The 288,358-nt window shown below is 37.8% G+C and overlaps 4 protein-coding genes across 10 annotated transcripts in view; 3 read left to right on the forward strand and 1 right to left on the reverse strand.

Annotated features, from left to right (window-relative positions):
• Positions 1–2,160, forward strand: part of NYX (nyctalopin) — a 5,077-nt gene extending 2,917 nt beyond the window's left edge. The window contains exon 2 of the mRNA XM_010196593.2: positions 449–2,160. Coding sequence (XP_010194895.2) covers positions 449–1,848 — 1,400 coding nt within the window. The 3' untranslated portion in view covers positions 1,849–2,160. The remainder of the gene's footprint in view (positions 1–448) is intronic.
• A 14,857-nt stretch (positions 2,161–17,017) lies between these two features.
• On the reverse strand, positions 17,018–222,128 carry CASK (calcium/calmodulin dependent serine protein kinase). Of its 7 annotated transcripts, XM_062000225.1 has the most exons (26): positions 221,753–222,128; positions 168,957–169,069; positions 138,380–138,485; positions 126,580–126,657; positions 125,259–125,331; positions 106,077–106,179; positions 94,766–94,941; positions 92,878–93,000; positions 91,625–91,708; positions 90,825–90,924; positions 78,667–78,788; positions 62,505–62,582; positions 61,098–61,178; positions 55,029–55,217; positions 54,424–54,502; positions 49,535–49,620; positions 47,654–47,722; positions 42,140–42,208; positions 40,730–40,765; positions 37,850–38,046; positions 36,517–36,632; positions 32,858–32,938; positions 32,686–32,766; positions 29,181–29,383; positions 26,087–26,170; positions 17,018–19,981 (listed from the first exon to the last, which is right to left on the reverse strand). In XM_062000225.1, the coding sequence occupies exons 1-26, from the start codon at positions 221,809–221,811 to the stop codon at positions 19,805–19,807; spliced, it is 2,763 nt and encodes a 920-aa protein (XP_061856209.1). In that variant the 5' UTR covers positions 221,812–222,128; the 3' UTR covers positions 17,018–19,804. The 7 variants fall into 7 exon arrangements, with proteins under 7 accessions (XP_061856209.1, XP_061856226.1, XP_061856217.1 ...); XM_062000242.1 differs by lacking the exon at positions 42,140–42,208; XM_062000233.1 differs by lacking the exon at positions 40,730–40,765.
• On the forward strand, positions 108,025–112,353 carry GPR34 (G protein-coupled receptor 34). The gene is made up of 2 exons (XM_010196594.2): positions 108,025–108,114; positions 109,783–112,353. The coding sequence occupies exon 2, from the start codon at positions 109,806–109,808 to the stop codon at positions 110,949–110,951; it is 1,146 nt and encodes a 381-aa protein (XP_010194896.1). The 5' UTR covers positions 108,025–108,114; positions 109,783–109,805; the 3' UTR covers positions 110,952–112,353.
• On the forward strand, positions 119,528–120,562 carry GPR82 (G protein-coupled receptor 82). The gene has a single exon (XM_061988607.1). The coding sequence runs from the start codon at positions 119,528–119,530 to the stop codon at positions 120,560–120,562; it is 1,035 nt and encodes a 344-aa protein (XP_061844591.1).
• Positions 222,129–288,358: the final 66,230 nt, after the last annotated feature.

Here is a 288,358-nt window from a genome sequence, read left to right on the forward strand (position 1 = left end):
TACACTGCAGTGGTATGCCTCCCCTCTACCCTACCCAGACGTACTGCAACCCACCCACAGCTGCTGGCCTCCAAAGCATCTCTCTCTGCTCCCGGGCAAACCATGCCCCTATCAGCTTGCAGAGAAACTAAAATCAGAGGGATACTGAGAAATGCTTAGGTCTAGGTGAATCCCCTTCTTGGGAGAGAAATTAATCAGAGATGACACTCTAGATGATGTTATATACACATATACACCTTCTCAGAGGGTTTTAAAGATTTTTAAGGGTCTGTCATGAGAGTTCCTTAGTTAGCACTGGCATAAAAGTAAGTGGGTGGCAATTAGCCTGGCTAGAAGGGAGGCAAAGACAGGGTAATTTCTTTTTCCTGTCATGACTGATGTATTTACTAACGCTGCTTCCTGGTTCTCTCCTCTGCTTCCCTGGGGATGGCACATCCCCTTCTGGCAGTGATCCTTTGGGTGCCCCACGTGCAGGCAGTGTGGGCCTGCGTGCGGGCCTGCCCGGCCAGCTGCGTGTGCACCCAGGAGCGGAGCTGCTCCGTCCTCTGTGATCGTGCTGGCCTGGGGCAGATCCCTAGCGAGTTCCCTTGTGAAGCCTCCTCTATCAACCTGGACAAAAACAGCATCAAGTTCCTTTCTGAGAGGGCATTCGGGACCTTGCCTTCCCTCAAATCCCTGTCGCTCAACCACAACAATATCTCCTTCATCACCCCAGGGGCTTTTAAGGGGCTGCCCAGCTTGACCGAGCTGAAGATGGCCCACAATGAGTACATTCGCTATCTCCACACACGGACTTTCACTGCTCTCAGACGGCTGGTGAAGCTGGACTTGGCAGACTGCAATCTTTTCAACATCCCAGACAGGATCTTCATCGAACTGCATGCTCTGCAGGAGCTCTTCTGCTTCCAGAACAACTTCCGGAGGATCCCAGGTGCCATCAGGGGCATGGAAAACCTGACCCACGTTTACCTGGAGAGAAATAGGATCGAAGCGGTAGCCTATAACTCTCTGCAGGGCCTGAGCAAGCTGAGGTACCTGAATCTGCAGGACAACAGGATAAACGTCATTCACGAGCGAGCTTTTCAGGGCTGCCAGAAGATGGAGTACCTGTACCTGAATGACAATTTGATCAGTGAGCTTCCAGAAAACTCCTTTGATGGCTTGAGGAGCCTGAAGATGCTCAACCTAGGGGGTAATTTTCTCAGGAATGTTTCTAACACATGGTTTAGGGACCTAGGGGAGCTGGAGGTCCTCTACCTGGACCGCAACAGAATCAACTACATTGAGGAAGGGGCTTTTGAAAACCTCACCAGCCTGGTCACGTTGCACTTGAACAGCAACAACCTGACAACCCTGCCCTTTTCTGTCTTCCAGCCGGTGTACTTCCTTGGGCGGCTGTACCTCTTCCGCAACCCCTGGGAGTGTGACTGCCGCATCGAGTGGCTGAAGGAGTGGATGGAGAATTACAGGCTTGTTAGGGATATTCCCTGTGCCTCCCCCTCCTCAGTGGCTGGGATTGACCTGATGGACGTGGTCTATGAGAGATCACCAGAAGGGTACTGTCTTGACCCGGTGGAGCTAAATGTCACATCCGAAGGCCCGACCCCAAGTGAAGAGCCTTGGTCTACCACAGAAAGCAAGTTCAACAGCCTTATCTCCAAACTCTTGCTTCAGATGGGCCTTCCTGAAGAGGTGACAAATGCTACTGAAGTCTATGGCAACACGACGCAGCTGGATGGATTGACTGATGGAGTGTCTTCTGGGGTGGAGGAAGACAGTATCAAGGCCATTTCCTTTTCTTTTTACCTCTTAGCACTTTTTACAGTGATGGTTTTGCAGTCTAAATAGTTTAAGGTGCTGTGTGGACCGTGGGTCCTGCTTAAGCATTTAGTTCCTGTACCTACCTAGTTTGTATCGTGGGCCTCCAGTACGTAACTGTCTCCAGACTCTCTCGGGCTGGGTTAATTGTATCTGGCTCTGGAATCCACTGGGAGCTGGTGGGATCCATTTCAAGGCTGCGTCCAGATCTGAGTGAGAAACCTGCCCTGTGGGATGTTAAAGCCTCCTGGGCATCCACAGAGCTTTGTGGGAAATGAGCAATGAAAGAATAGCAGTAAGGTTGAGTTTTGCTTGGAGATGTGCAACATCTCCTGCTAGGAGTGAAGGGAGGAAGGGTCCATACAGATGGACGTGTGCTGTTCTCTATTGCTGGGCCAACTCCTGTTGACCCAACCATTGATTTTATGAGAGCAAGACTAGGCAGCAAGATGAGACCACCTCTCCTTATCCTGCCAGACACCTATACTCACAAGGAATGCTGCTGAATGCTGGTGAACTATTCTTGATTGCTACCAGCATGTAACAGGAGGAGTGGGGCTATCCTGGGCAGTGTCCAGGGAGGCAGCATTAGCCCTCATGAACAGGAGAATGGGCACAATGTTTCAGCTATGACTACAGACAAGATTTTGATCCTTTCTCCCCGTGTTCTCCTGGCACAGGTGCAGGAGAAATGGACCATATTTGTCAAAACATTCTTCTTTGAGGCAAAGCTATTTAAACTTCACAGCTTACTTGTTAACACCATTTCAACATGGTTTTATTTTTCAAGGAACGTACTGTTTCAAGGAATATATTGTTTTTATTTGTATATTGTTTCATGGCATGACAGCAGGGGCAGAACATGGTGATGGCAAATGCAGCCAGACCCTACTATATGCTTTTTATTTCCACCACCAACGTGTACCACATAGTGTTTCGTATCATGTCGTGCTAACCAACTATGGCATCATTTTCTTTCATATGGAATCTTCCATGTTTTGTCTTTGAAATCTTCAATGAAAATTGCTAATATGACCAGAAAGAATTACCATGTTTTATGTATCAGAGCATATTAATAAAAGAATTTGCTATTTTTCTCACAAAAAGAAATTTACTGCTCAACCCCCTTTATTTTTCCCCAGGTCCTTGTATTCTTTTGGTGTGTTTTTTTTTGTAGGCTGCTCAAATGGATGCACATGAATGTCATTTTTAAGGTCTACAGCAAATGGCAAGATATTTATTGTAGCACAAGGAATAGACACGTTAACTTAGAACATGGCTGTGCTTTCTTTTGTGTTAAGTAGTAATGCTTTAAAAGAATAAGTCACTATATTGACATACACTTCTGTGATAGTTAATATTTTATATTAAATTGTTATACATGGCTTATCATACTATGATGTACATGTTCATACAAAATGATACAATACATACAACCCTTTCTAACTGCTCAAATGCCATGATTTAGGCTTAAAAAAAGAAATTCATTAAAAAATCCCTATCCAACATTTTCCCAACCCCTTGTTTTTTTCCCTACCCCTGCCAATTCAACAGAAATATGACCTCCACCCCTGCCTCGCCTTGATCCCCACAGATACCAGAGCAGCAGGAGCAGAGAGGGAGCTGCCCTGGCTCACACTTTGCTAAGGTGGTGGTTCAATACAGACATCACGTTGGCTAAAAAACTCCTAAGAGTAGGTGTCCTTGCCTCTGCCCCTTCCCCTAGTCAAACACTGGTGAGTACCCAAAATCATACACAAAGGACAGGCCAGCTGAAGATGAACTTTTGGCACAGACCATCTGAAACATAGTGGGTAATATAAAAATTGATGCATGATGACCCTTTTTTTAACAGCTCCTGTGCCCTCTTATGTCTGTGATTGCCTGGGAGAACTGCAGAAGTAAACAAACTTTTTCAAAAGAGGCTCAGTGCTTCAGCACAGGTGTCTTGGCTCAGGTCTGTTCACACCAGAGGGGCCAGGCCAGCCATCAGTGAGAGTTAATACCCTCAGCCTCAAGAAGCACTGGCACCCGAGTGTATCTATAAACAACCCCATGGATGGTCCCACCGCCTGTGGAGTAAACAGCTCTGGAGAAAGCCAACATCAACTCATGTGCAAAATTATCATACACTCCTGAACTCCCAGAGCAGCTACCATATGAGACAGGGAAGCTGCTTTTTTGCCTGCATGTTTTGCTAGCAAGAAGGAGGCATCTCAAGCGGTTTCAAGACACACGCCTTGGGGCAGCCTGCTTTGGTCTGCAGCACTCTGCCCAGGAAGATCTACTGCTTTCGATTTGTCACCGGAGGAAAGCTAAGTACAGGGAAAATCAAACCCTCCTTGTTGTAATGGCTCCTCAGCTATCTGTAGCTTGCCCAGAGTTTTTTCCCCAGGGAAGAAAGATGCCAGATGGTTTGATAAATGCCTATTTGACCTGTTCTGTGAACTAAATTCAATGAGTTTGGATTTCCAGGCTATTTATGAATCCATTAATCTTCTTAAGTGCTAAATTCATCTGTGTATTATAAAAGGCTGTTTTTCAAACCTAGTCCAGCCCAGTGCTGTAGAGGCATATTATGTTAAGGATGCCTTTACAGGAGCAGTATTTCATCCTGTCAGGGAAGGTTTATCAATAGGATTGCTGCAGATGGTAGGACATTGGGCACAAATGGTTGTATTTCACTTCTTCTAAGCACTGATGCCTCATGAGTGAATTGTTTTTATAACCCACGTTTTCATTTTCTGCGCTGAAATACATTAAAGCTGAAGATCATCTTACTGTGCAATTGTTGAGTACGGCTTTCAAGTTAATTCAGGCTTCAAAGATACTTCTGTTTATCTGCAAGAATGGCAGATCTGAATGTGAAGCATCTTAAATTGTAGGTTTTAGCAGAGATTGCATTGTCAGGTGATGGACAAGGGGACAGTATACTTTACTGTGTACCAATGAGGTCAGTGGCCTTTGGCATAGATGATTTAAATGTCTCTTTTAGTCAAACAGCCTTACAGTTCGACCCAGAAAGCTTTCCCTGTGCTGCTGTACTGCAGCTGTGGCTATCTAGGTGTGTGGGAGGCATCGTGCTGCAGGTAATGGGCTTTCTACTCCTTTGCAGTAACTGGGACAAGACTTTATGCTCTCCTGCTCTGAAATCCTGCTCCTCCTCCTCTTGAGCCAAGAGGTCAGCAAAGTACGTTTCCAGCAGTGCAGAGCATCTGGCACGTGAAAGCTCCAGGCAGATCAGGAGAAGTCTGTGAGTCTGTGTAGTTCTCTCACTTTGCTCTCCTCTCCTTCGTGTCTCTCCTTCTAACTCCCTCTCGTCAGCTTGGGCATCATCTTTAGTGTGTATATACCTAGAAAAACAGCAGCCTTCTGGGCAAGACAGTGAAGTAATGGATGCCCTAAAACCCTAAAAGACTTTCAGCATCATGAAGCTTGTATTAAACTATAAGTTCATTCTTTCGTGATCCTTGTTTCTAAGCTCATAGCAAAGGGCTTGTTTCACTGATTACATGAGTAGACGTCAACTCGTAATTGTATTTTTTCTTCATTTTGAGTCTCTTGATTAGAAAACAAGTTGGATTAGTGGTCTGCCTTTGCATGAATATTTTGATTTTCTAATTTTCTTAGGCTAGACTTCTGCTGCAAAATTGTACTTCAGATGGTAAATGTGAACCAGCTGTTGGTTACAAGTTCATGGCTCAGAGTCCCTTTACAAATCAATGCTGTTTTTGAAATCTGCCTCTGGACTAAGACACCTCCAAAGATGTCACAGAACTACAGGTCAAGCCCAGCTGAGATTCCAGTCTCAATTTGCTGGCTTTGAGTCATCTATGTCATTGTGTCATGGGCTGAGGTACTGCAAGGGGGAGGACATTGTTCTAGTTCTCACCTGTGACCTCCTTTCAAGAAGGTCCCAAAATCATTGCTCTGCACAGACTCTGCATCGTTGTCCCAGCTCAGATACTGGGGTAGGTGCTGGTAGGAAACTGTCAAAGAATTTTTGGTTTTGGCTGATCAGTTGGTTTTGATTGCACTGACTGCCTGTAAACTGGAAGGAAGAGAAAATGCTTCTCCCAGATTGGTGTCTGTTTGGATTAGCTACAAAGGTTTTCAGCAAAGCCCTATCTGAGAGAGTGATATGGTTACTTTCCAGTTCTGCCCTCTGCATGAGGTGCCAGGCATTTACTTGAAGCAGTAGAGAGGGATGGTCATGAGTTGCCTAGTATTAGGACATACCTACTGACTGAAGTTTATTCAAGGAGCTGGTGTTTTAAGGCCAAAACATCTGAGGTCCAGGGAGAAGACAATTTGTTTTAATGTATGGTACCTGTTAACAGTGCTCTTCACTGGTGCAACCATTTTTCATGCTTTGTGATAGATGCTATTAAATTAGAAGGGAGAAGTTGTCAAGGTAAACAAAAAAGAGGAGTGATCTGATATTGGATGTCATCTCTTGATCTCAGAATTCTGGCCTCATGTTGCATTCCTAGGGGCCATACTCAGTGTTTAACATGAACACTGTTGTGGCCCCCCCCTTTTTTTTCTTTTTTGTAACTTTACAGCTACTGACAGTAACCTCCTGTGAAATGCAGCTCTTGGCTATTCTACTTGCAGAGTCTTATATTGTTTTTCTGCCTTGAAAAGAAATATGAAGTCCAGGGCAAGACAAATCACTGTAAATAAAGATAACATGCTAGAAAGGTAGCAGATGCTGGCTAGCTGAGATTCAGGAACTTCAATGCCAAATTCTGGTCTTACAAAAATATTGTCTTGATTTTTTTGAGTTTTCCCCTGATAATTTTGGAGGTCGCAAATTCAAGAGGAAGTAATTCAACTGAATTAAAGTTTCTTCTTCCAGAAGACTGCTGTTCTTCCTTTAGAGTATATGAAGCCCTGCAAGAAAATAGCCTGTAATGATCACTTTCTAGATGCATTAAGCATACCTTTCTAAATGCTTGCATTTGAAGAGTCAAGGTATGGGTTTGTTGTACTGACATCTGACAGAGACCTGTGGAGTATGAAGAATCTGCTGCAGTGACCTCCAAAATAATTTTAAAAGAGCTTTATGGAAAATGGTAACCATGGAATAAAGACCATGGATAAAAAAACCAAAACCAAACAAAACTCATGACGAATATTGCTTTAAAGAAAAACATACAGTTATTTTTTTAAAGCATAACAAAATAATCTTAATGTTGAAAATGTGTAAGGTCTGAGAAACAACTGTGCCAGGGAACAGTATGAAGTGGCCAGCTGTTAGATAAGCTTTGCATTTTACATGGTGAAAAAGCACCTATAGGTCAAAACCTAAACATGCACAAGAGCAGCACCAAAAGGGCTCTTTGTCTTGAGGCAAAGCTGGTCTTTCAAACTTCAACATAAAGACATCATGAACACACATACAGCACATATGGACAGAGTAGATCTTGTCCAGAGCCTGATTTTGTTGACCCTGTGGTTAGTTGAACCAGTCTGATCTTGTCCTCTGTGGTTAGTCTTAGCCTTGAATGCAAAAAGTTCATTACTTCTGCAGTTTTTCTCATCTTTGACCCTCACCACATCCTTTGATATTTTTTGGTACTTCCCTCTACATCTTCTTCTCTTTTAAGGACTGATTTAGAGTTAATTCTTGACTTGTACAGCAGAAATCTTACATTCTCTATGAAGAATCCCAAGGCACTTTAAAAAGACCTAAAACTTCCATTAGCTTTACTCTACTCACCCATTCCATGGTTTACATGCATACCCTATTTTGCTTTTTGTATTAACATCTAATTTCACCTTGTGCTTGTTCAGTATCTAAGATTGGGGTTTTGACCTGTGACAGGAGCTGCTTGATGTAGCTATAGGTTTTCAATGACACAAGCATAAGAGGTCCTTCTTCTGCCCTTGTTTCCTTCAACTTCCTCTACCTGGTTGCAACTGCTCGTTCCCGTTCCAAACCAAATGTCTGTGCCTTCATTGTGCTGCTGCAGCAGAGCTGTCTGTGCTTGAAACTGGATCTCTGAAATCTGTTGCTTAAAACCATCTGCCTCTTCCCCCCTTTTTGGTCATTAGAAGCCCAAGTATTTCCCCTAAAATTTTATGAGTCAGCTTGGCCCTAAGTGGGGTAAACAATAAACGATTCCGATTCTGCTTCTTCTTGCACCATAACCAGGGTCTCCGTCATCGCTTGCTGCACTCTGTCTCTCTCGAGCTTCCCAGAACTGTATGCACTATTCATGTTTGAATAATAGGTTTATTTAGAAAAAAAAATCTATTTTGCTTAGTTTGAGGGCTGACTCATGGGCACAGGGATATAGGACATGTCTAGGGAGGCTTGGGCTTTGTGAGGGCAGACAAGGGTACAAACAAGGTTTCCTTGCTGCAAGCAAGGAGACAACAAGTGCTTGGTAGGGTGAGGATCAGCTGGACTCACAGCAAACTGCATCATGGAGGCAGGTGTAAAAATACACACGGCTCAGTGGGGTTTTACTTCTGGGCTTTGTTGATGAAAAAAAGAGAAAAGCTGAGTGCACAGTGCCAGGAGTAGGCAAATGGATAAATCAGTAACAAAGGACAACTATCTGTGGACACATAAATTGGGATGGAATTGGCAGTAGCAATTCCTCACCATGCTGAATGATTATGTCTCAATGTGCTGTGACAATAAGATATATATCAGACACTATGCAGAGAGACACTTCCTTGATGTATGAGACTGGCAAAGAGACAGAAGACAAAGTATAGAAATAAATGATAAACTTGCAATCAGACAAAGCTTGTTGTAAATATCTGTGCTGAAACAGCTGATTGATTATTTTAATAGGTAAAAAGTAGCACAGAAATTTGCAGCTGCAGAATTTTTTTAGGACAGTAAAGCGTAAAGTAAAGGTTTTGATGAATTCCAAACTACTTGAAAGCCAGGTGATTTGAAGCAATGTGATAGATAAAACAGATGTTGACATATGTAAGGTAAGACATATTGGAAGACACAAACCGAACTGCTCACAAGCATGGCCATGGTCTTGGGGAAAGACCTCAGAATTGCTGTAAAGGGCTGGTAGATAAACTGGCATAAACCAAACAAAATGATGTACATAAAAAAGACCAGGACAGGACAAATAGCAAAAGACAATACAATGAACTATTATGCCTTTTAGTAGCACATGGTGACCTGGAACATCCAGCTTATGTCTTTCCACCTCAGAAAAGGCATAGCACAAATAAAGTTTGGTGACAGAAGTATATGAGATGAATCATTGAACTAAGATTTTTCATTAGCTAGTACTGAATAGACTGGCTTTGTTTAGGAGGAGAGACCTGGAGGCTGGTGATGTTTGGGGAGACTTAGAAAGTGTTAAGTCTTGAGGAAGCTATGAAGCTCCCTTTGTCTCCTTCAAAAGCATCTGTGAGCCAGCCAGATAACCAATGCTGAACAGATTGTGTGTACTGTTGGACACAGGTGATCACAAATTATAGAGCTGAGTGACATATCTCTGCTCTGTGCCACAGTGCACAATGACCTTCACCAGAGGACCCCCTGGGGATATGGAAGTTCACTTTGGTTCATGGGGCTTTTCTACTTTCTTCCTCCTAGCTGTCACTTTTAAGAGTGGAGTTGGGTTTCCCCGTTCTTGGCTTAGATCATGTCTGTGGTGGGTCCTTCAGCAACTGCTGGCAACCATTATAACCAAGCATGAACTGTGGATGCTGTGGCACCCAATATTCCGCTCAGGACTCACCTAGCTCAAGGTTAGCGGAGCACAGATGGTGATCCCACTCCCAAGGCCTGTGTCAACTTTTGGTCCATCAGGACAAGTAGTATTTGCCAATCTAATCCTATCAATGCATCTAAATCTAATGTAATTGGCTGATATTGTTCAATCCTCCCTGAGAGAGTAAACAAGATGACCATCTGATTTTAGTCAGGTAATGACATATGAAATATCTACCCTTACTACACTGACACAAACAAGTTTGCTTACCCATCAGGATGACAGCTGAAACAGTGTCAGGAATACAGATTCCAAATAGAAATAGTCTAACTTTGCAGCTCCATTCAGAGAAACTGGACCTCTGTAGAAGCGCCTTTAGGGTGGGAAAGAAGGTGACAGAAGTGCAGGGGCAGCTCCCTATTGCGCTATGTGTGGCGTTCATAATGAGTTAAAAATACCATCTCAAAAGGAATTCAGCAGAAGATGGGCACCAATCAGGAGCTCTGTCAGAAATTTTGTTTCCAGAGTTCCCTGCTGGCCCCCAGCTTCCCTCTTGTTTGGACAGTTAGCCTTCAATTGGGCTCTCCCCAGTCCTGCTGAAGCTTTCTATGTAGTGCCTGGTGTGCAGACCATGTGCTGCCTGCTGCAACAGGAATCATCTTCATATATGTTGTTTGTTTCTTTTCAATCAAATCTACCTTTGTGGATTTCCAGGCACTCCATCTTCAGTCTCTTCTTACTTTACTTAGTGCAGGTGGGTGTTTTCATCCTTTACTTTGATCTCAGTTCACTCAGACACCTCACCTTCTCTCTCTAAAAGACTTTTACTTTCCCTCAGTTGTCTCCTACTTATTGGCTCCTGACTAAATGTGGGAAAGGAAGATACCAGCCCCTGTGATATTGTAATTCTAATAAAATTCTATAATAAAATTCAACAGAACTGTCAATTTAAGAAACCCCTATAATAGAAAGTTATGTTATGTTATGTTATGTTATGTTATGTTATGTTATGTTAGTGGTGATGCTCCATCCTGAGAAAGTTGAAAGTGGGCTTAGTAGGTTGGCGTTGAAAAAATGCTGCTATTGGAATGTGCTAGTAGCCACCAACATGGCAAATACTCTGGGCTAGACATACTGCTTCCAAAACGATGTGGGGGGATTTGTAAAGTCTTATAGCAATAAACCTATAATTTGCATGTGACTTCACATGCTTTTGTGCTGCAGTTCAGTAAGAGGCCCTCAAGCTTTAAGAACAAGGTTTAAATATTTCAATCTTTGGACTTAAAATATTTAAGTGTAAAGTTTCAATAGTCTGGCATTTATGGCAACATCAGCCAATAAAAAACACATAGACTTCAATTATATCACATATGGAACCCACTTTTTTAAAAAAATTAAATCACTAAAATGAGACAAAGTGTCAAAAACTGTTCAGAAAGGAATGGTAAACCAGTCAGAAGGCGGATTCAGGGACTGCAGGAGAAGGAGCATTGCAACTGGTGTTCCACTGGAAAAGACAAGATAGTTTAAAATACAATGCCCCAAGCTCTCAAAATGGAAACAAACCACAAACTGCTTCAAGCAACACCTATAAAGTTACCTACAACCCACGGACTGTGAGGTCCTGAATGTTAAACTCTGTGAGAAGCTTCCTTGGCACATTGAAGCCTTCCTGTTGCAACTTTACCCCCAGCCAAGAAATTCTTCCTCTGGAATTTCCCAACTCTCAATCTTTGGTTAATGGAAGATTTTACACAGGATGCTGTCTGTGTAGCTTAGTATTAAAAGGGCTAGTTGGTATTTAACACCTCTGATTAACATATTTGCATCTCATAGTGCAAAGCCGTCTTTTGGGCAGACAGTAGATGCCACACCTGTATCTACAAGCAACTACTGAAACCCAGACTTTAGCACCAAATGCTACTGTGATAGGGTAAAATCTCTGATGAAACCACAAGTTACTTTACATGGAGGGTGCCTGCAAATGCTGCTCAGGGGTTGGGGACTGTTCAGCCTCACCATCAACTCTAAGCGCTGGAGGAGTTGGTAATAGCCATATATTTTGGTATCACCTCACAACCTTTCCTATGCTTGACAAGCTGAAATCTGTGGTGAGTGTCAGCTTCCTACTCACATGGCTTAAAACTCAAACAGATAGCAAGTGAAAATGCAGGAGAGGATATGCAGGAAAAGGTGAAGTGATTTACTCTGTCTTGCATAGCAGGTGACTCCTGGAGTCAAGCACAGCTCTCACATTTCCAAACCTGCTGCTCTGTTTCTGAGCCTTTATTTATTTTCTCTGCAGGCAGCTTACCTTTTTGCTCATTCAGTCCTGTCAATAATTTCTATTGACAAATACCTTATAAATCCAAATTGGTTTGGGTATGATTGAAGAGAGCATGAGGACTATTTAAGTGAGGTGCAGGGATTTTCAAATAACAAGAGGAAAAACACCTGGTAATTAAAGTCTGAGTTTAGACTGTCTTGCTCTGTGGATTGAATCTGGTAAGTTACAAACACCTTATTTCTGATCTCTGGCATCCAGAAAAATGTTTATTTCGTAGAATGTTTTCTCCTGCATTTTTGGGGGGGCTTTTGTTGTTCACTGTTGCCCTGGACTAGGGCTGAAGCTCTTGGAAGTTCTCTGTTTTAGCAGTATTGTGACTGGTTTCTCTTGGGGAGCTCTGCTCACAGGCACACAGTTTTCTCCCAAGAACTCCCCAGCAAATGCAAACTTCCTTGCGCAGTGACTGTAGAGATGCACTCTGCCATGAACAAGGCCAGCATCTCTTTCAGGAGACAACAGACACCAGTCACTTAGCCCATGCCCTGGGAGTCTGGAGGATTTAGTCCTATGTACCATTCTGAGCAACAATCCTTCTCTCATGCCCAAGTACTGCATGCAACCAAGAATGGAGTTTGTGAGACTCAGATAGAGAGGATCTCATTGCTGTGTGGATCCTAAAAGGTCCTTTTTAATGCAAGACTCAGGATATGAACTTCCCACAGCATCAGAGCCTACAAAGCAACCCCGTCTTGTATAGCTGTGACAGAGGGCAGGAATGAGCAAGTAGATAGCAATGCCTTCAGTGATCTCCCACTTCTAAGCTACTTAATGATCAAAACAGATAAATACGTCAAAAACATATTAATGAAAATGCATGGCTAGACTGAATGTCAAAGATTCTTGAAATGATTGGGAGTCTTTCCATTGCCTTCAACAGATTAATGTCACACTGGAGGACTACACCAAATTACAGCCAGAGGGGAAACATTGAGCCCAGCAACACATACATGCAAGGAAGCTGAAACTTTTTCTTTTCTACCTGAAGTCTTGCTAATTTAAAATGCTACTCCAAATGGTTTACTGAAATTTTTTACCAAGTGAAAAAACAGAATATGTTTCTTTAGGAAAATCATTACAATTAGCTACCTTGTGAGTTTTTGAGACAAATCTGTTTATTATGCATTACAGAGTTTATTCATGTCTTTCTGTTCCCCTCCCCCCCAATATTAAATGACAAAAAAAGTTTGGAAGTTTTTTTTAATAAACAGAAAAGAACCCTGTGCAATTTATCTTCTTTCACCAACTAGATCACTTAAAAAATCTTTACTAATTTATTCAACAATAATCTTTACTGAGTTATGGTTTTGACACAGAGATGTTGCTTTTGTTATATCCATCCTAGTAAACAAGGCAGACTAAGGAGATACTTAGACACCTACATTGTTGAATTTATTGAAATTGAAGGAAATTAGTGCATCCTCAGGAATTTGGCAGATAACATCAAGTTGGGTAGGAGTGTTCATCTGCCTGAGGGCATGAAAGCTCTTCAGAGGGACTTGGACAGGCTGGAGCAATGGGTCAAGGCCAATCACATGAGATTCAACAAGGTCAAGTGCCACGTCCTGCACTTGGCCCACAGCCCCATGCAACACTACAGGCTTGGGGCAGAGTGTCTGGAAAGCTGTCCTGCAGAAAGGATCTGAGGGTGTTGGTCGACAGCCAGCTGAACACGAGCCAGCAGTGTGCCCAGGTGGCCAAGAAGGCCAATGGCATTGTATGGCCAGCAAGACCAGGGATGTGATTGTCTCCTTGTACTCAGCGCTGGTGAGGCTGCACCTCTAATACTGTGTTCAGTTCTGGGCCTCTCACTACAAGAAGTGAGAAGCTGGAGTGTGTCCAGAGATGGGTAATGAAGTTTGTGAAGGGTCTGGAGCATGAGTCTGATGAGGAGCAGCTGAGGGAACTGGGGATGTTTGGTCTGCACTATCTAGAACTGCCTGAAAGGAGGTTGTAGTCAGGTGGGAGTCAGTCTCTTTTCCCAAGTAACAAGTGACAGGAAAAGATAAAATGGCCTCGAGTTGTGCCAGGGAAGTTTAGATGAGATATTAGGATTTTTTTTTTTTCACTGAAAAAGTTGTTGAACACTGGAACAGGATGACCAGAGAAGTAATGGAGTCACCATCCCTCAAAGTATTCAAAAGACATGTAGATGTGGCACTTAGGGACATTGTTTACTGGTGCACATGGCAGTGCTAGGGTAATAGTTAGACTCGATGATCTTAAAGGTGTTTTCCAACCTAAATTATTCTACAGTTCTACAATTTTCTATGAAAAGGGGCTAAGTTTAAAAATTTAAAATTATTAAATTATAAGCCTGAGACTGGTTCTACAGCATTCAATATTATGTGCTCTAACATTGTTGTAAGCTGTGATATTAATACATATGAAATATATGTTAAAATATTCTACAGAACTACTCATGGATCTGAGTTCGATGCCATCCACTTCCCTTGCCTCCAATCAGAGACCCAAATATAAAACAATTCTGCTCTTTTGCATCTATTTGATTTTTTTTCTTTTCAGACATTCAATTAATTAGTCCCATAGCAGGGATCAATCTTATGGACTGATGTTATGGAGTTCTCCCTGCTCTGCTGCATTTCTTTTTTAAAAGCCTAGTCATGCTTTTGATATATTCTCTGGTTTGTTAACTGCGACATTTGGCACAATCTGTGTGTTTTTCCATCTATTGTCAAGATGTTCACCACCACCATAACCATTTTGTCAAAAACAGGGAGGACAAAGACCCAATCTGGATGGCCAGCAATGGAGAAAAATAGACTCATGTTTCAGCTTCAAGATGAATTACACTTAAAACCAAGCAAATTCCTCCCTTCCCCTTGTGTATTTCCTTTAAGCAGACATTATCTGTGGCTACTGATGAGGAAAAATTTGCAAATACTTTGCTAAAAAGATGAACTCATTCAAGGACACAGCATGGCATGTGCTACTCATTCAGTTACCTTTCATAACACAGAACCTGGCTTGAGTTACATATTAATCAAAAGAACATATGGTAGCAATGTGGCCAGACTGAATTTGCTTGTTACTGATCTTCCCATGGCAGCTGCTAAGAAAAGATACTGCTGAATGTTTGGGTATGTATTGACACACCCTCCCTTTATTTTTTCTTAGAAAGGTTAAGACTACATGAAAAGTGATCAACTACATGTCTAAATTCTTAACTGAGGTTACAGCTATGGGAAACATATTTCTAAGGTAAGAATTAATCATTTATGTAATGTACAAGTCTGGAAAAGAGGCTTTAAAAGCCTTTAAATCTTGAGGCTACATCATGAGAAGTCAAAAAGCTTCTGTACTTGCTTCAATCCAGCTTTCACAGGATTGAAGACTGCTAAAAGTCACTTAAGACGAAGAGTAAAAATTACCACAGGTGACCTAAGTGTGTGTATCAGCAAGTGAAACAAAACCCCATGCTTAATTTTTTAAATGTTGGAACTGGCTTTGTATTTTTTGTGTACCATCACCATTGTGCACTTATCCTCATGGTATGTACACAAGACACAATTATGCAGAAGTTACTTCTGTCCTGCTTGTCTATGACACACTTCCTGATGTATACCTATTTTAATTTACATGTGAGTATTTAGCATAATGTGCTGCAGTCTCCTTGGTAAGAGTTTCAGGTATCTCTTAGCTTATTAAGAGTATTGAAGAAGCTTAAGTCTGTGAGACAGGCTTATTAAGAAAATAAATATGCTTTATAGAATGAAAGCAGACTTTTTGTGATGTCTACTTTAGCTCATACTCTGTCAATTTAGCTTAGAAAATCAGAGGACTCTTACTCAAGTCAGTTCAGAAATGAAATTTTCCTGTAGTTTTTACAAATCCTCTTCTACTAAGTATTTAAAGCCTGAAATAGAGTTCTAACTGCCTTCATTAAAGATGACTGCAGTGGAGGAAAATGGGACCAGAACTGTTTGCATCTAACATTTTTATTTAGATTTCAAAAAAACCCAATATGAGCTTTGGCAGTGTTCCCAAGTACTTGTTTCAATAATAGCACTCTAAAATAACTTCCTTAGAGAAAAGAATAAAAATGGAACAAATAGTCTGTGCATTAACTTTTCCCAATCATTCTAGTACTCAGTAATCAGTTCTTGAAGTATATACTCCAATGCCGCTCAGGCTGTAACATCTCATCTTCTACGTTGTCCTTTCAATACCGAGTAACCTTGCTAATGAAGTTTCTGAAGTAGGTAATGATATTTTCACTTGGAGGCTAATGGCACAGCAACTTTCTTGACCCAAATCAAATACAGAGAAAACCAATCCTAAAACATATGGAAGACCTCACTTTTGGTAATGAGATAGATAAGCATTTCTGCAGGTTGCATGACAGTGGCCAGAATCGTCTAAACTAGGTTACCATTTCCATGCAATAATCTTACCACTCAGACATTGAATAACCTAGTGTACTTTTATTAAGTAAATGGAAGCAGAGGTTAATGAACATTTATTGGACCAACTTAACACCTTGAAATCACAGGCATCAGTCAGACTGAGAGGCAGCATACTGATAAGATCAAGTTTTCTTTACAAATCTATGAGCCCCTGTACAAAAATAAAGTATAAAAGGGGCAAACAGAAATACTTGTTTCTTCCCAATCCCAGGGCTGCTTCTGAGGTCACATTCAGCATAAATTTAGAGAAGTCCAAGAGGCGCTCTAAATTATGCACTGATATTTACAGTACTGGGAGGACTCTCTTCTACTTGGAAATTGAAAAAAGAAAGCATCGTGAAGAGTCTTCCCTATGCAAACAAAGCTTCCAGATGAATTTATGGCAGCCTTTTGCCCTCTTATGTACCACACAAATAACAGACACACATCAGAAGGGTTTGGGCAGGGCAGGAGGCAGAGGAGGTGTGTATCAAGCAGACTGAGGAGTCCTGGGCTTGCTCTGCACTTGCTGGGATTGTGCTAAACCCAGTTCACAGAGCTCACTGGGCTGCATGGTTCAGATATACTTAAAGCCTATGGGGTTCCAAGATAATCTTTTCCTACTGAAGGTTCCTACAAGGAAAACAGTCTGTTGGAGGCAAGACAGTATGCTAACTGATGTGCTTTACAGTTTTTGTCTCTTGATAAAAGGCTATACAGTGAGAATAAAAGAAACAAAGCTCTCCAAGTTAGTGTTTCTACTGTGTAATATTGACTGAATGGTAGCTCCACTTAAGAGAAGAAAAGCATATTAGTTACATTAAATCACAAGTTATTCTCATCTACATAAGGCAGAAGCACCCTCATGGGCCTTATGAGTTTTCTTTTCTTACAGGCTGGATACTCAGAAACTCCAAGAAATTCACATTAACAGAGTCGAAAGTGTGTAGTCAAAACATTTACAGTGGACTATATCCAAATTATCAAAATTACTTTACCTGTTTAATGTCAAAAAGAGCTGAAATGAAGAATGTGCCACTGAAGTCAGGTATCAATGCTTACCAGAGAAGTTTGTATTTCTAACATCAGAAACACTCCAATGCTTTGATTTTTCAGTAGGTCTTCCCATCTTTGTGCTTTACTGGGAAAAGAGGTAGTTTTGAGAGTGAATGAACCTGTGACTTCGATGAGCTCAGCTAGTGTGTAATACTACCGCTGCAACAGCTGGCCTACAGGAACTCCTGCGAAGGTTCATCCAGGACTAAAACGACACAGCACAACTACTTGGAAAAATTACCTCTTATTCACTAAACAGTTCACAGTTTGCATCTATCCCCTTTTTATAGGGGCTAAGTTCAGAAGAGATGACACTCCAATAGGTTCCCTCTTACTCGCTGGCTTGCTTATGCAAGGCCCACACAGGGAGTTTCTCACGGGTTAGTTTCCAGCACTCCACAAATTACAGACTCAAGGGACTTGGTTACAATACTTGCTTTGGGACTCAGTGCTTGCAGAGCTGTGATTCTGACTCCAGTTGTGGGTTCAGCAGGTGGGATCGAGTTTCCTTCTGTGTTGCAGGCTGCAAGCTGTGCCATCAACGCTGCACAAAATAAACCATCTTGCCTGACCTGGCTGTCTGGCTGGGATGCCTAGCTGGACCTAGACTTCACCTAAGGGTCTTAACAAGAGCCGAGATTTGACCAGTCGACCTGCAGTAGGGAGTAGGCAGGAAAAAATCAGCAAACCTATGCACTTTATGATAATTACCCTTACGAGAAAGGTTCAACCGTGAGAATCTTTTCCAATTACATGTGCTGTGGTCCTAAACAACCGGAACAGCCCCACAGATTGATTACAGATGATGGTTCAACTTGGAGGAGAAATCCTTTGAGAACACTAAAAACCACTAAACTTCATACTATACAACAAGCACAGCCAATCAAGCTTTAAGGAACACCGTATTTCCCACACCTAAAAAAAGAGGTGGCAATGCTTGCTTCCGTCAGCCATTTTCAGAAAAAAATGCAAACCCTCTGGGCCAGTGAGAGTATGAAGACGGGAAACAGAATGCCAGGACAACACATGATTATATCTTCTGACTTGACTCTGCTCTAATTCTAAATTAGTTGAATTTGTGCTCGTACAGGCAGAGCAGAGCCCCTGCAACAGGAACAGGCTGTGCCCCTGCAAGGGCCTTCCCTTAACAGGCTTTAAGAAACCTTTTCTCGCTGCACGAGGCACTTGATTTGTTCTTGAAACTCCCTGTGATGAAATGAAGGACCCGAAAGCGTTTAATTGTTGAACACATAAAAGGAAGTATATTTAAAATAAAAAAAATTGGTCAGACTGTAGAGTCAATTACCATTTTTGAAGGAATTTACAGGGCTACTGCAGATGAGTCTTTTGGAATACTCAGTTTATCGCAACGCCTAAACTGGTTTCTTCATTGCACAGTATTTTCTTTTAAAATGTGTGCATTTTTAAACAATTACATACATATTAAAAATCAGCATTTCTTTGCTTAAACTTAATTAAAACGTTAATACTCTCAGACAACACAGATCTGAAATGGTGAAACCAGTAATTGCCCCTCCCACCTTACAACAAATTAAATTGAGACAAAAATTACAAACACATTTCACTACATGATTATTATTAATAAAAATCAGTTCGTTTTTTTCTTTCTTTTTTTTTTTATAAAGTTGCCCAAAATGCAAGGGATGTGCATAGGTTTACAACTTAGAATAATATCTTACTTTATTCCCTTGGGTATGTGTTCCCATGAACGGAATGTACTTTGCTGTAGGTTACAGGTTTTATCAACACAGATACACCAACGGCATGAACGCTTGCGACTGTCCACATGCATTAAGAGTCAAGACCCAATTTTTCAATTTTCTAAAAGTTTTACAGAGTTCTTCAAAGAGACAGTATCACATTATGTGGATGTTACACAAAAGTACTTAAAAATACTACCCTAGGAAAAAAAAAAGCAAAAAAGGTCTTTAAAATGTATGAATTTGTTTCGTAATAATTAGACTAATTACTTCAAATAAATAAAGGAAAGTAAAGTATTCCAATCCATAAAATCAGACTCTAAAAAGAATGTAGTGTTCCACCCCCAAGTTAAGGTAACAGAATCATATTATTATTACTATTAAAATAGATTATAGAAAGCAGCATCTATTTTGTGCAGTTTTTAGGGGCCCTTGAAATAAAAAGCTATGATTTCCAAAAATATAACATTCCAAAGGACTGAATAATACATATATTTAAAGATACATTTTATTAAAGTTTAGGAGAAATGATTAAAAAAAAGATACTGTCTCTTTAAATTAGTGTTTAATTTTTTTTCCCCCTCCTCCTATCTATTCGGACATGACAATAATTATATTTTAGGTCACACTACATCTAGGTAGTCTCTAGGGGCCAAGACCTGTTGACACAAGGTCAATAACGAAGAGGTTTTCCATGTATGAGGTGGTTCCCAGTAATGACAGATTTTTTTGTTTGTTTTCAATTCTCTCATGACCGGTCTAGTAGACCCAGGAGACCGGGACCCACTGTGAGGCTGTACACACAAGCTCGATGGCTTCCTCCAGGTGCCTGATAGTTTCATCAATTTCATTGTTGATAATTGTAAGGTCAAAGTAGTGTGCATATGTTCTCTGTAAGATTTCAGACTCCTTCTGCAGGCGCTGAAGAGATTCATCCTGTTCGGCAGGCAGAAAAGAAAATGGGAGAGAGAAAAGTTGGATCCTTTCATACCCTTCTACAACAGCTTTCTAACTGTTGCTTACAGAGAAGGAAACAGGCAAGAAGGACATAGGGAGGCCAAGGTGTTTTAGATCCCCCACCTAAATCTATGAAATCACACAGAAGAAACAGCACAATTTCTCTCTTGAAGCTGACATTCAAACAGCACTCTGTTATTGACATAACTTGAGACAAAGCATGAGTCTGGCATTAAAAAAGCAAGGCAGAGAGAGGATGGAAGCTTAGAAAAGCAGTACATTCATGAGCAACAAGACATACAAAGTGTGCAAATACAAGCTATTTGGCCTATGCCCAGGTAAGAACACTAGCAACAGGAGAGGGTATATTGTCAGGTATCAGCTGTTCTCGGTTTTGGTAAATGTTTTTTCTTAAACATCGGCCTTCTGAGTCTACTTCCTCTAATAAACACTTGCTGATGAGGAAGTTCTCAATCCTCATCACTCTGCAGTTCCTATTTCAGAGTGTGCCATTTCCAGCCTTCTTTGAGTGAGATCCCCAAGATGAACCACACAGCTCACCCTCTAGAAGGGTCAGTGACAGCACACTGGTGCCCTCCATGGCTTTGTGTCCACGTCCTTACAGAAACAAGTGCATCCCCCTTTGTGGGTGTGCTACTGGAGACAGTGCAGTCAGCAATGCTGCAGCTGTAGGCTTTGGAGTGAGCCCTTCTGGAAAAAGTGGGACTAAAAAAGGCTTCTTCAGCAGTTAAAAGTTTGAATTGTCTTCCTGTAAATTCCCTTAGATTTTTTTTTTTTTTCCCTAAATAATTTGCTGCTTTCAGGAACCTTGAAATAACCACAGCAAAGTAATCAAGTCCTTTCCACCCCATAGGTTTGTGTGGGGTACGGGACTAAATCACATATGAACAGTATAGACTATAGTTGCCCTATAGTATCTACAGGGTCACCCTACTTGATCAATGAACTGGAATACATTTTATTGTAACAGAGTTTTAGGTTGCAGGAAGCACAGACACAGTACCTATGGCTGTCTTCACAGAAATTATTCTGTGGACAGAATTTTATCCAGGTAACAATAGATGTGCCTCCTCCGCCGCCCCCAGTTTTCAGTTTAAACTTCCCAAGTATTTGCAGCTACAGTGACAAGTAGCTGTGGAACAGCAGCTTTCAGGTCCTGTGAAGGGAATAACCTGAACTGAGACAGTTCCCCTTTCCTGTAGCTATGAAACCAGTCACTTCTGGAGAAGTTCTGTACCAAAGTTACGGTTCTGCTTCTCTCCTGAAGCTGCATCTTCAAATGAGGGAGTGGTGTTGCCTTCACTTCATAATCACCACTAATTTCATTCAAAGACAGACAAATACTCCTCACATGTGCTTCTGTACAAGAGATACTCCTGGATCTTCAGTAGAAAATACCAGTGCATGTGAATTTAAATCGTGCTATTAACTAATTGGACAAATACGGATCAATACCAGTATTAAATATTTTTGTGTAACATTTCATATGGCTCAGTGTCTTTAAGCCACAAAATGAGTTAGGTAAAATGCCAGCTTCTCATGGATTCCCAAAAGATGTCAACTTGTATCAGCAGAGGATCTAAACTTTTATGTCTAAATTAACCTACAAAGGAAAAAAAAAGTTGTACCTGTCAAGCATAAACAAATTTGGCTAAGACTAATTTTCTACTTAAAGTCAGCCTTAGCAAAATTATACTAGAAAAAGTTTTAATCTCATGGCACAAGGCTAACAGTACCTGAAACCCCCCCGTGAAGCCTTAGAACTGTAAAGTCATAGGTAGTTTTTAAAATGTTATTCAGATTTCCCATCAGTGTCATCTTTGCCTACAAGTATGAGAATTAACTTTTCTCACTAAAGCATCTATCTTACTGTGACTGATCATAATGATCTGAAAAATCTACAGCTATCTCATCTTGAAAAAAACCCAACTGGTATGTAGAGAAAAAGGAATACAATATTTGCACACAAGACTGAGAGTTTTATTTTAATATTTTTCTGAATTAGCTTCCCCTAGATCTCACTTCACTGAGATCAATGTGGATTGTATTTTGGAATATCTAAATTTCCCAGCTTGATGGAAATGTAAAACATTACTCCTTTCATATACTTTTAGGGCCAGTAATAAGTTTGTGATAGGCCATTGCACCAGTTTTCAAATAGGTTCAAACTTTCTCAAGTTCTGCAAAAAGAAAAGAGGTTGTAGTTCTTGTTTTACTATGGGACAAAATTTCACCTGTGCTTATGTGATAGAGTATCTGTCTGTACATTCAAAACCTGTTAGACTTGGCTATGTGTTTCCTCTGTGTCTGTAAATCTCACATGCCAAAACTAATCTCCAAAACTAATATTTCCTCAAAATATCTGCTGTAGTGGGTTCCTCTCAATGTATCTAAAATGTCTTAATTAAATTTTGGGTAGTGAATATCCTAGATAATTCTTTAAGAAGAACATTCTCCAGCAGTTGTGCTCTCAATAGTGCCAAGAAGCTGTTTAACAAAATATTGTTAGCTGCAGACAGACAAATGGATGGTCACAACTTCAGTAATGTCACATTTGGGAGCAGAGCATGTGTCTTCTTTCCTCAGCTCTCATGAAATACACATTTTATGTGGATCTAGTTGCATTGTGTCCATTACTGGAACAGACTTTTCCTTCCTATCACTAGAATTCAGTTTGCTTTCCTAAGCTTCTCTCCTTCTCCACCACAGCTGGGACAGAAAGGAGTGGAACATGGCTTTTATCCACGAAACCTGTCCCACATACACAGTGGCCGTTAGTGATACCTTCAGTCTCAGAAGGATGTTGTTTTTTGGCCTTGAAAATATGTAGGACAATAGCTGCCACTCGTGACAGTCAAAATACTATCTAATAATTTACTAATATTCCCTTCTAGGGCTGTGAACAATGTATAAACATACCATAAGGCCTTCGCCAATTTTGCTCTAACAGAAGTAAATTATCCTCAATTTAAACATCTGGTGGACTGCAAACTTCTTAAGAAAAAAATCCTTTTATTCTTTGGCTGTAGGAAGGGAGGAAGCATTGCTAAAATTCGGAATAATTTGGCTCAATAAAGACTCAAGGAAGATTTAGATAAAAAAAGCAGAGTCTGTCTAGTCCTCTTTGCTGCTGTCTGGGCAATGGCGGGTAGAAAACAGCTGGAGGAAAGAGGAACTACTCCAGTGTTTCCTGATACACTCTCTCCTCTTTCTGTTTTAGCACGGCAATAAACTGATTTCAGTTTCCTTTGTGATTAGACAGGTAGGTACACTCTGGGAGATTTCCTGTATGACTTAACTTGTTTTTGTGCTTTGTGGAATTGCTCATAGCGCACTGCTGTATTGGAAAGCAGAATATTTTGTCTCCTGACTCTTGCTGTGTGGTCCTTGGTTGTTGAGATATTTTGTGTGGACTATGATAGGCTAAAGTGTCCCAAGACAGATATTTTTAAGATCAAGTCTCGCACTGATTTTACCACAAAGTTCAGATGTACAGCTGTTAAGAGTAGAAATTTTGCTCTCTAGTTTCATTTTACTAGCGGATGATATCTCAAATCATTATTACATGAAATTTTTATTCCAATGGCAACAGTAATGTTGAATGGGAACGAGCATATCTACATTCTAAAACTACTGAAATAATCAGGACTACCTTGTCAACCCCTAGCTGGTACTTACAGGTAATTTTCTGCACCATTTTGGCAGCTATGTACAATTAGTACGAGTGCAGGAAAATGAAAAGAAAAGCAAAGATGAAGTTTAAGAAAACAAAAGGAGGGAGGGAAGGGGGGGGAAGGACAGTCATTTACAGAAGTGTTCTCAAAAAGCATAAGTAAAATAAACGAAGCAGGATAAGAGGATAAACAGAAAGGGATACTCATCATGCAAATTAACCTTTCAAAAAAGAAGCATGAATGAGAAATATGAAACACACACTCTCCACCTTAGTTTGCTGCCTTGCAGGCTGCTGACACATTAGACTCAATTTGCATATCTCCTTTCATGCAGCCCCATAAACCTTGGAAAACAGGATCCTGAATTCATGTAAGGTCTGTTGCTACTACCATTTCCCGTCCCTCCTTTTCCTTTAGTTTAATTCATTCATAAATTAGCTTGCTTTTTAAGTGTGTCTTCAGCAATTCATGTGTCTGAGTGAAACTCTGTGTGTACAGAGACTCTAGTCACAAGAGCTTAAAATAAAGACAGGGTCTTACAGAATGAATGCAGATATTTAGGACATGATACTTCTACTAATATTTCTTTGTAACAAACAAATATTTCCCCATCACTACTATAAAAGGTGCATTTTGGTACTCTTCCCAGTGTACCATGGAAAACATTTGGTCCCTCATATGAACTGCCCTAAATGTCTCTATTATATATCCTACAGCTGGAAGATTAAAAGTTAAGTACCACTGGCAGATACGTGAGGCCAAGGAAGACTATTTGGGAGCTGAGACACAGGTAGAGAGGCAACAGACCCAGGTAATTATGTAATTCCACAGGGTATCTGTCTGCCTGAGTGGTGCTGTAAGCACAATGCTTGCCTGACACATTCTAAGAATGCTTCTATTTTTCAAGTGATGCCATGTCATTTGCTTGCAAAAAGGCAGATTCAGTGTATAATACGAAATTTTACAATTTTCTCAATATTGTACTGATTAACAGCACATGCCAAACACCAGCAGTTAGACAAACTGTCACTTCACTAATGTTGTGAATTGTGATGTTCTTAGAGATCACTATCTGTACATTTGTGGCATTTACCAGTGAGGGTATGGGTCCGTAAGACAGAGTGAAACAACATAGCTTACTGCTGTGAAAGTTAAAAGATCCTTCTTCCTCCTTCCACCTCTCTTTCTGGATATATGCTTTCACTGCTTGTTCTGGCATTCCCTGCTTGTTCTGGCACTGGTGCTTGTCAGAGTCTTTGTGAACTAACAAAAATCCAATTTAGCGCCAAAGTAGCTCACTGAAGGGTCTGGCAAGTGCCATGGCCAGTGGCAGACTGGCAGTATATGTTCCAGAAGCAAGTCAGAGGGAATCACTCCCTGCAGCAACAGCGAAATTGCAGAATATCTCAGCTGCAAGTAAAATTGAAGCTCAAGGCCAATATTTTTCGCCCTTCACTTGCTATTTCAATTATCATTCAGGGTATTTGCATTTAAATGTTTGGCTTGTTCCTTGTTTGCCTGTGAGCCTCTGCAGTAATGTCAGAGTTTCATACTTATGATAATGTAATTACACTTCTGTAGAAACAGGCTGTAGAGACAGAGCTTAGGACTTTCTTTTTGTATGATCAAGGATACATCTAGGAGATTTGAAACAGGTTCATGGGCAAATCCAATTGATTAAATAGCTTAATATCACAGTTTAAAAAAGGCCAAGCAGATAAAGTATTTGAACTAATGCAGTTTGCTCTGTTGTGAGCTAAATCCAGAACTGCTTGACATCATCTTTGAAATCAGCAGCTATCTGCAGAATGGATACTCTACAAATAAACTAAGTAGGAAATTCAGAATGTGGACCTCCATGAACATTTAATGTTGTTCCAGAAGCAATTACCCTTTTGGTCAAAGCTTCCAATCCTTAGAGTACAGTCTTTGAAAGTAATATGCTTATTTCTGATACATGTTTGTTTGCTGTACAGAAAAAATACTAAAAGACAAAGGTGAGATGACAGCACAGTCATGAGCACTCATTTCTTCAGTTCAGGCCAGCTGTAATTTAGTGCTAACATTGCAATTCAGAAGTGAGTTATTTGTGCTAATGATCCGTAGAGGAATTGGAAATGGATCCTTGAGCTAGGGCAGGGAATGAAATAAAATGATACATATTTTTAGAATACAGAATGTGGATCTTTCAACTTGAAGTTCATATTTTTAATTTGAAAAATCAGTTAAAAAGCAAAAATACATTTCAATCAACTTAATAGTGCTGCCATACAACTGTCTTTCTGCCTCTCCATTTACTGACAAGGAAACAATTCAAGAACCTTATCTGCATATTTGAATCTCATCATTAATTCTGTCTGATAATACATTAGATTGCAGTGAGACATACCTCATTAATGCCTGGGGTAATCGTAGGTGCAGCAATAAAAACAACAAAAGGAGCAAACTCTGCAGTTCTCAGGACCTTCAATGCCTAGGTGAAAAAAACAAAAATCAGATACATTAGAAGAAACTTTAGAATTAAGTTTAGTCACATGAGCAAAAGATACCAAATCATGACTTACCAAAGCTGGTATTTGATTTTAACTGATCTGGAGTCAAGAACTCAGTATATAGACACTTGTTGCACTAACTTACATTTCTGGTGGCCAAACTATGTATTTACCCTTAAAGTGAGTTTTCAAGATAATGAAAGCATTAGCATTTTCAGAGAGGCTCTTCTCATACAATCTCAAAGAGTGCAGAATTCTGATTGCATTTAAATTGAATGACTAACATCAGGTAAAAATATTTAGTCATGCTATAAACAGGGAAAAAAGCCAACTGTACTTAAGAATACATATCTATTTTAATATAACGTTTTCTCTGAATTTCCTACAATCACTTTTTAATTATTATTTTCAGAAACAATTATTATTATTCTCACCATCAATATTATTATTATCATTATTATATAGTGTTCTTATTTCAGAATGCCTAGTTTGAGAGAAAAAGGTGCCTCTCCAAGAGGTCATATGTAGTTCCTGCCATGATGTTGATTGAGTTTGTCACGAAGGGAAAACACCTCTGTGCTCTTTGTTACAATTCACTGTAAGCAGTGACGTTAATTGCTTTTTCCTTCTCTTTTTGCCATCTCTGGAAACTTACAGTTATTTTAGTATAGCACCAATCCTCAAGGCTAGGCTGTGAAAAGTAATGTCACAGAACTGCAGAATCTTAAGGGTTGGAAGGGACCTGGAAAGATCATCTAGTCCAACCCCCTGCCAGAGCAGGACCACCTAGAGTAGGTCACACAGGAACTCATCCAGGTGGGTTTTAAATGTCTCCAGTGAAGGAAACTCCACAACCCATTGCCCCTTGTCCTGCCACTGGACATCACTGAGAACAGCCTGGCTCCATCCTCCTGACATCTGCTCTTTACTGTACTGTAGAATGTATATCTATTATAATACTATGTTTTCTCTGACTTTTCCTACCTACCATTACTTTTTAATTATTGTTTTCTGAAACAAATTAAAATGTGATGTGAGAGGTCTAAAGTTTTTAAAAAATTAAGCTCAGGGAAGTTTTAAAATAGTGAGCACAGCACTATTGCAGTGAATGCAGCACCAACCCCCTGGACCAAATCTATGCAAAAGAAAAAGAGTTCTCACTAAAAAGTTGACTGTCACAATTTACAGAGTGAAACACAGAGCTGCCACACATGAAACTTTGGTACAGATTCAAGGTAGACTGCAGTGCATGACAGCAAGTAAACTACCTCAGCTGAACTCAAATGGATGAACAAGATAAAGTAAGACCAGTAAACATCAGTCTTTTTTTTGCTCCTTCCACTTCCTGTTTTCAACAAGGTTTTTTTTTTATTTCAGAAAAACCCAACCAAACAAAACCCCACAATACATCCTTTCCTAAGCTAAAGAAATTTAAATCTCTAATGCTTGAAACCCACTTGTAGGTCTGCCAACCTTCTCAAAAGAGAAAGAAACTCCATATGTGAAGCTCCACAGAACTCACATAACTAAGAGTACCCAAGGGAAAACAGGCAAGTGGTGTATGATAAGTAGGAATAAGTCCACAAACAATCTGGCCTTAATGAGTTGAGATGGATGCATAAGGAAGCTGGTTAAGAAAGAGGCTTACTAGACACATGCTGGAGGAAGTCACAGAATAGTAGGGGCTGTACCACAGTTTCTTATATGGAAGCTCTGTCCATCACTCAGTAAATTATGACTCTCAACTTTTAAACTCCTGTTTTAACCCCTTTGAAATTCTTTTCTTGTGTATAATTTGATTCAGGGGATTGGTGCTGCATTTACTGCACTAGTGCTGAGCTCACTTCTGTAAAACTTCACTATGTTTACTTAAAGTGTAGCAAAGGTGGCTGTTACTGACTGTAAATATATTCTAATAGATTAAAATGTCTTCTGACAACTTAATGCTTCTGAGTAATGCAAGTTGAAAAAGTTTATCAAGAGAGTTTGATCTTAACTGCTGCTCCATTTGAATTAAATATAAATCCTGTTCTTCCTGAAAACTGTTAAGTGTGGGACTTTATTTTTCAAAACGGCATCACACCAGCAAACTATGTGAACTGTCCTAAATTATTTAGTCAGATATCTTATTTCTGTTATGAAATTCTTAAAGATTTGAACTTCTTGAATCCATTCACAAAGAAGAAAGAAGGCAATAAATTTATATAGGCAACACTGATTGTGATTTTGTCTTTCCTCCCAATTCCTTCAATCTGTTAGAATAATATAAACATCACATTTGTCCATATTCATGTTGTTCTACTTAACAAAACATATAAACACATCCCTGTGATTCTGAAAGTCATGATCACATGAATGTTTCAAAAGAAATGTATCAGAATTTTCCACTGAAGATCTTACATAATTGAATGAACAAACTATTAGTGTTTCTTGAGAACCTGATTTTCTTTCCTTCCCTTCCCTCTTCTGAAAACTGTAATACTGCAACAAAGAAGCTAGTTTATAAAGTAACAACACTGATCTGTATGCTGTGCAAAGAGGATCAATATTGGTACCTGACCACAAGTGTTTCTGACCATGCTCAATTGTGATATGGAGCCAAGAATCAGTTAGGAACAAGATTAACCTCCAATACAGCACCAAAGAGAAAATCTTTAAAATATCAAAACATTACTCCTGTCAGGCAATGACAATCACTTGTTTTGACACATTTCAATGGACACGAGACTAATATAGTAAAAAGTTATACAATAAGTAGATTTTCACACTGCAGTGGCTGCATACTAAGATAAATTATGAATTTGTTTCTGCTGTACATTCTTCTAACCAGGTGTTTGGGAGAATTCTGCTTCACAGATTGATACCTTGGTGTAGTAAGGACTTTTCTTCCACATTACTCTATGCACTCATCTATTGTGAAATCAATAAAAAGAAATATATCTCAATAAAGTTCAATGATTTATGATTAATTGTCATATACTAATTAGTTACCTGAGGTTCTACGTCAAGTATTGCAATTAGTCCCTGCTCATGGATCTTTCGTATTGTTTCCAGTTTTGTCCCATACATTGCATCCTCATGGCTGCCATATTCCAAATATTCATTGTTTGATATATCCTGCATCATTTGGTCATGTGATACAAAGTAGTAATTTTTCCCATTTTCTTCATCTTTCTTTGGAGGTCGGGTTGTGTCTGAAAACAAGAAAGACATAATATTTTTAGTACAAAAACTCAGATGTGACTTTTTGTTTGATTTTATCTATACTTACTGAATGATGACCTGTCAAATCACATATAGAATGACAAAGCATATCTCCATTAGTGATCTGGATGATGGGAGAGTGCACCCTCACAAGGGTGCCAATGATACAAAACTGGGAGGAGTGACACCTATCATTCAGACAGACCTTGACAGGCTGGAGAAACGGGTTGACTGGAACCTTGTAAAATTCAAGAGAGGGACGTGTCAAGTCCTACACCTAGGAAGGAACACCTCCATGCACCAGTACATGCTGGGGGCTGAACATTTGGAAAGCAGCTCTACAGAAATGGCCCTCTGGACACTGGATCCTGGGTATACATTCAGTTGAACAGGAGCCTTTCTACAAAGAAGGGCTAATGGTATCCTGTGCTTGCATTAGACGGAGTATTAGCAACAAGTGGAAGGAAGCATATTCTGTCTCCAGGCCACACTTGGAGTGCTGAGTCCAATTCTGGGCTCCCCAGTACAAGAGAGACATGAATGTATTAGAGAAAGCCCAGTGAAAGGGAAGTACAGTATGAGATCACCTCTCCTATGATGAAAGGCTGAGAGGGCCAGGACTGATCAGCCTGTAGAAAATCAGGCTCAGAGGGCATCTCATCAATGAGTACAAATATCTCTCATGAAGGTGTAAAGAAGATGGAGCCTTTTCAGTGGTAATCAATGACAGGACAAGGGGTAATGGGCACACACCGAAACACAGGAGCTTCTGTCTGAATGTAAAGAAAACCTTCTTCACTGTGAGGATGACTGGGCGCTGGTACAGATTCCCTAAAAAAGTGGTGGAGTCTCTATCCTTGGAGATATTCAAAAGCCACCTGGACATAGTGAGCTATTGGCTCAAGGTGACCTTACTTGAGCAGAGGAGCTAGGCCAGCTGACCTCCAGAGGTAGAGATCTCAACCATCCTGTGATTCTGTAAGCCATCTGCTCCTCTTTTGCACACAGACATACTAATATCCACTTGCTTCTCTTTCTTCTAATATTCCGTAACAAACTGATTTACTCTCATATTTTCCCACTATTGTGTTTGGTGACATAACTGAAAAATCTTATTATACCTATTACTGTTTTGAGGATTAATTGGCATATTTTGAAGATATATTTCAAACTTCTGTAGAAATATTCTATGTAAGAGTTATTATTTTAAGGAATTCAAGAATGATGAATTATATTGTAGTGGGTCTGGGATGGTAGTGATTTTCCACAGCAGCTCCTGCAGTGCTGTGCTTGCTGTTGATATCAATATTATGACTACTGCTCGCACAACATCAGGGCTGTCCCTCCAGCATTCCTTCCCCCACCTTCACCAATAGCTGTGGGTGAGCACAATCTTGGGAGGGACCATGGCCAGAACAGCTGACCCAGGCTGACCAAGGAGATATTCCATACCATATGAAGTCAGCTCAGTAATATATACTGGGGAAAAGGAGCAGGAAGGGGAGGCAAGATTCATTTCTGGCCTTCCCAAAGCAACCGCTACGTGTACTGCAGCCCTGCTTCTCGGGAGGTGGCCGGACATCGCTGCTGATGGGAAGGAGAGAGTAACAGCTTTATCTGCTTCTGCTTTGCTTCCCATGTGCGCAGCTTTGCTGTTTCTTTATTAAACTGCTTTTATCTCAACCCACGAGACTCCCATCTTATTTTCTCCCCTTCCCTGGCTTGCTGAGGAGGTGGGGGATAGAGCGGTGTGGTGGGCACCTGGCATCCAGCCAGGCTCAAACTACCACATATATCAAGCATATAATATCACTATACTACTCACTGCTGCCCTAGGTCTACTGAAGTACTCATATTTCTCCCAAATCTTCTTTTGTAAAAATGTTTCTATATTTTCCTTTTTTTAACTTCAGTTCTTTTGAGGTTTTCATCTTCTGAGTGTGAAAGTGTTAGTCTAAACAGTGAATGAGGGCCTGATTACTTGTGGTCAAGAGAGATGAAATCTACTTAGCAATAACATACTTTTAAAATATATTGCCTCTGCATGTCTATGTGGTAAGAGATGTAGGGTCTACTAATCCTTTTAATTAACTACCACTGTGTGTGACATGACCTTTATGATTAGGTAAACATTTTTTTCATAAAGCATTCCCTAAGACTCCACATCTAAAGGCATATCTCAAAAGCTACCTACTCCTATCGTGGTTTTGTAAAAGAATGCAGAAAATGTAGTAAAATACATTCCTGAGAGATGGACAGAATAACTTCAGTCACCTAAAGTCAGACAAAAGATAGATTGGGTTCCTATAATACCTAAAAGTGTATGATCAATTTATATCACTCCAGCATAAAGGGCTATTTTAAATGCTCTAAATGCCTTAAATCTGAAACATCTACATAGGACTACCAGAGATAACATAGGAATTAAAGGACCTAATGCAGGCAATCTAAGGCACGGATGCCACAGTATAAGTGTGTCCATTTTAATAGGTATTTGAAAATAACTAGTTCAGCTTCTACCTCCCCACAGCAATACAGTTAGCACTTGACAGAGACTGGGTGAAAAGCATACTGTAAAACATTTATTACTCTTTGGTTGAGTACACTGTAATGGACAACATATTTGCTTGGCAGTGAGCTATCTACTTCCTTCCCCCCATACAATATTGTCTATATCAAGTAACATCGGTACAATGTACACCACATACTCCTGGCACTACACTTTTGAAGTGTCTAATCAGGGATTTTAGCATCTAGATATAAACACTGTGACAACTAGTGCAGTTTCACATTGCTAGTGGGGTGATCTAATTGCTTCTGCTTTCAAAAGGGAAAGGTCTTTCTGTTTAACTTGTGCAGTTATTTTAGTATAGCACCAATCTTCAAGGCTAGGCTGTGAAGAATTTTTTCCTTTTGTTTCTTTGGAACCTCTTATGTTCCAGCTTTACCCATTGACCTTTGTCCTGCCATTGGACATCACTGAGAAGAGCCTGGGTCCATCCTGCTGACACCCACCCTTTAAAACATTCAGATCATGTACACATTAAAGTTTTCCTCTAAATCATTTTTCTATTTCTTCTCATGAGAATTATACACAGTTTTAAACATCATGACTGTTCCAGTCCTATCTGAACTGTAAATGCAAAATTAGCACAGCAAAGTGAAAAAATGTTTTAATCCTATCCTAAGATAGGATTAATCTCAGCAGAACTGAACACATCTAGTAGTACAATGAGTGTACTGTCAACAATGACATAAACAGTTTTGCGGTACATTGAACACTGCTACTTACGAGGAATGGGGTAAGCAAATCTGTCTGGGTGTTTTGTGATGAGTGTGTTTTTTATGTGTCTTCTTCCAACACCATGTGCACCTAATCCACAAAATAAAAATTAATTATAAATTTTCCACCTGAAGAGGTTCAAAATGATGCTGTTATGTTCAGAATAATAAATAAAAATTACCTAGTAAGACTAATGTTTTCCTTTTGAATGCTGGCAGTTTTACTACTTCTTCATACGTGACAAGATCTAATTGATCAAACACTAAAACAGAAAAAAAAACCCCACAGGGATAAGAAAAAAGGCATAGTAAGGGTGATAATTAATTGTGGTACAAATTATAATTTCAGCAAGTTTTAATTTTACAATACAAAGTAATATGATGTTATGGAAAAGAAAACCATTCCATTATGCAATTTTAACAAAAATGTTCAGTTAAAAAAATGTTAAAAGGCATTAAAAGAGCTACTGAAATGCTCAGGAAGGTTTCCATGTCCTTTCATGCAGTACTCAGCAGACCAAAGAAATTAGTAAAATGGCATGCCATTCACATTTGCATTCCTAGGAAACAGCAATACTAAAGCAAAACCTGTAGACAGTGACCAACATGAATAAAATATGAGAACATCTATTTACACTCAAGGTAGAGATACTTTCTTTATCAACAAGATCTATGGGAAATGTATAGATATGAGTGTTAATGCTTTGTGGTATTTATTCTTCAAAACTACCACATTAATTGTAATTAGAGTTCTCTTTAAACACACGTGCTAGTTAAATTGACATGCTTTTAAATTTTGTGACAGAATGAAGAATTTTAATGAAAAGTGATGTCATTCCATAAAACAACCTCAATCATATTCAGGGAAAAATTGTAAAAGTGTTATTTCAGAAAAAAATTCAACTGCAGTTGAAATCGGATGAACTCCTTCATGTCTATCAATCTACTGTCAATTGCCAAGTTACAGAACGATCGACAAATCAAGTTTTGTTCATTAAAACTAGCTTATTCCTCCTGTGCCCCAAAATACATAATCTTTGGTCATACCTGCAGAATTCTAATGAAAAAAAAAAGCCAGGAGGTAATTAATCATATTTATAAAGATTATACAAATCCTCAATTGTGAGCAGTCACAAAAAAGAGTTGTCAGTTCTGTATTTATGCATGCTATAAAAAAAAAGGCAGGAGAGACTGCATTTGAAGTATGAGAGTTTTCAAGTCTTAAGCTGGTGTATTGATCTTAACAATGTCCCATCTATCTTTTAGGATGAGTTTGGATTTATCACTCTATATCTGCAGTGGCAGGAGCTTTAGTATGCTTGCTCTAGAAGTCACCAGGCACCATGATCAGCATAAAGTCTGTGGAGCCTACCAGAAAGCACATGCTCTTTGTACTGAAGTCCCAATTAAAGCAGTGAAGAATTTAGCTTGATGCATTTATTTTTATAGGGCAGAGTTTTCAATATAATGGGAGCCTTTTACCCTAGGCAAAAAGTACATCTACTTCAATTTGGTCAAACTAAAAATTAGTCAGTTGACACACCATGAAAAGATCTGGATATGAAAACTTCATAGTCCAGTGGAAGCATTTTAAATTTCATCCTAAAGAAGAATCTCTTCCAACCTTTCCCCAAATATTACAAGCAAGAACTTAGTAATATTTTTCTTCCATTCCACAATCCTACAAACACACAATTCTTACTAGTGTCCTTTTTGCAACTTCACAATATTTAACTAATTAATAACTACATTGATATTAGAAAGAAGTACAGATCTACAACATGTTAAACAGTTTTACCATTCTAACCATCTAAGGCTGCAAGTACCTTTTCCCTTTAAAAAACAATTAAAAATCCAGTTCTTTTTCTTCTTGAACAAAACTATATTATGTTAGATACAAACAACAGGAACAAACAAAAGAAATGATATACATTAACGCCTTCATCACAAATTAACAGCATGGAGAAGATGTGTCTCAGTCTACATGGAGTTAACTGATTGATTATAGGGTTTTCAAATGCAAAAGAAAAATGATTTTTTAAATATACACAAAATATGAGGAATTCGGGGCACATTTAAAGACTGAACTTTAATGCTTCTGTGTTACTAGCTAATAAAGAAAAGGAGTTCTTGAAAGGAAACAGTAAGAAGCAAATAAAGAGGCATTGTCACTTGACAGGTTACTTACATGCACAGAGGCCATTGGGAGTAAGACAGCATGAAAAATGTACAGGGGTCATTGAGATATGGCTTGTAATATATTAGTAAAATAAAAAGTATATGCACAAAATAAACTTTACCATGCAATAGTCTAAACACAAGGCAAATAAATCACATTAAAGAAATGATAAACATATTTTGTAAAAGCTTGGCAATTTTCTATATTGTGCATCATACGAAGCATAGTTCTAGTATGTTCTGAAGAGTGTTCTTTCATGAAGTCTTAACAGTAACATTTCAGTAAAATAATAATAAAAATATACATAGATATCACTGCAGTACATCTCTAGAGAACTGCTAAAAATGTCAGGGAATCTAATAATATTTATTTTTTCTATGGGTTTCAATTTAAAACTGGTTTTACAATGCTAAGACGTATGATTGTGAAATTGCCTCTTGAAGGTCATCAAGAAAGGAGGAATGAAAAACAGGGTGACATTTTTTCTTGTAAAGGAGAATATATTTGCTTTTAACAACTAAGTGAGATATTCTCCCCTTTACTTCATTAACTATGTCTCATTTGCAGAATATTTTCATTTCTAGTTCCAGTACTATCTCAATATATTGCACCAAAATCTTAGCTCTCAAATCATCAGCTAGCCACAAGCTGACTGTGAAGTAGTATTGTACGAGGTTGTCTCTAGAGTTCTCCAGTTCAGTCTCCTCCCCAAGACAAAAATAACAAGGAAGTCCAAATAGATTACATGCTCCTAAACAGTTTACTGAATTTTATACTAAGACACAGGAGAAATAAATTCGCAGTTTCAAATGAATTACTCTTATTTTGGATCCAACATAAAGAAAAGCTCTGTTTTTTATTGAGACAGATGCACCGAGAGTTTGCAAAAGCTAGTGTTGCCATATTTCTGACTAACAATATCATATGTGAGAGAGTAGTTCAGAGAAGGTAAATTCAGTATCATGCTAGTTAACAAACTGATGTGACCACTGTAGCATTTCAACAAACCTCTTTATATTCTACATTTGATTTAATTTCCCAGAATATTACTGGCAGCACTTTTAATACCTCAGGACAACAAGATCAATAAACACTAAGGTCTCTTTTCTAGAGATTGATTTCAATCTGTATTTTCATTAACTTTTTGACTTCTTAAGGGGAAATGAAGTATCAGATGGTATTTTGAAAAGAACAATTTCTTTAATGGTCATTAATGGTAATTTTTAATGTTAATATTTCTAATTTTTTGTCAAAGATAAACCACAGCCTGTGATATTAATGCAAAATGCCCTTTCATGATGTTTTCATGTATATACTCTGTAATTGTAAATACATGTTAACCAGGATGCTACTCAAAAGTCTTCTGTAGAGCACAGTACTATAGACTATATAGACTGCAAAATTAATATTTCGTTGGTTTCTAGTGCTCACTTAAATACAAACCCCAAACCAATGTAAGCCTGTAGCACGATATATGATGCATTTATTTTGTTGCAGTTTGCCTCTCACTGATTTAGCTATGTGTTTAAATAGCAAAGAACAAGCAGAGTAATGTTGACATAATTAGAATTTTACTTATATTTTCCTAAGTAACTCATAATGTTTACATAACCATGCCAGCTGAACAAATACTGGCAGGGACTTGCTTTTTTTTTTTCATACCTGCATTGTGCTTTGCCAAATATTTGTCTTTGTACTGCTTTTTTTTCTTTCCAAACCAAGTACAGCTGGCCTGTTGCTCCTGTTTGGTCTTCTCCATGGCAATACAAGCAACTCGCCTGGCATATGGAGGAGAAAAAGTATTTTTATGGTAATCAATGTAGTTTTAAAAAGCCACGCAAATGAATTAGAAAAATAACACTTTTTAATAGTACAAAAGTACAGTAAAACTTTTCAAACAAAATCAATTATAACAAAGAGGTATTTTGATACAAAGAATATCTTCATAGTGGTAGATCATTAAAGCTAACAGACAAGTGCACAGGTAATGAAGGGTAGCTACTAAAATGGCTGTACACCACTATGCAGCAGATTAGACTGGAAGATCGTGAGGTGTGAAAAGGCCACTATGGTCTAAATTACTTTAGAGTATATTGTGTTGTATTGTTTTAAGGTTAATCTCTAGCATGAAGTATTCCAAGTGTTCCTATTGCAACCTATAGTAGCGTCTCCCTTACGTCAGGGTTTGGAAGGGAACTCTAGATGGAATGAAATGTCTTGTCTACCTCTGTTTCTCCATGGGCAAAATTTCCCTTAGCCAGTCCAGGTGGTACAACTGCTGTTAAACCCTTTACAGCACTCCAGTTCTTTTAAGCAGCAAATCTTTTATGAAATATTTTGGGCTTGATTATGTCCTTGAAGTACATCCACAACTTTTGTGGCCCAGGCCTTGCTTGCCAGAGTTTGTGTTGATACATTTAAAATATTTACTAAACAGCTTCTGCAAGTGGTTGTTTAAAGGCTCTACTTTGCTTTTATAGTACTTACTGCTGTTCAAGGAATCTGTCATTCAGGGATCTTTGAACTGTGAATTCTTTCTACTTTCCAGCTTTCACATGAAAACGAGGAGAGAAATCCCCCAAAACTCCCTCAATGACCTTTGTCCTTGACATCTTGCTAATACTATTCTTGCAGCACTTGCATATAAGCAGTACTAATGAAAAGACTGTTTAGAATCTAAAAGATAAATTAATTTTACCCTCTTACACAGAAATTTTTTATGTAGCCTTCAGTCCTAATTTCCTACAGTATGTATTTAATATCACAGGTGTTTATTTTTCTAATGTAACCACACATATGATGCTGAATGCAAGCATTACTGCTATGCACATGAGGGAAAAAACATCTCTGTCACACAAACTGAGGCAATATATAGTCTTTTTTTTTAAAAAAAGATAAAAGATTATATAAAAACTAGCTATACAACAATGCAAAGCATGGAAGACAAAAATAAAAAGAAAGCTAAATTAATTTTCAGAGAAAACTTAACTCATACCATTCTTGAAGTTCAGGAGAAGGAATAAGACCTGCAGTACCATTTTTGGAATTCTCAAGTTTACCCTGCCACCAGTTGTGATCATCTTTGCTAATGATTTGGATAATATCACCAACTCGGAATCTGATGCCAGCTTCCTTGCAAGGAATGAGGTCATCCTTTGCTGGATCATATTCAAACTGTGCTCTTACATATATCTATAAAAAATAGTTTATAAAAGATACCGTGATATTATTACTGATAAAGTATTAAGGGTAACAGGTGAAAGTTTGATCTGTGCATGTAATTACACACACTGTTTGCAACAAACAAAGGCAGAAACAGAATGGCAAAAGCATAAGTGACAGTTGAAAATGAAACAGAACCCTCCCCATAGCAAACAATGGAGATGTTATTTTGAAAGCTTACATCTTCTACATACTGTAAAAGTGGACAGCAAAAGTGAACATATGTAATGAACTGAAAGAGGCCTTCAAATCAATATTAGCTATCATGAATCATTGCAGACTATAAGCCAGCAGCCTACAACTTGAACTGTACTGTACCTTTCATATGAAGTCCCATAATGTTTTAAAAATTTGTATGACAGGGAATTTTATTGGGCACTATGAAGGACTCAGGCTATCTTTATTAAAGAGACAGAAAATTTAGCACTTGTTTTTAAGATTAAGTAGGAAATCCTGTGTTGCACCTAACACATGCAGCTGCTTGGTAGGACCTGAGAATTCTCTGCATACTGTTGTATAAATGAAAGCTAATAACTTGAGTAAATTATTCTCTAAGTAACATTAACAGAAAGAACTCAGACTCTGACTTCACAATTTAAAATAATATAAAAATCCTTGCTTTCTGTGTTAGTGATGTCTCAACCCTAGAAAATAAAACTAAAAATTATCTCCAGTGCTGGTTGCTAACTAGTGCCCTGATGCATCCAAGGACCTTAAAATTGAAATGTCTAAGACGGGTAATTTCTACAGTTTATGAACTTCTAACATCATCCTATGTTAGAAGGATGATCCTAAGCATCCTATAGCATCTCAGACAGACAAGTATATTCTAATGGTGATTTTCTTATTAACAAATTGCCTAGATTTTTTTTTACATTTATATTGCAAATAATATTTTTCATTTAAACTGTAACAAACACTTTTTAATTCTGCTCAAATTGTGCTCCAAAATTAGCTGTAAGTATGCAGTGTTAGCACAATTTATCTGCAACCCAACATCTGAATAAATTAACTTAAAATGTCTAATTGCTACTATCTTGTACCTGATGCTTTTTTGTCTCTTTATAGTAAGAGCACCAGATGATAATACCAATACAGAACTCAATATACTAAATAAATCTGATCTTTGTGCTGCTGTGCATTGAGTGTGTGAGTTTACACAAGCAACTCAACTCATTTAATCACCTGAAAAACAGGATATTTAGAAATCAACTATGTTTATTTAGTGATTGCCTCTCTATGAAGCAATCAGTACTGAATCAATCCCTGGTTCTCCTCAACCTTATCTTATACAGGACTAGAAACATAAGCAGTGTTTTTATCATTTAAAAACTTCCTTGTTTTTCAAGTCCCTGCTCCAGTTCGAGCCATTGTCCACCTTATATTGCCAGTTCATGGAACATGAGAGAGACTTCTTTACTGATATTACAGTATCTGTTATCCAAGCCCTTACTGTCTTCAAGGATGACAAGTTGCCAGAAAAATATGCTGGGTCAATGGGAAAAGATTCTTGAAAGAAACAGATAAGTGTAAATGCTGTGAATATTGTTATTCTAATATTGCCTTGAACAAAGTCTTTTCTCCTGGGATACCTTTATGAGAGGGAAATGAAGACCTAACACAAGAGCTTGGAAGGTCTTCCATGGAGGCCCAGCTAGAAACTTCAGAAGGCAACGGAAAGCTGAAGGAACTGCAGGCTTTAAAAATGGGAACTGAAGTGAGAGCAATCTATTCTTGTAATAGATATTCCAGCCAACTTAAACAGACAGCAGTATGAAAAGACTTTCAAAGACAAGAGATCATGGAGTTTATCGGCTCTTTTGAATGGAGTTGCAAGTTATTATTAAAACCCTTGGTAGAGAAATTTCGAGTCCACGGTTAAAGATCCAGAGGCAGACTTGGGACGAGCAGTTAGTGACAATGAATCACAAATCATTTGATGGTAGGAGGCTGCAGTAAAATAAATAATTACAACAAAACCTTAAAATTGCAAAGGGTATCATAGGGAATCCTCTGCAGAGCCCTTAAGGGCTTTGTTGGAATTTTCTGGAGAAGAGGGAAGATCTCTCATTGTCCATGACTATCATCAGGTCAAGGCAACACAGTTAACGGAGGTTACTGAATCTGGGCCTTAGAACTGAAAATTTAAGGGGCTATCTTCAGACTTATCAACATTTAATATAAACTGTCCTTAACATTTTTCTTTGGAGAGGTTTGTTAATGTTAATAATTAGTTATAGACAAACTCAAGCTTTAGAATCTTTGTCAGTCCAATGTTTTAGAGTATTATATACTTGTCCTACAAGTCTCCATTTCAACTAAAATATAAATTTGAGCTTCCCTCTAAGATGAAAGTCTACACAGGTCACTGCACAGCAGTTAAGTCTATTAACACATTCAGAACTAATACAACATCTCCAGTTAAATGTATGATTTTGTAACTCTCACACATATGGACACATGAAAAAAAAATGCTATTTTCAATTAGCCACAAACAAATGAGTTAAAAAGAAAAATGAAAAAAAATGGAACAAATTTTCCAAGCTTAAATGTTTTAGTCCAGCACATACAGAATATGAGGGGGAAAAAGATAAGCGGGGATGTTCACTAGCAACTAAGTTTACAAAAAATCCCATGGAGGATATCTATTCACCTGTCGTCCTTTTGGTTGTGTTGTCGATGGCAAGTCCTGCAGAATAAAGTCAACCCAGGAGAAGAAATTTTCATTTTACTTTTTAAGGGTATACAACACCATTTGTTAGTGATTCATACTACATTACATTAAAATGGTAAGTCAGACAAAAGTATAAAGCATTGACCCATGTTTAGAAGTATTTTTTTTTCTTAAAGAAAAAAATCAAACCCAGGCTGTTTAGCAGCAAGCTGAAGAAAGCAGGTAAAAAGTTTAAGCAGATAGAGAATGTGCTTTTTAATAAATAATTCAGCATCTTCAACACAAAAGCACCGTCAAGTGAAAGAGGCTTTTTATGTGAATGCCTTTTCCACTTACTACTTTTTCTTGACTTTAATGAAATGGCTATTATACATATTTTAAAAAATTATTATTCAAAACATATAATGTGATTAATTGTGCCAAGGAATAGATTATAACTACTAATCATGTTAAAAATTCAATTTAATTCACAAAAATATTTTAATTTTTTCCTTCACAGTCACTTTTCATTCTATTAATTAATAAGCACTTTACTTTGTGGCAAATACTTTCTAAGTTGAAATTCTTTTTTAGTACTTAAAGGAGAAGTTAGTCCATTTTAACTTTTTTGTTGTTTTTCTGGTTTTTTTTTAGCTAGACACATGAACTCATGATATGAACAGCAGTCTTACTGAAGGAACGTGTGTGTACAGTTACTACATTGGTCCAAACAACGACAAATGATCAACAACACAAATTTTAACATTGATATACTTTAGAAAAACAGGAGATCAACAGCACCTTTCTACCTGAATACATACAAAACAGCAAGTACTTTGTGTTAAAGATGTGATGGTAATAGCTTGGTTTGTAGTGCAGTTTAAAGCCACTTCCTTTCGCTTTTCATATCCAGGCAAGGCTCATATTTCACAAAGTATGTGCACGTACCACGACAGCAGAGGGCACACCAATTCGTTAACTCAGATAGCGGAAACCAGTACGCGTTCCAGAGGTCTCTCAAAACACAAAACTTAAAAGAATCTAAAATGTCTTGAAATACCAACTGCACGGTTATTCTTTCTTCAAACACCGCTTTCAAAGTTCAAGATGGAAAGAAAACTTCCACTTTAAATCTTTGCTTAGTTTTGTGGAAACTGCTAACAAGGATTAAAGGATGACTGAAGCGTCGTGTTATAGTTACTAACGTTAAGTCACTATACGGCTTTCAATGAGAAGAATATGTTGGAAAAAACTCCTAAAAAAATGAAAACAGGGAGATACATATGTAATAACCTTGGTTCTATCAGCAGGACAAATTTTTCCACTGACCACACAATAAGTATAACAGTAATGGCAGATGAGCACCAACAAAACTTTCACACTTTCTCTGTGTGGAACTGGAAATCTTACCGAAACAGAATTGTTAGTGCTGCTATGACCATTAGCTGGGGACTGTCTGGATGTAGAGGGGGAATCTCTCTGAAATAAGACACAAGGTTCATTAACAACACAACACTGTCACAGGAACACAGATATAGTTAAAAGAACAGTTACATCCACAGCCTCATAACCATTTGCTTAGCTGCTTCATCTGTGAAAGTTTCCACACTGCAAACTCTGTAAATCTGAAAAGTTTTTCCATAGTTTCAGATTTAGGTTTGACATTTTTATGTATCTTAGGTAGTATCTATTTTTATATTGTATTAGCAATCAGCAGCTTTTTAATTACTGAGTATCTGGGTCCTCTTAGATCTCATGTGGCTGACAATGGTAAAGGCCATTAGTTATATTGGTGTCTTTGTTGTTTTGAAAGCTATATGCTGAATAATACTTCAAATAGAATGAGGTACATATTCCATTTTAGAGATTCTTCTAAATCTTTTTTTTCAGCTATGTGGTGGAGGTCAATGTTGATCAGTTTATACTCTGTGAGATCTCTCTGCAGTGCCTCAAAGACACCGAGTCTAAAACTTGAGAAGGAAAGTGGATGCTCTCTTCTCCCTTCTCATCCATTTTACAGCACACTGAAGTCTTTTTGCTCCAATATTCTTACAGGCTTAAAAGTATTAAATCTTGACCAAAATATACCACTTTAGAAAAGTCACCTCTCTTGACTTAGACTATCAGTGTGGTCCTACAGCGAGGTGACAGCAGACACAGCGTGCATATGGGGACATTCTACACAAAGGATAAGAGAAATTTATGACTAGGTTTTGCAAAGGCAAAGAATTCACTTGTAGAGCAATCTATTTCGCATGCCATTTTGATTGTACAGTACTTAATTCCATAAGATCAGATAACTGAACCATATCTTCAGAAAATAAAAGAATTGCCTCATACATTGTGAAAACAAAAAAATCCCCTTTACCCTCAAAGGAATTATGGAATGTAATATTCCATGTCAAAGGTCAATTTAGCAATGTCTTGTAATTTTATTTAAGGTCAAGGACAGCAGAAGAAAAGGGCTAAAGTAGTTTTCAAGGAAAACAAAGTTATCCCTTTCATATTTCATCAAATATGAACAAATTAAAAACCAGAACTGGAGCTAAACTGCCCATGGAACATTAATCAGGTAAAGGTCCTCTACGAATGTTCTTGAACTTACACTAACGATGTGATATGACTCATAGCTATTTTAAAGATTCAATAAAAGTTAAAATCACAGGCAATGCTTTTTCTCTCTTGCTGCCCTGTATGTGTAACGTGTGAGAAACTCATGTAGAACCTCTGCACTTTCTTGTGAACTCATTAGATATGACAGCCTATTCAACTATCTAGCTGCTTGTTTTGATTTTCACACAGTTGGGGACAGATCTGACAACACTATGGCTGTAAAACCATAATTGTGGTTCAAAGTATGTAAATCTATATACTTCTGCTACATGCATAAGAACAAAACGGTTATTTTGCTTCTACAAATATTTGCAACACTTAATAGACTGGGGGAAAGTACTTCCGAATCTGTTTACAAAATCACTCTAGCATAACAAGTTTAAGATGTTAAAATGAGGCCATTTTTCATTACTGACAAGAAAATAGAAAAAAAGAAAAGCTGAAAGGAACTGTTATTCCCCCCTTTTTTTGTGTGTGTATGGTATTATCAGCATCACCTTTAGCAAAGAGCAGCTAGGAGATAACGTTTTTCCAAAAAAGCAGTGACTTCCTTCTTTATAAAGAGATTTTTCTGCTTGCTCTGCAATACTGTCTCTGTCATATTACTCAAAGAAAATGCTCATCATAACATACTAAGTAAAATACCATTTTCACTGCTTATGGTGATTTCAGTACTAACTGCAAGCAATTAATCTATCAAGTTAGTCAAGAGACATATGTAAGATTTAAAAATAATTAGGAAGTTCAGCCACAATTTCAAAGGCGTTTAGATTCTTAATTTCCCAGGAACCTGGTCTTTCTTTCAAAAAATATCAGACTCAGAAGTTAAGAGAAAAATTGTATTATGCACAGTCTAATGAGACAAATCAATCAGTGGAGAGATCCTTGCAGAATGCTAGGAATGCTTACAACTGGAATGCAAAAACTAAGCTTTGGTTGTGAGTTTGTTTCTCCAGTAAATGAGAAAATGCCCTATATATTTGGTGGATAACTGCAGAAAAATGCTTTGGATTCTGAGCAGTGGAGTAATGTTACAATCATATTTCAGTATACTTCAACTATCTAGACTTTCCAACTTTGTCTAGCCCCAGGCCAAATAATACAATGGTAATCTTTTGGATCCTTGCTGAAGCACCACAGCTGAAGTTTTAGAGGAAACAATCACAATGATTTCCAAATGATGGCAAAACTAGTTTCTTTTTGATTCCTCGTTCTTAGGTGTGAACTATGAAATGATAAATCAACACATTTGAGATGCAATCCTATAGCAGAAATCAGTTATGTCTACTGATATGGCCTGATCAAATTAGGTACTGCAAAGAAAAGTCAGATTAATGACATTGTTGCCAGAGCCACAAAAAAACCCCTAAACAAACATTTAAAAAACCCCTGGTCAGTCTTGCCCAAGGAACCTTTCTGGCAGTATTTTTAATGAAAACGTAAAGAAGATTTTAGACTATAAAAGTCTTGTAATATGAGCAGTAATGGAAACATTGTATAACTAAAGGAAAAAAGTCCACGGTGATTACCACTAGATTTTAAAAATCTCATATATATAAAAGCTTTTCTTAATAAAACAACTTAAGTCTTTCACAAATGCAATCTGAAACACGTAAAGGATGTTTATAAGGAATGCTTTTTTCTTAAAAAACACTGAACTTCTCTTACCATTCTGACATCTCTGACACTGTAAAAAGTTACTTGAGGTGTTTTGTCAATACAAAGTAAAAATGAAAACGTAACTAGAACAAAATGCTTACTCAGATAAAGTTCAAATGTATAAACAGCATATACAGTCATCAGCTATAAGAAGAATGTGTTGCAATAATTACTTCAGTTCATGTTTATGTAAGCCTGTAATTTTCTGGGTATCTGAAACAGAAAACACAGCATCCGGGCCACTGAATTATCTAGATTAAGGAGTAACTTGGGCCATTTGCCATTCCGAAGACTAAACATCATCACAATATATCAGCTGATCAAATTTCTATAACAGGGAATTAATATTTTCAAGTAAAGTCTACTCCATGAAATATGAGGCTTGGTAACTGAATGGAAAGCATGGGTGCAGGAGAAGCCACAAATCCCTAAGAAACCTGAAATTATTCGGCTGAGATTTTAGAAACTGCCTAGTGATACCGACCACTTCTCTTAAATGCCTACAAAAGAAGAATATAACGCAAATCCAAATGCATATGCAAATCTCAGTTATTCAAAAAACCAACATCGTGCACCTCCCTTCACCTTTGTATATAAAGATATACAGATAGAATCTATAGAAAAGGCAGATCACCTTTGATTCTATTAATATTCAAGTTTACTTATTCAAGATTAACAAGATATTTCGAAATCCCATGATGTGATCATGGTAGGAACCTCAAAAAAACCAGTTATCAATTCTGCTTTATATTATTCTGGTAAAATTATAGTATGTGAGCATCAAATCAATCCACGACTAAAGAGAAGGGAGGAATCAAACAATTTATACTGAAATATCGACAAAAAATACATTAACTAGTAAAATTATACTAGTGAAGGCCCATTACCTCTGAATTTATCCTGCTAGAGAGTGTGAGAGGTAGTGCCATTCAACATTCCTTTTTAGCCTTTACCAATAGTTAAGAATTTGATCCATCATCTAAATCATAATCCTGAAAAATTCTGTGAAAAAAATTATCTCTGTACCAAGGGACTAGTGATGCTTTAACAGGATGATTTTAAAATGTTGGCTTTTTATGTACACACATAACAGTTGAAAATCTAGCCAAAGTCATAGTGTGGCCAAGCAGGTGGAACAGACTCAGCCACCTCTGATTAAATGAATGCTAAATGACACAGAGTGTGATAATTTGACATGCTTTTTTCACCCCTCTGTCTTTGATCACATATTTCTAATTTTGCTGTTTTTTCTAAAGGAAGGTAAGAGTCCATTTTCCACTCTTCCATGAAATAAATAGTTACGAAGAACGTAAGGATGCAAAACTAAGGAAAAGAGATCACTTGCTACTACTAAAACGACATCTAACAGTATTAATGTCAAGCTGTAAAAGTCAATTGTTTTTTTCCAAATAATCATCTTCCCAGTAGGTCTACGGTTTCACCAGTTTCTGTATTGTGATATTGGTAAGTGTGGTATCTTTTATTATTACTGCTATTCACAGTACAGAAGTTGATATAAAAATTTGTCACCACACTCTAGAATTTCTATTTGAGGTGTTGTTTTCCCAAGCCTTTGCACCTCATGAAAATGTCTGCATACATATTTATACTTTCAAAGAAAAGCCGCCTCATTGGTGAATATTTGTGAACATTCTACCTCTAAAACCTTTTGGTTCTAGTTCTCTTAGAAGTACAGAAGGCAATCAAAAAGCAGTATTTTTTTCCTTGCAAACAGATTGCTCTGACAGTCACAATAGCAGTTTCTGTGTATTCTAGAATCTGCTGAGACACAAAGACAATTAGGGTGAAATCACAGCTCTAATTAAGAAAAGGTGCTTGACTTCAACAGGGGTTGTGATTTCACTCTCATAGTTCTAATTTTGGAACTGTTTGCGCAGTTAAGCATGTGGCACAGAAGACTGGCATCATCTACAAAGTGCATATGCCATCTGTATGCTCAAATTGGAACAGTATCTCTCAAGTAGACATTTTCTAGAATTTAATGCCCTTCAGTTGCAACCTGAAACATAACTTTGTGAGAAGAAGGGAATTAAATTACTATGCAAAACCCATAGTGACCAAGTTTGTAGTTCAACAAGAACTCAAAAATCTGTTTTTCTTCTGTAATGACAAATACCATTTTTTTCATGGAAAAATATTATTAAGCCACATGTAACTGTTACAGACAACCACCACAAATTTACCTCAACAAGGTTATACAGAAAGAGGTACTTCAATTAACCCTTAACAGCCCAGAGCAGTAAAATAGTGTTTAATGCCTAAATAAAGGAGGGTTGTTCCTCAGCTTAGAAACTTTAATCTGAAGAACGATATTAAATTGTAATGTTTTTAAAGGGGCTTCCTAAATGCATCAGTTAGAGATCCCCTTTCCTTTCTTTTTTTTTTCTTTCTTCTTTTTTTTAAAATAGGCTGTAAAGAGTTAGTTAAGGTGCTGATGAGATGAATATGAAGGCAGGGATGAGTAGGTAGGTGCAACCTACTCGTGTTCCGTTATCTTTGTTGTAAAATTGGTGTGCGTGATCTAACAGGACAGGCAGAAACAATTTCCCAGAAAGCAGTAACATTCAGCCATCAGCAGGCAGTTAGTTACAGGACTGAGAACAAAAAAGGATGGTTTTTTAAATTCATTACCTCACAGGATGAAGATTGAGTGCGATAACTTGGCACAATCTTAAAGGTAATACTTCCACGCATTTCCCTCTGCAAAAAGAGAAGCCCTTCTTTAAGAATCAAGACATTGAAGACAAAAATCTCCACATCATTAATGCTTGAAAGAAAAGCATCATAGTTTGAGAGCAGCAGTATGTTTTCCTAAAGTAAATATTCAGAGGAGCTAAAATGCTATGGCTAATTTGTCATTTCAGGCATAAACAAACATTAAAATTGTCTCTCCTTAATCTAAAAGATAAACACACGCTATCAGTTTGTTCTTCTGACCAGCTTTCAAATGCCTAGAACATACAGATGTATTTTAAGGTAAGAGATTCAGAGACGTGTAGGTTTCTTCCATGGCAATCTTTTTCTTGTAGCTACATTCCGGTCATCCATAGAGTCTTTGCTATTAAAGTAACATCTTCTTCCCTTTCATAATGCATATTAAATAGTAAAAGCATATTCACTATCTCTGGAAAGCTGCACATTACTGTACTAAAGTTAGAAATGTAAGAAAATAGTCCTTCATCAAAACAGAAAGTGGAGTTTGCTAGTTTGCATTTACTATAGTATAATAATATAACAAGTAGTAATCACAGAATAGCAGCAGATTGTGGTAACATACTTGCTCAGCCATATTTTCTTAAATGACAGTTTGAATATAAGTGCTACCACATGGCTGATAACTGCAGGAGTCGACCTGGACAGCAATCTTGGAGTTCTTCCCTGTTCACTCTCTGGCTGGCTTCTTGTGAGCCAAAAATATGCTATTTGCCTGGATTCACTTAACCTTGTCTTTATGGTTCTAGACACAACAAAAGGATTAGTGATATAATCCAAGACCCCAAGGTTAGAGTTGCATGTAGAAAAATTTTCATTATAGAATATCAAAATGACTCTAATAACAGGCCCAAGATGCAGTTTTCATGCAAAAAGTCAGACTGTCTGAGCTGATTTTTTTTTCTTTGTAAAATGAACAATCACAAGCCACAATAGTTATAAATTGAAAGAAGGCACGTTCCAACTACATGTAAGGAACACTTTTTTCCCTGTGATAATAATTAAGTATAGTAACAGATTGCACAAAGAGGCATCTGTCCTGTCAAATCTCTGTCCTTGGATACTTTTAAAGCTTAACCAGACAAAGCAACCTGGGCTGTGTTCAGTGTTTACCCTTCTTTGTGTAGTAGATTGGGCAGCAGACCTCCTGAGGTTTTTTCCAGCTTGCATGGTTCCATGATTTATTGTCTGTGTGTAGCAATTACACCAAAAGTCAAGAGAAATTTTCAGTCCTCTCACAGTATACTCAGTGATCACATTTGGTGTACACTGAAGATTTAAAATAAGGGCACGATCTTTATAGATTAACTTGGGATGAGTAACAGGAGTAACGCAGTATTTTTTGTGTTATGTTGACTAGAGAGAGAAGAAACTCCTGCATTTTAACAAAGGAAGCTCAGACAGTAGAAAACCTTTCCAAAACATAGAAGAGGTATACACTAAACTCCCTGGAGACTTTAGGAAACCTTCGTTACTCAAGTATTTTTTTTAGGAGCTCGTCAGACATACATCTGTCAGAAATTGTTGGGTGTCAATGGTCTTTTCCATGGGTCTAAAAAGAATAAATGACACCTGGTGGTGCCTTCTACCATTCCTGGGTATAAGATACAGAAAAGCCCTACTTTTCTCTCAGAGAGAGCCTGTCGAAGGCTTTAGCAGAGCAAGACTTCATGTTACATGCACTTGAAGGCTATGAAGAATAGAAGAAAGAGGGAAAGCCAAATTGTAGTTACATGGAATTTTTGTCAAAATAAGACAGGCACCTTTATAAAGAACACAAGAAAGATTTCAGGCACTTACAAGCATTTTTTGTAGTTGTTCTACAGTTTGATTTGCCACACTGATTCCATTTATTTCTCGGATTTCATCCCCTACATGTAGTGTACCTGTGGAGTTAACAAAACACACAATTATCTCAAACACGTTTTTATAAACTGAGATAATTTTAAGACAGTACTAATATTCACAGTGAGGCATAAATATGAAACAATATTAAAACAAGTTTTTGGCTAGAGGAAGAGGACTATGTATTAGCTACCAAAGATTATGAATCCATCTTGCAGAGCGCAGTCGATACACCAGCATGAGATGCCCAAGCACCTTATGAAGTACACAGAGAAAATGTCAGTCCCTTACAAGGACTTACAAGGACACAAAAAGCCACACATTGTAAAGAAAATCACTTGTAACTAGTGAGCTGGAAACATTCAACAGAGATATTCAAGCAGTACTTTATCAGATAACTATTTAATGCAGCTTGGCTTCTGGACATAGTCTTAATTTTCTATGTCAGACTGCTGTATTTTTTCATTTCTCAGATTTTTATTTGCCATAGTTACAGTACGCATTTTCTGCATGCATACTTGATTTCAGCTTGAATGTATAATGATTGGGGTGACTACCTACAATGTCAGATGATGAAACAAATATCCACTTAGCTTAGGCAAGCCATAAACAGACTGTCTGAAGCTAGATGGGAATGTTATATTACAACATGGCTCTAAGGCACTACAAAACCTCAACTGGGAAGAGGCAGAGAATGAGTTAATTATCATGGGGATCAGAAGCAACCCAGGAGGCTCTTTTTGTATGATAATTTCTGACCTGAGTAGCTCAAGCCCACCTAATTCTCTAGCAGTTCTTTGGTTTATTATTAGGCAGCAGATTTTTTAAATATATAACGAAATGTCAAGATCATTTACTTTACATACACTTCTTTCAGCTGTATGATTTAAATAATCTGTTCAAGTACTCTTTCTAAATACTGTACCTGATACAATTACTGTACCTAATACAATCAATAACTAGCAAGTGGCAAACATTTCCTAAACTAAAACTTTCAGCTGGACAAACACATGAAAGTCGAACTTTGTGCCTGCTAAAGACAAGCATGGCCTGAAATAAGGAGAAAAATCTTGAAAAGCTCTGTTCTAATTGCCTCTGGGCTCTCTTCTACAAAACAAAAGCTCCCTTGGCAGGGTACAGGAGAGAGCACAAACTTTACAAAAACTTATAGTACTCTCAAGAGTAAGTCCTTCAGCCACATAAAATGCTCCAAACAATTCTACAGGAGGTGATCTACTGATAATGAAATTATGAAAAAGGACTAATCAGAATTCTTCTACTCTTCAGTGGAAAAAAAATCATAATTGATAGTTAATTGAAAGTGAAAGCAACACTTGGTATCTGAATTTCAAATTATTCTAGTTTGCATCTAGAATATTAATGAAACTCTTTGAAAGTTCAGATTTGGCACTTTCTCAGGAAGGCATTCAATACTCTATTCCTAAAATCAAATGAGGCTCTGTGTTTACTGTAACATGCCAAAACAAAACTGCATTCGAAGTGAGTGTAACTGTTATAACAATAATATTGATTCGGAAAAAGCATATGCCCTGGAATACAAGGATTCTTTGCCATTACTCAAAATACTAATCTGATGGAATTAAAATGAGAATCAGACTGATATGAAATCATTTCAATAGTGCACTTAAAAGAAAATCCTCTCTTCTGGAGTACTTCCCACTTCTGTTACTTTGACAGAAGTAAATATTATTCTGCTTATCCTTGGAGTAGAGCTGTATACATAAAAGTTGGGAATAAAACATGGACATTTATTAGTAGTGAGTCATTCCGTTTTAGGGGGCAAATGCATTGATAAACCATAGGAAGAAATTTTCAGTTGAGGGAAGATGCTTTTACTATTTGCCAGAGCTCTTTACTTTTTAGAAATATTCTTTTTGGAAAAGAGTATTATTGACATCTTTGAATAATGATTCTTCCATTCCATTTGTAACTCCCATGATACCTATGTTTAACCATCTAATTTTGGTTGCTTTTGGTTCTTCTTCTATTGACAGTACAGTGTTTATATAGAAATATTATTCATGACATATATGTGTAACACACCAGTAATAACAAAGAACGTATGTATTTCTGGAGCAAATGATTTCCTTCTTTGCCTTTTCAAGTCAGAGTGAAGACAGCTCTAGGAAATATGTGCTCTTGCTCTGCACAGAAATATGAGAAATCCTCCATATTAGGAAGAAGACAGAAAAAATTCTTGCAGTCCCTATTCAGAAATATGTTTTGTAGCTAAAAGAAAATTCTGTAGCTTGGAAAGTGAAAGGCTGTGAATGTACAGTCATTTTTTCACCAAGTTTTGTTAGAATTGAATAAACCTTATCAGGAATATCAGTGTTTTCAAAACGGGTGTGAGTTTTACATTGAATCACTTTGAGAATACAGCATAGACAATGTACAACTGCTGTGTTTTTGGTGAGGTTGAATGGGTAGACAAGTCACAGAATCACAGATTAGGGGTTGGAAGGAACCTCTAGAGATCATCTAGTCCAGACCTCTGCTAAAACAGGTTCACCTCCATCAGGTCACACAGGAACACATCCAGGCAGGTTTGAAAACCTCCAGAGAAGGAGACTCCACACCCTCACTGGGCAGCCTGTGCCAGGACTCCTTCACCCTCACAGAAAGAAGTTTTTCCTCAAAAAAACTTCTCTTCCGTCTGTGGAAATCTTTTAAAATGCCATACTGGGACCTTACCTTAAATGCATCTTAAGAATGGATTCACATTGAAGCCCGTATGCCCTAAAACCAGTCAGCATCAAAAATGCCATGGGTTAAGATACTGAGAGCTACCGAGAACTCAGGCTACATGCAAATCTCTTGAAAATAATATTTACAGTATGAGTAGTCTAAACAGAATCCACAGATAAAAAGTGAATGGGCAACTGAGCAAAGTTAAGGTGCAGACACAAAGGTGAGAGCCAAGTCATGATTAAAACCCTGAGATTTAAGATGCAATTCATTTACTTAAAAAAGTAGATAAGTAAACAAAAAGACAATTTTTTATGACTGAATCTGGTGTTTCACTTCTGTTGAGCAGAATCCTCTGAAAGGTGCAAGTAGATAACATCTTTATAAGTGTATCTTTCCACTTCAACCCCCTCCCACACTTTTATACGAGGATAACTATATCAGCTGGACTAGATACAAGAGGCTGATTTCACAGTAGCTACTATTTTATGACTGGGAGTTGTGCAGTTTGTACTCAAAATTGTTAAGACCTGAAATTATATGGTTTCTGTAACCCTCCCAGTAGATCTATTACCCAGGTATTGCCTGGTAATTTTCCATATAGGAAGAGGAGACAGCGGAAACAACAACAAAATAACCTCAAACAAAAGCCACAGAGTCTGTCCGTAAGGACTCAAAGACATCCTATGCTAGAAAAGACTGTCGACTTATATTTGTGTTGTTCTGTTCAGCAAAAGTATTCTACATACAGGTATGTTGAATAAAGGAAGTGAAGATGAGGCATATACAGCACTACCAAAATTTGAAACATTTTTAAAAAAGATGACAATACTACAGAAACACTGAAGTATAGTTAATTTTTGAACTAAATCTATGTGCAGAAGGGCTACCTTAGTCAGTTGAAGCACATACAGAATAGGTTAAATTTCCCAAGTCTTTAGAAATAAAAGACACTGTGTAGTTAACAACAGTAGAGTTTTAATAGACATAGTTGGACTTTTCACCCAGTTTCAATAGGTTTTAAAAGTTTTATTACCTCCACTATGGAACACAGTCATGTGAAACAATACTATCACTATGACTTAAGTTCAGCTGGAAGAAAACCTTCTTCTTGAGAATCTTAGATCAATCTCCTTTTCAAATTCCCTTTTAGAAGCCAAATTTCAGTTCAGAGGGTCTTCTAAATAAATATAGACATCTATATCAATTGCATCTTTGCCTGTAAAGTTTTATCTTTCCTGCTTCTTGACAGCTTTGATCATATCAAGGACATGAAGTGAATGTATGAGGGAAGGGATTGCTGTACCCTTTCCTTGTTTTATGTTTTGTCTTCCTAATTACCTGTTACCAGTCTCCTTTGTAATAGAATAGCAGGCTAGAAGAAACTTTAGTATGACAAATGATGAAAATCTTTGTGTTTGTCAAAAGAAATAGATGTTGGACCGGAAAAACTAAAGTAACTCTTTAAGGGTGCAATTCAAACTTTCAGCTAACAACCTAGCAGGAAAGTTAATCTGTTTAAAGTAGGACAAAAACCTATATATTTCTTGATATCAGATCTGGACAAACAAAACAGAAAAAAGTAGACTAGAGATGAGAAAGGATGCATGTTTGCATCAATTGCTATAGTAGCAAAACCAGAAAATAAAGCTTCAAGTTCCAGGCTCAAAAAATACTTTTATTTCAAAAATAATTTTTAGGAGCCTCAATATCAAAAGTACAAAGATACTCAAGAATTGTGTGAAAATACATGGAGAAATTTAAATTGTTGAACAAAGCTCTTTCATTTCTGTAGGGAAAAGTACTGTTTGTGTTTGGTTGGGTTTTTTTTTAAACAGAGGATTAATAAGTACAGCTCCAGAAATTTCTGGTATTTCAATCCCTTACTGAGCTATACTCTCATTATCCTAACTAAGGCCTAAATGAAACACAGTGGGCCTTCACTTCAAAATGCTGGCACACATCGCAACTGGAAGGTAACAATGGCAGTTAACAGAACTCCATCCAGACACAGAGATACTGTACTAAGGAACAGTACCACTAAAAAATGAGGAATATGTACTGTTACACAGGCTGTACAAAATTATCTAAATAGTTGTGTAGGAAGACAAAACTATTTATGCCACATGATTTACCTTGCCGGTGAATCATTCCTCCGTGCATAATTCTTGCAACGATGCAATGGTTCAACTCATTCATTTTTAAAGTGATTCCCTAGAAAAAAAAAAAAGGTTTATACTTTTAAAATAAAACATTAAGCAGCGTGATTCTTGAGTGGTTACGAACAGTCACTTTTCCTAAAAGCCTGAAGGCAGAGTATACATTTTAAGGTTAAAATAAAAACTGCCACACACTTAAATATGAACCATGGAAACAGATACTATTTATAAGTGAAGACAGAATATGTTAACGTAGAGCATATGAGGTTTTGGTTTGTCAAATACGTAATTTTGCATTGAAGTGCCAAATGTCCAGTTTGGCTTGAAGTCTAATTGACTATAACCAATACAAGACTGTTTTTAAAGCAAAACAGCTCTAGTGGTACAACAGTAGTATGAATGCACACAGAGTATTTTAAGTTAAGTATATACACAGGAGAATAAGTATCTACAATGGCCACTGAAGTACTCCAGCTATACTGGCAACTCTACTTCCAAGTGTTGAAACTGTCATAAAAATTATTATAATACTGGGCTTCTCCATTTCAGAGTCAAGACAAATATTGAGGTTCCTTCCATACCATGGGTTCATCTGTGTTCTTCTGGAACTGCACCAGTCGAACTCGTGTTACATTCTCCATATCCATGTCGCCGTTGGCGCTCTCTGGGGAATCTCCGTTTAAGTACGGAGAGGTGGGAGGAGGTGTAACTCTCAGCGCTTCATCACTGTAAACTTCATGTGCCACTACATCATGAGTTTGAAGTAAGGCCTAGAGGAGATCACAGCAACAAAATATCAGAGGCCCATCATCTCTGATGTCCCTCAGTACTCTTTACAAGTATTTTTGAAACTTTTCAGAAATTACAGATATTCAAGATTATTGTGCCTCACTTTCTCTATAGGAACTTTTCCCTTAAAAGACTCCAAGATAAACTTCAGTAGACTGCAAATGCCTACAGACATAGCCTTTAAAATCTGCATGAGTAAACCTGATTTTCTACTGAAGATACCTCAATGAGAATGATGCTCCTTCCATCTCTCCCATATTCTTGGCATCTGCAAGGTGTCAGAATTAGGCCATCTTTCTTTGGGTGTCTAGACATTGAACTAGGAACCCACCTTTCTGAGTGAACTACTCTATAATAATTACCCTAGTAAAATGGAAAGGTATTTAGATCCTATGAAATTTCATTGTAATAAAGACTGACTGTAGATCTCTTGACTGAAAGAAATAATTACTGTTTTTTGTTGTTTATTACCATAATCACTTCTATATTCTTCCCTTCCCCTAGAGCATGGACCCTGCACAACCACACAGAGTTCAAAATGTCTGATAAAAATTACAGTATAAACCAACAAATTGCTCAAATACTATTTTATTGGTTTTACTGTTTCTTGATGCAAAGAATAATACAACAATTGATTACATGTATTTAAATGTCTTTAATAATCAGAACATTTGATTGTGTACGAACTCTAAGCTAGTGCAAAGATATGAAGCCTGCATAACTGTAGAAAGTGTAATATAGTATTATGAGATGCATGTTGGACAAAGTGTAAACATTTGCAAAGCAATATTCAATAGCAAAGGCTTTTAAAAATGGTATGATGCTCCACTGCTCTCCAAGATATCTTTGAGTCCTGTACCACATCCATTTCACATTTGCATTCAACTCTTAATAGTGTGAGTATATTATAGCAAGCTTACTTCTGTCCACAAACTAAATGCATTTTATATGTGAACATGCTAGTTCCACTCCTACAGTAACTCATCAAGGAACAGAGACAGATCCTGCCTCTATGCCCTAATGGATGGGTTTCTTAGATAAAGATTGATAAAGGAAGCCTAGTTCTTATAATAGCAGAGATATCAGCCACCACTGCAGTTAGGTCCATCAATATTATAGCTAACATCTTGTTAATTTTCATTTAAATGCTCATACCTCTTAGCTTACAAAACCCATCAATCTTGTGTGAAATTGACCATCTACAATTTGTTTTGACAGAGAAATCTGTCTCTGCAATGCCTTAGTCTTCAATTAAAATGTTTAAGCAGAACTGAAAATAAAGAAGTATTAAAACCCCAGCCCTACAATACCTATGTCTGGAGTGGAATACAAGGCAGAAACAGGATTTTCATGGCCTTTACAAAATTCTAAATTTGTTACCAAGGTAGCACTTCTAAAGTGTACCATGTTCTGAAAGATAACTCTATGAACAGTTTAAGTTCCCCTTCCTTAAATCAGTTTCAAATTATAGTTGGGAATTCAGCATTATAATGACGGAATGGAGCTTCCTGAATTAGAAATGCTCTACCCACATTTCCTCCTGTTTTTCCAGTGTTTCAAGTCCACCTACTCAAACACTATTTTTAGTTAAATACGAACCTGTATCTGCATTTTCTGTTTTTCATCTTATTTTGTCAACCACTAAGCTCAAACCTATAACAATTCCTCTGCATTACTCTGTGCAACAGAGGAAATCTTTTATATTAAGAGATCTGGACCACATATGCAAGTTAAATCACTTCAATGAAATAAATTAGTAATTTAATTTATTTAGTTTACTTAATTGGGTGTAAACTTATATTTGAATACTCCTGTATAGGTTTAGAGATATTCTAGTATCTGAAAACTGTTTGCAGTTGTCTCAAATAAAACAAGGGAATTTGTGTGGTCTTGGCTCTGTATACAAGCACTCTTTAATAGAGCAGAATGATCTTCTGTGCTTCCTTCAGCTCAAGCTACTCAAAGCTACTTACTGAACTTCATGAACTTGCCAGTATCTGTTGTACTCTCTACATTTTAACATCTTTCTTATGTAATTCAGGATTACACATTTGTTTCATATAAAATACTTGCCTTGCTTTATACTATATTTTAAGTAATAATATATACCTTGTAGGAGGTTAAAATATGGTAATTTGAACATTTTTAAAGGTTCATATTTATACTAGTTGACTTCTGAATGTGTTAACATAAACACAAATACAGAAACACCAGATAATAATGTACAGCAAGCTCAACTTCATGTTGCTATTGGACCTTACTTAAAGGTATCTGTTTTCATCCATTTCTGATAATTTTTACAATTATTTTTTTTCTCCTGTCTCTTTCTCTTTTGTAGAACATGATAATCCAGCTGAAAGTAACAGAACAACTGATTTCTACTGTATTGTAGGAGCACTGTCTGCAAAGAATAGTGTAGGAAGGTACATGATGATGGATAAAACTTCCATATGTAATTAAGTAAAAGTCTCCTAGTACAGCAAAATTTTTTCATGCTTCCACATACTAAATATATATTAGAGAAACTTTTACAGATAAAACAGGTATATTTGGAAGACTACTTGAAATTGTATAATGGAATAAAAGCTCCTTGAAATTTGGGCACAAGAAATGAGGTACTTGATAGTACTTTAAATAATCTCTAAATTAATTATCTGATGAAAGATCATTATGGAAAGGTCTTTATACAGGACTTTAAATTAAAATCACAGAATCACAGAATGGTAGGGGTTGGAAGGGACCTCTAAAGATAACATAGTCCAACCTCCCTGCTAAAGCAGGTCCACATTGATCAGGTCACACAGGAACGCACTCAAGTGGGTTTTGAAAATCTACATAGAAGGAGACTCCACACCCTCCCTGGGAAGCCTGTGCCAGGACTCCCTCACCCTCACAGGAAAGTTTTTTCTTAAGTGCAACCTCTTTTGCCCATCACCCCTTGTCCTATCACTGGATACTACAGAAAAAAGTGTTGCCCCATCCTCTTGAGACATATCTTTGAATACTTTTAAGTATTAATGAGGTCCCCCCTCAGTCTCCTCTCCTCCAGGCTGAACAGACCCAGACCTGGCAGTCATTCCTCATAAGAAAGATGCTCTAGTCCCTTGATAATCTTGGTGGCCCTGCACTGGACTCTCTCCAGAAGTCCCCTGTCTCTCTTGAGCTGGGGAGCCTGAAACTGGACACAGGACTCCAGATGCAGAGTAGAGGGGGAGCAGAACCTCCCTCGACCTGTTGGCCACATTCTGCTTGATGCACCCTAGAATGGCATTGACCTTCTTGGCCATGAGGGCACATTGCTGGCTCATGGTTAGTTTATTGTCAACCAGGACTCCCAGGTTTCTCTCCACAGAGCTGCCCTCCAACAAGTCAATCCCCAGCCAAATGTTTAGCATGTACAAAATAATTTATCAATTTATTCCTGTACACGTAAGACACACAAGAGTAAAATAAACCTAAAGAAGCAAAAACCTTTGAACTCCAAGATATCAGTGCCAATAAGAGTGCTTACAAACACATACTTTATTGGTTTTGGTTGTATAAATGCCTAAACATAGTCTAAACCACTGACACCGTGTTTAATTAAACAAGACACTATACTCTACTGTCTTCTTATTAGGTATATACATTAAATAATAATATAAATAACAGTAAAATAGTCTGTTATCTTAAAGGTTGTAACACATATGATCCTACTTTTTACACAGTATTGCTTCATTCTCTGTGCATCAGAACTCAGCTCTGTACTGCAAGTGGTAAACACATGGACAGTGGGATGCCAATATTGTTTTATATGATTTTCTCCTTTCCTAATAGTATCTACTGTAAAGGTTTTGCTCTAAGGAAAGTTTGGCAGAATGCCACATACACAAGTAATTTTGTAAGGTCTGCAAGTTTATTAAAGGTTTATCTGCGAGCAGGAGCAAGAATGATGGGAGAGGATGGGATTGTCTCTTTCAAATCTGGAGACATTTTGGCAAGTGCACCCTAAAGATATGGTTCCACTGCAACACATGCTGATTTAACCACTGTTTTACATGCTTATGCTATTCCTCTCTAAGCTGGACTGCATGTTTCTGTCCCCTTGCTTACTCTGGCTCTGGCAGTTGTCCCTAATTCTTTTTGGGTGGTTTTTTTTGGTTTTTTTTTTTTTTTTGTGGCTTGAATGGATCATTGTTTTGTTGAAGCAGTTTTCTACTAGTTTAGCACAATTAGCTAAACACAGTTACCACAGTTTAGTACTGAGGTGCAGTGTCAGATGAATTTCAGTACAATTACAAGGGAAAAACGAAATACAAGGAGAAGGGATGGGACTCCATCAAAAAGCACATTAGTTTGGGATGCCACAGACTAACTTACCAAAACTAATCCTCATAAAAAATACTTGTTATGGAATTGCAGCTTATTCCTTATTAAAAAAAAAAAAGTTTTACAGAATTGCAGCAAAAGAATTCTGACAGAGGGTTTTACATTTATGAGGATATCAAGGGAAAGAAAGATACCTATCAAAGACTATTTCCAACTCACTTTTTCCGTCACTTGATTTGATACATGAAATTTTTATATGTCACAATAATCCTTATTGATGCCTTCTCTGAAAAGAATTTAGACTTAAAAAAAAAAAGCTCTTTCACCCCAGTGCCTAATATTTTTGAAAAGCTGTGTGGTAATTACACAAAAAAAGGTTAATCAAATGAACTCGACAGATTCCAAATAAAGAAACTGAATGCCAGAGAGTATTGATTTTATTTTCTTTCATCTTTTCTTTAATCAAAAAGTAAAACAATGGGGTGAGTGAGGACCCGATGTACATTGAATGCACTGCAGGAATTTTTACTTCTGATCAGCTTCCATCTTGCCCCATGGACTGAATGCACATCAGCTCCTGGATTACATTGGCTTCTGGCATTTGTCTTCAGTTTACCTGAAAGGAGGCTAGTTTGCACACTCTGAGACCCTCACATGATACAAGCCAAAGCATTGTAAGGGGGCAATCACTTCAAAAGATTCACTTCAAAAAACACACTCCTGATCTAATTTAAAGTACTAAAATAAATGCACCCAAAGCTACAGTGGCCATCAAAAGAATACACTGGGACATGCAGCTATTCAGATTTCATCTTATACCTGAATATGAGGCTGGTTTCAGCTGACTCTTTCCTGGAAATTAGGTTTATCCTTCAGACTTACAGTAATTCAGCTTTCAGGTGAGCAAACTCCACAAAGCCCCCTGCATATAATCCTTGTGTTAGATTTAAGTAAACACTTTTATTTCTGAACCTTACGAACTTCATCTACAGCATAAACAAAATAAATCCTTTAAGCACTTTAAAAATACTGGACTTTAGTAACTTGATCAAAGTTCTTAAGCAGTCACATCCTTAAACTTGGGACAATTACTGCCTGCAAATCAGGTTTGTGAAAAAGACACAGTAGAAGTAACACAAATTCACTAGATTGTACAACCTATTGGTTTATTGTAAAACAGTGTTAAAAACTTGTTTTGCAATGAATTCACACACCTTTGCCCTAACAAGTCCTTGGGAAGAAGAAAAAGGAGGATCCCAGCTCTACCTATAGGCATTCATTCTTCTTTCCATGGGCAACACAGCTCCCTCAAAAAGAGTGAAACTGCTCCATAATTAGGTTACTCCAGATGGCTGACAGCTTTCAACACAGTAATAGGGACTGTGTAGTAATAGTAACTATTCTGCCAGACCAACAGGTTATAAATATTTCTTAATTTGCATTGTATGCAGCTTCATCACTTGCAGATTTTAGGGAGAACTTACTGAACTTGTTTTCTAATATAAAAATTATTAAAAAACCCAACAAACGCAACAAGAGTAGCATTTCCTTACCATGAAATGAGGTTGTGTTAAAATACGCTTTAGCTCCTTTGCATCATTGTTCTCTGGGTAACATGAAATTTCTTCCAATACCTGCAAAATAAGTACGAGAAATGCCCATAGTAACTCTCTTTTAAATAAAGCTATTAATTAAACAAATGAGAACCCTCACTGGTCAGTCAGAGTATCTCCAAATAGTTACACAAAATAATATTTTTGACAGGAAAGGGTTTAGGTGAATGTGCCCTCCCACCCTAGAAGAGAATACACCACCTAATTTCAATTTTCTTTCTGAGAGAGACTGTAGCAGAAATCTGAAGGAAATAGTTGCTCTTTTTTTTCAGTTGACAGTACTACTCCAACAGCTAAATATATGGAGACAGAAATGAAGTGCTAATAGGTGACACACATCACCATCATCATTTGATACTTTTTAACACATTGTCTCAATTAAAACAATCAGTTTAAAAGCAGAATTAAAAACACTCATAAAACCTTCTCCCCACTAATTAAAATGTTAAAGACATCAAGCGTTGGTGGTCCATCTGCTCCCGCACCTCCAAGCTCCAGATTTTATAAAATCTCAGCCATATTTCAGCTTATCATTAGGGAAAGGAGGAGGGAGTAAATAAACTTTAACTCATTTGCCTGCAATCTGATACTTATATCTTTTCACATGCAACTACATGAACAATGAAAATAGACTATTTTGCTTGTGGAAGCACTTCCCAGGATGAATTGCTACAAAATTTTGCAGAATAGGACTTGAAGTTGTTAATCAGTGTGTCTTCCTGTTCATTCTAATAGTTCTACAACCATTGTTTTCCTGTGACATTGCTCTCAACAACTATGCTTGTTTTTAGTGGTAATACAGAATACAACTATTTTTTTTACTACTATTTGCAGCAAATAGAATCCCCTAAACTATTTGTCAGGTATAAAAATTAAGAACACCTGTATCTATTTATCTTCGATCTTAATGGGCCACTTTCACCGCATTTCTATGTCTGCTGCTCTTAAAATTATCTATGATAAACTTGTTTTTTCAATATAAAAAGCTGATACTTAGAAATGTATCTCTTTATTTTGTGACTAAGTCATATAAATATCAAACTTCCATTGCAGATAAATAAACTGAACATGAAAGATACTGCATTTACCCAACAAGAGTATTCCTTTTAATACTGCTATTGTTGCAGCAAAGGTTAAATGATGAAACTGAGCAATATATATAGTCTTCAAAGACATTATGCAATTCTGCAAGTTTATGCATATGCATCTTAAGGAAGCAATAGTCAAATTCTATAAATAATGCAGATTATGGACTACAATACATATTAGCACCCTCATGAAGAAAAACAGTTCCACTTCAAATACAATCAAACTTTCAAAGTAAAAAATAGATTTTAAACCCATTACCTCTTTGGCTCTCTGTACAGCATCACTTGGTGGATTCCTGATTTGTGGTGAAGACTTTGTGTTTATTTTGTCATAAAGCTGAAAAAACAAGAAACCAAACTACTGAAGTCACATGCTACTTTATATAAAGTAATGATGAGCGCCAACAATAGCCTGCTTATGTGGCTATGATTAAGATGATTGTTAAACTGCAAGACACACAGATGTTTTGTATACAAAATCTAGCAGCTTAGAGTTTTGGCTTTTCATTTTTAAACATTTCCTGATTTGAACAGTGCCATAGATTCAGAGTTCATAGGATGACATGGGAAAGTTCAAGAGGTTAAGGGATTCTGCAAACCTCCCATGCTTTTTCCACAGATTTACAGAAACTATAGTCTTTACTAGAAGTAATCCTATGAATCTTGAATAAATGCTATAAATCATTCATTCTGCTATAAAAACAAAATTAATCTGCATACCTCACTTTTCTCAAGAAATCATCAAACATTCCAAACTATAATTTAAACAAACTTCAGCATATGGGAAAATACTCTCGAAGACAGAATGCTACAAAAGCCAAAGGCTTTGGAGAAGACAGAAATAAACTTTTCCAAGACAGAAGTCTCACAAAAAAGTATACCCTTATTTTACTAGGATTTTCTATAGGACGGAAGAATGACAATGTATTTAATTAGGAAACTGTAAACCTTCCAGATTAATAAGAAAATTTAAAAAAATAAACTCTCAATAATGCAAAACACAATAGGTGAAAGACTTATCTTCAGATTCAAATTAGAGAAAGATATTGCAGGCTCTCTTTCATACAAATGTAACAGACTGTGCATGTTTTAAAGAATAAATGTATACTTCAGAGTAAACAGGCACTGTAATAAATACTGTTTTCAAATAAATAAGTTTTGGTTTATTCCAACGATTATAAAGATGGTCATGCCTGTAATTATTTCCTATTTATGTAACACTACTTATTTGAAATATAAAACAGAAAAAAAGATACAAATAACTATTTTTAGGATATTAACTAAATTTTTATCACAGTGAAGGTGGTGAAATACTGCAACAAGTTGCTCAGGGAAGTTGTGGATTCTCTCAATTTTGGAAATACTCAAACTTCTATTGAAATTCAAAACCATATATGTAAACAACTATTAAAAATACACAAGTGACTCCAAAATCTTTGGCATATCCTAACATTGCAAAAGATAAGCCTTCTAATTTAGGCTAATCAGCAAGGAGTTCTCAGGCGCTTCCTCTGAGAACCTTACAGCTCCACTGTATGGCTATGGATGGCCTCAGAGGTTTGAATACAGGAATCTAATCAAGCTACAGAACTGCCCTTTATTCTTTCTCACATGAAATACCATTCAGTTTTAGTAGACACGTAAATGGCAATAAATGAAATACAGTATCATCATAATTATCCTTCCGTTCTTTAAGGATCTATTGCACATGTTGAACATTTCAAGCCCATATGCAAATAAATACAAAAAAGAGGCAAGAAGCACTTCCAAAAAATATTGCCTGCTGAACAGTTATACCACTATCTTGGGGAAAGAGAAGTCAAGCTAAATAAGTTTTTTTCCACGTGCAATAACCTGACTGTGTGCTACCAAAACACTGCTTAAGTTTAAGCAGCTTGGACCACTGCTGAAATTTTTAAAATGAAAGCTTTCTGCTACCTTATAGTGGAGATACTTTAATTGTGTATGCAATTATTTGTTTTTATCTTAAGTAAGTAAACAAAACTTACCCAAACTCCAGCAACTCCAAATTATTATCACATTTTTACAGCTGTTAAGAAACAGTCTCAAGCATTGTGTACTGTGTAATGCACAATAGGAGCTGCTGAAAATCCATGATATCGAACATGAACATTACTGAATGTATTTTTCTAAGTCACACACATATCATGTTTAAGATTAATGAAATTACAGAAAAGTTATAATGAAAATATTTTTTATTAGTTATTTCTAGTAATTGTTTAAAAGCAAAGCCACTGAAGTTGCTGACTTCACTCAAGTCATTATCTTATTGTGAACCAAAACAACCATCAGTTTATTGAAACATTTTTTATCACTGTCATTGTAGCGTTATCTTCTAAGACTAGGAAGGAGGCAAAAAGGAAAGTAGGAAGCAAAGTGCCTCTAAGAATGTTTAGAAAAAAACAAGGCAAAATTCAGAATAAACAAGAGTGCATTTATGTTTCTGTACTGCCTTCATGCTGCAGTATGCCACTTATTTAATCTTCCAGGACTGCTACTTACTGAGATTTACTTCCAAATAACCAATCCTTTTCATTGTTTCTGGAGGTAGAAGACAGCCTCAACTAGGGAAAGGACTATTTTTAGCAGCTTCATTAGCATGAGCAAATCTTTCTAGAGAATCTTCTTGGGTGCTCTACCTCCAAAGCTCATTACTGTGGAAGGCACTTACTCAAGGTTCTAATGGAAACAATATGCAAGCAACCTACACCACATTTCATTTTTACCCTGAGTATAATGTGTTTTCCTCTAAATTTCTGTCCAATCGGGGAATCATAAAATCATTTCTGTTGTTAGTCTTTCTTAGTACTTGCTTTATATTTTAATTTTTTTCAATATACAATTCCAACAACACCTTGACAGACTTTTTTTAGACATTATAAAAACCTTGGTTCTAAACTGTCTCTTGTTTGGTATATACTCATACAAACAGAAGGAGGAATCCAGGACGGTATTTGGTTTCTCTCATTTCCAAACTTAGCTCTTGGGTTTTCAGTGTGGACAGAATTTTTTAGCATGACGTTATTAACCCTATTTCAAAAACTACATTAACTCTAACAAAAACTAGTCTTAGCTGGTTAGAGAAGACGTTTAGAAGCTTTCTGCCAGAACTCAGCAGAAGCTATTAAGAGGAGCTATGCAATAATGCACCAGAACTGGTGAAGCAATCTTTGACAAAAGACTGTTTGGCGACAGCTTTCAGATATTTTTCCACTTAAACAATAGCTATAGCAGAAGCAATTTAGAAGGTCTAAAGAGGTTTACAGCTCTATAATTCATCTGGGAAGGCATCTGAATTTAGAGGTTTCCCTTAGACACATTAAGGAGCATATTTTCTCCCTTGGACATAAGATTCCATCATATCTTTACATGAATACTTTACAAAATGTTCAACAAAACTCTGAATAAAATCTGCTTGCCCACATCATTGATGAACGTAAACATTAATGGTAATTACAACCAGGCTTTATACACTCCCACGGTACTGAATACATTACTATGTGCGGTTAGCTACACTATCTTAGTTAAGAAAACCAGCCTATTTACAATGCTGTTGTCTTTTAGTAGCTCTGCAACTCTAAGTCCTTCAGGGACCAAATGTGGTTTCTTGTGGAACTGGTTCATTCTCCAGTCCTCAGCAGAATGCTTTTCTATCTAACATCAACAGACTTTTAGCAGGGCAAAATCGGTACGAGCCCTGATGATAGGCTTTCTTTTTGTTTCTGTGCTCTATTTTCAAGCAAAGAACTCTGCCCCATCACCCTTGTAGCACAACCTCCAACAGTTTCACTCAGTTATAAGCATGAACATTACAATTAAAAAATGCTAATTAAAAAAAAAAAGTTGTAAAATTACAGCGATTATATCCCTTGGAATTTCCAGACTTTCGAATATTTTGCATCTCAGTCTCATTCCTCACCATCACTGCTTCTGCATTTGCTACACAAAATAAAAATTAAGAGCTTGCTCTAGAAAATCTTAACAACCACAACTGATTTATTAACAAAACTGGAAATAACAAACATAAAATGACATGATAGCTAATTATCAGAATAGTATTGCTTCTTAAAAAAGACAAGTTTTGCTTCACATCTTGCATGCTGAAACACAAATGCTATAAAAAGAATACCCACAACAAATCCAGTAGTGTTACTATCAGTTGACCAGCTTTCCAAGGAGTCGAGACTTTTTGTCTTCTGCCTGTAAAAATGGAACTCCTTTCTTCTAATATTTAAAAGCAGACAGTCCAAAGCTTATTCCACAATCAGGAAGGCGAGACAAAACAACAAACTCTTCTGACTAGTTTTTCAGATGTGCAGAAATTCCTTTTTAATCATTTCCTGTAAGAGGAGTCCCAACACAACCCTCATTTAATGTCACACTGAAAAATTTAGATACATCACAGCTAGCAGAAATTTAGCCTCATTGTGTGGTCTGATCTTGAATGTAATCAAAGTCAGATCACACAGTGAAATCAGGAAGTATTTTATAGATAAAAAATCTGAAAGTTTCTGTGATGTGAACAAAAATCTTTTGTTAAAACAAGAGCTACTGAACTGCTACAGCATAAAACCCCATGATCTTTCAACACAAATACACATTTTGTCAGCATTCAGTTAGAACTCTCACAGATAGATCCTGCATTGCCAATCTCAAATATTAAATCCCCAAAATGAAATATCTAAAAATAATCATTAAAACAAGTCCTCATAGAATTTTCTTTCTGAATACTATATTTGTTTACAACAAAATTATATTAAAGGACTGTTTTAGGCTTTTTCCTAAAAATTCTCAAGGGGGAGGTACTGCCCCTTGCACAGCAACATTTACTAACAAATAGGCTTGTTGCCCTGTTACCTTTACAGCTTGAGGTACTCCATTTATCCCAGAGGTTTCATGTGCTATAATTCTGAAACAAATGCATGATCTACTGAATGAAATAATATTCACAAGCAGTAATACCAAGTAAGCACTGAAATTAATGAGATGATTAGATAATTGGCAGATCACTTAATTATTTCTTCTGCCAGTTCTGTTTCACATCTCCTTTTCCATGCAGAATGTTATAACATTCCAATGGGTGCCTCTTCCCCTGAGATTCTACGCCCTCAAGGAAACACATCCTTGAAGGTAAAAATTCCTGCAGGAAAATACACTGAGCATCAAGGTCACAGGCAGCAGGGGCTTTATCTTTGTTTAAAGACAGTTTGTTCCTTTAAACTGTTTTTCACTGTAAAGGACTGTGCTTGAAGCTCACCATAGCACCAGTGACCTAATGCTCATTTCCCAGCGTAATTCTACAGCATATGTTACAATCCTGTCCCATATGAAAGTCCAAAGCTTATTTAAGACTCTATCTTTGTAACTTCTACAGCATTACAGGCCCACAGTTTCAAACTCTTTTTTTTGGTGTAATACACTTACTGTAGAATACGAGTATGACCAACCTTTGTGTTCAAGTTCCTTACACAGTGAAATGCTGTGCAATTAAGCTGAGAACAAAAGTACTTCAATAAGTTTCAGAAAGTGGTATATCAGGTAAAATGAAGACTCCTTGATGCAGTATTCACAGAACAAGACAGGCTGAAGCAGTACATTAATTCTGTCTGAACGGACCAGTGTTTGCCTCTGTCATGCCACAGAATTGACTGCTGCCATCACTGCAGCTTGTTACTTCAGCTTTTCAGACTTTCAGTAACCCTGACAGTTTATGCTAATTTAAAATACTGAATTTCTTTCTCCATATTCACATTCTTGCAACACCTATATTCTTTTATGTAAAAAAACAGTTACAAAAAGAATGCCAAATTTCACTTTAATTTTGGTTCTTTATGTGAGAGAATTGAAATACATATTATTCTTTTAATTTTTAAAAGAATTTTTATCTGCAAATGTAGGCCAACTGTAATCTGTATTTTTAATATATTAATGTGTTACTTGTAGAACAGAGTTACACTTGCTGCTACCTGTATCAGAAATGAACATAAATCCATATATTCTTCATAGAATCAAAGAATGACAGAGGTTGGAAGGGACCTTTAGAAACCATCTAGTCCAACCCCCCTGCAGAAGCAGGTTCACCTAGATCAGGTCACATAGGAACATGTCCAGGCGGGTCTTGAAGACCTCCAAGGAAGGAGACTCCACAACCCCTCTGGACAAGCCCTCTTATCCCTTTACTTACAATAACTGGCAAAAAAACTGATGCCAGGTAACCTCAATCAACCTTATAGAATTTAAACTTTTAATCCAAGCTGCTTCCTGGTTTCTGGGACCATTACACAATTGGATTTCTTCACATGCTTTATTTTAAATCAAGAATTTAACTTTAGGGGGAAAGAAGATAGAGGAGACGAAACCCAACCAAACTGGGCAAAACACTTTTCTCTGTATTAGTTTAATTAGCACTGCACACGATTGGCAAACAATTGTCTTCTAGACAGGAACAATAACAAATTTAATTGTATTGTGTGCACAAAATCTGAAATTCTGGTCATGTAAACCTGACATACCAATGAAGATAAATGACAATTTGAAAATCATAGAATCATGGAATCATTTTGGGTGGAAAGGACCTTGAAGATCACCAAGTCCAATCACTGACCTAACACTGCCAAGCTCACCACTAAACCATGTCCTTCAGCACCTCCTCTATGCCTTCAGCAGTTTCATTGCCCATCTCTGGACATGCTCCAGAACCTCAACGTCCTTCTTGTAGTAAGTGGCCTAAAACTGAACTGATGCAGCCTCACCAGTGCCCAGTACAGCGGACCAATCACTTCCCTGGTCCTGCTGGTCACACTATTTCTGATACAGGCCAGGATGCCACTGGCCTTCTTGGCAACCTGGGCACACTGCTGGCTCACGTTCAGGCAGCTGTTGACCAACACCCACATGTCCTTTTCCACTGGATAGCTTTCCAGCCACTCTGCCCCAAGCCTGTTGCATTGCATGGGGTTGTTGTGGCCCAAATGCAGGACCTGGCACTTGGCCTTGTTCAACCTCATACAATTGGCCTTGGTCCATCACTCCAGCCTGTCCAGGTCCCTCTGAAGAGCCTTCCTGCCCTTAAGCAGGTCTATGCACCTGCCCAGCTTGGTGTCATCTGGAAACTTACTGAGGGTGCATTTGATCCCCTCATCCAGATCACTGATAAAGATGTTAAACAGAACAGGCCCCAGCACTGAGCCCTGGGGAACACCACTGGTGACTGTCCACCAACTGGATTTAACTTCATTCACCATTCTGGGCCCAGTCATCCAGCCAGTTTTCCTCCTATCACAGAGTAGGTCATCCAAGCCATGAGCAGCCAGTTTCTCCAGGAGGATGCTATGGGAGACTGTGTCAAAGGCTTTACTAAAGTCTAGAAAGACCACATCCACAGCTGTTCCCTCATCCACTAAGCGGTACTGGTGCCCGAGGTTGTTCCTCCCAAGGTGCTGCACATTTACCAAGAAGTTTTGTTTTTACCAAGATTTGGTTTTGTTTTTGTCACAGAAGTACTGGTAATAGAGTAATGCTACTCTTCAAAATTACACAAGGCATTATTTCCTTCTATTTAATATTAAGTGTCCCTAAATGTCTCATTTGCCTATAATGAATACAGATTCCATTATATGACAGCGTTACATTTCACTATAAATTAGGACTCTAATCTAGTAATTTGATTCATATTTTAAGAAAATCCCATATTAATACTCATAGTAAAAATTCTGTTGACTGTAGAAACTACAGTTCTCAACTAGTGATAGCAGATGTTAAAAGATATGCCAGACAGTACACATACATAGCTCGCCAGAGAGGAAGAGGTTGCCATTTAGCAAAATCCTACATCATATGCAATATATGTTCTCCTAAATTGGAAAGTGTGGTAGGCAAAGTCTCGGATCAAATAATCTTAAATAAATATAGGTCACACTTTAAGTGCCAAACAAAAAAATTACATTTAAGTAGACTACGATGGTTTCCTACCTCCTAAAAAGTAAACAAAAACAAGGGAAAACACTCTTTAAAGATGACATCAAGCAGCTGATCAGATAAAAGTAAACATAAAAGACATTCAGGTACAGAAGCAAGCCCAAGGAAGAGCAATGAAACTGGTGAAGGTTCCAGAAAACAAGTCTTATGAGGAATGGTTGAGGGAACAGAGGTTGTTTAGTCTGGAGAAAAAGAGGCTGAGGGTATATCTTATTTTATTGCTCTCTACAACTACCTAAAAGGAGGTTGTAGTGAGGTGGAGATCAGTCTCTTTTCCCAAGTAACAAGCATCAAGACAAGAGGAAATGGCCACAAGTTGCACTGGGGGAAGTTTAGATTGGATATTAGGAAAAGTTTCTTCACTGGCAAAGGCTGCCCAGGGTGGTAGTGGGGTCAACATCCCTGGAGGTATTCGAAAGGTGTGTAGATGTGATGCTTAAATGTCTTTTGGTGGTGTGCTTCACAGTTGAAGTAGATCCTCAATATCTTTTGCAACCTAAATGGTTCTATGATCCTATAAGCACCAATCCCTCAACACAGGAAGCTCTATAAAACAAGTTATGCTACATTGACAACACCTTGATAAACTCCACAGAATAACATTTGCCTCCATCTTGCCCCCTTCCCCCATTCCAATATTGACCAATGATTTGTGGCAGGACTCAGGTTAAGTCTAAATAGGCTTAATTCCCAATCCTGTCAGTTGAATTAACTCTTCAGGGACAGATGACCACCTAGAAGAAAAGGATGCTAATTGATCATGAACTTCATTCCAGGTGGATACAGAATTCATATAAAACTAGTGAAATCCACAATGATTATAGAGGGCTGACAAAAAACACAGCTTCTAATGTGATTTGTGACATTGAGCATATCCTGCACCAGGAGGTGCCAATGCTGGAGTTAGAACCATTTTTGTTTCTTGTTGTCCATGTAATTTTTTTGTAATGATATATTGAGAACAAAAATATACTGCCATGAGCTTATTTGTACAAAGAATACTCAACATGTACCAGTCAACTACTTGAATAACTGGAAAGGGGAGGTAGTGAAGGCTGACTGACTTCAAAGATAGAAGCATAGCTTACTGGGCTGTTTCTTCATTGCCTTTGTGCATTTTAATGTAAACTAAGTGCGAACTGAAGTATCGCTTTTAGGAAAGCTCCTAGCACCAACAAAGCAGAAATTGTGGACTGTACCCCAGGCACTGCAGTACTTCTTTATTTTTGCCATTTCTCAGAATAAGTCCCAAGCTCCTGAAGACATAACAGATCTGAGAATCTGAAGATTTATAAGGAAAAAAATCCCAAACAGGTAGCCTTTATGGTTAAAAAGGAACAGAAACTAACTTGAACTACATTCAACATAAGAAGAAAATGCAGAAAGTCAAATATGAAAATTATCCTCTTTACCTCAAAACAGTATCAGTGAGGTTAATTAAATATTCTACAAGTGCTAGGAATACAATTCTACTGTTCTTAGACAGAATAGTGCCCAGTAATAGAAAAATACACTATAATGTAAGGAACTTTTAGTTCCACATGCTAAAAAAAAGGCCACAGATCTATGCTTTTTGAGTAAGATACATTGCTGCACACAAACACACACATGAACACTTGCACAGACACAATGATATACCATTGACACAGTGAAGATCAAATTAGGTCAAGAGGAATAGTATAAATAGTATAATTCTTATTTAAAGTACATTCTTTATTAAACTGAATTTCGCCTGATGATTCACCACATCAGTTCTACACTTATAAATACCCACAAATGTCAGAACATTAGTTAGAAAGAAAACAAGTGCAACAAAACAACTATCACAGTTGCATGCAATCCAACCTAGAACCTTGCATTGTTGGAAAGTGAAAGATAAATTTCTCAAAAATGAATCTTAATCAATATAAAAGTTACGATTAGCTCTCAGTTGTATTAGTCTATGGTTTAGGAGGCCCAGCCATTACATAAGATATTATAGAAACATGGAGCAAAAATGATTTCAGCCCAGAAGACTGTAAGACAAATTCTCTCTATACATTTGTAAGACAGAGAAACAGGAAGAAAAAAGAGAACAAGGAGATGATGCTGCCTAGCACAATGATATACATATTCTAGGAATACAGAAAATGAAATTCAAACATCTGAAGGAAGTTAAAAATGGAAGGTGTTTTAGAGAACGATTATGAAATAATGCAGAAGAAATTCTAGAACAGCTTTTGCTTTTAGTGTTATTTCAGATATGGCCTTCCAGAGAAGTTACCTTCTAGAGAAAATGCATACTGCCCTGGTGATGATGATCCAGTCCACCTACTGAAAGAATTCTTCAAACAGTTCTAAGACTTGGTCATTTTTCCCTCTACATTACTTGGGAACGGAGTTTCCATTGCAGTGTGAGAAACAGCACCTCCCACTCTCTGGGGCTGAGCATGCTGCCTCTGCTGGACTGGGATAAAAGCCAGATTTGATTCCCCAAATAGCAAGGTGCTTTCCTGCCAACATAGTTTCTATTTCTTCTTTTTTTAAAACAAATATTTTCCATTTGCTTTTGTCTTATAAACATACCAATTAAAGGATATTTAAAAATAAGAAAACAAGGTGTTCTAAAAATGAGAAAGGGTTATTTCAGATAAGCATAATATGTTCTAACAGAGTTCGGCAAGACATCTAGCACACATAAACTTTCTGATCTGTTTTTGCAAAATAAGTTTCACTGAAACATGTTCCACTTACTAGTTTTAACATAATTGATATTCAAGAAAGGACCAATGCTGATCCAAAAAACTTAAACCACACAATGTGATTCACAGAGAAAGCAATTCTTACTCAATCAAAACATAGAAAAATTAGATAATTCATGAAAATAGCTAAGCTTTTTATACACAGGCACTATTTTTGTTTTCTTTTCTATATCATATGATAGATATTTCACCAGTCTATTCATAACTTAAAAGAAAAGAAAGGAAAAAGGAAATGAAAGCATATTGAAAATTGAAATAAAAATGTCTCTTGCTTTATTTTTTCCCAGTGTATGTAAGAGAACTGTTAAATTAATGCAATTTGCTCAGAGAAGAGCAAATCAGAGGTAAAAGTATGAAGAGTTTAAAAGATTTTGAAATAGAGAGCTATAGTATTTGTCATGGCTGGACACTGCTGAGTAACTGATACTTTTACAAAAGACGCTCAAATTTACCATGCCGACATCCAACACCGAGAGGGTAAACAGAACAAACCAAAACAAATCCAGTAGCCAAGCATGTAAGAGGCTAAACGGAGCTCCTAACAACATTTACTCTAGCAAAAGAGAAAACGTTTCCTTAAAAGTCTGGACTTCAGGACCAGATCTGTTTGAATGACTGAGTGTCAAAGAAAGACTAAGGGAACACTGAAGTGTGCATGAATCCATGTTCCTTTGAAACATTACCATTAGCAGCAAAGAAGAGCAGTCATAAAACGAGATTCTCTTGAAAAATCAGCATGCCTTAAATATATGCACAGTGAATATAAATGAAGTGGCTACACATACAGAGTTGATACATCTAAGCTACCCCAAAAATTGATTAATCTCATTTAGTTAAAACCATAGATGTCTAATGTGTTAATTCCAGTAAAAGGTAAAATAAACACTTCATAACGCTTCGATCACAGATATACTTGCAGAAACAACACTTACCTTAATGATTCTATCTAGGAAAATACTATAACAGACTTCTCAACAGCCAAAACTTATCAGCCTAGTGAACTATCTGACTCAGGACAGACAGATGCAGACAAAGCCAGTAGCATAGAGAGGCCCCAGTCACACAAAAGCTGATATTGTTCTCCTGCTGAGCGAAAATCTCACTTGTAAATCAAACGACATCTGCATTCAGAATGGCTCACTGAAAGCATCCCTGGAGAGGTGACCAAACCACTTGACTCAACAAGAGAATTATTTCTCTTGTCTCCTTCAATGCAGGCAGCTGCATAAAATAGCAACTTCTGGTTGTACTTTTTAGCAAGCCTTGCTTCCCTTGATGCACCAATAGAGATTAAACATCATGTGTAAAGATCTTCCCTATTAGGGACAGCCTCAAAGCCAGGTATACTTTTCAAAACAAATAATAATTAAGGAAAAATCTTTTGTCTTGATACAGAAAAGAGTCAAACACCAATACCTCCAAAATTAGTAACCTCTTCACATTTATTTCGAACTTCTTTATCAATACTGCTGGCACAAGACAGTAACGCCTTTCAAGACCTCTTTCATGAAAGTCAATACAATCTCTTCATTCAATTACTTGATGAGGCTTCTAAAAAGTTGTCTCATTACTTAAATTTAACTCTGTTTTTCCAAGACTGTTATTCACACATTTTACTTTATTATCTTCCTTATGATATAAATTGGATACCAGAATGAAACAACCTACAAAATTTTATATAGGCATAAATCCAGGCAGTTCCAAGTCATACACAGGAATATCATACAGCTTTCACCAAGATTTTGATCATCACATTTCTAATAGAAGGGAAAAAAAAAATCTGTCCAACATAAAATTGTTCTTCTACTTTACAAGAAAGGTCAATTATTCATAATTCTTTTTCAGGTAATGAGTATTTCTAGAAGGCCCTTTTTTTTACTGTGTCCAGTAGAGAAAATTAAGTTTTTAATAATGAATTATGTAACTTTTGTACAGGAAAAATAGCCCTCAACACGAGACATTCTGTAAAATTATGAAAAAAAAAAAAAAAAAATCACACAATGAAACTATTTGATAAACACTCCTCAGTATATACACTGGTGTATTGCATGATTTGGCCCAGTGTGAATATAAATTACTCTGTAATTAGTTGGGATTTTTTCCATGGTTTTGAACAGCTTTGGCACCCAAGTAAAGCACAAGATAGGCTTAAGAGAGCTATCTACACAGGCATACTGAAATGAATCAATTAAAAACAATTGATAGGATGATAGGAACCCTGCCTTCTATGGCCTTCAGAGGTGCCTGTCCTCGTAACACCCAAGGCAATGAATTACTGAGAAAGAATGTTTTTAACACAAAGATTGTCCTTTTTTTCCCCTTTCGTTCAGAAAAAGAGTTAGTTTAGAAGCCAAAGAAGGTATTTCAGCAGGAATGATGTATCATCATGTGCCTAATCTAAAAATAAGGATAACTCTTGAGAAAGAGCAGGAACATGAGAACAAATTTAACTGTGGAAAAGGCCAAATAAGAGAAACACTAGTTTTAATGCAAAGTGACAGGCACAACTTCACAACAGATTAGAAAGTTCTTACTTAGTGGAATATGCTTTACAGGTGACTTGTTCTGGTGACTACACTAACCTCAAACACTATGAGATGAATAGTCTCCCTGCCAGAACTTCATCCAGTACAACTGATGAATTTTTCAGAGTTCTGAGAGAAATTGGAATAGTATCAATGCATAAACAGAAATAAATCTCCCACAGTCAAGTTACTGAAATAAAAAGCTACCCTTTCAAATAATACTGTCTGTAACTTGCTTTATTCTTTCTAATATGTATTTTATGACTCTGCAATCTTTTAGAATTTTATTTTTTATTACTTTAATAAAAATATCTTTGGAAGATTCTATCATTCTCCTTCCACCTAGCATAATTAAACAAAAATGCTTTTTGACAGCATTTTGTTCTCACAGTATGTTATTACAGTGTGCATTAAAAAGAACCCTTTTCTGTCTAACAGAATAACCATGACTTTTATTTAAAAGAGTGGCAAAATGGTATGAATTAATTGCAGTGTTTTCTTGTTGAAAAGTCTGCATCAGATCATTACAGAAATAACATAATTAGTAAAGTACTATGAATGAGACTGGCACTGTAAAGAGCAGAAAAAAAGTAAAAGCATCTGGCTTACCAGAGCCCAAGAAGTTGTATGACAACACTCTAATGGCTAACAGGTATCTAAAACCCCTCTGCATGAGCGACAAGTGTTTTGATTCTTATTACACTCATGTTATCCTCTTCCTGTACAGATTTTTCTTTCTTGTTCCTATTATCTGATCACCTTTCTATACTGCAGCATGCAATCTAAAAACACAGAGTAATTTAAGCATCTGGAACACAAGCTAGATGAAATAACATTGCAGAAAAAAAGATTAATATATAATGCAAATTTCAAGATGAGTTGTCAGAGATGAAATTCAGGAAAGTCATGAGCTTCTAATTCCTTCTTACTGCATACTAATTGTTTAATGTAAACAGTTACCAGGAACAAAATTTAGCCCTGATCCAAGCAATGCGCACCCCCCCCCCCCCCCAAAAGAAATGGTAGTGGTAGGAAGGGACCTTTAGAGACCATCTATTCCAACTCCCCTGCTATCCCTGGTTCCTTGAGTCATACAGGCAGCTACATTTTGGGGAAGCTTTACCAGAAGGCTTATATTCCCATACAGGCCAATTCAGAACCCTACAGCTGGGTCCTTTTTCTGGAAATAAGTATGTTTGGATTTGAACGTCTTAAACTTGAAGGATGCACAGAACCCAAGTGCCCCGCTATTCACCAATCACTAAATAAATTGTAAGAAATGTACAAATTACCTACTATATTTTAAAGAGTTTGAACACCAAAGGAACTATGGTACATTCACGTTCATATTACAAGATCATACTCCTGCAAAGGTGCATATAGAAACTAAAGCATTCAAAAATTTTTCAGAAACTCTTTAACGTTTCTACAATCATAACGACCCATCTGCAGATCAGATAGTTGCAATTACTCCTATTCTTGCATGCCTTTCACTGGTAAAATGCACAGACATCTTAATAGATTTCTGATATCCACTAAGGTATTCAAGCTGTAAATTTAAGGCATAGTAATAAAATAGTTATCATCTGTAACACACATGCATTCAGGAGTGCATTTCTGAACAAAAGCTTCTGCTTATGTTTACCTATCATTCTTTGGTTTGCATTGTACAGTGTTACCAGAGCATACTTACTCTCAAATGACACTAAAATAGAAGATGCTGTTCAACTACCAGTAGTTGTTCAGTCCATAGGACTGCAGTATAGTTAGTACAAGGCAAAAAAATCCTCAAAATACCCCAGATTGTTGATGCTGAGTCCTCAGTGTTAAATGCGTATCTCTACAGATCTGTTGTCATGCTGTAGTACTTGCTAATGTGGACCCAGAGTATGCCTCCCTGGATTTGGTTCCATTGCTGAGTTTTTTCTCATTGGAATTTGTAGATTGCTTTAGAAAAAAAATTGTTTGTCTGGAAGCAAGTCCTCTGTTTTCAACATGAAAGTATCCATATATCCCAGAAAAAATCAGGGAAAGTTTTTTTTCTTTGTTTTTTGACCTTCATCTTTAGATCCAAATGCCGTGTAGACTCAGAGATCAATGACAAAATGGTATGTTTTTTAAATTGGCCTTCAGTGAGGATCTTGTGAGGGACTGAGTGTTAAGACTACAGTGATGCTGAACGTTCTTTTGTTTGTAGAGTTAAGCTCAGCTAATACTTCTAGCTCAAAACTAGATGTATGTTTCCCCAAATTCACACAATTTTGTAGAAAGTACAATATATTTGCTTCTTAGGCCTGCTTAGTTAAAAATCTATTTGGAAATATAAACAGGATTTCTGAATGTGACAAGATAACAAGAAACAGTCCTTAAGGCACAGAAAGACAAGTGATGTGTAAGAATTTTTCTCTCAAACATCAGACCACTTACTTTTCAAAATTATTTTTTGTAAACTAGAATGCTTTAGTTTTCTGGAAGAAAAAAATATATCTATGAACCATCTGATATTACAGTGGATCTGTTCGTGTAGCCAGACAGTGAACTATGCTTATAGATAGATGGTGAAGAAATAAGAACCAAATTATGCATTAACCTGTATCTTCCAGCTTTGGAACTTTTGCATACTTTCTTGAGGAACACCGATTGCCATCTTATGGAGCAAAGTTCTCATGTATCACAGAATAAACACCAAGTCTATAACATATTGGTGTTCAAGTGTAGGACAGAAACAAGCATACCTAGGTGCTTCACACAAAAAAATGTCGTACTTGTAAGGATATCCATAAAATTGGCCTAAGATTATTAAATTATTAAAAAATAATTAAAAAGAGATGAATCTGTACAGTTACGAAGTTATTATTATTTAAAATAAAAAATAGAATTGAGTACTTACCAAAAGAAAAACACTTATGATACATTACTTAAAGCAAAGTTATTAATTCAAACCAAGTCATTAACCGCTCACATACTCCAAAATATACTGTATGCATAGTGTTAAAATGTATTTTTGTGCAAAATGTACTTGATTGCTTTTATTCCACACCTAAATAAATTTTGATATGAAACAAAAAAGAGAATATATTTGGAATGAAACAAAATATTACCTAATGAACAAACAGATAGGGAAACACATTCAAATATTTTAGCACAGAAAACTTACATCTAGTAACGTGTGAAGATGCTGATCCTGGAAAACACTATGAAGAAAATCTAGGTCTTTTTCGCTGCAGTCTGTAAGTGCATGAATCTCTTCCAGGCTGTCCAGCACCTGTGATACTGCTCCTATAAGGCAATAAATAGAAAAAAAAAAACCAAACAAAAATCAATAAAGCAAAGACTTAAGGTAAATTAAACTCTGGAAATGGAAATTTTTACTTCTTTGGAAATGGAAAGTTTTACTTCATCTGGTACAACTGCAACAGGAACTTTAAAAAACTGGAGTTTTTATAGGAAAACTCACTGAATAAGATTTACATCTATCAACAGTATCCATATATAGTATACATAAGAAATGGTTTAACTGAAGAGAAGCTAAAACCTAATTTTATAAAGCCTAGTTTTCTTCTATTTTATTCTCATTTCCAATGATGTCTTGAGAGGCTAGTTGGATTATCTGCCCAACTCACCAATTACCGTCCTCTCCTCACCATTCTCACCCCAACTTTTTTTTTCACTTTTTGAACAGCTCAACAATTTCAAATACATATGCAAAATCAGTAAAAATTTGAAAGAACCAACACTCATAAATTTGTTTAAAATCAGCATCTGGATAGAGGAAGGAAGTAAGAGAAAGACTTGACTGCTGTATTCCTCCACAGGAGAAAAAACGGGCTGTAACATGAGCTCCGTTTTTCATTCTATTTGTTCTGCTTGCCTGGTTATCTCAGGCTCAGTTATAGCACTTGCTGCCTTTTGACTAGTGGATTGTTTTGGGGCACATGAAGGGATGATTTTTATATGGTGTAAGGGTGAAAAGAGAAGTGAGAGATATAGGGACAAAAAGGAGAAACAGGAGGCATAATGTAAGGCATGAGAAGAGTTGAATTTACAGCAGGGGAAGATATAGACACACAACACAAACCCATAGTAAACCAGTCAATATTGGTCCCATGGAGAGCAACTTATTTTAACAATTTCGCTGTGAGGGTGAGGGAGCCCTGGCACAGGCTGCTCAGGGGGGTTGTGGAGTCTCCTTCCTTGGAGGTCTTCAAGACTTGACCAGACATGTTCCTGTGTGACCTGATCTAGGTTGACCTGCTTCTGCAGGGGGGTTGGACTAGATGATCTCTAAAGGTCCCTTCCAACCCCTACCATTCTATGATTCTATGACTGGTGGCAGCTGCCACTTATGTGCATTACTAGAATGCTAACTTAGGGTACTCTTAACATCACAGCTCACCTCTTCAGCTTTTCCACAGTGGTATGAGCATCTGGAAACATGGTAGCATATCCAGCACTGGACTGCAAAAGTGCTGCTGTCCGACAGTGAATTATTGAATGTTTTTTTCATAAATAAATAAATCCTTAATTCTAGATACAGATTTTTACACATTCTTTATTTCATGAATTTCTCCTTAGTATGTTTATTCTGTTTCCTTATTCATTTGCCAGTGTCTTTTTGTCAATATAGATAAGATCTAAAAATCTGTTTTATTTCTTGAAATTCCATCCTCCATTGCATGAGCAACTCTTGCCAGCTTTCCTTAACTCAAACCCTTTTGTAATCTACTACATTTTCAGAATGTAAAAAAACCAAATTTCCCCAGCCTCTTCTTAGCCACTCAAGGAAACAAGGTAAATTCTCTGAAAAGCTTGAAAGAATGGAATAAATGTAACAAAATATATAAAACCTACTGTACAAGAATTGTGACCTCATGGCTTAAGAGGATGACTATGTTACAAGTCTAGAAACTCTTGCATCAAATCTAGTACAAATCTCAACCTAGGATTCTTCTCACAGTTCCTTGTACACTAAGGTTAAGAATTGGAGTATTCCCCTCACTCGGTTCTTATGGCTCAAGAGCATTAAGCCTTCTAGTCCTCTCCTATTAAATACATTTGACAATTATTTCCAACTGATGTATTAATTTACGTTTCTTTAAAAAAGTGTAGTCTGGTCAGCAAATAAAACTAATGGTTGGTCTTACTGTAGTTGTTGCATATTGGATCAGGTGCACTAAGAAGAGAAAATAACCGCTCCATCTTTGCTAATGTTATTCAGCGTGCTCAGCTGAAAGGAACTGTACATATTCCTCTGCCTGCACCACAGCTTCCACATCTGGAGACAGAGCAGGAAACGTGAGAAAATATGGGGACTGGGAACCTACTGTGAAAAGCATGGAGAGATCACAGCTAAGCTTGAAAGGCAAGGAAGAAAAACATTACCTAGGAACCCAAAAGGGACTGCACGGAGTTTCATGTAACATTTTCAGTATGTCAGTTAAAGTTAATGAACCTGAAGGGAAGTTCTTGACTTTCCAGGATGCAGTTGGCAAGGAAATTTGTTAGAACTCTCTTTTATTTCTATTCTTCTCAGGCCTAAAGTTTAAATTAATCACTCTCTTTAGAAAAGAAAAAAACCCCACTTTGTGAGTTCAAGGCCCTTCCTGTGGTTTTGGAGTGTTCAAGGAAAGTGAATCTTCAGAGGCTTTGATATCTTAAGAGTCTCTAACAGGCTCAGTGTTGCTCACAACCAAAAACCAGAACCAATGACAAGTACATCCACACTTGTCTGCAGTGCTGTATTACTGTGAAATACTGAAAGCTCTGGACCACACTATTTATTTGATAGTATTTCTGGAGTCTTTGACATTCTCATATAGTGCCCTTAAAACCACTTGAAGTTGGTATGGCCACCAGTTCATCTAGTTGCAGGTAGACAAAGCTGTGGTAAGATTGTGTGCTGTTATTATATCCTCTTATCTAGCTATTTTAATCTGGAACAGGTGGTTTGACCAGAGAAATCGAACTTTACAGGTAGGTAGGAGTTACTTACATCTCACCACAAGAGAATAACAGACAATAAAAGACTACAGAAGAGAACAAAATAAATATTTAAAAATTTTACTCCAAGAATTGTCTATGTATTCTCAAATAGTAAGACGTCTCCATCACAAAACCCCTCAAAAGTTTGCTTTTCTGAGGCTCAGCAAACCTGTCTGGTCCAACTGACTTCTTTTGTTATGCAGTAGGCAATACAGAGAATCACAAGACTTTTCATGCAGCACTGATGTGAGACAGTGTGTGATTAAAACAGTGTTTAGGTAAAAAGACTTGTATCTTGTTGCAAAACACAAATATTACAGTCTGACTATAAACACATCTGAGAGAAGATAAAAGAATAACAGAATCACAGAATGGTTGGGGTTGAAAGGGACCTCTAGAGATCATTTAGTCCAATTCCATCCTAAAGCAGGTTCACTTTGACCAGGTCACACAGGAATTGGTTTTTTTTTTTTTTTTTTAAATATAGACTATTACAAATCCCCATTTAAATCTTGGTCAGTCATAAACCCTCTTCCGAGCAATGAAGACTTGTTAGAGGATGTGTGACCCTCTTTAAATACAAAACTGCAACGCTGTGACCTTTTAGCAAGTCTCTGCAATTAGTATTCCAGGAAATGACTCTGCAGAAGACTTCATAACAACCACTATAATAGCATGTTTTTATTAAATAGATATAGTCAAAATTGAATTCCTTTAGATTTGCAGAATCATATAAAATTAAATTCCAGTCACGAGCCACTCATTTTAACCCTGTATGTTCTTATAAAGCACCTTAATTTGGATTGGCTTTTCAACTTGTAGATTTTACAGTAGTTTTAAAATGACTAACCAAAGCTTAACTTCTATTTGATTTTTTTCTATGTATCATAATTCAGTCCTTATGCCACCAAATCTACAATCAGCACAACTTGCTTTCTCCCAGCTTCATCTCTTGGCTGCCTTCTTGTGTGCAGCTGCTGGAAATGAAACTAAAAACTAATCCTGGCTCTCAAACCACAGGCATTTCGGAAGCTAGGATTTGCATTTCTCATTGTTTATTAAGAGGTCTGAGTCTAGCACATATGGCAAGGACAGACAACAAATAATCAATCAGAACAAACAAACAATCAGAAATTGTTAGATTTTCGAGAGAAAATATTAGAATCACTAAATAAAGTCACTGGATAAAATCCCATAAAAAACCAAGCAAGAGCATTATTGCCAAATGCAGCTATTTTCAGAGAAAAAAAAAAAGATTCTGATAGAAGTGATAATAAGATAATTTAAACCCACTCTATAATGTGAGATTTAAGTTTTATGGATTTTATTTTTCCTGTATGACAAATAAAACAAAGATTCTTTGCTTCTGCTTTATCACTCTAGCAACACTTACACCTTTAAAAGACTGATTTAGTGATAACTGTACAAGTCAGTGCTGACGTTTTGTTTTGCTGGCATTGGATTATGATACTTTAAAACCACAAGATATAAATGTTTAACACATCGGATAATTATCCACAATATCAAAATGCTGTGGAAATAATGGGGGTCAGCTGAGATTTTCAAATCACAATTGTATACACATTTAAAACTCTTCACTTCAGTGAAACATTAAAGTAAAGGCTCAATATCAGTATAATCATAAAATACTCTGTCCATGCTATATACAAGGCCAGGTTTGCCTTAGTAGCAGTGGACAGGAGTTAAAAATATATGTTGTTTACATTAAAGACAAGAAAATAATCTTTTTACAAAGATGGGATCTTTCCACTGCTTGCGTTGATGTAACTTCTTAGATTAAGAGAAAGTCAACTGAGCACCAGATGCTCTTTATCACTTTAAACCACATCTGCCAGAATCACTACAGTTGAGATGCCTCTAACCTCACACAGTAATTTGCTGCTCTTTGCTGTTCACTATTCTAGTGCAAATATCTGTGCGTCAGATGCATATAATAGTTTAAAATAAGGTGGGAGATATGTTTTTCACGTATATATACAGCAGTGTAATTAAAAGAAAATACAAGTAAGCTCAAATTTTACCTATATATTGTTTAATGACTTCTTCCCTCTTGGACAGAAATGAAACTGCAAAGTTTAGACACTCTCTAAATTTACAAATAAGCTCCTACATGCACACAGTTCTGTGACTGTTACCCTTATTGGGAAGCAGTTAGGACAGTAACAATACATACACATACTATATATATACATATATATATGTATCTCACAATCAGGAAGAATCTAGAGAAACAACTAGAAAGATGGAGGTTCATGGAGACTAGAGTCAAATTGCAAAAAGAAGGCAACTGGTGTGATGGAAGGGTTTTACAATTAAATTAAAGAAAGTAAGGACACCTGTGGAATACAAGAAGGGAAGGAAAGGTACGGTAAAGAGAAGAAAACAAAAAGAAATACATGCAGGAGAGAACAACAGGGAAAAAGAGGAAAAGATCAACCAAAGGAGAGAAGAAAAAAAAAAGACACACAAGAGATAAAGTGTTCCTAAACAGAAGCAGGAACACAGAGGACAGTACTATATATAGAAATATAAAAAAGGACAGAGCGAGGGGGAAGGGTGTGGAGAAACTGATGCTTGATTTTGAAGACAGTGCTCGTTCTATTCTGTACACACAGGCACACTGTGTGTATGCATGTCTTCAGCTGTCTCCTGTCTCCATGTTTGGGACTGTTACCCAAAGTTTGCCAGTTTCTTTTCCCAGTTATCTCTCACTGTGAAACTAGCCAAAAATATGACCAAAGGCAATCTAGTGTGGCGGTAAAGAAATATGTAGTGAGAAGGTATTGTTTTTCAGACCAGGTCCACACCTTACAGGTAGCACATTCACATGCCATTAAACAAATAAATTGTTCACGAATGCCCTTCACTGATGCTTCCTTAGACATTTTCTCACTGCAAAAACCCATTGAAATCCTCCTCTGACCAGCACAAAGATAGCACATTCTATCAGATAGTAATTTTACTAAAGAAATTCTCTATGTACAGACAAAATCCAAATATCAGTGTCAGAGGCTCTGTATGAGATTTTGTTTTTCTCTACAACTGTCTATAAATAATACTGTTCTAATTTTTTATGTAACAATCCACTGAGTTCTTACTCTCATATTTCTGAAAGGCATTATGAGATGAGGAAACAGGACAAGGAACAACATCCCCCACAACCTACAATATCAACAGAATGAACAAAACAACAAAATCCACTTTGATCAGAAATGAAAACATAGGCGTATGTCTATTTGCCCTGATCCAGGATAGAAGAAAAACTGATAGTCTACAAAATCTTCAAATGCTGCAGAAAATCCCCCACTTTTTATAGCACGTATTTTGAGATGCTGAATTTGTTGGCTTTGAACTGTTTGTGGTTTGTATCAAAGGGTCTAGAATTTCACACCTTCTCCCCTGGCTAGCATAGTCTGCAGGTTTTAGAAGTGCTTGCACTTTCAGTCTCTCATGAAGCGTGCAGCTAACTTGGAGCACAAACTACTCCCTACATGTCAATAATATTCTTTCATTAAGGAGACACATATTGGATAGTTATTTAAATCAAGTGTATGCATATACACAATCCATATGCATATATCATGTATCACATCACCACAGAATGATCAGGAAAGTTCATGCAATGACATAGCAAGAAAAAAATATATGACTAATATTACAGTGTTTGGTGTTAGGAGAAAAAAGCCCATCATTCCATTAAAACATTAATTTTGAAACTAAAATGCAAAATCAAACCATTTTATCCTTTATTAATGTAATGAAAATGAAATTTAATTTGTGTTGCAAGTATTGAAAACAACAGCTAGGTAATTTTAATACTGCCTCTAAATTTGAATCTTCAGAATTCCCCCAAAATCGTATTATTGCTGGTTAGTTATACTTTCAAAGTTATAGACAGATTTAGTAAAAAACACACAGGCTATTTTTCTTGAAAAGGCAGTATTAAAACGTAAAACAGCAAAGAGAAGATAAGAAAGCTGATTTTTAAACATGCAAAGACAGACACTGTAGCTGAATGATATGCCTTAAAGGAAAACAAAGGGATACCTACTTTCTGCTGCTAGAAGTCCTAGTAGGAAGGCAGCATTTGGACAAACAACAAACAGTATGAAGATTTCAGAACAAGCGATTTATCAAGCTGCAACCTAGCACACTAGCTTAGCCATAAAATAGTATGAAGAAAGTGACGAGACTCCCCCACTGTTTTTTTAATATGGTTTCTATGTGTGAAATAAATGGGGACTTGCAGACTGGGATGGGAGGAAAAGAAACGCTTGGCATTGGAAACATAGCACAAGTATGCAGTGTTCGGTATCTATAAAACCAGACTTTTCCCAACATTGGTTAAACTATTTGAAAAAACTCATGGACAAAAAATGATGTCAAGTAAAAATGTTTCAAGAGGTGAACTGACAAACTATTTCAACATACTGCAAACAAAGTGTAACATCATATTAATGAATATATTTGTTAATGAAAATTTAGCAATATTATATTAAAATAATTTTTTACAAAAGTTGCAGAGATGCATTATAAGAATAATTTAGAAATATGACTTAATTCTTGATTATAATTAACAATGACTTTATATACTTAAATTTTTTTTTTCAATTTAAACATACCAGAACAAAGACTAAATAGCTGTAAAATCAAAAAGGTAGTAATGGAGTATTGGAAGTTAACTCATATACCTGTGATAGCATATAAGAATGTAATAACAGTAAGGTGAATGTATTTTTTCCCCAAGCACTCATACTTAAAAATGTTATACAAGACCCTTTGCAAATATTCACAAAATCAGTCGCAATTTTTGCATAACAAGAATATTTCTTTCTCATCCTCACATCGATGAGACTAATTGTTTTCAATATATGGGTTTATATTGCCCATATTTTGTGGAATCTAAATGCCATAAAACTACTAACCGCTTACTAACTTGTCAGTTAAGCTAGGTCCATGTATGTTGGAAAGTGATCTTACAACTTGTCTGTATATTTGCTGTTTGATCTCACTCTGAAAGACAGATTTAACTTTTCTAATGAGATCTAATCAAGATCTCATACTGTTAAAAATTTCTCATTTGATGTGACAATAGAGTCTAGGAAGCTAAAAAAAGAATGAAATTTTAAATTTACATACAGAAATCCTGAGACAAAATATCAAAATGCATTTGTAGACATGCCATATGGAATTTGTGGCTTGCCATTCAAGAAAACAAGCTAGAAACACTGATATAAACTTAACCTGCCTGCTTCTGTGTAGTGCAAAAGCAATTATTCTATGTTCATCATCATACACCACTACTACAGAGATCAGAAAGCACTGGTACTGTTTGTTAGCCTAGTAAGTAAATTTGGTCAGTCAGTCTTATACTGCTGTATTTTCTCTGTGGTTAAAGTGAAACACAGTTTTATGATATGCCTTACCAGAATCTAGAACTGTTTGCAGCAAAAAACTACTTTGAAATCCGTTAGTCACATTTCAGAATAAGAGTACTAGAAACCAAGCAATTGAAGCAGGCATTATAGAAGAAGGTTCTTTAACCAAGAAGTGAGGTTTGCTTAATTTAAAAACCACTTATGCAGTTTTCTAAAGCCCATTGACTATCCAGTGGCTAAACTCTAACGACAACTCAGTAGTTCTGTGGCTACAATTGTGGCTAAAATGTGGCTTTGTTTTTTTGGAAATAAAAAGTCATAAATAGCCTCTTTAATTTATAGGCTTTTCTAACTGTTGGCCTAAAAACTTAAAAACATCCTGCATCGACTTAAAACTCCACAATGAACAAAAAAATCTTCCAGAAGTCAAAGCATCAAACAACTGCACAGTCTTTCCTTGGCTGCTGCAGAATAGGCAGTGAATTAGAATGAAGCTGAAGAGATAAAAGGAGGAAAAATTAAAAGCTTTACACAGGTGATGTTAATTCTTCAGCCTGAGGCATTGTTATCAAAACACTTGAAAATTATACCTCTGTACTGTCCATTAGGGGCCGAATGGTCAGTATATGGCAGAAGCAGAGGAAACACTGTCTTGGTCTAATGTGCAATCGGGTGATAGAAGGGCAGGGCAGGGGAGAGGGAAGGGAGGTGGATGAGGATGGGCAGCAGAGAGCAAACTGCCTATGAATTTTTCTGGCATCTAACTAATTTCATGATCCACTCCAAGTACTCTCTACTGGTCAATTTTTCTCAAGCGCCAGATTTAGCCTTTAGGGCTGCCGATTGCTAAATTCTGATTTATGTTTGTTTTAGCATATTAAAAATATCCAAAACACTCACTGCTTTGGGATATTGTAATTTTACAATGTCTTGAAGACAGATAACTTGAAAGTAAAATGTTTTACATTCTAGCAAAAAACATTTGCAAGACACTTGTAGAACTGTTTAATGACTTTACTAAGGAAGCTACTGAACAGAGCGTATGAGCAGTAACGTTTAGTTTAAAAATGTTTAATTAATTTTCCAAAATACTGTAAAAACCTTTATCATGCCCTCTCAAAATTCATCAAGACTGACTTCTGCCATGCTACCAAAGGAATAATAGCAGGATTAAGTCCTTCAGAGGACAGTTGCTGATGAAAGAGGAAATAAGACCACCCAGAACAAGCTGTGGGAATCAAAAAATATTATCATGCTCTATATGAATGAAAGGAAGATGTGCACACAAAAATACGTGGTTAACTTTAAATGAAATTTGTTTATGTTCATTTCTATCTAATGTAATGATCCAATTAGCCAATCCTCAGTAGAAAGTTCTCTAAGAAGAACATAATTTGTTATTCTGCATCTAAAAAAGTTATCTGAGTTGCTACATATAGTGACTTCAAATCCCAGGCTACTACTCTAGTAGCACATGAAGATGCTCAAAGGTTCCAGCAACCCCACGTTCACTTAACCCTGAGGAAAAACATCCTCCAGATTAACCTGGAAAAAACCACAGAACTGAAATTTTCTGCTTCTGTGTTTAGAAAGATCTCTGAGGAAAAACATCCTCCAGATTAACCTGGAAAAAAACACAGAACTGAAATTTTCTGCTTCTGTGTTTAGAAAGATCTGAAGAAGGAGAGGATATACAATTTGCATAACCTAATAAGTATTTATATTTCTGTATCTTTCTCTCTGTAGGAGTTCCACATTTGCCCATTTCTGACAAATCATTTAATTTTAATGATAAGCTTAATGAAATTTTATGAGAGTATTAAATAGGCAGCAACACTTACAATATTAAACACTCACCATTAGAGTTTATGATCTGGAATAACATAATAAGATGTTAGGAAGGAAACTTAAATAACTGTTAACACAGTCAAGTTTCTACTGCAATTCAAGAGTTTTATATCTAATTTCTATAAATTAGTTCAGTTTAGAATCATCGTAAAAGCCTATCTTTACAAACCAAAAATACCTGAAAACTTTTTTGGTGCACTTCTGAGGAGGAAACAAAATAGATTGCCATATCTAGCAATTTCAGAAGCTGGATGTTACAGTAATGTTTCTAACAAGCCACGGTGTTTATCCTGTTGTAATAAATATTTTATCAGCTAAGGTAGCTGTTCAGGGAAACATCTTGAAAACTACCCATTTAGCATGGTCTCCTCTTCACTATGACCTCTCTTCAGTGAGATCAACAATGTTATTTCAGAGAACAACTATGCTTTCTTGAAAACACCAAGCTATAACAATATTTCACAAATGAACACGATGTAATGATGGATCCAGCATAGGTATTCTGTGGAATTCACAGATGCACTGCATTTATGTATTCTGTAAGCAGAAAAAATAGAGCTCATACCCTTGCTGTGTACTGATATCTGCAATTACATCACTCTAGGAGGAAGACACATGTCCTGTTGATGTCAGATTGAAACTGGAAAGAGGAACTGCAGTTTTTAGAATAAGAAAGTTGCCATTGTCAACCATGTTGGTGGCCTATTCATTTTATTGAAATGGAGGAAGTAGCTGGAAACAAAAATTAAAGCACTGCAAGTAATTCTGGGTGAAGTAAATCCAACTTACTCTTATATTAAAGAATACATAGATTCTTCTTACATCAAGTATTCAAAAGCTGGCTGCCTGAAGTTAGCCATAAGGCTGTGATCATACATTTGCAACAAACGATTTGAGATTCCCATTCACTTCTATGGAAATTAGGAGCACTGTGAATCTCTAAGGATAAAGCAGTCTTTCAATTTAAGTACTCAAACTTGAATTTTAAGGAGTGAAATTTAAGAATTTCAACAAAAAAAGCACTCACAAGTCCTATATTAATGACATTGAAGTAATATCTAAAAATTACTTGTTCATATGAGAAAGTAGAAAAGAAATGCAACATATGAAGTCAATAAGTAATTTTCTCATCTATAATAATTTTGGGAAAGAGAATTATCAGGCAGCAGTTTAACACATGTAATCAAGTTCATGGAATGTCTTCTAGTAAAGTCAGTGTATAGCTAAAAAATTCTGCAGTACTATTTATTTGTTTAGAAAAATAAGAGAATCATATTTGCCTTAGATTTTTCTTAAAAGTGCATTTAACTTGATCCTAAACCCTAATTTTAGATCAGATAGACCAACATAGTCATTTACACTGGAAATGTTTTGAGTAACATTATGTCAAAATTAAGATACCTAACTGTGACAGGGCTGTGTTAGTATAGTGACTGCCAGGTTACTCAAATTCCTGAATATGGACAGAGGACAAAAGGACTACTTGGAAAAAGATCATTGTCCTGCCCAGGGCCTAACTACATACTTACAAAGCACAGCACAGGTCTTATCTTCCCCTTTGAAGTATGTTGGGAGGTCCTTGAAGTACATGTATTGTCTCTCTATAACGATTTGGGTGTCTGGGCTATAATCTCATACTGTTCAGTGTGCTTTAAAGAGCAGACATCTTAATCATACTGTTCTCTGAAACAGGAGGTCAAGAAACTGGTATACACAATTTCTTTTTATAAATATGAGTAACATGAGTACCTTACTCCTGCCTAAGAATTCAAGACAAAATATCAATATGCTTTTAGAATCAAGTAATATAAAGAAAAATGAGTTCATGGCACATTTCTAGTTAAATGTATATACAACAAATTAAAAACTGAGGCAGAGTTTCTGTAAAAACTTACAACTTTGCAGAGATTTTCTCTTCATTTTCTCCAGTCACTAACACCATCATGACTGAAACTTATTTATGCTTTCACATTCAAATGTTAACTTAATATGCAACTTTACGAAATTATGAGACATTACTTGGTATTCTAGTCAGTATCAAATTAAGACAAGTTGACTGCAGTAAATATTCTTTCTGTTAAAATACCTGAGGAGGTTGGGTCTTCAGAGAAGTCTGGTAGCTCTTCAGGGGGGTCACCATAGAAGGAGTTGAATTTGTGGCTTGACACAGCTGCTAGTACTGCCCCCTAAATAAAAATATCCATAAAGTCTAAATTACACAAAGAGGGATAATGAAACCTTTCCAGACACCCTGGATCAATCAATCTTCCAAGGTCTTGTAAGTATTGACTGTCTCGGTGAAGAGCAAATAAATTTTATAGTCTTCAGCTCTGCTTCACTGTCCAAGGTAGGAATTGAAAGTAAATCATGTTGTTTTGGGGATAAAATGCTAAAATTCTTTTCAATATGGCTGAGAAATAATCTCATGTACAAAAATTAAAGAGATAAACATAAGAATACATCTTTGTATTGAATGCTCTTTTGTATTCAATCTACATATTGAATGTTCTTTTTGAAAAAAGACACTAAAATATTATATTCCTTTCATTATAAATGTAACAATAGCAACAGAAGCCATTATGCTATTCTCTCCTCTCCCATAATTCATATTACACAGAATGACTGAATTAATGTAAGATGAAGACCTCAAACACACCTTGGCTGATACCAGATAATCTGCACTGAAATTCAGTTTGCAAACTGTGCACTAAGAAAGAAAGGACAAACATCCTTAACAAGGCACCATTGCAATTAACAACTGTGAAGGTCTTTTTCAACTTTATTGCTGACTTCAGGGTATAGATACCTCTTATCACTTTTAAAATGAATTCTCATACAGAATTCAAGTTATGTAATTATATTGTTTTAACACTACATTCATTTTACCTTCAGTTTTCGTCTTGCATTGAATTTTCTCAATTGTTCTACTGTTTCTGGAAGATGAATCTTGTATGCATAGCGATCTCTTTCCTTCAGAAACCCCACAAAGAAAGAAATCAAACACAAGAAACCAAAAGAAACATTAAATATAAGCTTTTAGTATTTTCACAACATTAGGAAACTAGGAACAAATGTACTAGCTAATAAGTATCCTAAGGAGAATAAAGATTTGCGGCAACTTAAGGATAAATTCATGAAAACGAGAGATAAAAAAAAAAATTCTTAACTTGGGCCAGGGATATTTTCTTTTTGTCACTTTGTTTCCCACTTTGTAGTAAGACCCTAGCCTTTTGATTTACTGTTGTGTTGTTAGTCTGTTCCTTGGGATTCCTAAATCCCAGTGAAGCAGTGTGTTCAAGCACTCTTTCAAGGGGTGCTTGATACTTCGGGTAAGCTTCAGAGGTGGGGTATGTGTCCAATGGAGTAGGAAGTGCCACCTCAATGACTGGTGACATCAAATGCTAGCTTACAGGAACAGTTTTGGATGCAGATAAAAATTGACCAACAAACAGTGAACAGTGAGGGCAGAATTTGCAGCAACTGACTACTGTCTTCCTTTGCCCCAAATAATCGGAGAAGCTACTTAAACTTATTAATGTAAATGTTTATCACATATATCTCCCAAATATAACTGAAACTGTAAAAGACTGAAATCACTGGCAGAAGTAATTCAGTCTGCCTCATGTTGTATTTGTATCTCCCAAATATAACTGAAACTGTAAAAGACTGAAATCACTGGCAGAAGTAATTCAGTCTGCCTCATGTTGTATTTGGCTGTTACCTAAAAACGGTCTGCGTCAACAGGGAGGTCAGTTTGTCATAGGTAAAAATATGAGACTGACTGTCAGCATGTGGCTTGAGCTTGGAAACAAAGTGGATACATGCATAACGGGAATGAGGTGATATAACTGAGCAAAGAAGAGATCAGAAATTACTCCTTTGGAGTTAGAGAACCACAGAAAGACAAGTGAATTCTTATCCTTATGTTCTGATGCTGCCAAAGATGCCTAAGTGAGCTTGTTCTTGCTGTTAAGGAAGAGTTCAATCTGGGCAAGTACCAAAATCTTGGACTCTAATCCTACAAACCATTTAAAGCATACTATCTCACATTTTGTACAATAGTGTCACATCTACTTTGAAAGTTCAATCTTTTTCTTCTTTGAAGAGGAAACTGGTATGTTAACAGCTGATTTTACTACCTTTAACCAGGGATGATTCAGTGCTTCATATACTGTTATCCTTTCTGCTGGATCCAGCATAAGCATACGTCGTACCAGGTCTTTGGCACTTTCAGAAATATGGCTCCATTGCCTAGGATTCATCTGATTGCAAGAAAGAAAAAAGAAATTCAATTAGCAGTAAGAATACAGAACTCTTCTACAATTTATTTAAAGTATTTGCAAAGACTTAACAGTGGTTGGTACTTCAAAACATTTTATTATAAGAAATGTAAAAGGAAATTTAAAGTTTATTCTTAATTTAAAAAAATGTGCATTAGTTGCTAATAATATGGCATAAAAAATTTAATACTGTGAGCACTGTGTCAGGTAAAAGCTGACATTTTTAGAGCAGAACTTTATCTTTAGCAGACAACAATGTGAAGGATGATTTAGAATGTATTTTCATCTTGTGCACATGCAGGTTTGTGTCCAACTACTCAAGATGATGGCCACCCAATAAAACCATAAGTAAGAAAATTCTTCCTGTGATAAAGAATTCTATCATTAAGCTATTTCTAGTATTTCCTTAATTTATGAAGAGCTTAAATTTTATTTAGGTGGAACAAAACTACTTTTACAAAGTACTAAATGAAAATTCAAAATTATAACCAGAGTCTTTTCAGTGTTACAATCTGTTCATTCAAAGAGGTCCATTTCATTTGAAGTCAGTCTTTACAAAAAATGATTGCTTTAAATTAGAGCACTCAGGAACATTATCTGGCTAAGAAATGCACATTTATAGTCATCCTTCATCATTTCTTTTTCAGCTCTAATGAAATGAAGGTAATTGCAAATTTTCAGCAGGACTGTTTTGAAATCCTTACAGTATTTTCACTGAATAGACATAATAGTATATGGACACATGAACAGAAAAAGAACTGAGAAGACACAATATATTGGCTATGACTTTTTTTTAAACAAATAAAGTTAATAAAGTTGTACACTTCCAGAAAATTTTAGGTGCTTGAGAGATTCCATAAAGAAATCTTCCATAAAGTGAAACTGGAATGCCTAATGGTCTATGCAACCCCAAAACAGCTGCCATGAAGAAATCCCACTTTTTATAGGTATACGAAATTTAAAGAATGAAAAATATGCTCCCAATGAAGCACAGTACCACTGCTGTAACATTTTAGCAGACTACTGTTAAGTTCATATAATAGAATATCCCCTAACTCGTATTAGAGACTGGTAGACAGTTTAGGAGTTTCCACTCTTAGTTTGGTATGACCTTGGTTGCGAAGTAGAGCAAAACTGATCTTAGACAAAACTGCAAAAATAGCGAAGTCAAAGCTTTAAATTTGTCTCCATAATGGCTCTGGCATGCTTATGTTGTGAAACATGCTTATCTTGCATGCACACTGATTTGCCTTCAGTTGCAAGATCTTCCTTCTGAATCATCAGCTGCACTATACTACATACTGTACTAAAAAGAAAAATGCATAACTACACTTTTACAGGATTAGTTCTAAATCAAGACAATATGATTACTGGTCTTTATGATTGTTATTTTAGTTGATTACAAAGTTTAAAAGATCTATAAACCTAAGGTAACATACAGTATGTTATACTTCACAACTAAACCTTCTGTAATCCTACTGAGCTCAATTTACAATTAAAGGCTAGCTCATGCACCTATTTATTATTTCATCTCAGTAAATATTTCTGTATTCTACTTCCTGACATTGACACAAAACGTAGCAGGAACAAGATAGACTGGAGAGAGGAAATCAGCTCCCTTCCTGTGTAACACAGACAGATTTCTAGATTAAAATTTAAATTAGGCTAAATACAAAAATCAATTTCCAGAAATTTTACCAGCAGTGCTCATCACACTGGAAAAGGATTCAGGTATACTGACATTTACCTTGTATTTTCCTTTAATAATGCCTTCAAATAATCTTTCCTTGGTTCCATAAAAAGGCAAACAACCGCTTAGCAGGATAAAAAGGATCACGCCACAACCCCAAACATCTACAGGCTTGCCATAAGGTTCCCTTTTTACCACTTCTGGGGCCATAAAATGAGGTGTTCCTACACGTCCTAAATGGAAATAAAAACAAAATTGGATCAAAGTGATGTGTTTCAAACATGGAAATGAAGAATATCACTGCATTAAACTAAAATAACTTTTGTTCATGGGTTAATATTCTAACACAATTAATTTTCCCTTAAGTTTAGTATTTGTTAAATACATCCTGACAGGCAAATTCATAGTTACCTTTTTGCTTGATTTACACTTTTATATATAGAGGAGTATTCTATTCCACCCTGCAGACTGTGAAACAAGACTTATTTAAGAGCACTAAGATTCCTCAGTGAAACGTGACATATAAAAGTAAAAATACTAATTTGAAATGGGAATTACTTATTCAGTGAGCATGTACAAAGATATCATAGAATTCTAGCCTACACTGCTTACTTGAAAAAGCTGCCTCTAATTGGCAAGGGCATTGGTTTGATGCTCTGCCCAAACCTCAGCCACTTCACTGAAACTGCCAACAAGAATGCAAAATGCTAGCAAATGTGTTGTTCATTTATTTGAAGTAGGCAGTATCTAAGCGCAGATAAATAGATAATGCTAGTTTGTTTCACAAAGTTCTTTGAAGGAGTGCCACACAATAATGGTTCTGGGATAGTACTGATTTTGGATTAGTAATGAATGTATGCCCATGGAAACAAACCACATTTAGTATCAACTAAGAATTTAAGTGGATAAACTGATTAGAATGATCTCATTCAATTTCTGTGTAACACATTAAGTGAAATAAAAGCAACAAACATTTTACCTCTTTCTAGAAATATTTCCCATTGTAAAGAGGTTTGTTTCCACTGCAATAGATTTGTAAGTGTGAAACTTTGAATGCTCAAGGGCATCACTGACACAAACACTGTGGCCTTTAGACCACCCTGCTTCCACTGAGTGCCAACAGAAGAAAAAAAACCACATCTGTAGGAAACTCTTACCACTTGTACCACCTTCATAAATTATTCTTGCTCACTAGCACTACAGTGGACTTCAAGAGGCTCCATTCAAGGCTCGTGGCATCTCTGTGCTGTGTTCACAATGCAGCCTAGAGAACCTGAGGTGTTCACAAGGCACTTATTTAACTCAGTCTTGTAAAGAGACTCTTGCTAGACTAGCCTATCCTGCACACTATTTGTGTGTGAATTATCTAAGTCACAGCACTGGTAACAAACATCTAGGAGATTATCTAGTGGTAGCTTACTCAGTGAAGTCCATTCTTGTTTTACACCACCTAATGCAGGAATATGATCTGACCATGCTGTTAAACTAGTCCCCAATCAGTCCTTTTTGCATCTACAAGGACTAAAATATTAACAGAAAGATGGTAGCTTTTTCACCATACTGTTTATAAGGAGAAATAACATCGTTCTCAAAATTCATCACTTGCTTTGTGTTCAGTCTTTTCATTCACAGTTTACGAGCCAATCCCTCTGCCAAATAAACGTTAGCAATCTGCCTATGATGAAGGAATGTCACCTCATCACTGAGCAGCAAAAAAATCAACGGAGTCTAGGCTGACATGATAGCAAAGGAGGAGTTTCTTTTCAGGCTAAAAGTGTGAAACAGCAAGATGCTGCAAGTCCTGCTCATCCCTTATACTACTAGGGGAAAAGGAAGAATATTTTTACTGGACAGGGAAAGAGAGAGATGCATATGCGGAATGATTACTAATTCCCCTTGTTCTTCATACATGATTTACAGGCTTATGATGCATTGTTCATCCTAGTTGATAAACCCTTTCTCTCTTTTAGATGCCTGATGATGTGGAAGAGCAGGAAAATGGAAAGCAAGTATGCACAATTTGCCAAGAACTCTGGTGTTTTTGCACGACATTTATTCCACATGCCTACAAATCTGTAAGCTTTTCCTAGCGTTTTTTCCCCCAAGATGCCAACATTTGCAATGACAAAATCATCAGCATTTCCAGCTCTCTATCAGGCTACTGATGTACATAAGCAGCAACACCTGCATGTTCAAACAGTATTTTTATCTCACTGAGATTGCTCATGTGACATTAGTGGTATGCATATCACAGTCGGGAAATCTTCAGTTCAGAAGACATCATGCAAGACAGCAGAGCAGCCTGGCTTGCTGTTTATCTCAGTGGCAAACTTCCTGGCATTTGAGTGCAGAGCTACCCATTTGCAATTTTAGAGCACGTTTAACCTTTCTTACATATTGGAAAAAAACATTGGTGGTAATAAAGCTAATTTAAATATTTTTTAATCAATATAAATAGAAAACCATATATACTCTGAAGATTCTTCCTGCCTTTCTACTAGGCTTTCTAATTGCTGTTATGAAATCTGGGAAGTCTAGACAAAAGTGATTATTCAAAAGACACATAGCAGAAATCATTAGTAGACAAGATACCACACAGACAGACAAAGCTGTTTAAAAGCGGTATTAAGCTTCAGGGAGATGTACAGTTGTCAGGAAGTAGCTAATGAAACTATGAATTCTACGTGTCAAATTATATCTATGTTGACTTAATGTCTGTTTCCAATAATCACATGTCACTCCTCTCAGCTTCAGACACTTTGTGTTTTATGTTAACGATTGCAGAGATGAACATGGTAAAGAAATTACTATGTGCCGTGAGAAGAAGACCTAGAGGTTTGGGTTTTGGGTTTTTTTTTTTGCTAATGCATTTAAGTCTGCTGGGTGTTTGTGCTACAGTGAAGGCTGACCTAGAGAACACCTTGCTCAGAGAAAAATATGACCAGTTACCCATTCTACATTTTATCCTATGGCATAAATCAGCACATTTAGCAGCAACAACACAAGCTACATAAATAATATAACAGCATTATTTGATGTAGGTGCTGACAAAGTGGGGGCTGCCAGGCTGGTCACTGTGAGGAGAGGCTGGGGCTGCCTCATGCTGGACACAGTTGGTTACAATGGACCCACTACAGGGCCCAGCTAAGCACAGCAGCCAAGATGTGGTGCCTTAGGGCAAACATGTGCAAGAAAGCGAAAACATTGCCCAGCAGTGAGGAGTACTGGAAAAACTGTGAGAAGCAGCAGAAAACGTGTGAGAGTGTGAAGAAGTGGAAGATGTGCTCCAGATGGCTCAGCAGAGATTTCTCTGGAGAGGCCACAGTAAAGCAGGTACATTCATTCCTGCAGCCCTTGGAGCTCCTGACGCCGGAGCAGGTACCCAGCCCGCAGCCCATAGAGGACCCCATGCTGAAGCAAGTGGATATTCCCTGAAGGAACCATGGACTGCGGAGGACCCACGCAGAAGCAGGCTTGTCTTGAAGGACTGGCAGAAGCATGGAAAAAGTGTGAGGAGGAAAGTGTGTCAGAGAGGGGCTGTTACGGATTGACCGCAGCCCCCAAGTCCCCATCCCCCTGAACCACTTGGGGTTGGAGGATAAGGGAGTCGGGGTGAAGGAGTAAAGTTGGAGCTTGGAAAGAGGAGGAGAAGAAGTGGTATTTTCATTTTTATCTCTGTTTCCTGCTATCCAAACCCATTTGAACTGGCAATACATTAAACTGGTTTTCCCCAAGTCAAGTCTATTTCATCTGTGACTGTAACTGGTAAGCAGTTTGTATGCATTTACCTTGACTCATGAGCTTTTTAACCCCGTTTTCTCTCCGTGCTCTGTTGAGGAGAGGAAGTGAGCAAGCCCTTAGCCCAGGTCAACTCACCACATGTGTTTATGCTGGTATTAACATACAGAATGCTGATTAAATAGGGAAAAATAAGATGAATCTTCCTCCAAAGATACAGTTTGTTCCTTTCATTTCCAGTTTTCAAATATCACCTTACCTGATTTAATCATGGGCTGTAAAAAACAAGTAATCTACAGTGTTAAGAGGGTATCATATTTTTTTGTTTCCTTCTCTCCTTCAGCAAATACTATTTCAAATTAAAATTATCTTGCACAAATTGATAAGCAAGAAAAATCCTTCATTAATTATATGCACTCATAAATATATGCAGAGCAGAACAGACTCTTGACACTGAGCATTAATCAAGTTTCCTAAATTTTGCAAAGCAGGGTCTTGATGGAGAGTAATGATTTCCGATTTCCTTTCCCCCTTTCTACTTTACTTCCTCTCCACATGGCAAGGAAATAAAAAAATACAGAACTACTGAGTATCAACAAGTAACAAATGTAACTTGCAACAGTATGCTTATCAAAATTGCAGACAATACATACTGTGCGAGCATTTCTGGGGCAGTAGCCATCCACTGTCAGTACTTTCTTCATTATTAAGGACCTTCATAATATTATATTTTTTTTTCCATAGACACATTAATTTCCTAACAGAACAATTTTATTGAAGTTTATTTCCTACTTTCTCTGTGACAATATACAAATTCTAGCCTCTTGATACTTCACAGTTCCTATTTTGCTTCATCTGGTGATCTCACATCAGAATGTAAGCCTGCATGTTTACTTGGTACTCAAGCGCTCTTACAGACAAAATGAGAGACTTCAAAATTATGGTTAAAAATTATCTGTTCTCTCTGATCAGCCCAAATTTTCTTTCTCCTCCCTTGGAAATCGAATAACCCAGATCATAGGTGTAAGAATGGGATGTTTATTGTCCTGATTCAAAACCAGTATACCCTGAAAATCCACTTTAATGAACTTACTTTATGCTGAGCAGAAGAAATCGACAGTTCAGTGATAGATAAAATTCTACTGAGTTGTTTAAGACCCAAACAGACTGCTGCTATAAACTAGATTAAAAATAGATGACACTTAACAGAATACTGAAAAATCGGTACTACCAAATCTTAAGACTCACTTTCAAATTTAAAACAAGAACTCCATAAATACAAATGAAATGAGAAAGAAAGGTTTTGCAAACTTAATAAAATCCTAGATTATAATGAGTGAAGATAATGACAGAATGATTGGGTTTTGTAACCTTTTTAGTTCAGGTTACAAGACCCTGGCAGTGGTGGAAATCACAATTTCACCTCCCATGAAAAAGTAAACTCAGAACAAACAGAATTATAATTGTTTTAGACTGAAATTTCCAGTTAAACAGGACAATTCTAAAAACTGATCTGAGAAAGGACTGCTGAGCTGTATTTCTGAGCTACATTTAGCTCAGCAAAATGAATGGAGTGCACACATGAACTTACATAGACAGGTATTTTTCCTATTGTGCAACTGTAAAATACCAGTAACGGGAATAAACAAAATCTACAGACAACAAAGTTTTCTAAAATCATGGATACTCACTACTTTTTAAACTAAGCACCATGTCTGATGAAAATAATCTAGTAAAAAATCTGCCTTCTGAACATGTCCAGTGTAAAATTTACAAACTGTTCTCATGGTTCAATTAAAAACAAAATTTAGAAACTTTTAAATTTGGTGCTTTTTTTTCCAAAAGATTTTCATCCTTTTTGGAGGCAGCGTGAGAAAGAACAGTAAGCAAAGGCGTTTTTCTTGCTTAAATAGATAAGTTCTGCCTTCCACAAGTCTTTTACTCTTCAGGATATAAGAACACTCATGGATCTATTTGAATGTCCACGAAAAAATAACACTTTATAAATATTGCATAGACGCATACACATATGATTTTCAGTTGTACCTGTATGTAAGAATAACTCACATGGAACACTGGAATCAATTTTCTCTCTATGTGCTTCTGGGTTCTGGCCTCCTTCCAATTAATTGTAAATACATGCCTACATCAAAGTGCTGACTTAGGAAGCACTCAACGCCTGAATAAGTACAGACATTAGACATCTTGTTTCTAGAGGTAAGCTCTCCTGTCAACCCATTTTGAGGCATGTTGGTACCCTGGACATTTATAAAATTGCTAATTTTGCTGAATTTTCCTGTGGATAAACAGAGAGCTTCAGTCTTCAGGTGTTGTCAATTGGATATAATTTACAAGCACTAAAGATAAATTTTGACTTACCTTTGATAATTTAGTTTCTATGACTCTTTCCATACTATTCCAGACAAAAGGGCTATGCTTTCCACAAGAAGAGTATATACAGAGACCCAATCAGATTTTGTCATCCCTAAGGCAGGGGACTGATGACCAAGATATCAGAAGGAGAGTCTTTCAACAGCAGTAGTATCTGAACGATGTATAAGGAAACAACTGGAACAAATAATTTTTAGGAAAAAAAAAGTGAGGTACTAATAAACATCACCATCTGACCTCGCACAATAGTGTAATAAAAAATATGTTCATAAATTAAGGAGTTTCTAAAAGAGTGGGATGTCCAGAATAATGTGGAAGGAATAAAAGAATCACACATAACACATCAGATAGGTTAATATTTTACTGTCTTAATTCCTTTCCACATTACTCCAGACAATAGAGATGTTTAAAGCAGGTGTACAGAGAAGATGAATGCTAAAAAAACAAGCGTAGGGGAGGCAAAAAAAAAAAAGGGGCAATTCAGCTTCAGCACAGAAGACTGTCTGAAGAAAATGTATTTTAAAAGATGCATCAGCAGACAACTGGACAATTGGACATTAGTGTCCAGAAAACAACAAAAAAAGCAAAGATGTTAATCGGACAAATTGTAATAATTGATTCTATGGCCTTTTCAGCCATAAAACTATGATGGAAGAAGGAAACCTAAACTTACTTTTAAATACATTAGCCTCCTGTATTTACTCTCAAACTGACCCAGATGTGAAGTGATATTTCTGATAGACAGTAAACCACAGTTTACTGTCAGTTACATCTTTTAAATAAAACAAATCCTATCGGAGGCAAAGCTTTGAAGAGGCTCCCTTTTCTTTTTAATTTTTCAGGGAAAGAAAAAGGGAAATAATGTTCTTGCTTTGAAGAGGAAAGAAATGCTACCATTTATTTGAAAGAAGAATACTAGCGCAGGACCTTAGCTTACAAATGTTTTCCTCTCTTTAAAAAACAAAAGAAAGATTTACTGCATCATTCAGATATTAATGATGAAAAGCCAATAAAATCTATGCAGTCTATTTACAAAATATAATTTTTTAAACTTGGGTTTATAAATCCACCAAGAAGATCCAGTTTGGTGATGCCTCATCCCTGGAAAAAATCAAGGTCAGACCGGATGGGGCTCCAAGCCACCTGATATAGTTGAAGATGTTCTTGCTCATTACAAAGGGGTTGGACTAGATGACCTTTAAAGGTCTCTTGCAACCCAAATCAGTCTATGGTTCTGTAATCACTTTTACATTGATGGGAACAAAACAAGATTAAAGAAGTTAAAAGATTCCCTGCAAAGTTCTGTAGTCTTATTTGCAGAGAAATTTATGGTAAGGCCTTCACTTGCTACTTGTGAATTAAGTCTTAAAGGCTAGCTGATGAACAAACCACACTACTTCATACTTATATGCTGTACTTCCACTGAGAACAGAGAAGATGTTTTCCAGTAAGATGATGATGGTTGTGTTTAGGCTACCTGAAGATGCTACAAGGATTCTAACGCAACTTATGGGAGCTAACTAACAATACACAAATATCAATACTGGACCAGATTAGCATTATGCTACCTACGACATTTTGCTGCTAAACGTAGAAAGTGAAAAGCAGTAAACTAACCATAGATGAGACTTGACAGTTAGTATAGAACTTCATACCATTTAGGTCTATACAGTTATCTCATTTTGCACTAGTTGAAACCAGGAGAAAATAAGTAGATTAAGTGAAGGAAATAGCACTTGTGGACTCCAAGATATTTGGTATCTGATACATTTGGTATCACATTTATTTAATAAAATATTGTGGCAAGTCACACCACATAGTGAAAGAAAAATTTTCAAAGGAAGATATCAGATATCATAATGGGAGATTCCTCTATTAAATCATGGACTTCCCAGAGGTTCCACTATGCAAGTTGTATCACAATCACGCAAGCATGAACTTTCTACATCCTGTTCCATACAAGAGTTCACTTATAAATTATGATGATTTGTAATTACTGTGTATACTACCAGAACTCTATCTTAAAATACCTACTTCAATTCTTCAAATGAATAAATTTAAGAAAATTTTCAACTTCTGATCTTAAAAACTGTGAGAAGAGATTTTCAGAGCCTGGTAGCTCATGAAAATAACTTCCTGTAACTCAGAAGATGACACGTGCTTCTTATCCATTGTATTCAGCTTATGGGCAAATATAGTGGAATAAAAAGTATTTCTTAACATTTTCCTCCTGGTCTTAAGAAAAATGAGTTATGGCTATGTCCTTTTTTTTTTTTTTTTGGTACTTAATAATAATGAAACTTTCTTAAAAATAAACTTGACTGGTTGTTAGCTGATAAAATACAGCAGTTATGACCCTAAATTCTACTCCACAGGCATTTTCATGAATGACATCTAGTCTGATGTCATAGCTGGTTATCATGAGCTCTCTTACTCTTCTGTTATCCTCTATCTCCTTGAAAGAACACTGTGGTTTTAATTCTTCTAAAAATACAAGTCTATCTTGGACTCACATCAAAAGATGGAACTGGTCTACTTTCAATACCTGGGACTTAGTTTAACTTTATTACAATAATCTTCTTTCCCCTAAAAAACCAATTTACTCACACTGGAAAGATGCTTTTTGTTAAGTTAAAAAAATGACCATAGTCCCCTCAAAAGCAAAAGCTGCACCCTAGAGGCAGACTTCAAAGACAATGAGTGAGAAAATTCCCTTCTATTTGTGTTCTCCTGAGGCTACACACAATCTGGGCTTGCCAGGCACAGGTATGTCAAGGTGAAAAGCTAAGCAAAATGGCAGAAACACATATGCATGAAAGGATGAAAAAATTTTTAGAAAACTGGTAACCCCTAAATGTTTTACATATAGCAACTCCTATTTTATGTGAAAAAATACTACTAACAAAAAAGCATGATCATCATAGACACTGAAGAGCTTCTGCATAATGGATGAGTTTTTATGCATGATTAAGGGAGTAGTCCTCTCAGTTGAACTACAGTTCAACTACAGTTGCATTAGTTACATTGCTACAGTTACATTACTCTGAACATTGACATGCTTTTTCTAAAGGAAAGCTATCCTTCATCAAGCAACATAAAAAAATTCTGATCTTGAACATCAGAGTCTTCTACATTGGGATTTGCAGAAGTCATGAGTATATTTTGCTAATGCACTGTGGTAATGCACTAAGTAGTGCACTTTGTATCTTTATGAGGCAGTGTGTTTTCAGTACTGTAAAAATTTTGAGGTCTACTGTATACTGAAATGGGCTCGGAGTTTTAGGTCCATAAGAACTTTAATGACATGGTAGCTTTTATTTAATAGAGAATTTATTTTTTGATGTATTAACCACCAAATATAGGAATTGCCATGCTGAAAGGGAAATAATTGACTATGTTAAGCTGAATCAATGTTTTTCACTAAAAAGTAGAAAAAGAATGTGCAAACAAGCAAGTTGGTTAGTATACTGCTCAAATTTCTCTGTAAGACGAGTTTCTGTTTTATTCAGAAGACAATTGAGATGTGAGTAGTGCTTGTAATTTCTCATTATTATTACAAAACAAAACTTATCCATAGGGCACATAGATAACTTACTTAAAAGCAATTCTTAGAAGAAATTTATAGCCCAGTTCAAACAGACAGTATTGTTAACTTCCATGTAACACATAGGAGTGATAAGGTATTGGAGAAATAAAATCTTGCTGTGTAGGAGACTGTCTAGTATACCTTCAGCTCAGAAGCTGGAAGGGGAAAAAATTGCCAGATAATAGATGTGGTTTGGGGTATAAAGACTGGAACTGAAGATGAGAACAAAGAGATAAGCAGTCTGTTATGGAAAAAAGCTTTAAAGGAGTGGAACTAAAATGAGACCAGTACTAATAGGTACATGGAGGTTGAGCACATGAACTATGAGTGGGATTGCAGAACAGTGAATGGTAACAGGGAAGGAAGGACACAACAGATCTGGGGAAAAACGCAGGCGTTTATTTCTATTTTTTTGCAAGTTGACCTTGAGGTTTCTTGTGGAACAGCTTAGTAATCTGAAATAAAGTCACTGTATCTAACTACCTTCAGAAGACTAGCAGAAACAGAAGAAATGCATATATTTGTTCAATGACAATATAAAGAAGAATAATGAGAGAATCATAAACAAACGTGTAGAAACTATCACTAAAACAAACTCACAGTAGCTGAGGTACAGGAAATTCAAGAAACATAGGAAAAGTAAAGAAATGAGTGACCTTTTTATTATGGAAAAAAAAAGCGGCTTAACTGAATAGGTATTTTCTTTGAAAAGATGTATGTAGATCTCTAGGTAGTAAGATACTTGGATATTTTCAGGGTATTAGTGATATCTGGAAGGGAATGGAAGCTGTTGGTATGTTTATACTGCATTTGCTTTTATTTTAAAGAGCATATAAAAGTCAAATTGTTGTAAAATTTAAGTAATTAGATTAAGAAATCCAAGTTTTTGAAAAAGCATGGTACTAAGAGGAATGTACTCATATTGAATAAAAAAACTTGAAACTAACAAAATATTTTGTTGAGGTCTCCTACTCTGGCAATGAAAGCATCTGAAAATTGATTGGGTCTTCATCTGTGCAGGCTGATTAAAGCATAACCCTATTGTCTGGAACAATATGGAAGGCAGCTAGAGGAAATAAAATCCACAGAAAATAAAACACAGTCAAAAAATATACATACGTATCAAGATATTGATGTCTTGTGCAATAATTAAAATGAAATATTAGAACAGAAAAGAGTCACTTGTGAAAACTAGTAAGATTTTGCTATCAAATAGCATAGCATTCTTATAGAAACTGCCTAAGAAACATAGGGAAGCATTGATGATGCTGCAGTAAGTCTTCACTCAATTGCTTTAACATACATTTCAATCTTGGTAGCATTTTTATTTGATTTGCTTTGTCAGGCATGGAAGAATTATGCCAGAGATTGTATTAAAGTGGAAAATTCTTTGCTTTTTTCAATTTTATTTAATCAAATCAGTGTAAACTCCTGTTGAGGAACAGTAAGAGGGATTTAATAGTATACGTATGCACAGGAATGTTACATTCTGCTAGCAATTTAGCTTAACTGTGCGTATTTATAATGTTAATAAAGTTATTAGTGACAGATGACTTTTCAGTTTTTGTTTTGCAGGTCTAGCTGTGTCAGAAGAACAGAACCCTGCATTACAACATACATAATATTATATACCTTTGAATGAAAATTTCTTACCTCCAGCAACTAGTCCAGACTCTCCTAACTGAATTGCTACCCCAAAGCCACCAAGCTTTACTGGGGCTGAATTCTCTTTTGAGGCAAGCAGTACACAGTGTGGCTGAAAAGACAAAAAATGAGACAAATTACTATACAATTTGTATTTTAGAACTTATTTTCATAAATTTGCAAACAGAAGCTAAACTTTTGTTTTTTATATATTTCCTTTTTTTTAATTCTTCATTTCAGATTTCTTTTTTTAACCCTGGGATGGACTCCTCTTTCCTCATTGGCTTCTCTTTCCATTTTCCCAAGCACAGCTACTTCCTTTCAGGACTTATCACAACTTGCAAGGAACATAAAGTAAAATTATATAAAACTGGAGATAAAATTAATGCCTATAACATCTTAAATTTTCTGTTATTTGGTTTTTGTTATTTGCTGTGGGCTTTTTTGCTGCTGGTGGATTTTTTTACCTCCTACCCTTAAGTCTTACACTATTTGAATTCAGTAGTGGAAATACGCTTCCTGTGATACACTTTGTGGGATCTTAACCTTCACAGAGAGAACATAAAACACTATTTTGAGCCTTAATCACAGAATTCATTGATTACTTTCCAACTTCAGGAAACAAAAGGAACATCTTTGTGATGTTTCTAAAAAATATTCCAGTGAAGGTGGAAATTGTTTAGGTTTCTAAAATGGATTCCAGGCCTAGTCATATATACCTTTGATTTTCCACAATCTTTCCATTAATAAGAGCAAGGTGTATAAAAATGCAGTGATATTATATAACAATTTGGATGGACACTGACTGGCATAGAAGGAACCGATATACAGACAAAATCTGTTAGAATACAATCTACTATTTACTACACACGGTCAAACTACTACATTTAATATAGAACAACCTCCTGCATTTACTCAAACACTCCCATTGTGGTCAACCATATATTTTAAATAGAATGTAACATTTGGTACTGATTTTTGAGACTACCTTACTGCTTAAAGTACAGAAATAGGAACACAAAATAGTGCAAAGGAGCTATAACAAGCTCAATCTGAATACCTGTAAAATCATAATCTGTAACCACCTGTTTGTTCTCTTTTAAAAACTTTCATTTGTATTAGAACAAGCAACTTCAAGTAATAATGCATAGCCTGTTTATAATTCTAACTGAAATCTGTAGAATCCCATAAAACCTTGATTCCTAAACAGATGATATGTTACAAAAGTTAACACGGAAATTCTGATTTCAAATGCTAAGGAGAATACTAAGCCAAGATAATGTTCTAGGGATTATTGTTAAATTTAGGCCACCTTACATTATGATTTCTAGAATCCATTTTAAAATTTGCAATTTAGAAATGTAATTTTTAATTCCTTACACACTATTTAAAATAGTAGTACCAGGTGCATATTGCATATTACCTCTGCATACTGTATTTCACATTTGTCTTGCTGAAATTGCTGAGCTGCACGTTTTGGGCACTTTCATATTGTCTCATCGTTGCCATGTGAAAAACATCTCAAACTTCTAACCCCAGCCAAGGAGGAAGACAGATGGGAGAATCATACTCACGTAAGTAAAATGTGGTCTTGATTATCTTTACCCTATATTTGCAAAACTTAGACTATTTGAATGACAGTATTAAAAAGAAGATAGGCTGTACCAACATATTTGTCATACAAAAAGGAATTCACTTACATTTTTCACCAGAAACAAAGTTTCTGAGAAAGAAATAAAAATCTCCAATTCACAGTTAAACTTAGAGAAAATTTTATTATAGAACCTCTCCCAGCAAAGCCCAAATAAACAGCAAACCTGACCTTTTCAATAAACTGAGTTTAGCTAGTTAAAAATATATTTTAAAAAAAACAGTTGCAACACTAGTTAAACTTCCCCTTGTTGCTAATTGTACTGTGTCAGCTGATTCTCATCACTTTCACAGAGAAGCTGCTGCTTCAGCTTTCTAATAAGAGGACACGCATGTTACTCCTCCTTATCTTCACCAGTGGTTTTGAAAATCAGCAGAAGTTTTTAATATATAAATGGTAAGTGACTTCTTCTATACTTAAGCTATAAAACAAATTTCTATTTTAACTGCAAAGGCACTGCTGACCTGCAAATTCTTTATCTAGGCATGAGTATGCCTGCTTGCTTAAAAGATGACAAAACTTATTTTAACAAAAAATGTATATATTTCTACTGTATCTGCAGTTTAATAAATTCTTCTCTCTCATTGACCTAAAACTTCTCACTATTTGTGCAAGTCATAATGTCAAGCATTTTTATAGACAAGCAGCTTAAACAAGAAATTACAGTAGTAGATGTTTAAGTAGAGGTTTCAAGATGTATTTGAAAGCATTCTGCTTTTCTTGCCATGACTATATGAAATGGCAATACTGAACTGCTTGCATACTGTACCAATTTAATGCAATTGGAAGGTCAGACAAAAGAAGATATTAAAATATTTTAGACTGTCCTCTCAGTAATTCAGATTCTGTATGTACATTAGGTCTTACTAAGAATTTTACCTAAAGTGCTGTCATTCTCACTGCTGTAGCTATATGACACATTTAAATATAAATTTGCATATGTAAGACCTAGCATGCAAATGGAAGATTATATTTAAGATACATATATGGCAGCATTTTGTTGATTCTTTCTTGTTACTGTCATTGGACAACTAAGCTCAGAGTACCAAAATAAATTCTGAAGTTTTTGTAAGATTAGGCAAAAAACCCACTTGCACCTTTAAAAAAAACCACCTAAACAACTAAATAAACTTATTTAATGACTCTTTCATTGCTGTGACATACAAATTTGAGGACAAAAGTTGTTTCATTACTAATCAGTCTTAACTATCTTTCTAAACAGTTCATTGTCATTCTGGTCTCCTAACCACACACACTTTCTTGGTTTTCTTTCTTTGGACAAAGCTGACTTTTATCTTCTAGGTTGTACCTTTCTGGTAAAAAATAAGCTGAGCGATTGAAAGATTTGACATGAAAACAAGCAAAACAACAAAAACAAGAAAGATGTGTAAACAATCTGTTACTTCATTAAAGTGGTTTCTTTGCATAATATTGATTTGTGAATGGTCAATAAATACAGTCATATAATATTGATAATTGCTTTTCTAATGGAAAACTCATGACTTGCATGCACAAGATCCCAAACACTTATCTAAAATCAATACTGATGAGTTTAGAATTCTTGAGATATATTTTTATGTACTTTGCATCAACATTTGAGAATACTTCACTTAGCCAAGCTTATTTGTTCTTGCATCTTAATCAAAACATTTTCTGTGTTTGGAAAATTAATTATAACATCTAAACTTAAAAATATACTTATAGATTACACAAAAATGTGAATTTCTAAAGTTTGCAGTAAAATATAATAGTTGATTTTTAAAACAACTGAGATAGTAATAAAGATGTAAATACAAAAATAGTTATCTGTGTGAGTACTCTGTACCATCTGTTCTTGTCTACTTCACATGAAGAAAAACAGGGAACTGATTATTTTAGACTTACATTATAACACATTATCCAGCTGAAAGTCTTCCTTCCACTCAGATACAGTGATACTTTGGTGTATTTACTTTCTTTTAGTTCTTGTTTATATCACATAAGAGTACACAATAAAGCGAACAAACACGTGTAAATGATCTCAAGGTGATTTGATTCTTAAAATTGCTCTTTGCATCCCTACAGAACAGCTAAAAAAATTCTCACAGATGATGGCTGCAGCTTCAGCTGATTTACTGACCAATACTCCACGTGAGGAAGTCTTCTGGAGTAACCAAACCAAGCCAGACACAAATGCCTCGGAATTTCAGAACAATGCCAGTTGCCACTTAGATGAAAACCAGCTGTCACTTGCTTTGATAGTGTTTTACTCTATTATTTTTGTCGTTGGACTGGTTGGAAATATTATAGCCCTATTTGCTTTCCTATGCGTTCATCAAAAAAGGAATTCTATCCAAGTTTACTTGCTAAATGTAGCTATTGCAGACCTTTTGCTGATCTTCTGTCTTCCCTTCCGAATATTCTATCATGTTACCAAAAATACCTGGATATTTGGACGGATTTTATGCAAGATTGTAGGAACTCTATTTTATACAAACATGTATATTAGCATAGTACTATTGGGACTAATTGGTCTAGATCGTTATGTAAAAATAAATAAGTCTGTGAAACGTCCTAAAATGTTAACTGCTACAAGAAGTATACATATCTGTTGCATCGTGTGGGCAATTGCACTAACAGGATTTATAATAGTAGTTGCACCATCTCTCCTCAAGAGTGAGGACAGCAATTCCACTATGTGCTTTCATTACCGAAATAAAAAGAATGCAAAGACAGAAGTAATTTTAAATTATATTACTGTAATCATCTTTTGGATCGTTTTTTTCCTTTTGTTACTTTCATATGTTAAAATTGCCAAGAATCTTCTGAAAATTTCGAAGAAAAGAGCAGATTTTCCCAACGCAGGAAAATACACTCAGACAGCAAGAAATTCCTTCATTGTACTCATTATTTTCACCATCTGTTTTGTTCCTTACCATGTGTTCCGATTTGTCTACATTACATCACAGTTACAAAATCCATCTTGTTATTGGATGGAAGTAATTCACAAATCAAATGAGGTGATGCTCGTATTTTCCTCTTTTAACAGCTGCTTAGACCCAGTTATGTATTTCCTAATGTCCAGAAGTGTTCGTAAGACTGTATTTCAACTTCTTTGCAGAAGACTTCATGGAGATTTAGGCCTAACTCTAGAAAGCACTTCAGACATAAAACTTGGACAATATACACATGAGAGATTATCTACTACCACTCCCCACTCAAGCTCTTTAAAGAAGAAGTCGTCTCTGATTTGATTGTTTAAATGAAAGGATATTAGTTTCTCTCTGTCACTTCAGGAGAGCAATTTAAGATTACGAAATGCTATACTGTACAGCTACTAATCCTGCCTCTTTCTTCGTGTTAGAAAAGAGAAGTCTTACTTCTCTCTGTGAAAATGAGAAGTTACTTTTCAGAAGTATTTTGCTGTTGTTTATCCAAGAAAACAAAATAGGAAGTTCTGAGACACCTTCTGTTGGACTAAAATAGAACACTAACTCTTTAAGGAGATTTCCACGATGTGGTTTGAACCTGTATAAGGAATCTTGTATGTAGAAGTTAATATTACCAACTTGTCTTTGTAAATGCAATTTGCAAAAAGCGAATCAGGTCTTATTTGAAAAAAAATATATAAACCAACATAGATTTTATGTACTTCTCTATTTTAACAGGTTTCAAAGAGATCAGCATTTAAACTACATTTATAGAAGCATTTTTTCCAATAAAATATTTGAGCATTTAGCGACATTTGTGGTTTAAAAATGAGGTGAAGAATACAACTGCCATGAATTCAGTTATAATTACAGAAGATACATTTAGCTTTAATAAACAGCAAAATTTAAATATTCAAGCTTGCTAAACCCCTTTTTGTAATCTTTAATGTTAATTAAGGTTGAACACCTGAGGAAAATTAGAAATTAATGAAGGAGAGATGACATATGAGTATTTTCAGTTACCTAAGATTTCCTTCAAACTGCCAAATTTGGTGACTGCAGCTACACAAAGTAGTCAACAAGGAAAATAAATTCACAGAACTGAACATAAAGAGCAGAACAGAAAAATTAGCTCTTGTGAACCCCTGATGCATCAGCTCTGATCTTTGCTCAAGCTCAGTCACCAGATTTCAAAAGCCACACATTTCAGCTGAGCATTTCTTCCCTGGCAAAGGCCTTCTCTTTTCATGTGACTAACATAATTCTGATATTTGCTGATACTATGTAAATAGTGATGTAAGAGCAATGTCCCACAGGTACAATTATATTCTCTGATTAAAACCAAACACTTTTACGTATTTATGTATTCAAAACTGTAACATTTGATTACAAAGAAGAAGGCTGAAGGTGGGGGTTGTTTCACCCAAAGGTGAATAAAGAGGCCATGAAAAAAATGTCTGGCATGACAGGCCAGAAAAGTGAACAAATTAGACCCTAGATGTTAACCTCCATAAAAAAAGGGTTTATTATCCCAAATACATACAAGCAATATTGCTCAAATAAGCTGGTGTAAAGAAGTTGGTTTTAATCTGACTACCAGCAACTTCTCAGACGGATCATGTGACTTTTTATGCCAACCGTGTCAAAACCCGAAAATTGTTACTAATTCTGTATAATATTCGGTTTTACAGAAGTTACTCATAGAACTGCTATTGAACAAAGTAAATATAACACTTGATCTCTTCTAGACATAAACTTGGTTTAATTTTTATATGACTTCTTTTAATTCAGTTTTGGTGAAACTGAGTATAAACACGTTAAATCATTGGTTTTCTTAATCTTCAAGAGAGAGGTTCTTTCAAATATGTAATTTTCATAGAAGTACAATGGTAACTGCATTTTCTCTTAAACATTTCAGCATCCAATTAAGACATCTGTACAATATTCTCTGATTGATTCTCACAATAATTGTGTTGTATTTTTTTCAGGGTCTTGTATCTACCATCTTGTCATTCTATTACATGTATGCTGAAGCAAGAACTGTCTTGGCTCTGTATTTGTATAGTGCAAGGAATAGCATGTTCCTTGTCCTCTGCAGTTCTCCTGTGCTGTAGTTCTGTATAGTTGTATGAGCTCTGGTAAATGTACTTGAGTTTATAAACCAGAATTTCACAAGATATATACACTATTTCATCATTCTTTCTTTACCTAGATTTTTTGTACTGGAGTAGTTGACTGTGACACTTGATCACCATGCTGAGGGGGTGGAGTGGGGAACATAGGACAAGACAGACTCTAACATGATGGAACTTGAACAATATTTGAATTATAAAATTCTTTTGAAGAAAGTGTTCTGTTTAAACCAGAATTTTCATTCAGAAGGATTGCAGTTCCTGGACAACTGCAAAAATAGACTCAGATCTCATCAGAAGATCAAGTAATAGTACAGGGCTTCAATGCTACAAATGAAATTGGCTTTTAATGCTAAAGGCAAATGGAAAACCACATTTAGTAGACTGGGCATACTTCTGTAAACTATGTAATGTTTACTTGGTTCCTACAATACTATTTTCTAAGCAAATAAACACATAAAAGGACAACAGGAAAACAGTCATGGGGTAAAAAGTTCAAGACGCTGATCCACCATGTAAATAGTATTATGTGGACTTTTTTTTCTTGAAGAAATTTAACAGTGAAATCTACTCAGTATTTTCCTAAAAAAAAAAAAAAAAAAAAAAAGAATGTGTTTTATGTGACAGCTATTCTTTACAGATTGTAGAGAAGTAGCACCAAGGAAGTTACGGACAGTATCAGCAGACAAGGTAGAAGACATATCAGAGAGTAACACTTTACCAGGACTAAATGCTACATGTTAAAATGTTTCAAAAGCATTTCAGTACTGGATAATCTACCACTTAAACCAGCCTCTGTACATAAGCAGCAAATATGACCCAAATCTTTTAAAGAGATTTCAAGAGCTGCAGTCTACTGTTTGTATTAGCCAAATCCATAGAACCTATAAAGACAAAACTAGGCAAGCTTGAGTGTAGAAGGTACCACAGGGAAAAGTGACGAGATTTGTTTGAGGGAAACCATGTACCAGAAAATCAGTAACAGAAGAGCTCTCTGGAAGAGCCAAGAAGCACTGTAACAAAGGTGACATAGTGTAATTATACTTCATCAAGGTCACTTAATAAAGGCTCTGAGAAATCCTAGGATGTTATATGTTAGTTTTTGTTTTAGAACTGGTTAAAAATTGGAAAGAAAGCTTAAAAATCCAGTCTTTTTTCTTGATGATATTCTCCAAGAATCTGAAAATAGATATGTTTATGAACATGTTATGAACATCTCAGCAGTATTTCATTAGTACTATCAGGGCCAACTACAGTTGAGACTTCAGTTGAACTTCAAGACGAAAATCATTCTATTCATTATTCTTTCTGTATGTAGAGGCTAACCTAGTGTACATCTCCACACAACCTGCATGAATCTCATTATCTTTCTTTATTAAAATCTACAGCCCATCCTCAAACTTCAGATGATGTACCAAAATGTCACCTCTTTTTTACTACATAAAAAGGAGCACATATTCTTCATTAGGATAAAGACTAGTTAAAAAATGCATATAAAGTATATATGCTGGTTAGTCACTTCTATACATTTTAGACCTGACAAATACATTAATAGCTGACAACACAGAGATATTTTAGCTATTTCTGAGCACTGCTTTGCCCAAAATTGAGGCCTTTTCTGACTCTCACATCACCCCACCAGTGAGGGTACTGTGGGTGCACAAGAAGTTGGGAGGGGACCCAGCTAACCCCACTGACTTGAGATACTATACTATAGTGACATCATGTTCAACAATAAAACCTGTGGAAGAAGTCTGTCAGGGCTGTCATTCCAGGAATTGGCTGGGCATCAGTCAGCTGACTGTTGGCAAGTGGTTTTTTTTGCATCACTTAATTAAAAAAAAAAATTTCCTCTTTTTTTTTTTTCTTTTCTTCAAACTGAGTAAAGTACCTTTATCTGTAAGTATGAGTTCTTTCACTTCCACCCTAGCAATTCTGCCCCCCAGCCTACTGGATGGGGAGTAAACAGGCAGTGTGGGGCTTAGCTGCCTGCTGGGATTAACCCACAAAAACTTTTCTGGGGCCCAGCATGAAGCTCAAAGGGTTTGTGATTTGACCAGAGGATGTTAGAGGGTGCAGGAGGGGGTATCAGAAGAAGCGGCCTGTTTGGCAGCTCAACGACCACAAGAACAGGAGGGGGAAGAGACAGAAATCATAAACAAGTTTTTGCACTTCAACCTTTCTGAGTTTCTTTCCCATCCCACTGAGGGGGAGTGAGTGAGTGGCTGTGTGGGGCTTACCTGCCAGCCAGCTTTAAACCACATCAACTTTCCTTTTCATACCAAATTAACTGTAATTACGGTTTTAACACGCAAATTAGTGTTTTTCATGATAGCAGAAAAGTATTAATTGTTTTGATAATACAATATGGAAAAACTTAATTGAAAATTTCCCTCACAACATCACGTCAATTAAGCTATAAAAAGCAGTCCCAACTTGCATCACTGACAAGCAAGTATGAGCCACTTTACTCCTGGAAAGTTCACATATGGATGCTCTAGTTTAACGCTCTCTCTGAAAACACATACAGAATCAGGGTGGAGACTTGTCTTGCACAGTACAAATACAGTGTACAAAGAACTCATTGATAATGTTCCAACAATCCAATATATATTTTCAATGCACTCTCTGTAGCACTGTAAAACTTCTGCCAACCTTTTCATTCATTCATTCATTCATTCCTGTTCATTTTTACACAAAACTGCAACTGCTGAGGGCTCTGTGGAATCCAAATGAACAGAGAAGGTGCTACAAAGCTGTGACTATTCACTGCTTGTAGGGAACAGCACAGAGTGAGCTCAAATCTGCTGAATATTTCATGTTCACTGATTGAGCATGATGTTTGACTCAATTAAGAGTAGATCTAAACATGATGATTTTGCTTTGATAAGCACTTCTTAAAATATTAAATACATATACTGACTATAGCTAAAATTCTCATTATATCAAGTCAGGAGACCCTACACAGAAAGATGATGATCAGGCAGAAAAGAACCATGGTTCTCTGCAACAACTTTCCTGATAGATAGAGATGTCCCATTGAAAATGGTTATTGTGCAGTGCATTGATCTTAAGAGTTCACGCATTTAAAAAAACCTTCAAATTTTAACATTTAAGAAAAAAACCAAAAATACAAAACCAAGCACCAAAAGTCAAAGCTCTAAGCAAGTTTCTTGGTGGTTTTGTTTTTTTTTTTAAAGAAAATATAGATTACACTTGTGTAGTACCCAGTTCATCTTAAAGACTTATCTCAGTAGTACATATAGTAGATAAAATTCCATGTACATGAAATTATGTCTCATATTAAAGGCTGCTGCATGTTTGGTGCATGCTATACATTTTTCCAGTATGGTTCATCCTCAGCACCCATAACAGCCACACCCAGGGTTGCACTCTTTTCTGTGCCATATCCTCAGCAGTTGCCTTCCCTCCTTTAAGATGCAGAGATGGTGCATCTCTTAGGCCTTACACAGCAGAGAGAGAGCCAGGCCTGTTACAGGGGCTGGAGGTAACTGAGCTGCCTCTTCTTTCCATCCTACAAGGAGCAACTGCTGACAATACATTATATACTGTTATACAGCAGGAACAGTCCAGTTCTCCATTTGGTTTGTGACAGGGTCAAGGAGATAGGAGGTTGAGTTGGCTGTCTCCCATCTTCTCAAGCAAGAGGAGAGAAGAGAAAGCAGCCAGGCAGCCTGCAAGTGAATCATTCTGTCATACATGATTATATTGCACCACATATTAGGTATGGGTTACAAATAATTAATTGATATACTTTTCATCACTGGAAATTTCCCTGAGTTTGGGCTTTTGGGCCACAAAATAAGTTGTCTGCATACAAGGTCAAAGTGCAACACATTCTGCCTACTGGCATAATACAGTAACATGCATAAATTAGAAAGTGATCATGACTTAAGAGTACAGAAAACAGAAAAAATCGAGGTGAAGAATGCAAATGAAGTTCACATTATGAAGAACTTAAGAGTGAACTGTGATAGACTTCTGCCATTTGACTATCATCAAATATATTTTAGATAAAATACATCATTTATAATTTGGTGAATGGAAATGGTCCACTAAAAAGAATAATGAAGGTGCTTACTACATGCTTAGAACCAGCTGTAACTCTACTTATAGAGTTTTTTTTTTTTTAAAAAAAACTTATATTATCCCATTCTTTGTTAGCTATCTCACTAGTCAGTTCCAATCTAAGTCTGATAGCATGTCTCCTCTTAGCAAATTTTGAGGATATGCATTGTGTCTAAATCTGGATGGAATACACAGTAACAAGGACTTCTGTGACTATTTAGAGACTAGTAAATATTTAAGTAACACAAGACTCTATTAGAAAGGATTTTAACATAACTATACATTCAAAAGCAGGAAAAAAAGGAAATTTATTCATAAATCCAACGGGAACAAGAATTAAAGTACATGCAAACTAATTACAACATTACAAACTTATTACTAATACTGTTGTTCAACTATGCAGCCTAAATATGAGGGCAGCATACATGTCCATCTTTTTAGTAAAAAAAAGTTAACAGGCAGACTGAACAATAAAATTGATTGCAGGTTGCTCAGGTGGATTCTTGCAGTGTATGTTTAAACATAAAGCAAAACTAAGAAAACAAGAACAATACCAAAATTGCAGAAGTCTTTATATGGTATCTCCTCTGTTCTCATAAAGGAACTTATTACTAGCTGTTGAAAAGCTGTGTCTGGCAACCACAGATGTGTCAGACAGAAGGAAATTCAAAGGTCTCAAGTTCTGCAGAGCTCAACAGAGTTTGACTAGCCTTGGATCAAATCTTTCATGTGGTGGAAGTAAATTGTTACGTGCACACTGCTGGGTGATTGATATAAAATACCGTATTTCTTGGATACAGGTTTCCACAACTGCTGCCTAGAACGCATTAGTTGTAAATTGTTTCCACACAGTCCATCATCTAACTAGACATATGAGATGTGTTCATTTGGTTGCTTATATGAGGAGAGACGTGGGTACAGTATGGCATGTCGGCTTCAAGAATAGTCAGTCAGCTTTGTGATAGCTACTGGAGCTGAGGAATACATAAATATAATTGAAAATACAAGTTTCCACACATAAAATAGCAACTATTCTATTTTATTTTCACTCTGGAGAGTGGGAAGTCCTAGAGAGAATGACAGTAGCAATCCCTCCACCCCCTAGAAAGAGGAAAATACTATATAAAGGATTGTAAGGTGTTTCTGTACCATACCTATGTGACCAGAGGACTGCTACAATCACTCTTCCACACTGTCTCATTCTTTTTATTTCTCTAATGGAGCTGCACTCTGACCAAATTTCAAAGCCTTTTTGCGCATACACCATCTTATATGAACTTTAAATGCCTAGCTGCTACTTGACACTGTAAAAGAAAAGTGCACGGTCTGAAAATCTACTTATGTCAGAGAGATATTGTTTTTAATTGTACTTTCCAGATTCAGGTATCATCTTTTTCATTGCAGCAGTGAAGATATAAAGGACATCAGACAGAAAAATTTTCTCTGCAAAGGAAATTGCTTGCTGCACCTTACATAGGTAAGCTTAAAACTACTGCTTCTTTGTTTCACCTGACAAAATTTGGGCAATGATAAAAAATGATCATTAGACTTCTAAATGACTGAACAATTAAAATTTTGTGAATTTAACTCAATGTAACAAAAAAACCCCCAAAATTTTGTTCAACAGTCCATATGAGACTTAGTGTACGTAAAAAGCAACAGCTATAAAAGTTAGTTTAATTTCCAAGTTGTCAAACATGGCCTGCAGTGTAATTTTAAAATTTTACTTTTATAACTTCTTTCAATCTAATAAAATACATCTGGGCTTTTAATCATAACTACACAGAATTCTTTTTGGTATCCAAGTTCATTTGTTTACAGTTGTTTAAAAAAAGTTAGTCTGATATCCAAGTAAGTATGAAATATGTTATTTTTCTCTATATGATTTCATATGGAATAAAAACTAACTAGGATACACTTCAATCAAACAGTAACTGTACAACAATAAAATCTCTCTTCACTACAGGTCAGTAAGCTGAAATGACAGGTTTTATATGTAGTTATTGCAGAAAGTTTTGATTTCTTATTTTCAGGAGACTGAGAAAAGACTGAAAACTGAACTTGGAAAAAAAAAATAATGGAGTTTTCATCAACCATTTCTTATGTTTAAAATACAGTCTGAATTATTAATGTAAAATGTACATCTAAGACATAGCTCTAAACAAAGTAACATTAGATACAGACATCAATACAAAATAAATGAATCTAGCTAGATTCCTGGATCATGCAGTTTAATTTGTGCTTAAATGCACATACAGGATACTCCTCTGCATTCTGCAGTTAATACTTTGCACTTATTTTGCATATTTAACTTAAAATAGTGGAGAAGTGGTTTCCAAAGTAGGTTACAGATGTTGCAGAAGATTGAGAGATAAAGAAGACCACACAAGTTATTTCCAGACCCTAGCCTGGACCTTCTGTTTCCTAATTTATTAGATTTCATGCATGTAAAATCTTTGGGGTTTAACATCAGCCAAATTTTCTTCACAAACTCTCAGTGGAAGAGAACACCCAAACAGTAACCTCAGGCAAACTCAGGATTATAACTCCATGGGACAAACTGGAGTTAGAAACAGTTAAGAGCAAAGAATAAAAGAGATGTAAGATGCCTATTATGGAAGAATAATTTTCTTAATTGTGTTTCAGCTCTGACTGTTCAATCAAGAAATACTGGCATAAATGAGAAATTCAACATGTCTTCTTCAGCCATCTTTAGCTACTACTGTAGCTCTACCAGTCATCTACTCTTTCCTATTTTCTGCTGGAAGTTTTGGAAATATTCTTGCTGTCTGGATATTCTCAAGGCAAGCACCCACAAAAAGAACACAATACATTTACTTGGCGAACCTTGTCACTGCAAATTTACTTGTGTGTAGCACAATGCCTTTCCTGGCTGCCTATTTTGCAAGAGGTAACCAATGGACTTACGACTCTGTAGTATGTAGAATAGCAAACCACTTTGGGACTCTCATTATGCATGTCAGTATGTATGTTACGATTATAATTTTATGTTCAATTGCTTTAAGTCAGTATGCAACACTGAAGAAAAACAGAGTCACACAATATCCTCAAGTAGTTAATGAAAACTTTTACAGACATATACTTGAAAAGTTTCGTCAGCCAAAATTTGCTAAATATTTGTGCATCATTATATGGCTAACTGTGTTTTCCATAACCATAATAGCTATAACGTTTAATGTTCAGGCAAAGGCTATGGGAGAATTCCACAAATGCTACAACATCAAGATAGAAATTGGTGGATTAGTCACAAGGATTGCAGCTTATTTTGCCACTGCATGTTTTTTTCTGTCTTTCATGACAGTTTTGTTGTCATACTATTCTCTTACTAGACACCTGAGTAAAATACAAAAAAATACCTGTATTGGAGAAAAACATCTAATTTACAGTAGAGTGAAAAGAAACATTCTTGTCATCCAGATGATATTAACTGTCTGCTTTCTTCCATATCACATTTTTAGGCCAATTTTTAATATACTGTCTACAAATGATGACTGCCTAAGGTTAAACTATCTAGTGGAAATTAAAAATTTCCTTACTTGTCTTGCTGCTGCTAAGAGTAGTTTAGATCCAGTTATAACCCTTCTGCTACAGAAAACATTTAAGAAGAGTCTGTATGGCCTGTTTACAAAATCCATACCAGAACATCAGAACTGTAAAGATGATATTTCCACTGAAGAGACTCCCGAAATGTAAAGGAATATGGAAAGATTTTATTAGAATATAAATAACAACAAGCACATTTTAACTACTTATAACCAGACTTGGATATGAAATTATAAATAAAATAAAATGATAATATAGTACTTTCTTTTTGTAAAAAAAAAAAACTTGCTTGCTACATCAACATTAACCATAATAAATCCAATGTGTACATCAAAATGAATCTAAGTAATTTATACAGTGAACTGTGTAGTATCGCTTTACCCAGCAATGCAAAAGACATTTTATGTTTGACCTATGGACAGTGTTTTCTACCTAAATAAGGAAGAAGGCAGAAACTAGACTGAAGTTGGGGATCTAGTTCTCTTTTATCATCAACAAAATAGTCACAGGTTTTGGACATCGGTTTACTTTATTAAGAAGGCTCAATAAAGCACAGATGTTTTCCTCTAGAATGGTTGAACCGCACATCAGAAGCTTAAGAAAGCAGGCACAGAGTGCTACAAAACACCCTCAAGATTACCATGTATTTTTTGTTCACGGACATTTGGGTAAAAGGTTAATTCCATTTTTTTTTTTAAATGGGGAATGCATCATGAGATGTCAAAACTCTTCACTGCCTTTGAGCATGGAAAGTTGGCTTGTGTGAGTGGGTGGTTGACTGTGCAACACAACCAATGGCCAAGTACCTACAGCAGGCCTGAATCGAGTAGGGTCAGTCCTCCAAATGCACAGTGCTGCTTTGATTAATGGTTTTAGATCATTAAATCTTAGTGAACAAACCTGTTTACTACCAATGTGTTCTTATAATTTGCACAGGCCCAAACTGGGAACCCACTTCTTTTGTCCTTTTTTAATACACATTTTAGAGGGAACGTATTTGTAGTTTTTAGGATGCCCATGGATGTTTTTATTAATACAGAATTTTTTATAGAATCATAGAATGGCAGGAGTTGGAAGGGACCTTTATAGAGATCATCTAGTCCAACCCCCTGCTAAAGTAGGTCCACCTAGATCAGGTCACACAGGAACGTGTCCAGGTGGGTTTTGAAGACCTTCAGAGAAGGAGACTCCACAACCTCCCTGGGCAGTCTATTCCAGTGCTCCATCATCCTCACAGTGAAATAGTTTTTTCTTATTTTTAAGTGGAACTTTTTGTGTTCCAGCTTCATCCCATTACCTCTTGTCCTGTCACTAGATACTGATACTAGATAGATTTCCTCACTTTTCTAGTCACAATCACTATATACCCTTGTAAGACGTCTCTCCCCAGGTTTCTTGTAGGTCCTGTTTAGGCACTGTAAGGCTGCTAAAAGGTCTCCCTGGAGCATCCTTTTCTCCAGACTTAACAACCTCAACTGTCTCAGACTGTCTTCACAGGAAAGGTGCTCCAGCCCTTGGATGATCTTCATAGCCCTCCTCTGGACTCACTCCAACAGGTCTATATCCTTATGTTGGGGCCTTAGCTTAGTTTCCAGAAGGATCTGCTCCATGATCTTCCTGGTTACAGAGGTAAGACTTGACTAGCCTGTAGTTCACTGGGTTTTCTTTTTTTCCCTTTTTAAAAATGGGAGTTATATGTTTTCCCTTTTCCAGTCAGTGGGAAAGCATTCAAACTACATGCACATCACAGAGTAAAGCTGGAGCATTTGCAGTGAACTCAATAAAAAATCTCAGCAACTACAGCTCTTTATGTGATTGAACTGCTGTTATATCAGCTCTATTAAAAGGTATTTTTCATAACAAGATTTCTACAACTGTATAAAATGCTACATAAGCATCACAATATAGGGTAACTGAAGACTGTAAAATCTCCTGAGCTTTTATTAATACAAAAATACTCCACTGAAGGTATTGCAAAAAAGAAAAATGGGTGAAAAAATCTGCAATAAATACTGAAGAAACGTATTTTTTATATGACACGGTCCTGCTTCATAACTTGCACAATCCTTAAACAGTCTATTTCTTGACTCAAAAGGCATTCTACTTTTAGTAACTAGCACAAAAATCTTCCACCAAAATCTATGTTTGTCCTCTTACTAAGTAGCTCAGTGAAACTGTCAAAACAAGGTAAAGCAATTTTTCCCACATGCTGAGAATATAACAACTCAGAGTACTGAATGCTCACCAAAAATGACTGTACTAAACACACAGTGCTGCTTTATGTACTCTATACCTCATTAACTGTCACAGGGATTTAAAAAACTAAAATCCATCTATTTAAAACAAAACCACCAGTTTCTGCTTTAAAAATTATAATTATTAAAATAACTCTATAACACAGAATTTAAAGTAGTGAAATGATCAGTGGTATCCTCCACTGTTAAGTGTTGCAGAGGCATACTATTAATTTTTCTCCTTGAAGAAACATAACAGCTGTAGAATAGATTTTAATTACTTTAGTTCCATAAAATCATTAGGTATGCATTATTGGTTATAATAAATGTGGTTTTGTATACAAGGGAACTATCTTCAGTGTTAAGAGAAAATACATTTTAATATAGTTAAGCAAATTTTTAACTTTCTTATCCCCGGAGATGAAGTAATAGAAAACACTATTTTGAAGGACAGAACATAGCCAAGTGGAGATTTGGAAGACAGAGATAGGTCATCTTTCTCCTATTTCTTTGTCCTGTTTTAATGGTTCTATCCTGCTCATCACTTTTTAATGACTATTAACAAAATACTTTTAATTTTGTGTAATGCCAACAGCCAGAGAGGAAGTGGTTGACTTCAGTGACCAATGATACTCCAAATCTAGCAAGGTTTTTATGGAAAAAAAACAAGCATCTCATTTCAGACCCATATTACTCCCATTTCTCTTTTTTGTTTTCTTACAGGAATATAATTCTATATATGTCAACTACTCTGTAATAACATTTGATATTGGAAAAGATGCCATTTCAATGCTGCTATTTTTGGTAGCCATCTTCTGGGTATTTCTGACACAGTAAAGTTCTGAAAGGACAAAAGGAATGGCTGAGTCCTCTAACACTAGGTTGCCAGAATAGTAATAGATGATGTTGTAAGAAAAAAGTTCTTGACATTCGCATTTCTAATACATAGCTGTCTGGAGTTTTCTACTGCCCTGCATTAGCATTTTCTACTTTCCTTTTCATATTATCTAACTTCCAAGTAGTGAATGAATGCAAGATCCCATTAACTGAACATGAAGCAAAGGTATGATTGTCATTGATTTATATAAAGCCTTTAAGCAATATTGAAAGGCATGAACAGAGAAGCTCAAGAAACATTTTCTGGTTCGAAATAACATTCACGGAAAGCTTAAGATGGGAAAATGTTGCATGACTATAGCAAACTGACAGACTTGTATTAATTCACTTTCATCCATTTATATAATTTAGAAATTGGTTCTACTTCCTCTCAAAACAGAGTCTACAGTGACATCTAGAGATGGGATACTGCAGGGAGCTTACCACATTCTACACCTAATCCTTTTATTTCTGCACCACTTTGTCAAAATGAAACACTATCTGTTGGTTTACACTACTTTAGATTTATAAATTAAAATGTCTTACTCACTCATGTAACTAAACATGTTTACTTTTAAGGATGGTAGTCAATAAAAATTGATTTTAAAGTTTTGGGAGTCTGGATAAGCTGCAGAATATTTCCCATTTTACACTCAGTAAAATGGATGTCCCTACGAAGTCCTTTAAACTAAAATTTGTTTTTACTCAAGAACACAGTCCAACAAAACTTTAAAAAAAGCAGTCTATTATATGGAATAGTTTTCTTGATTTTAGAAGGAAAGGAAAAATACTGGGAAAGATCTGCAATGCCTGTGTATCCAAGACTGAATGACTCCTTAAATAAAAATAATCAGTTCAGTGTCTGTACTCTCTCCCCTCACAGACCACCTGTACGAGTTTGAAGCATAGCTTACCCTCTCTCCAATTTCTCTGTTCCCTAAACCTCAAGATTCACTTGTCAAACTGCACTGTCAGAGCTCATTAGAATTTTCATTAATTCCTATAGTGCTTGACTAACTTTGGATAAAAGTAAACTCTTAGACAAGTGGGAATAACTATCTTTGACAATGGCATTAACAAAGAATATATATATTCAAACTGAAGAGAGCTAAACTCACTGAGGTTAAAATTCCCAATTACTTACGTTACAGTACTTTAGGATAAACTAGTCCCATAAATATCCATAGAGAGATTACAAAATTTACCAGATCAAAAAGAGTATGTACATACATTGTTCTTAAACACTGTACTTCTCCTCCCAAACTTGTATTAGAGAAGTTTTCATAACAATAAATGTTTAAGACTGCTTGCAAACAGTAGATAATACTATAAAAATATTGTAGCACTTAAGCATGTGCATCTCTGTGAAATCTTAGTTTGGACAAAGACTGATTATGTCAAAAAGATTATATTAATCTATTGATTCCATTTTAATTTAGACACACATATTCCTTACAAGAAAAAAAATGTAAGTAGATTTCACTTGAATATTCAAAAGCTGACTTTCAGAGTATGTTTCATTCCCCTGCATATGTAATATGTGTATAAAGACCCTCTAACTTTTCTGTATTGATGGAATTAGAGACGGGCTTTAATCTTACATGACACAGTAACACTAAACACACACTCAGTAAATATAGTTTCCCTTTCCACAGCTTTCCGCTTTCTCTAAATTAAGGAAATTAAAATCCAGTGGTTTGTATTAGTGTGGTAATGAAAAAATTAATCCCCCTTACCTTCACATCCCTGTGAATGATATTATTATCATGACAGTAACGTAGAGCTTCCAATATCTGTCTCATGTAATGACTGAAAAAACAAAGATATTATATGTAACAAACCTGCAGAAAAAACTACTATATGCAAATAACCAACTAAGTTTTAAGAGTCTAACTATATAAAACAAATCAATCAGCTTCACCTTAAATATACAGACTTCAGTAGAATGAAGTTTGTGTTTACAATAATGAACAATAAAATCTCAAGTTTAAGAATTACTCTGATTGAAGACAAGAAAAAATAGAAAATAAAAGATACATTTTCCAATTTGTAAAAATTGGAAAATTTTCAACTGTCCAGTAATTCTTCTTTATATGGCAAGGAAGTCAGGACTCTTCAGGTTCTTTTATAAGAAAAGAAGGAAAGCAAAAAATGTATCAGTGCCTGATTTACCTAGAAAGCAATAGAACCAAGCTTTTGGCTCGCTTGAAGAAGATTGAAAGTTAACTTCTTTCTCCTCTGTGTCCAAAGGATCCCCTAACAGATTACTGACTAGAAAGCCAAGAAAGCCACAGACAACAAGCATCAGGCAGAATGGGCTAAGGAAAGCAATCCTAGTCCTGTGGAGGTTCTAGTTAGTTATAGGATAACATTTTTCCCTGGAACATAATTAGGCATTGGATCAAGTTGCCCAGTTCCTGTGGAATCTCCATTCTTGGAGGTTTTCTAAACCCCAATGGATAAAGCCTTGAGCAACATCATCTGAATGCAACGATTTGTCTTGAGTTGAAGTTTGACTATGTCTGTTCAAACCTAGCTTCTCTGATTCTAAAAAATCCTACAATTTTGACAAAGGCAAACAAAGAATCTCATGGGTTTTAAGCTCAGTTATCATGCCACTGGAACACTGGGTTTTGTTGTCTTTCTGCAATTATGCAGACTCTCTGATTTTAGTTTACTTTTTAAGTGAAAAGTTGAAGTGACCATAAAGTGATATACAAAAAAGAAAAAAAGAGATAACTCTATCTAGCAAGAGCAGTGAAACTCATACCTGTCAGGTAAGACATCTAATGCAAGATCCATAAAAGGTAAAGATGGAGAACTGAGCACTGGATGTGAAACACGATTGGATTCAATAATCCCACCCAAATATACAACCAGTAAACGACAAGATGCTTTGAAATCCTACTTTTACTATGTTAATTGTTGTCACAAATATTCAAATTGTGGAAACAGTTTAATTTATAGTATTCCAACTTTTAGCTACCACATTGTACGATAGTATATTCCATTCTTTTTTATTTATCCTGTGGGATGAATTAAACTTATAATACATACCTGGCTACAGCCTCACTGTACACAAATCCAGCATCTGCTCTCTTCACAATTTCAAAACACAGATCTGCTCCATCCATACTGCAGATAAAAAGAGGAATAAATGCTTAAGACAGGTAACTATAATCAATTACATTAAAATGCTCCAAGAATCTATTTATGCCACTTCTATGAATCTTACATAAAATAATCTGGATACATGTACAATGCATTACTAACTAAAACAGCATGTAATAAATAATTTAATAGAATATGGCTTTCCAGGGATTAACTGTTTTATGTCCCTCAGTCATAGGGCAGTTCTCTGAAAACATTAGCAAAACCAAATATATGTTCTATTGTCTAAACTGCTCATTGAACAAAGTGTGCAAGACAGCAGAAAGTCAGTGTACAAGAAGGCTCTGTACATTAACAATTAATGCATGGTATTACATTAAGTGTGTTCTTAAAAGCTTTACAAGTGCAACTATTATAAAGACAGTGTTTATACAAATTTCTTAAACTGAATTTTAAATGAAGACTTCAAAAATATTCTAGAAATACAGTATAGTGTTTCCAGTTAGCATTCTCATGAGGATAATTAAGAATACAAGAAGATATTTTATACTTCCTAGCCTCATAAAAGCACCGAAAAACAGTGATAACGCACATACTATATCACTAGCTCTGATACGGGATACTTTGTTCCTCCTCTCCCTAATTGTTTGTAGTGTTTTTGATAAATTAACTTTCCACAATGAATAGTATATCACTTTTAGATACATGCATATTAATAGCCTGCAGACTAAAACTATGCTACTATTTTTCTAAAACCAAAGTACCCCAGTGTGGCATAACTGCCCTCCTTCTCTTTCATTTGTAAGTGACCTAAGGCAGATTTATACCTAAAAGTGTTCATTGAATGATGGGGTGAGGAGAGAATAACAAGAGTTAACAGGAACAATAAAATCATATACTAGAATTCATGCTTAACAAGACACTTGCAAAAACATAGATTGTAACATGTCATTTTCAGCCTTCATACCTTTTAATTTTCCTCTCTACCAGAGATACAAAGGGGGTAGGGGCAAATCTCACCAGAATTTGCAAGGCATCTAGAAAGTCAACATTATCAGGATAATTTTGGTGAGCTATTCAGAATGTCAGCATACAATCACTTTTGCTTTGTTACACACCTGCAATACAAACTTCTACTTAGTGAGTCACAAGTAAGGTGCAGTAGCTTTAATTCCAAAATAAATCCAAAAGGTATCCCTACACAAAATACAGTATCATGGGTTGCACTGACAACTATAAGAGACTGGTGATGAAAAGAAATGCACATTAATTTAAGTAAGTGTAAAAAATGTCCTGTCTAGTTATTTCAGCACCAGATACCATCTTCAGATTTAAAAAGCCCCACAAACTGGAAACGCATCTTGCCAAACCTTGACTGCTCATTGCTGCATCAATGTATTTCTCTGCAGGTTTTTTCCCAGTAGGTTTTTGTCTTAATTTCATATACCTAGTCTGTGTACACAACTAAATATCACTCGAACAAGAAATATACTGTGCTGCAATATACATAGTATAGCAGCAACAATACAAATATAGTAGCAATGGGGTTGTTCAATGAGAACAGCATAAATCCAGATTTAGCTTGCTCACTAGAAATAAACCCTCATGTCCATCTCTCTTTCAATGCTTCCTCCGAATAATTTATTTTAGCTAGATGGGAAACAAAACTGAAACCTGAGGAACACTAAGCACTGTGGAAAACATAAACTATATGATTAACTACCAAAAATTAGGAGGTGTCACTCTCATGAAACAATAGAATCCTTTAGAAGACTAATTTGACTCTGACATGTTAAAAACTACAGATGGATAAAGATCCAGAGGCACTCAATATATCAACAGCTGCTGAGATGGAGTCAAGAGTGTTATTCCTCAGCAATATCACTAGCACTTAAAAAATGACTTTGCAGAAGTTGAAAGGCTTATGCGATAAGAGCCTTAAAGTTTTGAGACACTGATTAAAGTTCAGAAAATCTCAAGGGTTTTCATCGACTATTAGGCATGTGAAAACCACAGAAATAAAAAAAATCACTGTAAGTTAAAAGCCACTAAAATAAACACAACAGAGATACATATGAAAGATGCAAAAAAACCAGGTTGGTAAAATAACGGCACACTCAATACTGGAATAATCTAACCAGTAGAGGGCACTCATGGAAGCTACATAAACGGAGACGGTTAATACTGGAAGTGTCAACTAAAGCAAGGCTACGCAAGGAGTTAGCAGACACCACCACGTCATCGGAATTATTTTGGGTATTGGTATGAACTCCGTTTCCTGATTTCCCCCATTTTGATTTTTTTTCATATTTGTAGTAGAACTATGCCTGGATCTCAGCTCTTTGGGTAAATAGGTACTGTGCACTGTGAAAATGTATTGATGAAGAATTGGGAAGCTTGAGAAGCAGTGCTGCAGGGAAGTGAATTATTATGCACAGAAAAAAAGAAAATAAAGAAATAAAAAAGGAAAAAAAGGAGAAGAAAACAAAAAGGAAAGACTCGGCATATTCCTCACACCTGAGTTTGATACCAGCTATGTTAAAGACCTGTGCACAATGGCATTTTTTCCTTTAGTTGGACAGTGTTTACATACTTGCCATCCTCACTTACTACAAATAAACTGCCATAAACTAGCTTACAATATATAGTATTTAACTTTTCTTGAAGCCCTATGTAGCAACCTCTGAAAATTAACAACAAAAAGTATAGAAATTCTTGTTTCCTATGTCTTGCACATGTATTCAGGGTTTAATTCATTCCAAATAATTAAATGCTGTTCGACTTTACCTTCTCAGCATCTGTTTAGAGGCTTTTCAGTACTTTTGACTGAAACATTTTTACAACTTTACTGGCAGTAAACTTTACTGAGTAATATTTAAATAATTCCCACATCATAGTGTAGAAGATGATCTTAGGAGGAGCAGGCAATTCTAAAAAGGTATGCTTGGAAAGAAATTTCTACTAGAGTTTTCAAAGCAAGGGTTTAATCTGGTTATAAATAGCATGAAAGAACGAACATATGCACCCTTAAAAAGCACTAGTTTTGGTGGCAATATAAAAGTAGTACTGTACCTAATCTGAAATCTGTAATCATAGAATCATAGAATGGTAGGGGTTGGAAGGGACCTTTAGAGATCATCTAGTCCAACCCCCCTGCAGAAGCAGGTCCATCTAGATCAGGTCGCAGATGAACATGTCCAGGCGGATCTTGAAGACCTCCAAGGAAGGAGACTCCACATCCTCCCTGGGCAGCCTGTGCCAGGGCTCCCTTACCTGAACAGTGAAATAGTTTTTTCTTATGTTTAAATGGAACTTTCTGTGTTCCAGCTTCATCCCATTACCCCTTGTTCTGTTGCTAGATATCATCAAAAAAAGGGATGTCCCAACCTCCTGACACTCAGCATTTAGATATTTCTAAATATTAATAAGATCCTCCCAGTCTCCTCTTCTCCAGGCTAAACAGCTCCAGTTCCCACAGCCTTTCCTCACAAGGAAGGTGCTCCAGTCCCCTAATCATCTTGGCCCTGTGCTGGACTCTCTCCAGAAGTTCCCCTTCCCTCTTGAGCTGAGGAGCCCAGAACTGGACACAGGACTCCAAATGAGGCCTCACCAGGGCAGAGTAGAGGAGGAGAAGAACCTCCCTTGACCTGCTGGCCACACTCTTCTTGATGCATCCCAGGATGCCATTGGCCTTCTTGGCCACAAGGGCACATTGATGGCTCATGTTCAGTTTGTTATTAACCAAGACTACCAGGCTTCTGCAGAGCTGCTCTCCAGCAGGTCAATCCCCAGCCTGTACTGGTGCATGGGGTTGTTCCTTCCCAGATGCAGGACTCTGTACTTGTCTTTGTTGAATCTCATGAGGTTCTTCTTTGCCCAACTCTCAAGCTGGTCGAGATCCTGCTGAATGGCAGCACCGCCTTCTGGGGAATCAGCCAGTCCTCCCAGTTTGGTGTCATCAGCCAACTTGCTGAGGGTACACTCTGTCCCCTCATCCAGGTCGTTGATGAAGATGTTAAACAAGATTGGCCTCAGAACCGATCCCTGTGGAACTCCACTGGCCACAGGCCTCCAACTCAATTCTGTGCCATTGATTACCATCCTCTGGATTCTGTCATCCAGCCAGTATGCTGAAGCCATGCTCAAATTTAATGTTAAAACAGCATCAGGAGGCCATAGAAAAAGACTCACTTTATAGCAATGCTGTGTGAATGAGTTAATGTTTGTACAAACTCTTGAAAATACAAGTATATGCATTAACATTTTATATTGACCCCTACCAGTTAATTTTGCTTAAGAGTGTGTCCTCTCAAGCTTTGTTAAAATAACGCAAGTTAATAGTCTGTGATAATTAAAGCTACAATACATGACATAATTTCAATGCATCTATGTCTCAGTGCTTTAAATTCCCAGTTACTCTGTTAAATTTTGCTGTTTACTATAAAAGACACAAAATTTCATCCAAGAAGAAAAAATTCTAATTTCCAAGTCTGGCTTTGTCAATGGGAAATCCCCAACAGCTGGAGGCTGTTGTGGGCACAGTGATCTCAAAATTATAAGAGATTTTGATTCTTTAAGTAGAGGGGTCAGTAGAATTGCTACCTTGGACTTCTAAGGGACACTTAGGCCTGCTCAGGAGACTGCTCCACAGAGTCCCTTGGGAGACAGGCCTGAAAGGCAAAGGAGTCCAGAAAGGCTGGACATTCTTCAAGAAGGAAAGGAGCAGGTTGTCCCTCAGTGCCTACAGATGAGCCAGTGGGAAAGAAAGAAGACTGGCCTGGCTGAACACAGAGATTTGGCTGTAACTCAGGAAAAAAAATAGGAGAGTCTACCATCTTTGCAAAAAGGAGTGGGCAACTCAGGAAGACTACAGCATCATGAGGTTATACAGGGAGAAAATCAGAAAGGCCAAAGCCCGGCTAGAACTTAATCTGCTTTTACTGCTCTAAAAAACATTTAAAAATGTTTCTATAAATATATTAGCAACAAAAGGCAGCCTAAAGAAAATCTCCATGCTTTACTGGATATGGGGGGAAACGTAGTGACAAAGGCTGAGGCACTTAATGTGTTGCCTCAGTCTTCAATGGTATGACCAGTTGTTTCCTGGGCACCCAGCTCTGTGAGATTAAAGACAGGGACATGGGGCTGAACAAAGTCCCTATAATACTAGGGAAAATGGTTAGTGACCTACTGTACCACTTAGACACACACAAGTATATGGGGCTCGATGATATCCACTTAAGGATACTAAGTAAGCTGATGAAACTGCTGTCTGAGACAATTTCTATCATTTTCCAGCAGTCCCGGCTGACCGTGGAGGTCTCACCTGACTGGAGGTTAGCAGATATAACACTCATCTACAACAGGGGCCAGAAGGACGATCTGGGGAACTGCGGGCCTATCAGACAGACCTCAGTGTCAGGGATGGCTATGGAGCAGATGATCTTGAATGCTATCACATGGAACGCATGGGAAAACCAAGAGTTCAGGCTCAGCCAGGATGGGCAGGTCCTGCTTAATGAACCTGATCTCTTTCTATGACAAGGTGACTCACTAGCAGATGAGGGAAAGGTTGTAGACATTGTCTACTTAGACTGTAGTAGCCTTTGACACAACTTCCTGCGGCATTCTCCTGAAGAAACTGGCTGCTCATGGTTTGAACAACTGTATTCTTCTGAGTAAAAAAACTGTATGGATGGCTGAGGCCCAAGAGTGGTGGTGAATGGAGTTAAATCCAGTTGGCAGCTGGTCAGTTGTGGTGATCCCCAGGGATCAGTATTAGGGCCAGTTCTTTTCAGTATCTTTATCAATGATCTGGACAAGAGGATCAAGTGCACCCTCAGTAAATTTGCAGATGACATCAAGCTGGGCAAGTGCATAGATCACCTTGAGGGCAGGAAGGCTCTTCAGAGGGACCTGGCTAAGCTGGAGAGATGGGCCAATGTCAATTGTATGAGGTTCAAAAGGGCCAAGTGCCAGATCCTGCACCTGGGCCACAACAATCTCATGCAACACTACAGGTTTGGAGAAGAGTGGATTGAAAGCTATCTGGTGGAAAAGGACTTGTGGTTTTGGTCAACAGCCAGCTGGACATGAGCCAGCAGCGTGCCCAGGTAGCCAAGAAGGCCAATAGCATTCTGGCTTCTATCAGAAATAGTGTGACCTGCAGGACCAGGAAAGTGTTTGCCCCTGCTCTACTCAGTGCTGGTGAGGCTGCACCTTAAATACTGTGTTCAGTTCTGCGCCCCGCACTACAAGAAGGACACTGAGGTGCTGGACTGTGTCCAGAGACTGACAATGAAGCTGGTGAAGGGTCTGAAGCACAATTCTTATTGAAGAACGGCTGAGGGAGCTGGGGTTGTTTAATTTAGTGGTGGCTTAGGGGAGACCTTATCACTCTCTGCATTTACATGAAAGAAGGTTGTAGTGAGGGGGTCAGTCTCTTCTCCCAGGTAACAAGCGACAGGACATGAGGAAATGGCCTTAAGTTCTCCAGAGAAGGTTTAGACTGGTTATTAGGATAGGATAGGATAGGATATTTGTCTTCACCAAAAGGGTTGTTGAAGCATTGGAACTGGCTGCTCAGAAAAGTGGTGGAGTCAACATCCTTGAAGGTATTTAAAAGACCTGTAGAAGTGGCACTTAAGAAACACGGTTTAGTGGTGGACACAGCAGTGCGAGTTTAACAGCTGGACTCTATTACCTTAAAGGCTTCTTCCAACCTGAATAATTCTATTATTATATATACAGTTGTCAGCAAGTAACATCATAGACTGGGAAAGAAAACTGTGACTATTATAAAGACTAGAGCTGGATGTATGTCAAATGTGAGGTCTCTCTGGAGCCTCCAAGGGATCTCTTCAGTCACTGGAAAGACTTCATGTCCTGGGATACTGTTAATTTTCTTTGGTACAGGGCTATGGTTTGGATTTGTGCTGAGAACAGCATTGATAACACATGGATGTTTTAGTTACTCCTGAGAACTGCTTTCATAGTGTCAGGGTCTCTTCTGCTTCTTACCCTGCTCTGCCAGTGAACAGGCAGAGGATGCACACGGGTTATTCCATGCCATAAAAAATCATGATTGGTATGTAAACTTGGGTGAATCGGTGGGGAGGGGCAGATCGCTGCTTAGGCATCATTCAGGAAGCACTAAGCAATTGCCCTGTGCATTACTTCAGTTTTTCCCTTAAAAAATTTCTCTATTTTATTATATTTCTTTTCACTACAATTATTATTATATTATTGTTGTTACTATAATTATAGTTTATTTCATTTTAGTTAGTAATCTGCTTTTATTTCAACCCACAAATTTTACTTTCCCCCTCCCCCTCCCTTTATCCTTCCAATCCCATTGGGGCTGCTTCGTGGAGCTTAGTTGCCAGCTGGGGTTGAACCATGACAGTCCATTACTCTTCCAGAGAGCAGATGGAGTGTATGTGGGGGAAATCACCTGGCACAGGCACATAGTCTCTCATTTACTATGTACTAATATTTAAATACTTTTAAAATAATAATTTTACTTTAAGATTTTCTGGAACAGGGTCTGCTTCTTCCTCTACACATGCACTTGATCTATTATAAACAACTGCTTCTATGCAGTTTATTACAGCAGTACCATATAGCTAATGGCAACCTACTGGTAACATGACATGATGGCTCCACTCTAAAGCATGCTTGAATTTCTGTATAAATAGTGGTTAAAAGCATAGCTATTTTTTTAGTGTTAAACTTCATTGTTACTGTTCATGTTCATCAGTGTTTCTATGAATTGTGACTTGATTTTTAAAATGCTGATTTTAATAAAAAATTTCACAATTGGACAGAAATTGTATTTTTTTTCTTGAGGGGTACAGGTTCTTATGTGCCATATTTGCTTATTTAACTTTTACTTTTTCCTAACAATAGATTTGGCAAAATTTTCAGGGACATTTGAGCAGCTGCTCCATGTAGCTCACAACCTATAAAACAGTAGCAGACCTACGTATCATTTATGTGTAACTGATGGCACAAAGGTTTAGATTTGGTTATTCCATGCATTTCATGTGCTGGACGTGAACTCATTTTCATGCAAAGCATCTGCCAGTCCACAAGTAGTCTGTCACCATATGGGCTTATATCTTCTCTGCAGATCTGTGTTGTCTTCCCCTTTTCTGTCATTTCAGAATAAGTAGACCCTAATAAAATATTTTATTCCTGTAGACAGAACTTTGTTGCAAAACACTTAAGTGTGTTATAATAATACCATAACCAAGAGAAAGCAGTACAAAGGAAAATAAGTTTTCTACAAATACATAGATGCTTTTCTACTAACTACAAGTTTCTTATTATGGTCACAATTATATAGTGTGTCACTACCTCAGTCAAGCTCAGACAACACAGCAAACATCAGTCTTCTGTTGAATCACTTTGCCAAAGCATCCCCTCCAGCGTAACACGTACCCAGAACTCTTCCATTCTCTGCTACATTTTGAGTACAGGTGTTCCTACTGTCTCATTTTCTGTCACTGTTATAAGAGTGATGTCTTGTAGTGTACAAGGCAGACAAGAATTTATGATACAGTAAAGAATTATTATCCTTCAAATCATTTAGCCTCATCTTTCCTTCTTTCTTGTGGCCTGAAGTCAGGTACAGTATTTGTGTAGTAAACCTAATTGTTCAGACTCACTTTTTATGTATACAAACTTAAATGATAATAGGCTTGTAATTAAAAAATAATTACTGCTTTTGTCTCATATTTCTGAGCTACTGCCATGGTAAAAACAGAAGTAAAACCTTTTTTCCATTTCAAAACCTTGTAATTATCACAGTATGTCTCCCTAAGGTGTACATAATTATTTCATAATAGGATAATTGAAGTCCCTTGGTCCATACTCCAGAATTTACAAAATAAAAACCAAAGAAAGGACAGCAGAAAACAAGTATTTCACACAATCTGAAGGGTTTTTTTCAGAAGTTGATTTGTTGTTGTTTTTTTCTCTTACTACCTAAATTTTTCTCTACCTCAATTTTTAAGTGTGAATCTGAAGTCAAACACTTGGCTGTAGTGAACAATTCATAGACTCATAGAATCATAGTATGGTAGGGGTTGGAAGGAACCTTAAGAGATCATCTAGTCCAACCCCCCTGCAGAAGCAGGGTCACCTAGATCAGGTTGCATAGGAACATGTCCAGGTGGGTCTTGAAGACCTCCAAGGAAGGAGACTCCACAACCCCTCTGGGCAGCCTGTGCCAGGGCTCCCTCACCCTCACAGTGAAATAGTTTTTTCTTATGTTTAAATGGAACTTTCTGTGTTCCAGCTTCATCCCATTACCCCTTGTCCTGTTAATATCTACTACAGAAAAAAGGGATGTCCCAACCTCCTGACACTCACCATTTAGATATTTATAAATGTTACTTAGATCACCCCTCAATCTCCTCTTGTCCAGACTAAACAGCCCCAGTTCCCGCAGTCTTTCTTCATATGAAAGGTGTTCTATACCCTTGATCATCTTTGTGGCCCTGTGCTGGACTCTCTCCAGCACTTCCCTGTCCCTCTTGAGCTAAGGAGTCCAGAACTGGACACAGGACTCCAGATGAGGCCTCACCAGGGCAGAGTAGAGGGGGAGAAGAACCTCCCTCGACCTGCTGGCCACACTCTTCTTGATGCATCCCAGGATGCCGTTGGCCTTCTTGGCCACGAGGGCACAGTGCTGGCTCATATTTAGTTTATTATCAACCAGCAATCCCAGGTGTCTCTCTGCAGAGCTGCTCTTCAGCAGTTCGACCCCCAGCCTGTACTGGTGCGTGGGGTTGTTCCTTCTCAGATGCAGGACTCTGCACTTGCCCTTGTTGAACCTCATGAGGTTCCTCTCTGCCCAACTCTCAAGCTGGTCGAGATCCTGCTGAATGGCAGCACAGCCTTCTGGGGAATCAGCCAGTCCTCCCAGTTTGATGTCATCAGGGAACTTGCTGAGGGTACACTCTGTCCCCTCATCCAGGGCGTTGATGAAGATGTTGAACAAGACTGGCCCCAGAATTGATCCCCACTGGCCACAGGCCTCCAACTCGATTCTGTGCCATTGATCACCACCCTCTGGGCTCTGTCATTCAGCCAGCTCTCGATCCACCTCACTGTCCACTCATCCCAGCCACACTGCCTGAGCTGTCTGATGAAGATATTGTGGGAGACAGTGTCAAAAGCCTTGCTGAAGTCAAGGTATATGACATCTGCTGCTCTCCCCTTATCTAGCCAGCCAGTTATGCACTCATAGAAGGCTATCAGGTTAGTCAAACAGGATTTCCCCTTGGTGAAGCCATGTTGACTCCCCCTGATAACCATCTTATCCTTCATATGTTCAGTGATAACATTCAGGATGAGTTGTTCCATCACTTTTCCAGGGATGGAGGTGAGGCTGACTGGCCTGTAGTTTCCTGGGTCATCCTTCCTGCCCTTTTTGAAGACTGGCGTGACATTGGCCTTTCTCCAGTCCTCGGGCACCTCACCTGTCCTCCATGATTGCTCAAGAATGATGGAGAGAGGCTAAGTAATCACATCAGCCAGCTCCCTCAGCACTCTAGGATGCATCCCATTAGGACTCATTGACTTATGAGCCTTAAGCTTGGCCAACAAGTCTTTAACCTCTTCCTCTTCCACCCAGGGAAGTCCTCTGCTGTCCTGGCCATCCTGTTATCCTTGCTGGGCTGGGCTTTCCAAGCATCGGCCTTGGCCATAAAGACTGAAGCAAAGAAGGCATTTGGTACTTCAGTCTTCTCTGCATCCTCAGACACCAGGGCACCCTCAGCATTTAGCAGCGGGCCCACATTCCCCTTCACCATCATTCTGCTGTTGATATACTTGAAAAATTCCTTATTGCTGTCCTTAACATCCCTGGCTAAACTTAATTCAACCTAACATACTGGCATGATGTGGCTTGCTCCAACATAAGCAAGCCAAATGCATCAGAAACCATAATGCAGGAGGACAAGAGAAATTAGATATGTATAAACACATGTTCAGACACAATAGGAATGTATATATGAGGAACACAAAAAGAAAAAATGGGAGATATGGAGAAAAGAAGGAAGATTTAACATAGGAGATGTACAATTAGCATTCTGCATGTCTGTATTTGTCCTTACCAGTCAGCTAAACCCTGACTCAAGACGGACTAAAAATTTTCCCTCAAAAAAGGAACGCGGTGGCTTAGAGACTGACCCCCATTCTTCTTCTCATTGATTAAAAATACCTGTACATTCATCAAAACTCGTGTTTTCTTCCTGCTTCCATATGCCAACGGTAATTAAAATCTTACATTCAAGCTTTCTTTTAGACAAATACTTCTTCTCATATGATGTGAATAGGCATATTGATTTTCAAGAATGCTTAAATTATTTCTTATCTAGTAAAGGAAAAGCAGTGCTAAAGAAACAATAGTCTACAAAATACAACCAAACAAAACTTCAGAACTGGAAAAGAATATTATCGGTTACCCAAAGATGATGATTACCAGCAGATTTTGAACTTGTTTTCATGTACCCTATTAGGAACACAGCAGGCATCAATGAACAGCACATCTGCCCTTAGAAAGCATGTTATAAGGACAACTTTTTCTATTTTGGATAACCTGTACTTGCCAGAAATAAATATTTTCGTAGCACTCAAGACTTCGGAGCTACAAAATAAAGAGGTGAAAGCAGACATATTTTTAGGATTTTATTTAGCAAATGACAAAGAAAGGTAAAAATCAAGGAGAGAAACTTACAACTCAAAGACCATATAAAGCATTCCATCTGAGCTGTATGTCTCCAATAGTTCAACAATATGAGGATGCTTCAGCATGTGACAAATACTGGCTTCTCTCTTCAGATCTGTGGAAGATATTATGTAGTAAATTAGCTAAACATTCAAGGTATTGAATATAAAAAAAAATGAAAATAATTAAAACACAAAGTTTGGAAAGTCATACACATTTGAAATTTCTCACATGTTATTTATTATTTACAAAGAACATTAACAATCATTCACATAGATCTCAAAATATCAACACATACAAAAAAAAGTTAATAGGCTCTCTTGATTTGACCTATGAATTAAAGATCTTCTTGGTCATAATATGAAAAACTGTAGAGTAATAATTTCCTTTAATGCACATATCATAGAATCACAGAGTGGCAGGTGTTGGAAGGGACCTGTAAAGATGATCTAGTCTAACCTTCCTGCTCAAGCAGGTCTGCCTAGATCAGGTCACTCAGGAACGTATCCAGGAAGGTTTTGAAAACCTTGAGAGAAGGAGACTCCACACCCTCCCTGGGCAGCCTGTGCCAAGGCTCCCTCACTTTCATAGTAAAGACATTTTTTCTTAAGTGGAACTTTCTGTGTTCCAGCTTTTGTCCATTACCCCTAGTCCTATCACTGGATACTACAGAAAAAAGTGTTTCTCTATCCTTTTGACATATACCTTTAAAATATTCATAAATATTAATGAGGTCGTCCCCATCCCCCCCCGCCCCCAGCCTCCTCTTCTCCAGATTAACAGCCCCAGATCCCACAGCCCTTCCTCATAAGAAAGATGCTCCATATATTTATGGGAAAATATAAATATGGTTACTTAGCTTGAGAATGGTAACAGTTTTGTTATGCTACACTACAAAAATTTGAAATGCATTATTTTCTTATATGGTCTATGACATTTCTAACATGAATTGCTAACATTCAAAACCATAACCAGTGAGATGAACACTCTTTCACGTGAAGCACTGAAGAGGTTACTCAGATTTATGTTAGACTTTAGACCTTTTTGTCTTCTACATATTTAGAAGAAACGCTCAGAATTTGGAAATTACTGAATTTTAATTCAAATTCACAAAATGCAAGTGTTCTTACTAGAACTTTCATATTACACTATAATTATGTGTTTCCTCCTCATATCCTTACAAATATAACTTAAAAGCAAAATGAGAATAACCCCCTAGAAACCATCATGTCGTGTCATCTTAGGAAGCGAAAACAGAGCACCAAAAAGAAGCAAATTACTGTCTTTCACCGACACAGGATAAATTTATCTAAAGAAATTAATGTCAAATTTATCCTTTATACAGAGATAAAATTATATCAAGTAGAAAACCAGTAGCATACCTTTCACTATTGAAAATAATCTCACATCAGTTTTTCCACCACTTTCATGCAGAGTAACTACTGAAACCATATTGTAAGGTTCCTTTGCATCATACTTGGGCATTGATTCAACACTAAATGATTACCATCTCTTCTCTAGACAGTAAGGTTCTCTTTGTCTTTCACTGACATACATATCTAGCATTTCCTAAACAGGAATACAGCTAAGCACACTGACAGCATAAAGTAATATGCTATGTGATTCTGTGAATTACTATGATGTCAGGAAAACATGGCACTTCTGTCTCTTACTAATGACAACTTCAATGCCACCACAATTCACCACGGTATCTGATACTTATTTTAGATGAAAAGCAAAGTGAAAATCCAACAGAAAACTGCAGAAAAGTTCTGCTTCATTTGCAGATTAAAAAGTGTGTTAAAAATAGTTGATTTTGGCTGCTTCCTTTATTAATTTCTTGTAGGCTTTATTTATATTTGGAAGGGAAGTAGAACTGTGAGGAAGAAAAAGTATGTCGCCATTTATCTTGTTGCTTTGTGTAATATTGCATGAGTGAAACAGCTGCTCACAGACTAAGAATCAGCAGCAGAGGAAGAAGACACAGTGGAAAATAAAATCTCCAATGAGGAAAAGAAACAGAAGTTAGCGAACAACGTTTTGTAAAACTAAGGGGTCTTGAGGCTAAGACCAAAACAAAGTCCTATTTAAGAAACAGCTAGGACTTGTTTAGCAGTAGACTTGTTAAGGGGGAATAAAACTAGGTAGAAAGAGACAGACAAGTACATACCACATTGATTCAACAAAGACACAGGGTAGAAAAGAGATGTTCTAGTTCTGAATACAACATAAAATCAAGCAGATATTTGGCTGAAAATGAGTGACTAAAGATCTAGGAAAAATCCATTACTTGTGAGTCACTGTATTTTCTGTAACTTATCATTCTGAATGTAACATTGTATGAGCTATCTGCTACCTCTTGTTAAATTTTTTCTAAGTCTCTGCTGAGTGTTTTAGCCATGTCATGTAGTAATAAAAGTCCTGCATATTCCATATAAAAATAAGCCTTTCATATTCCAAACACTTAAAAAAGCTTCAGGACAACTCTAGAGTGTACCAATGCAATAAGTCAGCTTTAAGCAGCAAGAAGTGACATGTACCAAGTACTAATGGTAATGTGTCTCATTCAGAACAGTCTCCTTCATTAGTAAAGAAAATTCAGCTAAAAGAACATACCTTAAGCTAAGAAAAGGTCTTAGAATGTAAACCAAACTGTTACCTTTAAATTGTTGGACTATTTTGTTCTATATTTGGACTCCTTTTGAACATTTCATCTATTAATTTTTCTCCTCTTGATATGGCTGAAGAAATAACTTTGAGAGTCATTCTTTAAGCTTTCTCTGTCAGCACTTCTTTCAAAATTAAGCATTAATGATAACAGTGACACTAAATAGAACATTAAGGTTTAAAAGTCCAAGCTTTAGAAATTTCACTGTTAATTGCATGAAAGGTATTGTTATAGAACCAAGAACAGGGAGAAAGATATGGCATTTCATTTAATTTACTTAGCACACAATCTGATACTTTACATTATAATTTGAAAAGACTTTAAAAGCTACCATTTTACACTACCATTATCAATAAGTTTTCCAGAATTTCAGTTTGTTTACAAAACTCTGAAGGTTTTTTATAAAGTGGAGACATGTTCCAGTTTCCATTTTATACATGGCTAATTATTTAGTCACTGAGTTGTTAAAATGGCCTGAAAGTTCAGACTTCTGTAACAAATAGAAAAGTTCTAAGATAGAAAAGGGAATTTCTACTGATAATAACCACAGAGAGAAAACATAGTCCCATGTTTGGACAGCAACACTGAAAATTAATTACTGGAAGCACTAAAATGATAGCTTCTCTAAATAACAGTGAAGAAATATATGTCAGTCTGATAAAATATATAAAACATGAGAAGCGCTTAAAATTTCCATGGGAGCCAAATACCAATATCCTATGCATTTCTGGCAACTCTGGCAAACACCTAATTAATTTTCAAAATCTGATACCAAAGGCTTTAAAAATCTCAAGTATCCCAGATATATTTCAAAAGTATGCTCAGAGTATCCTACAACATGGAAGAACTAGATGCTTTCCAGCAGCCTGGATTATAGCACCATTTTTTAACACCTTAAAGGTGACATGCACAGACCTTAGCAGCAACATCTCTTTTTGGAAAGGCAGGCATCAAGTTTCTTAGCAAGATAGAAGACATACATCATTTTTATACATAGAGCATTCTGACTTTCCAATCCTTTAAAAGATTAGTTCTGCAGCCACAGCTTGAGTATGACAGTATCTTGAAAAGAAGTATCTACATCAAGAGAAAAATTATTGCTTAAAATGCTTCTATATATTTTGAACAGTGAGAATATAACTACTTATAATTTAAACAGATGTGATAGTACCAAGTTGTAAACCAAAATTAATATGCTTTCTTTCGTTTGGTTGTGTCACTCTCACCTACTTGGTGTGCATCATAGAGGAGCTGCTGACCACTCCAACCAGAATTCTTCCAGATACAACTAAACTGGATGATGGGCTTCATAAAAGTGTCTGATGCACTCCAGTCTTTAACAGGCCATGAGGCCAAACTGGTCCTAGTTTAAGGTAACCCCCTGAAACATTTATAAGGGAAATACTGAGATCTCAGCACCAACTGTTTCATTCTACAAATACATTGAATTTTGTCTTATGGATTAGCCTTGGCTAGCTGCTAAACTCCCATCCCAGGCTCTTTCTCAGTCTGTTCTGAGCAGGGCAGGGAGTAGAAAATTTTAAGAACGGGAACAAAAAACCTCAGAGGTTGAGATAAACACAGGGGGATTCCTTATCAGTCACTATTGTGAGAAAAATAGTCTTACTTGACAAAGTTACCAATTTATTGCTAGTTAAAATAAATATTTATTTGGGTAGAGGAAATAAAAAAGATAAAAATGAAACCAACAAATTTCCCCCCTTCCTTTCCCAGCCACAGCTACACTCTTTCACTCTAGTCTTCTCTATCCCCCAAATCTGACTGGTTCACTGCAGGGAGGAAGCGGAGAAGGTGTTACGTTCCATACACAGTTGTTGTTCTTTGCTGCTCCTTCCTTCTCACACCTTTCTGCTGCTCCAGCACAGGTCCCTCCATGGGCTGCAGGGGACATCTGTCTGCTCCGCCATGGTGAACCTCTTTTTGTTCTACACTCCCTGTGCCTCACTCCGGTGTTTCCTACCCTTCCTTAAATATGTTTTCTCACAAATGCCACACACGTGGGTAGCTGATGGGTTCAGCTTTGGTCCACTGGAGCTGTCTGGAACCATGTCCAGCAGAGGGCATATCTGAGCCTCTTCCCACAGAAGCTTCCCCTCTAGTGTCCAATTACCAAAAATTTGCTTTCTTTTACAAATGGAGGTCTGCTCTGTTTTCTAGTAGTCAAGACTGCACAAGACTCCATGCTTCAAGAGGCAATAACAATACTTCCAAACAGTGCACAATACTGTACGTCTCTGCCTCAAGACAGCACATAGGAAGCACATAACATATCCTGCATGACAGCAAACTCTACTTTAACCAACATTCTGTTACTTAAGGTCACCATGCGAACCTTGAGGGCAATACTGCCTTGAAGAGCTTCCCTATCCCCTCTCTGTTTGCTTATTCTTGCTCCTCTGCAAAAACTACTTTTAGGCTTTATTATTTTAATAACGTAGCAAGGTAGTCATAAAAGCTCTCAGCACAGTCAACATAGTGCAACAAGAGTGAATGGCTGGAGGTGGGAATATCCTGTGTTGACACTGGCAATGAAACTCCTCAACCACTGAGCCGCAGTGATGTTTCTGACTCAAAGATATTTTTATTTTTTCCTTCTATAAGAGAATATTCCCTTTTCCCCTGCGCCACCTTCTTGGGATAAGTGACTGACACTTCACCACACAGGTATGTCAGATCAGTTTATGATTCCTTGTAGCAATAAGGAGTAAAAGCTTTCCTGCCTCCCCTCCCATGCACTTTGGGGTGGCTATAGCTCCATAGTAGCCAAGCTGACTAAACTGCTGGCTGTTTCTCACTTCATCCCACACACATTCTTGCCCTCTGTTCCACTGTGCAGCAGCCACACACCAAACCATTTCAGTGTTAACTCAGTAACAAACATGCACTTTTTCCCCCCCACTGACGGGGTGTCATGCAGTCTTAACATGTGAAATAGCTCAGTGAGTATTCTCAAGTACAGAAGCTGTCATAAAAGAATGGAAAGGAATATGGAAAGAAAAAGCGAGTAAGACTATGAAAGCCAGCACTCGGTGCTAGCAGGTCTGACTGCAGCTTAGGATGTTGCAAAACACAAGTACCCACCTTACCCTGCACAGTGTCTCCACTGTCACTGAATCTTTTATTGTATAATCAATCTATACCTTAACAAATAGGCTTAAGACAAACTAGAAAGAAACAAAAGCATATAGCTTGTGAAAAGTCCTTGATAAAAACACCATGGTAATCAACAATCACAATGACAACGTGAGATAATCCATTTGCAGTCAGTATCTTTTGTTTTAATGGTAGTCTTGAAAATAAGACATGAAGAAAGAAAAACAAAATGCAGTTACAGCTAATATTCAACAATCAGAATCCATTTCTGAGCACTGCACGTAGAAACGTCTGGAAATCTCCATTTAATGGAATCAGGTTTTATAGATATTCGTTAAATTCTGAATAAGTTCCATTTTCTCCTATTCTTCCTCAGTGCTTGGACATAAATATAAACATCTTAACAGCTTTTTAGCTGGAGTTGGGTGTCTTGGGAGACTTAAAAGGCAATTTTCTGTCCTCAGTTTATACTCCATCGGCTATGAAGAACATGAAATTGTGTGTGAAAAAACCCTTTTCTTTCCTTTTTCTCTACTGACTTCTGCTTTATCCACGAGACTTGTCCAGAATCACATATCAGAGACCTTTTAAGTCGGTTTGCATGGTTGTGTCCATGAAAGGAAATCCTCTCTCTTTTTACTAATTTCCTTATTTTTATTGGCATACAAATAAGGAATGGTCCATAAATTTTGGGTAATGAATCAACTTGAACTAATGAAAATATTTAAGAATGTCTGAAAGAATGTTAATGACTGCATACTGGAGACAATTAAAACAAAAAAATTTAATTTCATTTAATTAAAATGACAGTTCTTAGTAATTTTTTATTAAGCACCCATCACAATGAGAAAAAAAAAAAAAATCAAATCTAAACTTTCTCAAGCAGGAACAAAGACTGGACAAGCTGGTATCTCTCCTCTAAGATTTTCTATATTCTACATCCTCTCAGTTTATCAATAGCAAGTTCAGTGAGATATAAAAACAGAGGAAGAAGAGGGGCAACACACACAAGTGAAACCAACACCTCCCAGATATTTTTTAAAATTTTTCTTTTTGATGCACAATCTGTATTTTAAAACAGTTGCTCTCTCTGCTGCAAAGCAGCAATTTTGAAAGTGTTTCACAAATTCAAATAGGGGCATGATGATCAGAAGTAGTGTTATAAACTCCATAAATTAATTTTAAAAGGAATAAGGAGGATTCTCTCTGTCACAAGTTTGGACTTTCAAACTGAAATGGAATTGCTGCTGAAGACATGTTGGAAACTTGGCTGTAAAACATGAAACACTCTTCTCCTACCATTGCTCTGTTTTCAACAATAGTCATTGATTCTCAAGCCTTAATAAATCAAATTACTACTAATAAGCATATTCTATTAAATCGCATGTTAACATCACTTATTTACATCATAGTTGGAAATCCAACACCTTCCCAGTTACCATAGAATACATGTTGTTACGCTACAAACCACAAAACACTTTGTGACGTGATAAAGTCTTTAAACAGAGGGAAGTGCAAGGGCATATTCAACAGCAGATCTGTCAGAATATACTGTGAAACTTGTTTTTAAACAAAAGACCCAAATGCACACAAAGTGTATTTGGTAACATACCAAAAAAATTGGTAAAATATACACAAAGTGTGTATTTGGTAAAAGAATACTACATGCTGGCTGGAGCACTGAACTAGCAAAATGCTCAGCTGTAAGGTCACAGCAGTCATCTTCATCGAAATGCTGTAAGGTCATCATTTCATAAAGTTATACAGATTGTTTTTTTCTCGTAGTGAAAATGAAACTGAAAAACACTTAAAATAGACAACCCTATCAAAAGTAGCAATTATTCCCTCTTCTTTCAACTCATTCTGCCCTCCTGTACCATCTCTTCCCCTCATGTGGGTGCAATTGCTTGTGCAGCCACACAGCAAACAGAATCAAGGAACTCATCTAACTACAAACAATCTTTTTTTTGCTCTCCCCTTAGAACTATTTTTTAACTTGACTAGTTCTGAGTATCTGCACAAACACTTATGAGCACAACAGTGTTGACAGCAGAGCAACAGAAACAAATGGCCAGGTTACTGTTGCATCAGTCACCTCAATATCAGCCCTGCGTTAAATTGTTTGACAATATGTCAAATCAAAACTGTTGGTAACATTGCCGACCTCTTCCAAAACAGTAAAGAAATGAGAAAACGATACACGCTAGATTTAACAGTATTATTAGGAAACACTGGCAGTAACTTTATACTTTTGTATATTTACTGAAATTCAATTTAAAATTGAAAAATGAACTTAACAGGGAAAAATTTCCTGTTTACGCAGCTCCAAGACAACGTGCGTACCTACAGATTTCTCACTAGGTGGCAACACAGCTCCTACTTTAAGCTGGTATGTAGACAGCAAATGAACACAAAAGGTGACTGCATTCATTTAGCCGCAGAGAGGCCAGTTTTATACCGTTGATCTGATTAATGATGATTACAGTTCAGACCTAGGAACAAAAAAACCACTATGGCCTCCTAAAATAATTAAGGTACATCCAAGGCTAAGCGTCCCTTTATCCAGATTCTGTGGAAGACTCAGAGCTGATGGCTACACTGGTAATCTACTACATTACACACATAAGTAATTGCATTACACAACTAGAATACATTTAAACACGGTTTGCTCGTGTAAGTCAGTAGTTCTTTGTTTAATCCACAAAACTATAACAGACCAGTCATGTTCATTGCTCTGAGTCCAGCAAAAAGCTTTAGAAAGCCATAACCTGCAAGTAGTTCAGCTTAAATCACTGGAACATCTCTTTTATAAAGGTTAATCTCACAGGATGGACCTTTTGTTTTGTTTTAGTTTGTTCATTTCTGGGGACTTTTTTTTGCAGCAAGGGTGTGTGTATGTATATGAGTATTTATGTTTCCAGTCTTTGGACAGCGCATTGTATAACTCGGGTAATGTATAACTCAGAATGTGCTAAAAGCATAATTCTCAAAGTTAAATTCAGATTGTAAAAAAATTTTTATATCAAAACCTTTGACATCTCTTTAATATGTTGAGCAAAATCCACTTAAGCAGATCAGGTTAACTAAAGGTTAGGCTTTGAAGTCCTTTAAATGAGTTTTTGGTACTCATGTACTAAAATATAATATTATATGAAACAAGTGCTCTCAAAGGCAATGGAACACTATCAAGAAAATAATGTTACTTGATTCTGAAAAATTAAGTTATTTCTATTCCATTCCAGTATTTGCAGTTTTCTTTTTGTTTGTCATCTCTTCTCTTCTGTGGCTGAGCCTTTACCTTAACATAATCACAGAGAAATTTACTTTCTGATATTAACAAACAATCTCAACTTACACAAAAAAATCTGGTATTTGAAAGACACAAAGGAAATCTATTCAGAATGGATTCAGCTAGTCTAGACAAATTGTCCCTAACTCCTATTCCAGGAAGGGTTAAATAATCTATTGCACTGCTGCAGTTGAACAGGCAGAAACAGATTGCTCAAAGGCTAAGGCACTCACAGAAGAGGGAACTAATTGCTTAAGATGTTTCTGGTACAGACAAAATTTACTTGTTTGTTTGCTTTGGTCAAAGTTTCTTTGGTCTTGAACTGCCAAGCTCTGTGTAGCCTATGAGAAACCAGTTGTTCACTAACACTAGAGAGGAAATAGTCTGCCCATATCAAGTCCAGAGATCCAGGTAAAAAACACCACCTAAACCATCCATCTATTCTGATGAAATTAATTCTACAATGTCACCTAGCTCAGTGAGTGACAGTGTTTTACATTGTCTTTACTTGTCATAGCTATGGAATGCAGCACAGATTGCTTTACAGTTTTTTGCAGGTAAAACATTGCAAGCTGCATTATTTGCCTGAGTACCAAAAGCTCTCTCCAACAGCACATTGAACTCTAAGACAAATAGCATCTACAGCACATTGCTGCAGAAATGTACCCTGATTAACAGATACCTATCTATCAACTTTTGAGGATGACAGTAATTCTGTCCATCTAGGAAACTCTGTAGCAATGTCTGAATGCTGGAGAACAACTACTTTAACAAAGGTTGTTTTCTAGTTTTAGTGACAGAACAAGAAAGTCAAGAACCAGAAAACTCTTCAAGTAATATCAATCCAGGGTAAGAAAAAAATTACTTTTGGTTTGTTTTGCTTCTCTGAGTGCTTCTCTTGGCAGTTATTACCAAAAGTAAATAGATTTTTTTTTCTTTTCTCTGTTAACTGATACATTATAAAGCAAAATTTGTAAAACAGGTGTGCATGTCTTAGTTCAGTAATTATGGAAAAATTCATTACAGTATGTATTCTTTACCAGCACTTTCAGGATTTCATGCTGAGACAACAAAGTTTTAATTAGACTTGTTACGTCTTACCTATTTACAAAATACTTTTGAATGCTGTCTATTAAGGTTGTAATGCTTTAAAAAGCACATTTTCCCTTTTCCACTTGTGCAGTTGCAATACTCCTCTGACCCTCTGAAATTAAGTGCCCATAAAATATATCCCGTCTTTTATTCCACAAAAATGAAACGGCACTGATGAAACCAGTACAACTGAGCTAAAACTTGTTTCTAGCAACATCCAAGTCACAGATCTAGGAATAAGGTTTTAACTGGCTTAACATGTCTGAGATTGCACAACAGATTCAAAATACTGCAAAATTTTACAAATTATCACTTATGCTTTTCTCTGTAAAACAGCCAAAACTGAGAGGCAACATATCCCCATAAAGAACCTATCTAATTTTGCCTATGAACTGATCCATATACTATTGGAATCAAAAGGTCTTCTGAGAAATATTTTCTTAAATAATATTCACATACTTCTCATGATAAAGGAAAATTCCTCTTCACAAGTACAGGTATGAATTTACCCTTTTAATCTCACCCAAATGTTAAGAAAATAGCATTTAATTTACCCTGTTTATTATCTGGTGATGAGTGAGGAACAAAAATTACCTAAAATTCATGCTTGGTAAACACTGAGTTAGAAAGAGTTTGGTCACCTAATCCAATCTGTGAACTGGGAAACCATATCAGAAAGTAGGAGGTACAAGAAATGGTATATTTGCATGGTTTTTAAACTAAGTTATGAGGGAGCTTTCCACTGCCTCTGAAATTCCATGTAATGCCAATGGCAAGAACCACACAGTAATATACAATAGTTTCCTTCACTATCAGTGTATTTCCCAAGACCAACATCAATCTATAAAGCTTTGCAGTAACCAGCTGGGGATAATGGATTGTTACTCCTGCTTGACAGAACAGAGATTATTATTTAAGTACGTACAGTCATAGTACTTGTATGTAAAACATTCTTAGAACTAATGAACCCTCTTCAGGTGTTAAAAGGCTTGACTCACGTTTGTTCCAATAACTACCCAGTACTATCTCACTCCTGTATACTCAGCATAAGATCTATTTTATTTCTTTGGTATCCAAATGTGATATCAGGTAGAGCAAGAACAAATATCCCCTTACTTTTGTGGGCAGTGAAGGAGCAACAGTAAGCTTGTATAGATACTAAAGGCTGAATGTAACATTGTCCAGATCCTGAAAATAATCTGAAGTACAGTTAGTTGCTCAAGATGTGTTCCCTATCCCTTCCTTTGAAGGAGGAAGCAGATACTAGTTCTGTGCATGACCTCTCTTCCCTCACAAACCTCTTCTGGTGAAACAACCTGTTCAGTCACCTCACACTGCACAATCATGTTCTCATTTTTTCCAGAGTACTGCAGTAGGCTGATGAAGGCAAGAAACTAAGGCAGGGAGGGGTGTACTCTTGAGTATAGAAAGGAGGTAAGTTATGCACCTGTAGCTGAAAAATCACATTTGCAAATCCATGAGTTGTTTATGCAGGTTGTATATGCATCTGCAACAATATTAACAACCAGGTCAGGTCTAGCAGAATTTATTAGCTTAAATGCAGTATATGCAAAACAGCTATTCTGCTTCAGGGCATAACAATCCAGAATAGTCTCTCCCAGTCAATACTCTGAATTAATAAACCATGATGGACTTGAGATAGATCCATGTAAGGTCACCTGAAAGTCACAGTGACCCTGATTCTTGAGGATTTGCTAGCCTAGCTAAACACGAGCTGTGGATACACCAATAAAACATTCTGAGAAATGGAGTTCCAAGAAGACAAGGCTGATACTCTCCAAAAGGTCAGCTCTGGACTGGTCCTGAGCTAGAGCTCACAAATCTCAACAGATACGAGCATTATATATGTTTTTTGTACAGTCATATGCTTTCTAACACATCCTGCTGTGGCTGCATTATTGCACTTTTTTCTTATTAGCTACAGTACTTTAGTCTCCATTTGCCATAGAGAAGTAAGATTTAGCTGCTTAAATCATCCCATTGCATAAATAGTCATTCATGAACAACTAATTAAAGAAATAAAATGGCCTCAGAGCACAAGAGAAATTCATACAGTTTTAATATATCCTATGTTTTACACAAACTACAGTCAGTTTGGAAAGTCTGTTTGTAATTTCTAGGTAAGATTTTAAAACAGAACAAACTGCATCATAACATTCTTCAGAAAAAAAAAAAACCAAAACCACAAACCAAAACTCAACACATTTTTGTAAACATTTGAACCTTTAGAAATGAACTTCAATCAAAAGCTTTAGTCTTCAGAATTCTTGAGATGCGTTTTATTAAATGAAATCATCTTTCATTTTTGTTTTCCAAATGCCACAGAAAATCATGAAAGTGGTATCCACTTAAACTTTTTGTTACCACAAGCAATATTGTTCAAGTGATGGTCGTACTAACTTAAGAACAAATGACAGACAAAAAAGTTCCCTGTGTTGCTAGCAATGATTACTGGAATCAAAGAATGGTGAAAGCAGACAAATGCCTATCTGTCATAACCCATTTTTAAGGGTTTCTGCAAAAATACATGTACTCAAAGTTCAAGAAGTTACATGCCAAACTAAACTTCAAGGACAGTTACAACGGCCTATAGATTTTAATGAAAACATTGACTGAAATTTAACTTACTGCATGTAAGTATAAATGTAAATACGGCACAAATATAATAACCGTTTCTCCTATAGACTATTTTCTTTGTTTTGCTTTTAACTGCAAATTATCTTCAAGTTCCCAAAATCCTGATAAAATTCAGATAATAAAAATGATGCAAAACCAGTTGCCTGCTAATAGCAATGAAATCTGATTCATCACCTCTAGTTTTGGAAAGGATTTTAACATTGAAATCTGTTATTTACACATAATATAATTAGTAAGCATATAAAACTTGTAACAAAATTTACTAAAGCTTCCATTTTATTATTTAAAAATTTTACAATTTTCTTCTTGTATACACACGTCCTCTACTATGAGACATTTTTAGTGTAGTCACCTAATATACTAAGTTACAAGACCTTCACCAACAATTGATCTTTGAGTTAGTCTTTCACTCCTCTTTGGTTAAAATCTGTTGAAGAACGGACTTGAACACTGAAATCAAGTATCAGCATAGTTATCGAATGAAAGGGGGAAAAAAACCCCAAAACTTTCTATGTTTTAAGATTGAAGCAGGCAGAGAATTGACACTGGATCCAACTGGAACTTGCCCAGACAGCCAGCTTAAGAAAGGCAGACCCGGAACAGAGACTGTTTGTTTTGACAAGCTCTTTCTAGAAGTCCTGATACATGAAACACGTAGTCCTTTTTGGAAACAGTTCAGATGGACAGAATAAACTCCATTGCTGTAAAAACCAAAGCTAACCACAATACTGTTCTGGGTTAGTCTTTGCACAAAAGCCTTCAGAAAAAATGAAAACAATGATTTACATCTCAATCATGAAAGAACAACATAAGTTACTCTACACCAACAAAACATCTCCTTTGTCCTCCCCGTACTTCAGAGAACTGACAGCTACCAAGATCACCATTTACACAAACAAATAATAACATACCACACTAAAAAAATAAGAATAATTAAGTGTTGCCTCATTGTAGCCCTTAAAACCTCTAAATTCGTTTGGGAATTGGGTCCTCCTTAATAGGTTCAACTTTTCCTATATGAAAATGTCTAAGTGAACACCAGTTAACTTCCAACCAAGACATGATAAGGAATTGCTGCCAGGCAGACTCTATCCAACTTGAAAGAAACAAGATGTCTTAAGCTCTCACAGCCCCATTGCAATGGAAAATTCTATCTGTTGGAATGCTAAGCCAGAATCCAGTCCACTTGTGAGGTAAGGAACTTTTTCCCTGTAAAAAAGATCTGCATTAGTAACGGGAAAGACAAAACACACAAGTGACACCCAGCACCCACAAAACATAAGGGTGCTAAACGTGCGGTGATGCGCACATCATAAATTCTGTACTGATACAGAAGGACAAGATTTTTTGAGAAAGTTGAAGCAAATTCTGAGATCTGCATTATCTCAGCAAAGCCAGTGCCCTCAAGTCTAACAGTTCCTCCTTGTTACAAGTAACCTTGGAACTAGATCAACCGTATTAATTTTTTTTTTTTGTGCCACTGGATCATGAATACAGTCAACAAACTGAGAAAAAGCATGTACAGGAACTGATGGTCCAGGGCTTTTTACTAGGAAAACTAAATCACAGTTTCAGAAAAACAAAGGATAGCAGAATCCTCATCATCTGACATGACGTTCTACAGAGAAGCTACTTCTCTTGGGCAAAAGCAGGTCTTCAAGACCTGCCTGCACACGTTCCTATGCGACCTGATCTAAGTGGACCTGCTTCTGTAGGGGAGTTGGACCAGATGATCTCTAAAGGTCCCTTCCAATCCTTACCATTCTTTGATTCTATGAAATCCAGCAATAAGGTTGCAAGAGGAAATGGTGGTAGTGAGGAACAGTGCTGAGAGCAAGAAATGAAGTTACTGCAATGTCACATGTGGATACAGATTTCATGCCTTCTTATCATTAAACAAACTGTCACCACATCCATGACCAGCTCTAAAGCTCTCTTCTACTACTTAATTCTTCTAAATACTAACCCAGAAGATACCTAATTTTATAAGGAACCTCTCTAAAGAAACTCCTTTTTTTGCAGTAGTTTGTACTACATGGTAGACCTAAAGAGCAAAAGGTTTCAAAATGTAAATTGTTTTTATTAAAAAACAGACTTGATATTATTTTTTTTTTTTTCCTCCAAAGACTGTTGCATACCTTGGCACAGGCATGTCACCCTCAGTCCTCAGATTGGCATTTATGGCTCAGGTAACCATGCCCTGACGCTGTGAATAGCTTCGACTGTTTGTGAGCACACCCCATAATTCTTCTGAAGTTGTTAAAAACTATGCTCTACAAGGTTAAGTTACTAAATACAACAGAACCAAGGCAGAAGTTTCTCATGTAACATACAAAGGGATGAACAATGGACAAAATAATAACCTGCACTGAATCTCAATTACATTTTACCTGTATTAATTTACCTCAACATTACCTGAAAAAGCAAGTGTTATCTTCAAATAAGACAGCAAAATAGGAGGATTGTCAAAGGCCAAAAGGAGAAAAAGAAGAGCAAACTCATAAAAGAGTGGTGGGTGTATTAGGCACAATGGGCAATGCCTAATGTAGCAGGAGGCTGTAGGCACACCTCAGTGGGAAGAGATGAGAGGACATGGCTCTGCAATGAATCCACCACAGGACACTGCCAAGCCCTATCAGCCATATGAGTGGCACCTCTGAAACAGAGAAGTTCATACAGCATCTATGAAGACATATTGAAGAGAAGGCTGTAAACATCAAAAAAGCCAAAAGAAAACAAAAGGAATCAGAAGGCCAGAATGCGAGTGAGGAGTCAGAAGAAAAAAAGAACAGGCTGGAGCAGGAGAGCAGGGGCTGGAGCATAGCAGCAGCCGAAGTAGGGCCAAGAGGTACAGCCTCAGAAAGATTGCTTTGGTGGCAGGAACCAGCATGTGCTGACCCCATCTCCCAAGAGACTGAGCACAACATGTGGCTAGGGCAACGGAGACCAGGAAGCATGGAGGGGTAGGAGGTTTTGCCTAAAGTTGTGTGAGTTTGTTTCAAAACAAGAGTAATTTATTCAGAGTTTGTTAACTGATAATAAATAAAATTGACTGAAATTTCCCCCCAAACTAGCAGACTCTTCTTCTGGCCACGTGATGGGATAAGGAGGGAATGATGACACAAAAACAGCTAATACCAACAGAATGAGCAGCTTCACTAAACTAGACTCCTAAGAAGAGCTAATTATACAGACAGTTCTACACCCACAAACAGGATGTGAATAAAAATAGGAAACAGAAAGGGAAAATGTCTGGTAGTCCAGAAACTTTCTAGAATGGAATATGTATCTTCAAATACTTAATTGATATTTAGTTGCTGACAGACACGAACACAGACAAGCAGCTTTGATAGAGTAAACTAAGTGTAGATCACAGTATCTTTAGTTACATTGGCAATTTACTTACTGTCACTGTGTATATTTGTTGGTTGGATTCATGTTAGGAAATTGAGTACATACAATACATTCAGCATGAGTAGGCTATCCAAGTGTCTCTGATAAGTGTCTTCATTAAAATAAACAACTTGTGGCTGGAAAATGCCATGTCAGAAACTGCTGTTTCAGATTGCTCAGATTGCAATAACACACAGACTTGTTAAAAAATGTGTCTCTCTTCCAAAGCTTTTGTATTTAAAAACCCCCAAATTGCTAGGCTAAACCTCTAAGAAAATGCAAGTAGCTTGCAATGCTTAGATATGCTATTATAGTCTCCTTTTTCTATCTTCTATGTAGTTAAGTGAGTAGAGTGTTTTAAAACCATACATCTTCCATTCCATTACTCTGCAGTGAAGAGAATAACATCTCAGTCAAATTCTTGAAGTTACTGGATATACATGTAATAGTTTTAAAACACAGAATTAGGAAGAAATTAAATGCAGTATTAAAGACAAAATTAAACTAATGTAATGTATGTTCATTCAAGGTTTTTTTAAGCAAATTTTTATCTTTGCACCTAACTTCTTTCATTCCATTAATATTTGACATGGCGAAGTCTTTAAGAAACAGAATTAAGTTCCGGGGTCTACTCAGGACCTCCATGCCTTTGTTTCACTTACATCAAAATGCTTCACCTCTTTGAGAAGATAGCCTCTAAACAGCAATTGCTTCCATCTGCCTCTATCAGGTAGAATTAATTGTTTCTCTTAATGTTTTTTTTCCCCTCCTCTTTTCAACAAAGACTTGAAGATTTTTTTTTTTCCCCTATTGAAACAATTCTTACCCTGGAAAAAACCCCATTGTTTGGCAGTGTTTACAACTGGACTAAACATTGCTTTGCACTCAGAAAAGGCAGATATCTTTGCATCTGTATATGTTAATATGTACTGATGCAACTTTAAGTATTTAATTTTGACAAGCAAATGACATACTGACAACTTCCCGAATCCCATACATCTTAAATCTTCTCTTTAAATTATTTCCATTCTCCTGCACAGTGACATAATACGGAGATCTCTCAGCTTCTAAATATTTAATTTATTAGTCATAAGATTTAGCTGATGCAGATGTTAGAATTAAAGTTTCCAGGAAGATCAGTGCTCAGTTTCTACAACTGCAATACAGATTATAATAGTCTGTTACTGGTCTTTAGCTTCACCATTTTTTCCCTACTCAATAATTCAGTTTCAAGATCAGTTAGACAGTAGGAGGATTATACTATGTGTGTTGATTTTAGGAAACTATTCTTACACTCATCAGTGCATATGCAGAAAATTGACAGACAATGATAAAATCTGTGTACAAAGACAGATACAACTTATAGCAATTGATATTAATCGTTAGGTAGCTATTTTGTATTTTCTTAAGCAACTGATAATGAAGTAGTCAAGATTAAAAAAAAAATGATGAGAGCTACGCACTCTTGTTTATCTCCTATACTTCTACAGATTTATGAGCAAGTATTTTTAGCTTTGAACTACAAAAGACAGTATCTGATCTAGGAAGGTTTTACTCTGTATGTATATGAATATACACACATACTAGATACTAAAAATATGGCATTTTCAAAGCTATCATTCTCTCTCCTATCCTGTTATTTAGGGGGTCCATCAAGTTTTGCTGATACCTTTACTTTTGCAAATTTCCATTTCCTATAGCTCAAAATCATATTAACCTATATTCTAGTAAACCTATCAGTATATGCAGAAATGCTCGAAGTGGAATGTTTGTAGTTGATTAGTGGGAAGGTTACTCAATATCGTGACCACAGAATCACAGAATCTTAAGGGATGGAAGGGACCTTGAAAGACCATCTAGTCCAATCCCCCTGCCAGAGCAGGACCACATAGAGTAGGTCACACAGGAACTTATCCAGGTGGGTTCTGAATGTCCCCAGAGAAGGAGACTCAAGAACCTACCTGGGCGGCCTGTGCCAGTGTTCACTCAGCCTTACAGTGAAAAAATTCTTCCTTGTATTTCTTTGGAACCTCTTGTGTTCCAGCTTATACCCATTGGCCCTTGTCCTATCACTGGACATCACCGAGAATAGCCTGGCTCCATCTTCCTGGTGTACCTATCTAACTTAGCAGAAAACTCAGGAAAGAATACAAAATAATAGGAATCTATGGATAATGACATCTGTTCTTCTGAAAAGAGATTCTAGATAATATTTTCACAGGATGTAAACTATCCCAAGAAAAAAAAAACCACAAAAAAACCCCATCAAATTTCACACAGCCAGAAGATGACATTTTTGTCAATGTCTTAGCGCTATGGAAGGATAAAGGTTTGTCATTCTAACATGAAAAACAGTTCCAGAAGAGTGATATTGCACATGGATCATTATTTATCATATCAGAGTAACATATATTTTTAGGTTCACAAAACCCCAGCATTGAAGGGTCAAAGAGGGTTCTCTTTGGATCAATGACTAAACAGAAACTGAAGCTCAGCTCCAATTAATCTCCAGCTTTGTTGATTGCACAAACCAGAACCGAATACATGCTTGCATCCAAACAGAAAATATTTGAAAATACAGCTGATGCTTATTATCTTCACTATGTTTGTAACTAGCCTGCATTATGGCAAGCACAGTTCAAAGCCTATTTCTGGACTATTGGCAAGAATCACGATTCATTAGAGAATACAGACTGTGTACAAAGACAGAAGTAGTTTTGGAAAACATTTTCATTTTTCAGAACAGAATTTGGATATAACTCATGCATTTTGTGAAGAGACTAAAGACAATAACGTTTACGAATGAAGACTTGAGAGTGTTCTCAAATCTTTTAAAAGCACATTTCCAGATTTCTTTAGAACAATTGTAATTATGGTTTTGCTTTGCAAAAGACATACCTTGGTAATTTGGCTTATTATACAGGCAAAATCTCCACACAGTACTTACTACTTCAAGGACACCAAAGCAAGAATATTTTTGCTTTCTCCTCCAACTTAGATTTCTTTTTGAAATCAACTTGCTTTTCCAAAACCCACTCTCAAAAAGTGCTTTCTAAATTAAGAAGGTAGCTATAATTAGCTTAAGGTTTTAGAAAAGAAACACGTGTTATGTGATAAAAACTCATCTACACATACACAAAGGAATAAAGAGAGACAATGGCATGTGGGCAGAGGGGAGCCCAAATAACACTCTATTCAGCTGCTTCCAGGCTCATCACAGGGGAGTCATCCACTCGAAATCACAAATCTGCCTTTACAAAATCACAGAACGGTTGAGATTGGAATGAATCTCTGAAGGTCATCTGGTCCAACTCCCCATATCAAGCAGGGCCACCTATAATCAGTTGCCCAGGACTGTGACCAGGCAGCTTTTGAGTTATCTCCAAGGACAGAGACTCCACAACCACCATGGGCAGCCTGTGCCAGTGCTCTGTCACCCTCATGGGAAAAAAAGCTGCTTCTTGGTGATCAGATAGAATCTGCTGTTTCGGTTTGTGCCCTCTGCCTCTGGTCCACTCACTGAGCACCACTAAAAAGAGCCTAGCTTTATGTCCTCTGTTATCTTTCCTTCAAGTATTTGTATATGTTGATGAGCCTTCCCTTCTCTGGCTGAGCAGTCCCAACTCGATCAGCCCTTGCTCACAGGAGAGATGATCTAGTCCTTTCACCATCTTGGTCATGGTCCTTGCCTCTACAGTACAATCATGTTTCCCTTGAACTGAGGAGCCTAGAACTTGACCCAGTAGCCCAAGTGTGGCCTCACCAGGGCTGAGTACAGAGGAAGGATCAACTCCCTCTACCAGCTGCTAACATTCCTCCTCAAAAGGCAGCCTGGGACACCATTAGCCCTTCATTGCAGCAAGGGACATATTGCTGGCTCACGTTCAACTTGGTGTCCACCAAGACCACTGTAGAGCCATTTCTCCAAAGACACTTTCCAGTTGGTCAGCCCCTAGCATGTACTGATGCATGCAATTGTTCTTCCACACCTGCAGGACCTGGCACACTTCCCCTTGTTGAACTGCATGAGGTTCCTGTCAGCCCACTGCTCCAGCCTGTCCAGAACCAACTCTCTGGATGGCAGCACAACTCTCTGGTGCTTCAGTCACTCCTTCCAATTTGGTGTCTCTGCAGACTTGCTGAGGGTGCACTCTGCTCCATTGCCCAGACAGACCATTAACGAATGTATTGAAGACTGGACCCAGTATTGAACCTTGGGCTACGCCACTAGTTACTGGCCTCCAACTAGCCTTTGTACTACTGATGAGCACTTTCGAGGTACAGCTGTTCAGTCAGTTTTCAGTCCATCTCGCTGTCTGCCATTAGCTTCTCTATGAGGATCTTTTAGTATACAGTGTCAAAGGCATTCCTGAAAATATCTAGGTGGGCAAAATCTTTTGCTCTCCTTCATCTACCAGTCTTGGAGGTTTCTCATGTTGGTCAGCCAGGACTTCCCTATTGCTGAATCCCTGCTGACTACTCCTGATTAATTTCTTGTCCTTCAGGTGCCTGGAAACGGTTTCCAGGATTAGCTGTTTGTCATGGTTTGACATGATAGACTTTTCTGGTAAGGGGGAAGGGGCTGTAAATATGGCTTCTGTAAGAAGTTGCTCCAAACTCTCCCCAGCTCAGAGCCAGACCCACTTCTGGGGCTGAGCCAATTAGATGTCTCCACAATCACTTTTTAAGATGATGCCGGAAGAGGAGGGTTCTTCCTCCATCTTCTTCCTTTTTCTGCCCCTTCTTCTTCTTCTGGCTGGTGGTGGTGCAAGGAGTAGGAACAGTGAGAGAAACTACCATCCGGACTGCAAGGTCAGCAATGAAAGAGAGGAGGAGGTGTACTGTAGCAGAGACTCCCCTGCAATCTATGGAGAGAACTGGTGAAGCTGAGATTTATTTTCATTTCTTTAAAGACCCCGCATCAGCGGTACAGACTCATTTTGATAATGAGCCCGCATCAGGGGCAGAGACTCATTTTGCTAAAGCTGGTCCCGGAACAGGGGCAGTGATTCACTTCATTATAGGCCCTGAGCCAGGGACAGTAACTATGGCCAGAGGAGGCTATGTCCTGTGGGGGGAATCCAAACACTTCACTGCAGACCCCAAACCAGGGGCAGTGATTTTCTTATCACTATGGCTGGAGCAGGTCATGTTCCGAAGGAGGGACCCAATATCCACAGCTCTAACTGTGGGGAGGAACCCACAACAAAGCAGCTCATTAAACTTATGCCTAGAAGAGGTCTTGTCCTGAGAGAGGGACCCTGTAATTGCAGAAACTGCAACCGCGGTGAAGAATCCACGCCAGAGATATTCACCAAGGACTGTGTCCCGTGTGAGGGACCCTGTATCGGCAGAAGCCGCAGCTGCTGGGAACAACCCACACCAGAGAAGTTTGTTAAGGACTGTGTTCTGGGGGAGGAACCCCATATTGGAGCAGGGGAATAATGCCATGAGTTGTCCTCATCTGAGAAGACAAAAGCAGCAGAGTCCATCTGTGAGAGACTGACCACATCCCCCATTCCCTGCTCCCCTGAGCCGTTGAGAGGGGAGGAGGTAGAGATATCGGGAGCAGTGAGCTGGGCCCGGGAAGAAAGGAGGGATGGGGGAGGGAGATCTTAAAGTGCTGGTTGTAATTTTCTCATCATCCTACTCCCTTTTTGTTTTTATTCCATTCTGTTTCTTGTAGAATAAACGTTTCTACTTTCCGCTCTGAGTCGAGTACTGGAGTCTGTTTTGCCCGGAACCGTAACTGGCAGTGAGCCCTCTCTGACCTTGTCTTAATCCACAACAACCTTGCTTATCTTTTTACTCCCATTTCGCTGAGTCCTCTGCCCATCCTAACGAGGGTGGGGGTGAATGGGGGCACCGAGCGAGAGACTGTCATAGTGCTGCTGTGCTAGCTGGGCCAAACCACGACACTGCTCCATCAGATTTCCCAGGGATGGAGTTGAAGTTGACTGACATGTAGTTTCCTAGATCCTCCTTCTTGCCCTTCTTAAAGACAAGAGTGACATTTTCTCTCCATACGTCCTTAGACACCTCTCCCAGTCACCATGATTATTCAAAGACTATCCAGACTGCAGTGATATCTCTGAGCTCCATCAGCACTTTTTGACCCCAATGGAGTGGACGTACATCTCTTTAAATATACTTAGATGTGAAGAACACTTTAACAATACAATCTTAGGTATTTCAGGCCTGCTTCTGATTATAAAAAATAGGAGTTCTTCAACATCTCCTTTACTCAATACTTCACATATTTAACCACCAAAAGTAAGCATGCTCAAACCACCACATGCATGCAACTAAATACTTAATAAAGTGACAGACAAGACTGAAATCTTGTCACTATCCCTGGAGGTATTAAAAAATGTGTAGATTTGGTGCTTAGAGACACATTTTAGTGGTGTATGTGGCAGCGTTAGGCTAATGGCTGGACTTAATCTTAAAGGTGTCTTCCAATCTAAACAATTTGGTGATTGTGGGAACAGTGTGAGATTTCAAATGCTATTTTCAAATAATAGTGAAATGTGTCTGAAAGAAAATATTAGAATAGAAGGCTTTTTAGAACCCTGAACAACTATAATCTTTCTCATTACAGTTTGGGAGATATAGTTTAGAAAGCAGTATCAGGTTCTGTGTGACTGAGGATGCAACTGTAGCTGGTAGGGATGGACATTTCAATGACAGATTTATCAGTGGCAAAAAAAATATAAACCAACCAACCAACCAACCAAAATCACAGAACAAATCTAGGACAGTTATTTCCAAGACTTTTGTGAGATATTCAGTACACCCCAGGATGCCCCAATTACCTTGCAGGTATCATTTTGTGAGTCTACTTGGCATAAATTAATACCAGTCTACCTTTGGGTTCTGTGATTTATACTAAACCACAAACACTATCTGAACATTTTTTTTTTCTAAATTAAAAAATTCTATCATGAGTTTTTAGTATTTTCAAATTGAATTTTCAGTGAAACTTACACTCAAAATAGTTGTTAGCTCCCAAGTACAGATGGGATTGAAATGATAGATTTAAAGGACCATTTTTTGTCCAGATTACACAGACATGATGCATAAGTACAAGTCTCAATTAGTAAATAATCTCTATGACTTGAGATCATTAAGATGTGCATAAATTACGTGCATTTTTCCAGAAAAATGTTTCAGTGTTCTGTATTGTCCCACACTATTTCAGTAAAGATTTTAAATGGTTACTAAGCCCTATTTTAAATGTAGAAAGAGGAATTATCTTCAGTGACAAACAGTATTCACTGACTTTGCTGACTTGTATGACAGGAAGTTTAAAGAAACTCTTCATAACAAAATTTGTTTACATACATTTTATTTTCTTGTTCACATATGTGAACATCTTTCTTATTCCATACATATGGAAGTGGGATGTAAAATGAGAGGAAAAGATTATAGCAATGTTCCTTCAACAGCACTTTTCAACTAATTAAGATTACTTTAAAAAAAAAATCCATGTCAACCACATACTCATCTATATAACAAAAACAATGGTTAAATTATATTATCTGTTGTGTAAATTCTGTTTAGTATTAATTACATAATTATTTTACTATTATATGTGTTCTAAGAATTTCAAGACACAGCAATTTTAAAAATTAATACCTTAATATGTTGTTATTATTAGAATGAATCATTAGTAAAATGACAGTCAAACACACTTCATATAATTGCATCTTGAAATTTATAAAGGGTACAGTTTACATTTACAAAATTGGGAAAAGTGCTGACTAATCTTGCTCTCAGCTGCACCATTATCATCCTCAAAAGAAGTTTCATTATAACATTATGTAAAGACCGAACTAATCTGACAATGTGTAACTAGTTAGTGGTGTCATTCACTAAATAGAACAGCCATTTTTACAATGTTGGCACAACAGTGATGAACAAAGGAACAGATGAACAAAGTTATCAGATTAATGTATAATCAAGTAGTAAAGATTAAAAAAAGACAAGGGAAAGAGATACACTTCTGCAAAGCTCTTGTGTGATCAGTACTATAGTAAATCCAATAAAAACATACATATTAAAGGCAAGGGACTGAAAATATATGATAAAGCTGTCTTTGTTTTGGAGAAACATTAGGAGGTATATAGAACTAGCTGCTTGCAGTACATAAAAACTTATAATTTTTCCTTTTATTTTATCAACAGATTACAAAAAAAAAAGGTAAATACTCTTACGTGCTTTAAAATGGATGTAATAAATTCACAAACTATGTTTTCCCTTCTGAAGACAGAAAGTGTTAATGTCAACACTGCTGTGGATATGGCTGCATCAAATTTCAAGACATTTTATGATCTTGAAATAAAATAATACCATATAGTTGATCTTTATTACCGTTTGCTTATCATCTGGATGAAAGGCCATATTTCCTTCAAAAAATTTCGTATTTGCTTCCTTGAACAAATCAAATTTGTATTGGGGACTTGTTCTGAAGTCAAAAGATGACAATTTGACTAGTGACAAATGGTATTCAACTCCTGGAAGCCTGTATTTGGGTACATGCTAGAAACAACACCAAAGAAGGCCCATAACTTACAATGCTGATTTTTACACTTAAAAAAAAAAAAATATTATGTGACATATTGTCCAAGACTGAATTCTGTATTTCCAACAAAGAAAACCCCACGTGCATCATTTCTGCAGTGAATTGACTTCCAGTAGCAAGAAAAAATAAAATCAAAAAGTAAATCCTCATTATGTCTTCATGCATTCCTGTGATTCATTGTATCTATTACATGGTTAACATGCTTCAATACTTAAATCTCTTCTGGGGAAAAATGCTTGATTCCATCTCTTATATTTCTCCACAGAAGTATTCACTCTAATGACATTTGGTTTATGAAAGTCATATCAGAACTGAAAACAGTTAGACATTTATGAAATTTATACATATAAATTAGTTGAACTGAATTTATAACCAAACCAGCCTATGACTTCTTCAGAAAAAGAAAACAAGAAAACTCAAATTCTTCATTAAGTTAAAGCATGCAAATCCCATAGAAAGGCTTAGATACCATTTTTTGTACCAAAACAGGAACAGTTCTACCCATGTGTGAAAGAAGTAGAATTCCAATGCCAGTTTTGATGCAATTATCTTGCTACTCTCAGTGCTAGAAGCAGTCCAAGAATTATACTCATAAAACTTATTTCTTGGCTACAATTTTGTACTTTGTCACAGACAAAATATTTTGCAGAGACTGTCTTCACATCTGGTTTCCATCAGAACCAACTGGGGCTCTAAAGGAAACCTCAATCTTTCCATGCCAGCTTTACAGTGGCTTGTATAGGTAGAAACCTGTACAAATATGTGTATCTCAACCAAATAAATAAGATCTAATCTATGAGAAGGTTGTGTAAATAATGGTAATCACTTTGTGGGGAAATTTCTATCAAAATGAATTACAAATAACTGAATCTAACATAAGATAAATTAAATATTGAAAACTAACTATGAACAGATATGCACTGTAAGCACAGGACACTTCCCTTGAAATTGTTTTAAAAAGCACTCAGCATTAAGAAAAGGCAGACAAATAATGTATATTGGCTTTTATAAAGTAGTAAGGAACCAACCACTATTCTAATAGTCTTTGCACTTACAGATATTTCATGTTAGAATAATTAACTAAAACCAAGATATGTACAATATAGTCTCTTACATCTAAAAATATTCAAGCTTCCCATTTTCATATATATATAGGATCTGTGCAATATGAAAGCATAGCGAATTATAGTAGAATCTGTCATCATGTAAAATAGTCAACATTAATACAGTAGATCATACAAGTGACTTGAACAGTGACAATGTGTCAATATACTTCATTAATACGGTTGAATTACAAAACTACAGAGATTGATAGTAGATGGTATGCAAAGACCATGAATACTAATACTTAAATCCAATAGAGTTTAGACTAAATTAGATTTGTTAGCTGTCAGGCACTGTTATACAGCAGTAAATTTTTTTTCCTATCATGAAACCACAGCAGAGATGCACACAGACATAAAAACCACTTGACACATCTGTGTCTACAGATACTATGTGTATCAAGCAGCTTTATGGAGAGAATGTGATACTAGATAAGTCTGCTTTTCAAGCTAGTGGCTTCTTTATCACATATCACAAATGGTCTTGATAGTACCAATTAATAAACACAGATTAGATTAGAGATGTATCAATTTTTCAAGCTTGATTGCTTTTGTTACTGTGGTAAGGCAGGTAGTATTATCATATTCCAAGTCCAATTTCCTCACAAGATAAAGAAATTTAAATGCTGTATCAAAATCAGGTTTAAACTGACATTGTGTTAAACACACTTTTAATTTAACTCCCTTTTAAGCCCAGTACTGTTCTAAATTTTCTCCCTATATTCACAGAATCATATAGAATCACAGAATCTTAAGGGTTGGAAAGGACCTTGAAAGATCATCTTGTCCAATCCCCCTGCCAGAGCAGGACCTCCTAGAGCTGGTCACACAGGAACTCATCCAGGTGGGCTTTGAATGTCCCCAGAGAAGGAGACTCCACAACCAATCCATCTGGGCAGCCTCTGCCAGTGCTCCCTCAGCCTCACAGTGAAGAAAATCTTCCTTGTGTTTCTCTGGAACCTCATGTGTTCCAGCTTGTACCCATTGCCCCTTGTCCTATCATTGAACATCACTGAGAACAGCCTGGCTCCATCCTCTTGACACCTGCCCTTTACACATTTGTAAACACTAATGAGATCACCCCTCAGCCTCCTCCAAGCTAAAGAGCCCCAGCTCCCTCAGCCTTTCATCATAAGGGAGATGCTCCACTCCATCTAGGTGGCCCTGTGCTGAAGTCTCTTCAGCAGCTCCCTGTCCTTCTTGAACTGAGGGGCCCAGAACTAGACACAATATTCCAGATGTGGTCTCACGAGAGCGGAGTAGAGGGGGAGCAGAACCTCTCTCCACCTGCTAACCACAGTCCTTCTAATACACCCCAGGATGTCATTGCCCTTCTTGGCCACGAGGGCACATTGCTGGCTCACGCTCATCCTGCTGTCCACCATGACCCCCAGGTCCCTTTGCCCTACACTACTCTGTAAGAGTTCATTACCCAACCTGTACTGGTACATGGGATTATTCTTTCCCAGATGTAGGACTCTACACTTGCCCTTCTTTAATTTCATTGGATTTCTCCCTGCCCAATTCTCCAGCCTGTCCAGGTCTTGTTGAACAGCAGCACAGCCTTCTGGTGTCTCAACCACTTCTCCCAGTTTAGTATCGTCAGCAAACTTGCTGACAGTGTTCTCTGTTCCCTCATCAAGGTCATTAATGAATAGATTGGACAGTCCTGGTCTCAGTACTGACCCCTGAGGGACTCCACTAGATACAGGCCTCTAACTAGACCCTGTCCCATTGATCACAACTCTCTGCCTTCTTCCCTTCAACCAGTTAACAATTCACCTCACTACCTGATCATCCAAGCCCGCACCTTCTCAGTTTTGTGCTAAAACTACACTGCTCCACATATTACACGTAGATGGTTGCTACTAGAACTAGAGAATCATGTAGGTTGGAAAGAACCTCTAGAGGTCTATTTCAAACTCTTGCTCAGAGAACGTCAAAGTAGGTCAGGCAGTTCAGAGCCTTGTGCAGTCAAATTCTGAGCCATCTCTGTGGATGCTCTCTACAATTCTCTCTGTGCAACCTGTAGCATTTGTACCACTCACAAGGTGAATTTGTTTTCCTGTCTTTAATTGGAATTTTCCATGCTGGAACTGGTCCACACAGCCTCTTGTCTTTTTGTTGTGGGCCTATATGAAGATTTTGGCTCTGTCTGCTCTATATTCTTTTATTATATAGTTGAAGACAGCATTAAATCTCACATTAGCTTCTATTCTAAAGGCTAGACAAATCCAGTTCTCTCTCAGTCCACCTCTGTTGGACTATGCTTACCTTCTGTGCTTAATCCAGGACTTTAAGTGAATTTTGCTACACCTGTGAATCATGCCAGTACATGATTCTTTCACAGAGGAAACCAAGACTGTACACAGTCTCCAGATAAGGTCTCACAAGGGCTAAATAGAGAGAATAATCACTTCCTTTGACTTATTTGCTACACTTTTGCAAATCTTACTATGCAGCTGTCTGCCTTTGCCACAGGAGTACACTGCTGACAAATATAAAGATGAAGTCGTTACCCATAAACACGTCATCCCATATGGGTGCCTATGCAAAAGCACTCATGAACAGAGACCTTTTAGATTTAATCATAAGTGCAGAGGCATACTGTGCTCCTTACCTCTCAGCACTTTACATGTACATGAAATTCATGGAAGGAATTGTCATCAGCTCCCTCACATGCAGAATGTCCTGTTCTACCACTCCTGTGCTTAAGAAAACACTGGAGATGAAGAGTTGTACAAAAATAAACTTCAAGACCTAAATGGTCTTGCAGATGGCAAAACTAAAGTAAAGAATATTCCATGGGTTACCATTTCCTTCCAGCCTACATTTTAACACAATTTACAAATACAACTTCCTCCCAGGTAAGTTATCTAATATTTATTTTATGCAAGTATCACCATGATGGCTCCCCAGCAATATATTTAAGGAATGCCATACTGGAAATAAGAGAAACAAATAGTAAACTTTTAAGATAAATACAATATTTTTAAAAATAAACCTAGATGCTGGATAGAGGACAGGACCACAAAAAAACCCTGCAACCCAAAAAAATCCCATCCCAAAATAAAGAGCATATATAGAAACAGATTTTTAAAAATGGGCTCAGATTCTTATGTACAGTTAAAGACTTGCTCCACATTCACTTATACATCTACGTGTCCTAATGTTACAAATCTAATGCATAACAATTAAAAAACTTTAAAAAAAACACCATCCCCCCAACACAACAATAATGCACAAAAAACCCCCACAAAAGCAACAACTACAAAACCCAGAAAGTGTTTGTGATCTGTTAACTCAATTACCTACTAGTTTGAATTATATCAATATAAGTGGAATGGAAAAATAAAAGAATTTTAGTATATACCCAAGCTTGTTCGTTAGACACAGGCAGCAAATAAAAATCACTGACAGTTATCTTTCATTTTCACAGTGAATCTATTATTACTTTTGGCTTCTCTTTTCATTCTGATGAGTTCCTCTTCTTTTGTCTATTTCTCCCTTTCAGCAATGTCTTCATGGCTCCAAAACATTGAATTTTACTGTCATAGAGTGAGGAAAGTAATATTCATTTAAGGTAAAAAAATGTGTCCTAGCATCGGTAGCTAAGATGAGGCTCATAAAAAAGGCTAGGATACAGACAGAACTTCTTTAAAAAACAGCAAATAATTTTAGTAATAATACACTAGCTCAAAATGGAATTATTTTGGTATAACCTGCCAAAAACATAACGTGGCTGTATACGAGCTGAATATTACCAAAAGTGAGACGTATATTTTGTTGGAAGGTTAGGAAAAAGAAACTAGCAATGGTGTTATCAGATCGAAATGAAAATCCTTGTTAAAGTCTGAAGCCAGACCTGTGATTTGCTTTGTAAATCGAATTAGCCATTAAGGCTTGTTATAATTACCCTTTGACTCTTTTTTGCTGCTTAACTTGGGTTCATAAGGACTTAGATGGCACAAATGGAATCCCCAAAACCCTATTACTGTATGGAAGAATATGATCTCCAGCAAAAATATACTGGACATGTAATACACAGTGATTGTCTTTCAGATATCATGGTCTTTTTTTCACATAGTGTAAAAGCAGCACTTTTTGCACACAAATTGCGTATTTGACTTGGAAAAGACATATCACTTTACCCTAAAATAGGAAATGTTAAGAGTTACAGCCTTTTATTGATACTGTAGCAGTTCTGCAGCACTGTTTTAAAATCCTGGCTATATGAAAAATGTATACATTTTTAAACATAATTTTGCAGACTTTAATCACAAGTGTCCATTTATAGCAGATTACTTGCTAAATATAGACTAGTAAAACTAAAAGACGATGTGGTCTTCTTTTACTTACTTTGTATGCTTTTTTGATTCAGAATTCAAACTTTTTCTTTAAGAAATTCACATTCTTAAACAAAGAAATCCAAACAGAGATAGCAATGGCTTAGAGTTAGTATAGATCTTACATTCTTTCTAATATTCATTATCACAACTGAAGAGCTGTAGAAACTACTAGGGATTATAAATCTATGCACTACATTAAAGCAAGTTAAACCTGAGGAATAAGACTTTGCTTTAAAACAAAATACAAACCAGAAAGAATCTGCCAGAGCAAGCAAACACAGAAAAGGCTGACAAAAAAAATATCTGCTTTGAATTGACTTAATTGTTTGTTCTTACCTTCTGTGCTTAATCCAGGACTTGAAGTGAATTTTGCTACATCGACAATCTTTACAGCAAACTGTTGCCCTGTTTCCCTGTTGATACATCGCCGCACAACACTGAACGGACCCCTGAAACACATATACAGAAAACAGCAATAAATAACCTGTTCTCTTTCAGTCATTGAGCTACAATTCTATCATTTATAAACAAAGTTTAGATCCAATGTTCAGGTATGGTATTGGCATGGAATCTTACAGCTATCATCCCTGCTGCCTATTAAATGTAAAATTAATAGTATTAACTACAGACTAGTGTAACAAACACCAAATTGCTTTTGTATTTTCCTGTATCAAAGACATATTCTTACTATGCCACTTCAGAAAGGCTACACTCCTAGAAAATTTATGTAATATACCAACAATATTATTAAATGTTAAGTAGACTTTATTTTGATGCATAATCCAAATAGGGGAGGAAGGATATGATCCAAATGGGTGGATGTGTGAAACATATTTGAGGTTAAAATTACTACTTGGAACCAGTGAAAATATATTCCTTCAAAATGACGTAAGTAACAGAATTCTTAAGTCAAGTGTTTGATTTTTATTTTTTTTGTTTTCCACAAACTAGGTTTATTGTGAGCTTATGTAACATCACTAGATAGAAACAATCTCCAAGATAATACTTAAAAATTCCACAAAAGTTTACCATTTTCTCTCAAATATGGCACTTAAAAGCCCCACAAAATTTACAAATAGAAAGACTTATTAATACCGGTTCACATAGATGTTAAAATTGCACTCAACTAATGAAAAGCTAGATTTTTTTCAAAAGTAAAATTACACTTGCCAAAACATGAGTTAGAACATTGTCAACCTTTTAAAAAATTATTACCACCAATATGCTTTTTTGGGAGGTTTCTTTGGTGGCCTGACTTAAAATACAGAATCTTCCACCCAATGTCAGCAATGAAAAATACAATCAGATAATTATGGTAAGTTGAGTTTTCAAACATTAAAAATTAATAGGTTACAAAACAGGATAGGATTCTTTCAAGACTGCAATACTTATGGCAAATCAATCATTTTTTCACTGCTACTTATTTAATGATTGACATGATAGTTTTAAAGAAATCCATTCCAAAGTCTTCTGAAAAGATGCAAGGGAAAATTTGAGGACTGAAAGAGCTTTTTTTCAGAAGCTCACATATTGAATGAATATTGACCTGTTAAGTGAAATAAATGCTTAAATGTAACTTAAAAGACACATTCTTCCATTCAAGTAGTAAATGGAAGTTAGCACACAGGTTTCTGAGCAATGAAATTGCAAAGCAACACAATTCCCAAAATAAAAGATTATCTGAAAAGGGAGAAATGTCCCTCTGAGAGCTCTTACAAACCATCCTAATTGGCTTTTGGTATCCCTTTACATACCAGATTATTCAAAGTGTGTAATTCATCACACACTACGAAACCTGCATGCCTATAGTTAAAACAGTTTTTAAAGAACATACTTGCAAAGGTTTCGTGAAATAAGACAATTTCCGACACAGAATATGAATACTAAAAAACAGTCAATGAATCACAATCTAAACATTCACAAGCAAGGAAAATATTTATTACCACATCTATATACATGTGAACGATGCTGATGTGCTCAAACAGAACTAACTATAAAAATTCATGGGGTTTTCCCTCTTTCCTCGCTCCTAATATACAATGAAATCCCCCATATTAATGGTTATTTTCTCCTCTGGATCTACATCCCACTATTATTCAGTTTCTAATCTTTCGCAAACAGTTCCCTTTTAAAGACATTCAACTAGACTCCAATGCACAGAAACCCACTTATATCTGTAAATGCAAAAGACTCAGCTGACTTCATTTGGCATCAGGACTACAGCTATTTAGAATTCTCTTGTCTTCTTCCACCAAGTCTCTGCTTACTCTTTTAGCATTTGTCAAAGTAAAATTACTTTAAAATAGTATAAATCCATTTAAATTACGCTAATTTAAAAACATTTCAAAACTTAAACCACAGCTTGGAGTACCAGTGGCAATAATAATTTTCATTCATAACTACCACCACTTATTAGAAACTATTTCATTAAAATCCTCCTTCTCCCCATCAATGATTTTGCCCCACATAAAGCCCTTCTGAAGATATTAAATAATGCTTTTAACATCATCTGACACAGAATGGTAAATCACTACAGTGCAGTGACACCTGACAAGACCACCTCCTTCCTTATGGGTAGACTCCTGACCTCTGTTCATTCATATAGACTTCATGAACATAAATATTTCTTGTTGTTGACCAAACCACTTCTAGATTTCTTGGTTTCTTCAAATCTGGGCTGAGGAGCTTGCCTGGTCACCTGCATACATAGCAGAGAGTAGAGAAACAGTTCTGATAGAAGAATCCTAAGTCTAAAAGGGGCATACAAACTGCATCTCCAAGCAGGATCAGACCTGTGGTCATCCCTATCTTTCTTTCTCATAACCATGACTTATTTTTAATTTGCATTATGTATTAACATTTTAGAACCTTGATCAATTTGCTTCCTGTGTATTAACTCTGGGACAAAAAAAAAAAAAAAAGCATTTTATTCAGTTCTTTTAACAGAGAAGGTAGAAGTGACATCTGTACAGTCTCAAAGTCTCAACCTTTATGGTCATACTGAAACTTGTCCCTGATTAGAATGAGGAATGCTGAAGACTCTTAAGTAAATTTAAGGAGCTATAAAGCTTCAAACTCACAAATTCAGTGATGCCCACAATGAACTCATTCTATTAAAAACATACACCAATTTAGAGTTTTATATAGAAATAAAAAGTTTTAAACATAATCTGAAGATTCGGCATTTACAAGCCTCAGACTTCCAATTTTTCAAAACTAGCACTCTCCCATTCAAGGCATAGACAGCATAAAAATAAAATATGTTATGATGATACATTAATCAATTCCACGACAATAGCACAACAGAAGTTTGAATTTTCCAACTTCATGCAATTTTAAAACACTTGTGATAGGTGCACCTCCTAAGTTAAGGAGATACCATCACTTCCATGTGTGAAAAAACAGAAAGAAACTTCTAAATAAATTATGGTTGTAATTAGCTTTTTTACTTTTTCCTTATAGCTGCAATGACACACAGCCATTCTAGAAATAAAGTTATAATAGCTCACAGTAACACAATCAGAGTCAGAAAACAAAAATCTGTGCAGTAGTTTCAAATCTTATTTAGAAGTAAAAAAAGTCTTTTAGGTCACCCTCAGTTTCAGTACTAAAATCACACTCAGTCAGGAAAAGGATGACAATAATCAATCTCTCAAATGAGACAAGAAGCTATTCAATAGTTGTGTCTGTCACTGGGGAAACACGTATCACGTTTTCACTAAATGACAATTTCTGTAGCTCATTTTACTATCCCCGCAGTTCAAATTATACAGATGATGCAGATAGGAGAAGGTACAACTGTGATGCTAGACACACATCATCAAAACTGTCATACATAATCAGACTATGTATTTGTTTATTTATTAAAACAGAGGAACTGAGTTAAGTTGCACAGTAAGACTCCTTTTTTTTAACAGTCATGCAAATGAAAATTATAATGTAATGTTTTTTATACCTCACCTGCTGAGATACGGAAATCTTTGGTTTCAGACCCATTCTCCTGCCCCCTCCCCCAGGCTTTTAAAATCCTTCACTGCAGTTAGCATGCATATAACAAACTGTTCTAGCTCAAATTATGAGAATCGCTAAAATACATAAGGACAGATGACTTTTCACTGATGTTTGTCAACATTGGCAGCAACGCATTCCAGCACCTGCAATGCTTAGAGTCCCATCTGCAACGCATACTAAAAAGAAAAATTTGTTTTCTTAAACTGAAGCTGGGATGCATGCTTGATTTTTGCTGTCTACTAGGCCATAAAAAAGCAGACAGGAATGTTGAAGAGGTGCCTTATAACCAGATTTTCTTATGCTTCAAAATTTCAAGTAAGCAGGGCATGTCCTGATGTAATCTTAACCCTTGTGAAGCTATTTTCTGGTGATTAGCTTTACTGTCTAGCACAGAACAGTTTATTTTATATCAGCTAAAGCTAGATATAAACTTGAAGAAAATCAGTTATTAATTACCCTCTCCTTCAGAAATACAACACTTCAATGAAAATAAAATCCTAAAAATTAAGAGACCAAAGAGACTATTTGAGACCATTTTTATTATCTCCATCACTTTATTATTTTATTTAGTGTATGTCATTAAGACTTCAAGGATAAAGGATCATAAGCTAATATTTTGCAAACTTTATTTCTTATACTAGAATCTTGGTTTATGTCTCTGTTCCACTTCCTCTCCCCTTTCCTCCAATCCATGTCAGTGTGCAAGAATGAGAATTAGTTGTGATTAAGATATTCCTTGTTACTTCCTAGCAAGCACAAATACTTGCAACCACTAACTGTAACCCGTTCCCTTCTCCTGTCCTGAATTAAGTGAGCTGACTTGTGGGAATGGATGCTATAAAGACACTTTTTGAACCCCTATGCTTCAGAACCCCAAAACTTGAGATTTTAGGTCATTCACATATCAGATCACCAAGAAGTTGCTCATTATCTCTCCCAAGAGTCAATTTTTTTGAGGAACTTAATATAAAATAATGCATTTTCCCTCTCTTACTAAGTTTAAAAAAAAAGCAACAGAACTGAAATGTTTAATCAGTAAAACTAACAGTAGAGATCAACATCTCTTCCAATGAACACAGTGCTCCTTTTAAAATGAGCTTCCACTTAGAAGTAAAAGGCCCTAGATTCCTTTTCCTTACTTAACAGGGCTTAACTGCTAAGAACTTGAAACATCTTAAAGTTACCTTTATTCAATGTTTTTAAATGAAAAAAATCAATGTTTCCTAAAAGGGATTATGTCTGTTTGTTGCATTAAGATACTATAAAGGTATACAGATAAAGTCACAGCAGGCATATATCCCCAGATTTTTTTTTTTTTTTTCATTTAAAGGCTATGCATTTGCCTACCTAAGCAGTTGACAACAGTGATTTGTACCAATGTGGTTAATAGTTCCAAAACAACTGTATCCAAATTGATGAAAACTGTTGAAACTCAAGCACATTACAAACACATTTTAAGGCGACAGATCTCTTTTTCTCTTCAGTCATTCACGTCATTTAAATTTGTTCTTTAATTTTCCCTTCAATTGAAGTGAACATCTTTCTAAAATTAAGTATTTCCAAGATTAATTAAACCTGCAATCAGTCACTCTACCAGCTCATTTGCAGATGTAACTGCAGATGTAACAGTGATTGAATCTCTGTGCAAACTAAGCACATTGGATTAGAGGACATTCATATTTAAAAAGCCATCATTGGCAATGTTGAGTAGACACTTTTGGTTTATTCTCTAAGGAAAATTCAAAATTCTACATTATTGGCACAGGAGAATATTTAGGTTGAAGACATGAAACTTCTTCAGAACATTAGATATCCCAATACGAGTGACAAACCTGAGTTCCCAAGCAACATTTCTGTCACAAGTAGGTTTCATAGGTATCTTTGAAACCAAGTCTGTATTTTAATTCAGCTTTAGCATAAAGCACACAAAGAATAAAGCACAAGACAGCAGTACACTGCATCCCAGTCCAACGTGAACACACTTTCTGATATTAATCCAACAGAAAAAAAAAATATAGAGAGATTATCGAAGCTGTAGTTCTAAGGTGGGGAAAAAACACAACTCCTCAAAAGTCTTCCTTTACCTTCATAATAATTTTTATGAGACATGACCACTGAAACACCTTTAAAGTAATTGAACCATGGTGCTGACATAAAATTTGAATGCAATGTAAGTTTTCTTTTCAAATGATTTTGTAAATAATGAAATAACTAGAGAAAGGATACTGAATAAAGTGGTATGGTTTGAAATAGATCATTTAAAACTAATGAAACTGAAGTCAAGAAAATATTTGGAAATTTGAGGTATTCTTAAAATAACAGCATCAAAAGAAGTTTTAAAATATTAGCTAAGAAACAAAATTTATAAGAAATTATTGCTATAGCTTAAAAATAGGAACAAATGTATGTTCCTATATACAGCTTACATAGGAAAAAATCTTCAGGGAAAACACTTGTCAAAAAAAAAAAATAGAGGAGTATAACTTAAACTTCAGCTATTCAATATAGAAATACCTGGCGGAGGCTGAGGGCGGTGAAACATGCTAAAAAAGCATATCAATGCAATGCACTATAAGAGCTAATTAGTCATTTGGAGTGATCTTAATGTTAAGTCTTTCTCCTGTAGAGAGTGCAACTTGAGTCAAAAGCAGTGGCTACTAGTGTGTATAAGAAACCCAGTCGTGGTCTTCCTTCTAACTCATTGCCTTTCCAAAAACGTTCTTTTCACTGCAGTGTTATAGAACACACTTTTTCATCCCTTTCTCAAAGCATCATCTGACACATGAGGAAAGGGATGAAATTAAAATTAAAACTGAAAAGACTACTATGCAATTATGATCAGTGCCAAAATGTTGGCAGTTACCCCAGAGAAAAAGAGAGCACAGACAGGGGAAGCTTCCAGCCTTTATTTCCCTTTTAAAATTTTCTTAAACATTTCCCTCTTTTCACAGGAAACTACAGAAGGAAAACACTTCACAAGAAAACCTTAGGGTATGCTTAGAATTTATGCAACATACTGAAAAAAATATTTACTTTCAATTTTAAGATTTTCTGGTGTAATTCCGAAGCTTGTTTACATATTTTTACCACAATAAAGGCAAAACATTAGCAAAAAGAGATCTCTTCTGCTCTCTTGTCTTTCCATCTCCAACCTGCAGAGCGGATAAGCTGTCCTTAACTGATCTGTAACAGAAATGGTAAATTTGTGGCCCGATTTTTATTCTTACCAAGCAAAAAAGCAAGAAGTAATGTATCAATCATTCTACACTTTTATATACGATGTATCTATCTACCAAATCATATGCATATATGTGCTATAAACAGATGCCGATATGTAAAAACATCTTTACTGTATCTGTAGTTTGTAAACAACTCTTATTTGACATTGACTGGCTGGGATATTGAGGAGATGGGAAATGAAAAACATTGAAGTAAGATGCTCACTAGATTTTTTGTTATATTACCATGAAATAAACTTTTCAGTAAAAGTCACAAACAACATTCTCCATACGCACGCTATCCAGTAAATATTTTTCTGTTCACATAAACTACAACACCCTTTAATTTTTGAATTTTGTAATTAACACTGACCTTACCGTAGTAAATTCTCCCAACTCATGGAACAATTTAGGTCTGAAGGTACCTCTGAAGGGACATGCTTAATAAATTTTGTCAGAATATCTACTTGTTGCTATAAAAAACTATACTATCATGTATTTGTTTTAAGAAAACAGCAGAAACTACCTCACTGTCTGAAAATAACCACTTACAAATAATTATTAACCTCAACATACAGACAAGCAAATTCTGTTTTCTGTAATCATTCTAGTAACAGATTTCATGGTCTTTAAAAGAGTTGGTCTAAAAGCTGCAGCTCCAGCAGGTATAGTAGCAGTAAGTGTACTTTGTTAAGATCTATATAGGCTTTTTGGAACAAGATCAGACATTAGTGACTGGATTGCTTTCTGAGGGCCACGTGATACATACAGAAGACTATGGGTACATCATTTTAGTGTCATCGAAACATGAACTTCAAATATTATGGCTGTTTTAAACAGAAGTAACAGCTATTGACACAGAACAGCTCTTTTAAGAGACTATCCTCAGATCTTCCTTTATGTCCTATTTTTCAACTCACTAAAAGTCATTTCCAAGAGAAGGGGTCAAGACCTCAAATTCAAGTAATTCCTAAATAGCTTTCTTAAATAATCCAAGCTCTTGGCTTATGGATTCCATTTTTAGCTCCTTTCTTCCTCAATAATCTGTTTTCAATGATTCATTACTAATTTGCTTTTGCTGCAAGATTAGACATTGGACACTATTTTCACTTTCCTAAATCAGTATGAAGATCTAAAATGCTATGCCAGCAGTTTCAGTCTTCAGGAAAATGATTATGTTTCCCATTTCCAGACGGAGGAAAGCAGGAACAAAAAATTATTTCTAAGTCAGGTATGTACTAAGCATACACAGGTAAACTGAGACATTCTATTAAGTGACATATTAATAATTATAAGGTCTTAGAAAATGGTGCTGTTTTAACTCTTGGTGAGAAAAGAAGAACGAAAATCAGTTTGAGATGAAAATTTCCATCCCCTCATCAGTAAAAAACTCAAAAAACTGATGATAAATACAACTCTCCTCTCTATCTGGTTCATCTTAAGGTAGGTGAGAACCTACATCTCATGCAAGAAGTGATTCTGGACAGGTGGAGACTGGTAATCAAAACACAAAATCTACTTTAGCAGGAGAGAGAGGAAATGAGGAGAGCTTTGCTCACTGATAAATTCCCACTGGAAATACCACAATAAAAGCATGGAGTCAAAATGCTTCACCAGCATTTCTTCAGCAGCAGTACTATCCAAACCAGCAACCACTCTAGCTATAGCTTTGGCATGGTTACAATGAACCAAATCAAAGAGGAAACAAATCCAGTCAAACATCCCACACAAATCACTTTTCCCTTTTTTTCCTGTATTGTTTTTCGTCTAGAACAATCAGCTGATTTGTCTTAAAGCATAGCTATACAAAGACAGGGTGCTTAAGTGGTGCTGCTGCTAAAAGCAAGTCTGGTCTTGGACCACAGGGATTTTTCATAAAATCTCAGAACCACCTGTAGGACCTGCCCTAACATAGCATACGTGCACTCATGCAATGAAGCAAACAAACTCATTTAACTGAGAAAGTCTTAGATAAATCCCCATACAAGTGGCCCCACTGTGCATAGTTTGTCTGTCAACTCTTTCAATAACACATAGCACAAAACACAAGGTAGGAAAGAATAGGAATACGTCAGCCACCACTGTTGTAAAAAATTTCTTCATGAGATTACACCCTCAGGTTAATTTACACGCATTAACCGCTCCCTACATCATCTCTCCCTTTTGGATTGTTGTTCTATTTTAAGTTTCCACTTTAAGATTATTAATGTCCAATTTATAGCTATTAGTCCTGCTAAGAAAACTGAGCTTGCACACTACTTCCTCTTCTCTTTCACTCACAGATTTTGACAAGCCTGACAAAACACACTGTTTTAATTATGGTCTTTCTGATTTCAAAATCAATTCCCTGCACTTATTTCAGGTTTAATTTTTCTTAACAAAGGCAACCAGAACTGTGAGTAGTACTCTGAATGAGTCTTAGCTAAAGTCTGAACCATGTTAATGGTGCTTTCTTTTCTGCAGGAAATATTGTGCCTGGTAAAATCTCATACTTGCCTTCTTGACACATGCATCATATAGCCACCTAATACAGCTGCATTCCTTTCTTCAGTTGTTTCCAAACAATCAGCCTTAGTTAGCCTACCCCTATTACTAGTTTTTCCATTTTCAAGTGCTGGATTTTCTTCATTTCTGGATGATGTCCAGATCCTCCTCTGCAGCAATTACCCTCAAATGTTTCATGAAAAAAACCCCTCAGAGTTTAAGTAGTATAGTTTAATTTACTAGGTTTTTTTTCTCTTTTAAAGTAGCCTGACAGATAACTAATTCAAAACTGACCAATGACAAACCTTCACTTTTTTCACTAATCTTTTTGCTTGTATGAAGGAAACCAACAACCCAAAATACAAGAGGGAAGTGAGAGGGAAACACTAGCAGATCTGACTGATAGAAGGGGTTTTCTCATTATTTGGAACACACCACCACTAATTCAGCTGTCCCCATAGAACCATGTTACAAAAATCAGAAGTTTCTTATGTGTTCATGACAATGGACAAAGATTCACTTAACTTGCCACTACAGAAGTAGAGAAGAAATATAAACATTTTTTAATGGAAATAACCTCATTTCAATATTATTATTGTCTGTTATAACTTATACTCCTCAAAATTCAAAATGTATCACCCATATACTGGAACATAAACACAAAAGGTTCAGAAAGTCTTTGAGGGTCTCTCTCTTCCCCATATCTGACTGGCAACAAATCTCCCATTTAATCTGCTACCACTACACAACAGATGAGTCTCGAAAGATGGCAATGGTCATACAGAACAATGCTTTTAAACCAGATATACTAGAAATTGGTATCTCCCACAAAGCCAGTATCTGAATAGAAACAGACTTTATTCTGATGATAATCAGCTCAATTAAAACTGCTTCTTGTATAACTCAGTATTTAAATTTTGCTTTAAAAAAACCCCCATCAGTTCAGTTTAGTTGTCACTTAAAAATCACAGCCTCAAAGATACCTCTGTGTGCGTACTAATTTATAAGATCTTTTGGAATCAATAAATAGAAATTAACTGAATTCAGTGCGAGTGACCAAGTTCCAAAGTGAGAAAGTTTTTCATAGCAGCACTCATTAGTAAAGCTAAACTATCCAAAGAATCTTGATCCAAACAGACAGCTTCCTGTACTTCTTACAGGAGTTTGGCCTCTGAACTGCCAAACACCTTTAAGTGTTAGGAAAATGAAAAGTATCTTGAAAAGAAACTTTGTCTTGTGTGTCTCAAAAGTATGCAGGTTAGTATTAAATTTCTTAAGTTGTCATCAAGATCATGTATGAAGTAAAGGAAAACATAAATACTTGAGGTTTTCTTTTAAAGATCCTGGAAAACTTCCAATATTTCAGAAACTGAATTTATGACTCAAATCATCAGCCTTTATGGTGATTCATAACATTTGAAATTATGGTAGGATTATAGGATTTATTAAGAACATTGAGCTGAATATTGGGAAAAAATGTTTCTGGTTATTCTCCCTCTGGGGGAGAAATGAATGAATTGTGACCTTTTGAAATCCAAGGCTTTCAGCAACATACTGGAATGAAAAATATGACACAGAGAAGATAAAAAAAATTAGTTTCTCTCTGGATCTATATTGGTTAGGTTTCTGAAAGGTAGTTCAAACAAAGTACTGTTCAAAGACTGTGTATTTTGCCTTGCTGTGTTTGGGATTTTAAACTATAGACTGCATTTCATCAGTCTAAATATCTCTATGACAAAAACATTATACCATTTGCCCTAGTTAGGCATTTTTATAAACTTTAAACAAGTTACCTTTTAGCAGTTTATTTAGAAATGTCATCTCACTAACTTAAAAAATTAAATATGTCTTGGAAAAAGCTAATATAGCTACAAAAAGAACTCTTAAAACTAAATAAGGCTAAACACCTTACTAAATATTTGGAAGACAGGAAAATGAAACACTGCTACTTGCAAAAATATCAAATACTCTAAATATTTAAACATGTAATACCAGCTTCTCATAAAACGATTGTTTGTTAATTTTAAATTAATCTCCTCATATACTAACTTACAGTTAAATGTGTCTCCTTAGCATGATCTTGACATTGGAAAGGCTCTACCATATAATATGTCTCATCTTAACAACAGGACAATTATTCCTATACCAACTATAACCACCTACAAGACAATTACGGAAACAAATATAGGACAATATATTGCACAAAAAAGTCACAATTTCTTTGTTAAAAATCCCACATTATTTTTCTAATTGCTAAACATTTAATAGGACTGTTAACAACCTGAAAGTAAATATAAAGCCTTTATTTAAAAGTTGTATTTAATACTTTTCCTTTATCTCAATACAAAATAAGGAAAGCTGCCTGCACCAATTTCCCAGGAACGTCCAAGATGCAGCTGTACTGAAGTCTGTGTCCATGTGAAGACAGTACAGGAGAGAAGAAGGTTTTTAGTGCTGCTTTGTTTAAAAATACCAAACAACAAATTATTTCTGGAATTATGGAATTAGCAGGAATCGGAGCATTGATTCCATCTCTGTATGACCATGTAAGGCATACACATTGAAAGATCCCCCACTCCTACAAGTGATTATTCAACCTTTGACAAAATGTGGTGGGTTTGTGTGGCCAAGTTTTGGTAGCAGGGGGCTATGAGGGTGGCTTCTGTGAAAAGCTGCTTAGAAACTTCCCCTGGATCTGGTAAGTTCCGTACCAACCAGTTCTAAGATGGACCTGCAGCTGACCAAGGCCAAGCCAATTAGCAATGGAGGTAATGTCAGTCATGACTTGCCCTTGGTAAAGCCATGTTGTTTGTCTCTAATCACCTTTCTGCCTTCCATATGTTTTGACATGCCTTCTAGGAGGTTCTGTTCCATGAAGCAGATGAGGTCTTTATCAGAGAACTGGAAGAAGCCTCGTGTTTGTGAGCCCTTGTCCTCATGGTGGACTTTAAACACTCTGATATGTGCTGGAGGGACAAAATAACAGGGTGCATGCAATCCAGGTACTTTCTGGAGTATATTGATGGTAACTTCCTGAAACAGGTGGTTGAAGAATCAGCTGAGATGGTCTGTTGAAACTTCACACTTACAAACAAGAAAGAACTCAAAGACTTGGGGCAGCTTTTGCGGCAGGACCACAATACTGTAGAATTCAGGATCCTCAAAGGAAGGAGCAAGTCAAGAAGTGGTATCACAACCCTAGACTTTAGTACAGAAATAGAAGGAGGAGAGGTACTTACTAGCACATCTGTCTAGGCATAAAGAGAAAGTATGATGGCAAATACTGAGCAACAAAAGAAAAAGCTCATATCAGAAAACAGCTTTGATATTTTGCAATACCAGAATTTAAATGGAATTTTAAACAGGTTGTTTTGTATTTAGTCACTTAGACACAAAATCTGCTTGTCCAGATAACTGCCAGAATAAGAGTTTTGCTCATATCTCAGCTGTATATTTTAGTTTCCAAGTTACTTTAGGGTGTGTGGCATCCCCAGATAAACTCTTATAACAAATCATGGCTTTATTAGAAGCTCAACAATACCACTACAGATGGAAACAGTATTGGCTGACAGTACTAAATGAAGCTTCACATTAATATAAACATGTGGCAACATATTTAGAGCAGTGATTCTTGCATACCATGAGGAATTCCTTAATTCAATTTCCTGGCAGAACTGCTATAATATCCAAAACCCACTTGAAATAACAGCAATTTCAAGGAGCTATCTAAGCTTCATCTAGTCTTTCCATGGAGTTTCAGTTAAGGTAGTTCAATGAATACATTAATAATATTAACATGTGTTCAAGTGAAATATTTTTCAAACACTTGAAATCTAGTTTTCTTCTCTGAAAATAAGGTGCATCTCAGACTGTATTACTGAGCCATCAGTAAAAAGCTCAGATCCTTCTTCCATATTTACTTCTACTGGAATTCTTACATTGAAAACCCCAAGTCCTCAATCTAACTCATAGTCATAACAGATTCTTTGCAAATAAAGTTCTGAAAAAAAAGCTGGATAAAAGCATCAGTATAAATTTTAAGTTTTTGTTCCACTCACTCTTGTAAAAAATGCGTATGTCTGAAGTACAAATTTTCACTACTCTAAAGTTACATATTCTAGTTACTGTAACACACTGACACAAAAAGCTCTTGTGTAATGGGTCAAGAATGAGATAAAATCCCCAAAATTTAACACCTGATATTAAATTTGATGGTGTTGAAAGCATTTGTAAACAAAATAGTTGTTGATCAGACCATTTAATATGTCCTGGAAAAGTCATAGTCAAGCAAAATTCATCACAGATTCTTACCTTGCCATGTCTATGAAGAACTTGCAGATTTAGCTTCACTGAACAGTAAAAAACCAATTTGGTGGGACTGACTTTGATGTCTCTTTTCAGCTTGTCAACTGATAAAACCTCTTTCATTAGCTGCCCTATGATTAGCTAAAATCTGTAAATTAGTACAAATAGAGAAAAAAAGACAGAAATTTTCTTTTTTTCTTTGGGAATGTTAAAAAAATTAAATCACAATAAAGCTGCAAACTCAGTGCATTACTGAAATTTACTGTTGCTCCTGGCAATTACTGCTGTGTAATTCCCAAGAATAACTGTCTTTATCACAAGGAAGACTTCACTTCTACACACTGCAAGCTAAGCAGCAACACAATGAGCCCACTCCAGTTTTGTGAAGTCTGTATTCATGATTTATAATAAGGACTTTCTTTATTGTACTCCAGTTAGGCGCAGATTTGGATTTTTTTGTTAGAATGCAGAGTTATGTCTCATCTCCTCTGCTTCCTTATCCATCTTTACCATTTATTGAAGAAGGTTTGGCTTCAGATCACAATCTTAAAAAAGACAATCCTACACAAATATTTTAATCGATATTTTCATGTTGCACATCAGATCTTTATCTAGGAACCTAATTTGAAAAAAAATCCAATTCCTTTACAGACAGCAGAAATGAAACAGAATACATTTAGAACACAGACTATATGCAATAACTGACATTTATTGAAATATGTAAGCAAGATTTTAAACAAATAAAATTACCTATGTACCATAGAAGTCTCATTTCTTAGGTTCTTACAGAAAAGGTATGCTAGGCTTTGAAAATCAGTTATGTTTCTGTGTTGATATGCATACACATTGACAAAAGCACACTGTAGGTATGCCATGATATCTGGTATTCATATTCCGTCTCCCCAGGGAAACCCTTGATATTGGTTGCAGAAGAAAGTCACAGAGGACACTGCTCCTTCACCTTTCAGTTCTTCAGGAGGTGTGAGTGAAATAATACAGAAGTTTGCCACCTACCAATATTACATAGGAGAAACTCCTTTATTATACAAACAAAAAAAATCCCAACCTCTAAAAAACCCCAATCATTAAAAAAAATATATAATGATCTGCATAATTAGGTTTTCAATTTTTCTATTTGGAGCAAATAAGACCAATCTAGGGGAATTAAAACAGCAGTTTATGGATCTTTTTATTCAGAATTTAAGCAGTCCTGTGAAACTAACAGAGAAAAAGCTCTCTTATGTGCTTTCAAGTACACTGGGGAAGAAATATGGAAATAAAAAATTTAACAATAAAGAGAAAATATAGGTGGATGATGCTCCTTTTCTCAGTGTTCTACTCTCCTACTGTTTCCCTAAGTTATGTTGAAAGCTATGAAAATAAATGGAGTTGTCTATACAACAACAGATCAGAATCTGATCAGACTTCCTTCATATTAGGAGAACTTTGTAGCAAAGTCTGAAAATTCTTCTCTGTACAGTCATGAAGTTTGACAGAACCATGACAGTATTTCTTTTGTCCATCTTGCAGCATTTAAAACTACCATATTATCTAGAAATTTTAGAAAAAGCTTCTTCAGTTACTGACTGATATTGCCAAATTACAGTTTCAGTATATGTTTTTTTCCCATGTATTCTAAATATTTGTAACATAATTAAAAAAGTTCTCCATAAAAATCTGACTACTCAAAAACCCAAAAAAGCATTCTTCCTTCCCAAGAGGAACCAGGAAGTAGGCTATGCATTGGACAGACTGTAGGAGCATCCGTATGGTAACAGCATCAGGGGCTTTCTAACCCCTTTCTGCTACTCTTTCTGCCAAACACAGAATGGGGTATTTATAATAAAATTCTAGGCACACTGAAACTCTGCCTACACAGTAGTTTTGACAGCCCTTCACCCCAGTCCCATACATAGGTATTGCAACAGGATAAAGACACCTCCTTAAGACAGGAACAAGTTCAGAGATTCAAGTTGGCTGCCAAAGTCAAATTCTCTAGCTCATAATTGTTCTCCATTTTCACAGTCTCTGCTACACTTGTATTCACAGCTCATCCAAGCAACAAGTCTCCTGATGAGTCGCAAATCTTTGCAGTTCAAAGAATTATCAAGTTCAACCAAGACTGATACCTGCAGGGTACACAGTTCCTCTCTGGAGAATGTCAATCAGTTCTATGCTGCTAAGTTTCAGGTTCTGCAGCTTGCCTCTATTGCCATCTCTGTTCTGCTGCTGACAAGTGACTTTAGCTAAAATTCTGAACAGTGCTTGCAAACATAGCTTAAACATCATTGAAACAATTTATGGCCAAAGCATATTTTAGCCAATTAGCATTCCAGAAATTACAACAAAAAGGTTATTCCTGGATGTATAACAAGCAAAGCTGAGAATGTCATGCTTATGTATGACTTGGTACTATATAAAGACTAAAAAACACATTCCATGTCATATTATTTAAAAAACGTTAACATGTTAGAGTTAAGACTGCTTTTGTGTTTTCATTTTATTTTAAAATGTATATTCTGCCTTCAAGTCATCAAATAACAGAATATAAACTTACTAAAAAAATATGGTATGAACATTTTAATACATGCCTTACTGTAATTTAAATATAATTTAGGTACCATATTAGGTCAAAATCAAATAAAAACATCCTATTATGTAACATCAATTTGCAGTACAATCAGCTACCTTTCCATACTATGCACCTCATTTATAGACAACCAGATTATTTTCTTCAGGCTTTAGTGACTCTTTCCTGTGCTCTACTGGGCCTCTAAACCCTTTTTCAAGAATGAAAAGGTTGGGGAGAAGCCAAAAGTGGCTCCAGCTGCCACACAGACTATGGCTTGATGAGTGTTTAAGATGAACCAGTACACAGGAACACAGCAAATGAGGAAACCCTGTCCTTGAAGGTATGCACTTTGCCTGGCTCTTTGTGTTGGTGCTGACAGCTCTGTGACCACAAGAGTGAGACAGACAAGAAGTGTACCTAGTGAAAAATAATCCACCAAAAATAATGGGGCTTAGATTAATTGTTTTTCAGTTCTTTTCTGGAACGATCACTTCTTTCAGAAACAGATGTGACTGGAGTGCTTGCCAATAAGGACATACGATTGTTGGCAGAACCAGACAGGTCTTAAAAATATCTGAAAAATCCTATTTACAAAACATATTTGGCTTCTCTTTTATACTGATATTCTTATTTTACACAAATTAAAGTTATAGCCACTGCTATCATTAAAATTACTTTTAAGAAAATTAATTTTAAGAGCAAAGCTAAGTTCTCACTGGTATAAAAGCGAAACTGAAATTCCATGTCTACTTCTCTGTCAGAAGATAATACACTTTTGCCTAAAGTTTAGATTCAAAGAACTGATCTATCATTCAAAATTATTTTTATAATAGCAGGAAAATCACGTAATAAGAATCTGTGAAACAAAATCTTTTAGTTGTTCCTACAAACAGATATTAAAACAGTAATGAAATGTTAATATGCTTTAGTATGCAACCAGATGATCCTGAAAATAAAGCCCTCCAAAACACATACTTCATTCTCAGTAAGATCATCCACACTTCTGTAATTAGGCATCTTCAGAGTTTATTTTAGGCATAACATCTACCCGAAATAATCTTGCAAGTCACATGCCAAATGTAACAAAAGGAAAATAATTTTAAGTGAGCAGTATTTGGTCAATGTTCCAATATACATTGCTAATTAAGTTTTCTAAATGATCTCCATGAAAAGCTTCTTTTAAAGCAGAAGCAACTATTTAAAACAATCCAGTTACTTGCTATAAATTTCAGACCATTTGCATTTTTGTCATTTCTTTCCACATTTGCTTTTTAACTGTAAAATTAATTTCACAGATTGGAAGGGACCTCTGAAGGTCATCTAGTCCAATCCCCTGCTCATGCAGGACCACCTAGAGCCAGTTGCCCAGAACTGCTCTGGGCAGTCTGTGCTAGCGCTTCATCACCCTCACCCTCACCACAGGAGGAAAAAAAATGAGAATGAATGCCTTACATTCAGACAGAGCCTGCTGAGTGGGGAGCCAACCACTGCTTCTGGTTCAATCACTGAGAACCACTGAAAGGACTCCAGCTCCATCCTCTTTGCACACTCCCTTCAGATATTTGTACATATTGATGAGCCTTCCCTTCTCTGGCTGAGTAGTCCCAGCTCTCTCAGCCCTTGCTCATAGGAGATGCTCCACTTTTTTCATCAGCTTTACCATGGCCCTTGCCTGGACTCTGTCTAGTAGCTCCACGTTTCTCATGTACTGGGGAGCCTGGAACTGAACCTAGCACTCTAGATGTGGGCTCATCAGGGCTGAGTAAAAGGTAAGGATCTCTCCATCAGCTGGTAACACTCCTAAGGTAGCCTGGGATGCTTCTTTGCAGCACTGTCTCATGTCCACTGGGAGCACCACATGGCCTCTTCTGCATAGACACTTTCCAGTTGGTCAGCCCCCAGCATGTACTGATGCATGCAATTGTTCTTCCACACCTGCAGGACCTGGCACACTTCCCCTTGTTGAACTGCACGAGGTTCCTGTCAGCCCACTGCTCCAGTCTGTCCAGAACCAAATTTCTGGATGGCAGCACAACTCTCTGGTGCTTCAGTCACTCCTCCCAATTTAGTGTCTCTGCAAACTTGCTGAGGGTGCACTCTACTCCACTGTCAATACCATTAATGAAGGTGTTGAAGAGGATTGGACTTTGGGCCACATCACCTCAACCATGAGCCTCCAACTACAAGCCACTGATGAGTCCCCTCTTTAATCCACCTAACTATCTGCTCAATCAATGCTACTTCAGTTCCTCTAGGAGAATCTTATGGGAGACAGTATCAAAAAGCCCTAGGCAAAATCCCTTGCTCTCCATCTACCAGGCTAGTTGTTCTATCTTGGAACATACTCAAGTTGGTCAAACATGTCTTTCCTTTGGTGAATCCATGCTGACTACTCCTATAGAATCCTCATTTAATTCAGACCAGTTTCCAATCATTTACATAATCCTTCAATTATCTTTAAAAAAAAATAATGCAAGTTGACAAAAAAGGCAATTAACACCACATATATTATGCATGTTTATTTTATTATGCACTGTACATTTAACTACAGTGTTTTGTTCTGCTATTACAGGACAACCCACATTAAGTTGTCTATTCATATCTACATTCACATCACTCATAATCACGTTTGTGTGAGTCTTGAAGAGATCACATACAACATCTGGAATGTTGCAACTCAAAAGTTGTTTGTCAAAAGCTGTCTCTCATCCTGGCACAATCTGGTTGCATGCACATACAAAGGAGTGCAGAACAGTTTCCCTGAAGAAATCAGTGAGCTACTATCCTCATCAATTTTTCCAGGCAGCAAACCCCCTGGTAAAAGTTAACATTATTTATGTCTGTTAAGTGAAAACTTCAAGGTAAATGGAGTAAAATTCTGTAGTCTTTTTTTTAACATAATCTGGCTAATGAAGGAGAGTGAACTGAGTTGTATCATTGTGGTTTAAGCCCAGAAAGAAACAGAGCACCAAGCACGCTTGCTCACTCACTCTCCAGCAGCAGGATGGAGAAAAGATAACAGAAGATCTTGAGGGCTAAGACAAGGTCACTCATTAATTATGGTCACAGGTAAAACAGACTTGTCTTGGGGGAAAAAAAAAATCATCAGTTTCATCTGTCACCAGTCAAAACCAGAAACAGACTATGATGATGAGAATACAACCATCTCTTTAAAAAACACCTTCCTCCCAACACTCTCCTCTTCCTGGGCTCAACTCTGCTCCTGGTTTCTCTACCTCCTCATCCCCCTGAAATGCAGAGGGGTAGAATCATAGAATCACAGAAAGGTAGGGGTTGGAAGGGACCTTTAGAGATCATCTAGTCCACTCTCCTTGCAGAAGCAGGTCCACCCAGATCAGGTCGCACAGGAACATGTCCAGGCGGGTTTTGAAGACCTCCAAGGGAGGAGACTCCCCATCCTCCCTGAGAAGCCTGTGCCAGGACTCCCTCACCCATAAAGTAAAATAGTTTTTTCTTATATTTAAATGGAACTTTTTGTGTTCCAGCTTCATCCCATTACCCCTTGTCCTGTTACTAGCTACTACAGAAAAAAGGGATGTCCTAACCTCCTGACACTCACCCTTTAGATATTTATAAATGTTAGTAAGATCTTCTCTCAATCTCCTCTTCTCCAGACTAAACAACCCCAGTTCCCGCAGCCTTTCCTCATAAGGAAAATGCTCCAGTCCCCTGATCATCTTGGTGGCCCTGTGCTGGACTCTCTCCAGAAGTTGTCTGTCCCACTTGGACTGAGGAGCCCAGAATTGGACACAGGACTCCAGATGAAGCCTCACCAGGGCAGAGGAGGAGCAGAACCTCCCTGAACCTGCTGGCCACACTCTTCTTGATGTATCCCAGGATTCCATTGGCCTTCTTGGCCACAAGGGCACATTGCTGGCTCAAGTACAGTTTATCAACTAGAACTCCCAGTTTGGTGTCATCAGCCAACTTGCTGAGGGTACACTCTGTCCCCTCATTCAGGTCGTCGATGAAGATGTCGAACGTGACTGGCCCCAGACCGACCCCTGTGGAACTCCACTGGCCACAGGCCTCCAACTCGACTCTGTGCCATTGATCACCACCCTCTGGATTCTGTCATTCGGCCAGCTCTTGATCCACCTCACTGTCCACTCATCCCAGCCACACTGCTTGAGCTTTCTGATGACAACGTTATGGGAGACAGTGTCAAAAGCCTTGCTGAAGTCAAGGTAGATGACATCTGCTGCTCTCCCCTCATCTAGTCAGTCGGTTATGCACTCATAGAAGGATATCAGGTTAGTCAAACAGGATTTCCCCTTGGTGAAGCCATACAGATAACCGTCTTATCCTTCACATGTTTATTGATAACATTCAGGATGAGTTGTTCCATCACCTTTCCAGGGATGGAGGTGAGGCTGACTAGCCTACAGTTTCCTGGGTCGTCCTTCCTGCCCTTTTTGAAGACTGGTGTGACATTGGCCTTTCTCCATTCCTCAGGCACGTGACCTGTCCTCCATGATTGTTCAAAAATGATGGAAAACAGCTTAGCAACCACATGATCCAGCTCCCTCAGCACTCTAGGATGCACTCCATCAGGACCCATTGACTTATAAGTGTTAAGCTTGTCCAACAATTCTTTAACCTCTTCCATATCCAGTAAAGGCAACTCCTCTGTTGTCCAGATCATCCTACTATCCTTGCCAGACTGGGCTTCCCGAGTGTCGGCCTTGGCTGTAAAGATCGAAGCAAAGAAGACATTCCGTAGTTCAGCCTTCTCTGAAACTGAAACCTTCCTGCCAGCACCAGTCTCTTAGCAAGGAGTTAATTTGTTCAATTTTTGCATTTGTGACTTCCCCTTTACCTCTGCCTCCTCTGTCATCAGGGCACCCTCTATGTTCAGCAGTGGGCCTTCATTCCCCCTAATCTTCCTTTTGCTGCTGATGTACCTGAAAAAAACCCTTCTTGTTTTCCTTAACTTTCCTGGCCAGGTTTAATTCTAGAAGGGCTTTAGCCTTCCTGGTTGCACCCCTGCATGCTCTGGAAATGTTCTTATACTGTTCCCAAGAAATTTCCACCTCTCACAGATGGTTGCTTTGTCCCACCAGAGTTGTCCCAGCAGATCCTTGCTCATTCATGGAGGCCTCCTGCATCCTTTTCCTCCTTTCTTGTATGTTGGGACACACTGATCCTAGGCTTGGAGGAAGTGGCACTTGAAGACTGACCAGCTCTCTTGGGCACTTCTACCATCTAGTATCTTATCCCATGAGATTCCTCCAAGCAGGTCTTTGAAGAGGCCAAAGTCAGCTTGCCTGAAATCCAGGGTCACGGTCCTGCTTTGTGTCCTGTCTCTTCCACAAAGGATCTTGAACTCTATCCATGGTCTCTGCAGCCAAGGTTGACTCCAACCTTCACATCCCCAACCAGACCTTCCTTATTTGTCAGCACAAAGTCCAGCAGCACAACCCTTCTTGTTATTTCCTCAATCATCTGTGAGAGGACTGACTTTGGATGGACTATCCTTTGTCGGTGTTGTCCAGGGTAAAACAAAGGTGTCTTGACCATCAGATCTGGCCTTTAGCACATCAGCTGGCTATCCTGGTTTACTTTGGCTTAAAAGCTACTCTTTTGTTGCTTTGCTTTTTTTCCCACTCTAGATTTCACGAGTTAGAAGTAGCATGCCCACAGAGCAACACAGATCTTCAACTTGCCCACTGACATACACAGAGCACATGTACACTGTCCTTGAAGAAGCCTGCTATATGCTGAATGCCCTCCCAAAACAAACACACACATATCCCCCCCAAGAGTGAAGCTTCACTTAATAAGAAATCACACTGGTACCTGCAGACAGCACACAGGTTTGTCTTTAAGTGAAATGCAAACTCTGTACAAGTAGAGCATTAGTAACAAAACTTTAACTTTTTTCTCAAGTTGAGATATGACCATAACCGTAGTACAGTTTAAATCAGTCCAAGTCAAACCCATGTCCCTTCCCTCTTTGGAAAGCAGAGCTATGGTTAAGGGACAACTGGAAAAAAGTTGGTTATTCTTGCCCTTTCCCATCTGCTTCAGAGTAGCAATCACTCCCTACTTTTAAATGGGAGTGATTGGATACTTAATGTAACACAAACACTATCCAATCCAACAGCCCTCATACTTTATTACCACTGCACCAAAACATTTCAGTAAATCAAGCTGTATCAAAACTTTAGTATCATATATATCCAAAAAGAAAGATCAACCTAAGAGATAAAAGCATTTGTCAAATCACTAGGACAGCTAAAGATGAGCATTCTGCAACACCACTCCTGTCAAAAAATCATTTCAAATTATGTACCAGAGTACAAGTCGGTATTAGCAATAAGTGTGGTGTAATAGGAATAGATTGAGTAAAAGAGTATTACACACAAAATATTTTGAGAGGTTTTTCTCTGAACTAAGTCTCTGGTCCTGTGGACTAAATACTCATTAGTAGTTGAAGAGCATTATATTCACCTTCAGAGCACATTATTCAGTTGAATTCAAAAAGTATTCAGTTCACATACTTTGAGATCATTCTACCATATAAAATGCAGCAAAGCACATTAAGGTTGGATGATCAAGAGATTTAATTCAAAAGAGCACTCATTACCTGAAATAAAACACCAATGCAGATGCACTCATATTGCAGGTCTGCTAATTTAAAAAAAGAAACTTTTCTGGTAAAAACCTAAAACTCACACTGAAAAAATGGAAAGGCATATAACTGGCTTTTTTTTTTCCCCTTCAGTCCACATGAGACTCTCCAAGAATCTGTTACCAGCAGAGGAGATGTTTCAACCAGGATGCAACTTAAAATACATTCTGCAAAACTGTAAGATGTCTGCAAACAACCTTGAAATACACATAAGTAAATTAAATGTACTATTTGAACAAGTATTTTAACTGCAAGAGTAAAGTAAGCCATAATCCAGAAATGGTGAAAGCTACTAAACTGTATTTCTGAATTATAGTCTTACTGTTTATCTGTATGATAGCCTTACTGTTACCAGTATTAAAGAAATTAAGCAAATAATTCTAGCAATACTGCAATATGCTAAGACTGTAACAGCTACAAAAGAACAGCATTTGTAGGAAGGAGTTATGTAAGTTCTACTCTTACAGGTTTAAAAAAGCGTTTAGACAGTACTTCCTCTAATGAGCTCTGACGGTAGAGTCTAATGTGACTCTAATCCCATAACAACAGGACTTCTACTGATTGCATCCCAATTTTCTTAGAATATTTTAGCATGAACAAGCAGTTATTCTAACAATACTAAATTCCCCAAACACACACAAAGGTAAGTCTAAAACACTTGTTCCAACTAGTATAAATTCTAGGCAACCAACAGTTTTGTTTCAGAAGCAGAATTAAATAGCTCTAATTAAATGACACAAAGTGAAGCACTCTCTCTTCTGATCAAGTTTTAACCATCTGTCAGTAACACGGACAAGCTAGAAAAGCTACACACTGTTACAGATGAGGAGTTTAGATAACTGTAGCCTGTCTAACACAAAGTAAGATGTTAACAGTCATGAAAAATAAAGCCCCTTGCAGAGCAAAGTAGCTTCATTTTAGACATATTTAAAACTAAATACATAGTTCTGCATATATTCCTTATGGTCAACATATTCACTTAACGTTATTATTTGAACCACTGTATAACTTCCTACACATGGAACATGGCTCATAACACAAAATGTGTATTAGTTTGGGGAGTGACTGTATGTTGCCTGTGTTTGTGGAGTTTTGTTTTTTTGTAGGGGTTGCTGGGGTTTGTTGTGGATTTGTGGGATTTTTTTGTTTGTTTTTGTTTTGTTGTGATTTTCTTCCATTGCTTTTGTTTCACTTTTTAAACAGACTAACATTTAGGTCACAGTTCATGCACAGGAATGTTATAAAAAGCACTTCTATTTGTGCTTTTAGAAAAGCATTGAGGTGTATTTTAGCTGTTTGAGAATAGTTAACTATAATATACAGTAGTAGCACAGCGTTTTTTACAGCATGCAATAAAGTTACCTGGAAAATGTACAGGAATTCCACAAGCACATTGATAATTGTTAGCTGTTTGGTACATTATTGCGTCTACTTTTATGCAGTATCTCAAATTATGCTTTAGTTTTGAAAAGACAGGCAGATCCATAAGGAATATAAGTGAAGCAGTTACAGGGAAAGTTATAAAGAGGAAAATTTCAGAGTTAAGGAAGTTATCAAGAGAGTTGTCATTTTTGTCTAACTTACACCATTGTGCTTGCAATCAAATACAGTAGCACAGTTGTTTTATTTTAAAGAATCACTGGTCACTGGTAGCTGAATTGGAAACCATTTCTGTTTTTCACTTAATTGAAAATGGTCTGTTCATGCATAAGCAGCATCAGCTCAGGCCACAACCTTGGGTTTAGAGAACCCTGAACAAAAGAAATAAAACCACTAAAATTACTGTTCAAGCATTGTGCTATAAAGCATTACTGCACATAGGAGCAACTCACTTAAACATTGCCTATACTAACAAGCTACACCATTTCCAAAACAATAGAACTTGATAATTACAACACTTGTTTGCCTCAGCTAGTGATGCTCTGGTCATGAGTATCTCCTTACATGTGTATTTCATTGATGAAACAATGTGTATAGAAAAATACATCAGTTTGTGGAAACTTAAAGGAAACACCACATATCGCTACCTTTGTTGGAAAAGGTCAGACTTAAGAAAGTATCGAATATAGTTTAAGTACACAGCTTGCAAGACAATGCAAGAGAGCAATGACAAACATTTCTTTTTCTCCATAATGTTCTAAGACGAACCTTCCAACAAATTTGTATTAACATTTTTCAGAGACACATTAAGATATCCTATAAATTATGTTTATATGCATACAGGGTACATACTACAGAACACAACTCTAGAATACTGTGCATGGTAAGATCAATGTAGAGAAAACTGAATGCCTGAGAAATCTGTATCTTATTTGTTTCTCACTTATCTTGCACTAAATGAAAACTAGAAGTTCTAAGTAAAATGTCCAAATAATACATCCTCCAATTATTAATGAAATAATTTTCTTTATTTCATTCTGTATTTGCAAAAGCAGTACTTTTCAGGATTGGGAGGGGGGATATGCTCATGAAATGAATTGTCTTTATGTACAATATTAAAAGTCTTTTCCACAATTACATTACAAAATAGTTTTGTTACAGATTAATAGAATTTTCTATATCATGTCTTGCATTAAGGCTACAGCCATCTCCTGAAACCCCAAACAAATTTTGTTCAGAGTAAATGCATTCATGCATTAGTATTACTGCACAAAGGAACACAGATTAAAAAAAAAAACAAAAACCCACAAACTTTTCTCAAATTATTGCTTGCTGCCACACATTTTTTCTGTTCATAAATGTGAAAAGATGCTATTAGTTTCCCAAGTGTTGGTTTCAGTATTTTTTTTTTAATTAAAGTTCTGAGTGACTGAGTTAGAAATCAGAAATATGCCTAATGTCCTAAGCAGTCAATACTTTTAAGCGAGTGGCTACTACAGCTAGTTCCAATACTAAGTGCAAAAGCGAAACCAGCTTACAGAAAGCATGTAACTGACCAGTTTCAATACTACTGGCAGTTAAACAGAAATCTTGTCACTGTTCACCAAGACGCTGCTTTGTCTCTCAAAATTCCTCCCTGCATTTGTCACTGTATTATGCAGAAAACAAGACATGCTGCTTGTTACAACGTACAGTATATCATCTCAAATCCGTATTTTGGGGTTCCATTTTTTTATGGATAATAGAGAACAATTTTTATGTACTTCAGACACTTATCTATATGTATGTATATCCATTTTAAGCAGATTCAGAAATGAATCTAAACATGAATTCTTTAAAGACATAATTATTCATCGTATGCCCACAACATCATTTAACTGAGAGAAACAGCATCATGCTCTCCTGAAAAAGGATTTTAAAATTCTATCTCTCGGTAAGAAAATTATTTCAATCTGATCCCTCACTACTTTAACATTTCTCTAAAAGTTTAAATAATATATCTAAAGCATTCCAGCTGATCTCTGGTCTCCCTAGTTTGGTCTCTCTAGTGCAGTACATTTTGATGACATTCTCTCTGATTACCTTGTTTGTGTCCTAAATTAGGACACATGCTCAAGTATAGTTTAACTAAGAGAAGAGTATCTTACGTTTAGTCATGATGCCTGAGTAGCAAGTTTGTGGCAGGTGATCCTTTATGCTCTTTAACACAAAAAAATTTTACTTATATCTTTTTCAGCCACTGAGGAAATGGTAAATTATATCAATTGTGATGTGTTAAGGGTTGTATACTCAAAGAAAAACAGAATACTCCTTGTATATTTGACAATTTAGTCATCTAATTACTGAGGTAGCACAGGCATGCTGTTAATTCTTAGAAGATTTTAGTAGATCTAAAAAATCACCAGATGGATTCAGCCCCCTCCTACTTCTCCCATGACTATACGTTTTACTTCTTTCCTTATTTACTTTCATCACTGAAAAAAAGGTCCATTTAAAAAGTGAGCTTACTCACCAGGTGGGTCTCGCAGACATACACAGCTCTAGCTGTAAAGCCACCCGGAAGCCTGTTAAGCGGCCTGCTGCCAAAGACTGGCTTTAGATCTATTTATAGCATAAACATGGTGAAGGCCAGATAAGTCTTATTAGCCTACTTAACAGTTATTTAAATATTTGTTTATTTAAGATGCAATAGCTTAAAAATAACTGTGTAAGCCTCAGTTTCTTCTAAGGCTTCTTTCTTCACTTAAAGCTTAAGCAGCACCATATAAGTTTGTTACCAACACTACTCTCAAAAGCCTTTCACACCTTCAATAACTACAAACTGTTACATTAAAGTATGTCATGAATTCAAAAAAACTGAATCACCACAGCAAACAAGCCATTCATTACATCACCTTCAAGGAAATGCCTGTATACTCATACTAAATCAGCAAGACAAATTCCTGAACTAATACCTTTTTGTAACTGGATTTAAATAAGCTAATTTCAGTCTCTGGCACTGGGTCTCAATAGCAGGGGAGAGGCTTAAAATCACAGAACCACATGGCTAAAATAGAGAAGAGTAAAAATTAATGCTGCACAGATGTCATTGCAGGCAGAAACATGCAACTCATAAAAAGAAGAATGTGATGAAAGGATTTTTAAAAGAGAAACAGAACTGCGTGGATGCAATGGGGTGAAGAGGAAGGTACTTGAAGTGCATGCCAAAAAAAAAGCAAAGCAAGTTGTATTAGAAACATTCATGGACATATTAGTGTAAATCAAAGTCTTAAGAAACAACTTCCTCTCCGGAAACACAAATTCTTGATTCACAACTAAGAAAAAACCACCACCAAAACAAACAAAAAAGCTAAGCAGAACTGACACATATTAAGGAACTGCAAGCAACTGGGTACATTCCCTTACAGGTAATAAACCAGTTAATGATGATTCAAGTTTACTATGTGTCACTTTCAATGTGAAGTGTATCTTTGTACAACATACCACTGGTTTAACATCTGTGTTTAAATTCGACTATCATTTGAAGTGGAGAGAGAAAGAGAAATCACAATTAAACAAAATTAAATAATGGTTTTAAGTTAAGTTCATTTTTTTCCACTCCTGTGCAGAAGGTTATTCATTTCTGGTTTAGTAAAGGTGGTCCAATGATCTAGTCAAAAGTTGATATTAATTTAGTAGAGACTGAAACAAAAAAAAAGAACTACATTGCACCCAACTGTTTCACCTACTATTATCATCCTCTATAGAAGTCCATGTGGAAAACCTATGAGGAACATACACACTCATTTATATTTCTGTAACAGATGCCATGAAAGACTACCTTTGAAAACATTCCACTTCTTGCTTCTGTTTACAATGTAAAATGAGAGGAAGCTGTAAAGCCACTAAACCTTTAATGGTAATTAGGTTTACTCACACATAACTCCATGTAAATGTTGTCCATGCTCACAGCTTTTATTATAACAAACATTAACTGGAATGTGGTGTTCAAAAGAGAGAAAATATTAGGACCCTTCTTAGCTGTAGCTCTATTGTCTTATACCTTTTTAAAGAATGATTCATTTCAGTTCTGTTACCAGTTTTACAGAGCTAAACACAATAGCACCACACTGTGGGAGAAGGCATCATCTTACATACATAGTGAATGAGGCAGCAACTAGGAATTAAGGCTACATAAGAAATGTTGCCAAGTATTTTCGAAGTTGTGAGCCACACACATTTAGAAGGATATGAAGTCTGGGATGCTGTCTGATAACTTTTAGTACTAAACAAAAGATCCAACTCAAGATGACAAACTCAAAGTACGTTATGGCCAGACTTTCAACATATTTCTGATCACAGCAAAGCAGAATGTATAGAACTGTGCATCCCATTCACACTCTTTTTATAAACTGCAAGATATTGAATACAGTATCAGAGGCCATTCCACTCTCAGAAACATCAAAAACACCTACTACATGCAAATCTGGGTTAGATCCAATTAAAAACTCAAGGCTACAGCCTACTGCTGACGAAACTTGCCACAGTGCTTATAAAAAACATGAGATATACCATCTATTTCTCTAAATCATGTTCACAGATTCAGAGAATGGTTGAGCTTAGAACAGACCTCTGGAAGTTATCTGATCCATCTCACCTGCTCAAGCAGGACCACCTAGAGCAAGCTGCCATAAACTATCAGTTTTTAACTATGTCCAAGGTTGCAGACTCTACAATCTCTCTCAGTAATCTGTGTCAGTGCTCGGTCATCTTCATACTAAAAAAAAAACCTTTCCTCATTTCCAGACAGAACTTCCTGTGTTCCAGTTTGTGCCCATTGCCTCCCTCATCTCCCTTAACCTCCTAGGCAACACTCCTAAGGCAGCCCAGGACATCATTAGCCCTTCTTTGCAGCCAGGGAACACTACTGGCTCATGTCCCCCAGGACCACCACACGGCCTCTTCTGCAAAGACACTTTCCAGTTGGTCAGCCTCCAGCATGTACTGATGCATGCGACTGTTCTTCCACACCTTCAGGACCTGGCACACTTCCCCTTGTTGACCTGCATGAGGTTCCTGTCAGCCCACTGCTCCAGCCTGTCCAGAACCAACTCTCTGGATGGCAGCATGACTCTCTGGTGCTTCAGTCACTCCTCCCAATTTAGTGTCTCTGCAGACTTGCTGAAGGTGTACTCTACCCCAATGCCCAGAGCGTTAATGAAGGTGTTGAAGAGGATTGGACCTAGTATTGACCTCTGGGCTACAACTTTACTTTGTGCTACTGATGAGTACTTTCTGGGTATAGCTGTTCAGTCAGTTTTCAGTCCATCTCACTGTCTGCTCAACCAGCCCACACTCCATCAACTTATCTATGAGGATCTTATGAAGAAAGTGTCAAAAACTTTCCTGAAGTTTTGATAGACAGAATTCTTGTACCATCTACCATGATTTTTTCATTTAAAAAGATAGAGATGTGCTAACTGCAAGTAGGGACTAATGGTCCTTGAAAAAAAGAAAAAGCCAAATCCAACATCCAATTAAATTTCAGTCATTTAGCCTACGAAGGCAAACTGAGGAAAATGACCTTGTGTAGCCTAGAGAAGAGAAAGCACGAAGGGGCACCTAGTAGTAGTCTTTCAACACTTAAGAGGTTATAAAGAAGACAGAGACAAGCTTTTTTCCAAGATATGCAGTGGAAAAAGGTGTCACAATAGTCACAGAGAGAAATAGTTAAGGTCTCATCTGGACACAAGAAAAACACTTTTCACTAGGAAAAATAATTAAACACCTGAACAGGTTGCCCAGGGAAATTACAGCTCTCCATCCTTTTCTAGACCCAGTTGGACAAAGCCTTGAGCAATCTGCTTCAAGTAGATCACACTAAAGATCTCTCAAGGGCTCTTTGAAAGATTCCATGAAATCAATTTTACTTTATGTTTGTAGTGGTCTAAAAGCACAAATGTAGTGAGCACACAGAGCAGAACTCATTAATTTACAAAATTTCATTCACTTAAATTTGAGTCTTCAGGGGTTTTTTTTGCTTTGCCAAATCAACAATGCAACACAGTTCTTATTTACCTATCCTGCTGAGTCTGGACTGATGGGTCACCATACAGTAAAGAACAGAGCAACAAAGGCTTAAAGGGATATTCTTCATTTTCTCATCTATAAATCTTGGTGGATTCAAACAGGCCGGCAGCAAGACAGTTTATACTGCATTCCTGCTGTATAATACATTAAGCAACTCCAGTCTCATTAGTCTGAGGCAGAGGGTTGATAATCATTTGCTTCTTTCTAGCAGCATAAAAGACAGAAAAAAATCCACAGGGAGGAGGGACAGAGCACATTTCCTATTGTTGACTGAATATAAACAACTGCCTGATTGACACAAAATCCCATGTTCTAACCATATTAATACACTGGAATCTTCTTTTTCAGTGACAGATAAAAGCATCACACAATTCTATAGATAAATGGAAAGCTGAGTGGCATCACAGTATTTTGCATATTTTAAGAAGGAAATGTAAAAATTACATTGTTTGAGTTCTGCTAAGATAGTATACAGCAAGAGTATATGAGCAATGCCTAATTTTCTTTTTATATCTATACAGAAGAATATTTTACAGAAAAACAGCAGTTAAGAAGAAGGTAACTTCCAGGTTCGTAGCTGTAAAATGGGTATTTCTATATGGCAACATCCTTCCAGGAATCAAGTGCTCTTTCATTTTAATGTGCCATCAACAACAATGCTGCAAGCTGAATTCTATCTGTTGATAACCTTGTACAATTCCACCCTTACTCATGGAGACTGCATGATATAGAATGATCTACAGTTTAAAACCACACGCAGACTTCTGTGCAAGTCATTCAAGTCTAGATGGTAGATTTAAAAAATCACTCTGGTTATAGTATTCACACTGCACATCACAGAAAAGTTGGAAAGAGTCACATTTGCTAATTTTAAGAGTTCCACTTACTAATTAGTCTTGGCTAATTTTATGTTTGCAATACCAACAGGTTTTTTTTTTCCTTCTTTTTAATCCTTAACCAAAGACTTCCATGCACCATGTGGAAACATTAAGGAAGAACAAAAATCTCAGGAAGGGAAGAAATTGAATTTGGTTTTATTAAGGATAATATAAATAACAGTGTGTAACTAAAAGAATCATATTGTTAAGATGGAATACATTGAGCACTCAGATTTAGGAAATAAAAACACACCCCACCAAACCAACACAAACCGAACACCAAAAAACCAAACCGATCAATCAAAAAAAGAAACAAAATGTCTGTTATGACCTCAAGATTTGAAAAAAAGTCTGACTATCAAAATGTACAAAAAGTCCTTTTCTCTGCACTGTCTGAAAATAATAGGTCTGTCACCTGGGATTGAGTCACCAATTTTGCCCACAACACATATGCAAGCTAGGTTGTACCAACAGATAAATATATTAAGGATATTTAAAATATACTCTATTTTCCCAGAAAACATCTTCAAACTAGGTTGTACCAACAGATATTAACAATATATTAATAATATTTTAAATATACTAATGGTCTGTATAACCTTAGCATAATGTTATGGAATTTGTATTTAAAATAAACCTGAATAGCTTTTACTAAATTGTGAATTTATATGTATTCATAAGACAGCTGCAGTCACAGCATTTGCAGACACAGAGCTGTCAAACCTAGCTAAAACCAACTGTTGTTTCCTCTGTCAGAGTTGAAGCATCCTTTCATCGTTCAACTTGGCTGTTCATGCAATTGTTCCCTAATCTGCTTTAGTCTGAATGATGGTTAGCAAGATCTAAGATTTGAAACATTTAAATTAATCCAGTTAATTTAAAACAAAGAAACTGTACCACAACCACTGGGGATAAGGGTGAAGGAAGAGTAAGAATGAAGATTCAGAAGGTATAATTTAATTAGTCAAAATACAGGATTAAAAAACAGGAAAAACACAACTTCAGATGGCTGACAAAAGTCAATTGTTACTACTCACAATTATCCCCTGTGATTCAGCCCACTACAGTTTCTGAAGAATTTTTGTTCATAGCTTACTTTAACATACTAATAATCTCTACTTTGCTTGCTCATGTAGGTAAATGGTACACAAATATATTAATCACTGCAACAAAAAAATATTCTATTTAAAAGTCACAAAATATTGGAGGAAGAACTGATGGCAATAATCTTGTCAAACATTCCATTCCTATTTATGAATCAATCTTTACACCCTTCTGCCTACTCCACTTTGCTAAAATGGTCTCTCTCATGTCCGATTATCACCTCACTAATCCTAATCTGGCTTTTCATGAGTTTCATCTCACTTCCTTCCTTCTTCCTCTAGACTTCTCTTCTCAGGGACCAGTTTCTTGTTTTCCACAATACTTAGCTCCAGTGGATTGTTTTTTCTCTCACCTTTACAAATATTCTGTTACTTATCTGTAAATCAATTTCTACTTGCTGCTTATTTTCTCTCTTTTGACCTATTTTCTCTGTCCTTGAAGGCTGGCAATCACAAACCATCCTCCTCTGGTTGGTTATTCAACTTCATTTTTCAAACAGATCTTTATTCCCTTCCCTCCTTCTTCCTCCCACATTCACGCCTGGTAGGAATCTTTTTCTCAGCACCTTCCAATTCCAACTTCTGTTCCTTGCTTTCTCATCCAGCAGCAACAGAACACACTTCTTGAGCAGAACTAGGCTGGAACACATTCCACCTAAAAAAGATTCTGAAATTCACTTGGCCAGGATTTTAGTGATTTCTGTTCTTCCGACTTGAAGAAAAAAAAAAAAAAAGCTGAGCAAGGATCTGCTGGGACAATTCAGGCAGAAAGCAGCCATCTACGAGAGGTGGAAACAGGTGCAAGCTTCTTGGGAAGAATATAAGAACATTGCCAGGGCATTCAGGGGCGCAACTAGGAAGGCTGGAGCCCTTCTAGAATTAAATTTAGCCAGGGATATTAAGGACAGTAATAAGGCATTTTTCAAGTACATCAGCAGCAGAATGATGGCGAAAGGTAATGTGGGCCTGTTTCTAAATGCTGAGGGAGCCCTGGTGTGTGAGGATGCAGAGAAGACTGAAGTACTAAATGCCTTCTTTGCTTCAGTCTTTATGGCCAAGGCTGATGCTTGGAAAGCCCAGTCCAGTAAGGATAACAGGATGGCCAGGACAGCAGAGGACTTGCCCTGGATGGAAGAGGAAGAGGTTAAAGACTTGTTGGCCAAGCTTAAGGCTCATAAGTCAATGGGTCCTAATGGGATGCATCCTAGAGTGCTGAGGGAGCTGGCTGATGTGATTACTTAGCCTCTCTCCATCATTCTTGAACAATCATGGAGGACAGGTGAGATGCCTGAGGACTGGAGAAAGGCCAATGTCACGCCAGTCTTCAAAAAGGGCAAGACGACCCAGGAAACTACAGGTTGGTCAGCCTCACCTCCATCCCCGGAAAAGTGATGGAATAACTCATTCTGAATGTTATCACTGAACATATGAAGGATAAGATGGTTATCAGGGGGAGTCAACATGGCTTCACCAAGGGGAAATCCTGTTTGACCAACCTGATAGCCTTCTATGAGTACATGACTCTCCAGAAGGTTGTGCTGCCATTCAGCAAGACCTTGACCAGCTTGAGAATTGGGCAGAGAGGAACCTCATGAGATTCAACAAGGACAAGTGCAGAGTCCTGCATCTGGAAAGGAAAAACCCCATGCACCAGTGCAAGCTGGGGGTTGAATTGCTGAAGAGCAGGTCTGCAGAGAGATACCTGGGAGTCCTGGTTGATAATAAACTAAATAAGAGCCAGCAATGTGCCCTCGTAGCCAAGAAGGCCAACGGCATCCTGGGATACATCATGAAGAGTGTGACCAGCAGGTCGAGGGAGGTTCTTCTCCCCCTCTATTCTGCCCTGGTGAGGCCTCATTTGGAGTCCTGTGTCCAGTTCTGGGCTCCTCAGCTCAAGAGGGACAGGGAAGTGCTGGAGAGAGTCCAGCGCAGGGCCACCAAGATGATCAGGGGCCTGGAACATCTTCCTTATGAGGAAAGGCCGTGGGAACTGGGGCTGTTTAGTCTGGACAAGAGGAGATTGAGAGGAGATCTTATTAACATTTATAAATATCTAAAGGGTGGGTGTCAGGAGTTTGGGGCATCCCTTTTTTCTATAGAAGCTAGCAACAGGACAAGGGGTAATGGGATGAAGCTGGAACGCAAAATGTTCCACTTAAACATAAGAAAAAACTATTTCACTGTGAGGGTGATGGAGCAATGGAACAGGCTGCCCAGAGGGGTTGTGGAGTCTCCTTCCTTGGAGGTCTTCAAGACCTGCCAGAACATGTTCCTATGCAACCTGATCTAGGTGAACCTGCTTCTGCAGGGGGGTTGGACTAGATGATCTCTAAATGTCCCTTCCAACCCCTACCATTCTATGATTCTATGATTTCAAACTAGCATTCAGTTCTTCAAGAAAATATATACAATTTCACAGACAGTTACAGGAGCTCTAAAATTTTAAGTCCTTCACTTACCAAACATACATAAATGGCAAATTACTCATATATTTAAAAATTGCTCTGAAAACTCTTAGAATTAATCTTATATGTACTGATGAGTGCTTTTTCATACTTTTCCCGAAAAAAAGTGAGAATATCATAGGAAAAAATTAAGGTTATTTTACACATTCAATTACCTTGTATTCTTCAGAACATATTTGCTTGTTCTCTACTACAGTCTTAATTTCTTTGTCTTTATCCTCCTTACCGGAACTTCAGTCAATTTCATTTAAATATTGACATCTATTCTGAAGTTTTGTTTGTTGAATCTAGAATATAACTATAACCAATTTTGCAGAGTTCTACAAACTTCAGTTAATTTAATTTAAATACTGACATCTATTCTCTATCTTCCTTTTCCTAAGTTTTCTTTTGAACTTGTAAAAGCTGTCTTTAAGACCATTAATGAAATTCTTCAATTTTTCTCTTTACTATTTTCATCATGATATAGTTTACGTCTTACAATATCAGCTAGAAATATTGTTTCTTATTATTGCACACAAGATGGTTTACTTGCAGATTAAACCAATCTGACTTTCCAAATAATAAAACCCCACAACAAAATAACAAATCAAGTATCAGCATGTATGAGCTGAACTGTACACAAACAGCCAGAAGGAGCAGATCATAGTTCATGGATACACTGAAATCTTAAGATGGCTTTAACACTTCTGCGCCAAAGCCTTAGGTACTCATTGCAGTAGCATTAAATGAGAAGCATAAACATCATTAGATGCTCCAACCTGTACAATGCAGTTCCCTTCACAGGCAGGAATAAAATCTAAATTCCCCACCACCTATAGCCCTGTAATAGGGTATGCCTGGGTACAGAGCCATCCAGATACAACAGGAGAGTTGTAGAGCTCTATATGAAAGTCCAACTTTTAACGTAGTACTGGGGAGTACTCAAACTCATATCACCAACAGCCAGGGTTGGTGTCCTAACCATCCACTGGACAAAAGGAATTTGCTTCTTTGTCCCTCCCTGTTCCTCCTTCCCCCAGTTTTGATCCAAAGTAACCATGCTTAATGAGCTCTGTACTAAGTTTCAAGATATTCTAAAATGGTCAGACTTGGTCTGAGAAAACTTATGTCAAAACATTTAAGTGTTGGGGAGAAGTTTTGTACTTGCCTTCACTGCTACAACATAACTGAGCTCAAATGTGTGGAGGTTTAGCCCTGGCTGGGTGTCAGGTGCTCACCAAGTTATAATATCATTCTCCCTCCTAAACCGGACAAGGGAGAGAGAAATATAACGAGAGGTTTGTGAGTTAAGGATAGGAAGATTAGTCAGTAATTACCATCACGGGCAAAACAGACTCAACTTGAGGAGAAAAAATGTTTGATTTATTAATAAACTATAATAACCAGGAGATGAAAAATAAAATCGCATCTTAAAAGCATCTTCCCCCACCCCTCCCTCCTCCAGGACTCTCCTTCGTTTTGCCCCAGCTGCACAGGGTATGGGGGTTATGGTCAGTTCATTATAGATGGACTTAGAAGCTGCTGCTTCTAAGGGGGAAGCCTTCTCACACTTTCCACTGCTACACTGTGGGGTCCTTCCCACAGGAGACAGTCCCTCATGAACTTCTCCAACGTGGGTCCTTCCCATAGGCTGCAGTTCCTCATGAACTGCTCCAGCATGGGACCTCCCATGGGGGCAACTCCTCACACTCTCCCCTAATGTGGGTCATCCATTGGGAGAACAGTCCTTAGATACCGACTGCTGCAACTTCAGTCCCTCACAGGATCACAAGTCCTGACAGCAAAACTGCTCTGGTGTGGGCTCCTCTCCATACAGGCTCCCAGGTCCTGCCAGGAACTTGCTCCAGGGTGGACTTCCCACAGAGTCAGTTGCCTCACCATGGTCCTCACCACAAGTCACAGGGGAATCTTTCTTCCAGGGCCTAAGCACCCTCCTTCTCCACTGACCCTGGGGTCTGCAAAGATGTTTTCACATTCTCAGTCCCTGCTACTGCTGCAGTTTAGCTCCTACACAGCAACTTGTTTTTTCCCCTTCTCAAATACATTAATCACAGAGGCGTTACCTCCATCACCTCCATCACTAATTGGCTAGGCCTGGGTCAGCTGTGGGCCTATCGCAGAATTGACTGGCATTAGTCCCATCAGCGACAGGGGAAGCTTCTGGCACATCTTTGTTTAAAGAAGCCACCCCTGTAGCCCCTCCCTGCTACCAAAAACCTGGCCCAGGCAAAACCACTACAGTATGATAGGTACAAAAGAAGCAAAAATTAGAACTTTTGACCAGAAAAAACAGTCCTGAATATAGATCACTTTTCTGATGTAAGCTATCTGACAGTCTTCAGTCTTAGTCGAGACCTTCAGACAAGTTCTGATGGCACTGGGAGTAGTCCCAAAAATGGACTTAAATTCCCATGAAACTCAACATCTACTTATCTTTTTAATAACAACAGGTTTGTAGATACTACAGCAAGTGCCTCTGCCTGCCTCAAGTTTGGGTGCAGATCAAGACCAGTCTTGGCAATGGGTAACTGGCAAAAAAGAACTGAAGCATGCATCCTGACTGGTGGTGAAAGCCTTCTGTACACATGGTAGCAGAGGATAAATATGACATAGCTTTCTGCAGATGCAACTTCAGTGCATCTAAAACAATTTAAAAAAAGTCCTGAGGCTGAATGTAACCAACCTTCACAGCTGCAGTAAGGTTGCATGCTGAAAGGAAGAATTTACTCCCATGCAGTTTGGAAAAAAAATCCCTTTTTTTCTCCCAACATACTGAAAATTATGCTATGCATATATTTTAAAAATAAATAAATGAACAACCCCTTCTTTTTTCTCCACAGACAGTTATCAGCTTATTATAAAACTCTCTTGGGTAAGCTTAGGCCATATTTCAGAAGTTAATGTACTAATTAAAATAGGGACTTGCTAAGTACACTTCTCTTTAATCAGTTTGTTCAAGTATTAATTTTAAATCTATCCCTCCTTGCAAAAAACAAGTTGCATTTACTTCTACCTGAAGACCCAGTGATACCTCTAGTAGGAACTAGGCAGAATTATAGTCACTGCTGTTACCTTTTTTTTTCTCCTCAGCTCAAGATGTCTTGAACTTCCACCTTAACTAGCCCCTATTAATGGAAATCCCATTCCTGATTCTCAATGCAAACATAGCTACAAATCGAATCAAAGCCTCCTTCCTCATTTTTATCTTAAAGTGCAACTAAAAGAACTAAAGTAACCTTCTGCATATCTCTTGAGATTCAAATGTTCCTTTTCTCCCCTCTGGGTTCAGCCTTTGAATGCAGAATAAACAAAGTCTCCTCTATACTCAGGGCATTTTCCCTCTGAATAGGAAGAAGGTGATTCCCCCATTTGTTATGAAAATCTTACTGGACAGCAAGTGCTACCTACAGTCAAAACCCGATCCTACTGTGGCTAAAACCAGAGTATGTAGTTCTTTAAAAGAATACTCTATTTTACATAGTTCATGGATGTCATAGTTCAACTATATGTCTAGAGTATAATATTTATTTTTTAATGGTTGAGGCACACTTTAAAAAATGATTATTTATTTTCGATTGATTGCTAATTTCCTATCTGGAGAAAGGACTTCCTTCATAAGGCTAGAGAAAAGTCCATCTTTACAGTCTCTCTTTGTGCAAAAATCTGACCTGAACAAAGCTTTAAAACCATTACTTCACTACTGAGAATCTCATCTGAATGTGGTTTCAAATACAAGCTGGAGGAAGATTATGTCAAACTAAATAAACTTTTTTAAAAAAATATTTCTATTCAAAACTGCAATGATCTCCCGGTCTTCCTCTTCCTGGACTTTTTTTGAACATTCAAGGAAAGTGCTGGCCTTGCGTCTTTACAAAATATTTTCTACACATATATAGCTGTTTACTATACGCCACTCTTCTGTGACAAACAGGATTCCAAATATTACACATTACATGCATCACTAAGGTAGCATCACTGAAAAGGAGTCAACAAAAAGCCCCTTCCCTCTCTTATGTTTTGCAGCATGTGACAACCACATGTGATCTCCTGAGAAGCTGAAAATACTTGTTTTAAGAGATTAAAAAAACAAAAAACATCTGTACTTTTCTTCTAAAAACAAAGACACGTAATCATCTTTTGACAAATAGGTTTCCTGGCTTAGCTGTTTTCATGAAGACACACGCCTGTTCACACAGTAATTTGCTTTCCAGTGCTCCCTGATTCCTGTCCAGGTAAAGATGAAGGTTTTAAAACTAATTACTCTGTAGATGGAAAACTAGCTGTGAGGCTGAACACGATGTTTTCAGTCCAGTCTGAATGGCATCAAACATTCATAAATACTCTGAGAGTTTTGGCTACTTGATCATTCACAACTCTATAAGCATATTTACCTTGCTGATTACTAGCTTGCTAATACTGAGCATAGCCCTTTCCAACATATCTGTTGGAAAAGAGGAGGTAACAGATTACACAGGCTTTACTCAGAAACAGGACTAAGGAAGACATACAAAACATCTCAAATAACTGAAAAAATAACTCAATTGCTGCCCTGCCCTGCCCACCCCCCAAATAAATACCGTCCAGTTTCTCATTCTTACCATATGCATTAATTATGCCGGGATCAAAAATTTGCTCCTTAGCAAGAAATTGACCATAACAACTTAGCTCATATTCATTAAAGTAGACAAGAATACAAGGGGTTTGCATATTTCACAGGACCTTAACTCCAAACAAGAAAAAGAACTAGCACTTGGTTAAATGTGAATTTGGACTTAGCACACTTCTGTGCATTTGAGACACTCCAAAGAATGATGAACAAAAGATTTTTTGCATGTCATTAAAGAATAGCATACTTTCTGAAGGTTTATAAAAATGAATTTCCAAATACCATTTAAGGTGATAGAATGGAAGATCATATTTATGTTTACTAGAAGTGAAGGTGAATGGGCCTATTTATACATGTATTAAGTTTTAAAACAAACAACCAACCCAACTCCAAAGTTTACAGTGTTGATAGCATCTCATTTAATTAACAGGGCATGATCACACCCCTTTCCAACAAGCTTACTGGTGCAACGTTTTCCACAGAACACATATACTCCTGCAGAAGACATGTTAGAGTTTCTGACTTGGGAGATCTGACTTTTCTCCTTTCCCTTGGAGGCTTATATTTCTGGAAGTAACAGGTTCTTGAACATAGGTGGTGGGCATGCAAGTTTCCATTTCCTGAGGTTTCAACAGTTATGCTGTGAAACAACAGCAGCTTAACAAAAAGTAGCAGGGAGAAAGAAAGAAGTATTTTAAAATTCTTTGAGGATATCAGTCCCCCTAAAGCCACAAAGATTCAAGTAAAATGTAAAAAACATTTAACATTTTCTGCTAGTTACAGTATACAGGAAACACTAGAGCAGGTTGGTACTTATTAGGTATAAAACATGCTTGTGTGCTGAAAAACCCTTCTTTTCCTCCAAGGTGACTTGGGGGAAGTTGCTCAAAGAAGGCAGCCAAAATCTTATTCCTCAAGGTGAGAAATGATCAGGCAAACTTCCTTCTTCCATACACGCTCACAAGGACACAACAACTATAATGAGGAGAACTACCTCTCTTCCTTGAAACATAGGCAGAAGCAATGAAGCAACAAAACTTTACTTTTTCCACGCTGTAGAGGCAAAGTTGATCTGCTAAAGAAAAGCTCTTCCCTCTACAGCTTTTTACAAATATTATGACCAAGAAGTAAAAAAAGAAAAAAAAAAGCACACAATATTTTAAGTATCTAAATTGTCACCAGGATTTCCAGGAGACTAACAGAACAGGTTACTGTGTACCACTCCCTTTAAAGACAACAATCAAGGTCACACAGTTGGCTGCAGATTCAAAGATAAAATTCTAATGATGACACTCTTTCAAAAGTTCTTGTAACTATGAGAACTAGAGAAACTTTTTTTGAGTTTTGGTTTCACAAACTGAAATTGTAGTCGGATTCAGCAGGAAGCCAGTTTCTATGGGAGCAAAACAGTGATTGACAGACATCCTATAGTCTGCTGAGAGGCCAATGGGCCTGAAGAAAACTAAATGAGATCTCTGTGTAGGCCAGCACATATGGTGTGAAACAACATATAAAAGTATTGATAGGGGAAAGAAATGGAAGGCAAAGTGCAGGAAAAAAAAAGTAAGAAAGAAGCTTTGGCATAGCTGAGGAGTTTTATATTATAAATGCTGAAAGAATAAAAACTGGCAGAGAAACCCTTAAAAAAACATTCAGGTATACTGACACTCGAATTGGAAGTAAAATGTTGGTACTGAAAAGACTAGCAAAAAAATAAAAGCAACAGACAAAGTCAACCAACAGACAAAGTCAAAGCACCAGGATAATCTTTTCTCAAGATATTCTGAAAGGTATGATGTAGGAAGATGATCAAAGCTACTTTTAAAAAAAGATATAAATATGCATAAAAGTGGTATAAGATAATATATTAATCTCCAAAACCAAACAGTAATCTTTATGAAACACCTCTTAAAATTACAGAAAACAAACTAAGATTAAAAACTTTAAGTATTGTATGACAAAGAACAGTGACAGGAGCATGGCTTGCAAATTTCTAACAGCCAAAATGAGAGCAAAAAGTGCTGAAAGTCTGCTTACTAACTACAGCTGTATCTGAAAATGAGGCAAGGAAGAATACAAGACATTTCTCTATAGACAAACTCCCTTATGTTTTCTAAAGGAATTAAACACATGATACAGCTATCAGCCGATACAGGCTTTACAAACCAAACTCTTCTAACAGCAGTAAGTCATGAAATCTGGACAAAATATGTCTTTTTTTAAGGGTATAAATGTAGGACCAAATAGCAGATGCAGATAAATTTCATCAAGAAACTAGAGATGGCAGCAAAGTCTCAAGCTATCAATTGAGAGTAAGAGAAAAAGTTAAATGAAAAGGAAAGTTTTGAATAATTCTTACAGCTTTGTTTGAACTTTTTAAGTTGTTTTTTATTTTTTTTCATTTTTTAAACAGTGACAAAAGATGGAAACCCCTCAGAAAGAACAGGTATAAGTATAAACCACAGTAAAGTATTACTTTTAAATGCAATGCCTTCACAGATCAACTTTTAGCACATAAGAGAACAAGCATTTTAAAACTGCTTTCAACAAAATACACGTTTAAATCTACTGTATATTCTCAGAAGTCACCATTGATTTCTGAATGTTCCAGACAAGTAACTGAAACCACATTTCAGGAAGTTATTATTCTCTGCTTTTGCTCAGCTTTGCAACTGTGACAGATACTGAAAAGTTGGGTGCCGGCTGAGTTTCAGGAAGAGAATTTTCCATTCTTAGTTTTCTGCAACAATTTAAATTATTTTAAAATACATTAGCTATATCGGAAACTAAGCTCTAGTCTGAAAAATATTCAGGGAAAGAATCACAAAAGTTTCACAAAGGGATTTCACCTTTCTCCTAAATTGTGTCCCTGAGAATACTTCAAAATACTACATTTCTGCATTTGCTGTTTAATTCTAAAACAAAAGGATCCTAGCATGTTGAAAAGCACTGTCTCAACACCAGTAAAAAACTTAACATCTCACAACTAAGGAGAATATCCAAACTAACATTTCTGATACTTATTTTACCTAGCCACTCACAGAAACACGGTTCCCAGACCCAACCTGATGGTCCATGCATAGTGCAGCAGCAGCTGCTCATCACTCATCGGTGCTTGGAACATTCACTCTAAAACTGGGAGGCACATATACAAGTCCTTCCCTAACACACAGTGCCTGAAAAACCAGTACCCAGGCTAGAAAATATGGGAAAGGTATTCTAAACATTCCCAGATGATGTATTATGGAATCGAACTCACCAGATCACTAAAAAGGGAAAAGAAGCATTCATGAAAACTATACTCACCCCGCAAAAAAAAAACCAAAAAAAACCAAAAAAACCCAAAAACATCTCCTTGTTGTGAGAGAATTTAAGTATTTCATATACACAAAACAAGGAAGCTAACTCTACAGACAACAATATATTTGAAAATATCCTTAACCAGCTGAGCAAATAGACAATTCAAACTACAGAAAACTTCAAACAACTAAGAAGGTACATCTGCAAGAGTTGAGTACATATTCTGTGTCAACGGCAGCCACAATCTTGAATTTATTATTTATTTGAAAGTATAATGAATACTTTCCAATTGGAAGTGTCTGCAGCTGATAAAAAAAATTGACACATTTGAGAACTAAAATTAGAGAATGAGCTTCTGATATTTTAAGCACCCTGTTTACTTTATGCTTTTAAAGATAACTAAAGGGCTGAACATCCGAGAAACCCAGCCAACAGGTAACCATTTTTTCCAGAGAGGAAAAAGTGGAAAAAAATAATCTAATAGCTGTAACTGTCTGACCTTCAGTTTTGAAAGGCTCTTTTATTGCTTTCATCTCTGCAGCACCGAAGCTCCAGAATTAAGACACTTGCAGGAACACACTAAAGAAGATATTAGCTTGGGGGCTGTAGAAAGGAAGAGAGTGTTTTCTGTAAGGAGAAGTGGTACTTTTCAGTCTAAACATCTAGATATACTAAGATAGAACTTTTCCTAAAAAATAATAATAAAAAAGAAGCAATACTTTGATTGAAACAAGTTCTTGATCAATGCAATATCTGAAAAAAGTAGCTCAAGAAGGTAACAGATTAGAACTTACTGTATTTTCCTAAGCATGCTATCAATACTTCTGTATCTAACCACATCAGAACTAGAAGTTATGGACTTTGATTTGGTTTCTATAAAAAATTAAAAGTACTCACAAACATTATGCATGCTTGCAGCTCAGAAGGACTCAAGTGTGCATGAATTTTGTTGGAGAGCATCCAACTGTGTCATAAGCTAATATACTTCAAAGAGTTAATTGAAATACTCAAAAAATAAACCTCCCAGATTTGCAGTTGCCTTCCTAACTTTAACTTGACTCTACTGTGTATCCAATTGAAATCCTGAATGAGGTGAGGTGTTGACATTAAGTCAGTGCTTGGTTTTAATTATGTGGAATGTCTATGTATATAGATCGAAGGAAGAAGCAAATTAGGAACACAAAAGCAACTGAGATTTGTGTGAGTGTGTTAATAATTATGTTAATTTGCAACTCATTTTTGTCATTTAAAAAAAAAAACAAACCACATTTCCTTTTTTACTCCTCTTTCCTTATCATTTTCTGGATTATTGCAGGAAAGAGTTTTGGAGGTTATCTTCCTGCTTACTATGAAAAAAGACAAATATGCTTTAAAAAACAACAACAAAGCATTTTACGATATGGCCTTAGTAGCTGATTGTTGTCAAAGGTGGGGAGAGGGATGGAGACCTTATCCCTCTCCATTCCTAAATCTTCTACCTTGAGCTATTGTAGGTCCAGTCAAGTCAGTGAAAACAGCAGAATAACCCATTTAACAAGTTCATATTTTTGTAGTGCACCTGGCTTATGTAGACCAGGTGAACGCTAAACCTGGCACAGAGGAAGGGTGGATCATGCAGGGCATGGAAGCACGTAAAGAGAGCAAGACCTCCCTCTTCTAGCAACAGCAGCAGCAAATTTAATTCAGCACACACCACAAAATTGCACTTATGTGCTCTCACGGCGCAAAAAGGAGGAGAAAGGCTACAACTAACATATTTACAGAGGCTACAGACCAGCCACAACTTCACACAGCTGTCCTTCAGGAGACTTGCAGGATTATGGAGATGCAAGCTTTTACCTCAGTTCCTGCCCTGCTTAGCTACTCTGCAGCTAGACTAGCACTGATCAGATCAATGTTTTCATTTAAGCCATCTGAACACAACCTATCTAGCCCTTCTGGATTCAAGTTCAACCGTGACAAACCTGAAAAGCTCCACAAAGATCCCTTCTGTTTCATGAAAAGTTAAACGGTGAGGTTAGTATTGATACAGGAAACATCCTGTCAATGAAATATATAATTTCCTAATTTTTTGGGTAATCTTCCCAGGCTACCCTCACCCCTACCTTCCACATCGTCTTTTCCTAAACAGTAAGAGGTGGGTGGAGAGGTGGTTTGGAAAAGGGAGATTCACTGTCCCTTCCATTTACAGGTATATAGATCTCTTTAACTGAGTGTAAATCAGTGCTTTCTGACTGTTCAGAACTGTTCCCCTCTGTCCAGTATTGGGGACAACATCTGGAGCCAAAAAAATAGGAGAAGAGTGTGCAGCTGACAACTTCATTTGCAGCAACAGCTGTGGGATTTCCCTGGAGCAAGGTGGAAATAAAGTAATAGGAGACCCTTTTGGTTGGCTAGAACACCAGAAATGCAGCCAAATGTTTTATTCAAAGACCTTTTCCCTGAAACAAAATCGGGAAAACAAAGAAGATCTTGTTAGGACAAGTTAAAATTTCCTTTAGAGGAAAGTAATACCAAGAACTCTTTACTTTTGGTTTGTGGGTTGGGGTTTTTTGTTGTTGTTGTGGTGGTTTTTGTCAGCTTGCTGCTTTTATTTTTTTCTTTCTTTCTGGAAAGCACAATACAGTACTCCACCAAAAAAGCAGATGGCATGAGAATTTTTTGGGTGAAGAATTACAAACTGGGGACCACCTTTGTAAAGGCCTTTTTTTTTAAAAAAAAAAAAAAGACAACAGCTCTAATACTGGAACAGTCAATAATAAATCCTGAAGGCACAAAGTAAAAATGCATATTTTACATATACATGTAAGAAGCCAACTAGAGACAAATTCAATAAAGTTATGACTATCTTAATGGCCACTGTACCTGAGAAGCCTCAGCATCACCACAGTAAGACTTATTTTCTTAACCCAAGAGCTCTTTGAATCAAAAATTTCCAAATGTGAACTACATTCCAAACCTTTATAACAGTGGGTTTAAATGATGTCACAGGTTACCTAAGAATCATTTTTCCTCAGAAAAGGCACACTTCTAATTTGTAAATGTTTCCCAGTTTTAACTACAACAGAACTGACACTTTGAAGAGATAAAATGAGTTCTTCAGCTTAGTTGAAAGTGCTTCCTTAACAACTGAGCTGAAACAGAATACACTTTATATCAGTATGAATGACCAATGTAGGACTGATAGCTCAGCTTTTACTTCTAAAAATGTTGTTTGGAGGCAAGTAATTTACAGGTTTCTTAGTTCATCTATTCTAGGAAATTTACTCAATATTAATTTCTAGGAGTACCTGCTTACATTACTCTGCTACCCAGAAAAGGGGGATGTTAGTCAAAAACAAAATCGGTGTACCTGCAAGCAGTTACACGTGCCATTGGGCAGCCAAAGAAACAGGTAAAGGAGCCAAGTGAAAAAAACTATTTAACTAAGTGCTATTTAGAAACCTCTGATGAAAGGAAAATATACAGAATTTAAGGCACACTCACTAAACTCTGTAAGTATGTTAGAATTATGCATCAGTTTTAAGTGCCTTCACACTGTTAAGGTACCTTTTAACTACTGGTTTCTGAAAAAGCTGAGTCAATACTGAAATTGACAAAATACTGACAATACACAATTCTGACAAATACTAAGCCTGGAATTAAACTAGAGCCCCAAAGTACCTTGAATATTGCAATAAAAGACAAGGCATGTAGCAACTTTCTAGCTACCCCTTCTTACTCTGTTCTAGCAAAATAGTATGAAAGCAAAAGAGAAAGGCACTTGTTAACCAAGGGAGGGTCATTTCTCTAATTTGATAATACAATAGAAAATAGTCCTTGGTCCTAAAACTAAATCCATAGTCCTTGGACTAAAAGTCCTAAATTTATCCTGTAACAGTTTTTTAGCCATTTCTCTGCAAAGACATCTTTGCTTTTGATACAAACTGAAGTGAAAGATTAAACCTTTCATGGTCTTTTACGGTCAAGTTCAAAAAATTATTCCAAACCTCAACTGTTTTCATTTCAGAAAAAGATAGAAGAAAGAATGGGGCTTAAACACTAGTAACCTTAGTGTAACTGAAATGCCAAAGCTTGCCGGATGCTTCTGTTTCCAACAAGGGAGGCATTCCTTTTACCAATAGATATGTCCCAAAAAACATTTTAACTCACTCTGAACACAGCAGAATTTTACTAAAACAAGTTACTAACCTTACACTCTAAAAACTAGTTCAATTTACAGCTAAACTGAAGTGAAGGCTCTCTCTCGCCATGCTTTGGATGCCTTGCCTAGGTATCCTCTTACATGTTTATCTGATACATGCAAAGAAAAAAAAAGAGTTTCTTGGGGTTCTTTCAGTGGAGATATTTGCTGATTAGTGCACTATGTTACAAGATCACCCTTATTTTTTTAATGACTAGAGATGATCATTCTGGCCACACATAAAACATCCTATATACACATTTTCACACTGTATATTTAAAAAAAAAAAAAGGTACTCAGTCCTGGAAAATGAAGAATTCAAAAGAGTTATTTTTATGAAAGTACACAGTTTGCCATAAAATATCTACTTTTAACAACCACTTTCAAATCTAAAGTCACCATTTGTTAGATGGCACGTTTAATATGGCTACAGGTTTTTGTAAAGTGATCTTTGGAAACATCATATTAAGGTTGATACTGATGTATCACTTTCATTGTCATGACATCTGTATAAGTAGATGAGTGGCTGTTGATATAAAATATCTTTTTCCTTCCTGAATATTTCTTTATCTTGAAGCATTTTATCTCAAGTGTTGTGTTTCAATTGAATTGATAACTGGGGATCATTTGGACCCTAAAGCCTAGCTCCCATTCCTGAAGGTAACAAAGGTCACCCTATTTTAATAAAAAGATCAAATTCTTAACTTTACAAATCTTCAAGACAAGGTAGCTTGTCACATAACTTTTCACAGACAGCTGCTCCAGAATTTCAGTAGTAAATGGATCTAAAGTCTTCTAATTTTCAGCCTCAGACTACCTGGGACTAGTCCACACACATTTGCTCATCTGCTCTTAATTTCAAGGGCTTCCTTCTCCTGGGTGTTTAAGCACAGAACATATTTGCAAAGCTCTTGCTCAATCTTTCTCAGTTCACATTTTCCTAGATCAAGTTTCTCCTAACTCCCCTCTTAAGTGAGCCTCTACATGCCAACCATAAGGACATACACAAGAATGCAGATGCTTATCAAAACACCAGAAAGAGCCACACAAATGGGAAGGAGAGTACTGATTGAAATGTTATTCTCTGCATCTATGTATAATAACTCCAATCTGTGTTCAGCTAAAGAGTATATAGAATCTCTCAAGTAGAAACATATTACTATTACCATTAAAAATCCACAGCAGAATAACTTTGCTAAGGAGCTATTCTAGCAACTATACACTTCAAATAATCTACTGTTATTTTCCAGAAGCAATGCACATTACAACTTTATGCCTGAATCAAATATTAATTATAACCTGTTACTCTTAAATGCTATAACACCAAAAACATTTGAGAATTGTTTTACTAGTACTAGTATTTCAAACACTACTTAAAAAGTCAAAAGCTAAACCAGACAAATCACTTTCCATACTCAAGAGAAGTTCCATTACCTTTCCCCTCCCTTCCAAAAGGAGAGCACATAATACAATAGTTTCACATTTTCATTTGGTTAGTCAAAATTATATCCATCAGTTACCTGCATCAGTTTTAAGGGAGATGCAAAATTTCAACAATGTACTAGAAAAAATGTGCACTTGAGAGTCAGTAGTAGTCTCACTCCCATGCAGAGAAAATGGAGCAATAATGAAAAATAAATAATCAGAATACTTCTAGATAGTTTTGTTATCCTCCCCCTCCTAAACACTCCCAGACTATGGAATAAATCTGAAGCATTTCCGTCTCAAGGTAGTAATTCAGGATGGAACTGCAACTACCATCCCCTTGTCTGACTACAATGGGATACAAGGCTTCACATTTTAATGCATTAAAAAAAACAAAAAAAAACCCAAACCCCACATCCCACTTCCCACCCATGACCTTGCATCCTCCCATCACATCTCCTGCAGTGTTGCTGCAGTGCTGGTGGGCTGCACAAGAGAAGAATGCCTGCAGGCTCTGGCCACTTCAGTTCCACTTTACTAGACATGGAGCCCAGGCAGAGAGAATCATCCCACCACAGATGAAGGAGGGATGAAAATAAACTAAAATCCTCAAGTGAGCACTTCAGAAAGGATTAGACTGAATCCAGTCCTACTGCAGAGAACATTCCGCAAGTTATGATAGTATTAGCATCAACCATCACATTATACCTATACTAGAAGTATTGACAACTACACTACTACTATGCACAATGATTGTATGCATACATGGTCCATAAATGGGAGACAAAATTACAAATATTTAAGGTTTAAGTGGCTATTAATATGAGGACTAAGTCCTTTTTAACACAAACTTTTATCAACTTTATCACACACACTATTTACAACTTTCAAGCACTCTGCAATCCTACCATTAGAAAGGTCAAACAATCTCTATGGTACTCCTCCAACGCCAACAAAAAACAACATGAATCTTAAGAGCTACCGAAACTCAAAACTAGATAATGTAAAATAAAGTTCTCACAGAACAAGGACTAGACCTGTCATAAAAACCATGCTTCAGTCGTCTAGATTTGATACAAACTCAAGACAGGTATTCTCTCTTTGGCAAAAATACTGCTTCTATGTGTATATGGATCTCCTATGATAAACTCAGAACACTTTTCATCTCAGGTGAATACCCAAGATATTTCAACACCATGTTTTATAAACTAGCCAATGCATTTTTAATGATAGTTTTAATAAAGAAATAAAGTACACTTAGCATTATTTTCTGTGAACTGTCAATCAAATGCATGGTCTGATCAACATAACAAAAGGCTTAAATATTTTAGATTGTATACTTCTCAACCAATATACAGGGAGAATCTCTTCCAAGTTACCTGGAAGCAAGTTTGGAAAAAAACAAAGGCACAACCATGTTTTTCATCACTATCATTTATCCCATGATACATGTTTTTGAAGGCAAATACAGAAATTCTCAATTTACTTCTTGCTTGAAGTCTGTTTGTGCCAGCAAAGTGTGAAGACAAGACACTAACCTAGAACATAACACACCTGGTCAAGCAGAAGTACGACTAATATTAGTGTCATAAATGCCACTTTAAAAAGTTCAACAAGAAACTGAGATTATTATCCCAGTTTTTATTTCCACATAGCTTTCAGCAATGACAAGGTATACTGGAAATATATGAAAATGAAAATTTGCCCTTAAGTTTTTATTCTAAAGGAAACATTAACTAGAATTTCGCTGTGTCCCTCCTGGTCTTTCTTTTCTGTCTCCTGCACCCGTTCAAAATGAAAAATGCACACTTGCAGAACTTAAGTTAAATGTCACATAAAAACAGTTTATCACTGTCATTCAAATAAATTCATTCTTATACTACTACATTGTACTCATTCCACACTCCAGCACAATAAATCTATTATCACTGCATTTACACACAGTATGTCTTATCAGTTTATTGTATTTAAAAGTGTTTTAAGTTTACTCAAAACATCAGAATATGCCTCAACAAACTGGACTGCATACTGTGTCCGCTAAGAAACTATCTCCTTATTTCTCTTGTAAATTCTATGGGAACTTTGACTAAATATTCAGACATTTTACAGGCAAAGATCTCTTTCCCACACCCTTTGTGAAAATATCTTTTACTACCTTAAATGACAGTGGTAACTACCTATTTAGGAAAGATAAATTACACATTTTAATATTTCATGTGTCTGAAATGCAAATCAGGGCCAGATGTACTATATGCAATAACTAAATTGCTGTATCAATCAATAATAAATCACAGAAATGTGCAGACATTTAGTAGATGTTTCACTGAAAGATGTTTAGTAAAATGCATACGTAGCAATTCAAAGCAGATTTACAGCAGCTTTCCTCAAGTTCCTTAAAGACAGGTAACGTGGTACCCAAAATCTCTAAGCTAAATACAGATGCCACATCCCCGGTTCCCTGGAAGTCAACTACGTAGTATTGCAAAGAAACAGGAATACTACTTATACAACTGCATGTGAAATTGTGTATTTATTTTAAATGAGATTTTTTACAGGACTGACACGACATCAGTGTGGAAAAGCCTGAGCAATCACAACGATCTATCAACTCTTCACACCATCCCTGCTGCTATTTTCAGTGATCCACACTGTTTTTGCTACAGTGCTTTTGGCACCATTATGTTACTATGATTCAACATTTATCTGTTAGATCTAGTTACATCACAACAGCATCTATACTATCTAAATCTCATGTGGAACTTCTGCAGCCAATACCTAATCCACAGCTTTTGAGCTCTCTTCAAAATTCCCCAGTCACAAAACAAAAAGTCCTTCAAGATGTGCAAACATCTGGACTCCTGTGAATCATCATTTCTCTACAAGAGGTGTGTGGTCATGCATCACCACTGTGCGCTCTTTCTAACAGTACTCAGGTATGAATAAAAGCGTGTGAACTGCAGTGGTTAGCATAAAATCACTTGTGAAAGAAGCGTGCCAGAAATTGTCTTCCAAACATGTTTAATAACTATAGTTGTGTTTCTCAGCTGCACAAGCTCCTCACCAACAAGCAGCACTATGCTAAAGCAACTGCTTACTGTTTATGACAGCAAACTGGGCCCTTTAAACAAAATATTTGTAAAAGTTGTTTATGTTAGAAGGCGGTGTGAAAAGACAGTACTGAAACTTCTGCTGACAATAAAGTCACCTGCTAAGTCCAAGACAAGCATTTTAGTATAATCCTGGGAAAAGATTAATTCTGGAATATTTTTAGCCCTAGCTTTGAAAGCAGACAGCACTTGATATAAACTGAAAAGCATACTGGTGGAGAGCATGCATACATACAGGAAAACCAAAAATCTTTGTTTATAATCAAAACATGCTGAGCAATTATTTTTATAAAATTCATTGTCAGGAACAACAACAAAAGAAATCTACAAAACAGACTGAATAGTGTCACTAATAAGGCTTCCACAGCAATCACAGCTTCGGATTCAGAAACACACAGAAGATTTGGAAGTCACCATACTGCTACATCTTTCATTGGGAAGATGATGGATAAATGAAAGAACGGATTTCAAAACTGGGCAGACACAAAAATATAGGAAGTGGGGGTGGGAACGGAGTTCAGCTTTATCACCATTGTATTCGGGGCAGTCTGCATTTTTCTTGGTGTGATTACATCGACCGAGACTCGAACTGTCATCTTCATCCACCCTACGAGAGTGACAACATGAAACAGGGAGCTGGAGAGCACGAGCAACTACCTCAACTCCTAGGTTTGATACAAGCCTCGAATGTAGGAGTTGCATAAGACTCCAAAGGCCAGGCACTCCTGCTGCCTTACACATCTCTATTTCCACAGGAATAAGAGTGGAGGGAAAGATCTGGAGGAAAATCGAGCACTGCCCGAGTGCCTCTAGCACTGCCACTAACCAGCTGGTTATTATGCAGCAAGGAGGCAAAACCAACACCTGGCGCACAAATATGCACACGGTGAATAGGTGGGTCTACAGAAAGATATTTTCCTTTTCCCTTCCTCAATAGGCAATCCTTGATGGGTGTGCCAGGAATGGGATATAGGGGGGAGGAGAAGAAAAGGGGTGGGAAGTGGTTGCCGCTTGCTGCAGCCAGCCTGAGCGACGCTTAGGTGGTTAATCATGGTGGCTGAGGAAACATCGGGTCACTTCTCCCCCCGTTCCGCCTCCCGTGTAATAATGAAGGTGGGCAGCGCGGCGGAGGCGCTCTCCATGTCACTGCCACACGCCAAGGGGGGGGGCCCGGATCCCCGCACCGCTCGCACGGACCCGCTGGCGGCGGCGACTCAGGTGGGTGCCGAGCAGAGCATCCCTCTCCCCGCCGCGGACGGCTGGGGAAGGGGCGGGCGCGGGGGCACCGCCACCCCCTCCCCCTGCTCTGCCCGGTGGCGCACACGCCCGCCCTGCCCTGCCCGCCTCCCGCTCCCCCGCGGGACTCACTTGCCGATCACCTCGCAGAGCTCGTACACGTCCTCGAACAGCACGTCGTCGTCGGCCATGGTCCGGGAGGGGGAGATCAGCCCGAGAGGCGGCGGCCCCGGGGAGGGGGGACGAGGGAGGGGGAAGGGGGGGCCGCGGGCACGGTCCCCGCCGCGCGGCGCGCTCCCCTGCCGGTCAGCGCCAACCGCCACCACCACGGTAAATCCCAGCCGCTACGGCAGCTCTGCCGCCACCTTCCTGGGGCGCCGCCGCCGCCCGCCCGGGGGCTCCCACGGCCGCGCCGGGACTCCCCGCTCCTCCTTCTCCTCCCGCGGGCCGCGGCCGCAGCAGCAGCCGCCGCTCCCCGCGCGTGTCACACACTCCGCGACCCCACCTTCCTCCTCCACCCCCCCACCCCCCTCCCTCCCTCCCCCTCTCGGTCGGCTACTCCCCAGCGGCTGCGGGCGGGCGGGCAGCTCGGGCTAGCGGGGCAGCGCGAGGTCCATGGAGGAGATCAGCGCGGCGCGGCTGCGAGAGGGGCCGGCGGCAGGCGGCAGCGCCGTCTCGCTCCCTCGCCGGGCGGGCGGGCGGGCGCGCGCTCCCGGCTGGGGGGGGGGGGGGGGGGAGAGGCGGGCGGTCGCGCGCGCCAGGAGGGAGGATAATAGTGGGAGGGGGAAGGGCGGGGAGTTGCCGGCGCGGCCGTTGATTACGCTCCCAGGCGCAAGGAGGAGAAGCAGCAGCGGCGGCGGCGGTACCAGCAGCCCACTCGATAGGCTGTCGCTTTACTGGAGGGCGGGCGAGCACGCGCTCCCAGAGCCGCCCTCAGGGCGCGCGCGCGGTGGCGGGCGCTGGGGGGGGGGGGGGGGGCGGGCACGCGCGCCGGCGAGCCGAGCAAGCGCGGCAGGGACAGACGCACGCACGCACGCGGGGGGCCGCGTTGGCTTCCGCTCTCTTTCTCCCCACCAATCTACCCCGGCCCCGCCCCGCCAGGATCGCGCGCGGGGCCACGCCCACCGGCCGTTTGAGGAGGGGGGGGGTGTTGGTCGGGCTGGTGTGCGCAGGCGCGGGCTGGGATGACGTCATGGCGCGGGGAAAGGCAGGCGGGTGGGGGGCAGGCTGTTGGTGGCGGTGTCTGTAGCGCGTGAGGGCGCGGCCGGGCCGGGCCGAGCCGAGCCGAGCCGGGCTGGGCCTGGAGGAGTGGCGGTGGCGGTTAGCTGGGCCGGGTGGGGCTGAGGTACCGACCTTTGCTTTTCTCCCCGCCGCCGGCACGCTGAGAGTAGCGGCGTGCGCGGGGCCGGCGGCAGAAGGAAGGAGCAGTGGCCCCTCCGCGCCGAGGCCGCGGGGAGTGGAGCCGTGCCTCTCCCACCGCGCCCTGCCAACGCCCCTGCTCAGGTGAGGAGCGCGGCGGGTGCTGGCACACGCGTGGCCTGGAACGGCCGGCGGCTGGCCCTTCGCAGCGTCATGTAGTTGGCTGGGGTGAATAAAGAGCTGTACACGTAGAGCTCTGTCCAGCGGCGACTAAAGAGCCTTGTTTGTTTGTTTCAGAAGGATGCGAGTATGTTATGGCTCATAAATGGAACCCTCGTGTTAGGAAAACAATCGTTGCCATACTACCCCCAACAGTAGTGAATTAACAACCTTTTGGGAGTGCTCTTAGATACACTTTCTCAGTTGCTCAAGTAACTGGTGGCCTTCCTTTCTGTAATAGCTTCTTAAAAGCAATGTCTGAGGCCTCAGGTGAATTTTAAAGCACTTAGTACTTACGTCATGTATTCCTTGATTCTCAGTGAATTGCCCAGAAAACTAGATATGAAAGACAGATGTGAGTTGCATGTGTGTGCTTTTCCAAGTTCTGAGTTAGAGGGATAGTAGAAGAAAGCAGAACCCTTTTGAAGGAATTAATTGGGAGCTGTTGTGATTTTAAAAAGTAATTATTGTTTTTGCCAAAGTACTTCAGCACACATGGAACTTCATAAAATGCATTAACAAATGTAAATCATACAGTTGTTCCCAACACAGAAAAAAAACCCCCATCAAAACAGAATTAGCTGATGAAATAGGTTAAAGGCCAGCTTTAAAATGCAGGGCTGACAACTCTTCACTGAGCACAACTTGTTCCTGTCTCCAGATGAATTCAAAAGAACAAAAATCCAGAAAAGCAGTGAAAATAATTCTATCTATCTCCTGCATAATGATATCATGTAAGATGAGAGACGTTTCCGTACAAACCTGCAGAAAATACTTAAACACCATCTGCTATTTGGAATGCAAACAAAAAGTAAGTATATTTAGATTGTTCCCTAAATTTCACACAAGTAAATGTGCAGACAGCCATTTCTTCCTTTTGCAAGGCTGTCAGGCTGAGTGCTGCACAGGTCTCGCAGTAGCAGGTTTTAGAATACAGGTGAGCATTCACTTGAATGTTTTGAAGCAAAATTATCATCTGACAATGTGCGGAGCCATCATTAGAAGTTGACATGACAAAAAAAGGATATGAGAACACACAAGGAAGAAAAATGCTCCTAACATCCCGTTACTGAGTGGAGGCAAATGCTTTTGCTGCTCTAGCAGCATCACTTGATGGAGGTCTCGCTGCTTTTTGCCAAGTGCTGAGAGTCACAGCAGTAGGCATCACCTGGGTGTGTCAGATGCAACTGAAAATAAGCAATACCAAGCATATTGCATGGGGGACCTTTGGGTCAAAATACTGTAACAGAACAAACCCTTTTAAAAACTTTGGAGGGCGGTTGGGTCAGTTTTGGGATGGCATGGCACATTAAACATGTTTTTCTGTTAATGAATGAGGTCTCGTAGTACAGGTTGGAGAGTTAAGAGTTGCTGTGGGTAGGTAGTTTCTTCTAAAGACACTGAGAAAAAAGGGTTTTGCTAAGAAAGATGGTTCATTCTCTGGTATCTGTCCTATCCGAAGGGTCCTACTCCCTTCCAGGAAGGGAGCTTTCTTAATCTGATGGGCTGAGATTCCCATTCCTTGTGGCCTTTTTCTTTTCCAGTTCTGGAGCAAAGAGGAAAATGCTTGTTAGAGCAGCTGCAGCCTTCATGGCTTAAGCTGGCAAGAAGCAAGGTGAATCTGTCAAAGCCTACAAATGTGTCAGTTGTCCATATTCAGTGCAGGGAGACAGTAAAAACAGGTGCTATGTACCATTTGAGTTGCATGGGAAGAATCCATCTGAACTAGGATTTGAGTGCAGGTGTGTATCGTAAAACCTTGCATAGTGAACCAGCAAAAGCAGCAAGTGAACCACTATCTCAGCAATTACTAGAACAAATGAGAGCTATGCTGTAATTCAGTTTCAGATTGATTGGACTCAAGAAAATATGAGCATTAGTTTGCCAGCAGCCAGCTCCCAATAATATGACCATCCAAGCAATGTGTATACAGATACGTTTGCCGTCATGAATTTCAGCAACAAGTTTGAAAGCAGTCATTCCCTTTCACAGGGAGGCATTACTGATTTTTACCCATGTAGCCAATACATCTACTTATAGGTTCTGGGTTTAATTTAGAAGTTTAAGGTTAAATTCTGAGATACACACATCTGACATGTTTCTAAAAAGTATGTAATGGTAATGTTTGACATACAAGTGGAAGATACTTTACACTTGAGACTTGGAATGATTTACTGGCAAGGATAATGGTTGTTCTGAGAACAGTTCAGGGCTAGGAGAAGCACTTCATCATAGGGAAAGATCAGGAAAAGGACACTGACTGTTCACAGGAAGGAAATGCTTTACAATCCTTCTGAAACCGCTGCACATGTTGGAGCTGCCTATCTGTCAGGTTCTGAGCTGCCAGGTTAAGATGATGTATTTTTAGGCAAACTACTATTGTTTAAAGGCTTTATTTTAACATCCTAAGGAATTGCTGAGTGTGGACTTGGACACTAGAAAAGCCATTTCTTAACATTTTGTGGCGTTTTCAAATTTTCTTTGACTGTACTCTTTGTAGGGTGTGCACATAAGGTCTGCACATTCTTGGTGAGCCTCAGGGCAGATAAGTTGTTTAAAGGTTGTATGGAGCCATAGTTATCAGTTACATCCAAAGAGCCTTTATAATGTTTTCATTTAAAAGCGTGATGTAAAAAGTATATGATGACAAACAAGACATTTTCTGTAACCTGGATATTAATTCACTCCCTCATAACAAAGTTTGAGGATGATACTGAAGATGAGTATGAACTGTTTGTTCTTCATAAGAGAGAATATTGGAAGCCTACCAGATTTCTGACAAACTGTTTAGGAGTGCAAATTATATGAACTGAAAATAATTAGTCTCTTAGGCTGTATTAGTGTTTTTTGTTTGCAATGAAAAAAAGTGGGGTTTTAATCATGACAGACACAAAAATTTTCTTTCAATCCTTGTAAAAAATATCAAAGAACCCTGAAAAGCCATCAGCCAACCCTAGATCTAACTCTGGCTAACTTCCTATGAAAATACATAATTAAATCAGCTTGGAAATCTACCGTGTGCAGCTGCAAAGCTCAGGTGCAGCACACTGCCACACTGTAATTAAGGAGGCTGAGTTTCCCAGGAATGCGTGTCTTAACAGGTGAATTATGTTTGTCTGGGAAGATAAATCTGCAACTGCATTTTTGTCCTTATCAGAGGGTTTTTTTTGAAGTTCCTCCATGGTGACAATTCTCCATTGTTCAATGAGAAGTGGACTTCCACTGCCACCCTTACTCACTGAAGACACTATCAAGATAGCCTCTTTTCCACAGCCTCCTGTCTTCAAAGGGCAGTTGCAGCTTATCTCTGGGGTTTGTACCTTGACCCCATCTAATTCTGTTGAAAGTGACCTCCAGGTTCAAAAGTTCCTGGTAAAGATACTGGCTTGTGTGTAAATGTGGACATGGCCTCTTTTTTAAGGAAGAATACTTTTTCAGTGCCCTTCCGGCATGGTGACCACATCCCCATTGCTAGACACTTGGCTTATGCTGACCCTGCTGGAGAGTGCACCAGGTCAAGTAATCTTTCCGGTCTTGGTCAAGGAATGGTAAGGGAAAAAGTCACATTCCTGAGCTGTAATTAGACCATAGTCATAATTAAACATACATTACACAATGCTAATACGATAGGTAGTAAACTAACCGAACCTGAGCCTATCTGATACTACCAAAGCAGCTCACAGTCACCCTCCAAAATCAGTTTTCAAAGGTGAAACAGTCCCAGGTAAGAGCAGCTGGCAACATCAAACAGCATGGAAAAACTTAAAAATTACACAAACACCTACTTAACTGAGTTACTTTTTTAGCTATTTTGTGCCATTTTGGTTATTTTTCCCTTCCTTGTGTTGTGTACCTGTGAACAGTCTTGGTTGGATTACTTGGAGATGCTTATTGCTTTTCTCCCCAGCTGCGGCTTTTCCTCTTTGATGGATATGGATTAAATAATAAGAATCGTGGAGGAAATCTCTCCATGATGTTTTTATTAAAATTTTTTTAAATTAAAAAGATCTTACAGGATGTACAGGGAATAAAACCAGGTAATAAAAACAACTCAAAATTGCATATATCTTTTCATTGCTATCTTAAAAAGAAATCTGCAGCCATATGCTACAGTCATGCACTATATACAGGAAAATAATTAGAAATCACATCATAAGGACAATATCAAAATGCTGCATACTAGCACAGAAATTAATAGAAAAACCACCAAACCAAAACAACTTGAAAAAGCATATATTTTCCTTTCATATCTTTTCTTTCTTGCGTGTCTCACCCTCCTGCTATATTTTGTAGAAATGTATTGAGCTCTTTTGAGTAGATAGGTGCCACCCTAATAGTTAGAAGCTCCACAAGTGCCCCACAAATTAGAGTAAGTGTCCAGAGAAGCTTTGGTGTAGATAAATGACAAAGAATATAGCATCTAAAGGAAATCCTCATCTATACCATCCCTGCGTGATGCTGAACTTGGAACTGTGAGTTGCAGCTCTGGAGAAACGACTCAGACTCACCCTGTGAGGGTGAGGGAGCACTGGAACAAGCTGCCCAGATGGAGACATTCAAAACCCACCTGGACAAGTTCCTGTGTGACCTATTCTAGGTGGTCCTGCTCTGGCAGAGGCATTGGACTAGATGATATTTGGAGGTTCCTTCCAGCCTTTAAGGGTCTGTGATTCTGTCACAGTTCTTTGAAACAATTGCTGCAGGCTGTAAAAAGACGGTAAATTATTGGGCATATTGCCAAGCATGAAAACAAGGCAGGGGGTGTCATTTTTTGCCTCCATATAAAGCACCCACAACTGGAGGGCTGGGACATTTGGGCCTGCCCATCTCCAGGAAGATACAAAGGAGTTTGCAAAGGAACACAGAGACAGGCAACAAAAAGAAACATGTTGAATGAGCCATCTGCCTTGCCAGGAGAAGGCAAAAGGCTGTGACTTGTCAATTTGCAGAGGAGACAACTGAGGTAGGATATGGTCAAGGTTTACAAGAGCAAGAAAGTGGTAGATAAGGTGAAGGCACAACTGTCATTCAACAAATCTTGCAATTCTGAAATAAGGGAACACTAAGTAAAAGAAGTAGGAAGGTAGTTTAAGACAGATACATGAAAGTACTTTTAAGAAAAACACACACACACACACACACACACACACAGAGGATAGTGAACTTTCAGAACATGCTGCCACAGGAGGCTGGGGACACCAGTAGCTACCATCAGGTTCAAAAGAGGATTAGACCATTTCAAGGATGACACACCATTATAAACAAATACTGTAAGGAGTAGGCAGGGGTGTGCCATTGAGCTTCCCTAGTACAACAAACATAGATGCTGGGAAAGTAGAGGGAGAACTGACTGTAGGTAGTGGCTAGGCTTTTATGTACTTTCTAAAGTTTCTCCTACTGCCACTGCTCTGTTTTAATTTTTAAAGGTGTAAATACAGTCTTTCACTACAAATTATGCAGTCAGCTTCTCAACTTTAAAGGGAATCACAAGAGTCAGCATACCTGGAGTGCCAAGAATATCTTTACCCAGCAAGGCCACATTATTGATCTCACTCTATTCCCTATTGGGTAAGTAGGGCTAGGTGGACCCATTAGGACATTTCTTACATTCTCAGTCTTTTAGTTTCATCCTATATTTCATTTTTCATTCCCAACTTTGTCTTTTATTTTGTCCTCATTCTGCTACCAATTTATTTTCCAACCCCTATTTATGAGATTTGAGATACCTATTTTGTTTTCTTACTGCATTTCACAGATCACTTTTTCTTTTAATGTGCAGTAATATAATCCAAAAGCTGACTAGGCTTACAGTTGAAGTCTTCTAAGACACAGGTATGTCTTTACCACTTATGCTGTAGCCTTAGCATAAGCCAACCTTACTGCATTTTACAACTTCAGAAGAGAATAGTAATTCTGTAAATAATTATTTGCCAAGTATTCCATATTCCTCCTTATCCTATTTTTTTAGCCTTCTTTTTTTTTTTTTTAATTTTAGATGGGGTATAGCTTCACAGAAGACAGCAAACACTGCTTTACTGGCCACTTGGTTAGGTCCCACTTGCTTTTCCCTCTTCCTTACACTTTCCCTTTCTAGAGTGTTACACTAACACTGCATGATTATTCACACCAAAACTTTAAAGCTTTTTTGTCCTTCAGAAACAAAACCATTTGCAATGGAAGAAGTTAGTATCAACTTTCTGATTTGGACTGGACAGCTCGCCATTGCGAAAGCTTCTTGTAAATCTTCTGCCTGCAGAAATCCAGTTCATAGATTATCTGCAACAGATCTTTGAAATTTACCAGGAGAAAAAGTCCTGGAGGGCAAAAATGGATGCTTTTCTGTGTCCCATGAAATTCCATTCATGTCTGACAGAGGGAGAAACTGGAGGAAAAATATCCTTTTTTCCCCTGTGGCTTATGTTGGCAGCAGCATTTTGGCAGCCATCAAAGGAGACTGGCTGTGGGCATTCTCCTCTCAGGCAGTGTCCACTGAGTACAGCATTGTGCTGGGAACCTGATGCTCTGGCTGTAGCTTAAGAGCTGTTGAGAAAGTAGAGGTTGGACACAGCAGACAGAGAAAAACCGAAACCTTGCTTCGTAATGACTCTCTTAAAGTCAGAACATGGTATCTCTTTTATCTCTTCCTTTATGTGCTCAAGAGCACCCTTATTTTGAAGAAATTTGAAATATACTTCTCTGATGATCATTTGCTTATTGCAAATGGTCCAAATCTCAGCAAAGATTTTTATGAATAGCTTGAAACCTTTTTATTTTGAGAGGGAAAAAAAAATACTTCCCCAAAGGCAAAATATCTTTTTTTTGTGGGGGGGGGGAAGGCATTTATGTGATATGTGTGGGACTATTTTCAGGGCTGCTGCGCTATTTGATCTCACCATTGCAATGTCAATGGAGAACGTAACAAGGTGGAAGAAGAGGGAAGAGGATTTGATATTAGTACAGGAGATTGACACACAGGTGAACAAATTGTTATTTACCTAGTAGTAAAGTGTGGTCCCTGGTGATGCTTTGCTCACTGTTCATACATGAGGCCAATATGCTCAGCTTCAGGGGTTATTTTGGCCATCAGTACTCATCTGGAGACAAGACCTTGCCCTCAGTTTTTTCTCACAGCTCCAGGTGTACAGCAACGTTAAACACAACTCTGCAATGTAAAATCCATATGTTATCATAGTAGACGAAAACTGAGGATCATGGAAATATAGAAACACTTTTTAAAGAACTGTGAATACGTACTGTAACTTGGGATATATTTTACAGATGATAACTCCTAATCAGAAGCTCTGTCTGGTGCTGTTGATGTCCTTAAGTAACACAAAAACTTATTCTAAATTCTCAAGATTATATTTTTACTGTAAATTAAAGAGGACAAAGCTTTATAAGTAATTATGTTTTCTGTGAGGAAAAGAGACAGAAGCAACACTTCTTGATGAAGTATAAATTTCTGCTTTAGTTGCTGTAGAGCTGGGCTCTGAGTGGCTATATTGGCTTATTTAGAAGGAATTTAAGAAAATTAGGTCTCTGATGATGAAGAAAGGGGCATCTACTTTAACATCATCTGTCTTCCCCAGCCTATGGAACAGATATCTGTGTTGCCTGTCATTCAGGCTGAACTACCCACTTACAGTGCAGTGTTTTTAGGTTGATTAAAGTCATATCTATTGCTGACAGTCCACCCAAACCTCTGTTCTGTAATAGGCACAGGATCAGAGAAGCATCTTGGAGGTCAGCCCAGAGCAGGAATACATGTTGGTGTCCTCACTATGTTGTCATTCAAATCCTTCAGATTCCCTTGCTGTTTGGGTTCTCTTTGAGGAAGATTTACAAATAGCATTGTGTCCATTATGTGCTCCACACCTAGAGGGTTTGGGTGTGCCTGTGCTCAGTCATTATAGTGTTGGATAGAAGACAACTCTCAGACAAGGGGCTCCAGTTCAGTCATAGTAACTGACTCTTTGAAATAAGAACAAAATAGGATCAGACGAGTTTTTTCTTTTTTTCTAGAGAGGGGAGATGCTACCTAAAAAACTTGTAATTTAGGACTAATATCTAATAAATTATCAGCTAAGCACCTGTTTAGAGTAATTGTCATAACAACAGGTAAATCCTACCATGAGTGGAAAAGCTGTGACTCATATACTAGACCTGATGGTGGTTGTGTTGTCCCTCCTTTGGTGCCTTTGATTGGAAGTATGAAGATAGTCACAGAGGAGATGTGGCCCACACTAATTGTACCCATCCAGAAGCATGTCAACTCAAGAATGTGAAGAGCATGCACAGCAGGAATGGAATATATATAGTATTACGTTGTGTAGCTACAGACAGTGCTTAGCTGGTGAGGTAGACCAAGCTTTTGGCAAGTGATTGTTAATTCTGGTTTCTCATCTTGTGAGTTTCTGATATGAGTCATCTCATGGACATCATGACTTTGGACACCAATTATATAGAAATCTACAGCTGAGCTAGTTAATTGGTCTTCCTGTATGGCCAGATACGGGCATTTCTGGGGCATTATCACTCTGGATATAATCCCTCTGGATATGCTGGGGGGGCAGTGAGTAGCTCCATCAAAGTTCTTAGGTTTGCCTTATAAAAAATTGGGATATTTTGCCTTTGATCTTTCAGAGAGAATGCTTTAAACTATTCCATGAATACAGTAATGGATGCTCTAAAAGAAAAGGAGAAAATTACTAGCTTTTAAAAAAGTAATGAAAAAATTTATTATTATTATTATTTCCTGCTCTGCCTTTCACCTTCCATAGAAGTGAAAAAGGTGTCTCTTCCATATGTCTGGATTGTCCTGTGACTGGCAGGCACCATGGAGTTTGATAGCAATCTGCCTCACTTGGAGTGTGAGCTCTTAACAAGAGCATTGCACCTTGTAGCTTGTATTTAACAACTGGTTCAAGCCAGAACCTCTTAAAGACACAGTTCTCAGCAATTTCGCTCTGCATCCTGAAATTAAACATTAACATAATAAGGAAGTTCAGATACTAACTTAATCTAACTTAATGAACAAGCACATGTTCAATTAGTCCCTACGGTACTCTACACTGATTCATGGAATTGGAAATCTCTCCCAGAGTATCGATACTCTTGCTGTCAGACGGCAGCAAGTCTGTTATTTCCAGTTGTGTTGTGTCCTCAAACTGATGATTCATCTTAACCTGCGGCTGTTGGCCATCAACATTTTTTGGGTAAAATGGCTGTGTAAATACTCTTCCTTCTGAGAAAGTGTCAGTTGTTCCTCTGCATATGTTCACCTGATGTGTGAAGTTTATCCCTGACCACAGGATATTTGTTGTGACATTATTGCTGTTTGCAGTCATTGCTTTTCATTGTAGATATTCTCACAGTTGTTTTTTACAAAATAGTGACAGCTTCCAGTATACCAGATTATGTTTCCCTTTTACATTCCCCCCCACCCTGTCTTTTTTTCCCAATATATCTGCTGATTGCTGTGACTTTGACATGAGTTCCTAATAGGTGCTCAGGAACAGGCACTTGTTTTCAGTTTTCTGCTGAATGAAATGTCATCAAGTAACAAGTCATGTTACGTTGGCACCACTCTGGCATTTAACAGTACCAGGTACAGATCAGAATTGGCATCTGTTCCTATATATTCTTTAACTTATTTTCTACTAACCTTCAGAGGCTGGAGATAGTAGAGGTTATGGTTATATGACTAAACTTGTATCTCAGAGCAGAACTGTTAAACACAAACCTGATAAATGTCAGACATTACTATATCAGGTATACCAGGCCTAGCATATCGAATCAGATTTGGGATGTCATCTTTCTAAGCTGTTATGTTTTCTAGCAACACTATCTCAGCAAAATGAAAATACTCTAAGTACATATCTAGGAGTAGGGGACTGCTGACTCTATATTTTCATTTTCCAGTCAGGACATGCAAGTTTGTTTCTCCTTTGCATTGGGAAAAAGTATTTGCTCTGCCATGTGGCAAGCTTTACTACTTCCTTAATGGCATCATTTGTTTAGAATCAGGACAAATCTCTAGTCCTTCTCTTAGGATTTGCAATCCCTAAATGAGTTCCCTCTGTCCATTTTACTATGCATCCATCTGGTGCTAAGAGCTTCCTCCCTGTTTTGATAAAGATTATCAATATAATAATGTATAATGTGATGGACAGTATAATGTGATGGCAGTATAATGGCAGTATAATGTGATGGACATGGAGTGTAAATAGTTTTGATTACATTTTGTAATAAACTTATTTGTAAGAGCAGTTTTAATAATCAAAGTCCATATTCTGTTTTTACTGTTGCATTTATCTGCCTGATTCACATAAAATCTGACTCTGGACTTTGAACCACAGCCCTGTTGTTAATAGGAGAGTGTGCTTCCAACCACCAAGTTTAGATTTAACTTGCAAATGCCATATCTGTAGCTGAACACCCTTCTTTAAAGAATTATTTCCCAGGTCCCCGTGCCTGGCAGTCACTTTCAGCTAAAACTGAACTCTGGGGAATAAGATCATGAACCTTTCTAGCTGTGAGGCCACCGACCATTGCCTCCCTGTGCTTTTGAGGACACTGGTATTTTGTTGACACTTGTGAGATGCATGCCATTGCTGTGCAGCTTGAAGAGGACTCATGCCACCACCTTCCTCAGACTGAGTGGGAGAAAACTTTGTGTTGTTATTACCTTCAAAGACCTCCTTCAGTTTCTCAAAAGCTTTGTCACTAGCAATGATACTTGTTTCTCCTCTGCTTTGCTGTGTCATCAGTTTTGTAGAGCAGTAGGCTTAGAAAGCTTGTTCTGGCAGTTCTGTCAGACACAGATTTGCCTACATTTGTCTCTCCAAGGAACCCTTTACCCCTTTCTTGTCTATCAGACTAGGTATACTAATGATAACATCAACATCCCTCATGTTCATTTCCTAAACCATTCTAGAAAATGAGCTGAATTCATGAAGGGTTATTATTTAAATTGTTAAAGCTACCCAGGTCACTTTGACTGAACACATGAGCTTCTGTCATGGCTGCTACAACTGAAATGGATGTCTACTGGTCCCTAAGCATCCAGCACGTCCCAGCTGCAAGACTGCATGCCTTAGATTAAACCTCATAGTTGAAAGCAGCTATGACTACGTTTCCAAGAACATCCTCATATGCTAAGTTAGTTGTATATGACAGCACGAAGCTATGCATAGGTTGATTTACTCTGCCAAAAGCTCACTACTTTAGTTAGTACAATGCAGTCCTTGGTGAAGTTATACCTTTAGTTAATTTTCTTTTCGGTCTGCAGCTTTGTTCTGTAAGCATACAGGAGCCAAGCCGTTTGAGTGAAATCTGATCCAGTCCCTGGCTGATGTTTCAGGAACTGCCATGGCTTAACCTGTTTCTCTGCACCGGCTCCTGACTTTTTCCAGAGCTCTGGAAAGCTGTGGTTCCCCACACTAGCCAACCTCACAGCTGATACTGTCAGCTGACAACACCTATGGCACAGAAAACATTCTCAGGTGTTGTACTTCTAAGTCTATGGATGGGACTCGTAACTATCACTCATCTCTGAAACATACTCCCCAATACTGAAAATGTTTACTGGAATAATTTGCTATGCATAGGTGAAAAGTGCTGGCAAATCAATTTTAATTAAAAAAAAAATCGTTTCAACACTCAAAGGATTCCATCTTCAACATGAAAATGTCACAGGTCGCAGCACTCCTCTTACCCTCAGCAGACCTGTATGTTGTTACTCAGTGTACCCTTTTCTCATGATTTAGCAAGGAGCAGCTTTTGCTTGGTAACAGGGGGAGGGGGTTGCAGTGAACACCTGGTAAAGAGTTTTTGGACTCTCCCCTGGCTCCTGGGTTCAGACCCACCTCCAGCCCAGTTGGGCCAATCTGACGCCTCTGCGATCACTATTTAGGGACAGGAATTTGAAGCGCTTGCAGGAGATGTAAGAGTGGTACAAGATGGAGGTGACCATGCGGACCCCACAGTCACAGGAGGAAGGAATGAGGGGAACCAGACCAGAGACCCTTCTGCAAACTGTGGTGAGAATGCAGCTGTACCCCTGTGACCCATGCAGGGCCATGGCAGGACTGAGAGCCACCAGCAGCTCCGTGTGAGTGAGCCTGGACAGGTGAGAGACTGTGTGAGGAGGCAGCCATGGCACAGGCCATGCTGGAGAGCCTGCGGGCCGCAGAGCAGCCCCACACGAGAGGCAGAAAGGAGCTGCAGCCTTTGGGATAAATGCACAGTGGAACAGCCCGTGCAGGGACCCCATGGACTTGCAGGGAGGACTGGTGCAGAGCTCACCTGCCCTGAGGAGAGGCAAACGGCAGAAGTTATCAGGAATAGACTAATTGAAAGGTCAGTGGGGGGGAGGAGATAAAAACACCAGGATCAGGACTCTGAGCCTGGGAAGAGGGGACGATTGGGGACAAGGTGATCTTAAAGGGCTGGTCGGACTCTTCATCATTGTACAACTCTCTGTTGTTTTATGTTTGTTATGTTTTGGGGTTTTCTGGTTATGCTTTAGTTGGTGCTGCATTAAATTATTTTCTGTTTTCTTCCCCAAGCCGCGTAGCCTGCTCTGTTTTGTCCTGAACCCTAAGCAGCAATTAAGCTCTCCTTGCCCTTTGGCAATCCTCAGGTCTTTGGTACTTCAGGCTAATCGTGGTCTTTTGTTCCCCAATAGGCCTAAACCAGGACACATTTTTTTACTAGAATTACATTTGAAATCAAAAGTTAAGATTTTCAGAAGAGCTTCTACTTTTTAATTTTCTTTCAGGTTTAACCTCTCATTTCAAATAAGAAGAGGCTGGTAAAATAATTTGTTCTATTTCGTAGATACTATGTTATGTATTTGCCTGATTTTTCTTTTTACCTTTTCCTCTTCATGCTTTGAGATTTCATGTCACACAAATGAAACAGTAACCCTAAATATAGCAGAAGATTGCTCATGAGACTCTCTTAAATTAATCAGAATTGATTAAACATAGTTCTTGACTAAAAATTAAATCTTTCTTTCTCTTTGTTTGACTCAAGGTCAATGTTAAGCACCTTTGTAATTCTTTGACAGATAGGCAAAATGTTTTGGAAAACAGAAGGAGAAATGGCATAGAAAAAGCCTTGTTCCCACGCAATCTTAAACTGCTGGGATTCAGTCTTGCCCCACACTTTAAGATCACATCTATAATATCTTCCTCAAACTTGGAATCTCTCAAAACTTTGGTTTGTCTAACTTAATCAGCCTTCTGTGTGGTGATACGAAACTCAAGTACGCTGTGAAACATGCCTGGCTCATTTTCAGCCACTGCAGTAGAAAGAGGCTCCCGTTCCAAGGGGGTAATAATGCTGGAAAGATACTAACCAAGGAATCCACCACGAAATTCATCATGTAGCCTACCCTGGGTTGTTATTTCTTTTCTGCTTGTTGCTGCAGAACACTAAACCTTTAAAGGAGATCTTCTGGTCCTGTAGGTTGGTCATACAACTTGAAGAAACATTGCTTCTGAGCACGATTCTGTGCATTTTTACCCATGTCGTGGTAGTACGGTTATTGGAGAGATGCAAAGTGAAAAATTACTCAAGTGGGATCTTCTTTACAGTATGACACATTGTTGCTAGGAATTCAGCATGAACAATCAAACAGTTTTACTCTTCTGTCTTTAACATAGCATACTGAGTTAAGGCAAAATGGTGTCCTATACAATTATATTACAAAATCAAAATAATACTTTCTGATTCAAATACTAGCACGTGGAAAAGAAGAGAAAACCTGTTCTCTGAAGTCAGCCATTTAGATGGTGCTTTGGCAGCGAGAAAGTCAAGAGTTCTGCTGATACAAGGAAAGAAATACACGGAACATGGAGATCAAAGCCAGCCTACACTGTAGGAGGACCAGCTGGCATTGGCTGTTGTCTCTGTGATGTATTTATTTAAATACAAATTTAAATACATATGTATTCAAATAGTAGTAAGTCTGCATTTCTAAAGTTCTCTGTCTTCTATTTGCATACTGGTCTTGCATCATTTTGAATGGGACTAAATTGCTTCACTAATTTTGATGCCAGCTACTAATATTTTAAATGAAGCTGCCAAAAAGTTACAACCATAATTTACGCAATAGAATTACTGCTATGAACTTTCCTACAAACTACTAACTGAGTAAATACATTCAAAATTCAAGTGATGTAAGTTATCTCAGACTTTCTGCAGTTAGGATCCTATGAAATAGTTCGTGAATTTAAAAACCAATATGGTGTTTTAATGACAATCCTGGAACAAATTATTCAGATTCTTTAATTCTGTTACGTATGTTAAGACCTTGAAACAATTATCTGCAGGATATTGGTGCATTAATACTGACTGTCTAGTTGTGGCTTTTAAGACAAGATATGCATTTGACAAAAAATGTTTATGATTACAGTGAACATTTAAAGGACAGGTTAGAGCAGGAAACAATGGGGACTTGATACAGAAACCAGAAAAATGAGCAGTGTGAAACATTTGTTCAACAAGAGGAAGTGAGTTGTGAAAATCCTCCCTAGCCCAATGTTAGAATGGTTAAGCTGAAACCGAAACATTTGGCAAATGTGCCCTGCTTGGAAATATTTTTAGAAGGCTAATGCTTAGCAGGTGGTAAAATTTTCCTACCAAGGTTCTCCAAGCATTTTACAAAATGTTAATAATCAAGCTTCATAAAAAATTCATGTGTAACTTTTCCAGATGTGTCTACTCCCGCAGGCAGTCGGTTTGAAGCTCTGCTGTCTAGCCTTGCAGAGCCAACCTTCACTTGGTGTCCAAAAAGTGTTCCCTTGTCCCATCCAGAAAGGAAATCCTCAGAAAGCTGTTGGGATATTCAGAGACGTGCAGAGAAGCAGGGCACCCTGCGTACTCTGTGCTCATATACCCCAGCTTCTAACGCACAGATGGAAGCCCCTAGAACAAGCCCCCAGAAATCAGCAACAAGACAAACACAGAGACCTGTCAAATCTATTCCTGTGACATTGTTAAGCATCATCTGCATTGGAGAAATGAGGGAGATGTGGAAAGGTTAGAAAAGTTACTTAGGATTATATTGCCAGTAGCTGGCAGAGCTGGAGCAAGAATCCAGTGTTGACTCCGAGCCTTCTGCCTGCATCACCAGGCTGGCTTTTATTCCAGGAAGGTACAATGCAAATGGGAAATGAGGCTCTGCAAAGGTATTAGACAGCTGAACAGGCTGTAAGTGCCCTGGACAATCTTGTGATTACAGCCCTTGTGAGATTTGCTTAAATGTAGGGTAGGTTGGATTAAATAATTACAAATAGGGACAGGACGCCAAAGTGAATGTAACATGGTAGGGACAAATATTTTTCCATCAAATAAAATGCAAGATTTTCTGTGGAAATGAATAAAAAAGATTTTATTTCTGAAAGTTCTTTGTAGGTACCTGTGAAAAAAGCTAATTGTTGTGAGGGAAGAGCAAGTTGGTATAGAAACATGGTGAGATGGATAAAGAAATTGTCAAAAGCAGTGGTAGAATGGCCTGAGGCTAAGTACCAGTACTCAGTGATTAATACATTTCACAGTCTGTAAAAGAATGATCAGTGAGGTGGCAACATTTGCAATATGACAAAATTGTTTGGGATAATTAAAACAAGAAAAGACCAAAGAGTGCTACTGAGATAGCTAAGCTAGGTCACTGAGCATCAGATGAAAATTAATGTCGGTATTGCATTTTGGAAGAATTGCCTGAACTGCTTATATAGATGTCAGAGCTCAAAGTTAATGGCAATCCATAAAAAGAAAGTTTTGAGTGAAAATTTCATTGCAAATCTAGGAGAGGCTTGGAAGTAGGTATGAATTTATAGGCTAAATAGCTATAACTATAAACTATGTTTATTTGGAACATTTCAATTCTAGTTATCATGTAAAAAGAATGAGCAGCAGAAAAGTAGAGTTTAGATGCAACTGAGAAGAATGACATGGGTAAATTTTCATATAAACTTGAAATTAGATTATCTGGATAGGAAATTAATGGGTAACTGTGGAAGTGCACATTAAAATGGTTAAGGGAAGGTACTTCATGTTCTTGTATTTTTAATTATGATACAAGAGAGATATTCAATCAAGCCAAATGTCAAAAAAAAAGGAGATAAAACTTATCACATTTAAATAAAGACAGAATGGATAATGGATAGTAATGGATGCAATACTAGGCTATAATCCTGAGGCCAGGAGTAGAAGCAGATGGAAGAAGTTAAAAGATAATTATTTCCTCAATTAGAACATACTACACTATGCATAGGACTGAAGAGGAAGGATAGTAAAGATTATCATAATTCAGGGACTTAAAAACAAACATTAAAATAAGGAAACGGATTGGCTATTTCATCTTTGCACAAAGAAGAAGATTTTGTCTTCCTCACCTGAAGCATCTGGGCTTGTCAACAGCTGCTGGCTGACATGATCCTGGATTAGATGGTGTCATCTAGTCTACCCATTTGGAAAAGTCAAAGGTGCTAATTGGAAAAATCAATATGGGCAATAAAAAACCTCCATCAGATTGTACCACCTTCATATTTTGGAAGATTAGATGCTTCGTTTTGTTTAATCAGGAACTTTATTTTCACAGGGGGTATATAAAATTGAACATAATCATTAGTTTAGGCAGTATGTTTATCCTTAGATTGAAATATTTCAGTTTATGATGAATGCTTTTATAGTTGTTTGCAGTCTTAGTCAGCAGGATACAGATAATGTATAGACACGGAGGAGTCCGTTTATCAGTGTTGAAGAGAACATGACCTATATATCCCTGCCATCTGCCCGTCTTTTACCCCAAGGTAAATCCGCCTCAGTAAAGTGCTTCATAAAAGAAAGGAAATACAGCTATGACATATTTATTAATAACCAGAAATCCTCCACTGTCATACAAACATCAGAACAGGGATCAGAGCAAAATTGTTCTGCTGTTGCACCATGACCATGGCTGTAGCTATCTGAGCAATCCAGAGGTCAGAAATATTTCCATTTAAAATAAACAATCATTTACAAAATGACAGGTTATCCCGTAGAACCATGGAGACTCTGTTTTGTTCACGTCTACTTTAATGGTTGGGTTTTCCATTGTGGAGAAGAAAAAAACAGAGTATGCCTAAGATATGTCCAAGCTCATAGTTTTGTCCTTTGGTGCTGCTGATTTTGTCTTTTCCATTTCCCTAAGAGAGTGGATGCTCCCAAACTAAGAAGTCATGTGCTGTGTCTTGTCAATTGATCTTAAATTTTTATGTGCTCGATGCAATGTGATATAAAGGCCATAAATCTCCTGGAAGACAGCTTTCACATTTCGATGTAATTGAAGTGAAGGCAAAAAATAAACAGAACAGACCATGAGAGCCTGTCAATTACATGGTTCAGTTTGAAAACTTTTTTTTAGCATATATTCCCTTCAGAAAGAGGCTCACGTGTCGTGGGTGCTGGACAGGCAAAATACATAGCTCAGAGGACCTTTGTGTGACCTGAGTCCTCTTGATGATGCAGGATGCAGTAGTACCTCAGGTTACACCATCCTGCAGAAGTGACCTCCTTGGCTGCAGGCTGTGGACCCCTGTTTGCCTGACACTGCCTCTAGCTCAGTGTAACTGGGTATAAATAAGCATGAGTTCCCTAATCTGGGTGTTATAGAAACCTTCCCTCTACACCCCATCATATTATTTATACACTTTTAATATTAAAAGTAGTCACTTTGCTCCTGTGAAAGGGTTACGTTTTTGGTAGAATGAGATCACACATGGACCCATGGAGATCAAAGTTTGGAGAAACCTTGCTGTGCACCGAAGGGTTTACCTTTTTCACATAATGAGGAATATTTTTGAGTTTTGTGTTTTTAACATATATAACTAGCATTTAAAAGGTTGCAGTTATATAGCTTGCTGTAGCTCTTCAGTCCATATTTATATCCTTTTCTTTTTCCCCCCCTGAAAAAATCCTACTGGTTCCTCTCTTCTGCTGTATTATCCAGTAGGTAGGGACTTCTGCTGAGGATGTACCAGCACTTCAGCTTTGCAGGCAGGAGAGCTCAGGTGTAACCAATAGCTGCAGCACAGCAGCTGATGGGACCCCTTTGCTGTCCTACCAGAACTGATCTCTGTCGCCTCTGAGCTCCAAAGACATTGGAGTTTGCTCACACTCCTCCAGTGTGAAGAAAATAAGAGCTGTTAGGCAGCTTAGACATAGGCATGTTTATGTTAAGCCATTTACTGATCTATAATACGAAACCACACTGTATAAGTGCACTCTACCTCTGCCAAAAGCTGTGTTAGCTATTTCCACAGCATTCCTGGAAGAGTAAAAGTGTCATTCTGGACCTCTTCAGGCGTTAAAGCTCTTTTAGAAACATCTTCATCCTCTGTCATATGTTTTAGCTCTTTCTCTAGAGATCTGAAGTTGACTGGAAATAAGTTGGTGAGAGTCCTTTTTATAGGATTAGCTCCTTAAATATGAAAGAATACTAATCTGAGAGCTTGGTCTTTCGTTGAGGAAACAAGGCTTATATTTATACTGAGCCTTTTCTTAGTCCTGTATTTTAAAACCAATACTTACAGTTTTTCAGAATTTAGTTTCAGGATTTTAGTATTCCTAAGCTTTCTTTGTCCTCTCTTTGGTCCAAAAACGTATAGCTCTATTCTCAGACCTATAAATAAAAATACTTTTCTTGTAATCTCAGATTCTATGGCTGTCTGCCCATATCAGTCCTGATCAAGTGTATACCCTTGAACTTTAAAATCTTTTCTATATAATATGCCCATATTATTTGTGTGTCTCATTCTGATCTTCCTCTAATTTCTTAAATTCTTCTCATGCCTACTTCTGATCTCTTCTCCCTCTGTTCAGCTTAACTTGCAGATTTCATGAACCTTAATCTACCCAAGTATCTGTCTTGTCACACTTGACTCCCACTGCTGGGACCTTCTTTTTAATAGAAAGTTCAGGTTTCCGGAGTTTCCTAATTTCCCTTTGAGTGACCCTTTCTGAGAAATGTCACCTCTTTTAACTCAGCCATTACCACCTACCAATAATAGGGCTTTAGGGATTGGTGTGTTTTTTTTTTTTTTAAGCTTTACCTTTGTTGCATTTAAAGTCTATTGATTTTAATAGCTGAGTCATTAAAAAGTCACGGAGTGAAAGCTGTAAGAGTAATATACAGAATCTTAACTTGGCTATTAAAGGAGAGTGGTTTCTAAACATAAGAAGTATTGTCAGTGAGACATTGCCTGGGACACTGGAAGTGCTCCAGCTCACAGCAGATGAGTTTTTTTAGAGTGGCAGCAGGTTGTGTGCAATTACATCTCTACCTATGGTCCAGCTTAGATTGCTGTGGTTCAGTTCAGCAGCTAGCAGTGCCAGAGACAAATGCCATGAAAAAGAGGTCACAGACCACGGTGATTAGACAGTTATCTGATGTGAAGATATAGTAAGGACCTTCCAGCCTCTTTAGGGCCACAGTGCATGTGCTGTTCTGTGTCTCCTTACCCGTCTCTTCACCTGTCATTTCACAGAAGAGTTTCTAAGATGGTGCTACAAAGTCTTTTTTATGATGAAGCGGTTACAAGATGAGTCTTACCTGCTCTGATTAAATCGGGTTCAGCAAGGTTAAAGCTGCCACTTTAACCATTGTCTGGCAGACTGGGGGAAGATCTCCCGTTTGTCTGGTTGAACTGACTTGAGACAGTTCCCCTCTCAGAAATGCAACTGATTTGTTAGGGATTCAGGAGATTCGTGTCTCAATTCCACTGTTTCTGAGGAGTTAGCAATCGCTTAGCCTGGGTCTTGATATCTAAACTGGTGGATGCCACCACATTACTATGCATTCAAGAAGCCTCTGGCTGGCCATATGTGATTTTAGGACACTGAAACTCTGGACTGAAACAAGACTGTAAAATTAGTGACTGTAGGGCTCCAAATGGACTGCTTCTGTCACTCCTATCCCAGATGTAATACCTTGTAAGATACCAGCTTAGCTAGTGTATACAGCAAATTAAGATTGTATTTCTCCATAGCTCATGAATGACCAGCAGTAAGATTTCTGAATTTGAGAGGAATTAATGGATTTCATTGCCGTTCTTGAAGTCTAGTGATTCGTTAAGATAGTTTAGGCTCCCAGAGGTGTATGCAGTACTTGCAAAAGCAAGAAATAGTAAAGACTAACATTTGTCTGTAAAGATTTGGTAATTCAGTCCATAAAGAAAGCAGACAAATTCAACTGAGAATTACTATCCCTGAAATAATTTCCTTCCATAACTGTGTTACAGGTGACTTTATTGGGAGAGACTGTTTACACAGAAATAAAAGCATGTAATTTCAAATTTCACATCAGACTATTTAATTTCACAATGAGCAAAGACAAAGTTTGAAATATACATAGAATTTTTTTGTGTGTGTGTGTCAATGGGCAATGGCAAAATATTGAAACCAATAGAGTACCCTAAATAAACCTCTGTGGATAAAACGTATGCTTAAAAAGCCAATTGCTTTTTCATGAGCCTGAGAAAAATGTTATTTTTTCCTCCAGTCCAAATACTGTCAAAAAGATATTCATATATGTATGCTCTCTGGCTGTTTGGTAGGAAGATTGCTACAAGCCTTGCTTATCTGGGTATTTGTGATGTATACATTATGACATAATCTCAAAATGTATTGCTGGCAGTAATGGAAGTTCATAGAAAGTATGGAAGTTTATGTTGTTTAATTTTTTGTTATTTATCCCCAAAACTTGAGGATTATCTTGTCTAGCATCCTTGGTAGTGTTTTATGTGTATGCTATCACTCAAAATATAATGATGAATAATGAGCAGAGTGAGGGAAGTGCCATTAATATTTACAGTATCTTTACAGTAGTGGATGACTAGCAGGTTATCTGTTCACTACTAACCTACCTAATATCCAAGAGTTAAATCGGAAGAGGACGGTAAAGGAAAATTTCGTGGGAGGTGAAACAATAGGAAAAATATAATTCCCTAAGGAATAATATCAAAGTGAGGAAAAACCCCCACGTATGCCAGGCTTCATCCAGTCTGGGAGTGTTTGCTCTTCCCAAGGCTTGAAATAAAAGAGAATACTTGAACTTCACAAGTTCTTATCCCAAGAATAAGAAGTGGATTATCAGCAAATAGAAGCTGATAGTCACATAGAGAGGGGTGTGGGGAAGGAGACAGACACAACAAATAATTCCTGATAATTCCGAGAGGAGTAGAAGTGTGTCTCCTGGAGGTAAGGATGGTAGAGATTAAGTCGGGAGGGAGATATACATCTGTGGACATCAGTCACCGTGTGAGTGTTTTCCCAAATATCTTGTACCTTTCTGGGAATTGAATTAACAGTACTGTGTTCCATGGCACCAGTTTGGGATGAAGTTGTTAACTTGATTGGGTACCTAAACCCCTTGTGCTACAGTGAATTGATAACCTCATTTCACTCAGATGAGGATGCAGGGAGCCATAGCCATGACCTACCAGTGCAGTCTAAAGAGGCAAAATAGGCATTGTTTCGCTAGGATGCATACCCATATGAGAATAAATTCTGTGTAAAATGTACTTAAAGCACTGCAAATATTTCAACAGCAGCTTATTCCAATTCTAAAAGTTTGCAATTTCTTTGAAAAATTAAATTGCAGTCTAGACAAGAGACCTATTTACTGAGTTACAAGTCATATTCAGATATATGTTTTTTCAAAAGTAAAACAATAATCATGATTGTTATTATTAACGTAACATTGCTGCATCACAAGCCCTTGTAAATGCAGTGCTGTTTGATTTATAAAAACCTGCATGTAGTTTCCTGTATTCCAACTAATAAGCATTTGAAACAGAAGGAGGAACAATTTAATGAAAGCACTTCTACTGTAATCAAAGTTCTGTTTTTTACCCCTGGAGTGTAGGACAAGTGTCAGATTAGTTAGTTAGTTTGGGGTTTTTCACTTTCACTACTATATTTCTTTTAGCAGCCTAATGTTGTGATCTTTGTGGACCTGGAATTGTGCTAGTGTCACCCTTGCTAGGATGCAGGAGAGGTTTGTTGGTCTGTTGGAGGGGAAATTTATTCTCTGCAGTCTCAGGCAGGACCTGAGCTTGGGGACTCTGGTTTGTGGATGAGTTTCCTGTGAAAGGAAAAATTTCTAATAAATGAGAGCCTAATACCTTTGTCTCTCTAAGGAGTTTTGTTTAATGAAATGGAGGTTTTATTCAGGTAACGTCTCATTCACATCATGACCTCTCTGGCTGTATGGCTTCTTAGTTTAGTCTTTCATCCTTACCACCAGGAGATCAATTTTACTCCTGTCTCTGAATTAGTTGACCCACGCTAGCCTATTCCACACATCTCTTGAAATAAACAGAAGGACCAAACCTTCTTTACAAGCTCTGCTTCCCTCCCTGTGGCACATCAGTCACTCTGGAAGGGCAGCAGCTGCTGCAGTGTTGGTAGTTATTGCTTGTATACACTTGGAAACTGCAGCCTGCTCTACAAAGGTTACCATCATCATGTAAGTGATAGAAAATAGAGCTAAATATTTGAGATCAATTATTGACCACACTTACCAAGTGCAGGGTTGGGAAAAAAACAAGGTTTAGCCTGACTCCTGCATACACTCATTGCTATGTAAGCAGGGACAACAATACTACCATATTTCCCCCTAAATTGGCTGATAGCTTTGGGCCTGGAGCATACACTGTATACATTTCAAAGACATGTCTGTTACTATCCCTGAATTTACTATCTGCTGAGCATCACTAGAAGCATCCTGGCAGTTAATACCTTTAGGTACCCTAATTGTCTTTAGGAGCTATGGATTAACTTGCCTTCTTATTCTTATGCTTCATTATTGTATCATACACTCCAGTGAGAGGCTACAGTACACCTCTCTACATAGAAGCAATTTAAAGTCCAGTTTAAGGTTGAGGCAACAAACTTCCATATTTTTTGCTGCCTAAGCACCTGATAATAGCTACATGTATTCACCTGGTGATACTGCAAGGAGCAGTCAGTGATAAACCTGACTATAGGAGACCCATCAGAAACATTTTCGTTAACACAAGGTTAAGCCAGACTTCTGATGAAAATGTCACTTTTCTTTTCTGGAAGGAATTTCTTCCATATATTGTTAAATTGAATGTGCTTGAGCTTGTATTGTGTGCTACTGAATGTTTAAAGCTCAATATTGAGTGTAATGCAAATTTGTACTGTAAGTTACAGTTTATTTTTGAAGGCAAGGTTGTTCTAGCTTATCTGAATAATAGTTTTGTTCTTAAGTGAGCTAATAGCAGTGCTGTCCCAAAGCACCAAATTAACAAGCAAGAGAGCACATAGAAGTTTCATTTGTAAGTTATGAGGGGATACATATCTGCTTATCTGTTAGGAGTGCATAGATGAAAGACAAAACTGGTGAATCTATTTTGTTCAAGAGTGAAATGCTTGGAAACTGTAATAGCTGGAAAATTACAGAAATATTTCTAGATTTCCATGAAACCAAAGCTGTTTGGAGAAGGAAAATATTTTTTTACTGTGTATGCTGCAAAAAGGAATGGATATTGCAATTGTGATTCGCAGGCAAAGTAAAAGTACAAGCTAGTAAGAGTTAATTTTCAGTTTTCAGATAGTACTGATGATTTCTAGACTTCCTAGCTCAGTAGAAACTAGTTGGAAAAAATGTAAGAAAAACAATTCCTATATCTTATGAAGGCAAATAAAGATAATTTATGTAACGAAGATTTTGCAAAAAGTACTAACTGTGATAAATGTAATAAATTTTTATTAACTTTAGTTGTCAAAAGTACTAACTCTGATAAATGTAATAAATTTTTATTAACTTTAGTTGTCATGTGGTAGTTAAAATTCCTTTTTTTCTTCAAGTCTTCTATCCCACATGTAGGAGCATCACCTCTCGTGTCTGTAGTCATCTGTTGCCGAAGCTGCATGTTTGGTCGCAAAGACTGGTGTAGTATACTGGCTAGTATGCTTTGGGTTATTAGTATGCTTTGGGGTGATTATGGCCTCCAAATGTATTCTACTCATCGTTTTGAAAAGTAGCTTTGAAATTTTGTACTGTGTTTGTTGGTTTCTTAAAATGAGACTGTATTAATAATTTTCATAATTACAGTGTGTGACCAAATCCTTAAGGACACGTTAGGTGTCATGCATGCCTTAAGGCTTTCCTCCATCAGTCACAGACTGGCCCTCCAGCAGAGTGAAGAGGACCATGAAGGAGATCCTTGTCCATCCACCAGTAGTGCAAGCGACCCCTGTGAGCCCATACTGCTTTCCCATGTATCCCTTTCCTTTCCTCTGTGTTTTTGGATGCAGACCATGTAATGTAATACTGGTAAGCCCTAGCTTCTGTTGCCTTACTTGTTCCTAGTCAGATTAGCTGAGACAAGAGGTTCTCAGGCCATGAGAACACACACTTTCTGTCAGTTCTGCCACCTGTCCTGAACTTTTTGTTTCCCTTTGCAAGAACGATGTAGAATAACATTCTTGAAAGTTTTTGTACAATTTGTCCCCATGTTACTTTGTGACTCAGTATCACATGTTACTGTATGTTACAAATTTTCCAGATGACATGAAGAGTTTTTAAATGTGATGAAAGACTCAAAGTTGTCTCTGAAGTTTGTGAAGCATCAAGGCTCTGTCAGCCGCCATCCATTCACTGTCAGTATCTCATTGCAACGCAAGCACTCTTCTAAATCTAGAAATAGATAATTGCTTCCTGTATCTTCAGAAAACTTTAACATTGTGGAATTCACTTATGTTGCTTTACAGCTCTGTCCAGCTGGCAGCATGTTCACTTGAACTGCAGTGACAGCAGGTAATTGTAACAGAACAGTCCCTGTCAAAACAAGGAAGATGTACTACGCCAATAGATAATGAAATGGAGCAACTCGTGCAAGCCATAAAAAAGCCCCACTGCTGGAAAGATGGAAAGTCATATTCAGATCTTTAAAGACCATAAAAACAATACAGTAAAAGAGTGAGCTGTTGAGTGTATCACTTCTCAACATCTCAAGATAAAAGTAGAACTGCATTCACAAGCAGCTTCTATAGACTCACCTCACGTGTGGAGAATGCTTGCTATGCAACTGTGATGATCATTCCCAGCATCATTAGCACCTCCTATATCAAATTCTGTACCAGGAACTCCTCAATTCCAGTACACTGTAGTTTCTGAGACCAGCACACACCAAACAATTTAGAAAAAGGTGTAAGAAACAATTATCAAACATATTGTCTGTAGTCTTCCTAAATCTTAACAGTTAAAAGAGAGTTTTTGCTGGTTGCTTTAGCATTAGTGTGTTTTAATGTTTATGTGTGATTTGTCTCTCTTACTCATTTCTCACACTTTATACAAATCTCTGCCTTTTTTTTTGGAATTCTGATTTATTAAGATTAGTAATATGTGCTAGAGAGAAGCTCCATCAGCTACTTATGCCTCCTGTGCAAAAGTCTGTCCTAGATGTGTTTGTTTTCTGTTTTGCTTGCACTCTCCTAGTGCTGTTTTATGAGGAGCAGTAAAAAAGGAACACCTATCTATCCAGCTCATATGAATAATTATTTCATATATAATAATTTTATACTTTTGTAATGCTGTCTAAACAGTTCACCGATGCCAGTGCTATTGCAGCACTCTACTGGAAGAATGCTCAAGTCAGTCTTAAATTAACTCCCACAGCTGCTGCCTACAGCTTGGTGGTAGCAGCTCTGAGTACAGCTTGGTCTGCCAAACCCACCCAAGAAGCAGTTACCACAAAGCCAAATCTACACTGCTACACTCACAGTAGCAATTGCAGCTCTATCACAGACAGCAGTGTGGGGTATACCTTGATCTTTCCAGTCATTCGCCCTACAGGGTGTTGGTCACCTGATTCAGAGCTCGGTTATCAGCAGCTATCTTTTTTTCTTGGAACGTGTTTGCTGTATATTTATGTACATTTCTTTTTTTCAAGGCAGATAAAAGTATAAGGTTATATGTACATGGGTTAGAAGGACTAGCCTTCCACTCAGTTTCTCTCAGTATCTTTTTTCACTGATAAACTACAGTGTTTTTTTCCAACTGTGCTATGCCAGGGACCTTCCAGTGCAATAGATGCATCCTTAGGATAATGGCAGGGGCAGATTGTGACGTGTCAGTAGGGAAGAGGTGAAGGCAGCCCAGTTCCTCGCCCTTGGAATTGTCCTGTCCCTACTGCCCCTGGAGTTTCTGTTTTTATTTCTTCCTCTGGGACTTGGAAGCAAAACCAAGGACTATGTCTCTTTCTGCAGTTGCACAATAACGTTTCCAACAGAGTCTTCTTGTGGACTGAATTCTTATCTAAGATTTGGTGTTAGGGGCATTCTATATTATATTATTTGCTAGGTAATTAGAGGAAATTCTAATATAAATTGTTTTTTCTACTTACTGGCACACAGGAGTTAGTAAGTACCAGAAAAAGCAAAAAAAGAGAGAAAAACTTTTTATTTTTCTATGGGCAACAAGCTAACTTTTAAATAAAAGTTGATGCTATATATATAGTCTCATGTGTTTAGCTCAGGCAGCCTACATTTATTACAGAGACAGTGTCACTGCTAAAATCTTTACAGTTTTGCCTTTGAGAGAAGATAAGATTACCATACTATTCCTTAGATGTTCTCTTTCCTTAGCTGAGGGAATGCTTCCCGTATATTAATGACCTACAAAAGCATTTATATAGATTTAAAATGTTGACAACAATAATATTTATAATGTTTGCTTGTGATTAATTGTACTATGACAATGTGTATATAATGGGATACAAGTTACAGTCAATAATATTTCACTGTTTGAAGCACATTTCGCCAAAATAATTGCTTTCCGTATTTGTGTGTTGGTCTAAGTGAATGATCTCAAAGCGTGGGGCAAAGTCAGACAAAGCACCTTCAGCTGTGTCTAGAAGACACTATCAGAGAAAATAATTTGTATTTCTCCATTCTCCTTTAGTCTCTTCATTTTGTAGCCCTTCTTCCTTTCTTCACATTGTGTCTTATTACTCCTTCTCTCCTGCTGACATCTGTTATGTAGCGCTGTTGAGTGCAGTAGCAAAGGTGATATATACATTTATGTAGATATATACAAATTACAAATTGGACATAGGGTACTTATACATGCCATCACTTGGAAGTTTTAGTCTGCTTCTGGTAGCTGTTCTCAGATGAGACAAGAATACTGTTTAAAGGTATATTTTTTTTCTTTTCTTTTCTTTTTTTTCCACAGCACTTCATATAATTCAATAAAGCTATGAGGTTTTTTTATTTAGTGTCAAAAAATGCTGTATTTTAAAATTAATCTAACTTGGACTTTGAGGAGTCTCCAATGGCAGCTCCTTAGAGTAGAAGCATATAATAGAGAATGTTTGCAGAGCATTCAGCTGGTAGCTGTGTGCCCTCAGCACTCACAGATTAAATGCCTACATGGCCTTTTGGTTGCTGTTGCGTTATTGATGTGGAATGTGGTGAAACAAAAACTGCCAGAAATGTGGAGAGCAGAGGCTGCCAGAAAAACAACGCTTCCTTGTTATGCAACTTGTATATTTGGTTAAAGATGCTTTTGCAAATACCTTTTAATGAGAAGAAAGTACAACTACTACATGACCCAGTCATCTGTCAGGCTAGCAGTATGGACAGTAAAAAATTAATATAATTTAGAGAAATTTATAATATAATATAATATAATATAATATAATATAATATAATATAATGTAATGTAATGTAATGTAATGTAATGCAATGTAATGCCTGGCAACAGTGAGTTTAGATTGACAGTGTGCATTCATATGCCTGCAGTCTTTTCTATATAAGTTCCTTCTACACCATATCCAAGACTGACACCATGTAACCTTTCTTATGGTTGCAGCAGTGAATATTCTTCTGTTAAAATCAAGAATTAATAAATAAAGGAGAAGAAGAAGGCTTGGAGTGCACAGGAGCTTCTACCTGTCTAAAAGGCTGTGTACAAAGCATTTGATGTAGAGGAAAATAATTTTGCAAGTCAGTTCCATCTTCTGCACTGTTTATACAGCCAACTTATCAGTGAACTGTGACAATGGGTAGAAGAAATAGAGGTCAGCCACCATGTAGCAGCACTTCCATGCAGTGCTTTGTTTTTATTGTCCACTTCATGCACCTCAAGTGAAGAAATAAAGATTAGGCCCTTCCTAGGTCTTCAGCCTGGTGCATCTTTCTCATGAGTGCAGAAATGTTAGGCAGTGTGGTGCTCTCTCTTCAAGATGCAAGTCATAAACCATGCAGTGTTTTACCTACCTTCTGCAAGGCACTGGGAACTGACTTTCTGGAATGGGACTACATTCAAGGATGAGCTTTTCTAGTTGAGCTGATAAAAAAATGCTCCAACTGATGCACCCTTCAGTTTCATGAGCAAAACATGATTGATGACTTTAGAGGGGAAAAATGAAAAAAAGAAGAGATATATGGGACTAAATATGCATCAGGTGAAGTTGAGACTGGACATTAGAAGAAGGTTCTTCACTGAGAGCATGGCCAGCCGCTGGAAGAGGCTCCCTGGGGAGGCAATCATGGCACCAAGCCTGTCAGAGTTCAAGGAGCATCAGGATAACACTCTTAGTCACATGGTTTAGTTTTAGGTAGTTCTGTGAGGAGCAGGGAGTTGGACTCAATGATCCTTATTGATCCCTTCCAACTTTAGATATTCTATGATATGTTGAGCTCTATTGCAGAATCAGTGCAATAGCTTCTCCCATCATCACAAACAAAACTGGATTGACATGGTTGGCTGCTATTATAAAAAAGGCAGAAGGAAAAATTGTTTTCAGTTCTGCCAGATCCAGACAAGCCCAATGAACCTGCACTTGTCTGGATCAAGTCACAAGAGGGAAATGCCCTTTTATTTGAAGGATTTCCCAAAGTACTGAACACCTCTGGGCTGTTGACAGAGACTGTGCAGGGAAATTATGTGGTGGATGCGATATGCTATTCAGTGCTTTCTGAAATGAAATCCAAACCATTTTTTTCTCTGTGTTGTACTGATACTTTGCAAGTTGTCCCCATTAGTGATATGACGTCAAAAGAAGTCCACTACTGAGAGTCATTGCCAGGAAGCTGCTCAGATGGTGTGAACAAACAAGCAATTTGGCTTTCTTACAATTTGAAGACAAAGACGGGAGGCCAGGGAGAAGTGTGTTTGGTGAGATGTAAAAACTCAAGTTTGCTGAAACTAGAAGCTGTATCAGCAATGAATTTTATTAATTTAATCTCAAATATTCTGTTTTCTCCATTTATGTGTCTGTTGTAAGCCATCATTATTCCCTATGAAGATGCCTAGTGGGATGTTTTCTACTCCACTGCTGTCACAGGCTTTTTCCAGAGAAGAGAAGTGTCTTTTTTCCTCTAGACTAGTCTCAAGGAGGTGTTGGGTTGAACACAGGTTCCACTGGACAGCACCAAGCAGGTTTGAGTGCTGAGTGAAACTGAGCTGTCACAGGAATAGGGTCTAGGAATCTCTGTTAATACCACAGAAACTGAATGCTGGTCACTCCAGAAGCAGGTAGTGGTTTTGTCCTGTCTATAAGTGGGACATGCCTTGAAGACAGGGAAATTGAGGGACTCTGCCACTTGCTTATAAAGCAAAATAATTTATTGATTAGTTACATTGGATGCAAAGTTTATAAAGCACTTTAAGTATTTACAGTAAAAAGAAATGGGAACTGCAGGGCAAAGAAAATGATCAGGAGTTATAGACTCTTGGATGTAAGAAATGCTTTCCTGAAGAGTGCAGCTAAGCCATTAACAACACTCCTACACCCTGTTATAAAACATGTGTACATTTTGGATTTTGAAGTGGAGCTTATTACAGCAGAAAACGTGCAGCTCAGAATTGGCAGTACTAACAATTAGCACCTTAAAATACTGTCAGTTTCTCCTGGTGGAAAGCAGGCATTGATCCTCTATGCTGTGGGTGTATGAGATTTGTTACCTTGTAGCTCCAATTCTCTTTCTTTAATCTGGGCTCTGCTCTTGCTCTGACTAAGATAAGGGAATCATGGCATGTACCTTTCTCACATTGAAAGTAAATAGTTTAAGTGCTCCGATGCTAGTTTTAACTATATTCCAGAAATAATAGTCATTATTGCACACAATTTGTGTTGCAATAGCCCACAGAGACCTTTGCCGAGATTGGCCATGCTTGGGATTCCTGCTCAAAAAAGAATACTGTCCAGGAGAAAAGAAACCCAGAGGCTTGTGACACTGTATTCTTGTGTCATTGGCCAGTCATCCAGGAGGTTCACAATTACTTGAGGCTCTGGTGTTACTGGGATTGCTGATATGCCAGTATCACAGTTAATTTTGGATTGGTTGTGGAAAAATACCCTCTTCTTCCTCTTCTTGGTAAGATTCTGTATCTGACCTCTATTGATTTCTTGTGTTTTTTGCTACAGAATGGCCATTATCCCAGGCAATGTTGTAAATCCCTTTCATAGCACCTACTTGCTATTTTATAACCCATCTCCTAATCTTGCTAGTGTTCATTCCTTCAGACCAGAAAGGGAGATCCTCACTCCTGAAGTGCAAGACTTGCAGGGACCACATTATGCATCATCTCTGATCGTCCCAGATTCCTACCAGGACTTTGATACCTTTCTGTAAAGACTTACCTCAAACCCTACATTGACTTTGAAGATGCTTTTAAGTAGTACAAATTATTGAACAATATTTTAAATAAGGAAAACCTGATTATGTTCTATAAATATTAATCTCAGAGTGTAATTGCTCTACTACTCTATTATATTACAATAAGCCTGCTGGTTTTGCAGCATTTTAAATAAGTGCTAGATGATTTAGTTTGTTTTTATGCTCTTTGTAGCAACAATCTCAGTCTGAAACAAGATTGCAATTTGCTGCTTAAAGGACATATCACCTAATCAAATGAGATTGAAGATTTTTTTTTTAACATTTTCTAATTTACTAAATGTTTCATTTTTGAAACTTCTTATGCCTTTTCTACTCCTCCTTTATTTGCATTTAAAAAATGATCCTAACTCTATTAATCCAGAAGGTATCACACATCCAAGGCACATGGTAAAGTGCCAGCTTTGCGAAACTACCTAGAGTGGCAGCAGTCCCTCAGGATGTAATCTGTTAATACAAGTTCTGATGCAGTAATGTTTCATATTTGTTTTACTGGCTGATTATATGATGAGTTGGGAGACTTCAGGGAGGGGAGCTGAGAGAAGTGGATTATATTTAGAACTACTTCTGCATCAAAATGGTCTGGAACAGCATATTGGAACTTATCTTTGGTAAAAAAAAACGTGGAATAATTTGATTGACATGAAGCATCTGGATCTTCTCTCCATTTGTGGAAAGCAGCTATATGTGAGGCATGAAGGGAAGGCAAATTCAGTCAGATGAATAAAGCCATGGTAGTTTTTGCTGGAGTAAAATAATTGAGTTGAAGCTGGTATCTGCTTTCTTCAGTCCAAATGGAGCAGTGATAGAATCCATGCCAAGAGATGCGTTTCCCATCTTATCTTGTTCAGTTTAGCATCTTATTAGTTGCAGTCAAATATTTTCATAACTCACGACTGTGCTCTTAATGATCTTTCCTTCACACACAACTGAAGTGAGAAATGAACTTACACATACAATGAAAGTGATATTTTACTTGTAAGTAGATGCTCTTATAAACATTCATGCACTGTTCTTTGCCCTATGGCATATGCTATTTTTCAGTCCCCACAGCTGAGACCTTTCTGAAAGCTAAAGACATATTATTTGGAAAAGATAAGTGAAGCTGGCCCCATGGAAGTGACTCAGAATGCATTGGCTTGTTGATATGGTGAGGTACCTGAGGCTTTTAATCTGTCTTTTTGGTGGGGCTCCTTATTATTTTTCCCATTTCTGTCTCTTCATATTCAGCATGCTATGTATGCCTTCTTTTATCGTCAACTCAAATTTACTCTAAGCACTGCAGGGCACTTTCCACATAGACATCATGTAACTTTTATATATTTTTGTCAAGTGATGAGTACTTGTTCACATGCACGTGGACAACCTCACTGGAGGACCTTACCTTCAAGGTGGACTTTGACCTAGATGTGACGGCAAGTGCAATCTAAATGAGTGGCAGTTACATATCATAAAGCTGTGTGCATGTGGCTTAAAGTTGTTACCGCTGTGGTCACTTTCTAAATGACCTAGTTTCAAATTTCTTGGCATAAAATGTCTTTATAGGTCTTCGCAGAACAGAGCCCTGTTGATAACAGCTTAGTGTGTGGCACAAGCTAATGAAGAAGGGTCAACACAAACATTTGGGCAAGCAAAATGAGAGCTGCACAAATACTTACGAAGTGTGAAAATGCTGTGGATGAGCTTACATGAAAAACTTCATAGTTTTACTGCAGGCCAGATGCAAACTGGAAGATACCAAACTTCATAGGATGGTAGTCAATCTAATTTCTTTCCTTCCTTAAGGGTTTGCTAATAACTATGTGCCTTTTTTTTTTTTTTCTTATAAAAGAGTTTGAATATCCCTTTATTTATCATTAAAACACTAGATTCTGATTTGGGCTACAGTGTACACTGAAAACATGAGTATGAATGGAGAGCAGAATATGCAGCCTGACTAAATTAACAAGGCGTAGTAGTGCCAAACCCTGACCACTGTGATTGGTGATATGTGCCTTATAATTTTAAGGACAATGTTTAATTACCCAAACTATTTTAACTGTGAAAAATTTCAAGAAAATTGAAAGTGTCTTAACTGTTACTTAACACTGGCTTTCCAGCACATTGCTATTAAAACAAGGTAATTTTAGCTATATGGTGGCAGCCTGATGGTGACATGGGGAGACATATTACTTTCTTAGAGTCAGTTATACTTTAAAAATGCTTTACAGTCAATGTTACAAGCGTGTGCAACAGCAGTATTGCACATACTCATATTACAAAACACCTAGTAAATGAATGCATCTGAAAGCAGCTCTTTTGATCTTTTGCTCAGTGAGATCTAAGTGTCAACTAGTGGATAAATATCAATTTTCTTTTAAGAGGAGTTTGTCATTTTTCTCTTGGAATGAAAGATTTTCCCAAATTCAATCACATTTTCTTGCTGCAGTTAAAAGCTGAGTGAACAAAACTATATTTTTCAACTAATAATTCCTCTATAAAGGAAATCTCATTAGTGTAATGAATACATTGAATGGTTGTTTGTTATAGACAATTAACCCCCTTTAATTGGAGTAGTGTGCTCACAGAAGAGAGATTGTGTATTTGATAGAATGTGGGGTTTTTTTGTGAGGAGATGACATTTTGGATAACTTGCCAAAATAACTTCATTGCTGTCTGATGGCACTAAATTACCACAGGCGGTGCAAATGAAAGCTGTCTGGAGAGTTGCAGAAGGATTTCGTGACACTGAGTGACCACGTAGTCAAACAGCAGGTGAAATTCAGTGCTGATGGGAAGAAAGCAGTGTAAATGGAGACTTTCTCCGAGCTTTATATGCACAACAATGAGGTACTACCCAACTATTTCTGCTGGGGAAAGAGCTTGGGCTGTAACAGGCAGTTTTGTGAAAGCAGCAGTGTTAGCAGCAGGCAAGAGAAGAGAACAAGAGTCTTCCTGGAATTGCTGGCAGAGGTGAAAAGAGCAAAATATGTTACGCTGTGGTATAAATGATCAGCTTGGTTATCTGTTGAATGCCAACCATCACTGTACTCTTCCCAGCTCAGAAAGAACCTCTGCTCCTTGTCTGCTTGGTGGGACTCGGAGGTGCCTATCCTCTGGGCAACTGTGGGGCACATGCTGGTGGCCAGGACCCGTGAGAGTTGTGTGCGTGGACACTGCTCAGGTGACAGGATTGTGCTTGGGTCCTGGTCCAGGTGGACCTGCAGACTTTGGGTTCAGGAGCCAATACCTTCATTACTGATTGTGCTCGTAGCCTCAATTACTTTTATTTAAACAAACATGCCCATGAAATGCAAATCAGACCTGAATCAGCATAGATATCCCTGCATGAACCTGAACATTGAGCAGTGGGTTAATTCCCAGAGCTGAGGACCAACGGCTGCTCCCTGATGAGAGGCACTGACCTTGGAGAGGCTGAGAGGGGTTCAATGCCCACCTCCTGCCTTCCCCAGCCCACTCCTCTCAGTGTGCAGGGCACTGCCATGTCTGTTTTGCCCAGCGGGGATGTTTTTTGCAGAGATTGGGATGTTACTATGAGGAGATGAGGGGGAAGCAGAGTGTTGTAGTTCTATTGAGAGCAGTGCCAGGAAGATGTCTAGTCTTATGATCCACTTATCTCCTTGGGAAAAAAAATGTTGCCATCTGTGTCTCCTTCTATTTAATTTAGTGGCCTTTGGGGACAATTGCTCAGTCATAGAAAGATAATTTTCAGAGACTGGAGCCTTGATACTACAAGCTTTCCTGCTTTTGCAGTTGACACTTAGATCTCCCTAACATACAGCAGCAGTTTGGAGAGGGTACTAATTAGTATGTTTTTGCTATTGATTTTACTTTTTCCTCTGCTGATGGATCATTCTACTATCAGATTTATGACTTTATTGGTAGATCTGCATAGTTTCTTTCTCCCACGTGAGGTTTTCCTTGTTTGTGTGGTGGGATTGATGCTGCTGTTAGGGATCTGTGCTGTTTGTTATGACCACAAGCGTAAGGAAGATATTGTTATCTTTTTAAAACTTGCATTATCATTTACTGTTGCAGCTAGTTCTTAAGCACTCTGTATGACTGTTGCTGCCTATTGTGAGACTGATTGAATGCTAATGAAAAATGGACAAATTCTAAAGTGCTGAAATCAATATACAATACTTCTTACACGTTAACCTTTGCCATATGGATTTAGTATCACATCTGATTTACACTTAATAAAACAAGAGCCTGCCTCTAGAGTCATTCTCTCTCTTTTTTTTTTTTTTTTTTTAATAGGATGGAGCATTTTCTGCTTCAGGTGTTACTGGACATCACCCTTCACTCAAAGAGCCACCCTATGGTCTCACCCAACTCCCCTTACCCAGCTAATCTGACTTTAGCAAAAAACTTCCTGACTTCAGTCATCTGCAGCCAGGGGCAAAACTGGATCCTTTGTTTCAAACTCTGCTTACAGTTCCAATGGTTTAAACCTGGAGAAAAGTGATCTACCTAAACAGAAGTGCTCCGAGCTTCCTGGTATAATCAGCGTGAACATTTTCCACACCACTTCTAGACTTCTCTGTAATGTTCTAACCAAACTCTTATACATTGCTGGCTGTGATCATCCAATTTGATTTGGAACTTTGACAGCTGGAAGTGGGCATCCTGCTCTCCTGATTTGTAAGCCTGTTCAACCCTATTAGTTTTGGTGAGATCATGCAATAGGGGATTCTATGGCAGGTCTGGCCAGTTGGCCTTAGTAGTAGTCTTCCTGCCTCAATGCTGCAGAAAAGTTTCACTGGAGCTTATAACACAAGGAGCATATTCCATGGTTGCTTCCTTGGTGATAGTGTTGCAGATGGAATATGTTTACAACCAGTACCTCCTATTTCAGACCCTGTGCCTTCTGTAACAGATATTCTGTGTTTTTCCTCTTCAGTGATTTGATTTATTTTTTAGCTTATAACACTTCACATGTTGAGTGCATTAAAAAGATATGCATTGATTTTCTTCTATTCAATTAATTAACATTTAACCCCAAGCCACCTGTGCTCTGGTAGGAGTGGAAGGATACTTCAAAATGGTGGCAACAGGTGTATCAGAAGATATATTCCTCCCTGTGATATGCCAGGGCCCTATTGCCCTGGTTGAGGATATCCCTGCTAGCAAACCGCATATCACAAGTCCAGGATACCTGTATTTTTTCAGAACAGTTTTTCCCACCTACAAATCGCTGTCTATAACTGTGGTACCCACAAAGGAGCAGGCCCTTGACTTCTCCAGATTGACATCTCCAGACGTCAATCTCAAACACTGTGCATGTGCCACGTGTGGGCAGAAAATCTAGAAGCAAAGGAGAAGGTTGGTTTGCGGCCTGCTGTACTTAGGGGCACAGTGTGTGGATGTGGGGGATGACAGCAAGGTGAAGGCCTTGCTGGAGCATTCCTGCAGAAATGGAACAGGCCAAAGCCATTACATTTGGCATGCATGTATTCTGAAGGGCCAGTCCCCACTGGCTCCACTCTCTCATGTGTACTCAAATTTCCCCATCTAGAGAACTAATTTGCTCCATAACAAAGACTACCTGTGAAGAATAACACGTATGAGCTGCGGGCTACTGTGATTTCAGTTCTGTGGTTGAAAATGGAGAGTGCTTCCCCTGGACAACATAGATATCTCAGTGACTCCTGCCTGGGCACCTCACGTGTCCTTCCAGGATGCTCCCATCGAGATCAGTGACTACTCTTCAAAGCAGATGGAACAAGGTTTGTCTCTCACACACCACAGCTGTAGACTTTCCAGCTGTTCTGCTTGAGACAGGAGTCTCCAGGGATTTTACCTACTATTTGGAGGGAAATGAAATTCTGTCTCAGGAGTTCCACGGTTTTTGTGGGCTTTGAGTTATTTTTTTTTCATTCATTCACCTTTTTCACTTGTCAGAATGGTGCTATCTATGATTTTTCCCTCTGAGGCCTTACACACCTCTACAGAGATAAACAAGAAGATCTAGCTTAATCCCTAGCATACTCATCTATTCTCTTTTCTTCCATCTTCCTCTGAGCTCTGTATCACACCTGACCACTCACCCTGTTAGGAATAAAAAAAATTGTGAAGGCTTAGAAAGTACTGAGGCCCAATTATTTCAGTTGTGTTACTGAGTAATAGACTGAAAAGCAAGATGCCTGGAGTGCATCAAAGGCCTAGGGAAGGTATATAGAGATGCCTGTGTTATTTTAGGAAGAAATATATGAAGCCTAAGTAATGTGTAACTGCTGCATTTAAAGATCTATGGCAGGAAGAGAACACAGGATGCTTCTAGCGACAGGAGCTTGAGAGCATCCTTGCCAGAGGAATAAAGTGACTAACTACAAAGAGTATGATATTTTCATGATGGAAAATGATAATCAGCTGGAGAAGCACTCTAAAACAAATAAGAGACAGGATAAATGTAGATGGAGAGAAGCCTTAGGACTGAGGTACTGGGCAGGGAGGAACCTCCACGAGCTGCACAAAAGCTCGTACCTTGTGCTGTGCTTTGGGTCTGCCCAGACCTAGGGAAAGGTCTTGTGTCAAACAGGGCAGCCTGAGTGAGGTGAAGTGCACATTCTCTCTGCAAGAGAGGGGTTAGAAACAGGCTTGGAGCTACCCAGGGATGCCAGCAATCTCAGTGGTGCTCTGGGCAGTGGTGGATAGAGGGGATCATGGGGAAGGCAGCTGTGGGAGGGTAATTGCCACTTCAGATGTGACTCTGCTGCTGGGTGGCTGCAGGTTGTGACAGAAGCTCTCCAAGACATATGGTATCAGCATCTGCTGAGCCTGCACAATGTGCAGCTGGGTGCTGCTGTATTTAAGGAGTTCTAAATTCCTCCCTGAAAAAGCAGTACATTGAAGGGCTTCTGCAGGTTTGAATTGGCACTTGCTTGATGACCAAGAGTGGCTCATGACATTCTCTGAGACTGATAAATCTTCTCACAGACCTATCTCAAGCTCATGGGATATCACTGTGACCCTGGAGTCTCTGATGTAAAATGTGGGCTCACAGTGTGAGAAAACAAATAGGTTTGAGGTGGCCCCTTGTGCCTCTTGTTCCCCAAAACTCCTCAGACAGGCAGTGAGGACCAAGATGCACTCTGAGACCAGAGAGGTTGGTGTTATATGAGCCAGAGTCCTAATATTTAAGTGGATATTACTGAAGCGTGAGATCCTAATTGTATGATCTCAGTGTCAAATTAATTCTTTATGGCTGCAGGTGACCAGGAGAAAAGAACACAGGAGGCCAGGCAAGCCCTGCACACACTTTGTGGTGAGAAGCAGGAGCTGCCTCAAAGTGATAAACAGCTGAACACTGTGTTGTCATTAATGCAGCCACTGAAAGAATTTCCCCCATGTTAATTTATGAATTTCATAGCCCAATACTCCATTACTTATTTATAGATTTATAGCTCTTCCCTGTCTCTCCCCCCGAGCATCCGACTGCTCTACATGAAACACACAGTTGGAATTACAAAATGTCTCCTGAAAAACTGTCACTACTCCTGTACCAGAGCTGGGACCAGTCATTTGCTTGGGTGCAAGACAGGACCAATGGACAAGGGTCTTTTCCTCTGGCAGCAGTAAGAGCACTCTCTATTGTACCTCGGAGGGATGTGGATGACTTTGGTCCTCTCTACTGTTCATGTCAGGAATAGAAATAGATCAGTTGATATATCTTGGGTCTGCTGCATTATTTTCTCTTGTGTGCAATTTTCTTGTTATATGTTGGAGCAATAATCCTACACATGGCAATTTGCTCCCCTCGAGGACTGTTTTGGGCTATCTCTGGACTGGGGGGGCGGGGGGGTATCACTGCATGTGAGAAGTCTTTTAAATAATTTTGTGCGTGTATTTTATAGTCTTTAATTTTTGCTGTGAGTTGCATCCGAGCTGTACATTTCATCCCAGCAGGAGCTAGGATCCTCTTTGGAGTCCTGCAATGAGAAAGACAGCTCTAGGACTGTGGGCTGCACGTGGAGGATACATGGCTACTGGCATTTCCAGATATAGTCCTAGGACTTTATAGAAATAGAGAAGCAAAACATTGCTATTGCTGTGAGTTTTAATGAGAAAAGTGATCTTTTGAAGAGAAATACGTTACTTATGCAGTATGAGTTTATGAGGGTAACTGGTATCTCTAATAACAGCCAGAAGCAAACAGATAGTTAGGAGAGAGCACAGTGCATGCTTATGTATAACACAGTAGGTCATTCACATTATGTTTTTAGCCAGACAAGATTTCTCTATATGTTTCAAACATGGCCCCAAGAAAAGTGGGTTTTGGCAGTCAAGACATGAAGCTAAAAATGTAAAGAATAAAACCAGCAGAGTCACTGGCAGAAGTCAATATTTGCTATCTGTTACCACATTGTGCTTTCTAACGTCTCTAACATGTTTCTAACACGTCTCTAGCACGTCTTTCTAATGTGTACTATGCTGAAGTGCAGAGTTTTCGGTAATAGCAGTGTTGATGAAGGGTTCAGGGGCCTGACATTCAGCTGATACCTGGTTCCTCAGTGCAAGTGCAGAGGCTTTGGGAGCAGTTTCCACATATTATATTTTACCTTGCAAGTGCCTCAGTTGGGATGTACTATCCTGCAGAGCTCTTTGTCATTTTAGCACCTCTGCCTCATTTTCTTTGTGTTCCCATTGAATATATTTGTGATGTCACAGTGCTACCACTGTTTTTGTGAAGCTGGAGGAAACAATGTAGGTCTGTAGATATATACTTTTTTTTTTTCTCCAACATATTTTTAGTGATTGGTTTTAGAAGATACTGCATTTGTCTTAAATACTGTTACAGAACTGTTCCGATTCTGTTGACAAAGTTGCTATGTAATATTCTTCTATGCCTGTGTCAGTTCTTAATAATATTTGCAGAGATTCTGTTCTATTTAAGTGAATTTGATTTTCTGTCATGCATTAATTTTCCAAGTATTTTTATAGAATTGTTTCACTTGCAGAATAATTTAAATATTATTTAAAAAATTAATTCCTGTTTCTAGTACAAGCAGGTTTGCAAGTGTTAGTAGGAAGTTCAATGGCAAGAACTTAGTCAAATCTAAAATTCTTAGCAGCTTTAAACCTACTCTAAAATGAACTACACGGATAGATAGCTCTCTGCACCTGTCAAAACCTCTGTCGTTGTCATCCTTTAATTTATTTTTCCACATTATTCAAGTCCTTTAAATTCAAGTCTTCTGCACTGGAGAGCTATGTCTCATCATGCCTTGAACCGAGTAGGTGAGATAAGCCCATTTTCCTCTAAGGAGATGTTTCAGTAGGAGACATAATCATCAGAGGAAGAGAATAATTTCCTAAGTTTCTATGGTTTTGTTACATGACTGTCATCTTTCACATTCAAGAGTTCCATCTAGAGGAATCCTATTTCATGAGCTTGGTTTTGCTGGCCTTTTAATGTGTGTCAGGTTTCCTGGCTGAAAATAGATTAATTCATTCTCTCTCTTTCCCCCCCGCCCCCCTCAGTTTTCTTTGTTGAATACCTGAAAATTACATTGTTTCATCCTAGAAGTTTTTGAAACAACACTTTAACATCAGTATTCCCTGTTTTCACTTAAGATATCATTTCCGTGTATCTGTTTATCGAGCGTGCTGAAGAGAGGAAGAAATTCTGTTCATGTCTGACAGTCACTTATAAATATGAAGCCCAGAAAGTTACAAGGCTCAGATTTTCCCATCAACCGGTGTAAAATATATCCTTAAGTAAAAAAAATATTTAGAGTAGCTGAACAGACTCTGGCAACAGTAAACCATGTAACAGTATAAAAAATATTGAATGCAGATATATCCACTGAGAAGTAATATTTCTTCAAATAGACATAAATCTTTGTTCAGTTTGTTTTAGGAGTCACTGTTTCCAGGTCTCTCAAACTGTAGAGGAATCTAAAAAATTATATAAAAATCCAACTGAAATACCAACACAAGCAATTTGCTGTTATCTTTTGGGGTTAGGAGTTAAATTTCTGTTGATTTTTTTTCCTAATGAACCTTTTAGTCCCTTCTGCAGCTCTGATAGTCCAGTTTATCTTTTCTAATATTCTTTGTCAGACAGAGATAAAATACCTTGGTAATGTTTATTAATGAAGTCTCATATCTAAAACTGTACTAGGATGAACTTTGTATTCAGATGTGTGGCATTTGCCTAAGGGAGAAGCCAGTTTTCTAGTTGTCAGAGAGAAAAGTTTTAGCTCTCAAAACCATGTTAGCAAAAGGGTAGCATGATGCAACCACTGGAAATGAGCAGAAAAAATCCTACCATTTTTTTCTGTGAAACCTATTTTGCTATTCTAGCTTAATTCGATTAAAACAAAACCAAACCACTTTAAGTTTTCTTGTGACTCTACTTACCCAAGCAAAATTAACCATATCTTCAAAATTCACACTCACGCTAAGAGTGCAACAGCATTCCTATGCTATATGATCTTTAGTGGTGTGCTTGCATTACCAGAGGTTTCACATATAAATGCTGATCACTTTTTAAAGAAAACCCTTTGAAGTGTCCTTAAAAAAAGAACTGTAGCAGAGATGCAATGTAGCTGGATGCTATGCTAGAACACTGAGGGCAGGGCAGCAAGACTGAGATTGTAAAAGCAAATTACCCAGGCTATGTGTGTGTGGCTCAGCAGAAGAGGACTAAGGAGGCACTGCAGCTGAGTTATGTGGAATAGCTTGATTTTACCAAATTAGTTACAAGTCAGATCATATTTCTGATTTTCAACCTGAGGCTTATTTCAATTTTGATTATGGTGTACAAAAGATAGAAGTTAGCAGTGTTGTCTTTGGTTTCTTTTTGCTGCGATAATTTTCTGAAATTTTTAGACGTTGTTATAAAGGCAAATTAAGGTAAGTTTCATAACCTCAGGTTTAAATTGTTTGTATTTTTAACGAAGCCACATTGTAGTATGCAATCACAAGTTAATTTACCTAATCTGACACCTGCCTCCTTGTTTCTGTCGACATTGACTTTAGAGTTTATTGTAGTTGTCCTCCACTTTCTCCTGTTTCGTTTTGTAACTAGCTTTGCAATTAGGTAATTTTAGGAATTCAGCAGAGGCAAAAAGTAAGTTTTCATGATTTTTACCTGTTATACTGTGTTCATGAGATAATAACCACATTGATATAATAATAACCACAATGAACGATTGGATGCAATTAGTTGTGGTGAGAAGTTTGCTTAGAAGATATTTAATGTTCTGCTGAAAAATGAGAACAATTTTACAGAGATGCCTAAGGACTGCTGAAGTTTTTTGTTCATCAGATTGTCCACAATTGGCTAATTACACAGCAAAGCCAGGACCAAGTGCTTAAGCCACTGAAGTGGCCAAGAGTGGACAAATTCTTCCTTGTCTTTTTTTGATTTATAGTTCACTTCAACTTGTCAGTTTAAGGTGGAGCCCTTCCACAGTGAATTTCACAGGCTATGGGGGTTGTTGTTTTCGATAATCTTTCAGCAGCCAGTCAGAAACTATTTCATGGCTGCCTCTGAATCTGTAGATTGCAAGCTGAAAAACACATCTGTACGACCAGTGAGGAGAGCTACTGACTACCATGAGTTTTGAATGGCAGATGACATATCCTAGATAGTGAGGTTTCTGAAGTACACATCTCAGTTAGCTATCTCAAGGGAGGTGTAATGGGTATGGATTATAATACAGAGGTAGAAAATGAAAACAAATATTCATAAACTTTTGAGCCACTACTAGTGGAAATAGTATCTCTTTAAGGTTCCACTTGAAATATGGGAAACAAACTAGAAGACATCGTAAAGAAAATCTCATCATTGGCAATCATTAGTTTCAAAGAACAGGACCTTCCAGTCTTTGCCAGGACTATGATCTGATGTTGTGACCTTGCAATTAAATGCTGCTCTGTACAGTCTGCACTAAACCCCAGGGACTATGATCTTATTTGCTCTTCATTGTGTTATTGAGGTGGTGAAATTATGGTTCAGTGGCAGCAGAAGGCCAAATTAATGGATATGTCCAAACGTACTCATGAAAAAGTTGCTCAGTGAAGGTCATCTCTTTATTTGCACATATATTTGGTTTACTCACTAAGCATAATTTCATCTCACAAGTGATAATATTTGCACAGTGTAATTTCAGAAAAGACTGTGATCTTTAAAGAGCTGCCCAAACAAGATAACTGTAAAGCAGATTTAATTGCAAGAATTCATTGTTCTCCAAAACAATGAGGCTGTTTAATAATGGTGAAACAAGTGCTAAAAATCCAGGAAACAGGCAGTGCAAAGTCTCCAACATCCTTAGTTTTAGCCCTGTGTCTGTACATACTCACCATCCATCAGCTGAAGTTGCTAACTAGCTGCCACATGAAATGTTACACGGTAGTACGTACATTAACTTCTTACATAAAGATATTTGCACTGAAACTTACTGTACCTTGAACGTTAGGCTGTGGTCAAAACTAATAACAACTCCAATTCAGAGAATCATTTAAATACACTTTAACTTTTAAGTTACACATAATTTAGGTCCTCCCTTAGTTGGGACTCAGGTGGAAACGTTGCATGGGAATGTGCTGTTTTCAACATTTTATTTTTTTTTAGAAAATAAAACCAACAGTTCAAGTATTTTCTCTGCTGAGTCTTGGAGTTTCAACACTTAAGAAGGAATTTTTTTTTGCATGAACACACTTATGGATAGGATCAGGCTATAGCTGGCATATGAAGGAGAATGAATGAATTAGTAGAGACTACCAAATATCATTTATAATAAATTCATTCTGTGAGAAAGCAGCTTAATTTAAATTGTTGTTTCAGTATATTCATTGCTGATGTCTAACAAGAATCTTCACAGAAGGAGGTAGGCTAGAAAGGGACTTCAGGATTATCTTTGGAGGCTGAGGACTTCACTTGCCATTCAATAGATACAAAGGCAGAGATAGTGGATTTTCATGTAAATTTGATTAATATCAGTTCCCAGACATATATAATGTATCTCTAGCCATCAAAGTAGGATAGAATTGGAAATAGGACAGATGATGTACTTGTACCTTTTCCCTAAAGTTCTTGTGGAGTTATACCAAGTGCAGAGATAACATCAGTAACAAATCCTCCCCAGGGCTCTTGGCAAAAAAAAAAAAAAAAAATTCCATGACTCCATTGTCAGCATTGCCAGTCGAGAAAAATTCCGTTCAGTTTTGTTGATTTTGGACTACGACTGGGCAAAGCTTTCAGTACGAAAGGTTATAAATTGCTGATTTCATGTTCTGAAAAAGCAACTCCTCCTAAAACCTACAACTTCCAAATGTTTTCCTCTGATTGGGAACTAACCATAAAGCAATGCAGAGAAAAATGTGCTGAAGCACTGTAATGAAATGAACTTTAAAGCAAAAATTGTTCTGGAAGCTTAAATGATGGGTGACTACTGTTACTGTATTTTTATTTACTTACAGATCAGATGACTGTTTATTTTTGCCTTAGTGTAGTGTGGCTTTCCATAGCTACAAAAGCAAAATATTGATGAGTCAGGTAGCTAAAACAAGATGTAGAATGCAGGATGCTTCAAATAATGCCAAACATTTTATGTAAGAACTATCTAATTAGAAATTAGTTCCCTACTTAGTAGCAGACAACAGATGTCTCCAGAAGTAAAGTAGCTTTTCTTTCATCAGTTTTATCTACATAGGCTGGATCTGGATCATGACCATGTAAATTTATTTTCTGTAGTAGTGAGTATAGTTGTACATGTTGTATAATTATATATCACATATGTATACTTTTGTGAATTTTCCTTCTTTTAATCAAACCAGTTTCGAACCTTTAGTTCTTATCTTTTGGTGCTTCAAAATGAAAAATATAATAACAATAGTAATAGCAATAACAATAAGAAGCTTCATCTTAGAGGACTATACAGACTCTAAAACACGGATAGAGGACAAGGATTTTTAATTTTTTTGCATTTGGCTTTATTTCAACTTCAGAAATTAACTGATGAGATTACAGATGAACATATACCAGCCAGAAAGTTGCACACCACCAACTTAAACTCAGCTGAAGCAACCCTGACGTTATACAGCAGTGTCTTGCAGATGGAAAGACTGCCAGAACAGAAGGATGGTGTAGATTAGCTGGTAACTCTGTGAAACTGCCAAGTGAAGACCTTTGCCTCTGGATTGGAAACCAGTGAGCGTGTGCTTGCTTGATCTCTGTAAGTGGAGAGAGTCGAGATCCTGAATTTACTTTGGCAGGTTCAATAGTGTAGCCAGCCACTATGGTCTTTTGGTTTGCTCTCTTGACACTTTAGCACTATTGGAAGAAGTTTTGGAAGGCAGACATAGGTACATTCAATGAAAAGGCCTTCACAGACCTGAGAAGCTCTTCAGTGTTTATTCTCTCCGTTTTGACATGAGATACTCATTTTTTTCTGGCTGCCTCAGAGTAATGTCCTTCTGTAATGACTTGTCCTGTAAGTCAAACTTCCAACAGTTAAAGCATATGATTTGTGGTATGAGTTGCACTGCATTGATACACACGAGGAGGTAATTAAAATACAAATAGCAGTAGGTGAAAAGCTCACTGGCAAAATAGGCACTGTGATTACTTATTAACATTTTTCAAAGGTGGGCTTTTCAAAGTAGAACCGTTGTTTGAAAAATTAACTGGGCCAGAAGATCTCAGAACAAGTTGTTACATGTTTTTACCATCTTGCTATTGTGCTTGGACAAGTATCTTATCCTCTTCTGGTACCACACAGGTCACTTGCTGTAGCTGAAATAGCAGAAGCTGATCTCTCTCCTGCTTTTTGAAAATTTGCATGCTCAGTGCAAATATTAAAAGGGTAACATGCAGCTTTATTCCTCTTCTAAAATATATGGGAAAATCTTTTTTTCCCCCCACCCTCTGGTAGTCTTTTCTCCTTTTCTTGTCATCTTCACTGAGGTATTTAAAAAAGTAATCCCAAGGATATCCAAAGCTAACAACAGCAAGAAGGAGCAAGACACTGCTAAGACTTTAGATATTCCATACCAGGTCCTTGTGGCAATAACTAGTGAATCCCCACAGCACTTCCAGAACTGCAGCTTGTGCTAAACCTTTTGTTATCTAGACTCCTTCATATATAATAAAAATTTATACATAGATACTGAAAGCATCTGAACATTTTGTCGTGTATAGCACTACCCATCTGGTGACTGGTCACCAGGATGAACTTGTAGAAACCAGAGATCTGACCTGAGGTCTGTGTGAGAGTTATTATGGCTTTTCTGTGTTTTCTATTGCTTGAAGTGCTTCTGAGTATGGGTACACATGCCCGAGCAAAGCATGGACATGCACCACACCCTCTCCCCCCTAGCAGCATTTCTGTCATCTGTAGAAGAGCCAGGCCTGGCAGGCTGAGCAGAGTAATGGTGTGCTGCAGACAAGCAAAGAATGAGGACTTCAGGGCTTATATCCTGGGCTATGTCAGTAGCACCCAGCTAGTAAGTCTACACATAGCTAATTGCTGTAGGGTAAGTCTTTTTCCTCTGTTTTTCTTCTCCTTTTTATCACCTCATAGTTTTTAGTTGTAATTTCCAGAGGACAGGGAGAACAAATGTTGTTTAACAGTGTGGACAAAAGTTTAACATGACTTTAGTCATTGCAAAACCAGGAGTGACTTTGGTAGACCTTCATAAGAAAGAGTCACTGTGACCTTAAGGCAAGGCAGCACTATTCTTTATTGTCTATAAATTCTACCCTGACATACATATTGGATACTTAAAATCCCTTAGACATGCTCAAATAATGTATTAGTACTCTGTTTTTCTTATATACATCAGTATGTAAGGTGACAAAGCAAGTTCCTGAGTTACCATGGAGCCGAACTGCACAGATCTTGGGAGACAGTGAAAACTAATAAAATAGAATGAGCGAATAACTCCCTGAGAGCTGGATTTCCAAAGTGCAAACAGCTGAGCATTGCATCAAATATCCTTTTGCCTGTTTCTTAAAAGATAGCAGATATGGATGAACTTTGCTGGTCAGATTCCATTGCTGGGCACATTAGTGATGTACAATTTGGGTATTTTTTGCAGACAAAGTATAGCCTAGCATTTCCTTACAAGTGAATTGGACTGTGCTAGAACCTCTCAACTTGAACATATGCAGCTTCTTCCTCCTTTCATCCCTGCAAGCACTGCCACCAACACTCATCATGGAGACTGCTCTTGCAAAATAAAGTTTCAGTACTCACCTTCCTCTTAGGGAGCTGCAGTGCAAGAGAAAAGAAAGAGTGTTCCCTCCTGAGCAATGCAGGAAATGCAAGAAGCCTTAAGAAAAGGTGGGATTAATTTTGCTAAGTGCAGATACTTTCGTGTGAGCAAGAGGTCCAGGTCACTAGAGAGAAATGTCTGCTTTTAAGCTTCTATTTTTACCTGAGATGAACAACAGCACAGACCACCCATCGTTGTATTGATTATCAAACCTTCAGATGCCTGCTCTGCTGGAAGCATTGATGCTGTGGGGGAACCTCACTCAGGACACTCTTCAGCAGCATCTGGGTTGCTTGTCTGATTGTGCTGAGCATTTCGTCCTGGATGTTCATATGGCCAGGGACTTGGTCCGTGATTGACAGTATCCCATTTTGCCTTTATCCTCTCTTCTCATAAAAACAGTTAATTTGGCTTCTAAAAATCTGAATCTGGGGAGGGAAGATAAAACTTGAAGTGAAGGAATGAGGACTGGAAGATCTCTAGAGACAAAAATGTTTCATTCTCTCTTCACAGAAGTAAAATGTAGAAAAGCTTTTATTTTTCTGTTTCTTGTGGGCATTTTATAAATGACTGGGTGGATTAATTTGTTTTCCAATCCAGGCAGCTTTGTTAGCCAATTTAACATAAATTCCCCTGTGTATTGGTAGAAATTAGCTATGCTCCTGTGGATTTTCTCAAAATGCCTCAAAAAAAGACAAGTAAATGCCACAGAAATGTGTCTAATTCTTTGTGAGGTTAGAAATTGCTTAGTCATCTCAAGTAGATATTAGGAATGCTTGCCTCTGTGGTTCAGCTCTTGCAGTAGAAGTAACCAGCTGATCATCCGTTAATCACTTTTCCCTATGAACAACAGAAAAATCTGAAACACTGAAATCTTCAGACCTCAGAATGGCTCACATCAAGCTTCTGTTTAAAATACTATCCATATTGGACTCTTTAATGCAAGAGAGTCCCCAGAAATGGCCAATACACTACAAAGAAAGTGTTGATTTATTAAAGCAATGTTTTTGCGGGGGTGGGGAGGCAAAGAAATTATTGCCTGAAGAGGGGATTAGGATGCTGCTGCTGTTCAGCTCTTCATCTGTGACCTGGGATGAAGCTGTGACATAAAAAGTTCCATTTAAACATAAGAAAAAACTATGTTACTGTGAGGGTGACGGAGCCCTAGCACAGGCTGCCCAGGGAGGGTGTGGAGTCTCCTTCCTTGGTGGTCTTCAAAACCTGCCTGGACACGTTCCTGTGTGACCTGATCTAGGCGAACCTGCTTCTGCAGGGGGTTGGACTGGATGATCTCTAAAGGTCCCTTCCAACCCTACTATCCTGTGATTCTATGATTCTTCCTTCCCTTCAGGAGCTTTTCTGATGAGGGACTGTAGGTGGGGATGGGGGAGTTGCTTTTTGTGGCTACTTGTCCTCAGTTTCTCCAGGAGCAGCAACTGCTGCTTGCGTTGTGAGAAGGGGGCAGGACTGGAGCATTTGTGTGTCAGAAAATACAGCTATTGAGCACTTGGGCAGTCAGTCTCCCACTTCAATGACTCATGAGCCAGTTCACCAGGATGTGTACCACAGGAGGCGGTGACTGGCCAAGAAGTCCATTAAAGCAGGGAAACCAGGAAACCAGGAAACCAGGACTTATCTGTATGTGATTTTGGACTCTGGAAAAATCTTCTGAAGGCTGATAGTCCTTTTACCATTCAAACAACAAGAGATGGCAACAGTGTGCCAGGCCACCAGGAAGCATAGTTATGCCATGCATAGCAGTTTATGGGCTATCACTTCTCCACTGTAAGAAAACCATGCAAATAAAGTGATTTTACCTTGGTGTGCTTTGTTGTCCTGGAATTCACAGGGAATATTTGAAAATAGAACAGAAAATGGTTTTATTTTGTAATAAGCAGAGACAATTAGGTTATTTAAAAAAAAAAAACCCACCCAAACCCAACCAACCAAGCATAATAAACAGCTGCACATCAAGAACTCTTTTCTCTGGGATCTGAGTAAGAAACTTCTCTCAGGAAGGCAGATGTCAAAGAGCATCTGTCCTTTTTGGGAAAAAAAGGGAAAAATACCTAAGTAAAGGCTAGAGAACTTTGCAACTTCTCATGTACTGGCTCATCTCAAGAACCCATGGAGGCTGTCTAGCTATCTTGGGAAACATCTAACCCCTCATTACTCTGAAAAATAATCCTTCAAGACTCACTTAAACCAGTGAACTGGAGGATTATGTTCATTGTAGTGGGGAAGTTCTACTTGAAGCAGATCAATCTTCTGATAGCTGGCAGGACTCTGCAATGAGGAGGAGGAGGAGGAGGAGGAGGAGGAGGAGGGAGGGAGGAATATGATGCTATTTTTGAACTTAATAAAACTTCCCCATAATCCGTCATGAAAATTGGTGGATCATGAGGGATATCAGTTAATTTAGCTAGAGTTCATCTGAGTTTTTTTTTCCTAGAGAAGAATTTTTACTGCTTCCATTAGGGATTTTAAAATTATTTTCAGTGAAGGAGATTACAGAGGTTCCCATTGCCTTCTCGAGAGCTGGTACTGTGCAAACAAACAGCAAAACTCACTTCTCCTTGAACAATTTGCAAACTATAAACAAGTGCAAAACTCAGCAAACAGATTCAGCAAGCAGGCTGGGGAAGCATAAAATAGCAGCCAGACAGTTATGACCAGCATGAGATTATTATGATCAACAATCTAAATTATTATTGTACATCCCTAAGTAGCCTGTTCTGGCAGCTCCATAATGTATGTAACATACCGTACCTTCTGCTGCTCCATATATTTATAATTGGTTGCCAGTAATTTCTGTCTTCATCATAGTATTTGATGTTCACTGCATTCCTGATTGTTTCTTCCACTGAGTATAGTCAACAGATAAAATTTACATTCCCAGCACTTGCAGTGCCTGGATTCTGCAGAATTTTTTAAAGTTTCAGTAGCTGGAAAACCATCTCCATCTAAGTTTAAAATTAGTCAGATACAAATACACTAATTTAATTGACCATCAAAAAGCTTAACTTCAAAGGAATTAAAACCCTCTCTAAGATACATTATCACCTCATAGTCCATTTGCTATAAATTGAGCACTTTTATCAGCAGAGAATCTTACCAAAGGCCTCATGAACACAAGAGATGATTAAAAATAAAAGATCAAAGCATGCAAACAAATCCTGTTAAACTTTTGCAAAAAGGGGATTGTTTTATAATTAAACATGAAGCCAACTCAAACAAATACTTGGAAACACTGAAGTGAGATCCTCCTGTAGCTTTTGGCAGGGTGTGAAAACATCTTTGTCTTGTTTCCACTGGTCTGACCAGAAGCCATGTGTGGGAAGCCTCATTTCACCTCACTTCTATCCCATAAGCATTTTCCTTTTTCAGTTCTCTGCTTCCAGATACCCTCACAAATCAGCAGCTAATTCAATAAAGAAGCAGTGAGATTGAAAATGTTACATGAAACCCCTCAGCTCAGCATCGCTACGTGGAGGTGCCTGCTGGGAAGAGGGAGAGCTTGATCAACTCCATCTCCCGTGATGGAGTAGCAGTTGTCTGGGGCTGTTTAACAAAGTTTCTCAAGCTTTCTGGAAAAATTTCAAGAGGCAGAACTTGCACTATGAGTCTTTGTAAATACTTTTGACGTTAATGGTGCTACTATAAAACAAATCTTTTGAGGTAGCTTGTGAAGGCTGTGACTAATTTGCCTTTGCCCATGGTTAAGTAACACAAACTTTTCTGGACTCAGAATAATAGACTGAAATATTCCCCTTTCCTGCAGATGAGTGAAAATAAACAGACCCAATCTTAGTTGAAAGAATATAAGTAGAACAGGCCTTATTTGTAGGGGAAAAGAAACTCTGCTGATCCCTTAGATCTGGGAGTATAAACAACATCTTTTTTCTCCCAGGGCGGTGTATAATATGAGTGCATGGTTTGAACATCTTAAAAATAAACAGCTAATCACCCTTTCTGGCCTAATTAGGTTGTGTTCTGGCCCCTGGCTCTAGGTCTCATGAACACTGTTTTCTCCAAAGTGATATTGAGGGAAGCCCTGCTCCTCTCCTAAGAAAGACCCCATCCATCTCTCTGTTAGTTAACATTTGCTTCCCAAGGAAATCCAACCTGAGGATTTTCCTTGCAAGCTTTGCAGATCCAAGGAGAGAATATTCTCATTGCTTCCTGCTGGGAACAAATATAACCCTTTCTTGCTCTTCCTCCCTCTGCTCATTGCAACAGATGCAATGGGAGGATGAGCAAAATCAGGGGGTTTTACTATCTTTTTTTTTTTTCCCCCTGGATTTTCACTGCTTGACTGTTTGTTGTGTATCAGCAAATTGTAATTTGCTATGTTTTTCATGTGGGAGTTGATTCAGTCTTTCCAAAAAGGTGATTTATCAGCAGTAAAACTGTCAGTGTCCACTGCAAATGGTAACTAATTAATCCATAAGGGTTGTTTAAGGCCTCTGTTATAACTGACACATTACAGACAGGGGAGTGGAGCACAGATGTGTTGTAAGACTTACTCAAGCTGATACTTTGTAAGGGAAGATCTGGGAGCGTAGAAGCTGCTGACTGAAGCTCACAGGCCGGACCCTGCACTGTTGGGTACCTTATGGAGCTGCCGCAGTGTGATTATTAGCAAACAGAATTAGTACAGAGAGAAATTAGTGGCAAAGGCCAAGTGGTCTTTCAGGCTCTGGTATGTTGAGGCTTTCTGTGCTGCAGCATAGCATTTGTAAGAGGAGAAATAGCTGACCGGATTCAGAGCATTTCTGTATCTGCACTTTTCTAGATTTCTCTTAAAGTATACTTAGATCTCTGAATATGTTCCCATTTTTCATTTCTCTTTTTAAATAGCTGTTCTTCTGTATCAAAATCAGACCATCCTAACTTTATTCCCACTTTCAAAGTTTCTTTTTCATCTTAAGAACAAGAATCTTAAGATTCTTCAAGGACTGTTTAAATTGTAATTCCCGGAGGTGATAATTTCTTCTCCATTGTGCCTGAGATTTGCAGTGGGGCTGGGACAAAGCTGCTGAGGACCCCATTGGGACCCATCTTTCCTAAGCAATTGTCCATAGGTGAGTAGCAGCTCTTGGCCCCACTTCTACGTCCATTAGCTCCAAGAAGTGTTACTGCATTCAATGCCATGTCTAAAGGCATAGACCCTTTTTCAGTGCCCTTTCTCCAAATTGAGAAGTGGATGTCTTCTTGACACAAACCGTGACTCTGAGCCTCAACTCTCTTGAGCCTTTGAGATGTACACTCCCTCACAGTTTTTCTTTCCTGTGAATGCCTTTTAGGAACAACAAGCCAAAGAATGTAAGAAAAGCTGACCAAAGACATTTCTGAACCACAGACATTTAATTCTCTAGGATGTCCTTAGAAGTAAACGTTTATATACAATGCCTGGTTTGATTGCACTGCATTTGTTAGCATGGGGGGCTAGGTGAGACTGCCGTTGTCCCCCAGGACCCAATCTGTTCCTGGCCTCTCCCAAAATACATTTCCCAGCTCTCAGCGAGCAGCTGCAGCTCCATCCACAGCCGGGGCCTGCTGAAGAAAACTGTATAGGTCTGGGGTTGTGGTGGAAAGGGAGACAAAGCCGTGATAACCGCATAGTGGGGGCTCCTTGGGGGCAGAGGGCATGTGTGCTCAGCACAGAATGGGACACGTAATGAGAGAAGGAGGAAGCAGCAGACACGTCACAGTTTAACAGACATTTTTTACACTGTCACAGTGAGAGCTCGGTTCCTGGTTTAGGGATCTGAGCAAGTGACAGACTGCACGGAAGGGCTGTGACAGGGAGGCGTCTCCCCGCGAGCTGTGCTCTCAGAAATCTTGATGACGGATGCAGATCACTTAGAGCCAAATTAAGAAAAGCATATTTAGGCACCTAGAGAAGTAAAGAGGCACTTAATAGGATTTTCAGAAGTGCATAAGCAGATTAGGCATCCAGCTTCTATAGAAATCAATGCTGGTGGAGCATTTTTTTTCTAAAAAAAAAAAGTCTTGAGGTATCTCAGTGTTGTTACAGCCTGGGTGTGTTTGCAGGGGGTGAGGTGAGTGGACTTAAGGACACATTTTATTCAAGATAAGCCTTACAAGTAAGAGAGTTCCCTGATAGTACCAAGTCTCCAAAGCCATAGGAGCAAGTCCTTAAGCTCCCACAAAAGCTGAGTTATGTCGACCTATGAGAATAAAAGAGGTAGCCCTGGAGGGAGAGGTAATGAGCTCTGCATGTCTGCCTGTGTGGGAGAAGGAGCAGGACTTCTGCAGAGGCAGAAAGTAACACAGAACTGAGGAGACAGAGCAATCACTGAGTCTTCAAGATCAAGAAAAGGCCTTGCAACAGCTTTTTTGGGTTACAGAGCTGGCTGAGAGGAGCCAAGCAAAGAAACTGCTGGTCGTTTGATTTTGACAGGGAAGCAGCACTTTTACAGTCCTTGTAAATAACTGGGTTTGACCCAAAGCAACATCTTCTGTGGTCAGTTTCTCCCCTAGGTAGAAAGTACTTTTCAAGACCTGGATTTTTGCCTCACTGTGATTTGAATGTGGAGTGTAATGCTATAAAGCCAGTTTCCTACTTTCTCTGAAATGCAGCTCCCAGTCTATTGAACTAAAATCAGTCCCTATTTGCTTTACTGAGCAGTAGTGAGGGTATGTACATTAAGGACTGTGAGACACTATGGTAACTGGGGCCAATTAGCCGCTACCTGAGGGCAGTAGCTCCCAGATGTGGGATATCAAACAACTGTGAGCCTACAGAATTGCTAACAGATCACTCATTATTCTCCTCCTGAGACTTTTAATTGGGGAATTAACACATGGTATTTTTAGTGAGTGTCCTCAGAACATTTATCTTCTGTGGTACGTCAGTCCCTCAGGGAGCACTATTTGGTAGGCAACCACTGCTTGAGGTGACAGAGAGGAGTTATCGCCTCTGAAATCCCTGTTGATATGAGTGGCTGATGCAGAAAGAAGCCAAAAGATATTCATGTCATAACTGTGCTCCCAAACATATGAATAACATGGAATGAATGAAGCAATCTCAGGTACTTTATGGGCTGCTGACTCCAGCCTCATGCTGTTGGTTTTAAAATTGAACCATCTATAAAGGCTGTAAACCTCTGCTGTGAAGAAGGCCAAAGGAAATGGTGTGCTAGAGAATTCAGAATTGTTATACATGTGAAATGTGCTAGAAGAGTCAGGCAAGAGAGGGAACCGATTTATGGGCCGGCAGACAACATTCAGCAAGGAAAGTCCTAGCTTAATAACTAGATGAGAAACCTGGGGGTAGAGAAGAAGGCTTCTCTGTGTAACATCTTACCTTATCAACACAACTGGAAACCATTAGGGCCAAGTTTCTGGATGCTGCTGCTGTGATTCTGTAATACAAATTTCTCAGGGCTTCTGGCCTTTTTGCTTCATAACATCTTTCTTCTAAAAGTTAGACACTTTTGACTTGACTGTGGTGGTGAAGTATCTGATGCATTGTAGTTCTTTGCCTATCCAAGAAGGAAAGCAAAAAGGAACCAAGAATGAAAGCGAGAAGGGACCAACCTTGATAGGCAGTGCATGCTTATATTTTGTTATTATATTTTCTCTGGTTTATAAGTGATGAATGATTAGTGTTATGCTAATAAAGTTCATTTGAGCTCATAGAACAGTCTCACATTTGAAGGGAAGTGAATTTGGCAATTTGCCAGCTGGCTAACAGGCTATGAATCAGACAATACCTAGGGATCAACACCACTATATTGCATTTAATCTTTTGACCAGTAAGGAAAACAGGAAGAAATCCATTTCCTTCTTTTCTTTGCTCAATGGGATAACCAGCTGGTACAGACTAGTTGCAGCTCAGCTTAATTTTGAAGTAAATATTTGGATTTTAGCTGGGTAAATGATAAGTGCAACACTACTCTCTTCCCAGCTGCCATGCAGCTGGTTGCCATTCATTCTCACAATGGGGCTCCTGCCAGTCTTTTGGTTCCTAAAGTCACGTATTAAGAACAGAATGTCACTTTGCATTGGAAAAATGTCTAGCTTTGCTCAGATGTGCCTAGAAAGGAAAAGTTTGTTTGACTGTGCCGGACGGTCATTCAAGGTAATGACCACAGCTGCTGTGCAGGACCAGATTTGCAGCCCGTACACTACCTGTGTAAGTGCAGCCCCAGGCAGAGGGCTTGGTAGTGCAATGTGAGGTATCTGGTTTGTTTTTTCCCAGGTGTGAATACATGAACTAGAGCTAGGAATGTGTTATGTTTCTATGTCCTTACAGGACTAGGCTTTAAGGATGGTGGAGATGTCTTCCCTGAGCCTGTAGCCAGCTGAGGAGTCCAGGTCTAACCTAGGGAGGCAGAGTACCCAGTTTCTGTTGTGATTCATTCCTTCTCTGAATTATGAGCATCCTGTAGAAACCTTTGGGAACTCTTTGGTGGGGTTTAGGTCTGCACTGGACTTCTCTTGTTTATGTTTGCTCATATGAGGAACAAAAATTAATTACCCAAACCTTTAAGCCAGGTTCTGCATTTTTTTATCAGGCCCTTCTGACTAGCAGCAACATACTGAAGAGTACTTTAATATCCTGGGCCATCTACATGAAGACAAGTGGCACCGTTCACCTGCCTCAGTACACTTTTCCAGGATGCCTGATGGGGACAATCCATCGCATGGATACTACTGGTGAGACCATTTGTTTCTACCATAGGTATAGCCGATCAAATCAGCACTGGCTACTTACTGTAGAATATGTGGCCAGGGGTCTAGAGGAAGCTTGTCCTGCTGCAGCCCTAAAAAAGAGTAAGCTATCTGAAAAGAAAGAAGCCATTACATTTCCTTTCCACACTGTGAATGAAAAAGTTTTAACCTGGAAAAGAAAGGAAAAGTATTCTCTTAGTTAGCTTTGTCCAGAGAGAAAGAAAATCTTTGAGGTATTTTCTGGCATGTGGCTCCTGTTAGGCTTCAAACAGCCTTCAAAAGTAGTTTCAGCAGTAATTGTTCAGAGAAACAGAGGCAGTGCGGGTATTCTGTTGTCCTGGGTAAAAACTGTGGATAAGAAAAGAGGTTTAACAAATTAATGTGAATCTTGGGAACTGAACTCCTGGAATATGTCTCTGCCCTGAATGATGGAAAATCAGAGTCATTGTTGGATGAGGGATGGTACTTTTCAACTCCAATTTCAGGCAATTGATTCAAACTCATCTGATGAAACTTTTGTTCTGCTGACAATAAAATATAGTTTCCCACAATTTTTAAAAATTTATTGCTCAGAATGCATAAGTGATAAAGTAGAGATACAGCTCTGGTGTAAGCCAGCATAATCCTTTTACCACTGAAACATTGTGTTATATAGTATTTTGACCACTCTGTATGTGTGTGAAATTGCTGTCTAAAGTGTATTGCTTAAAATTGGTATTTGCCTACTTCAGGAAGATTCTGTTGAAAAATTCTGAAAGAAAATTATGCAAAATAAAGCAACTTACTCTTTGTTGTCCTGGGTGGAAAACACTTGAGTTCTGCATTGTTTCAAAGTACTTTTGAAGGAACTGAAATTGTTCACTGTCATGATCTCTAAAGGTCCCTTCCAACCCTACCATTCTATTATTCCATGGTTCTTAGAATGGTGTAAATTTTTATGGGTAAGTTAAATTATTTTCATGAGAGAAAGAAATCCCTTACACCAAGAGTACTATATTTGCAAAGGAATGGATATTGTGTTTGCATTGTGCTGAGAGCATGGAAGCACGCAGCTCTGGATGAGTTGGGTTTGGTCCAAGCCGATACACAACAACAATTGATGTTTTGATAACACCTCAGTGGCGTGCAGCAAGGGTTGGTATCTCTGCCATGACAATATGTAGTCATTGAAGATCTCGGCGGTGGAACAAATAATAATAATAAAAAATAGGCATCATTTTTGGAAGTATTCTGCCTTTCCCACTCACTCACTGAGATTTGGAGAAGAGACTTAAGGCAAAATTGGTAAGTGTTTATGGAGCTGGAAGTACCTTCTGTCTTCAACATCTGCTCTCAAATCTGCTGAGAAGATTCCCATTGTCTTTTAGTCTTTGAACCAATCCATTTATGAATGAATTACTTTATACCTACCTCTGGTATAATGCCCATTGAGAAGTCTGTGTGAGAGAACTTGGAGTCATTGTCCCAGTACTTGTAGGTGTATTTTTCTGTGAAAATAAGTTCCTGCTCTATGTTATCTCCTAAGAACAAAAATCCCTAAAAGATCTGTCCTTCCATGTGACATAATTTGCTTATACAATAATTTTCTTCTTCTGAACAGACAGGAAAAAGTTTCCTGTTATATTTCAGGGAAGCTAGGCAATCTGGAGAGTAAATGTGTCAAATAATGGAGTTCTGGTGTATAGCATGAAGTCAACACTAATAAAAGTTTGCTGTCTTTCTAAAACAGTCTTGTACATTAGAGTGTCAAATGCTCTGGGACTTATAATGCAAGAAGACAGGATGTTTCCAAGGCAATGAGATGAAGCTAATGAAAATGTCAGATCACGCAACTTTAAATTGTTTGAAACAAACCTTTATGTAAGATAGGAAGATCTTCATTAGAGGACCAGAAATGTAACTTTCTCATAAAAAATAGTCCTACCAATTTTTTACTTCAAGTCTGACCTCAGGTGCCAAGTATTTGGATTGATATATCAAAATACATATTGCCTTTAATGTTCCTGTCAAACCTGAGCTGTGATGCATGGAGTTATTCTCTACTTGGAGGGGTGCTTCTGTGAAACTTAGCTAATAAAGACATGACACAGCCGGTGACTGATGTCTGTTCTCCCAGGGTGTGTTAGCGTGGGACAAACATTGCATACACATCCTCTTCTTGACACTGAAAAATGAGACACATCTAGTAAAAAACACAATATATGCTCTAATGGTCTTGCAGTGACCTTCTCGTCTTTCTCCTTCATAACACACTTTTCTCACCTCTTCACTCTTTTACTACCTTCCCTCACAGTCTCTGAGCTTACAATTCATCTTGCATTGAGATCTCTGCCATCTATGAACATTTCCTACACTTGTGCACAGGCAGCTGACAGGGTCCAGGCTTTCTCTAAGGGAGATCTCAGGCTGCTTTGTGCCAGTTTGGACCATGAGAGGACAAATAAAAGAGCTTGTCCTGATGAAGTAGAGATAACCATAAAAATCAAAACAAAACTCAGCAATGAATTCAAATTCCAGTTCCAGCAACCTGGTAATTTGTCAGTGCCAAGCATCAGCCCACTATTAGTCTTTTTCTGGATAGAGATGACAGAGCTTTGTTGACAAGCTGTAGGACTTATTTCAGGAGCTGGCACCTGGCACCCTGGCACGTCCCCTAGACGTCTGTGTCACGCTCTTTGGAGCTGCCTTTGGCTCTGCAGAGGTCACAACTGGAGAGGACTGCCTGATGCTCCCCAGCCTGCCTACTTGGGAACCTCACTCTTTATTTCCATAATTACATGTCTGTGCATTACTGCTCCTAGACCTGTCTCATGCTGAGCTCTAATGCTGAGCAGAGCCTCCTGCACTGGCAGAAGGAGTGTCCCAACACTCACATGCATGGAGCATGAGGAGGAGACTTTTCACCCATCTCCAGAGGTCCTGGAAGGTGCCTTTGCCTCTGATTTAGCCTCCCTCTCCTCCCACACCCCTCTACCCTTTTTTTGCTGAATCATTGGCTCTTGCCCTTGTCACAGTCAGTGGCACAGGAACACCAAGTGTCTCCCTGGGGAGTGAGTCCATTCCATCCCTTACTGCGAAAGGCCATGGCTTCTGATCTGGAGCTTTCCTACTCCCACTGCAAGAAAATATTTAGCATTTTAATATCTTTTCACATTTTTAGAAATAATTTATGTATGAACATACACAGTGCTTAGTAATCATTTCTCAGATGAATGCGGAATTTTTCTAAAATTAAACTATCATTCTTTTCTCTTCACACTTGGCTGTCATATCTTTCTTAATGCAAATCAGTCATTGACTAGAGACACCTACTGTAAGAAGCTATTTTAGCTGTCTGATCGGTTATAAATTGATTTTAAAAGTGAAGACCCGTTTGGGGAGATAAGCTGGAATTGGTAAGGAATGGAAAAAAATAATTCAAAGTGGAAGTTTTGTGTTTGAATGTAAGTGGCTATTTACCTCTATCTCAGAGCAAAGACTCTAATCCAGGAGTCCTATCTCTCTTTCCTCCTGCTTTAAGACTTGGGCTACAAATCCTCCACCTACCCTGGCCTTATACGATACAGAGCCCCTGAGGACCAGAGACAGGTACCCGAGGGCAGAGCTCAAGGGAAAAATATTTCCCTTCTCAGTCTCCATTTGATACCAGGCAAAAGGAAAGAGAGAGATTATCTCTGAAGAGCCTGGCTACTCTCCTGCTCTGAAGCAAGTCCCTTAAGGCAGGAATGAAAAGGAATCCATTATGGTTAGTTTCAGAGAAACCTCTCTCCACCACAGCATTTCCTCCCACTATGCTTCAAGTGCTCTTCAGAGGAAATATTCCACATTTTGCGGGCAAAGAAAATTACTTTGCTAACACAGCAGTGGTCTGCACAAAGCAGAGAAGATTCTCTGGGTGCCACTTGGGAAGCTGGAAAAATGAGAACTGTTTTCTGGTTTTCTTGTTTCTGCTCTTTATTCTTGGGGGCAGCTCAGATATTGTCTGCTGGGGCTTGAACAAGGAGCTTAATTTTTAAGGCATGTCTGACTTGTCTCTTTGCATTTTTTTCTCTGTTGCTTGCATTGCCAGTTCTTAGTGTGTAATTAAAATTATGCAAACAGTGTCTGAGTTTTTAAATACATTCACTCTAGGTGAACATACTTACAAACATTAATGTTTGCATCCTGTGCATATAAGAACAGTAGTTATCCTGAGATGAATGTTGGGTGAGAGGTTTTTGAAGCCACACAGATAAATATAGAAATCAACATCTACTCACAATTAGTTTTGTGATTTTCTGGTTTTGATGGAAAAGTAAAACCATTACTTTTTCCCTAACAAGTTACAGCTAAGCAACTCTGTTCAGATTTTGATTATTTATGATCAATCCACCTTGTAAAAAAATCTGAATACTGTTAAGCTAATGCTTTTGAATAAACAGGTGCGTGTAACAGTTGCAGCATGTTTTAGACATCCAGAGAGTAGAAAAAGAAGATAGTAAATAAAATAAATTACAAATTACATGCTCCTTGCACAGCTCTATTGTCCCCTGAATGTTCATAATTGGGAGTTCAAAGCCAAAAATCCTTTGTTGCTTTTGTAAAGTTTAAAGAGGCGTGTTTTTTAAATGCCTAGTCTTGTGGTTTCTCAGATGTGTACAAGATTTTCTAGCATGCTCCATTTAATCCAAAATTTAGGGCGGTTATAATCCTTCTCAACACTTGAGTTAGAAACTGAGTCCTGCGATCAGATTGCAGTTTTGGAGTGAGGCCAAGCGCTAAAGAAAGTGATGCTTCCTCCCACCGCCTCCTTTCACTTATTAAAAGATACCCCTTACTTGACTTCTAACAAAGCTCCCTAAGCACCCATGGCTGCAGCCTGCATCAGCGGGAAGGTGTGATGCCTTTGGCAAGGCTGCACGGCATAGCCTGGAGCCACCCCATCCTACTGTACTTTAAAGGGAAAGCACTTCCCAAGTTCCTTATGACAGCTCTTCACATCAGCTGCGCTCAAAGCCTTATGCCATCTGTTTGCAAATTTGTTGTAACCTATGAAAGTCTGTTTTATTAGGAATTCAGCACCAGTGCCTGGGCTACAAGTGAATGCAAATACGTGTTTTCAGCATAATTGCACAGAAGCAGTTGCATGCCTGTCTCCCCACTGTCCTGCTTTGCAGCAAAAACCAGTGGAGTGAGGAGGGCTGCCACCGCTTGTTCCCTGGAATAGTGGGACAGATTTATCATTTGCATCTGTAGTGCGAAGGATGTCTCTAGTTCCATAGCTATCCATGTGCACTATCCTGCAAGGAAAGAGACAAACCACTGTTGCATTCCACATCCTTGGGACAATGCATAGTCTACCCTGGGAGTCACTTCCAGATGGGATGGAACCCTGGGATGCCACTTCCGGACATTCTATTGCACTATCTGACAGGGCAGGTTGTGACTGTCTCATGGGTGCCCTGTGGGCGTGGGGTGCTTCTAGGTGATGAAGTACTGCTAAGCACTTGAGCTCCTACACGTGTCTTCCATGTCAGGGCTGCTCTTGTGTGGCCACCTCTGCTTCAGGTTCCTACTTCTTCTCATGTCAAGAGAGAACAAGACTTCTGTAGGCCGAGAATGTGCTCCTTGTCACCTGAGACCTTAACAACCTCACACAAGAAGATCTGCCAAGTCATCTGCCTGTGGTCTTCTCTGCCTGTCTTAGATGGGTGAGGCGATGAGACACTTCAGCCTGATGGTTGGGAATAGGTGGATGCGACTGCTTCTCACAGAATATATCGCACTGTCCTATCCTCTGCCTGGCCTCTGTCTCTCTGCCATTGACTTCTTGTCTGCTAACGTGGAGACCGTGGTGCTCGTGTGGTTGTAGTGATGGATCTGCAACTCCAGTTGCTGCTAGTTTGGTCTTCTGTAGTTGCATGACTTTGGAGACTTCTATGCTCCTTTCATAGTGTCAGGAGGTTGGGACATCCCTTTTTTCTATAGTAGCTAGCAACAGGACAAGGGGTAATGAGATGAAGCTGGAACACAAAAAGTTCCACTTAAATATAAGAAAAAGCTATTTCACTGTGAGGGTGAGGGAGCCCTGGCACAGGCTGCCCAGAGGGGTTGTGGAGCCTCCTTCCTTGGAAGTCTACAAGACTCGCCTGGACATGTTCCTATGCGACCTGATCTAGGTGACCCTGCTTCTGCAGGGGGGTTGGACTAGATGATCTCTAAAGGTCCCTTCCAACCCCTACTGTTCGATGATTCTATGACCTTTAGTCAATATAGTTTTTATAGTCACGTGTGGAGAAAATCATGACCTAAAGCACAATTACTGGTATTTTTTAGGAAGTCATGTTGTGAGGCTAACAAGGAATGTGAACAGCGTTTAAATACTAAGGAGGCTTGGGCATCATGTGTCTTATTAACTTGGGAGAAGAAGACACTCCTTAATCTTGGTAGACAACATCAACTTTTCAGTACAAGGTTGCATTGCTACTAAATAGTCTTCCTCCTGTGTGCAGGACACTGCATGTTGAGTAATGCTGGTAGTCTTCAGGAGGTGACTGGGGAGCACACCTGATATTGTATAAAGGGAGCTGTTACTTTGCCATTTGAAAGACCTTTTCCGGAAAACCTAAAGCTATGTCCAGGGTAACCTATAATTTATTGCTGTGAGACATAAACAGTGAATGTTCAAACACTGAAGACAGGGTTAAGGATGCACTGGGCCCTCTCAGATTACAAATGAGGGAGGGCACCTGTAAAGACATACATTTACTGTCATATCAAAAGCAATACAGCAGTGCGAGGTTCGACACTTCCTTTTGGAAAGATGTTTGGGAAGCCAAAGTTGTGCAGACCACCCGCCCTCTGGCTCTCCCCTACAACAGGCACGGCTGTTAGGTACCAATGACTCCAGAAATGTTGGAGCTGCCAATGTAAATGTTTTAGATTAAACTCTTTATGCAAAGGTCATGTGCATAAACAAATGGGGTATGTGGAAACATTCCTTCGAGAGTGACTTCAAAACCATTTACAATCTTCTGTTTACTACTGGCAAACATTTCCAGGAGACCTGTTTGAGAGGAATATGTGCAGAATTTGGCACCATAGCTTGAGGCTTTATCCAACAACTGCTGAAGGGATGGCAATAATACCTGTGTTGTCAGACTTGAGACAGTTAGAGAGGAAGCACTTCTTTAGATTAGTATGGAATTAATTTCTTTCTTGGCCACAGAATAGTAATATTTTTTGTTGCCCACTTGGAAGAGATCAACAATGTTTTCTATAGTATCTGCCAAGTGCATTTTGACTCAGTCCTTTACAATTACTCATTTTTATAAATCATGCCTCAGTTTAAAGTATAACACAGGCATCTAAAAGGTGTTGGAAATTAAAACCTAGTAGCATTTTGTATTTCTTGCATTCACGTCATAGACTTTATGCTGGAATCAATGTAGTGTCCAGAGAAGCAGACCAGATATGGTGTTTGAATTCCTTCAGTACCATGATTATCTGTAGCTTTTGTATAATGAACTACTTTGCAAGACAAATCTACTAGTTAGCCAATCAACTGCCAGAGCCATCTTACTAGAAGATACTTAACGGATGCACAGAAAGAATACCATGGTGCATCCAGTATGAGTGTATAGTCTGTGGTGCTAGATACTGATTGCAAGACTCATCAGAAGGAAATGAGTCCCTCCTCCTCCAATTCTTGGTTAAAGACTGGAAAAAAATGTGTTATGAAGATAAATTACACGACATCATTTCTCTAGAGCATGGGCACACATTTCTACTTCAAGCTAACCAGTGACCACGGCTTGGAATTCAACTTCTCAAACTTTGCAGCGGAGAGGAAGGTGCAAAATTGTTTTGCTTGTCCTCCAGGCCTCAAATGGTGGATAAAAACAGTCATAATCACTGCTGAAAATAGTGATCTTTTTTGAGTTCAGGAAGTCTATTGCTTGCCAGTGCGCTGGAAAATTGGAACATAGACCTGGGAAAGAGTCACTTAGAATAATAAAGTATATGTTGGCTTGGTATTTGCATATATACAAGCCAGTGGTTGTCTGCATAGCTTTTAGCGGTGCAATGATGTGGATGTTTTTGAAGAAAGAAATTTAAAACCTATGCAAAGGGAATGCACTTACAGAATTCTGTTGAGCTTCGGCAAATATGGGAGCTTCAATCACAGCTTTCAAAAACTGTAGGAACCCCTGAGTCATCTGTATACCCCTGAAATTTTAACAGCTGATATCAATGACTGCTGTTAGCAACTGTACTGTGATAAATAGGGTGAAATAGGTTCTAGTTAACTTCTGCCATATGAAGAAAATTTATTCCATCTTGCACTGGTGGTAGCAAGCACAAAACTGGAAATAAACCTTGTAAGATGTGTGCTACTGTCTCCTATTTTAACATTAAATGGCTGAATAACTGATGCCAAACCGAATGCAGATGGGAAGTGCCTGGACTACAGCATCCACAACTACCATGACTCTTAAGCAATACAATTACACCCTTTGCTGCCAAAGTGAGGACTCTACATACCTTAGTTATGAACTCAAGTGAAAAAAAAATATGGAAGCTGGAAACCTAAAGATGCAATTGAAAGATGAATTATGAAGAGCAAGGTAGAGCTCGGAATAATTTCACTGAAGATCGAGCGAAAAAATAAAGAATGAGAATCAAGGGAAATATGTGAGGGTTTTTTATTCATGTAAGCAGTGATTTTTATGTGATACTCTTGTATCTGTTAAGAAGTTCTTTTGAGATAGACACTTGAAAACATAAAAAACCCCAACCAAATGAAAGGACAATATTAGATAAATTATAACCATTAACAAACCATAACTTAGAAGAAGTTATATCTAGATGAAATCTACTTGGAAAATTGCATCAAAACACATCATCATCATTTATCATGTTGGGTAGTGCCAATGGCTGAAGTTTCTCACCTTAGTTCATGACTAAACAATTTATCCTTTCTATCATCAAAGAAGCTGAGTCTGATGGCATTTGAAGGATTCTTGAACACATACTCTTTAGCTATTACTTTCTTTTTTTTTGTGGTGGGCCTATTTTAAGGTTTTGATGTGTATTTTAGTTGTTGGAACTATGTTATTTGCATTTTTTTTGCTAGGCTGATACATGACATTTTTAGTATAATTTCTTGCAAGTATGCCCACATTATATATAACTGACATAGCTACCACAATTTTTCAACTCTAAAGAGTAACTGCATTTCCAAAACAATTAGCCAAATAAAACTGTGGCTGTATCTAGAAATAATTTTCAAATACATACTTTATCTGTAGACCTTCATCTGCCCCTGTTTCCAGACGAAATGATGCAGCATAGAAGTTGATTGAAACTCTCCAATGGTGAGCCTACAAGTTGAATCTTGTTGTCACATTCTTTTTTATTGCATAGTAAAATGATGAATAGTACATGTAATACCTGATAGAGCAATATTCCTTTATTTAATTTTGCAATTTTCAGTTACGAACATTTTGGTTAATGGAAGGTGAAGATAGTATTAAGAGGGTTATT

The sequence above is a fragment of the Colius striatus genome, chromosome 1, assembly GCF_028858725.1.
Source record: "Colius striatus isolate bColStr4 chromosome 1, bColStr4.1.hap1, whole genome shotgun sequence".
Taxonomy (NCBI): domain Eukaryota; kingdom Metazoa; phylum Chordata; class Aves; order Coliiformes; family Coliidae; genus Colius; species Colius striatus.

Coding starts and splice junctions, on each gene's coding strand:
- GPR82 (XM_061988607.1), top strand. CDS start 119,528: ATGAGAAATTCAACATGTCTTCTTCAGCCATCTTTAGCTACTACTGTA.
- GPR34 (XM_010196594.2), top strand. CDS start 109,806: ATGATGGCTGCAGCTTCAGCTGATTTACTGACCAATACTCCACGTGAG.
- CASK (XM_062000225.1), bottom strand. CDS start 221,811: ATGGCCGACGACGACGTGCTGTTCGAGGACGTGTACGAGCTCTGCGAG. Junction 106,180..125,258: donor TCATTCACAGGGATGTGAAG/GTAAGGGGGATT, acceptor TTGTCTTTTCAG/CCACACTGTGTACTGCTTGC. Junction 40,766..42,139: donor GCACTAACAATTCTGTTTCG/GTAAGATTTCCA, acceptor TTTATTCTGCAG/GACTTGCCATCGACAACACA.